The 243,793-nt window shown below is 36.8% G+C and overlaps 3 protein-coding genes across 4 annotated transcripts; 1 reads left to right on the top strand and 2 right to left on the bottom strand.

Moving 5' to 3' along the window:
* The first annotated feature begins 2,501 nt into the window (after positions 1-2,501).
* Positions 2,502-68,801, top strand: LOC150077888 (uncharacterized). 2 transcript variants are annotated; one of them, XM_090384859.1, is made up of 7 exons: positions 2,502-2,562; positions 20,811-20,922; positions 31,058-31,100; positions 41,957-42,176; positions 47,190-47,354; positions 54,803-54,954; positions 68,344-68,801. In XM_090384859.1, exons 1-7 carry the CDS (start codon positions 2,548-2,550, stop codon positions 68,567-68,569), a joined length of 933 nt encoding a protein of 310 aa, XP_090240985.1. In that variant the 5' UTR covers positions 2,502-2,547; the 3' UTR covers positions 68,570-68,801. The 2 variants fall into 2 exon arrangements, with proteins under 2 accessions (XP_090240985.1, XP_090240984.1); XM_090384858.1 differs by lacking the exon at positions 2,502-2,562 and adding an exon at positions 11,506-11,667.
* An 8,741-nt stretch (positions 68,802-77,542) lies between these two features.
* Positions 77,543-127,614, bottom strand: LOC150077887 (uncharacterized). The gene is made up of 5 exons (XM_090385047.1): positions 127,473-127,614; positions 123,131-123,295; positions 114,930-115,124; positions 91,174-91,909; positions 77,543-77,787 (listed from the first exon to the last, which is right to left on the bottom strand). Exons 1-5 carry the CDS (start codon positions 127,569-127,571, stop codon positions 77,543-77,545), a joined length of 1,440 nt encoding a protein of 479 aa, XP_090241173.1. The 5' UTR covers positions 127,572-127,614.
* A 29,635-nt stretch (positions 127,615-157,249) lies between these two features.
* On the bottom strand, positions 157,250-203,962 carry LOC150077886 (uncharacterized). The gene is made up of 5 exons (XM_090384393.1): positions 203,903-203,962; positions 187,071-187,932; positions 174,534-174,830; positions 164,693-164,857; positions 157,250-157,344 (listed from the first exon to the last, which is right to left on the bottom strand). Exons 1-5 carry the CDS (start codon positions 203,960-203,962, stop codon positions 157,250-157,252), a joined length of 1,479 nt encoding a protein of 492 aa, XP_090240519.1.
* Between the last annotated feature and the right edge of the window lie 39,831 nt (positions 203,963-243,793).

Below are 243,793 nucleotides of genomic sequence, written 5' to 3'. Positions count from 1 at the left end.
CATACTTGCTGCCGTTAAGCATGGTGGATAGCTGGTTGAGTACTAGACAGAACCACAGTGGGCTCACAGCATCTCCCTGAAAGATTACGCTTCTAATTGGGATTGGCCTGGTTGTGATGTTCTCTACCTTAATTGTGGTACTCCATTTCGCCATTGTTGCTCCTAGGAAGTTTGTCACTATCCGATTAACCTTCAGGGTCTCTATTAGCCAGCTATGATGTACGGAGTCGAAGACCTTGCGGTAATCGATGTAGCCCATGTATATGTTGCGTGCGTCTTGAAGGCTCGCTCCATAACTGCGGTATCTATGGTTAATTGCTCCTTACATCCTCTGCTCCTCCTCTTGCATCCTTTCTGCTGTCCATACATTATGTTCTGACTCTCTGAATGGTCTGATATCTTCTGGGTTATACAGCTGGTCATGATCTTGTAGATCGTTGAGAGGTATGTGATTGGTCTGTATTTCGCCGGTTTCTTGTATCTTCATCTTTAGGCTTCAGATATGTGACTCCTTCAGTGAGAAACTTTGGGACTGTCTCCAGGTTGCTCATCATGCGAGTGAACTGCTCTGCTAGGTGCTTGTGCGTGCAGGTGAGCTTCTTATACCGGTAGTTGTGGATGATATGAATTCCTGGGGTTCGCCAGTTGTGGGTGTTCCTGATCGACTGTTTTATTTCTTCTTCTCGAATCTCCCACTCTCTCATATCTTGTATGTGCTTGGTTTTCTTCCGTTCTACTTCTATCCAGGGTGCTCTGCTGTTATATCTTACTTCGCTGCTTCAGATATTTCCCCAGAACTCCTCGATCGTCTTCTTCCGTGTAGTCCGTTTCCTGATTTCTCATCTTCACCCAGTTTCCTGTAGAAGGCTCTCTGGTCCTCATTGAAAATTCGGTTGTTTATTTTCCTCTAGGAGATCTCTTTGTATCGGTGTAGTCCCTTGCTGAGTGCGAGGAGGTTCTGCTTCAGTGTGTCCAAGTATTCTCTGATTTCTGTTTGCTGTGGACGCTGTCTCTCTTGAGGATGCTCTTCACCTTTCCATATAATTTCTTACTTCTATTACCCTGTTGGCACTAGGTCAACTGATCTATCTTGACTCTTAATTCTGTCATCCATGTACATTAGGTGGGTGAGGTCAGTTGGCTCTGCTGAAGTCTTCTTTCCCAAGCTGGCGGTTCCTTCTGTTTTCGGTTCTTCTGCTGCTGGTCTCTCGTTTCTTTTTCATTAATCCTAGTGGCTGCTACGGTAGCACAGTGTATGGTCGTGTGGATAGCATCCAGTGTTGCACCATTGTTGTCAAGGTAATGTGGCATTATTTGCGGATTGAGGTGCGTCTGTTACTCTCCGCAGGATTTTATTTGGCCTCTGCTTAGGTTCACGTGGGTTCTTGTGGGGTATACATTCCTTCGATCTGTTAGGGCCTTCTTCCACTCGTCTTCTATTCTGGATAGCATGACATCGTCTCTTTCCACTTCAGCTACTCTGGATTGTATTTCTTCTTGCTGTTCCTCTTCTGGTTCCATGGTATGCTGTTCCTCCTCTGGTTCCATATTGACAATATTCTTTGTGCTTTGTAGGAGATCACTGACATCCTGCTTGATTTTTTCCAAGATGGCAGGAGCTATTAGGTTCTTCGTGACGATGGTCCTTCTTTGGTCTGCTAATCGCTGTTCAGTGACCTGAATATCTGAGTATCGTTCCAACAACTTGGTATGTAGTCGCGACCTGTACATTGTCATATCGGTCTCTAGCCTGATTATTTCATAGTATGCTCACATGATGTATGTATTCATTTCAATGCTCCACTTCATGCGTTGGCATTATCTTCTTCCTGGGTGGTCACTAGCGCAGTTGCGCAGGAAACACTTCCAGTTGGTGGGGCTGGATGGTCTTGCCCTTTTCTTGCGGTAGCCTTACGGGAGACAGCACCACTTTCTACACTGTCTTGCTCGGGAGACAGTCTCCAACTTTTCGAACCGGCCCCCTGTGCCTAAAGGCCTGAACGCGAGTGACTTTATCCTGCGCCACACTCGATTATTATTATTATTATTATTATTATTATTATTATTATTATTATTATTATTATTATTATTATTATTAGCCATATAGTGCAAAGAAGCCTGAGGCTTACGCTGCACCAGCCAAAAAAAATTTCCAAGTTACCCTGAGAGAGAGAGGTACCTCCAAGAAAGAGAAGAATGATGATATCTAGCTCAGTACCCTGGGTGTGCCAAGCCCACACTCACCAGATGTGAGCCTCTGGGATTCAACTATTGGTAATAACTGCAAAAGAAAAATAAACTTTAAAAAAAAAAAAAAAAAAGCTGTAGCTGATTTTGCAGAATCAACTGATTGGCAGCTAGTTAGACTAAAGTTTGTGTTCTTAATAAATTTAGTGAAAAATAATCAGAAAAATTGTTACATCAAAGGAAGTTATGCTGGAGTCACAGATTAGATAGAATCTTTGGAAGGGAGAGTTTTCATTGCGTAACACAGTTTGGCAGGTTTCGCCACTAGCTGATTGCACGAAGAAATTTTAAAAGAAATGAATGTCATATAGCTCAGTAAGTAAATGATGCATATTTGTGTTATCTAATCGAGTTTCTATACGGAATATACTACTAATATTTCTAAATTGTAGTAGTAGAGCCTAATTATTCCACATTCTTCATAGATGTGCGCTTTATGAAAAACGAAGGGGGAAAAATTACGTCATGTAAGCAGCTGAGTGACGTGAAAACATGCCGATTACATTATATACCTTCAGGCACTACCCTATGAGTTAAGGAATCATTGTAATATTACATTAGATGTTCAAGATATAGTAAATTTATGTATATTTATTACCTGCCCATATAATATATTCACTCCATAAAATTTACAATCCATCACCTATGATTTATTTTTCGAGGACCAAGTAATGCTATGGTTTTTGCTACAGAGGTACTGTGAATGTGCTTGTATGTAGTTTTTTTTTTTATTATTAAAAAAAAAAAAAAACATACATTTATCATTTGATTTTCTTGGTATTTGCTCTTGTAGTATGGTGTTACAATATATTTTTAATGAGTAATTAATTCAGTCGTGTGAGATATTTTTCTTTGAAAACAAAGTTATTCAACCAGAAGTTTATCCTGGATTTTAAAAGTTTTAATTTTTGGATCATATATTAGGATAAGGTATAAAATTAAAATATGAAATTTGCACTTTTTTATTAGGTGCCTTTTATTATGTTCACAGAATCAGTGATTATTATTATTTATTAATTAGGAGTGTGCAACATTTCTCATTTAGTCCTAATGAAAAGAAATAAAAAGGGAGACCGTTTTCTAAAAGAATTGCGTGCTGCATTGAAGGAAAGACGAAGAAAAGGAATGTGTCAAGATTTGGAAGAAAGTGATGATGGTGATGATTCATCTTTGGAAAATTCTACCACCAGCAACAGTAGTAATACAGATGAAAAAACTGGACTGGATGATTATCATTATGAGTCAAATGGCTTCACTGATCAGACTTTAGATTCTGTTGAAAGTGTAGATAAAATCTATACCAAAAATCGGTTGGTAGATAATCAGGATATTGCTTTGGGAGTCATACACAAAAATACCGATGGCACTGGCAAACCTATATTAAAACATGTTGCTGGTACTGCACAAAAAACAGAATTGATCGAACGGCACAATGAGAAAAGTTCTCAGAGGTCATTATTACAAGCAGGTAAGGAGATTTGAATGTTGCTTTTTTTGTAGCACTGAAAATTAAAAGCATAATTAAACCTGTTAATACAATGTTAATTTTGCAATCAAAAATACTACACCCATTGACAAAAAACAAATTTATATTCTGAACGGTTTTGCTCTCATGACAGAAAATGTCATATCCTGTTATAAACCTTTTTTACATTATTGTTGTAACATTCACCATAAACACACCTTGAAATATTTAGTCAGTCCAATGAGTAGGTTCCCCCACCAAGAAACAGACTTTTATTCCATATTGTTTTGACCACTTTCTGTACACATACTTTATTGGCTCACTACACAAACTGCTGTTAATAACTTCTGAATTATCATTTGTTATACATATAGGACATGTTTGTGCATCCTTTTAAATTTTATTCATTCCATTCATTTTAATATTACGTTTATGAAGAAAAGTCAGTACCACTTTAAGTTTGGGAAGTTTTAAACCTTTCTGGGTTTATCCAGTTTTGCAATACAATAAAGTTTTATTAAAAACTAATAAAGAATTAAACTGAAACTTAGAGAATATCATGGAAGTGTCAACATGCATAAACATACCCAGGGGGAGGGGATAGATTAAAATAATTTGGGGGAGTCCCCCCAAATATCTATACAAAATAATTAACATTAGCATTAGCATTAGTAGAGGCATATGATGCAAGAAAGCAAACTTATGCAGCATCAGCAAAAAAAAAAAAAAACTTCCACTTCACCCCTCCATTCATTTGAAATACCTGTCCAGCTGAGCCTTGAATTTATTTAGGCTATCAACTTCCACAACAAGGGATGGAAGTCTGTTCCACCAACCAACTACCTGCTGGCTAAAGGCAAATTTCTGCACACTATCTTACATCTGTCTTTCCTCAATTTGAATTTATGCCCTCTCAGGTGATTATTGCGAGCAAGAGGAAGAATCCCATCAGCATTGAGCATGCTCAAACCATTCAAGGCTTTATACACCTCTATCAGATCACCTCACCGGTGCCTAGTCTCCAGACACTGTAATTTGCAAAACTTAAGCCTTTCTTCGTAAGAGCAACCTTTTGTTCCATTCACTAATCTTGTTGCCCTTCTCTGTACTCGTTACAGCAGCTCTACATCCTTCTTGAAATGTTGCCTCCAGACCTGTATACAGTACTCAAGGTGTGGCCTGACCATTGCCTTATACAAGGGAATAATCACCTCCTTATCCCTGCTAGAAAAATTCTTGTATATCATTGACAAGACACCATGTGCTACTCTTGCAGCCCGTCTGCACTGCTCAGAGAACTTCATACCTGCCTGCACAACCACCCCCAGGTCCCTTTCATTCTCTACCACTGTCAGTGTAGTACCACAGAGTTGATACATTGTTCTGGGGTTGCTGTTTCCCATATGTAGTACTTTACATATGTCAATGTTAAACTTCATTTGCCACCTCTCAGCCCATCTGCTCAACCTTTCCGGATCCTGTTGCAGCAGCATAGCATCAATAGTGTCCTTAACAACCCTGTCAACCTTTGTATCGTCTGCAAACTTGGACATTAAGCTTGATATACCATCATCAATATTATTTATAAATACAGAAAACAATAATGGACCCAACACTGAACCCTGAAGGACTCCACTAATAACATTAGTCCACGATGAGCAGTGTCCATTGATTACCACTCTCTGTCTTTTCTCCCTCAACCATCCCTTTATCCATAGCAGCAATTTGCCTCCAGTGCCACACTGCTCCAATTTGTGCAGCAGTCTTCCATGTGCAACAGTATCAAAAGTCTTTCTAAGATCCAAGTATATAATATCAGAGTTATTCCCTTCATCTAGTTCTTTTGTGACTGCATCATAGTATCCAATCAAATTGGTCAGGCAAGACTTCCCCTTAACAAAACCATGCTGTGTCCGAGCTATAACTGAAGTCTTGTCTAGATGATCCTGCAGTGCTTCTTTAACCAGTGCCTTCATTAATGTTCCTGGAACAAAAGTTAAACTCACGGGTCTATAATTACTTGTTCAGCCTTTGATCCTCCTTTGTGAATTGAGGTCACATTTGCACATCTCCAGTCTATGGGTACCTCCCCTGAGTCCAAGGAAGCTCTCATAATTATGGCTAAGGGTTTGCTTTTATTTGCAAATATAGGATGACAGTTCATGACAAATACGATGTTTTCTAATCACTAAGGGATCACATTCATTATTAAAATAGCAAGTTCACTACTTTTTTTTTTTTTTTTGTAACATATAAACATGATTTAACAACTGTATACAACCAGTCCCATAGAAAGATAGGATGGGTGATACAATATAATATAAGGAGAGACAATTAAATTGAAAGAAAATAGTTGTAGGACAGATACATAAGACTGCTTTTGGGGAGTACAGTGTGTACAGACAGTATAGGAAGGGAGGAGGGGTTATGCTGTTACTTAAGAAACATAAAATCTAAGGCATTGTATCCAGTTTACATGGTGGACAGTGCAACGTTGAGTCAGTTTGGTGTGACATAAGCACTGGGAAAGTAAAAATGAGGGTGGTAGGATTGTGTTATAGGCCTAATGACTCTGATGATTACAACGAACAACTGTAGAGAGAAATAGAGTGGGCCAGTAAATCAGAATGTCTTATAATGGAGGATTTTAACTTTCCAGATATTTACTGGAATTTGTTGGTCATTTGCACACTAGCAAGACTTTTGTGGATTTATTGGATGATTATTTTCTACAGCAGCATGTTAATGAGCCAACCAGAGGGAGTAATACTCTTGATCTGATTATTAGCAGTGATTATTCATGTGTTAAGAATCTGCAGATAAAGGAACCACTAGGTGGCAGTGATCACAGCATACTGATGTGGAATTTACTTAAAGATGTAACTACCATCAGGGGTAAACAAAAGTGTTTTGCTTTCACAAAGGTGACTACAGCGGTCTCAGACAGTTTTTAAATTCTATATGCTAGAACCAACCAATAATGCTACCAACAACAAATTCTAAATGGGAAGCAATTAAGGAATTAATCTTGGAAGCTACTAGGCTTTTCATACCAACTAAGAAATACTGTTCAAAGTTTAGGCCTAAATGGATGTCAGATGAACTATTGAGACACGTGGCAGAGAATAAAAATGCATAGGATGCATATAAATTATCAGACAACACTGGTCAAAGAAGTATAGTAGGATTATCTAGACAAGACTGCAGTTATACAGGTCTCTCTGGAGTGAGTTCTAAGGCTCATACTAAAGAGAAATTTGGACAACAAGTACAATAAAGAATGCGCTCACCATTTATTGGGGAAATAAAATTAGTTACAAAATTTGTCACTGTGGTGCGTAACTATCTTAGTTACGATTATGCAGATAACTTACATTATTTGCATAATCGTAAGTTATTGTCACAGCACCACTACTCAGCTCTATAAATGCATCAGGTATAAAGCAAAGCACTGTATAAAGCAAAGCAGTCTCTTCAAAATCATACAGTAGATGTTTGCCTGCACTACAGCAGCAGCAGCAGCAATGCCAACAACGTTGCAGGAAAAGGCACTATTAGTGAAGCTGTACTATCAGAACAGCAACAATGCAGCTGCAGCTACCAAAGAATTCCACATCAGAAACCATAAGGCATGGACCTATCACTGTTTGTGCTGTCCGCAAAATGATTGTGAAATTTGAAGCAACAGGACATCTTGGTGTTCAACCAGGTAGAGGTCGAAAATGAGTGGACTCCTCTTGTGTTGAAGATGTGGCTATGGCTCTCGTGGATTTATCAAGTCAATCTCCATGTGGTAGCGCAAGTGTGCCAGCTGTTTCTGGAATACAGCATATCCAGAAGTGAATATGCTGTATTCTACTTTAATGCATCAGGTGTTGCAGTACTATGTTACAAGATGCACATGCTACGGCAGCTAAAGCATGGTGATGCAGATATTTGTTTCACACATGCACTTCAGTTTCTGGCACAAATGACAGTGGATATCACTTGGCCATGGAACATCCTTTGGAGTGATGAAGCCCACTTCTGCCTAAATGGAAAATTGAATATGCACAACTGTCGCATTTGGGCAACAGAAAACCCTCGAGTTATACAAGAACATTCCATTGACCTGTTGCATTCTCCAAAAGTGACAGTTTGGTGTGGATTTACAGCCACATTCATGATTGGGCCATATTACCTGTTTTTTGAACAGGTAACACCGACTGGTCCCCGCACCTGTTCCGTCACTGGACAGCAATATGAAATGTTGGCAGATTTCGCAATACCAGAGCTGCAACAACGTGGGTGCCTTCAGGATACCATATTCATGCATGAGAAATGGCTGATAACCCATTTGTGAACGGGTTGTCAGCCATTGTTTCCAGACACCTTGGCCACCCTGATCACCAGACCTCACCCTGTGTGACTTCTGGTTGTGGGGTTTTTTGAAGAACCAGGTGTATCGAGAAGGATGTCAACCTCTGGCAGATCTGAAGGACAGCATTAGTTGTCATGTGCTGTCTATTCTAGTTGACATGTTAGGTTCTGCTGTAGAAAATGCTGTTCTTCGAACGGAAACTGTCGTTGATCAAAATGGAGGACACATTGAACAATTGTAGTGCTGTCCGAGTGATTTGTATTTCCATACCATATAGTGACAAATTTTGTAACTAATTTTTTTTTCCAATAAATGGTGAGTGCATTCTTTATTGCACCCGTTGTCCAAATTTATCTTCAGTACAAGCCTTAGAACTCATTCCAGAGCCCTCTACATAGGGATAACTTTAATTTTAACAACCCTGTAGTTTAAACTCAGCATGGGTTTGTGAAGGGGAAGTCTTGTCTGACCACTTTGATTGGATGCTATGATGTAGTCAGAGAGGAACTGGATGTAAAACATAATTTTGATATCATATACTTGAATTTCAAGAAAGCATTTGATACTGTTCCCCTTGTTGTTTTCTATATTTATCAATGATATTGATATCACTGATAAATATAGTTATATCAGGCTTATGTCCAAGTTTGTAGACAATAGAAAGGTTGGCAGGATTCTTAATGACAGTACGCTACTGAAACAGGATCTAGAAAAGTTGGGCAGATGGGTTGCGAGGTGTCAACTGAAGTTTAACATTGACAAATGCAAAGTACTGCATGTGCATAGCAGTAACCCCAGACTGACGTACCAACTGTGGTACAACACTCAGGATGGAGAATGAATGAAGTTTTGTGAGCGGTGCAGATAGGCTGCCAGAGCAGCTCATGGGATCTTGTCAATGATAAACAGGAATTTTGCTAGCAGAGATAAGGAAATGGTTATTCCTTTGTATAAGGCAATGGTTAGGCCACACCTTGAGTACTGCATACAGGTCTGGAGACCTCATTTTAGGAAGGATGTAGAGCTGCTGAAATGAGTACAGAGAAGGGCAATGAGATTGGTGAGGGAACAAAGAATTGCTCTTACCAAGAAATGCTTAAGTTGTACAAACTGGAGACTAGGCACCTGCGAGGTGATCTGATTGAGGTGTATAAGGCTTTGAATTGTTTGAATTGTTTGAGCAAGCTCATTGCTGATGAGATCCTTCCCCTTGCTCAGATTACACAACTGAGGGGGCATAAACTCAAATTGAGGAAAGACGTTTGTAGAATATATGTGCCGAAATTTGCTTTTAGTCAGCAGGTGGTTGATTGCTGGAACAAATTTCCATCTGTCATTGTGGAAGTTTGATAGCTTAAATAAATTCAAGGAAGAAGTGGACAAACTTTTAGAGTGAAAGGATGGGTGAAATGGGAAGGCTTTTTTTTTTTTTTTGGCTGATGCTGTATAAGCTTGCTTTCTTGCATCATGTGCCTCTACTAATGCTAAAAGTGGCAGTGCATGTAGTTTTGAATTAAGATGGGTATGGATACATGCCACATTCCAAATATGCTTCAAAATGTTACAGTCCCTAGTTTTCTACTGGAGGAGGTCTGAAAGGGGTCAGTATTGAATCCTCCCCTGTTCACAATAAACCACACAGCATAGGAACTGCCAAGCACAGTTGACACAGCACTGTTTTCTTGATGATCACACCATCTCTTGTTGATGATTGCTGGATCTCTTGCCATTCTCAAAACATGCAGACAATCGAGAGAAAACGTATCATTAATAAAGTTTGCTCATGAGCAGAAGCAAATGGATTCCAGTTATCCTTTCAGTGGGCATTGAAACAATTTTAAGAGGTATGCTTGTTTTCATTCAGTTTCCATCTTGGGCAAGTACACTTTAGTTTCTCTAGAAAGGTAGTTTTCCAATTGATAGAGACCAAAGGGTCTCCAAGAAAGAAATTGAATGTAAAAAATTTATATAATTTTCAAATTATATCAAACTTTATAGCTTTACTTTTCTGAATACAACTTTACCTTTGTATGGACCCAAAAGTATAAGGTTAAAAATTCTTTTAGTGGGGAGGTGACCTTTTAGAGAGGGGGAATTGAAGTTGCACTTCCAACGTATAGTATATGAGCATAAATTTTTCATGTGTCTGTTATTAAAATTTTATTTGTATACTTGATGCACCACAATATAACATCAAAACTTTTTTTTGTTTTACATTATATCTTGATGGGACGCTTTATTTTATTCACATGCACTTATCTGGCACTTAAATCTTTGTCCTATGAGCACTTTACATCGTCTATTCATTCTGATATAACTTTTTTCAGGTTACAAAGATTTGTGTAAAGATAGCATGAAAGAAGATAGAAAAAATGAACTTGAGATAAATGTGAACAAAGAAAATATGCCAAATCCATTGCAACATTTGCTGTCACTCAATCTTGGTGATTCCACTTTAACTGATGAGCTTAATCCAGGAAATCATATATCAGAAGGAATTAGCAATTCAGATTATCTTTGGTCAGAAAAGAAAAAGCCAAAAAAAACTGTGAGATTTGCTCTAGATTGTAGTAGTATAGATTCCATTTTGTTAGATAAATCTAGTAAAAACAAATCTTTTGAAGGTGATAATTCAGTTATAACAGATAAACAATATTCAAGCAGTGAAGATGAAGAATTGCCTGAAAAACTTCTTTCACCAGGATGTACTGTTGGTAAAGAAAATAATTTTAGCTTTTCTGATTGTCCAGCAGTTCAATTACAGAGCTTAAAAAAGCATGAACAAAAGGATGGATCTTCAAGGGTAGTGAAGAATGTTGACTTGTTATCTAAAGATGCCATTTCTACAAATGAAGGTATTAAAAACCTAACAGAAATTAATTCATTTAGTGCAAACAGTAAATTGACAAATTCTCAAATTAGTACTGTAAAAGACAAATATGCATCAAGCAGCTTAAGTAGCTCTGAAAAATACTTCAAAAACAGTGGACAGCATAATTTATCACAAATGGATATTATGGATGAATTACCTTCAAATTCTATTAGTAATACAGCACCTTTAAAGGATCCTGATGTGAAATCAAATGTTAATAATGCTGAAACAGAGAATACATTAGAACAGTATCAGGATTCAGATATGGTTATTGGCATCGAAAAATGTAAAGTTGAAAAATTGTGCAGAATTAAACCAGTGAGCAGTGATATCGATGATTCTAATTTTGGGATTCTTTCATGTACTTCTAGTCAGGAGCAGTTGACAGTGACAAATATGTCATATGCGGATGACAAAATATCAGGAGAATGTGAGAAATTTATGAATTGTAGTGATATAAAAGATGGTTCATCGGAAGATAATCATGATGAAATTCTATTTGTGGGAAAAGATCACCAAAATTTCATCAAGAAATCACCAAAAGATTCATTGAATAACATTACAGCAAACACTAGTATTTCAATTTCATTTGACAACAAAAGCAGTACAGTATTAAAAGACATAGAAGTTGCAAATGATTCTATTTCATTAGCTGCAGATATGGAAATACGAACAAAACACAAGATTAATGATTTGGAATTGGAAAGTGACAGTTTTACTGAGGTAAATATGTTTTTCATTAATTTAGTTTTATCAGATTGCTTCAAGATATTATGTTTTAGAGTATTTAGCTATACTTAATTTATCTAAATGGATATATATCATCAGGGCTGGTGTGTTAAGTATGGACAAACTGGGCAATTGCCCAGATTTTCTCCTTTTCAGGTAGTATTTCAGAACTGGCACCAATTTAAGAAAGCTCTTCACCAAGGGTGCATCTTAGATTAGCACTGCCAGTGTCTGTTATCTTGGATAACATAGTTTTAATGTGATTCATCAAAACTACAAAGGTGATTCAAGGCTGATCTGGTTTTTATTTCATTTTATTTATTATTATTATTTTTTTTTTGAGAGACCAACACAAGTATAGCAAATGCATTTTTGTGATGGTGGTTTGCAGCACTTCTCTTGCTTTGCCATGTTGTAATTGTGCACCTGCTCATTAGACTTACAGCATGGCACTGGATGACATCACTCCAAGTATGACGTTGTGGTATCAGATTTCTGCTGAATAAGAAACATGAAACCTGTTGAAATTCTCTGTAGATTATTATGAAGAGACTCTATAATAGGGACTGGCAAGTAATTGACTGGTTGATTACAAAGCATATTATGGTTCATCACAGTGCAGAGAAAAACAACACACAGACATCTTCCCTAAAATAAATATCCAAGTTTTTGTAGATATTACAAAATTTGTTTGTATATTAATATTAAATATCATGCTTTTTTGTTTGTAAAAAGTAGATAGAGATACACTTATAAACAAATTGTGATGGGTTGATCTTGAGATATTGTTTATTTTTAAAATAACTCATATGAAGAAAAGATCGCTGCCCTATAACACTGAACAACAAATTTTGGGTCATATCGTGTTACGGGCATGAAAGAAAGTTTACTTTATAGATTTTGGGGTGCTAAACATGGAAATAGTGCTTAAAATGGCAAATTGGCATTTGTTTTAAAAAAAAAGTAGTTTTTTTCTATTTATACAAGGTATTTTTTATTTATATGGCAGTAAGATGTAGCTACGAACATACCTGTATCAAACACTGGACCTTTTCACCTTTTGCTTGTATTCAGCTTCGGGTGCTCTCTTTTCACCATCCAGTGATAATTGGCTAATATGATGGCACTTCATTTGCTTTTGTATCTTTGTTCCATCACTGTGATGTCTTGATGGAGGCACTCACCATGTTTGTCGGTGATGGCACCACAGTTTGGCAGGAAGAAATCCAGGTGAGTGCAAGAAATGCATCTTCAATGACATGTTGCACTCCAGTTTTTCGTAAGAAGTAATGAGATCTTCCACTAGCTACCTGTAGTTACCAGCTTTAACATTTCCTAGAAAACCAGTCGAAACATTTCAAAAGGCTTTCCACGCTGATTTCTCGCTAGCACTAAGAACACATTCAAACTGTTCATCTTTGAAAAGTTGCCTTATTTGCAGACCAATGAAAACACCTGCCTTAATCTTTTCTGTACTAAGTCTTGGGAATTTCTCTTGCAAGTATGAGAATATAGGACTCTTCACTTCCAAAACCTTCACGAATTTTTCGTGAGCCCCAGTTTTATGTGGAGTGGTGGAAGCAAAACTTTATTTGGATCTACCAGAGGTTCAAATGCTACTTTCTTTTTCTTTCAAATGCTATGTTCTTTGCTAAAGGCAAACTTCCGCACATCTATTCTACAACTGCCTTTCCTCAATTTGAGTTTATACCCTCTCAGGTTCGTAATCTGAGCAAGAGGAAGAATCCCATCAGCATTAAATCTGCTGGAAACATTCAAGGCTTTATAAATCCCAGTCAGATCACATCACAGGTGCCTAGTCTCCAGATTTTGCAATTTGCAGAACTGAAGCCTTTCTTGGTTAGAGTGCCCTTTTGTTCCCCTCACCAATCTCATTGCCCTTTTCTGTACTCGTTCCAGCAGCTCTACATCCTTCCTAAAATGGGGCCTCCAGACCTGAATGCGTATTCAAGATATGACCAGACCATTGTCTTATACAATGGGATAATTACCTATTGTATTCCTACTAGAAAAATTCCTGTATATCATTGACAAGACCCCATCAGCTGCTCCGGCAGCCTGTCAGCACTGCTCAGAAAACTTCATATCAGACTGCACAGTTACCTCCCCCCCCCAGGTCTTTTTCATTCTCCACTACTCTGAGTGTAATACCACACAGTTGGTACATTACTCTGGAGTTACTGCTACCCACATGCAATACTTTGCATTTTTCAATGTTAAACTTCATTTGCCATTTCTCAGCTCATCTGGCTAACTTTTCTAGCATTAGCTATTATTTGTTATTTGGTTTTTTTTAAGAGCATTAGCAACTAAGGCCATATTGCTCCGGTGCGGTGGTCATTCCCTGACCTTTCCGCATGCTCCGTATTTGGTGGTGACAGGCTCGAACTCCGGTCTAATCAAGAAGCGTGTGCTACGCACTGCTGCTCCTTCCCACCTGGCTACGGAGGCGCCTCTAGCATTAGCATTCTAGATCTTATTGCAGTAGCATACCTTCATTACTGTAATTAACTACCTTGCCAACCTTTGCATCATCAGCAAACTTAAACATTAAGCCTGATATGCCTTCATAAATATCATTGATAAATATAGAAAACAACAATGGACCCAACACAGAACCCTGGGGGACTCCACTCATAACATTAGTCCACGAAGAGCAGTGCCCATTTTTTACAACTCTCTGTCTTCTCTCACTCAAACATTCCTTTATCCATAGTAGCAGCTTGCCCTTAATGCCACACTGCTCCAATTTATACAGCTCAGTCTTTTATGTGCAACAGTATCAAAACTTTCCTGAAATCCAAGTGTATGATATCCAATTACTTTGTGACCATATCATATTATCCAATCAAATTGTTCATACAAGATCTCCCCTTAAGGTGCCTCCGTAGCCAGGTGGGAAGGAGCAGCAGTGCATAGCATACGCTTCTTGATTAGACTGGGGTTCGAGCCCATCACCACCAAATATGGAGGATGCGGAAAGGTCAGGGAATGACCACTGCATATCCCGGAGCAATATGGCCTTAGTTGCTAATGCTCCTAAAAACCAAATAACAAACAAACAACTCCCCTTATTATTTATTTTATTTGTTTTTAATTTTTTTGTGTTTTTATTTGTTTTATTTTCCACCCATCAATTAAGGAATAAAACTGTGCTCATAGTGTTCGGTAAGCAAAAAATCATGTATGCCAGTGTTATTTGTTGTTGATTCATATTTACCATACATTGAAAATATTTTTTTAATTATAACAATAAAAAGTACTTGCAAACAGCATCAGTCTCATTGTTGGAACTGGATAGTATTATCTGTTGTCATCTGGGTGGGCTGGAATACTATTTCTTTGTGCCAGGTTTATTTCTTTGTTTTTGATATATTAAAAAAAATAGATATTCATACTTTAGCACAATCATGTAGGTCTGAGGAGTGCACAATTAGTTATTTGACAAGAATATTATCATTAACTATATTTGGTGGTCAGAGCTATTAGACCACTCAAATGTGTGTTTTGATATACTTGTGCATTGACAAATCTGCTGCATCAGGCTAATTTAGTATTCTCCAGATGATAACTGATAATATCATCCATTGAAAATTTGAGATTGAAGTTGTTTGCATGTTGTTTTTACTTATTCAGTTTTATTTTAAAAATTTAATTTCAATACACAGGAAGGTGAATTATTGACAAATATGTTACCATGCTTTATGAGTTATAAAGTAAATAACAGTTATAAAATTATTTGATGTTGAAATATGCACTAGAAATAGGAATTTGTTGTGTTGTGATATCTGTAAATATACAAACGTGTTCTTATTCTCTTCCCTTTCAATAAAACATTTTTGTTTTCCTTTAATGGTTTTGTAGTGTCATTTTTGTACTGTCATTTTTATTGTAGTGTCAGTGAAAAGGAGTAAAGGTAGTGACATTATTTAAATACATAAAGACTTTGTAAAAAGAGAAAAAATTTTATTTATATTCTGGCACGACACTAGGTGAGAGGAGTCACAGTTATTATTTTTACATTGAATACAGTTGTTAACCATACTTAGCAGTTACTTGGGTCCACTCAAAACCATGGTCCACTCAAATGCATATGCTTCTGTAGTTTGGCACTTGACCACTGTTATTTTGAGCAAAGATGGATGTCAGAACAGAAGAGAAAATGGAAGTGACTGTAGTAATGTTTTATAATAAAATACAAAGATAATAATAAAGTGCCAGTGTAAATTAAGTCAGGAAAGCTACAAAGGACAAATTTTCGAGTAGGTATTATTTTTAATAAAAGATTTACATTATTGTGTACAGCAGAGACCTGCAAAATGTAACTTTGCAGAAGTTAAGATATAAGAAGATCAGATGTGAAAACTACTGTTGAGAAAGCAAAAAGTAGCTTAAATTGAGTAGTAGTAGTAGTAATGGAGGCATGTGATGCAAGAAAGCAAGTGTATGAGTTTATGGGCGCCTCTGTAGCCAGGTGGGAAGGAGCAGCAGTGCATAGCACATGCTTCTTGATTAGATCGGGGTTCAAGCCCGTCACCACCAAATACGGAGGATGTGGAAAGGTCAGGGAACGACCACTGCATATCCCGGAGCAATATGGCCTTAGTTGCTAATGCTCCTAAAAAAAATGAAAATAAATAAATAAATATGAGCTTATGTAGCATTAGCCAAAAAAAACCTAATTTCACACATCCATTCCCACTAAAAGTTTGTCCAGTTCCTCCTTGAATTTAAGCTATCAACTTCCACAACAACAAATGGAAGTTGTTTCAGCAATTAACTACCAGCTGGCTAAAGGCCAATTGCCACACATTTATTCTACAACTGTCTTTCCTCAATTTGAATTTATGCTGCTTTGGGTTCATAATCTGAGCAAGCAGAAGAATCCCATCAGAATTCAGCGTGCTCAAACCATTCAAGGCCTTATACACCTCAAGTAGATCACCTCGCAGGTGCCTAGTCTCAAGCCACTGCAATTTTCAGAACTTAAGCCTTTCTTGGTAAGAGGACCCCTTTGTTCCCCCTCACTAATCTTGTTCCTCTTTGTACATTCAACAAACTCTACATCCTTCCTAAAATGAGGTTTTCAGACATGTATACAGTACTCAAAACGTGGCCTAACCAAAGAAATAATCGCCTCCTTTCCCTACTAGCAAAATTCCTATATATCATTGACAGTACCCCATGACCTGCTCTGGCAGCTATTTTATTCAGAAAACAACATATCTGACTGTGCAATTACTCCCAGATCTTTTTTTTCATTTTCTACCAACCTAAGTGTAGTACCACACAGTTGGTATGTTTCTCTGGGGTTATTTCTACCCACATGCAGTACTTTGCATTTGTCAATGTTAAACTTCAGTTGCCACTTCTCAATCCATCTGCCCAAATTTTCTAGATCCTGTTGCAGTAGCACACTGCCATTACTGTCATTAACAACCCTGCCAACTTTGTATCATTTGCAAACTTCGACATTAAGCCTGATATACCTTCATCAATATCATTGATAAATATACAAAACAACAGTGGGCCCAACACTGAACTCTGTGGGACTCCCCTAATAACATTAGTCCATGAAGAGCAGTGTCCATTGATTACCACTCTCTGTCTTTTTCCACTCAACCATCCCTTTATCCATAGCAGCAATTTGATGTCAATGCCACACTGCTCCAATTTGTACAGTAGTCTTCCATGTGCAACAATGTCGAAAGCTTTCCTGAAATCCAAGTATATGATATCAAAATTATTTTTTGCAACCATTTCTTTTGTAACCACATCATAGTATCCAATGAAATTTTTCAGACAAGACTTTCCCTTAACAAACCCATGCTATGTCTGAATTATTACTGCAGTCTTGTCTAGATGAACCTGTAATGCATCTTTAACCAGTGACTCCATTATTTTCCCCGGAACAAAAGTGAATGTAGCTGCAAAATACTCATTCAGATTATCAGCTATCTGAACAGAATCATCAACAGTCAAACTATCGATATCAAGTGGAGCAATCTGCTTCATCCCCCTTTCTTCTAGAGTTTATATAAGTAAAGAAGTCCTTGCTGTTTTTCTTAGCATCCTTTGCCAAAGATTTCTTGTAATCTGTCTTCGCTTGCCTAATCTCCTTTGTGACATGATTAAAGACAGCTTATATCTGCCATAGGCTTTTGTGTTTCCTGATAATATATATGCATCTCATACATTTTTCTTCTCCATCGCGAAGGTCTCATTAGTTCATTTGACATCCATTTAGGCCTAAAACTTGAACAGTATTACTTAATTGGTATGAAAAGCCTACTACCATGATTAGTTCCTTGAATGCTTCCCACTTAGAATTTGCTGTTGATAACATCATCAGTTGGTACCACTGTACAGAATTTAAAACTGTCTGAGATTACTGTAGTTACCTTTATGGAAGCAAAAACCCTTCCCTTTCCCCCTGTTGGTAATTATATCTCTAAGTAAATCCCACATCGGTACACTGTCTTCACTGCCACCTAGTGGTTCTTTTATCTGCAAACCTTAATGCACAAATAATCACTGATGAAAACCAGATCAAGTGTATTACACTCTCTGGTTGCCTCTCGAACATGCTGCTGCAGAAAAAAATTATCCCATAAATCCACAAAAGTCTTGCTAGTGTGCGAGTGATCAACTCACAAGCTCCAGTCAATATCTGGAAAGTTAAAATCCCCCATTATAACACAATCTGATTTACTGGCCCATTCTATTTTTCTGTACAATTGTTCGTTGTACTCATTAGTCTTTTTTTTTTTTTAAACGAAAACCCCAAACACGAGAGGTATTAGAACCTATAGTACTTAGTACTATGCTTAGGTTGGAGGCTGAGAATACGAAAGGAGATATTTGTTGACATTAGACTTGAACTTCTGTAGACTGTAATTTTCAGGAAATACGTATGACGTTAGGTTTTTCCAGAAAATGGCAGTTGAATGAATAAACAAGGAAGATGAAAAGTTGGTTCTGTGAGTTTGAAGTTGGACAGTAAACGGATGTTGGCTGATACCGGCATGTGTTTGGACTGGTTTGAAAGAGAGAGCGGGAATTATAGAAGCCAATTCAGAAGAACAGTGCCCGTGGAAGTATCTGTAGAAAAGGCATGCAGCAAAAACAGTACGTCTTTGAGACAGCGAGTGGAGAGACACTGTTAGAGATGAGTCATTAATTAACCTAATTGCCCTCTTCTGAATGGAATCTAGAAGCCTGAGATAGGTTTTGGGGCACCGCCCCAGATTTGGGATTTGTACAGAGTGAGCAGATGTTTGGAAGAAAAGTAACACCTAGAGTGAAAGAGAAAAACCAAGATTTTTAGATGCAGAGGAAGCAATATTTGTAATGTGCTTGTGTAAAGAGAGCTTAGAAGTCAGGGTAATCCCCAAAAGAGATATATCATTTTGCCTAGAAATCGGAGTGTCACCAAAGATAAGCATAGGAGCAGAAGAATTCTTTTTGCAAGATATAAGACAAGACTGAGTTTTAGAAGGGTTGAAATCAACTAAGTTGTCTTTGCCCCACTGGAGATCGGCATTTAAGGAATTGGTAGCGGATATTTGAGAAGTTGAAGCTGATTGAGCAGGGCAAGGTTTCTCAAACTGGAATGCAACATGCTATCATCAGCAAAACTATGGATAGGATTTCTAGTCAATGAAAGAAGGTCATTAATATACAAGAGGAAAAGAGTGGGGGAAAGAACTGAACCTTGGGGGACACCAGCATTAGTGGAGAAGTTAGAAGACAGAAAGCCATCTACTATCACCCTCAGTGAGCGATCAGAGAGAAAACTGGATAACCAGTTACAAAAAACAGTTGGCAAACCATAAGATGAAAGCTTGTTTAGAAGACCTTTATGCCAAACACAATCAAAAGCCTTTGAGATGTCAAGAGCAACTGCTTGTGTTTCACCAAACTTTTCCATTGAATTTGTCCATAAATGGGTAACATAAGCCAGAATATCACCAATGGATCGACACTGACGGAATCCAAACTGGCGATCATTGATCAGACAGGTTTCTAGGTAGTTTAAGAGTTGGCGGTTAATTGATTTTTCCATTACTTTAGAAAGAGCAGAAGTAATTGCATTAGGCCTATAACACACTTTTACTCAATTTTGCTTTCCCAGTGCTTATGTCACACGAAACTGACTCAACAATGCACTGGTCACCCACGTCAACTGGCTGCACTTCCTTAGATTTTATGTGTTTTTTAACTAATAACATAACCCCTCCTCCCTTCCTATCCTTTCTGTACTTATGACATGGATAGGAAGGGAGGAGGGACATGGATGTCACACAGATATAAGCAGTGCAGAATTGGAATTTGTACTCCAAATTCCAATTCTGCACTGCTTATATCTGGGTGATACCATGTCTCTGATATCCCAACAATATCTGCCTTTGATGTCTTATGAGCACTTCAAATTCATCAAATTTATATACTATACTGTGCTTGCATTGGTGTACATGCAAGTATACACATGCCCTTATTCTTAATTACCTAACACAGCTGATTTTTTTTATTTGTTTCATGATGATTCCCACCAGTCCCTAAATCCCCCAGAATCCTACCCTCCAGGCTGCTGCTCATTCTAATAGAAGCAGTGCAAGAATCACTTTCGTCTCTGTCTGTGGTTACTGTAAACCTTTTAATATAATAATGAGTATAATATTATTATTACTATGATTAGCTATATGGTGCAAGGAAGCCTAAGGCTTATGCTGCACCAGCCAAAAACAAAATTCCCGAGTTACCCTGAGAGAGATAGAGAGAGAGTCAAAAGTAGAAGGAAATCACCAAGAAAGAGAAGAATGATGATATAAATGTCAAAAAGAGAGCCAGTTGGAAAAGTTGCATGTAATTTCCATTCGGAAATTATATGTAATAGATAGTAGAAAATGATACAGAAAACAAGTAACGAATTTAAATTAACAGAAACATACAGATTAGGACAGAGAATAATATATGGTGAAATAAGTAATGTGTGGTTGAGAGATGAGTATATCCTTGTTAGTTATTTAGAAATTAGCTAGCTGATAATTTTGCAATTGAGACATTATTATAATAGATCAAGGAGAATTGCAGCGTATTTACTTTATATTTTGCAGATCAAAGAACCACCATCTATGAGTTTATTAAAATTCATTGGAGAAACAAAAGTTGGTTTGGATTTAGCTGCCATTGAGACAAAAAGGAATGGTTACCTCAAGGAAGAAAAAGGTACTTTATAGATTATTAATTTCATTATGATGTATTTTATACAAATCAGGTGGCTTTGATATAAATACAGTTAGTCTTTTGATGTTTTTTGTGATGGTCTAACAACAAAATTACAATCACTGAAGAAACATAGTAAAGTAAATTCCCACAAAACATATGATTTGTAGACTGTTAACAATCAACAGATTCAGAAAGTTTCCATAGATGGAGTATTTTCAGTTCAACTATTTAGATTTTGTATTATTTTTTATTTTATAGACTTAGTATTAATATTAAGAGTGGCAAATGATACAAGAAAGCAAGCTTATACAGCATCAGCCAATAATAAAAATAATAATCCCATTTTACCTATCCAACTCTTCCACAGTTTCTCTAGTTCTTCCTTGAATTTATTCAAACTACCCACTTCCATAACAATAGATGGAAGCTTGCTTCAGCAATCAACCACCCTTTGGAAGCTTGTTTCAGCTTCCACACATCTATTCTGCAACCATCCTTTCTCAGTTTGAAAACTTGAGGAAGAATGGCTTGTCCTGGTAAGTGGTTGTTCTCTCTCTCTCTCTCTCTCTCTCTCTCTCTCTCTCTCTCTCTCTCTGATTTCAGATTTTCCAGGATCACTGACTCTTTCATAATATGAACTTATCTTTAGATTCAGATCTAGGCATAACCTGTGAAATGTTATTATTTTATTAATTTTAAAAACTAAAAAACAAACAAACAAAAAAAAAAAGTGAGCAGCCATACTAAAATTATTTCTGTGCTCTGTATGCTATTCAAGGTATGCTACCCAATAATAATAATAATGATAATGATAATATCCTGGCAAATCTGAAATGAGAGAGAGAGAATAACCACTTACCAGGACAAGCCATTCTTCCTCAAGTTTTCAAACTGAGGAAGGATGGTTGCAGAAAAGTTAATAATAATAAAAGGGGGTACGATGGCCCAGTGTTTATGACACTGGACTAACAGCCTGATGGACCCGGGCTCGAGTACTGTCTTAGCAGAAGCGAACGTGACTCCATCATGCTGGGAGACCAGTATAATAATAGTAATAAATAAATTAATAGTAATAAAATTAATAAATAAATAAACATCGTGAAAGTTGCTCCAAGGAACCTACCTACCCGAAGGTCGGAGTGGCAGCTAAGGCAGATTGTGGTACCATCTGGTGTCACTCCTGAGAACTATAACTGGACATAAGCTGAAGCGAAACGGGTCCACCTCCATAGATGGACGATGTCGAGAGAAATATTAATCATACTGCATCGAGTGTGGTGCAGGATAAAGTCACTCGCGTTCAGGCCTTAGGCAGAGGGGGTCGGTTCAAAAAATCAGACTTTCTCCTGAGGAAGACAGTGGAGCAAGTGGCGCTGTCCCCCATATGGCTACCACAAGAGAAGGGCAAGACCATCCAGCCCCACCAACTGGAAGTGTTTCCTGCGCAACTGTGCTAGTGATCACCCAGGAAGGGAGAGAGATAACCCCAATGCATGAAGTGGAGCATTGAAATAAATACATACATCATGCAAGCATACTATGAAATAACGAAGCTGGAGACCGAAGTGGCAACTTACAGGGCGCGACTACATAACAAGTGGCTGGAATGATTCCCGGCTATTCAGGTCTCCAAACAGCGAATAGCGGACCAGAGAAGGACCATCATCATGAAGAACCTGATAGCTCCTGCAATCTTGGAAAAAATCAAGCAGGACGTAAGCGATCAACTACAAAGGATAAAGAATACGGAACCAGAGGAAGAACATACTACCACCGAACCAGAGGAGGAAGAGCAAGAAGAAATACAATGCACAGCAACTGAAGTGGAAAGAAACGAGGTCATGATATCCAGAATAGAGGATAAGTGGAAGAAGGCCCTAACACAATTCGAAGGAATGGACCCAGCAAAGACTCACTTGATACCGAAGCAGAGACCGAATAGAACCTTGTGGAGAGTCACAGACCACCTCAATTGGCACATAATACTGCATTACTTCAACAGCAATGGTCCAACACTGGAGGCCATCCACACAGCGGTGTATTGTACTGTGGTAGCAGCCACGAAGATTAATGGAAGAGAAACAAGAGGCCAGCAGCAGAAGAACCGAAAAAAAAGAAGGAACTGCCAGATTGGGAAAGAAGACTTCAGCAGAATATATAAGAATTAAGAGTCAAGAATTGACCCAGTAACCAACGGGGCAATAGGAGTTAGAAATTAATTGGAAAAGTGAAGAGCATCCTCAAGAGAGACAGCGTCCACAGCAAACATGAGGCAGAAAATCAGAGAATAGGAGAGTACTTGGACACATTGAAGCAGAACCTCCTTGCACTCAGCAAGAGAATACGCCAATACAAAGAGAGCTCCCAGAGGAAAATAAACAACCGATTCTTCGATGAGAATCAAAGAGGCTGCTACAGGAGTCTCAGAGAAGACGGAAAAGAAGGGAATGGACCACCCAAGCAGAAGACGATTGAGGAGTTCTGGGGAAACATATGGAGCATGGAAGTAAGAAATAACAGCTGAGCCCCCTGGATAGAACTAGAACACAAGAAAACCAAGGACATACAAGAAATGAGAGTGTGGAAGATTCGGGAAGAAGAAGTAAAACAGACAATCAAGAACTCTCACAACTGGCAAACTCCAGGAATAGATAACGTCCACAGCTACTGGTACAAGAAGCTCACTTGCACACACAAGCACCTGGCAGAGCAGTTCACCTGAATGATAAGGCATCCAGAGACAATCCCGAAGTTTCTCACTCAAGGAATCATATATATGAAGCCTAAAGATGAAGATACAAGAAACCTGCCGAAATATAGGCCAATCACTTGCCTCCCAATAATGTACAAGATCCTGGCCAGCTGCATAACCAAGAAGATATCAGACCACTTGGAGAGCCAGAACATAATGGCCGAACAGCAGAAAGGATGCAAGGAGCAATTAACCATAGATGCCGCGGTTATGGAGCAAGCCTACAAGGAGTGCCGCAACATGTACACAGCCTACATCGATTACCGCAAGGCCTTCGACTCCGTGCCTCATAGCTGGCTAATAGAGGCGCCGAACATCTACGAAGTCAATCTGATAGTGACAAACGTCCTAGGAGAAACAATGGCGAAATGGAGTACCACCATTAAGGTCAAAACATCACAACCAGGCCAATCCCCATCAGGAGAGGAATCTTTAAGGGAGACGCCCTGAGCCCATTGTGGTTCTGTCTAGCACTTAACCCGCTATCCACCATGCTCAACAGTAGCAAGTATGGATATAACCTCAAAGAAGGAAGAAAGAACTTACACCCTCACCCACCTGATGTACATGGATGACATCAAGCTCTATGTGGCAACCGAGAAGCAACTCCAGCAACTACTCCGGATCACCGAAGAATTCAGCAAGGACATCAGGATGGAATTTGGACTAGAAAAATGCAAGACCCATACACTGCACCAGGGAAAATTAGTTGGCCAAAACTACCAGCTGCTGACTGGTAAAGAGATCGAAGCCATGGCAGAGGCCTACAAATACTTGGGGATGATGCAGGCTCAGCAGTTACAGCACAAGGAAATTAAGGCTTGCCTGACTGAAAAATACCATCAGAGACTCAGAAGCCTGCTGAAAGCAAAGCTGAATGGAGGGAACAGAGTTAAAGCCATAAACACCTATGCAGTCCCAATGGCAACATACTCCTTAGGGTCATAGATTGGACTAACACCGAGCCGGAGGATATCATGAGAAAGACAAGGACAATGATGACCAAGTGCTGCCAGCACCACCTGAAATCTGCCATGGAGAGACTGACAATTGCCCGGAAAGGAGGAGGAAGGGGCCTGATAGACTTCATTGAGCAACAGAAGACAGCGATAGTTAACCTGAAGGATTACTTCCAGAAACACAGCAGCAGGCCATAAGGAAGATAGACAAGAGGTATACCCCACTCCACCTAAGCAAGGAGTCTCCCCCCAACCACGAGGCACAAACAAAGCTAGAAAGATGGGCAGAGAAGACACTCCATGGCAGACACTACAATGATCGAAAACAACGAAGGAAAATAATGAAGTCACTGGTTAAAAAAAAAAGTAAAGTAGGACCATCTAGACAGGAGCGCAGTTATACTTCAGTCATGCATGGGTTTGTTAAGGGGAAATCTTGTCTGACCAGTTTGATTGGATACAGTGATGCAGTCACAAAGGAACTGGATGCAAAAAATAATTTTGATATCATATACTTGGATCAGTAAAGCTTTTGATACTATTGCACATAAAAAAAATTGCTGTACAAATTGGAACAGTGTGGCATTAAGGGCAAGTTACTGCTCTGGATGAAGGGATGGGGTTACACCCAGAACCTCTTCAACTTCTCTCTTAAACTCTTGGACTGTCCAAAAGAGGGCAGTTGGGTTAATTAATGTTCTCTTATATACATAGTTACCCAGTTCCTGGCACATAAGCATTCAGTTTCTGCTTTGTGCTTTTTATGTAGATATTTCTGTTGGAAGAAAGAGCTGTAATTACACTCTTTCCATCCATTCTGAATATATGTACAGGTGAACTCAACTTATGAACATAATGTGTTTGAAATATGTTTGTAAGATGAATGTTCGTAAGTCGAATTTATTTTTTTCATAAGATATATTGTTAAATTTGTTAATATGTTTCTGAAATAAATTAACTTTATACTAAGATAGTAAAAATGCATAATTCGAAATTAAATTTATTCTAAAAAGAGTATTTTTTTTTTTTTTAATACATACATACATTAGGTATTACTGTGCAGAACTGGGCTTTGGATTATCAGATCCAGTACAGCTAGGGTTCTCCACTTGAAGAAAGTCTTTAGTGAAAGTTGCACAGAACACCTTTTTTTTTTTTTTTTTTCTCATTTCTTCATACACTTGTTTGTAGCAGGCCAACTCTCTATTAACACCTTTGTAGACTATAGAACTTCTTCCAGCATTTGGGTCATTATCCTCTAGTGCCGTCTTCATCATCTGCCTCTTCTCTGAGTTGCTTTTGCATTTCCATTAGCTCATATTTTGTCATTTCAACTAAATAAGACTCAAATAACTTTTCTACATCTGAAGCATTCATTTCAAGTCCAACCCCAGGGGCTCACATCTGGTAAGTATGGGCTTGGCACACTCAGGGTCCTGAGCTGGATATCATCATTCTTCTCTTCGTTGGTGATTCCCTTTTTTTTTTTTTTTTCTCTCTCTCTCTCTCTCTGGGTAGTTCAGAAATTTTTTTTGGCTAGTGCAGCATAAGCCTCAGGCTTCCTTGCACCATATGGCTAATAATAATAAATAATAATAACCTCGGTCCCATTTCTACAACTTCCTGGGTGATTAAGGCTTTAGTTTCTTCAGGATTCTGTGAACCAGAAACAATCTGTGGGCACAGTTTTCTCCAACAATGGTTGTTCTTGGTGTTATTTCTTTCTAGCTATGGTAAATGTTTTTGACTGCTTCTAAGATATTGTATCCTTTTCAAAAGCATTTTAGGGTTACAGTTCATCTGCACTAATACCTGCTGCATCTTGGCTAATTGTACAATGTAAATAGAAGCATGAAGGTTTCAATTGCTGTTTGGTCCATAGGTTGCAGTAAGCTGGTTGTATTGGGAGAAACAATTACCACTTTTACATTTGGATGTAAGTCAGTTAATTTCTGTAGGGTGCATTATCAAAGAGCAGTAAAACTTTAAATGCCAAGTTATTCTCCCCGAAATAATTTTTAGTAGCTAGAACAAAGTGATATACAAGTCGCTCTTGGAAAGTGCTGATGTTACCCATCCTTTTTCATTCGAACTCCAAATAACCCACAATGTTGCATTGTCAACACCATTGAAAGTCCTCAAGTTTTCAAAGTGGTAAATTACAAGTGGCTCGTGACCACCAAATATGGAGGATGCAGAAAGGTCAGGGAATGACCACCGCATATCCTCGGAGCAATATGGCCTTAGTTGCTAATGCTCCTAAAAACCAAATAACAACAAGTGGCTCCAAGTGGCTAAAGTCTCCCGAAGCATTCCCACCAAGTAGCAGAGTTAGATTATCCTTTGAAATTTTAAATCCCAGAACTTTTGTGTCCTCATTTGCAATAAAAGTCCACAATGACATCTTTTTCCAGAAAAGGCAGGTTTCGTCAACATTGAAAATTTGATGAGAACAGGAGCCTTCTTCAATACTTTTTTTTTTTTTGATAATGCTGCAGGAAATTCTTTGACTGCATCATGATCAGAATTTTCAGACTTGCCAGATGATGAAAGGATTTTCATATTTGTCCTTTTCTTGAATCTAGCAAATCATCCAGCACTAGCCTTAAACTCAGCAGAATCATCTGCTGTTTCTCTCATGCATGTTTTTTAATGTCTTGAAAAAGACTTCTAGCTTTATCTTGAATCTGTTCAGTACTCAGGCATTGGTTTTTTTCTATTTTGATTCTGAATCCAAATTTTTAAACAACATTTCATTTCTTTGACAATGATATTTCATTTTTTAGGCATGACTACAGACTGAACAGAACCTGTATTGTGAGTATAATCACAAATCTTTTGTTTGTCTTTTAAAATGTTGCAACTGTAGAACAGTTCAGATTATAAACACAACCAATTGAAGCAAGCAATTTTCCATTTTTAGATCACTTAATTATGTCCATTTTAGTTTCTATTGAAATCAGTCAGTTTTTTGCCACTTTTAGCACTTTCACAATCACTATGTTTATGCTTGTTTTTCTGTATTTCAAAGGAAATAAAAAATAGAACAGTATATGTAAATGTGCACAACATTAATGTGTGGAACATGTTCGGCAGCTGAAGAATATTCAATATGGCATAGAAAGGCGAATTACAAGAAGTGTACATAATGCTATTCAGCATGGCACAGAATGGGAAATTACTGAACTAAACATTTTCTGTCATGCATCATAAAATATCATTGAACTTTGTGCATTGTGAAATGTTTATAAGCACAGAGTTCTGTGTTTGTTAAAGGAATTGGGAGTCTCAATTTATCCATGTGATGTCCGTAAATACAAATCATTAATTTCTTTAAAGTTTGTAAGTAGAGGTTCGCCTGTATCAACTAGTCGACATCAATTCACATTTCAACTGCAAATTCACCAGTGAAGTTTTCTCTTTTCCTTTTTTCTCATTTATCCCTTCTAATTATGTTCTTTGGAGCAACCTTCATTTCCATATATTTTCTGCAAATCGCAAACTACAGAAATTCAAATCCATTATCACCAAGCATCTTTTCTGTCTTTTCAATTAACAGCCCACGCTTGGTACTAGAGTACTATAGGTTCCACTACTTTTCATGTTTGGGATCTTCTTGAAAAAAAAAAAAAAAAAAACAATAATAAATAAATAAAGTAATAATAATAACAACCCAAATCTCCCATTCTGTCCCCCTTTGACCATCCCAATCACTGTGTCAACCACTGGCATGGTGCCAGAGAACCTCCATAAGAACCTATCAGCAATAGGCCTCCCAGAAAACATTTACATGGAAGTCCAGAAAACTGATCCTGAACACCTGTAGGATAGTAAGAAAGTTCCTCGATCGACAGTAATAATAACAATAATAATAGTAACCAGACAACCAACCACTCTGTGCACTTGGTACCAGTACCTGTCATAGGGCAGAAAAAATTCCATAAAGGAGAAAGTTTTTTTTTTTTAAATAATGATAATAATTAAACCTTTCTTATGGCTGAAAAAGTTATATTAGTATTTTTTACCCAATAGTATTTTTATATTTTTAATTTATATTAGTATTTTTTCTCATCTTTGCAGTTCATTTGGTTTATGTTACTTGGATGATTGAAATTATGAATATACTTTCATACTTTCCTCAAGTTATTTCGACTCACTTACAGCTGCATCTTATAGAACAGTGCTATTCCTTAATTATAGGAAGACTTTGGAATGAGGTGCAGATCTTATTTGCTAGTTATAGATTGGGATAATCTACCGGTTTTTTCCCACTTTTAGATGGATATCCAGAAATGTTTTCTATGCCAGAATTTGCCAATTTATCTTTGTGTTCTGTCTGAAGAACAGGGAAAGCAAATGGCAGAGAGGAGTGAGGGTCATTTCCTGTGATTTACTGCAAATATGAAAAGTAGATTTTTTGTTACATCTTTATGTGACTTGCTTTTCAGGGTGTCTGTTATAGTCTAAAATAGTCATTCACAATGGCTGCTCCATGAGTACTCAACACTTGGGATCCCATGATGTGGAATAAATTTTACATAATTTGTTTAATGTTGTCTGTGTAAATGTGAGTAAGATCTTATTTAGTTCATTTTCTGGACTGTTTTTACATTTATAAAAACGTAATATTTATATACAGTAAAATGTTAAAAAATATATATCCATATTTGTTCTGATGTTTGACCTAAATTAGAGAACACTTTATGGTGCTCTGCTGTCTACCAAAGACTGGGCTAAAGCATAATAATGGTTTATATTAAAACAGAGACAAAAGAGAAAAAAAACCTTTCTTATCCTTCCAAATACACAAAATCATAAGCAGCATGTATATACTCGCCTACACTGTCCAGTATGAGTTAAAATGGTGTAATTTAATGTATTATAAATTACAAATTTTCCAATTTCACAAAAGTCTGTTTTACTCAATTTTTGATGAACAGATGGGAAAGTGTATTTTCTCTCTCTCTCATCAGAAATGTTTTTAAGTTAATTTTGATTCATTTTGATTATTTTAATACAGTATATATTCCTATCTACATGGATCTCAGAAGTGAGTTTTGTTAATATTTTCACTATATTATTGAGACAGAGTTATTTTCAAAAACTGTGTACAAGATATGGCTATTAAATAATGAGATAGAATGCCACCTGTGAAACAAAGGCACAACAGTTGACGTTGAACCCTAGTTGTCTACCAAGTCACATTCCAACATGCTCATTCGCTTTTTAGTGAAACAGGTTTTCATTTCCTTGTATTTTTACAGTCTGCTGGAAAAATGACAGACAAAAGAATCAAACAACAAATCAATCTCAAATTTTCAACAAAACTAAAAAAAACACCATCTGAAAGTTATGAGTTGTTACATCAAGTTTAAGGAGAGGATACTACGTCAAGAGCTCTTGACGTAGTATCTTCTTGCTATGCCAGAAGTACTTGCTATGTCTAGTATCCGAAGATACTAGACTGCCTGGTTGTGACCAACCAGGCAGTCCAGTATCCATGAAAACTGTGTAAATGATCTCATCAGAAAATGAAACTGATGGACATTGATTAGAAGTGATCGTTGTTAAGCATTAGAATGGTTGCATCAGCACTCACTGTGGAGAAAGAAACAGTTAGGCAAATTTTAATTGAAAATTTACACATGAGAAAAGTGTGCACTAAGATTGTGCCAAGAATTTAGAATAAAGATCAAATAATGAGAAGACTCCAAGTTTGTGATGTTTTGGAAAAAACTGAAGAAGGTCCAGATTTTCTGGGTGCTGTAATTATTTGCTATGAAAGTTGGTTCTTCCAGTACGACCAAGAAATTAAAATACAGTCAATGTAATGGAAGACAAAACAGGCTCCCAGACAAAAAAAAAAAAGCAGGAATGTCAAAATCAAAAATGAAAACCATGTTTCTTGTTTTCTTTGATATTAAAGGAATTATTATGACTGAATACATCCCACCAAATCAGAGTGTCAATCAAACATACTGCATTGAATTTCTGACAAGGCTGCATGAAAAAATTGGAAGGTAGAAACCTGAATTGTGGAAGGATGGTTGGATGCTCCAGTATTTAATATGTTCTCTGTTTGCCAATTTCTGGTCAAAAAACAAATCCTCTTGTGTGGACATGTACCCTGCTTGCCATACCTACCCCATTTTCAATCTATTGAAGACATTCTGAAAAAAATGACCAAAATATTAAAAGGGCTTACAGAAGATGACTTCCAGAAATGTTTCTGGGCTCAAAAGAAACGTATGGAATAGCAATATAAGCGATTCCAATTTTGAAGGGGATAACTTGTAAGGTACGAAGTGTTTCATTATATTTATTTTATTGCAACAGTCTTGTTATTTAATAGCCACACCTCGTATAATAGAAACACTTACTGGAGAAACAAAGCCCTAGTTTAACAGTGATATTTTTATTTTAGATGGACCAAAAACAAAAAGTACAAATTGCATTCAGCCTGCAAGGTATTGCCATTTAATTTTTTTTTTGCTTTTGTAGAATTTTATAGTCTTAATAATATTTCCTAGTGTTCATTTTAAGAATATTTTGGTCATTGATTGCTGAATTATTAACAAAGAAAGTGTTATTTTTTTTGAAACATATATTTATGTTTCAAAAAAAAAAAAAAAAAAAAAAAATGTATGACAGTTTTAATAATTTACTCATTTTATTTAGCTTATAAATTAAACAAGAAAACTTCTCTAATCCTGAATAGACTAAATATGTTACTGTGTATTAATGTAATCAATATAATAATAATTATTAATATAAATATAAAAGTATATGTTATTGCCATGAATGAACAAGGTATTATTTTTATTTTTCTGAATGATTGAAGATCTCATCAGATAATAAAATGATGGCAGACTAGAGAAATTTGATATTTCAGAGATTATATGAAATTTGATTGGCCTGCAGCTGCCATTTAGTAATTTCAGATGTACTGCAAACTATCGGAGAAGAAACACAGTTTGCAGAACCTCAATGCTTCATAGCCAATGAATGTAATACCACAGGAGAGTTAACAAGGACTGAATTAAGTAAGGGTAACTCTGGAATTTTTTTATTTTTTTTTTTGGCTGGTGCAGCATAAGCCTTAGGTTTCCTTGCACCATATGGCCTATAATAATAAAATTTAGAAATTGCATTAGCAGATGATGGTGAGCACTGTTTTCTCTCTTCTGAGAGACACCTGTGAATTTAGTTAGTAATCTGGTTTGAACTTGAGAAAATAATTCTTTCTGAGGTTGCATTTGATGTTATTCTATGAATGACCTTAAAGAACAAGCATTTAGTTATTTAATTATGTCAATTAACTATCTATCTATATATAAAGCAGGAAATTTCATTATCTTTCTGCCTATAACTAAATAACAGGATGCTTAATTTGGATAAAATGTTCAGTTGTAGAAATGGGTTTTAAGGAAAATTATTTTTCCATATTCTAAAAAAAAAAGCAGGTATGATAGAAGTCAGGAATATAAGACAGCAGGGAGTACAGGACCTGTTGTGGGTTCTTATAAAAACTAATACTGAGACCATTGGACTGTGGAAAACAATGGGGTATTGCTGAACACTGGCAAGTAATAAAATTACCCAGGAAGTAAGACATGTTAAGGCAGACTGTGAAAGACTTTTTTCACAGAGAGGCGGGGCCAAGAGCAGTAGTAAAGAGTTATTTTGCACATGTTGAAACCCTAGAAGGGATTGAATCATATTGGCTCACTATAGTATACTTCTGTAAGATGATTGATGGCATTGAATGGCTGATGAGTTAATAACTATTTTGCATCAATATTTACATGTGAGATTCCTTTACATTTAACATTACTATTGATCCAGTTAGCAGCAGGTAGTAAAGGCCAGATTTACTGCAGTTCAGTAGTGCAGTTGCTCTTGGAGCCCCAAAATCATGGAGTGGGATTAGGATGGAAAACGTGCGATTACTCTTGTCCAGAACATCCTGTGACCTTATTTTTAAAGCCTCCAAAAATATCCAAGAATACCTAAATCGGGCATGGGATATTGAGAAATAGATGGTTTTATGATGAATTTTTAAATTCATCATAAACCTCACTGAAAAATGAATTTGAACAAAAGTTATCATGCATAAATATGAAAAGGGCAGGAAGAGCTGATGGTATTTAATCAGAGATTAATTGGAGCAACAGAACAGATTGCCAAATCCCTACCTATTATAATGGATATACCCCTGGATTCAGAATCTCAACAGATTGATATGTAAATGTCACTCTAGTTTATAGAGGTGGCTTCAAGGGTGAAATGGCTAACTTATAAACTTCGTAGGGGAAATTATGGAACTGTGATTAAGGATGTATGGCAGAATCATTTGGACAAGAATAAAATTATTCTCATCTAACTATTTTGGTAAGCTATTAGGAGGTTGCTACAAAAGAACTGGACATTAAGAATAAATTTAAAATAGTATATTTAGACTGTAGTAAGGTCTTTGATATAGTTCCACATGATGGCATTTGTATAAATTTGAACAACCATCAGTGGGAAGGTATTGCAATGGATAAACAGATGGGTAAATGATAGAAGACAAAATTAAATATGGAACAAAAGTTCTAATTATGTTTTAATTCTTATAACTGGTCTGTGTTGACTTGTCCCAATGGATTAGTAGAAGACTGGGGGTTTTATTTCAGATATAACAGAACAAGAAAATACACAATAATTTTCATTGAAGTTAATAATTAGAAGTTTTTCTTTCATTTGGCCACTTGGCTGCTCACTAGACTCACTACATTATTCACTGCACACATACTGGCACAAAGTTGCTAAAACTTAACCCAAGCATGGTACTAAGTACTATAGGTTCTAATACCTCTCGTATTTGGGGTTTACATAAAAAAAAAAAAAAAAAAAATGAGGCCATCTATCAAAAGCCTAATCTGTCATGGTGGGGTTCTCAGAGTTCTTAATTGAATAGCAGATTGAATAGCTTTTGGTGATACTGTTCAAATTAAAAAAAAGTTAGCATAAACCCAAGGCTTTGTTTGCTGTCAGTGGAGGAAAATTTAAATAGAATACTGTTATGATATTTCAATGAAATAAAACCCTTCATTTTTACTAAAAAGGAAATGTGATTTGTTCAGTTATCACACCTTTTTCTTTCACTGTTCAATCATGGTGTTTGTGGTACTAGATGGGTCACAGATGTCTGTGGTGTGCAGTCAGAAGGGGGGGGAGTTAAGTTGACTACCTGCTCTGATATCCTATCTGATGTGGAGAGTATGTCAAATAGTCCTGCTAAAAAGTGCTATGGAATGCCCCACATCTTACCCTCTGGTTGGTTGCACCACCACAACTGTTCTATTGTCTGCATGAGCTGCTGAAGTTGTCTCTCACCCCCATCTACCATTGGTTTTGCATAGCAGGTTTTGTGCAAGCTGGTTGTCTACCATTCATGGTAAACTCACACAACACTAGGTCAGAAACAGCCTAATAGATGCACTGTTGAGGAGATAGATTATTGTACTCAATCTATTGGATTCAGATGAGCCCCAACTTTCTCATTGAGAGTCCATCATATTGTGGTCTCTTCTCATATTCATCACATGTAACATTAATGCCAGCTGTACTTGGCTGAGCTTTTATTCTCATAGCTACCCTAATGGGAGCAAGTGGACTGTGCTTGCTCCAATTAAGGTATATGGGTATATTTCACTGTCCCATCACTATATATATATATACACAGGATGTCCCAGGAGGAATCTACCAGCCTTCAGAGTTTTAATTTAAAAAAAAAGTCATATTCAACATGGGTCTGATTTCGAACTGGTATGGAGATAATCGCAATTGTAAAAAAAAAACTAAATGCCATGTTAAATTATTTTAGAAGTTCCAAATTGTTTTAAAATCATCTTAAAACATACTCTTAAGTTGAAAATCAATTATTTTAAGAAATTAACATCAATAAAGCTCTTATAAAGTTGTTAAAAATGTCTGTCTTTTACTTGGATACATATTTCTGTGTCGTCTTTATATTTGGTTGGTCATTTCGAAGGTAGTCTGCAACATTCATAATTCTCGAAAACATTGCATCCATATTGTTAGGTGGGTTGGAAAACTGCTAATGGGGGGGGATACACAGACTAATAGATTAACAGTAGCCGCTGGCAAAGGTAGTAGTAGTAGTAGTAGTAGTAGTGGCACATGATGCAAGAAAGCAAGTGTAGGAGCTTATGCAGCATCAGCCAAAAAAAAAAAAAAAAAATCACACCATTCCCTCCAAGTACCTGTCCAGTTCCTCCTTAAATTTATTTAACCTATCAACTTCCACAACGACAGATGGAAGTTTGTTCCAGCAATTAACCACCCGCTGGCTAAAGGCAAATTTCCACACATCTATTCTACATCTGTCCTTTCTTAATTTGAACTTATGTCCCCGTAGGTTGGTAATCTGAACAAGTGGAAGGATCCCATCAGAATTCAGCGTGCTCAACCCATTCAAGGCCTTATAGACCTCAATCAGATCACCGCGCAGGTGCCTAGTCTCCAGCCACTGCAATTTGCAGAACTTAAGCCTCTCTTGGTAAGAGAATCCCTTCATTCCCCTCACCAATCGTGTTGCTCTTCTCTGTACACGCTCAAGCAAATCTACATCCTTCCTAAAATGAGGCCTCCAGACCTGTACGCAGTACTCAAGGCGTGGCCTGACCATTGCCTCATACAGAGGGACAATCACCTCCTTTTCCCTGCTAGCAAAATTCCTATATATCATTGACAAAACCCCATGACCCGCCCTAGCAGCCTGTCTGCACTGCTCAGAAAACTTCATATCTGACTGCACAATTACTCCCAGGTCTTTTTCATTTTCTACCACCTTAAGTGTAGTACCACACAGTTGGTACGTTTCTCTGGGGTTACTTCTACCCATATGCAGTACTTTGCATTTGTCAAGGTTGAACTTCAGTTGCCACTTCTTAGCCCATCTGCCCAAATTATCTAGATCCTGTTGCAGTAGCACACTGCCATTACTGTCATTAACAACCCTACCAACCTTTGTGTCATCTGCAAACTTCGACATTAAGCCTGATATACCTTCATCAATATCATTGATAAATACACAAAACAACAGTGGACCCAACACCGAACCCTGTGGGACTCCACTAATAACATTAGTCCACGAAGAGCAGCACCCATTGATTACCACCCTCTGTCTTCTCCCACTTAACCATCCTTTTATCCATTGTAGCAACTTACCCTTAATACCATTCTGCTCCAATTTGTACAGTAGTCTTCTATGCGCAACAGTGTCAAAAGCTTTCCTGAAATCCAAGTATATGATATCAAAATTATTTTTTGCATCCAGTTCCTTTGTGACCACATCATAATAACCAATCAAATTTGTCAGACAAGACTTTCCCTTAACAAACCCATGCTGTGTTTGAATTATTGCTGCAGTCTTGTCTAGATGATCCTGCAATGCATCTTTAACCAGCGACTCCATTATTTTACCCAGAACAGAAGTTAAACTAACTGGTCTGTAATTACTCGTGTCACCCTTCGATCCACCTTTGTGAATTGGGGACACATTTGCACATCTTCCACTGCTTCTATTCTAATGAGTGGCAGCCTGGAAAACGAGGTGTAGGGGATTTCAGAGACTGCTGGGAGTCATCACGGAACAAGAAAATACATGGGCTGTGTTAGGGTAGCGAAGAATTAGAACAGGTGCATGTTCTAATTTATCAAACTCCTAGCATTGGTATACACGCAAGTGTGTACCAATGCTAGGAGTTTGATAAATAAATTTGATAAATTTGAGGTGTTGGTCAAAATATCAAAGGCAGATATTGTTGGGATAGCAGAGACGTGGTGTCACACAGATATAAGGAATGCAGAATTGGAATTTGGAGAGTACAATGTGTACAGAAATGATAGACAGGATAGGAAGGGATGAGGGTTATGTTATTAATTAAGAAACACATAAAATCTAAGAAAGTGCAGCCAGTTGATGTGGGTGACCAGTGCAGTGTTGAGTCAGTTTGGTGTGACTTAAGCACTGGGAAAGCAAATTTGAGAGTAGGAGCGTGTTATAGGTCTAATGACTTTGTTGAGTATAATTAACAACTGTACAGAAAAATAAAGTGGGCCAGTGAATCAGATTGTCTGGAAGCTATTGACTGAAACTTGTGGGTTGTTCACTTGCACTCCAGCAAGGCTTCTGTGGATTTATTGAATGATTGTTTTCTACAACAGCATGTGTGGGAGGCAACCAGAGAGAGTAATACTCTTGCTCTGATTACCAGTAGTGATTCTTCATGCATTAAGAATCTGCAGATAAAGGAACCACTAGGTGGCAGTGATCGCAGTGTGCTGATGTGGGATTTACTCTGTGGGAGGTAACTACCATCGGGGGTAAAGGAAGGGTTTTTGCTTTCTTAAAGGTGACTACAGTGGTCTGAGAGTTTTTAAATTCTATACAGTGAGACCAACTGATGATGTTACCAACAGCAAATTCTAAATGGGAAGCATTCAAAGAATTAATCTTGGAAGCTACTAGGCTTTTCATACCAACTAAGAAATATTGCTCAAGGTTTAGGCCTAAATGGATGTCAGATGAATTAACGAGACATGAGGGAGAGAAGAAAAATGCATGGGATACATATAAATTAACAGGTGACGCAGAAGCCTCTGATAGATATTAGCTGGTCTGTAATCAAGTCACAAAGGAGGTTAAGCAGGCAAAGGCAGATTATGAGAAATCTTTGGCAAAGGATACAAAGAAAAACAGCAAAGAGTTCTTTACCTATGTAAACTCTAAAAGGAAGGTGATGAATCAGATTGGTCCACTTGATATCGATGGTTCAACTGTTGATCCTGCTTAGGTAGCTAACAAACTGAATGAGTATTTTGCATCTATATTTTCACATCAGGAGTTATTCGGGGGAGGGAAATGCCAGAGGTATAGTAAACTCTGTCAGTGGGCTAAATGATTTTATAATAACTGAGAGCAACGTGGAGTAGAAATTGTTGTAGATAAATATAAGAAAGGCACCTGGGGTGGATGAGATCTATCCAATTATATTAAAGGAGGCAGCAAAGGAAGTAAGCAAACCCTTAGCCATAATTATGAGAGCTTCCTTGGACACTGGTGAGATACTCATGGACTGGAGATGTGCAAATGTGATCCCAATTCACAAAGGAGAATCAAGGGGTGACACAAGTAATTACAGACTTCTTAGTTTAACTTCTGTTCCAGGGGAATTAATGGAGCACTGGTTAAAGAAGCACTGCAGGATCATCTAGACAAGACTTCAGTTATAGTTCAGACACAGCATGGGATTGTTAAGGGGAAGTCTTTTGACCAATTTAATTGGATACTATGATGTGGCCACAAAGGAACTGAATGCAAACAATAATTTTGATATCATATATTTGGATCTTAGAAAGGCGTTTGATACTGTTGCACATGGAAGACTACTGCACAAATTGGAGCAGTGTGGCATTGGAAGCAAATTGCTGCTACGGATAAATGGATGGTTGAGTGGGAAAAGACAGAGAGTGGTAATCAATGGAAACTACTCTTTGTGGACTAATGTTATTAAGGGAGTCCCCCAGGGTTCAGTGTTGGAACCATTGTTGTTTTCTTTATTTATTAATGATGTTGATGAAGGTATATCAGGCTTAATGTCTAAGTTTTCAGGCAATACGAAGGTTCGCAGTGTTGATAATGACAGTACACTGCTGAAACAGGATCTAGAAAAGTTGAGCAGATGGGCTGAGAGGTGGCAACTGAAGTTTAACATTGACAAATGTAAAGTACTACATATGGGAAGCAGTAACCCTAGTAACTGGTACTACACTCAGGGTGATAGAGAATGAAAAGGACCTGAGGGTAATTGTGCAGTCAGATATGAAGTTTTCTGAGCAGTGCAGACAGTCTGCAAGAGTAGCTCATTGTGTCTTCTCAATGATATACAGAATTTTTCTAGCAGGGATAAGGAGGTGATTATCCCCTTGTATAAGACAATGGTCAGGCTACATCTTGAGTACTATATACAGGTTCATTTTAGGAAGCCTCATTTTAGGAAGGATGTCGAGCTGCTGCAACGAGGTTAGTGAATCGAACAAAAGGTCTGGAGACTAGGCACCTGCAAGGTGATCTGATTGAGGTGTATAAGGCCTTGAATGGTTTGAGCAAGCTCAATGTTGATGGGATTCTTCCTCTTGCCCAGATTAATCGCCTGAGGGGATATAAATTCAAATTGAGGAAAGACACTTGTAGAATAGATGTGCAGAAATTTGCCTTTAGCCAAACAAGTGGTTGATTGCTGGAACAAACTTCCACCTTTCGTTGTAGAAGTTAAGTCAAGGCAGAGCTAGACAAACATTTGGAGCGAATGGATAGGTGAGATGGGAAGGGGTTTTTTTTTTTTTTTTGGCTGGTGCTGTATAAGCTTGCTTTCTTGCATCAAGTTCATATAGACTAATGCTTTCATGTAACCCCAGACACAGTAGTCTAAATGGTCAAGGTTTAGAGATCTAGCTAGCCAAGGATAAGGAGCCACCTTGCCCATTCCAACAGTTGAAATAGTGACAGTTCAGATATTTGGAACCCTGTTGGGGGGAAAAAGCAATGAAGCTCCATTGTGATGAAAATACATATGCTGTCATATCAGTTAGAGAACATTATCCAAAAGGTCTGGCAACTCATTTTACAAAAAAAATTAAAGAATGTTTATTTACAGAGAAAATCATTAATTACGTATGGTCTGATTAATTGGTTCTCAGCCATACATTTGCTGAAAACTGGCATTGGAAATTGGTTTGGATTCTTGCACGACAGTTGTCTCCAGCTCATAAGGGCCCACTATGAATATTATTCACTCCATCTCAAGTAAACATTGTTTCATTGGTGAATAAAGTGTACCTACATGCATCAGAATTAGTGAGCACCCAAAAAGGAAAATTTACTTGTGGCTTGTAATCTACCCCTTCAAGGTGCTGTTCTTGTCACTATTGATATGGATGCAAATGTTCTTGATATGGAATCTTTTGATATGGATGCAAATGTTCTTGACTTAGCATCTTCTAAACTGTTGTTTTAGGAACTAAATCATGCAGATATTTGCCAAGTATTTGTTTGAGGACTACGTTTGAATCATGCAATTTTAACTTCTTAATTAATATTATGTTCAGATGTGACATCAGATGATCCACTTTCTCGTAGACATTGATGTATATCATTAAAAACTTGTTGTTTAGGGAAGTACAGTTGGGAAATTGCCATCTTAAACTGTAAAACCATATTCAACCACTAGTAACTGTAGAGTCAGCCTCTACAGTTACATTGGTTGAATTATGAAATGAGCATAGCATCCCACCTCTCCAGAATTTGGCCATTATTGATTTTGATGTGAAAACATATATGGCGGCAATAGAGTAAAATTGGTTGGTAATGATTTTACTCTAGTGATTTGCTCTAATGTTCATTCCATAGAGTAAGCAGTGGGTAGTAATATTATGCAAGGTAAAAGCAGAATATTATGCAAGAAAGCGGGTAGTAATATTATACAACAACATTCATAAAATACACAAACATGACACTGAAGTTTAACATTGACAAATGCAGAATACTGCATATGGGTAGCAGTAACCCCAGAGAAATGTACCAACTATGTGGTGTTACACTCAGAGTAGTGGAGAATGAAAGAGACCTAGGGGTAATTGTGCAGCCATGTATTAAGTTTTCTGAGCAGTGCAGACAGACTGCCAAAGTATGTCATGGGTTCTTGTTAATGATATACAAGAATTTTGTGAGCAGGGATAAGGAGGGGATTATCCCCTTGTATAAGGCAATGATCAGGCCACATCTTGAGTACTGCGTACAGGTCTGGAAGGATGCAGAGTTGCTAGAACGAGTACAGAGAAGAGCAACTAGACTGGTGAAGGGAACAAAGGGATGGTCTTATGAAGAAAGGCTTAAGTTCTGCAAATTGGTGCTTCTGGACACTAGGCACCTGCAAGGCAATCTGATTGAGGTGTATAAGGCCTTGAATGGATTGAGCAGGCTCAGTGCTTATGGGATTCTTCCTCTTGCTCAGATTACAAACCTGAGGGGGGGGGGGGGCATAGATTCAAACTGAGGAAAGACAGTTGCAGAATAGGTTGTGTGAAAATTTGCCTTTAGCCAGCAGGTAGTTGATTGCTGGAAGAAACTTCCATCTGTTTTTGTGGAAGTTGATAACTTAAATAAATTCAGAACTAGACAAACATTTGGAATGAATGGATCAGTAAAATGGGAAGAGGGTTTTTTTTTTTTTTTTGGTTATGCTGTATAAGCTTGCTTTCTTGCATCATGTGCCTCTACTAATGCCAGTGCTACTCCAAGTCTGACCTAGTTTACAGAGTCTGTTAAAATCTACAGTAATATGAGATGGATTTGAACTGACATTCTAGGAGCCACCCTAACAATAACACGTCCACATGCATGCAAGAATAAAAAGCAAGATTTTGATCAATATCAACCTTCTAAGTAGTGTAAGTAAGTAAGTTTCGATCAAACTGTTCAAAAATTTAAACAGTTTTACAATTGCGATAATATTATGCAAGAATAAAAGCAGAATATTATGCAAGAAAGCGGGTAGTAATATTATGCAAGAATAAAACACAAGGTTTTAACCAACATCAACCTTCTAAGTAGCGTAAGTAAGTTTTGATCAAACTGTTCAAAAATTTAAACAGTTTAACAGTTGCGATAAGATTTTACGATAATATTATGCAAGAATAAAAGCAGAATATTATGCAAGAAAGCGGGTAGTAATAATATGCAAGGATTTAATCAACATCAATCTTCTAAGTAGTATAAGTAAGTAAGTAAGTTTCAATCAGACCTTTCAAAAATTTAAACAGTTTTACAATTGTGATAAGATTTCACGATAATATTATGCAAGATTTTGATTGTCATCAACCTTCTAAGTGGCATAAGTAAGCAAGTTTCCATCAAGCCGTTCAAAAATTTAAACAGTTTTACTCGAGTGCTGCCATAGATGATTTCACATAAAATAAAACGTTTTGTGCATATAGGGTACAGATGCTGCTTTTTTTCTTTTTTTTTTTGTTTAATGAATTTTTGAATAATGATTTCAATTTTTGATTGAATTTTTGGTTTAAAATCACTTAAGGAATCAAAGTCTGAAGTTTAGAAGATTCCTCCTGGAACACATGTGTATATGTTGTAATTGAGCTGAGAAGCATTATTTCAACAATTTTAGTGATTGAATAATTAAAATATTTAAATAGAACAAATTATAATATAAATTTTTACTGATTGTGCTGTTTACAGCTCAGTAAACAGGTCCCCTCAAATCTTGAAAAGGCCACTATCTCCACAAACCAGAAAACTTTATGCATCTTTTCAGGATGGATCAGCACAGTTTCCATCATCACATGAACTTCTGGAAACAATATTTCAAGCTTGGTGTATCATCAAGGATGATGAAATTAAAAGAAAACAGAAGGCTAGTTGGAAACAGCAGAAACTAAAAGAACAGTTGAAACTTCAGGTCAGTAGATAGCAAATTTAGTATTGTATGAAATATGATAAAAAATTTTGGGGAGTGAACAAATATTTGGGAAATGATGACGCTTATTAGCTTTTGGATAGATCTCCTTTGAATTTACATTCTTGGCACTGTATACACGGATTCCAACACTTCCATAACTTTTGCAAGGATTGCTGATAGTCTTCTTTTGTAATTGCTAATAGTTCCCATGTTGCATTCTTAATAATTTCCTCAATCATTGTGGATCTGTGACCTTTCAGTGGGAATTTAAACTTGGGAAACAAAACGATCACATGAAGCTAAATCCATTGCATTTTGCTAAAGGTGAGGAATCACAGCGATGGAGTTAGCATTAGCATTAGTAGAGGCATTTGATGCAAGAAAGCAAGCTTATGCAGCATCAGCCAAAAAAAAAAAAAAAAAAAAAAACCCACTTCCACTTCACCCCTCTGTTCGTTCAAAATACCTGTCCAGCTGAGCCTTAAACTTATTTAGGCTATCAACCTCCACCACAGGGGATGGAAGTCTGTTCCACCAACCAACCACCCGCTGGCTAAAGGCAAATTTCCGCATGTCTATCCTACATCTGTCTTTCCTCAATTTGAATTTATGCCCTCTCAGGTGATTTTTCTGAGCTAGAGGAAGAATCCCATCAGCATTGAGCATGCTTAAACCATTCAAGGCTTTATACACCTCTATCAGATCACCTCGCTGGTGCCTAGTCTCCAGACACTGTAATTTGCAAAACTTAAGCCTTTCTTCGTAAGAGCACCCCTTTGTTCCATTCACTAATCTTGTTGCCCTTCTCTGTACTCGTTCCAGCAGCTCTACATCCTTCTTGAAATGAGGCCTCCAGACCTGTATACAGTACTCTAGGTGTGGCCTGACCATTGCCTTATACAATGGAATAATCACCTCCTTATCCCTGCTGGAAAAATTCCTGTATATCATTGACAATACTCCATGAGCTACTCTTGCAGCCCGTCTGCACTGCTCAGAGAACTTCATATCTGCCTACACAACCACCCCCAAGTCCCTTTCATTCTCTACCACTGTCAGTGTAGTACCACAGAGTTGATACGTTGCTCTGGGGTTGCTGTTTCCCATGTGTAGTACTTTACATTTGTCAATGTTAAACTTCATTTGCCACCTCTCAGCCCATCTGCTCAACCTTTCCAGATCCTGTTGCAGCAGCATAGTGTCAGTAGTGTCCTTGACAACCCTGCCAACCTTTGTATCATCTGCAAACTTGGACATTAAGCTTGATATACCATCATCAATATCATTTATAAATACAGAAAACAATAATGGACCCAACACTGAGCCCTGAGGGACTCCACTAATAACATTAGTCCACGATGAGCAGTGTCCATTGATTACCACTCTCTGTCTTCTCCCCCTCAACCACCCCTTTATCCATAGCAGCAATTTGCCTCCAATGTCACACTGCTCCAATTTGTGTAGCAGTCTTCCATGTGCAACAGTATCAAAAGCCTTTCTAAGATCCAAGTATATAATATCAAAGTTATTCCCTGCATCCAGTTCTTTTGTGACTGCATTAGTATCCAATCAAGTTGGTCAGGCAAGACTTCCCCTTAACAAAACCATGCTGTGTCTGAGCTATAACTGAAGTCTTGTCTAAATGATCCTGCAGTGCTTCTTTAACCAGTGCATCCATTAATTTTCCTGGAACAGAAGTTAAGCTCACAGGTCTATAATTACTTGTGTCAGCCTTTGATCCTCCTTTGTGAATTGGGGTCACATTTGCAATCTATGGGTACCTCCCCTGAGTCCAAGGAAGCTCTCATAATTATGGCTAAGGGTTTGCTTACTTCCTTTGCTGCCTCCTTTAATATAACTGGATAGATCCCATCCACCCTGGGTGCCTTTCTTGTGTTTATCTTCAAAGTGTTTCACAAGAAATTCGTGAATTGAAGTCATAGTTCAATTGCCAATTTCCTGGAGACCACTTTTCCGGCCATTTTCTCCAAATAACATTGTGCAGTTGCTGTAGAAATGTTTTATAGCATTCCTGATTCACTCTTTGACCATGAAGAAGAAATTTTTGATGAACAATGCCCTGTGATGAGGCAAAACATGTAAGCACGATCTTCACATTTTATCACTTGTTTTCCTTTTTCTGAATCTAGGAGAAGGCAATCTTTCTTTGAGAGAACTGGTCCTTTGTTTCCAGATCATAGTCACACATCCACAATTCATGATCAGTTAATAATGAAAGAAACAAAGTGTCAATCTGCAGAAATATATTGATGAAGTTCCTAACGTGTGAGAATTCTCTTCTCTGTGATTGTCAACAAGCATGCAGGTCACAAAATGGCTAAAATGCATCCCAAAGTCTTGCATTAAATTTATTGAGAAATGTTTCATAAGAAATATCAGTTTCACTATCAGTTCTGTGGATAATTAAATGTCATTCCTGATCAGAGCATGAGTGATTTAATAATTGGTTTTTGAAGTTAAAAGGTGGCCAGAGCAAGGATCAGATTGAATGAATATGCAGCCCTCTTTAAACTTTGTGAACCACTGAAAGGTCTTTGAACAATGCATATCATATTCTCCAAAAGCTGCTTTAACATTTTGCTAATTTGAAACAAAATTTGATGTAAACTCACTGCTTAGTAAAATCACTCGATTTAAAATGTGGCAAAACACACAAAGCATGTTCTGTTTAATGCCTACTAATTCAGACAACCACAAATAAATGGATAATTCATGCGTTAGTATGTCTAGAAGGTTCACTGAACATGTTATCACGTTTCAACAAATTTTAGTGCTGCATTTTCAGGATGTAAAGTCAGTCCCCAACCTGCTAATCGTACCTTATATTTAGAATTATTATGAAAGTATCTTAGATTATTAGCTATAGCATTAATTATAGCATATCAGAAGCTGAAATTTTTGGTCTCATTTTGCAAAGAGATATTCATAATATTAAATCATAATAAACAGTTTAATTGAAGTGTTTTTGAGCATTAGGTTTCTGTATAATTTTAAATTTCTGAAATTATCCACAGAGCCATTTCTAAGATGTACTGTGGTATTTATTAGTCACCAATATGTATAATTTACCTTCTGTGATAGAATGAGATTACAAAATCATTTTATGAACAATATAACCTATTCACAAAGAGAAAAGTATAATGATAGTTTTTCCATTAAATTTTTTAAGTAAATGGAATTTACATTTACAAATTCATTGAGATACTTTATATGAAATTTAAGGAAGCAAGATAATTAGTATTAATGGTGGCAAATTATACAAGAAACCACACACACACACACACACGCACAAAATCCACATCATCTGTCCATCCTGTAATAATTTTTATATCCCTCCTTAAATTCCTTCAAATTACCTATTTCCAAATTACAAAGTGCTTCATACACAGTTCTACAAGCCAGAATTGAAGGTTCGTTCTACAATCTTTAAATAAAGCTGTTCATCAGTTACATTTTGAAATAGTTAGCAGTTTTTGAAGATTACTATATGCTACAAGACACCAATCTATGCCTCATTATTGGACAAATGTAGATTCAAGTCTTCAAGCCAGAGATGCAGTGATGGTGTGCAGCATAGCATCATGTTGCAGAGCTTCTAGCTCTACTGATTTTGGCAGATTAATTAGGTAATTAATGAATTCTATGATCAGGACATTTTTGGCTTTCATGATGCACTACTAACATGAAAGGTAGGAGGCAGGAAAGATGGAAAAAATTACACCAGCATAAAATGTGAAACCAAGAACTTTCTGAAAGAATAGAAGAGAGTAGCAAACAACAGAGTAAAAACAGGAGACCACTATGAGGGATGAAAACAGAGATAAGTTCTTAACTACTCATAAAAAAATTTGTAGTTCTAGTTAGGAACTTATCTTTGTCAAAATCAAAATCTTTGTAGGTGATTGTGAGCATAGAGGATTTCAAGACAGATTTAATAAGGTGTAATGCTCCATTTATTTCAAAATAATGCTGAAGTAAAGAGATGAGGGGAAATGATATTGACATGATCAAAGGCAGCAATGTTGTTGAAGGAAAAAGAGTGGAGGGTCTTCTTTGATTCCTAGACATGGTATATTTGATGAGTCAAGGTGTGAAAGTATACAAGCATTAATGCCATAGTGAATAAAGCTTTGGTAATCAATCATGATCTGATATTAAGATAATGGATAATTTACTGATGGTAATAGTGCTGATGGCAAAGTGACAGAAATCTTTGGATGCAGCAGCTTGTTTGTCTTTGGAATGGGGATGATACAAAAGATTAGCCAATTCTGTCCAAAGAAACCTTGGAAAATAGAAACCTGCCATCTTCACTTTTTTTTTAATATGAGTTTGGGATTTGTTTATTACTGTATGGTATTTTTTTTTATATGGCCATGTCTCAATAAAGATAACAACCTTCAAAGTTTTGGCAGTTAGGACATCAAAAGAGAAGGAAGTTTTTTGTTTACACTCTTGACATTTTGGTAAAATAAAACAGATGGGCCTGATAGGGACAGAGATTAAAATCTCTAAGATTGATGATAATTAAGTTCAAGATTGCAATTCTATGATTGCAATCTTGAACTTAATTATCATCAATCATAATTTTGGCATTCATAATTAAATTTTACATTTGTGAACAAAGGAAATTATGCAGATGTAGCAGAATGTGTACACGGTGTAACATTGCCTAACTTATGTTTTTATGGCTATAACATTTAAAATAGTTTTCCAGATATGTATATAATTTAGTGAGGTTGCTCCTCCCTTTAAAAGTCAGATGTGATATGGTTCAAATAAAACATTATATTTATTAAAAATAGTAAAGAATTGAGTCTATTTTCCAAGGTTTCTTTGTTCAATTAAACAAACATTGAACCACATGAGGGATTTTATTCTGTTACTAGTCCATAATATTTCTTTTTTAAGTCCCATGTCTTAGTAGTTTTTGTTTTTATTCAATTTCCCTATCAGTTATAAAATAATTATTCTATTTTTATATATACATAGGAACAGAAAAGAAGAGCTAGCAGTGCAACATTAGCATATAAAACTTGGAAAGAAACAAAAGGTAGAAAATTCTTGAAACAAAAAAGGAAAATTCAAGAGGAAATAGAAAACAAGTTGAAGAAGGAAACTGAAGAACAAAGAGAACAGAGGGAAGATGCAAAATTAGTTCGTATATTGTTTCTCTTATTTTTTTTTGTCTTAAGGCAGAAATATATGATAACAAAATTATTTTTTGCATCCAGTTCCTTTTTAACCACATCAAATACAGTAATACCCCGAAGTTACGCGATAGGTGGGTCCGACGAAAATCGCGTAAGTCGGGGTACAACTTTGCATATAAATACATATAAATTTTGCTTAATTGGGACCAAGGACTAACAAAAACACTAGTTTAGAAGAAAAATATTAATAAAATTGCAGTTCTTTATACATATTAATACAAATTATGTATTAAAAAAACAAATGACTTACGTAAAAAAGTTATGTCGATGGCTTCATAAAATCTAACAAATTCGTCTGACGACACAGCGCCTTCTTTTTTTCACGCAGAATTTCTTCGTAGCAAGCTAATAATTTTTTTTATTCCTTGCTTTGTAGCTATAACGCGTTCTTCGTTGGAGTCTATGTTTTCTAAAATTTTTAAGCCCTTTACAATTGAGCCCTTTTCGCCGTTGCTTCATTTAGGCCTGTAGCACGTGCAATATCACATGGTCTTTCATTTCGCTCAAAGCGTTTCACAATTTCATATTTTTTCTCTATCGACAGAGGTGGACTGGCCATAAGCCTTACCGGGGAAACCCCGGTGGGTCAGTGTGATTTTGGCCATAAACCACAGTATGAGGCCACTATAAATTTTCCCGGGTAAGAATTTTTGATCCAGTCCACCTCTGTTTATCGATAATTGCTTTTCTTTTTCTCTCTGAATCTGCAGTGTCTTCACCAGGACGCTTCCTTTTCACACCTTTTAATTATTTTACTCATTTTTAGGAATAAAGCACAATTACAAAACGAGGAGGCACGCTTGATACGCATAAACAAAGCTGCGCGCATGTAGCAACTGAATAAACAACACCATAAAGGCAGAGATACACTATTAACACCTCACATTTCTAGGGGTTACTACCATAAAACAATAAAAATCCAGTTGCGTTTCTGCTAGTGAAATCTGTTATAAACTGGTAGTAAACTCGATCTAATTGCATTTGCAATTATACCGATAGCTGGAATTGTGTTGGTTTTTACGTTATTATGGTGAAATGTGTTTCCCCTTCACTGATATAAAAAACATAAAAGCAGCAAAGTTGAATTTTGTTCATCTTTCGCTCTCATTCTCTGCCGTCGCACCGTATATCGATAACATATGAAAAACGACCTTGAAGATAGTGGGCGGCAGCGTTGCCAAACGAAAAAATCAAGAACAGCGTAACTCCGAGTTCGCGTAAGTCGAGGTATTACTGTAATAAAAAATATAATAAAGTCATATAATATAAGTCATATAATAAAGCTAGTGTCCTGACTTAGATACAGATTCTGAGGTCTAAAATTTGATTTGTGCTTTACTGCTTACCAGACATTAGCTTATTACAGTACTCTCTGTATAGATATTTTGTGGTATCTTTTTTACTTTTAAATACTTGGGTTTCCTTCCTGATTCATTACAAATGGAAATGCATATATAAATTAAATATTGTCTAGGGAATAATGAAATAATTTATTTTCACATGATAGATAGTTTCCAAAAATTGCTCCTTTTAAAATGCTTTGATTGTTCAAAGTACATGAAGAAGAACAATGATACTACAGTAAAAAAAAAGTTAAGAGTATTAAACTGTAACAGTATTATGTTATTTAAGCATAACTAGCAAAATATAAAATACACTTCTGGCATATTATTCTTATTCTACTGAATTTTTGATGTCTCTACCTATTTTTAGTTACCTACAGAATTTGATTAAACAAATTTGGTAGTCGGTGATAGAGAATTTAATGTGGTTTTATGCTACTGACTTCAAATCTCCATATACATTCCAGGATTTTCAGCATACTTTCTCAGTCAACTTTTTACTACTACTGCTCACAGTTTCCAGTCTGTCCACGTTTCTTGGTTTTGTATGATTCACTCCCTTTGTCCACCACCAGGGGACGGGGCTTAACCCTCACATGAAGTTAAGCAGGACTGCAGTTGGGGGGCAGAGGGTGGTATTCATATAATTTGCTGGAAAAATGTTGCAGCCATTCTTTTGCAACATTGGGAAAGAGGTGTTATGTAAAGAGACATGCTATACCAATCAGGTTTTTTGTCTGCTACTATTTCAAAGTAAAATTTATATGGTTTGAATAAAATTCGAATCATAGAACCTTACAACATTTATTATGACTAAAAAGATGAAAAATCAACAAGCATTGAATGACTTTGAATCTTCTGTCATGCAGTATGCTGTATCTTTTGAGGTTACGACAGGCTTCAATGAAATCCAACATTCCTTACATTTCGAGGTTGCAACATTAAAGTGGTTTCTGTAAAGTCAGCCACTAGATAGTCCATTGAAATCAACCTATTAGTAAGTCTAGAATGCAACTGGCTACACTAAATTATAAGCTCAGTGCCTCTGCTCTTCCACTTGTTACTGGATATAGTCATACAAATAGTATGTGGAGGGGGGGGGCACTGCTGACACCCCATTATGTTGAGGAGTTGGTTATACCTTGCTGGGTGTATGGCTTATCTCAAACTGCCATCATTGCATACGTGTTCCCCTTTTTCACTTTTCTTTTAAATAGTCAAACTAATGTAATAAACTTATCTTGGAAAGGACTAAACTTCCAAATCTATTTTCATCTATGGTCTGCCAAGCAACACTTATTTTTTTTATATCTCGGCTATCAATTTCTTTGGCCACCATCCATCTGATTTGGCCTGTTTATTTACCGTGTGATTCCTTTGTGCTTTAAAGGTGTGTTATTTATGTTTGTCCACTTAGAAATCTTTGTCAGAGATTTCCTAATCTGAAATCTCCTTTTTTTGATGTCTTTTGGCTCAAAATCTCATTACTCCATTCTGTCAGATGCATTGGTTTCTCCAATCTAACATTCCGAAGTAATTTTCCTTAGGAATTTTAATGTTCATAACTTCAAGTGGATTCAGTTTTCCAGTTGAACAGACACAGCTAGCAGTAGAGGCACTGAGACTGCTATTGTTCATGACTATACACAACTTTTTATTTACTTACTAGAATACCAAACAGTCCTAACTGCACCCCACATTTAACACTGGTCAGTAACCCTTAAAAGTGTATAGTTAATACAGCAAACCCCCGCTATTCGCGGGGGTTACGTTCCTGAGAAATGTCGCGAATACCGAAAACGCGAATACTGAGTTATGGCGCCCATAGTAATAAAGGGGTTCCGTTCCAAAGTATGAAATATATAAGAAAAACTAGTCTAAAATTTTTTCTATGTATGTATTATATGTACCTTCATAATATGACTATGTACATAGACAGTACATAGTGAAATGCAAGCATATGGCATCGAAATGAAAATAAGATACAATTTAATATTAAATGTAACATGCCTTTGCTAGCAAAAAAACTTATCCCGCCAGTGCTATCACCAGTTTTGCTAAAGTGTTGATAAAGGAGTTTTGCCTTTTCACGAATGATGAGTGAACTTAACGGAATTTTATTTTGAGTTCGGTCTTCTATCCACATGTTTAAAGCTTTTTCTATTTTTTCTAATTTAACATCACGAGTTACAGAGCAAATTTTTGAAGCAATTAGCGCCTTTTTCACGGACACTACGGCGGATTTTTCCTTCCAATTTCTTGATTGATCGTACCGTTGACTCATTGATTTTATAATGTTTTGCCACTGAGGAGACACTTTTACCATTAGAAATTTTATCTAATAACTCAATTTTATTCGCTAATGTCATCACCTTTGATATTTTCACATTTCTCTTGTTATTCGTAGCCATATTTTTGTAGGGGTTAGAAAGAATTTGTCCACGATAAAGTCACTTTCTTCCGTTAACACACTTGAAAAAGTCCGTCGTTTTACACTGCAAAACAGTAGATTTATCATTTTTGTAAGCAAATCAATTTATAAATTGATAAATTTATTCAATTTATAAGCATATAAATTAAAAGCAAACGACGAAACCTTCCATGACAAGCGCATAACACATACTGAACAAGGATTAGCGAGAAACATCCATGCTCGCGATTTTGTCACTCCTCTCCCCCCACCCACTGAGCACTGTTTTTACCGGGAAAGATAATTTTAGCCACGCCCATGTTTTTTTATGGGGGAAAATATTCACGGCGCTTTAAAATTCACATTTTTTAGGTTTCATTTTATATTTAATCGGCGATCGCGAATACAGATACCGCGAATAGCGGGGGTTTACTGTATTAATTTTCCTCTAGGTGTCTTAAATTACAACTTCGTAATGATTTTTTCCTCAGTGAAACATTTCTATGGGAAACAAGAGCCTTCCACATTTGAGCATTCTCTACTGTTGCTATAGGGAGAAAAACACATTTCTGTGGCTAGTGTTGCTGTAATTAATAGTAATCGTGGCATGTGATCCAAGAAAGCAAGCGTATGAGTTTATGTAGCATCAGCCAAAAAAAAAAAAATTCACACAACCATTCCCTCTAAATGTTTGTCCAGTTCCTCATCAAATTTATTTAACCTATCAACTTCCACAATGACAGATGGAAGTTTGTTCCAGCAATTAACCACCCGCTGGCTGAAGGCAAATTTCCGCACATCTATTCTACAGCTGTCTTTCCTCAATTTGAATTTATGCGCCCTTAGGTTTGTAATCTGAACAAGTGGAAGAATCCCATCAGAATTCAGTGTGCTGAACCCATTCAAGGCCTTATACACCTCAGTCAGATCATCTTCAGGTGCCTAGTCTCCAGCTGCTGCAATTTGCAGAACTTAATCCTCTCTTGGTAAAAGGATCCCTTAATTCTCATCACCAATCTTGTTGCCCTTCTCTGTTCACACTCAAGAAAATCTACATACTTCCTAAAATGAGGCCTCCAGACCTGTACGCAGTACTCAAGGCATGGCCTGACCATTGCCTTATACAGAGGGACAATCGCCTCCTTTTCTCTGCTAGCAGAATAGTAGTAGTGGCATGTGATGCAAGAAAGCAAGTGTATGATGCAGCATCAGCCAAAAAAAAATCACACCATTCCCTCCAAATGCCTGTCCAGTTCCTCCTTAAATTTATTTAACCTATCAACTTCCACAATGACAGATGGAAGTTTGTTCCAGCAATTAACCACCTGCTGGCTAAAGGCAAATTTCCGCACATCTATTCTACATCTGTTTTTTCTTAATTTGAATTTATGCCCCTTTAGGTTCGTAATCTGAACAAAGTGGAAGGATCCCATCAGAATTCAGCGTGCTCAACCCATTCAAGGCCTTATACACCTCAATCAGATCAGCGCGCAGGTGCCTAGTCTCCAGCCACTGCAATTTGCAGAATCTTGTATCAAGCAAATCTACATCCTTCCTAAAATGAGGCCTCCAAACCTGTACACAGTACTCAAGGTGCGGCCTGACCATTGCCTTATACAGAGGGACAATCACCTCCTTCTCCCTGCTAGCAAAATTCCTATATATCATTGACAAAACCCCATGACCTGCTCTGGCAGCCTATCTGTATTGCTCAGAAAACTTAATATCTGACTGCACAATTACTCCCAGGTCTTTCATTTTCTACCACACAGTTGGTACGTTTCTCTGGGGTTACTTCTACCCATATGCAGTACTTTGCATTTGTCAAGGTTAAACTTCAGTTGCCACTTCTTAGCCCATCTGCCCAAATTATCTAGATCCTGTTGCAGTAGCACACTGCCATTACTGTCATAAACAACCATGCCAACCTTTGTATCATCTGCAAACTTCGACACTAAGCCTGATATACCTTCATCAATATCATTGATAAATATACAAAACAACAGTGGACCCAAAACCGAACCCTGTGGGACTCCACTAATAACATTAGTCCACGAAGAGCACCACCCATTAATTACCACCCTCTGTCTTCTCCCACTCAACCATCCTTTTATCCATTGTAGCAACTTACCCTTAATACCATTCTGCTGCAATTTGTACAATAGTCTTCCATGCGCAACAATGTCAAAAGATTTCCTGAAATCCAAATATATGATAACAAAATTATTTTTTGCATCCAGTTCCTTTGTAACCACATCATAATATCCTATCAAATATGTCAGACAAGACTTTCCCTTAACAAACCCATGCTGTGTCTGAATTATTGCTGCAGTCTTGTCTAGATGATCGTGCAATGCATCTGTAACCAGTGACTGCATTATTTTACCCGGAACAGAAGTTAAACTAACTGGTCTGTAATTACTCGTGTCACCCTTCGATCCCCTTTTGTGATTTGGGGATACATTTACACATCTCCAGTCCATGGGGACCTCCCCTGAGTCCAAGGATGCTCTCATAATTATGGCTAAGGGTTTGCTTAGTTGCTTTGCAGCCTCCTTTAATATAACTGGATAGATCCCATTCACCCCAGGTGCCTTTCTTATGTTTAACTTCAACAATTTCTCCTCCACTTTGCTCTTAGTTATTATAAAATCATTAAGCACCCTGTTACAATTTGATAACCTTCTGCCATTTTCAAACCTTAATATCTCCTCATGTGTGAATGTAGATGCAAAATACTCATTCAGTTTGTTTGCTATCTGAGAATTGATCTGATGTGTGGGCCTCTTCACCAGATTTAGATCCCTTAGACTATTGTTTTTTTCCCACAACTGAAATATTGTTTGAAAGATATATAATTTGAATCTGATAATGACAGAGAACCTGATTGCTGGGCAAGATTAAGATTTAACTGGCACATTACTCTTTGTGAAAAGTATTTTGGAAATTGTAAACTTGTTGGTGGAAGAAATATGTTGCATTTTTAAAAACCTCTTGGTTATTGTTTTTAGCCTTATCCCACATATATATAAATCTCTTATAGACATGCTGTCATACGAACTAACTATCCACTCATTTCTGTATAGCATAGTCTTCAAACTTATCGGTACCTTCTTTCTACCCTAACATTGAGGATCATTTTTACACTAATCAGTAGAGTTTTTTTGACTTTTTAATATAGAAATGTTGCAGAATATTACCATGATAAGCTTTGAGTTACCCCTGAGTGAACAAGAGTAACTGGATGCTTTTTTTTTCAGTGAAAGTTTGAGCAAAGAAAAATCCCGTGTGGAAAATCGTACATCTTTCAGCTTGACACCCAACTAACCTCCACTTGTAAATACTTCATTAAATTCCTCCATCATTTTCAGGATTTGAATTCAGATCCCCCCCCCCCCTTCCAAAGATTGATATTCTGTGAACATTATTCTAATTTCTTGCAATTCATGACATGGAAGGTTATCCTGTAAAAGTAGCAGCTTTTGACTCTCATTTATTGCTAATGTGATATCACTAAACAGTTTAAAAAAAATTAGTGATCAAAATTACATTTGCCTATTTCCTGTAATAAACACAGAGTAAAGTGAACATTTTCATTTACTTTAATAACATATACACTAATTTAATATTATAATTCAGGTATATAAACTGTGGAAAAAGAAGAAAGACCAGGAATTAAAAGAAATGCATGGAAAGAAGAAGAAGAAAGATGAACTACCATCAAAAGAGTTAAAGATAGCAGAAGACAAATCGCAACAAAGACAGGATGCATATATTGCCTTCAATGCTTGGTAAGCTTTTCTATTTTATTTTCAGTTCTCAACCTTTTTCCATCATTATACATACACAAGACTTTTCTGATGTGTATGAAATTCATTAAACTTAAAAATTAAAACATATTTGTTATTAGCAACACACATTCTAGCTCTTTGCAACACTGAATGTGAACCACTGGTTTAATCTACAACTTTTCAACTTCTTTTGACTATAGATTTCTTTTGAGGACCTAAATTTTTCATGAAAAAACCTCAATGCACAACATCAGGTGACAACTTTAATACTTGTGTTTTAAGTGAAGCACATTATAGCCGATAAAATTTTACCATTTTTTCCCAGTTTTTATAACATAAATATACTTTATTTTAATAAATAAATATTTTATTTACAGTTTTATGAGTATACAGACTAAAAGACACAAATTATTAAAGGTTATATCATTTCCTTTACAATTTATGGACTTATATTTTATGCATCCATTCTGAAAATAGTCACATAATTTGTTTTGCCAGAACTGACAGCAGTGTTTTTTCAGTACATAATTCTTAATAGTGGTCAGATGCAATGAATAAAGATGTTCACTATCACTCTGATGTTCTAACAACCATGCCATCAAGTTATTATTTTTAAGCAATTTGTTAATTTCTGATGCTTTTTCCTTAACATGAGTCATCCACATTATTTTCTGAGTCACTGGCCTTCTGTTTGTAAATTGTCTTCCCACTGTTCACAGAGGCTGCGATTTCTTCCTCGCTCAGGTAATGCGCAACTGGAGCATCCGTATCCCCTCAATCAAAATGCTGCCTAATTCAAGGTTATTAGCGATTTCATCTTTTTCAAATACATTTTTTCCAGCTTTTTTCAATTGCCATTGAGTTTACTTTCTACCATGTTAATCCAATGTATGTGTCTTTCAGCATTAATGTTTTCAGAAATTCTAGAACTTGAATTTCTGAGTTCAGAACACCAGCAAGTAGCTCACCACGTTAGTAGGCTTTGAAAGCTTGAATAATGCTCTGATTCATGGGCTAGATTGTGTTCGTTAGCAGAAATGTGACTCTGATCATGCCATCTTTTTATTTCAGGACATCAGCCAAAGAATGAGCTGGGCAGTGATCCAACAGTAACAGAAAAGAAGCCTTTTCTTCAAGTTTTTTGGAAAGCAGTTGGCATCTCACCAATGTTACAAACTCACTTTCAAACCATGAAGCAGAAATATCATTCATCGTCCAAGCATTGGAGCTATTTTTATAAATCACTGGTAGTGGTTTCAGGCTGATATGCTTAAAACACCAGGGTCTTTGACCTTTACCAATGCACATTGGCTTTAACTTGTGATTTCCAGTCTTGTTTGTACACAGTAATACAATAATTCTCTCTTTGTTAGTTTTCATGCCCACTTTGTTGGGTTCCTTTTTAATGTCCAGTGATTTGTCAAGAACTTAATAGTAAATTATTTGTGTATTCACTGTCTTTAATCACATTACACAGAAATTCAGGAAATACTTCTGCTGCTGTAATGTCACCATATGCTGATTTGCCTACATGAATAACCTGGAATGTCCCATGACGACCTTCAAAGCCACCCTTCAGAAGCTTTACATGCGTTGTATATGAAATTTTTGACACATTTAATTTATATTGAAGCTTGAAGTGCTAGTCAAGATATCAAAGGCAGTTATTGTTGGGATATCAGAGACATAGTGTCACACAGACATAAGAAGTGCAGAACTGGAATTTAGGGAGTACAATGTGTACAGAAAGGATAGACAGGACAGGAAGGGAGGAGGGGTTATGCTGTTAGTTAAGAAACACATAAAATCTTAGTAGTAATAGTAGTGGCATGTGATGCAAGAAAGCAAATATATCAGTGCAGCATCAGCCAACAAAAAAAAAAAAAAAAAAAAATCACACCATTCTCTCCAAATACCTGTCCAGTTCCTCCTTAAATTTATTCAACCTATCAACTTCCACAACGACAGATGGAAGTTTGTTCCAGCAATTAACCACCCGCTGGCTAAAGGCAAATTTCCGCACATCTATTCTACATCTGTCTTTTCTTAATTTGAATTTATGCCCCCTTAGGCTTGTAATCTGAACAAGTGGAAGGATCCCATCAGAATTCAGCGTGCTCAACCCATTCAAGGCCTTATATACCTCAATCATATCACCGCGCAGGTGCCTAGTCTCCAGCAACTGCAATTTGCAGAACTTAAGCCTCTCTTGGTAAGAGGATCCCTTCATTCCCGTCACCAATCTTGTTGCCCTTCTCTGTACACGCTCAAATAAATCTACATCCTTCCTAAAATGAGGCCTCCAGACCTGTACGCAGTACTCAAGGCGCGGCCTGACCATTGCCTTATACAGAGGGATAATCACCTCCTTTTCCCTGGTAGCAAAATTCCTATATATCATTGACAAAACCCCATGACCTGCCCTGGCAGCCTGTCTGCATTGCTCAGAAAACTTCATATCTGCCTGCACAATTACTCCCAGGTCTTTTTCATTTTCTACCACCTTAAGTGTAGTACCACACAGTTGGTACGTTTCTCTGGGGTTACTTCTACCCATATGCAGTACTTTTCATTTGTCAAGGTTAAACTTCAGTTGCCACTTCTTAGCCCATCTGCCCAAATATCTAGATCCTGTTGCAGTAGCACACTGCCGTTACTGTCATTAACAACCCTGCCAACCTTTGTATCATTTAAGGAAGTGCATCCAATTGATGTGGGGGGACAATGCAATGTTGAGTCTGTTTGGCGTGACATAAGCACTGGGAAAGGAAAAATGAGAATAGGTGTGTGTTATAGGCCTAATGAAACTGATGAGTATAATGAGCAATTGTGCAGAGAAATACCGTGGTCCAGTAAATTAGAGTGTCTTATAATGGGGGATTTTAATTTCCAGGATATTGACTGGAATTTGTGGGTTGGTCACTCACACACTAGTAAGGCTTTTGTGGATTTCTTGGATGATTGTTTTCTACAGCAGCATGTTTGGGAGGCAACTAGAGGGAGTAATACTCTTGATCTGATTATCAGTAGTGATTCTTCCTGCATCAAGAATCTGCAGATAAAGGAACCACTAGGTGGCAGTGATCACATTGTGCTGAAGTGGGATTTACTCAAAGAGATAACTACCATCAAGGGTAAAGGGAAGGGTTTTTGCTTTCATAAAGGTGACTAGGGTGGTCTGAGACAGTATTTTAATTCTACACGGTGGGACCAATTGATGTTGTTACCAACAACAAATTCAAAATGGGAAGAATTCAAAGAATTAATCTTGGAAGCTACTAGGCTTTTCATACCAACAAAGAAATATTGTTCAAGATTTAGGCCTAAATGAATGTCAGATGAACTAATTAGACATGTGACAGAGAAGAATAATGCATGGGATACATATAAATTAACATGTGACACAGAAGCCTATGATAAATATAAGGTGGTCTGTAACCAAGTTACAAAGGAGGTTAGGCAGGCGAAGGCACATTACGAGAAATCTGTGGCAAAGAATGCAAAGAAAAACAGCAAAGAGTTCTTTACTTATGTAAACTCTAGAAAGAAGGGGATGAATCAGATTGTTCCATTTGATATCGATGGTTCAACTGTTGATGATTATGCTCAGGTAGCTAACAAACTAAATGAATATTTTGCATCTACATTCACACATGAGGAGTTATTCAGGGAGGGGAATGCCAGAGTTCTATTCAACTCTGACGGTAAGCTAGATAATCTTGTAATAACTGAGAGTAAAGTGAAGGAGAAATTGTTGAAGATAAACATAAGAAAGCACCTGGAGTGGATGGAATCTATACAGTTATATTAAAGGAGGTGGCAAAGGAAGTAAGCAAACCTTTAGCCATAATTATGAGAGCTTCCCTGGACTCAGGGGAGGTACCCATGGACTGGAGATGTGCAAATGTGACCCCAATCCGCAAAGGAGGATCAAAGGGAGACACAGGTAATTATAGACCTGTTAGTTTAACTTCTGTTCCAGGGAAATTAATGGAGGCACTCGTTAAAGAAGTATTGCAGGATCATCTAGACATGACTTCAGTTATAGCTTGGACACAGCATGGGTTTGTTAAGGGGAAGTCTTGTCTGACAAATTTGATTGGATACTATGATGTAGTCACAAAGGAACTGGATGCAAAGAATAACTTTGATATCATATACAGTCTGTCCTCGTATAGCATGATAGTTGTGTTCCTAGAAACCCTCGTGCAATGCAAAATCGTGCAATATAAACAACAGGCCACTATGGAAAAAAGTGGGGTTAGGTCCGACCACCCAAGATTGAACACATATTTGGAACCAAAACATTACCAAACACAATAAATAATCGGGTAATTTTAATCGTTATAAAATACTTACGTATTTTATAATGATTAAAATACGTAATAAAAAATAATATTATAATATTTTTTTTATTTTTATTATAATATAATAAATAATAAATAATATTTATTTTTATTATTTATTTAAATAATAAAAAATTATTAATAAAATAGTAAAAAATTTATTATATGAAATAAAATAGTCGTAATAAAATACTTATGTATTTTATAATACGTAAGTATAAATTATAATGCGTAAGTCGTAATAAAATGCTTACGTATTTTATTACGACTATTACGTAATAAAATATTGCTAATGCTTTTGCTTCTATCGTAAGCAAACTTGTTTTTTGTTTGATTTTCTATCCAAACAGATGACAGCCATTCCATCTCTTCCAATTCTTTGTGTCTTAATCTAATGGATTTTAATTACACTTTGTGTTGTTCCTGCTATGAAAGTTGTTTTTATTTTCTCTGCATTCTTTCTAATTCTCGGCGTTGCCTCATTTCGGTCTGTAGCACGTGCAATATCGCATGGTCTTTCATTTTGCTCAAAGCGTTTCACAATTTCATATTTTTTCTCTATCGACAGAGGCGGACTGGCCATAGGCCTTACCCGGGAAATCCTGGAGGGCCGGACGCCGGTGTGATTTTGGCCATAAACCGTAGTATGAGGCCACTATAAATTTTCCCGGGTAAGAATTTTTGACCCAGTCCGCCTCTGTTTATCGATATTGCTTTTCTTTTTCTCTCTGAATCTGCAGTGTCTTCGCCAGGACGCTTCCTTTTCACACCTTTTAAGTATTTTACTAATTTTTAGGGAATAAAGCACAATTACAAAACGAGGAGGCACGCTTGATACACACTGCGCCTGTGTAGCAACTGAATAAACAACACCGTAAAGGCCGAGATACACTATTAACACCTCACATTTTACTAAAGCACATTTCTGGGGGTTACTACCATAAAACAATTTCCAGTTGCGTTTCTGCTAGTGGAATCTGTTATAAACTGGTAGTAAACTCCATCTAATTGCATTTGCGATTATATCGATAGCTGGAATTGTGTTGGTTTTTACGCTATTATGGTGAAATGTGTTTCCCCTTCACTGATATAAAAAAACAAATACATTTTCAGAATCTTCTCTTCATTCCTATCGTGTTGCGTTCGGTTGGGGTGATTCTGCATTCGACTGCCATTTCTTGTAAACACAAAGGCGAATCGTGCATAAGCGAATTCGGTTTGTGTTATATAAGATATCGTTCCCCTATTTATAAATCGTGTATGATCGAATTCGTGTAATGTAAACACGTGTTATACGAGGACCGACTGTATTTGGATCTTAGAAATGCCTTTGATACTGTTGCACATGGAAGACTGCTGCACAAACTGGAGCAGTGTGGCATTGGAAGCAAATTGCTGCTATGGATAAAGGGATGGTTGGGTGGCAGAAGGCAGAGAGTGGTAATCAATGGACACTGCTCTTCATGGACTAATGTTATTAGTGGAGTCCCTCAGGGTTCAGTGTTGGGTCCATTGTTGTTTTCTGTATTTATAAATGATATTGATGATGGTACATCAGGCTTAATGTCCAAGTTTGCAGATGATACAAAGGTTGGCAGTGTTGTTAATGACACTAATGACAGTACACTGCTGTAACAGGATATAGAAAAGTTGAGCAGATGGTCTGAGAGGTGGCAAATGAAGTTTAACATTAACAAATGAAAAGTAGTACATATGGGAAGCAGTAATCCCAGAATAATGTATCAACTCTGTGGTACCACACTGACAGTGGTAGAGAATGAAAAGGACCCGGGGGTAATTGTGAAGGCAGATATGAAGTTTTCTGAGCAGCTCAGATGGTCTGCAAGAGTAGCACATGGCGTCTTGTCAATGATATACAAGAATTTTGCTAACAGGGAAAAGGAAGTGATTGTCCTCTTGTATAAGGCAATGGTCAGGCCACACCTTGAGTACCGTATACAGGTCTGGAGGCCTCATTTTAAGAAGGATGTAGAGCTGTTGGAACGAGTACAGAGAAGGGCAACAAGATTAGTGAATGGAACAAAGGGTTGCTCTTACGAAGAAAGGCTTAAGTTTTGCAAATTACAGTGTCTGGAGACTAGGCACCTGCGAGGTGATCTGATTGAGGTGTATAAAACCTTGAATGGTTTTAGCATGCTCAGTGTGGATGGGATTCTTCCTCTTGCTCAGAATAATCACCTGAGAGGGCATAAATTCAAATTGAGGAAAGACAGTTGTAGGATAGATGTGCGCAAGTTTGTCTTTAGCTAGCTGGTGGTTGATTACTGGAACAAGCTTCCATCCATCATTGTAGAAGTTGATAGATTAAATAGATTAAAGGCAGAACTTGACAAACATTTGAAGCGAGTGGATGGGTGAAATAAGGGATTTTTTTTTTACTATGTTTCTGTATAAATCACTTGTATAAGCATTGGTCCACATCACTGTTTTCACAAAGACTAGTTTTATTTGGAGGCCTAATTCATCTTCTACATCAGTGGTTTTCAACCTTTTTTTAATAACAGCACCCCTAAGTAATTTATTTTATTTTGTGGCACCCCTACTCAATTTTCTCAATATATATAATATTAAAAAATATATATGTTATTTATTACAATAATATAATTATAAAAATTACATTTCATAATCTAAATTATATATATACAGTATATAATTTTATTCTTTGTATAGAGGTACTAAGTAAACATCAATTATAGATCACCACAAAATAAAAAACTAATAATAAGTTTAAGTAACTTAAGCCCAAATTACGTGGCCCCCTGGAATGTTGTTGCAGTGTGCTAAGGTGCCACGGCACCCCGTTTGAAAACCACTGTTCTACATGGTCTATGAATTAACACAGTTTTTCTTCCTCTTTCATCCAACTACGTATCATTCCTCTTGAATTCTACATTTGTGAAATATATATACTGCATTTTGTTTTGCCACTCTTAACTCTTTCAATAATGTTTATAACTTTTCTTCAACTGTATATTTTTTTATTTATTTATTTTTTTTTTTGGTGGTCTGCTGATTTACTAATTTTACTGTATTTATTTCTGATGCCCTACAATTTTGCCATGTTTTGAGAAAACTAAATCAAAACCAAACTGACCAGCCTATCATAGTGCCAAAATGAAGTCATGTGATTTCTTCATAAATCACTTGTCACTTGTATATTTTGTCTAGTTTAGCCTTTAGCAGTTTTTGCTATCCTAAGTTTAACTTCTAGTCGAAGAAAGGATGTCATGTGCTGTTTACAAAAATTTACTTTTGAACTAATGTAATGTAATGCACTTCACAAACAATATCCATGTTCTTCTCCAGAGGTAGCTGTTTGTAGCGTTCCACTGATATTTTATTGCATGGATATACAGCCAATTTTTAGCTAATTTCCCCTCTTGGAAATATGGTAGTAGGATGTACAGCAGATACAAGTATATATAGTATTCACTTTTTCCAGTTTCCATTATTAAATTGCTAGTTCTTTGAACACACTCCCCTCCCCCCATAATTATTTTGGGGGACATGATCATATATGTGGTATATCCAAAACTGTGGTATGAAGAGGTGCATTATATCAAGGTTGCACTGTGTCTTTATAAACAGCGATATATATACCTAAATTAAATAAAAATCAGTAACAAAATTTACAGAACTCAAGATCCCTTTGCAGAAGTCCAGTCTTCCTCAAAATATTGTTGAGCAAGAACTATTCCACCCTGCTTCTTCCTTAATTTGGAAGAAGCAGGGTGGTATATGTTGTTTAGTTCAGCACTAGGGCTTACAGTACCAAGATCCCGAATACCGGTCATTTTTTCCAGTACAGTCGGTCCTCGTATAACACGTGTTTACATTACACGAATTCGATCATACACGATTTATAAATAGGGGAACGTTATCTTATATAACACGAACCGAATTCGCTTATGCACGATTCGCCTTTGTGTTTACAAGAAATGGCAGTCGAACGTGGAATCACCCCAACTGAATGCAACACGATACGAATGAAGAAGATTCTGAAAATGTATTTGTGTTTTATATCAGTGAAGGGGAAACACATTTCACCATAATAACGTAAAAACACGCACAATTCCAGCTATCGATAATTTGCAATTGCAATTAGATCGAGTTTACGACCAGTTTATAACAGATTCCACTAGCAGAAACGCAACTGGAAATTGTTTTATGGTAGTAACCCCCAGAAATGTGCTTTAGTAAAATGTGAGGTGTTAATAGTGTATCTCGGCCTTTACGGTGTTGTTTATTCAGTTGCTACACGCGCGCAGCTTTGTTTATGTGTATTAAGCATGCCTCCTCGTTTTGTAATTGTGCTTTAAAAATGAGTAAAATACTTAAAAGGTGTGAAAATGAAGCGTCCTGGTGAAGACACTGCAGATTCAGAGAGAGAGAAAAAAAAAAAGCAATACCGATAAACAGAGGCGGACTGAGTCAAAAATTCTTACCCGGGAAAATTTATAGTGGCCTCATACTACGGTTTATGGCCAAAATCACACCGGTCTCCGGCCCACCGGGATTTCCCGGTAAGGCTTATGGCCAGTCCGCCTCTGTCGATAGAGAAAAAATATGAAATTGTGAAACGCTTTGAGCGAAATGAAAGACCATGTGATATTGCATGTGCTACAGACCTAAATGAGTCAACGCCGAGAATTACAAAGAATGCAGAGAAAATAAAAACAACTTTCATAGCGGGAACAACTCAGTGTAATTAAAATCCATTAGATTAAGACACAAGAATTGGAAGAGATGGAACGGCTGTCTTTTCTATTTGTTTTTTGATTTTCTATCTGTTTGGATAGAAAATCAAACAAAAAACAAGTTTGCTTACAATAGAAGCAAAAGCATTAGCAATATTTTATTACCTAATAAAATACGTAAGCATTTTATTACGACTTACGTATTATAATTTATACTTACGTATTATAAAATACGTATTTTATTACGACTATTTTATTTAATATAATAATTTTTTTACGAATAAAATACGTATTTTATTCGTAAAAAATACTTTTTAGTATTAAAAAATACTAAAAATACTTTATTATAATATAATAAATAATAAAATAATATTTTTTATTATTTATTATATTATAATAAAAAAATATTATATTATTTTTTATTACGTATTTTAATCGTTATAAAATACGTAAGTATTTTATAATGATTAAAATTACCCGATTATTTATTGTGTTTGGTAATGTTTTGGTTCCAAATGTGTGTTCAATCTTGGGTGGTCAGCACCTAACCCCACATTTCCCATAGGGCCTGTTGTTTATATTGCACGAGGGTTTCTAGGAACACAACTATCGTGCTATACGAGGACAGACTGTATTCAAATACCGGTATTGGTAAAAATACCGGTTTTTCAGTATTAATTTTAAAAAAAAATAGTTTATAATTTAATCATATAAAAGTTATAAAATCACCTTTATGTGATTATGTCATCCTTATCTCTACTAGCAAATATTCAATAAATCATCAATAGGACACATTGCAACCTGTCCACAATTCTTCATGTCTGATCGTATCGTAACACCCAAGTCCCGTTCCTCCACTACTGACTTTAGTTCAAGTCCACCAAGTGTATAAGTTATTTTGGGATTGCAATTCCCCAGGTGTAAGACCTTGCATTTTGCTGAATTAAAGCATATAGCTGCCACTTTTCTGACCATCCCGGAAGTCTATCTAGGTCACTCTGAAGAAGCTCTGCTTGCCAGCGATCATTTAAGATAATCAAAAACAACAGTGGTCCCAATACTGATCCTTGGGGAACCCCGCTTTTTACATTAACCCAATCTGAGGAATAATCATTTATCACAACCCCCCCCCCCTGCCTGGTGCCCTCAAGCCATCGTGCTATACATCTAAGGATTTTCCCTATGATTCCAGCCTGCTCGAACTTATAAAGTAACCGCTCATGTGGGACTGAGTCAAATGCTTTGCTGATATCTAAATAAACAATGTCGAAATTATTCTCAAAATCCAGCTCACGAGTGACCTGTCAAAATGGCTAACTGGATTTGTTAAACATTATTTTCCATTTACAAAACCGTGCTATGTATCCTACAGAATTCAATTTCCATCTAAACGATCCTGAATTCCACCCTTGATCATTGCTTCCATGATTTTCCCTACTACTGAAGTTAAGACTGGCTGGTTGGTAATTTCCCGTTATGTTCCAATTTACACCAATCCAACTGAATCTCTCCTGAGTCTAGTGATGCTCTCATAACTAGCCTTAATGGTTCAATGCTGCCTCCTTTAAGATTATAGGGTATATGCCATCAACCACAGGAGCCTTACTTGCCTGTGGGCGTGAAAGTTTTCTCATTAAATCAACACGTGAAATTTCAACATCATTACATTTTTTTCAACTTCACTCCCATAATTTCTCATTGATGTGAAGGGTTTTTCTTCTGTAAATATCGATGCAAAAGTAACTGTCGAGTTCATCTGCAACATCAGTTGGGGTATCTAATACTAATCCCACGCAATTACATATGCATCCGATCTGATTTGTCCTTCTCTTTTTTGCATTTATATATGAGAAGAATTCCTTAACTGCACTCTTTGCTCTCTTTATTCCTTATCCAGACTCAGTAAAGATACTATAGTGAAAATTATACTTTGTCAGAAAATGATGAACATAATTCAACCATGGAAGACCAACATGGAACAGAACATCAGTGTTCCACAAATTCTTTCCAAAATAAGAAATTGCTCGACTCTAATTAGATTTTAAAAGATGAACTTTAGTCGGAAATTAATGAAATACTTTTAACTATTTTTGCTAAAAAAGTGAAAAGCCTAGAAAATATGGACTGGGACTGAGATTGTCTACAATTATCTCAGAACAATAGTAGTAGTAGAATCTGAAAGGGCATTTTCTTCCGCTAATGAAATATGTACCAAAATTAGATCCATTTTAAACGATCATACTATTGATTGCTTATGTTTCTTAAAAACTCACTTTATTCGGACAGGTAGTGTGGATGCTTAAACATAACTAAACTTTGCAGTAACAATATGTATTTTTTTGTTTTTAGAATAACTGTATTTTTAATGATTTTTTCAAAATATTTATCATTGCAATAAATGTTTATTTAAAACTTGAATTCAAGTAATTATAGTACTTGGTTTTTCCTTACTTTATTGCACCTAACTGTCATCAAACTTCATCAAGAAAAACGTTTGTTTTTGCAATACCAGTATCCCGGTTTCAGAAATTAAAATACCGAAATACCGATATTAAGATTTTGACCAGTATTGTAAGCCCTATTCAGCACCAAGGTTAACCAAGCTGTAGTGCATCATATGTGTAAATTATCCATGCTTCAAGTTTGGTTTGTCTGTGGGGTGAAAAATTCTTTATAGTAAAATCCTACATCTTTAAGTGTGACACCAACTAAATAAACCAACCAAGCTCTATTTGCAAATGCTTCATTAAGTTCTTGCCATCATCTTCAGGATTTTGAATTCAGATCTGTCCAAGAAAAATGGGGATATTCTGTGAACATTAATTTCTAGCAGTTCATGATGTGCAAGATCATCATCTAAAAGTAGTAGTTTTTTTGCTCTAATTCACTGATAATGTGATATCACTATATACCAGTTAAACTTAGTATATTTAATGTATCTAAAATTTATTTTCTTACGTTCCTTTGTTCCATAAAGGAAAGTATGCAATTTCACATATTGATTGCATACCTAAGACCACGAACAACTTGTTCTGAGGATAGTACTGCTCCTGTTCAGGCAAAGGTTATGGAGGACAGATAACAAACAGTGGATGGACTTGCAACATCATTTTAGGCATATATGTAGGCTTTGTGCATAGTTTTTCATGACACCTCAAAATCAGCAAAGTTTTGGCAGGGTGAATACTCAGGATGCCTGCCCAGACAGTAAGCCAGGCACAATGTAAAACATGTCAAATGACGCTTGCAATAAATGGTGCATCCTTACTCACAGTTGTCACCATAGATAAGACGTGGATCCTGCCATTCAGTCTGAACACCAATCTGTTCAGTGGAAGTACATTGATTCATCTCTGTCAAAGAAATTTTGTTACAAGTACTGAGAACATGGAGGAGACAATTTTTTGAATGTTGTGTATCATTCTCATATATTACATTCATAAGAATTACACTACAGTTACAAAAAACTGCTATTTGGCAATTCTAAAGAAATTCCTCCTAAGTTTTGCCCATATCTTGTGAATCATCTTCTCTTTTGCCATGACAGTCTCTTCTATATCATGCAATGTAGGCACAAAAATATTTTAGGGAAAACGAATGTGAGCTTGCTCCACATCTCTGTACTTACATTTTGACTGAGTGACTTTGTTTCCAGTGGACATCCTTTTGTGGCAGAATGTTTTCCAAGTCAATGAGAAACATCTAGGTGCCATTTACCAGTGTACTAAACATGTCTCTAAAGAATGTTTCAGTGCAGCCTTCACAGTTTGTGTTAAAGGTACAATAAATGTTCAGAACGTCTTTTGGAAAAAAATGTCTATATTCCACTCCTATATCATTTCTGTTGAATAAAGTAGATTTTCTTTAAATCTTAAAGAGAATTGCTGTTATTTGTAGTATAACATCAGGCAACTAGAATCTATAACAGTTTCATTGTATTTATTCACCTCACAAATTCACTATATTTTCAAATGGCCCTAATCCCCACAATATAATTCTCACATTAGCAACAGTGGGTAGCCACTACTAAATTAGTTTTTTTTTTGTTTGTTTTTGAAAGCAAAAGAAAATAATTTTAAATAAGGGATTTGGTATTAACTTTTTGTTTAAAAAAAAAAAAATTTATATTATATGAATAAAGATTTATTATATGAATGTGATGTTTTTTTTTTTATAGCAGTTTGCTAAAATAACTAAAATATTGTTAACAATCACTACTAAATTTTTGTTAAGTTTAGTGGCAATTATTTCACTAATTAGAATAAAAATTTACTGAATTAAAACTGCCATATTACCACAGTTTATAAAATTTCTTTCTTTAATAGGAAACAACAAAAAATGCTATTAAGCACACAGAAACAAAAATTAACTTCGTTAAAAGCAGAAGCAGAGAAACAGAAAATAGCAATGGAGAAAGCTGAGAGGAATGCCAAGGCTTTGGAAGCTTATAAAATGTGGTTATTGGAGAAAATGCAGCAACAGGAATTGGAAACTTGCAGCAGTTTTTCAGAACCCAGGCCACCTTGGAACCCTCCTGGCAAATGTAGTTGACATAATTTCTTTAAAATACTAAAAAAACTATTCAGTTCCTGAAAGATATTAAAAAAAGTCAACCAGCTGAAATTTGGGGTTGTTTTAATTTAATGTTATATTTTTATTTTTGAACAGGTTGTAAAGCAGTTGAATAATTTAGAGAAGAATTTTAGTGATAACTGTTATCGATTTTACTAAAATGTGTCAAATAGCTGTCACAATTAAAATTTTAACCCTGAATATCTCATATAAATGCTCACTGCTGAAATTTGATTATAATCCAGCCTGAAATAGTAAATAAGCACTTTCCACGCTGACCCTGTCAACTTCATAGTATCATTCAACAAAGATTGGCAATAACAAATCTTTGACTTTTCATTTAGAGTACATCTGGTATTTTGTAGATATGGATCAGATTTGATATCAAATTCTTTCAACAATATCACAAAATTCTGATAAGGCTTGAAAATTGCTTCGATTTTCACGATTCCATCCATATATATTAAAGCTGAGAAAGCCAAAAATATTTAATAAGTTGAGTCTGCTGTGATGTTTGAAGGAACTTGCTACAGGGCAGAATTCTGTTGGCAACACTTTTTTTTTTTTTTTTTGGTTATTTTAAAACCATTTGCATTTAAAACCATTGGCATTTCACATGGGGTTCAAAATTTCTTTTTAGAATCAAAATTGATCCAGAGCAGATATAAACTAAATGTAAACATTGAGAACTCAGCACAATAGCAAAAAGGAAAATGAAGAATTTATAGAACTGTATAAATAATCAGAACATACAAAAGGTAATGGCCCGTGCCTATCTGGTATTAATGTGGGATGACTTTCCATCACTTTTTCGCACAAATTAAAGGGTAAAAAAAAATGCAGCAGTAAAGATATGCCAGGGATCACTGGCATGAGGAACAGAAATTAATCTATGAAAAGTTATCCACAATTTGCTCACTAAATTTCAGTAGCAAAGAATAATATTCACCTAAAATAGATTACAGTAATGAAGCAGAGTTTCATCCATAGTCATCAATTGGCTTACAAATTTATTTCAATACTGTAAAAATTTTATAGGAATTGTCTCCACTATTTACCCTCTTCTGGTGTGCATACAAATCTCTTTTTAAGTATTCTCCCCCCCCCCTTTTTTTTCTCCTATACTCAGTTCTTTGAAATGGTATGACAGTTATTCACAGAACACATTTAATGTCTTTGTTATGTACATAACTCTACAAATCTTGACTATGTATAACTATAATGCAAAAGCATCAATAATACATAGCCAAATCTGAATGAACAGAATATTAGCAAAGGGGCATCGTTTTAAGTTATATCTCATATTGTGAATACCCTGAAACGGTGCCATCTGGGTGGTGGTATCCATCTGAGAATAAGTAACATTAGTCTTCTCCTCAGGTGAAGCGTTACTTATTCGAAGTAGTGCAATATCATGGCAACTTGTTGTGAAGGTATTCACAATATGAGATATAACTTAAAACGATGCCGCTTTGCTAATATTCTGTTCATTCAGATTTGGCTATGTATTATTGATGCTTTCGCACTATAGTTATACATAGTCTAGACTCTTCCATAGCTTGAGGCTTACGCCCTAAATGCTTTATACTCTACCAATTTTTTAAATGCAACTTATTCCAGGACCACAGCCACCCTCTTTATGTGTTGGATCTTATAAAAGTTAGGATAAAGTAAAAGTGGCAACAGTTCTTAATAAGTAAAAGAATTTATTTCATTATTTGAATTTCATTTAATATATATATATGCTTGAGCAAAACTGCAAATGCAAGAATTATTAATTTAACTAGAAGTTTGTACATTACTGTTGAATAATTTTTCTAGTCTTAACTGAAGGAGAGTTATATAACTGTTTTAAATGGGCAGGTTCAGTGATAAGTTGGTGGTATTTTAGCCTAAATAACCAAATTAAGTCCCATTGTATATTAGTGAACATAATAATATGCCTTGATTTGAATTTGTGTAAATAAAGTGCTTTTCTGTAGTTATGGAGGCTGTATTCTTTGGATTGCTTGTATATTATGAAATAACTTACAGGAATAAAAATGAACCAGAAAGATGCTAAGAGATTTGGAAATAATTTGTTCAGGGGTACATTTATAATTCTGTGGGCCTTAATGAAATATACACATTTCTCTACAGGGAGAAATAAAGTTGGACAATATTTCATTTTAAAAAAGATATAGTGACTAACGTGTACTCAGAACTGTGTTAATCTGGAAGCCTGAAAGTGGCCCAGAAACAAAATTAACACAGACCTATTAAGGTTAACAGAGAAATAGAACTATGTTTAAAAGGACAGGCATCATTTTCTCATGTGCATGCAGGTGCTTAAGTCTTGTCAAGACTTTGTTTTGAAAAAAATTTACAGAATTTAAGTCATAACATGTCTGCAATTCCAGCAAGGCACAGTAGGAGGGATTATATGTTGAAAGCCACATAGTTAAATCTCTTTGTAGGGAGGGGGATTTTTTTATCAGTGTAGTCTGCCATTCTATTCCTTCTGCCCTGGTAGGGAGAAGGAATCCAGTTTTTATAATTGAATTGACTTAATTACATATTAGTAATTTTTTTAATCTTCACAGTTAGTGAACCATATTAGCATTAACAGAGGCATATGATGCAAGAAAGCAAGCTTATACAGCATCAGCCAATAAACTCCCCTTCCCATTTCACCCATCCATTCACTTCAAAAGTTTGTCCAGTTCTTCCTTGAATTTATTTAAGCTATATTTATATTTACCCTCTAATAAGTTGGAACAAGGGTATTACATGGTTTACCACCTTAAATATTAAAATTTTTTTATCAAAAACACCCCAATGCTTACTCTTAATTACTGGGTCCACATTTCTGAAAACTGAGCCAGGTATGTTATTGAGGTGCAGCTCAATAAGAATTCTATTTTCACACAGTATAAGAGTATTTTATTATTAACTTTTATCTTAACCATTCTATCAGTGTAACTGTGTTGTTATTTACATAATTTATAAATATTAATTTTAACTTTATTTAATGCCCCTGAAAAAGATTCCCCATATTGGGATTAATGAAAGTAAACCTAGTTAACACAGTCGTGTTGTTATTTGGTTTTTAGGAGCATTAGCAACTAAGGCCATATTGTTCCGGGAATATGCAGTGGTCAGTAGTGTTGTCTTTTCTTTACTAACAAAGGGCATATCTATGCTATATCCCAAAGCATGTTACACCATTAAATTTTTATATTTAGATTTCAATTTACTTCTCACATTTATTTTATTATTTCCATGCTAATTAAATTCCATTTTTAGAAGTGAAAGTTTTTTTCCTTAATATTTGCCAGGCATAAAACTCATAACATTTACTTATGGAGTAAGAAACTTCAATTAGGTGAATTCAGGTAAGCATATTAATGTAAAGTACAGGGTTGTTAAAATTAAAGTATCCCGAAGTAGAGGGCTCTGGATCAAGCTGAAGAGAAATTTAGACAACAGGTACAATAAGGAATGTGCTTGCCATTTATTGGAAAAAAAAATTAGTTACAAAATTTGTCACTATATGGCACTACAAATCACTTGAAGAGCACTACAATTGTTCAATGTGTCCTCCATTTTGGTCAACAACAGTTTCCATTCTAAGAACAGCATATTCTACAGCAGAATGTAACATGTCAACTAGAATAGCTGAGCACATGACAATCTAATGCTGTCCTTCAGATTTGCCAGAGTTTGACATCCTTCCCAATACACCTGGTTCTTCAAAAAACCCCCACAACCAGAAGTCGCGTGGGGTGAGGCCCAGTGATTGGGATGGCTAAGATGTCTGGAAACAACAACTGATGATCCGTTCATCTGTAAAGTGTTGCCTTAGCAATCTTTGGACACAATGGTGGATGTGGGGTGGTGCACCATCTTGCATGAATATGATATCCTGAAGACACCCACGTTGTTGCAGCTCTGGTATTGCGAAATTTGCCAACATTTAATATAGCTGTTCAGTAATGGAACAAGTGCGGGGTCCAGTCGGTGTTACCTGTTCAAAAAAATGTGCCCGTAAATCCACACCACACTCACTTTTGGGGAATGCAATGGGACCTCTTGGATAACTAAGGTTTTCTGTTGCTGAAATGCGAGTTGTGCGTATTCACTTGTCCATTTAAGCAGAGGTGGGCTTCATTCCAAAGGATGTTCCATGGCCAAGTGATATCCAGTCATTCGCACCAGAAACTGAAGTGCGTATGTGAAATGAATATCTGCATCACCACGTGCATCTTGTAAGGATAGTACCGCAACACCTGACACATTACTAGCCTTACAGTGGAATACAGCATGTCCACTTCATGAAAAACAGCTGGCACACTTGCACTACCACATGGAGATTGACTAGATAAATCCACAACAGCCATAGCCACATCTTCAACATGAGAGGAATCCACTTGTTTTCGACCTCTACATGGTGGAACACCAAGATATATCCTGTTGCTTCAAATTTTGCAATCATTTTGCAGACAGCACAGTCATAGGTCCACACCTTATGTGCTTCTGATGCCAGAATTCTCCGATAGCTGCAGCATTGCCGTTCTGATAGTACAGCTTCGTCAATAGCACCTTTTCCTGGAGTGTTGTTGGCATTGCTGCCGTAGTGCAGGCAAACATCTACTGTATGGTTTTAAAGAGACTGCTTTGCTTTTATACAGTACAGTAGAGCTGGTAGTGCTGTGGCAATAACTCACAATTATGCAAATAACGCAAGTTATTTGCATAATCATAACTAAGATAGTTACGCGCCATACAGTGACAAATTTTGTAACAAATTTTTTTTTCCCAATAAATGGCGAGTGCATTCTTTGTTGTACCTGTTGTCCAAATTTCTCTTCAGTACGAGTCTTAGAACTCGCTCCAGAGCCCTCTGCATAGAATACTTTTAATTTTAACAACCCTGTACATTAATCTAAAGTTCAAGGAGGCCATAGAGGAAAATTTAAAATAAGAAAACAGCTAAGTAACACTACAATACAATTTGATTCATGTTAAATATTTTGGCAATGGTAAATTTCTTAAAATGTCGAGAATGTCGAATATATATATATATATATATTTTTTTTTTTCATGACTTCCAAAATTTCTGGAGGTTTGACATCCTTTTTATACAGATCAATGCAAGAATTGGCATAAGCCAAGTCTTTATTATTTAAAGACTTCTTCACTTTCCTAAATACCTACTGAATGACCATAGCAAAGTGTCCAAGAAGTTTATTATAACGTGTTATTTCTATCTGTCTGCATCCAGCAATCAATGATTTCATTACTTTGAAAACCATCCAAAAATTCTAATGTTAAAAATTACAGCCGAAATCATATTCTCAGTAAACCTTTTGCCTTGAAATAATAAAAAAAACCCGACTTAGTAAATCAATATCTTAATTAAAATGACAGTGGATCTATAATAGTTAAAGAGCAGGAATTACCATTTGACATAGGAGTATTTATAACTTGCTGGTTTTTTTTTTAGTCAAATTGAAATAGATAAAAAATAGCAATTATTTCAAAAACAGTTTAAAGGTAGTAATTTTTTTAGTTCTTTAATAAAGTTCAGTAAAGGCATTATATCAGCATGATTTGTAAGAAATGTGAAACTGGTAAACAAAAATTCTCTAATCTCACTTGTAAGCAACGGACTTTTCTCTGCACTAAATCATTCAAAAAAAAAAAAAAAAAACCAAGTGCACAACTTTAATTCCAAAATAGTTCTGTTGTACATTCCTGGGTATTCACTTAAGTTGTCAGAGCACAGCAGAATGTTTATGGCTCCATTGGTGTAACTTTTTTTTTTTTTTTTTTTTTGTCAGTGCAGCAAAAGCCTGTGGCTTCCTTGTACTATATGGCAAATACTATTACTACTACCTCCAAACTGGAGAAGTAACAATGAATTTTTTCTTTAATCAAGTTGGTATAGAGCAGTTACCAAAAAAAAAACAGAAAAATGTGTGATTAAAAAAAAACAAAAAAAAAAAACAGTTGTGTATTTTAGAGTACCTCAAGCTTGGTATTTGTTCTTGATCTACATAATTTTTGTGATTGGAAAAGTATAGCCATAAAGAAATTCTTTAAAGTTCCATGCTGCAGGGAAAAGGGTACCCACCTACCACCCAAAATTTTGTTCTTAAACAAGAATTCCCCCCCCCCAACATGCCAACCAAAAGGAAAAGGTCAGACTCGGGGGAAAAAAGGTGTTGCATCTAAAACTTAACTGCAATGAGTATAAAATTTTGACTACAATGAGCATACAATTTGATAAAACAAATAATCAGTTTAATTATATATTCTTGGAGGTACAAAGTTTAAAATTAAGTATTTACAGAAGTTTCAGTAATGCCAAAGAAGCAATGCTGAAATTTTTCAAATAATCAAAGGAGTAAAAATATTTCTGTGAGCAGCCCAGTCCTCTTCTGTTAACTGTAACAACTTGCTCTAGATTAGTTGAAGGTTTGCATGCAATAACAGCTGGACTGAATGCCACGCATTTGTTTTCACAAGCGTGATGGAAAGGTCAAGAGCATGAACAGTGAAATGAGGGAGTGATTGCTACTGTTTGATCCAAAATAAGCAAAGGCTATAGCAAGATACTTTTGATACTTTTTTTTTTTTTTAATTCCTCATAAAACAAACTGGAGAAAGATGTGTTAGTGACAAACCTTACCTTCAAAACATTGTTTCAATTCTTATTCTCATTGACTTGAACCGAAAAAGTAGAAGTTAATGGTGATTAGGAAGTCAAAAATCTCACATGCATTAATTAAAGCCTCTAAAAATAATTAAAAAAAAAAAAAAAAACTTGGATGATATCAAACTTACCTGAATCGGAGAAAAGAGTGGGATTAGAAGATATTTGTGGAAATGCAAAATTATGCTGACACGAAAGTATGCCAAAAACAGGAAGAATATTAAACTTGTTTCCTCCTGCAAACACAGCTGTTTGCAGGAGGAAACAGCTGTGATCAAATATGAGGATATACTTGAAATGATCATGGTTCAAGCCTGCTAAATATGTTTTTGTATTCTAGCTTGTGACCTCCTATGGGGTCATCACAGAATATAAACAGAAACTCAGGAGTCTTAAATATTTTAGAAAACCTTTATTTCTGAAGAAGGCAGAGTGCACTGCTGATAGGGGCTGAAGCATGTTGACATGGTGGAGTCTAATAAGAGAAAGCAGAATAGCATTTATGAAGACTGATCTGGTTTTACCCTAATGGGTATATGCAATGGATAGCTGCACTTAGGAATTTTTGGCACATCGTCTACTCAGGCCATGGCACCAAATGTGTTCTTTCTGTGATTCAAGCATGTATGCAAACATACATGATGGCACTGTCATTAATGAAACTCAAATATCTCACTAACAAAGCAAAATAACAAGTAAGGATTCTAAGAAACCAAGTAGAATTAAAACTTTTTGAATGCACAGAGGAAAGTGACTGAGAGAAAAGATACTAGTACAGAATACAAACAGAAGATCACAACTTCATCAGAATCATCTCAGAATAATCCAGTTCAAGAAAATTATTCATAAAAACTTAATTTTAGAATGTGTGTCAGACTTAACATTTATTGCACATATTTCCTGTATATTAGTCATACTTACATTATAACACATTGATAACCACAACAATGATTCTTTCATTATTACATGCAGGAAACAGATTATATAGCTTTGTACAATAACTCACTTATGGCAACTATTCTTCGTCCCTTAAGTCAGTGGTCTCAAACTCAAATTGCATGCAGGCCAAATGCACGATCTGAAAGCAGCTAACGGGCCGGAATTTTTTTTTTTAACAAAATGAGAGTGAATATAAGCACCGTATTTACAACAAATACATAATTGAAATGTATTTTCGGGCCGTGTAAAATTGCTTCGGGGGGCGGATGCGGCCCGCCAGTTTGAGACCACTGCCTTAAGTGACCTTAGAACCAAGTTTAACTGTATTGTTATAAATTATATTAATAAATAACAGATATGTTTATATCAAAGTATCTTTATAAAAAACATTGTTCATTACTTAATATATTACATTACATTTTTTTATTTTAAAAAAACTATAAAAGTGTCCTATACATTTATTTACATAGCAATTTGCTTTCTAAGTGTTATACAACATTGCAAAATACTTCCCAGGAACATTTCAATTAACAAATATAATCTTCACTACTCTGTGAAGATTATCCTTGTAAAATTTATACTCTGTATAAATTTTACAATTATTTTACATTTTTAGCTTGTTTTAGCCCTTGTAAAATTTATACTCTGTATAAATTTTACAATGGCTAAAACAATCTGTGTATAAAAAAATAACATGCAATTATAAGATACAGTAAAGAAAGTGTTCTTGACAACTGTACCCTGGACAATCCCCTTCAGTTCCAGATCAGATATTCTGATGAAAAATGCAATTTGAGAAATCAGTTATAAATGGATACAGATATACACAAAAAAAGGCATCTGATAAACAATAACTTAGAAATCTTGCCACAAAATATGTACTCCAGTTCTCCACCAATCCTCACCACACTAATACAAATGAATATTTTATGAAACATAATTTATGATGACAATAAAAATTTAGGGCAGTGAATTATTTCTATAATTTAAATTTATATTTGGGCTTTGCAAATGGAATGGTAAAATTCTGTATTCAGTATATTCACCAAAAAAAAAAAAAAACTTGGGGTGGGGGGAATGCTATTTTTGGTCTGATTCTTGTAGGTCCCTAAGTGATCTGTACTTCCTCTGTTCAGCTAGATTGGAAACAGTACAAATATTTTTCTCACCTCCATAAGGCCTTTAAAAGTATACAAAAATGGTAGAATGCGTTTTGTTTTTTTGTTTTTTTTTTTGTGGAGCAATCCTCTTGTATATACAAAAAACACAATTCTTACAAAACAATGGTAATCCTGTTTTTGTTGATTTACTTATATTCATAGTTCAGAAATATGTTGTTTGGCAAACTCCATAAGTACTTTCATTTGTTTTTTGTCTAATGTTACTTTTTGTTGGTGAAGACTAAAGAATTTTTCCGTTAATTCACTGGCCCAAGCCTCTATCTGTGACACTTCTGTGCCCCTTTTCTGTAAGTGTAGCTGTCTCTTAATATAATCCAAAACTTTCTTAAATATTTCTTCCTTTGTTAAGGATATAGGCTGAGCACAATTATTAGAAGAGCCTGAAATGAGAAAATATAATTTGATGTATGCCAATAGTTTAATAAAATACATTAAACTAATTATTACAAGCAGAATATAACAAGACCATAGCTATGGCGAGAAGAGTACATCACAAATGATGTACTTTAATAGCAAAATTTGTTATTTGTAGTGAGTATGGTAACTTGCAAGTTTCAAGGATATAATGAGAAAAAGTGAAAGTATTTTTAAGTTATTTATGTAAGAATGATCACTTTGCTCTTTTCTGAATAAGTTGGGATGGCAAAGAAAGGCAGCCAAATAATTAAAATATGACAAACTACACACTGAAACTTCATTTCCTGTTACATGCACAATGAACTGAGTTGCTTTTATTGACATTTCTTTGAAATTTATTCCACTGCCAATTGAAAAATGCATTTTAATATAAATGCCATCACCAAAAGGGTGAATCTGCTATTTATTTAAAAATTCATGGTGCTGCCATGAGTGGTCTTGAGATTGACAATCTCTTTTCATATAATGTATGAAGTCTATGCATACTGGCAAATGTTATATCAAGTTTAGATGAGCTGACAAGTGGTGTACAGGGAAAAAAAAGCTTCCAGTTTAGATGAGCTGACAAGTGGGGTATAGGGGAAAAAAAAGCTTCCAGTTAACACCACAAACTATGTCTCAGGTTTTCTGTCATGACAGTTCCTGGGTTTTAAAAAAAAAAAGCAGATTTGCCCTTTTGGTGAAGCTATTTATATTAGCAATTTAGTTTGACTTGTGAATAAAAGTGTTGCCTATAATGTGAGCTTATGCCCAATGCTGAAAAGTCAGTCTTAGTCAGTGAAGCTATCAAAGCATTTCAAAGACAGAAACTTAACTCAGAGATGGTAAAATTTTCAGATTATTTCAGTTTGGTCCTGATTACTGACTAGGTGATAAATTTTTCCCAACAGCCCAAAGGAATACCAGGCATGCAGGAATAAAATTTTACCTGAAAAGAAATTTAAAGGCCTTTAATTTTTGCTTCTGAATGCTGGATATTTTCTTCCATTAGCCTTGAGTTAATGGAAGCAATTTGTCATTCATTGCTTGCATTTTTCAAGTGCAGACCCTGTTTCTACTGCACTTATGAAAAAAAAATATTAGAGGCTTCTAAATTTCTTTCAAATTAACTTTTGCTTCTACATGGAGGGGGTTGCAGTCCCTTGGGTTGTTCAAAATTGGGCTTTCAGTATGGCAGGAACAAAAAGGCTGCAATAAATTGTACAGTTAATGCAATAGCATAACAGTAAAAATAAAGCAGTTTGCATAAAGCCATCATTAAATAATACTGAAAGTCTGTTCTCAAGCAAGCTGCCTGTTTCTTGCACCATAAATAAGTAACACTTGCCTAAAAGTATGAGGTGTGATCAAAAAGTTCAAGGATGTACTTTGTATCAAAATTGTGGCACAACAGTGCAGCATCACATGTTCAGCGACTCATCTAGATTTTGCAACATGTGATTCATGTGTTTATTTACAGTTGGTCTGAATTGGTGCACACTGAATAGATGAGACAAACAATGGCTTGTTACAGTTGTCTTTGATGACTTATGTTGCATGACTGGAAAGATATGCTAAAGCCATTGACAAAAAGGGCAGAGCACTGCTTACAGCTCAAGGAAATTGTTCTGTGGTAGCTTTTGCTTTGATGGCAAAAACATAACATAGAAAGGGGATTCTACATATACTTGAAATGAATGGTGGGATGTTTTTATTAAAAAAAAAAACATAAAAAAAAATAGGGAATTGACCTCTAACAACAATGTTATAAAGGTCTTTTCAAATAAAAAATCTCCATATTGTGAAGTTTTTTTTTTATTTATCTCCTTTTTGATATAAAAGAAAACTGACACCAAAGTATGCTAGAAGACTGCTCAGGCATGTCAATTCAGATACTGAAATCAAATCAGTTTTTACATATTACCTGTATTCAATTTCAGTTACAGAGAGAGAGAGAGAGAGATTCTGTTCTCACAGGCCAAGTATTTGGCTTTATGACTTGGTTCTAGTCTCTTGTGGGAGAAGAAGACTTATCTCTGTGATTGAAACAGAACACAGGTAAGACAACTTTTGATTTGAGGGGTATCACAGTGTTTTTGTTTTAGGTATTTCGCCTTGTAAAAATGTTTCCAGTCTAAATGGTCCAATGTAGACCTGTGGCGCATAAAGATTGCAAAATAACCTCTCTCTGTATCTCACAAAAAATTTCACAGAACCTTAACAAGTTCACATGGAACCCAGTTTTAAAGATTATGATATGCTTAAAGATTATGATATGCTCTATGACATGTCCCTCCCATTAAATCTGCACTGTTCCACCCAGTGTTATATCCATCAAAATCTCCTAGTAATGAGATCATCAAGAGCTGTCTGGACAATGTCAGCCTCAGATGGCAAATATAAGGAACAGAATCCCAACTGCAATCCTAATTGCTACTGCCTCTATGTTGGTTGTGAGTGGTAAAGCTGAAATGGAATACTGCCTTCTAAAAGGATAAGAACTTGAATAGGACTATCCCCACTAACATCCTTATGAATGATAGTAAAGCTATGCAAGTGTCCTAACTGATCTACTAATGTGTAGTGAATCACTCATTAAATAGTTATAATTTCTCACCACAGGAGACAAATGGCATTTAGTTTCAAACTGCTCTTCTTCTCACTGAAATAACAATTGTTAGCTCAATAAATAACAAACAAAAGGAAAGGCAATTTTTCTGTAAAGAGCAGTTATAAAAGTTCCAGGTTCTATATAATCAACTTTATCCATACACTTAAAATTAGTTTTAGATAAGATATAACACATCTACAATCACAAGTACAGGGTTTCCTTTATTACTCACAGATTGGGATGCCTAAGCTCCCTTAAAAAAATTATTTCTAAACTATTTATATCAAATTGAAAACAAAAGGGTCTCTTATAATAAGTCTTTTAGTAATGAACAACATTTAGTAGAACATATACAGGGGGTAATCATTTAATTCACAGACTGGTGCAAGATTTTATGTTTACCGCGTGAAATTTCCATAATTGTTGCTAGAAGCACTATCCCTGATTGCTACTGAGCAGCCTCTGTGTGTGTGCTTTTTTTTAGCTACATATCACTGACAATCGTTTTGAAGCAAGTATCATGTTGGACATACAGATTGAACAGTGATATGTGATTCATTATGGTGTCAGGTGGGGCTTAAAGGCATCAGAAACAGTTAAAGAGATAAATGAAGTGTATGGTAATGAGTGTCTTGGTAGGATGGCCACATTCCGGTGTAATTTGTCATTTGAAGGAACCTCTATGCTAGTTGCCGCCTGGGCTCCTGCTCATATGCAACTAGATCTCAATTCGTGACTTACATCATAACCTTTCCAAAGGTTAGTAATGTCAATAACATTAAACAACAGCGATTAGTAATTAATATAATGCATCAGCTTCTTCAATTTCTAAATGACTTTTACATAGCAACGACCATTTAGCCTTGCAGCAGGGACAGCGTCTCTACCACAGCCATGAGTTACCACCCTTACCACAAGGAGGTAGGTCACCTTATCTAGTGATATGGCTGATGTCCAAAGAAGTCTTTAACAAACTTGACAAATCTGTCAAATGTTTCTAGATCTTGACATAAATCCGCCACCGTGGAATGTGAGAGGGTAAGCGTCCCTCCCTCTAGCCTTGCTCAGAAGTCTTCACCATATTCCAGTGTGAAGTGGTTTCTCCGTCAAGACAATGCTATGCCCCATATGGCTAATATTGTGCAGTTGTTGTTTGGTTTTTAGGAGCATTAGCAACTAAGGCCATATTGCTCCAGGGATATGCGGTGGTCATTCCCTGACCTTTCTGCATCCTCCGTATTTGGTGGTCACGGGCTTGAACCAAGGTCTAATCAAGAAGTGTGTGCTATGCACTGCTGCTCCTGCCCACCTGCTACGGAGGCGCCTTTGTGCAGGCAGTGATCAATGCCATAGGTGTCAAGGTTCTGCCTTGGCACCTATTACCACACATCCCTGCTTACTCACCAGACCTAGTCCCATGTAATTTCTTCCTGTTTCCATGTCTGAAGGGCAAGCATTTCACATCTGACACAACAATGCTTGCAGAGCCACAATGGAAGCACTTCAGTCTTTTGAAAAATGGCTTGCAAGAAGCATTTAATGCATGCGTACAATGATGGCAAAAGTGTGTAAAGTTCAAGAGCGAGTATTTCAAGAAGGAAAAATCCACAGAGGATTTTCAGATGATGACGATTAAGATAAAATCTTGCACCAGACCACGAATTAAATGATCACTCCTCGTATGAGATATTCTTTTATTAAAAATACTAAGCTGTGGTGGAACCTGTTAAACTTAAGTGTACAAAATAAACAAAATTATTTTTCTTTTGTAACACAAAAAAAAGTCCAAATAAATAATGAAGTGTTAACATTACAGATGACTAATCTTTGCAATTAACTTCAGCAACCTGTACACTTTTGGACCTTTGCTTTCTAACTGCATTTATTTCTTTAAATATTTTGGCCACAAATTATGTAAAATTTATTTCTTATAACAAACAGTATGACTTTTGTCAAAAATCTCTAAATAAAATGCACTTACTTCGTCTGCAACCAGCCAAAAATAAAAATATAAAGGAAGATATAAAAAATATATAAGAAAATAGACTAATTATGTATGTACTTCCTCACACAGGTGACTAGCTAAAAGAAAATTCCCTCTAGTTCTGGAATCCTTTGGACCCTTTCATTGCTCCATAAACAGTATTCCGAGTGCAGTCTTACAACTGTCTTATACAGTGGGATTATGGCCTCCCTATCTCTATGGACTATTGTTCTTACTTTGGACAGTACAACAGTGCAGAGCCCTGCACAGGATGTGCAACAGCAACAGAATAAGGCAATGACTCTTATCCACATGTAAACCTAAAAGCAAGTATCAGTCCTCATTCCAAGAAGAAAGAATAACAAAGAAACAATCTGGGATTAACACAGTAAATACTTCATCAGGGCAGCATCAGCTACTGTCTTACACATATTTCAGTCATGATCGGCATGTAACTAAGCAAACCAACTATGGATGCCCCTATATGACTAAGTAAGACTGATGAACAAAAAACACATGCTTAAATAGAGGAGATACTGTATAAAACTTTAAACAATTCAAGGGGAATATAAATAAATTATTTAACCCGAACTGATGAGAAAACTAAAAGGAAAGGGATAGTTGAGCTATAAAATAAATTTAAACCTAACTCAAATTAGAAATGATGTAAAATAAAATTAAGCAAGTGTAATTATAACAACTAAATTTACAATGGCTTTGAAAATATGAGGTGGGGGAAATGAAGAAAATGAGAAAGAAAACAATAATAAAATAACAAAACAGGACTGTGTACTGTCCTATCATAACCAATTAATTTTTTTTTTTTTTTTTTAGAAATATGAAGCTGTATATATGGTCTAATAATTAAAGATTATCAATGAAAAATAACACTTTCTACCATGTAGAAATTTGTTGCAAACTGCAACAGGTTATGCTTGTGAAGCAATACTCCTACTTGCAGTAATACAATAATAATAACATAAAAACAGCCTGGATGAAATAAAGAAATGAAATTAACCAGCAACAACCTAGGAAGCACAACAGCATAGAACTCTGCTCAAGGTGGTGCAACTTCATCAGGGCAGCATCAGCTACTGTCTTATACATAATACCATTGTCTTTGCTAAGTTAGTCATTCTAATTTTACCAGCTTAATTTTATTTTATTTCATTTGTAAATTGAGTTAGATTTAAGTTTAATTTTACAACTCTAACACTGCCTTGCTTTTCAGCTTTCTCATCAACTGATTCTGATTAAATAAATTTTTATTTCTATTCTCTTCCAGCTGTTTCAAGTTGTACAAGGTGTCCACTTAAGCACATTTTTTTTGTTTGTTGGTCTTCCTCAGATGCATAGGGATATCCATGGCCAGTTCGCTTTGTTAAAAGCAGACCATGACTAAAATACAACTGTTTGGAATCCATAGTGGGTGATGTCACCCTGTTAAAGTGGCTACTGTATTTTCTTAAATCTAATTTTTTTTTGACAAAAAAAAAATTAAACATTAAACACATGTTCATGCACATTTAAACCTATATGCATATTTGCTTTTAGGGTTACATTTGCATCACCTTGTGCAGGATTTTATCTTATTGTACTTACTAGAATGAGTACTGGTTGTCATTGATTAATTCTACTTTTTTAACAATTTTCTCCTGTTTCACTCAAGCTATTTTATTAGTGTGTGAATGCAGGTAGTAGTAATTCCTTACAAGCATAATCTGTTGCTGCAGTTTGTAGAAAACTTCCATATGGTAAAAAGATGTTAGTTTTAACTGATAATTTGCAGTTGAAGATTAACAGTGATAACTGAAGTCAGGCCACATATAGCTTCTTTTAATTTCAGAAAAGGGGACTATGGCAGTTTAAGTCTACATGGCATCTATTAATTGGGTAGAATCAGAGGGAGGGCAAATACATTAGAATCATGGAATACCTTTGAAGCAATAATCACAGAAGCCATGAATACATAAATAACATTAAGAAAATACAACATGAGGAGGATGTTGGGATGGATGAATAGTGAGCTGGCCAGTGTAATAGCAGAAAAAGACAGCATGAGAAAGTTAAAGAGTAATGGAAAGCACTTACTGAAGCCTACAACAGGTACAAAGTTGATCTGTAATAGAACTATAGATAAGGTTAGGGAGGACGAGTATGAGAAAGCACTGGCTAAGAGAGCAAAGAATGGGGACTTAGAGTTTTTCAAGTATGTAAATACAAAGAAGAAAACATTTTGGATCAGATCCTTGTGCACTGGGTGTGGGAAAGTCATCATCAGCAACATCAGCTGGTTATCCCGGCTGATGTCGCTGATGAATTGAATAGATACTTCGCACTGGTCTTTACTGATGAAAAATCCTTTATACTGAGGTGAGACTGAGCCATCTGAAATTAATGATTTCAAAATTACACATGACTGTTTATTAGAAAAACTTTCTAGCCAAAAAGAAAGTAAGACTCCTGGAGTTGATGGCACATACCCAGTAGCTTTGAGGGAGGTCACGGCACAGTGCACTGAATCAGTGAGGTTAATTTTGAGAACATCTTGGGACTTGGGAGATATTCCTTTGGATTGGAGAAGTGCCAACATATCGCAAATACATAAAGGCAGTTCCTAGAGTGAAGTCAGCAACTACATACTAGTTAGTCTGACTTCAGTGGTAGAGGAAATCTTAGAGGCAATGATCAAGAGTGCAATCCTGGGACAGTGCCTCCGTAGCCAGGCAGGAGCAGCAGTGCGTAGCACACGCTTCTTGATTAGATCGGGTTCGAACCCGTGACCACCAAATACGGAGGATGCGGAAAGGTCAGGGAATGGCCACTGCATATCCCCGGAGCAATATGGCTTTAGTTGCTAATGTTCCTAAAAACCAAATAAAAAAATAAAAATGCTGGGACATTTAAATAGACATGGCATTCTGTAGGACACATAACATGATTTTGTTAAGGGAAAATCATGTTTAACTAACCTGATAACTATTTTGACAAAGTTACTCATATGGGCTAGATGTAGGGAACAATTTCGACATAGTTTATTTGGATTTCAGCAAAGGCATTTGACTCAATTCCACATGAGAGGTTACTATATAAGTTGCACGTTGGGATTACTGGGAAGATTCTAAGGTGGAATGCAGAGTGGCTGAAGGGCAGAAAGCAGAGGGTTGTGATTAATGGATATTCTTCAGTTTGGCATAACATCAGAAGTGGGGTATCAGTTCTTGGACCACTGTTGTTTTTCTGATTTTCATTACTGACATCAGTGAAAGGATAAAGGGCGTGATCACATCAAAATTTGCAGATGATGTAAATACTGGGGGAGTCATTAATGATCAGCACCAGGTGCACTCAGTCAGGATGACTTGAAGTCTTCAAGATTGGCCAGAAAAGTGGCAGCTATGTTTTTAATGTTGCTAAATGCAAAGTCTAACACTCGGAGAAACAGCAAACCCAAAATAACTTATACGCTTGGTGGGATTGAATTAAAGAAGGTAGAGGAAGAAAAGGATCTGGGAGTTATGACATGGGCAGATATGAAATTTTCTGAGCAGTATAAACAGGCAACTAGGAAAGCCCATGGTGTCGTATTGATGATTTATCAAACATTGTCCTGCAGAGAGATAGAGGGGTCATAGTTCCAGTGTACAAGGCAATTGTAAGACCTCATTTGGATAATATTTCCAATCACATGGTGAGATCAGCAAAGGGCCACCATACAAGGAGAGACTGATTACGTGGGCTACAGAGCTTGACAACCACACACCTTAGAGGGGGACCAGATTGAGGGATTGAGATTTATATGAGGCTCTGAGAGGGGTTAGTAAAATGAATGAATGAATGCAGAATTTCTGAACTAGGGGCCATAAATTCAAATTAAAGGGGAAGAAGTTTATAAATTTATATTTTCAATCTACTTTTTTCTTCTTCTTTTTTTTTTTTTTTGCCAGTGCTGCATAAGCCTGTGGCTTCCTTGCACTTATATGGCTTTACTAATACAATTTTTCACAAAAAAATATATATATATATTTATTTAAAATATAATAATTTTTGGAAATTAAAGTTCTGATGTTCCCCAAAGACATGTGCTATGAGTTTCCTGTCTATCTAATTTCATTTATTGTGAAAGTGGTGCAAATACTCTAGTGGGTGGGTGAGAGGATGCATCTCCTTGTGTAAGGAGTCATACATTTGCACTACTGAGAGCTAGTGTTGCTTCATTTCTTTCTTATTTTTATGATTTTATTTATTTATTTTTTATTAATAGAGTATCTTGGTATTCAAGTAGCAGAATTACAAGATGCCAAGTACGTGTGTACACACACACACACACACACACACACACAGGCCAAAAAAATACAAACCTTTGTATTAAAACAGTCACAGACAAGAAATGCAAACAGATGCAAAGAAAGGTATGACATGTAGCCTCGATGAGTATAAAGACTGTATAGGCTGTTCAACTGCAGTAATCTGAAGAAAGAATGAGGAAAATGTGTGATCTATCACACTTTGCAAGTGTCTTATCGTGGGTGAACATTTAGCAGGAGCTAAATTCAAGAAACAAAAGACATAACTGGTTTTCTAAAAGCATCCATCTCAAAGGTTTTAATGACTAGAAAGCAAGTGGTTCTTCCACATCTCAAAGGCATAAACATGGCAGAAAAACAATACTTCAAGTGTGTAGCCATCTTACTGTAAGGAGAACTGTGTGGAAAAATAGGACATCCAGTGCGCATTAAATAACATCTGAATTCAACCAAGCCCAGAACTGCCTTAATTCAACCCACACCATGTGCAAGAAATTGGGTATTGGGAGTCACCTGCCTGTTCAAAAGCCACTTGTTACAGAGAAAAACAGAAAAATCCATTTGTAGCAGTGCCAAAAACTTCATGAATGGACAGTGGAAAAATGGAAGATTGTATGGTTAGACAAATCACAATATACTTTGTTTTCCACTGATGGTAAGCAGAGAGTGTGGCAGTGAACCTCACGAAGTGATGGACCAAGACATTTCCCATACCATGATATCACCTCTAGGTGGAAGTGATATCATGATATGGGGAATGTCTTGTTGGCATCGTCTGTTGATACCAGTGAAAGGTTGAATGTCATCCAAGGAGTACCTGAATTTTGTATCAGTTCTACTGCACCCTACAATGTTACACTTTTATCCCAAAGGCCACTTTATGATAATGCAACAGCACATTGTCCCAGAATCATGCAAAAATGGTCTGGAGAACATGACAGATTTCTATCATCTTCTTTGGCCTCCACACATTCACTTGACTGCAATCCTATTGAGAATGTGTGGGATATGCTGGAGAGAGCTTTTTTGGCAACAAAGTCCTCTTTCTTCAGCAATCTCGCAGCTACAAAGGGTACTAGGAAAGTTTTGCAACACAGCTTTGTTTATTTAATTTTTTCAAAGTAATTTCCTCTACATTCAATACACCTCTCCATCCTCCGAAACCAATCTTTAAACCAGTTCTGCCAAGTTTCACTAGGGAGTAAAGCACACTCGTTATCCCAAGCCCGTAGAAGGTCCTCATCACTGGAAAACCGCCTCCCTTTTAGCTTCATTTTCACATGCGGGAACAGTGCAAAGTCGCAGGGAGCAAGGTCTGGACTGTAGGGAGGGTGCTCGAGAAGTTTCGGTCCTGTCGTGGTCAAATATTCGGTGCAGGCTTTGGCGCGGTGAGCTGGAGCATTTTCGTGATGGAGGTACCAGGTGTCCATTCTTGACTTTGGCCGCAGGTTCTTCATAGATCCAATGACTTTAGGCAGGCATTGTTCAGTATACCACTTAGCTGTGACTGTCTTCTGCGTGTCCAAAACGACACGTTCCACAATTCCACTCGATTTGAAAAATACAGCTATCATTTTCTTCTTTACAGATCGGGATTTTCTGACAATTACGGGTGTGTCGTCATCATCAAAGACCCAAACTTTGTTTTGAGCCTTGGTCGGCAGATCGTAATAGTACAGCCAAGTCTCGTCACCTGTCACGATGTTGTTCACATACCGAGATTGTCCCTTATCAAACTTTTTTAACATCTCCCGGCACCAAGTCACACGTCGTGTCATCTGCTCTTCAGTCAGTTGATGCGGCACCCAGAGAGAACAAAGTTTCTTCACGTGCAAATGATCTTGCAGAATCGAACGAATTGCTGGTGCATTTAGGCCCAAAGTATCGTCTATCTGTTGGTAGGTCACTCGCCTGTTTTCGTCAAGCATTTTCCTCACAGCAGTAACGTTTTCCTCCGTAACTGACGTTCGTGGCCTTTCAGGCCTCTCAGAATCCTCCAGAGTGAAATTTCCCCTTTGGAATTCTCTATACCACCTGAATATCGTTGTACGATGTGGACAATCATCATCTAGTGCAAGAGTCCTTTCTTCTAAGCACTGGTCTATGGTTAAACCACGCACGAAATTATACCACAAAACTGTCCTTATCTCATTTCGTGACCACGATGCCATCGCAAGCACTTTACACTCTCACTACTAATGAATAACTGAGCCCATCGACTTGGCGCGGCGGCTACTATGCACGTATGAACATGTCTCAACATGCAGCAACAAGCAGCTTCCTGTGATTCATTGTTGCATCATATTGCAAAACTTTCCTAGTACCCTTTGTATGTGATATTTTGTCGGAAGAATGGCCATAATTAGACCAAAACACTTTACAGAACACATGGTTGCTGTTCTTTGAAAACAAAGGCAGCCCGATTCAATACTGAATAAAGTTTTTTTTTTTTTTTTTTACCAGTACGGGTATAACCCATTACAGCATTAGTTTTGTAAGATGTTTAAACACTTCTTTTTGTTTCAATATTTACATAATTCTAAACTGCCAAGCTTTTAACATTTCCATTTTAAATATGACATTTAGTGTGATTCTTGTGCAAAAGATATAACAAGGAAGGTAACTATAACAAGTATATAATAAGATATATATTGTGAATAATATTTTAGGGCAGAAAGCCTCCAACTATGTGAAATTCAAACTATATTAATGAAATTCAAATTAATTAATATAGTTTGAAACATTAATTAGTGCATTTGCATCACTACTACATAGTTCAATTTTGTAGATAAACTGAAGTTTGTACACTGGCGTCATTATTGTAATCATATCGTGATGTTAAATCGCATATTGTTAAATCCTTTACAATGAGCTGCCCTCCTTATATTTCAAACAAGTAACACTTCCTCATTATGGAAGACTTCTTGCTACTTATTTTCAGTTCAGTACCACCACTCAGGAAGCACTATTTTGAAACTGTTTGACTTCTCATCAGTGAGTGGGTAGGTGACGAGGTATAATGGGTGACAAACCAGTTGTGATTTATTTACACAATATGAGATGCCAAAAAGTGTGCAGTGTTCTCCCCAGAAAATTTTGCCAGGTGAGGAAGTGTAATACTTTGTAATATAATAAAATTTTCTAGATTGCTTAAGTCACATTTATTTATAAATGTGACTTAAACGATCCAGAGCAAAAAATTAATTGCATAATAATTTAACTTTACATGCTTCTGTCACATTGACCTCGATAGCATAGTATTTTCGAATTAATATTGATCGAGATCAGTACCGTACAGTACTGCGAGAATCATTTAAATTTTAGCTGGGCGGTCAATTAAATTCACCAGGCGGTGCACCCATTCAATAGGTGCTGCATAGAACCTATAATGGGAAAGCATTATTTATTTGAAGGATTTCACAATGAGATGTTACAATAACGATGCCAATGTACAAACTTCAGTTTGTCTAAAAAAATTCAACTATGTAGTAATGAGGCAAATGCATTATCTAATGTCATAGTTGATAGCTTTCTGCCCTAAAATATTATTAGTTAAGAAGCACACCTTTTGATGTCTCCCAACATTGTGTAAATAAATCACAACTGGGTTGTCACCCCCCCTACCCACTCACTGATGAAAAGCCAAACAGCTTCAAATTTCAAAACAGTACTGTCTAAGTGGTAGTACTCAATTGAAAATATGAAATAATAATCTTCCCAATAAATAGTAAAAGCCAAACAGCTTCAAAACAGTAGTGTCTGAGTGGTGGTACTCAACTGAAAATAAAAAACAGTAATCTTCTCTAATGGGGAAGCATTACTTATTTGAAGTATAAGGAGGGCAACTTGTTACAAAAGATGTTACAATAATGATGCCAATGTAAAAACTTTGGTTTGTCTAAAAAATTCAATTATGTAGTAATGATGCAAATATGCTAACTAATGCCATAGATATGTACTGTTTTAATCTTATATTTAAACACCATGCAAATTATTAATTTACAAGAATTTACAGGATCTCCAACAAATTATTAATTTACTGAATATTCTGTAAATTCTTACAACAGTTCCAAATAATCAGATAACCTGCTGCTTATGGTGAAGTTTATTTTCAAATGTAGGCAATTAAAGAAAATCCCTCTACCAAAGTCATCTGGAATAAGTCTATATTCTTTAGACTTGCACATGTATCCAAAGCATATTTGAAAACATCAAAAGTGGGCAGATTATATAGTTAAATGGAATTTTATAAAAATCTACAGAATATCCAATAAATTAAATATCTTTTTCTGTAATATGGTCTTAGTGTTTTATTCATATATAATTTATATACATGAATAAAACACTAAATCTTATTCATATATAATTTATATATGAACTGTTAATTTATAGGATATGTTTAATGAATTAAAAATTTAGGAATGGATCATTCTTGCAGTTATTACAACGGACCAGTAATTATAATTACCTGAAGCATCACCACATTCTATTCTTGCACTGCAGGGAACTGGTTCTAAGAGATCAGAGAATTTATTTTTAAGCTCATCTGTATGTAGTTCTTTCATATTTGGTGAATTATACTGTTTCTCTTTTAGCAGATTATTTTTCCTTTTGAGTATATCATTATCAACATTTTTAATAAATGGTTCAGAAACTCTTTTACTGAGCATTTGTTTCCTCTTGAAAAATCCAAATTTAGAATGTTGTGAAAGCCTTTTCCTTTTTTTCTGCCATCCCATTTCCCTTTGGGTTCCAGACAGCAATGAACGTCTCTTTTGATTAAGCAATTTTGTAGCAAATAAAGTATTAGAAGAATAATTCATTGTAACTGTATCCATTTTTTCATTTTGTGAATGGTTCCATGAACAGTTCCATGCAAAAGGACTGGTACTGGGTACATGAAAATCAGGAATATTTTGAGAAAAGGAGTTTGCCTGACAATACTGCTGTCTATTATCATTGTCAATTTTGGAAAAGCCAGTCTGTATGCTATTACATGCTAAAGAGACAGAATTTGAATTAGGAGTAGTACTCTGTAAAAAATTCTGAGAAGTTAATGTATGGGATTTTAAAGATTTGGTGTTATCTTGACTGTAACCGAAGGACTTTGTTACTGCAGTTTTACATTTGGCATCAGGGTAATAATGATCTTGTCTTCCAGCAATCTCTGATGACAATGGATTAGTTACAGATGTGCATTTTCTCTGCAAAAAAAAAAAAAAAATAATAATAATAATTAATGAAGATCGGTAACATTAGTAAATGTATACTCTCGCATAGTAAAGGTGTATCTAATGATGCGATACAAAAAAGTCATTAAGTATATACTATAACTTGAATGCAAGTGCCTACATGAACACTATACGGTTAATGAGATGTTTAATGACAGTAGCAATAACAGATTTTTATCAGTGTAGTACAATGATCAATAAGAGAAACTGAATAGAGAAAAATATCTGTGATATGTACTGAGCTAAATCTGCATATTTTGATGTTTTCACTGTCAAAATGGCAAGCAGTTAGTCCCTAATCTTGGACCACGACTACTTAAGTTAAATGAATGAGAAAATCGCAAAAGTTTGATGGTGAAAATTACTTTGAAGAAACGATGATACATCTTCCATACAGTCATGTAACAAGTTCTAATTTCTCACATATACAGCGAACTTTCTATCACATCAGTTCAGGCATTATTTCATCTGTTCTCATCACTGTACCAACTGTTGCTCTGGGAAGCAGAGTGCTTCCCAGAGCAACAGATGCCACATATCCTAACAAAACTAGACATTTTCCTGGTAGCTTCAAGGACACAATTCAAGAAGTCATCTTCACAGATCCTGTTAGTTTTTCTTCCAGGCTCTCTTCTACCACTGTAACCAGCCAAACCAACACTAAAATTCTAGCTTATATCCCAATGAAAATGCCACATACAACCTTGCCCATCAAATTGTTTCTTTTGACTAGTATCTCTTAATTTTAATAATAATATTATTATTAGTCTTTCACTGTAATAAAATTTTGATATTCTACTGCTACTACCTGATATGCATAATGGTAGTAGCAGTAGCTGGTAATACACCAGAAAACTTTTGGTACATCTGGTGCATGTAAACAAACACTACTCGTATCATCATTAACCACATAGTATTTAATCTTATTGACTAGTTTTAGCTTTTTTAAAATTTTATCAATAAATCATTTTTTTAAAAATAATTCTGCTGCTTGTTTCTAAAAAAGTCAATGTCAATTTTTATGCATACTGTGTTCACAGTATGACTGAACTATTATTCTGTTATATATCTTTCTTATGCTAAAATCTGCAATGACTAACACTCTTAGTAATTAGCAGTGCTCTTTTTTTTGGATGATACGCAATGACATCTGGATGATACGCAGTGACATCTGGATGCAGTACAATTTGAAATTTGTAATATTCCGTAATTTTTTTTCATATGTTTACCTACTATTCAAATAAGCTTAAAGTTATTTAACTATTGGAGGGTTAAATATTGGTTGAATAGTTATTTAACTATTTGTTTTAAATGCAACCTCCAAGGGGGAATCCCTTGGAGGTTGCATTTAAAACAGTTTCCATTGAGTGTAGAAAATTTTCATATAATGAACAGATTAGGATAGACTTAACTCAATAGGCACTGTTCACATTTCTGGCCTTCAGGCAATTAGTGCTGCTGCACAAATTAAGAGAGCTAACAGGATTATCAATTTACAACTTAGTGGTACTTGTAAATCCTATCCGACCACCTGCCCCACATACAGAGAAGTCGTGCTGGTCAGCTGTGAGCAGATCAAGGGGTATTCCCGATGCTGACAATGGGCTGTGGTCAACCTTCTATTGCAGTGGTGTCCAACCTTTTTCTGTACAGGGGTCATATTCAAAAAAATTCAAAGTTAGATTTCTTTTGTAGGCCTTAATAAAAATTTTATTAAGTACATACACAATTATATTTATTGAGCAAAACATTTAATGAGAAAATTTTTTGATAATTAACAAAATTTAAAATGATGTTTTAGTTCACTTTCCGTGCAGGCCATATGTTGGGCACCACTGTGAATCAACTGTAAGAGAATTAGGAGAGGGTGATTTTCTTTTACCCTGATAAATAATCATCTGTCGTTTAGCAGAAGTGCATTATCCACATTTTTCCGTAAATTTTCCCTTTCTCTGTTTACACGGTCACAGTAGCTAAATATCTGAATGATAACGACATTTTGAACAGTTTCAAAAAAAAAAAAAGAGAGAAAAGAAAAAAATTCAAATTTAACCACTAGTTCAAAGAACCAGTGAACTAGTGGACCAGTGAAGAAGGAAAATGAGGACAACGATGGTATTAAACCTTCTAAACATGAAATATGTTGGCATTTGGTGAAAACAAAGTTAGAAAATGGTCAAGTAGGTTACAGTTAAATGAAAGAGATTCAATTTGTGAATTTTGGGAATACCTAATTGAAAAGACAGTTTCAGAAGAATTGAAGCATTTGATGGACGCTCTGAGTACAATACCAATTTCATCGAGTGAATGTGAATGAGGATTTTCACAAATGAATCTGATTGTCAGCCCAACCACTGCTTTGTTGATGACAAAAACATAAAATTGTAGGCTGACTGCTGACCGGCTTTGTTCCAGCAAAATACGTTGAATCGTGGCTGATTTGAAAACGGCATTCAGCAACTGACACAAACAGTAAGAAAAGAAGTGGGCATAGTGTGTGTCGGATGAGAACTTAATAAAAATTTGGAATATTCTATAAAACTCCATTATGAAATTATATTTACTTGTTTTTTTTACTTATTACTTTTTACTTATTTATTTTACTCACATTTTACTTATTTTTTACACATTTTACTTATTAGCATTAGCATTAGCATTAGCATTAGTAGAGGCATTTGATGCAAGAAAGCAAGCTTATGCAGCATCAGCCAAAAAAAAAAAAAAAAAAAAAAAAGTAACATAAATAAATAAAAATAACCACTTCCACTTCACCCCTCTGTTCGTTCGAAATACCTGTCCAGCTGAGCCTTAAACTTATTTAGGCTATCAACTTCCACGACAAGGGATGGAAGTCTGTTCCACCCACCAACCACCCGCTGGCTAAAGGCAAATTTCCGCACATCTATCCTACAACTGTCTTTCCTCAATTTGAATTTATGCCCTCTCAGGTGATTTTTCTGAGCTAGAGGAAGAATCCCATCAGCATTGAGCATGCTCAAACCATTCAAGGCTTTGTACACCTCTATCAGATCACCCCGCTGGTGCCTAGTTTCCAGACACTGTAATTTGCAAAACTTAAGCCTTTCTTCGTAAGAGAACCCCTTTGTCCCATTCACCAATCTAGTTGCCCTTCTCTGTACTCGTTCCAGCAGCTCTACATCCTTCCTGAAATGAGGCCTCCAGGCCTGTATACAGTACTCTAGGTGTGGCCTGACCATTGCCTTATACAAGGGAATAATCACCTCCTTATCCCTGCTAGAAAAATTCCTATATATCATTGACAATACACCATGAGCTACTCTTGCAGCTCGTCTGCACTGCTCAGAGAACTTCATATCTGCCTGCACCACCACCCCCAGGTCCCTTTCATTCTCTACCACTGTCAGTGTAGTACCACAGAGTTGATACGTTGCTCTGGGGTTGCTGTTTCCCATATGTAGTACTTTACATTTGTCAATGTTAAACTTCATTTGCCACCTCGAAGCCCATCTGCTCAACCTTTCCAAATCCTGTTGCAGCAGCATAGTGTCAGTAGTGTCCTTGACAACCCTGCCAACCTTCGTATCGTCTGCAAACTTGGACATTAAGCCTGATATACCATCATCAATATCATTTATAAATACAGAAAACAATAAAGGCCCCAATACTGAACCCTGAGGGACTCCACTAATAACATTAGTCCACGATGAGCAGTGTCCATTGATTACCACTCTCTGTCTTCTCCCCCTCAACCACCCCTTTATCCATAGCAGCAACTTGCCTCCAATGCCACACTGCTCCAATTTGTGCAGCAGTCTTCCATGTGCAACAGTATCAAAAGCCTTTCTAAGATCCAAGTATATAATATCAAAGTTATTCCCTGCATCCAGTTCTTTTGTGACTGCATCATAGTATCCAATCAAATTGGTCAGGCAAGACTTCCCCTTAACAAAACCATGCTGTGTCCTAGCTATAACTGAAGTCTTGTCTAGATGATCCTGCAGTGCTTCTTTCACCAGTGCCTCCATTAATTTTCCGGGAACAGAAGTTAAACTCACAGGTCTATAATTACTTGTGTCAGCCTTTGATCCCCCTTTGTGAATTGGGGTCACATTTGCACATCTCCAGTCAATGGGTACCTCCCCTGAGTCCAAGGAAGCTCTCATAATTATGGCTAAGGGTTTGCTTACCTCCTTTGCTGCCTCCTTTAATATAACTGGATAGATCCCATCCACCCCAGGTGCCTTTCTTGTGTTTATCTTCAACAATTTCTCCTCCACTTTGCTCTCAGTTATTACAAGATTCTCTAGCTTACTGCTAGAGTTGAATACACCTCTGGCATTCCCCTCGCTGAATAACTCCTCATGTGTGAATGTCGATGCAAAATATTCATTTAGTTTGTTAGCTACCCGAGCAGGGTCATCAACAGTTGACCCATCCATCTCAAGTGGACCAATCTGATTCATCCCCTTCCTTCTAGAGTTTACATAAGTAAAGAACTCTTTGCTGTTTTTCTTCGCATCCCTTGCCAAGGATCTCTCGTAATCTGCCTTCGCCTGCCTAACCTCCTTTGTAACTTGGTTACAGATCAACTTGTATCTATCATAGGCGTCCGTGTCACGTGTTAATTTGTATGTATCCCATGCATTTTTCTTCTCTGCCATATGCCTCATTAGTTCATCTGACAACCATTTAGGCCTAAACCTTGAACAATATTTCTTAGTTGGTATGTAAAGCCTAGTAGCTTCCACGATAAGTTCTTTGAATGCTTCCCATTTTGAATTTGCTGTTGGCAATATCATCAGTTGATCCCACTGTATAGAATTTAAATACTGTCTCAGTCCATTGTAGTCGCCTTTACGAAAGCAATACCCCTTCCCTTTACCCCTAATGGTAGTTACTTCTTTGAGTAACTCCCACTTCAGCACACTGTGATCACTGCCACCAAGTGGTTCATTTATCTGCAGATTCTTAATGCATGAAGAATCACTACTGATAATCAAATCAAGAGTATTACTCCCTCTAGTTGCCTCCCGAACATGCTGATGTAGAAAACAATCATCCAATAAATCCACAAAAGCCTTGCTTCTGTGTGAGTGACCAGCCCCCAAATTCCAGTCAATATCTGGGAAATTAAAATCCCCCATTATAAGACTCTCTGATTTACTGGCCCACTCTATTTCTCCGAACAGTTTCTTATTATACTCATCAGAGTCATTAGGCCTATAGCACACTCCTACTCTCAATTTTGATCGCCCAATGCTTATGTCACACCAAACTGACTCGACACTGCACTGTCCAGCGATGTCGACTGGCTTCACTTCCTTGGATTTTATGTGTTTTTTAACTAATAGCATAACCCCTCCTCCCTTCCTATCCTGTCTATCCTTTCTGTAGACATTGTACTCCCCAAATTCCAGTTCTGCATTTCTTATATCTGTGTGACACCACGTCTCTGAAATCCCCACAATATCTGCCTTTGATGTTTTGAGCAATACCTCAAATTCATCAAATTTATTTACTAAACTCCTAGCATTGGTGTACACACAAGTATACATGCACCTGTTCTTTTTCTTAGCTACCCTAACACAACCCATGTGTTTACTTGTACCCCAATGATTCCCAGCAGTCTCTGAAATATCCTGCATCTTATTTTCCAGGCTGCGGCTCATTCCAATAGAAGCAGTGCAAGGATCACTTTCACCTCTGCCAGTGGCTACTGTTAATCTATTAGTCCTTGTATCCCCCCAATCTAGCAGTTTTCCGACCCACCTAACATTGCCTCGATAGCATCAGCAAACATTCTTGCACCCTTTCTATTTAAGTGTATCCCATCCCTGTAGAAGCAGTCTCTCCTGTTAACAAGTACAGACCAGGCTGAAAAAAATTCTACCCCTTGAGCCCTGCACAATCTTTCCAGGGCCGAATTGATTGACAGGGCTCTCATCATATACTCCCTCCTATCGTGTCTGGGCATATTATTTTTGTTATGCACTTGAATAATAAATTTATGCTTAATAAACTGTGTATTAATACACTTAATTTGTTCTTATTCCAAAACTATTACTAAAGTAACAAAAGTATATCAGGAAATAATTCTTTAGAGGACTTTTCATATCCTTTTAATTTAATTTTTCCTGATAGCAAAGATGAGTAACGGCACCTATTCCCCTCCCCCCCCCCCAAAAAAAAGCACTGGTAATTAGTATTGCCAAATTGTGCAAGGAAGCAACAGGCTTTTGATGCACCAGCAAAAAAAAAAAAAAAAAAAAAGAAGTAAATAAGAAAATACAAATTATGAACTTCCCTACTCGTGTAAGTAACCATCCAGTCACACTTTGAATTTCTTTAAACTGTTAGCCTCAACTACCTGCAAAGGCATCTTGTTCCAGTAATATCAACAACTTACTGGCTGAAAGAAAACTTCAATCTAGTCTTAAACCTCTTCCTCTGTAATTTGAACTTATGGCCCATATTTCTGGAATTCTTTATACCAGCAAAAATTCTGCTTTCATTCGTTTTCCTAATACCCCTCAGATCCTTATAAACATGAATCAGGATCCCCTCTAATGTGCCTGATTGCCAAGCTCTGTAGCCCACATAATTGAAGTCTTTCCTCATACGGTTGCCCTTTTGCCGATCTCATTATGCAAGTTGCCCATCTTTGGACCCTTTCAAGCTCAATATTCTACAAGATAATGTTTGATAAATCATTGATAGGACACCATGGGCTTTCCTGGCTGCCTATTTACACTGCTCAGAAAACTTTATATCTATCTGTATCATAACTCTGAGATCCCTTTCTGAGAGTTACGATACTTAATGGAGAGAGAGAGCCATCAGCCACTGAATCATAAGAAAAATACAAAACAATAGTACAATCATACTATAAACATAACATGCATAAAAACTGACACTGGCCCTTTCTAAATTCAAGTCAGAATTATAGTGAAACCTTGATGAAACTGAATGGGCCAAAACTCATGATTCCATGATAATAAATATCCACCTTCTATAGTACATCTTAATGCCCAGCTAACTTAAGCCACAGTTTCCTCTGCTGGACAAACAAATCCAACAAACAATAAAAGATGACAGCAATTTAAAAAAGGAGAAATGTATACAATACAGGCATACCCCACTTTACGATGATCTGCTTCACGACACTTTTTAATTATACCCTATGCACCGTTCCTGAGACACCTGATTTGCGACAAGTCTCTCACATTAGATACCAAGAGTAAAATCATTAAATTGAGCAATGATAGTGTATCAAACAGTGAGATAGGTCGTAGGCTAAGCTTACTTCGCATGAAGTTATTGCTGTTCTTAAAAACAAAGAGAAAATTCTAAGTGAAAAGTGTTACACCAGTCAGTACAACAATAATTCGTAAACGTGACAATATTATTGCTGATTTGAAAAAAAACTTTTAATGGTGTGGATAGATGATCAAACTAGCCAGCATGTTCCCTTAAGACAAGCGATCATCCAGAATAAGGCCCCAAGTCTCTTTGCTGAAATGAAAGCCAGGAGAAGGGGCAACAGCTAAGGATGCTGAATTTGCTGCCAGTAGAGGCTGGTTTCATAGGAGCAACCTCCATAACATTATAAAGTTCAAGGTGAAACAGCCAGTGCAGATACAGAAGCTGCAGCTAATTTTCTTGATGAGCTAGCCAAGATCATTGGCTAGCTCATCAAGAAAATTTGATTTTTAATGTCGATGAAACCAGCCTCTAATGCAAAAAGATGCCAAGCATTTATAGCAAAGGAATAGAACTCAATGGTGGGATTAAAGTAGCAAACGATAGGCTAACCGTTTTGTTATTCAGAATCACCCAATGCTGCAGATGATTTTAAATTGAAGCCTATGCTAATTATTATTCAGAAAACCCAAGAGCTTTAAAGAATTATGCAAAATCCAGTCTTCCTGTTTATTGGAAATGAAATTCAAAAGGATCTGTTGCTGCCTCACTTTTTGAAGAGTGGTTTTCAAATTATTTTGTGCCTGCAGTTAAGGAATACTGTACAGAAAAGAAAATTCCCTTCAAAACTTTACTTCTTTTGGATAATGCACCTAGCCACCTTAAATCATTAGATGACTCAAATATTCAAATAATTTTCTTCCCTGCAAATACTACTTCATTACTTCAACCAATAGACCAAGGTATTATTGCTGCATTTGAATCATTACCTAAGGAGAACATTTGCTAAGGCTGTAACTGCAATAGACAGGGAATCTGAAAGTACACCTAGAGAAAATCCCATTACATAAGGCTTATGTTAGACCACACTTGGAATACTGTGTTCAAGTATGGAGACCGCACCTAAAGAAAGACATCGAGCTTCTTGAAAGGGTGCAAAGGCGGGTAACTCGCCTGGTGAGATCGGCAAAAGGGCGTCCTTATGAAGAAAGACTTCGAATATGTGGGTTGCAGAGTTTGGAAACCAGACACCTTAGAGGAGATTTGACTGAGGTGTTTAAGGCTCTGAGAGGCATCAGTAAAATGAATGAGGACGAAATTTTCAAGATTATAAATGATGCTAGAACTAGGGGACATAAATTCAAGTTACGGGGGGAAATGTTTAGCTTGGACTGCAGAAAGTTTTATTTTAGCCAGCGAGTTGTGGATTACTGGAATAAGTTGCCTATGTGGCAACTTATTCCAGGGAAGCGCATAGGATGATAGGTTTAATTTCCTTTTTTTTTAAATAATTATTATTATTTAGTTATTTATTTTATTTATTTATTTTTTTTTTTTGGCTGGTGCAGCATAAGCCATAGGCTTTCTTGCACCATGCGGCCATTACTAATACTAATATGTAGTAAAAGAATTCTGGAAAGATTTTCATGATCTTGAATGGCATCAAGACTATTAGGAATGCATAGAATGAAGTGAAACATTCAACACTTAAAAAGGTATTTGGAAGTTGTGTCCCCAGTTTACTACTGATGATTTTGAAAGATTTGAAAATCATGTTGAGGGGCTACTACAAATATTGTAGATATGGCAATTAGAACTAGAAGTGGAGCCTGAAAATGTTACTGAAATGCTTGTGTCACATTCACAACCTCTAAGTAATGAAGATCTTCTAGAACTTGAAGAGCTTAGGAGGAATGAAGAGGATTCTTATCCTGAGGATGTATCAAAAGCATTCAGGCTTTTAGAAGGAGCTATGTCCATTTTTGAAAAGGCAGATCCCAATTCTGAAAGAAATTCCAAAGTAAATGCTAGTATTTTAGATCAATATGCCTGTTATAGAGAAAAGAAAAGTTCAAACTTCATTGGAGTCCTACTTTCATAAAAGACCAGCATCCTCAAATCTTAGATCAGCCTTCAACATCAAGTGAAAGTCCTTCTCGAGCATGAAATGGGAATACAAAAAGTCAATTAAAATTGGCTGCAAGAGCGTTTAGCTGTAGATGCAGAAGATCCAGATGATGTAGAATTGAGGTCATGCAGAAGCAGGTTTTTAATCATTTATTTTGTCAAAATAAGGGTTTTAAAATGATCATTCCCTTCTAATTGTATCTGCAACCACCTACTTTTTAAATTTCCTATATTTTACTATTACTAATTTTTTCATCCCATTAATGCTGCCAAATAAAGTTTTTACATTTTATGTTTGAAGATCACAAACCTTTATGTAAATGCAGGGTGGAGAAACTTTCTTTTGAAAATTGTTGCATTAATATTTAATGACAATGTTAATGGTAAGTGCTATGTTTAATTTTTTTCGACTTTCGAGCATCACCTACATCTGCAAGTAAAAAAAAGTAGTGATCCACTTTACAACAAAGGCCCAGAACCAAATCTGTCATAACTGCTGGGTACACCTATACTTGAAAAGATGTTTAAATGCCATGCTTGACTTGGAACATTTTCCCAGATGCAAATGAGCTGCAAATTTTTTTTTTAATTGTTTGTACAATCTTGTAGTACTAGAAAAATATCCACTGTTGCCAAAATCAGTCACATAGTGCTTTCAACTGACATCAACATTTGTAATCTATAAATGAAATTTTGGTCGTAGTCAGAAACAATGCTGGAACTTTTCATCAGTCAATTAAATGAAAATATGAAAATAAATTATTTAAAGAAATTCCTTTAAAAAAGTTCACTTACCTTCCAATATACCCCACAACACAAAACAAAAGAATAAATTCAGGAGCAATAGTCAAGAGACAATATAAGTGGAAAAGAAAAGTGTTTCCCACTAACAGCTTTTTAATGATTATTATTTGTCCCACAAGATATCAGCTATCTATGAGGAATCTCTCTCTCTCTCTCTCTCTCTCTCTCTCTCTCTCTCTCTCTCTCTCTCTCTCTCTCTCTCACACACACACACACACACACACACACACACTGGTCTCAACAGTAAGGGAATAATTTCAAGAGCATCATGAAAAGCAACTTTTCTATGCCATTACTGCAAGGAAAAACAAGCAAAAGTATTTTCACTGCAACTTAAAATAAGTTCTTGCTCACTGTGTTCTTACCAAAATAATACAGGCATGGATAAAATATTCATACTTAAGTACAGACTTTCATTTGTCTGTCATATATGACTTTCTGCTCAATTCCCCTTTAAACTGTTTATGCCAAAAATTAATGAAAAATATTAGGAAGATTTTCACCATAAATATTATGTATCCTTTAACTTAAAACAGTATTACTATTGTTTTTTTTTTTTTTTTTTTTTTACTGGAGTGCATATTTATTTTCTGCTCTTTCATTGCTTTCATCAGGAATACTTTACTGAGGCCCATTTGATAACAAGGGAATTCTAATTGTATGTTATAAATCTGTACATTACATTCTGTCATAATGTATTGCCTTTTTACTAAAAAAAAAAAGACAAAATAAACAAACAAATAAAAATAAAATAAATTCAGTTGTTAGACTGAAAATTTATTTATTGGCATGAGGGAATCTATGGCCCAACTGTGCCTGTCACTGCATTTTTCATGCTAGCTGGACATGGACTAATTACTACTAAAATGAGTTGTATAACCGAATTATTTTTTTTTTTTTATGTGAAACATCCTTGAAGGCACCTACAAACCAAGTACACTGGGGTGCAAAACTTAAGTACCAACACTATTTCTAAAGATTACAACCACAAAATCTTTACTTAAGGTACTCTTTACTGATGAGAGTAGATTCAGTCTCAGCAGCAAATCTGGACGTCAGCTAATCTGGCGAGAGGTTGGCACACAGCATCACCCCATAAACATCACTGAAAGGGATCGATATGGCAGTCGAGGTGTTCTCATCTGCGGAGGCATTATCTTGGATGTACGTACACAACTCCAGATACTGGAAGGCAGTACTGTAACCAGTGCACGCTATTGTACTGAAGTAATCCTTCCCCATGTGCATCTATTCTGAGGTGCCATTGGCCCCAAGTTCTTGTTTATGGATGATAACGCCACACCCCATCGCACTGCAGCTGTTGATATGCTTTTGAAAAGTGAAGACACTGTTCGTATGGATTGGCCTGCCTGTTTCGGTGATCTAAATCCCTTCGAACACATATGGGACGCTCTGGGGAGACGTCCACACCCACCAGAAAATGTTCACCAGCTGAAGATGGCGCTGACAGAGGAATGGACGATGTTACCCCAAGAACTTATCAACAACATTGTTCTAAGTATGGACAGGCGGTGCAAAGCTTGCATCGACATTAGGGGTGGCCATATCTTCTACTGAGGACCACCTCTTCCCTTTGTTCCATCTTTGGCAGTGATGCATCTGTATCATGGCAGCCAGTGCTATGTTGCCATTTTTGAATAAAGTCCCTCTGTACTGTTTTGTTTCCATTGTTGTGTCGGTGTTATTTCCTTCAGCATTTCTGTACCTCACGAGGTTCCTTTGTTATGCTTCTTCCATATCTAGGCCACTCCTATGAGAAGCTACAGGTGAAAACCTGACTGGTCCTTAAATTTTGCACACCAGTGTAAATCTGATTGGTCATGAAAAATGCATCACGAAAATGTCATCCGTGGCTTCTGCCAGAGGCACTTCACAAGCTCCCACCACTAGTCCGTGCAGAGCACTCACTAGTGGTATGATTAGAGCGTGTGATGCATTTTTTGTAATCGGTACGATATCTCGAGTTCTAGTAAACCGATTTACAAAATTGAAATGCCATTCATTTGAATTTCATTGAACTGCATTAGAAAAACACAAAACAAAAAAAAAAAAAAACCATGTGTATTTTAGATCAATATGCCTGTTATAGAGAAAAGAAAAGTTCAAACTTCATTGGAGTCCTACTTTCATAAAAGACCAGCATCCTTTCAAATCTTAGATCAGCCTTCAACATCAAGTGAAAGTCCTTCTCGAGATGTTTTATTTTATGTCAAATCATCCTTGGCTTGGAAGACATTAGTTAAATCCAAGCCAACAGCCTAATTACCCATTTGATTGTAGCCATTTGTTGAACAGTATGATTGCAACAATACAAGTATTTGTATTTTTGCAATTGTCGCATTTTCATTACATTCCATTGGTTCATCGATGCCAAAGTCAAGTGCAGAGAATTCTCGAGAGCATTAAACAAGAATGAAAGCGACAAGAGATGAAGGTAGCAATGAGTGCGCAAGAACAAAAAAAGACTATCCAGATTGCTTAAAAAAAACCAGAAAATCAAGCATTAGATTTAGCACTGCCTTCAACCAGCAATGCTACTGCTCCATCCAACAATGATGTACCCGAAGTATTAATTATGTACAATGGAACATTTCTCCAGTTGTGGAGCAGATGAGTTTAAATGATTAAGCTCCTTTTCCTTACACCGACTACTATTTACATAATGGGCATCAAGAGTTTGAAAGGAGATTTATGAAAAAATGATTTCTGTTCTGTATGCTACATTTGCGATCATCTATAGTTCGAAAATGATACAAGTAAACCAGCTGCTAATGATACACACTGCATTTCCTGACATTGACGTCAAATGGATCCTTGTGGGTAATAGCTGTAGAAGGCATTTGGAGGGAATGGTGTGATTTTTTTTTTTTTTGTCTAATGCTGCATAAGCTCATACACTTGCTTTCTTGATGCGCATTATGTAAATAGTAGTCTTGATGCGCATTACGTAAATTCCAGCGCTATCTAAGTCAAACAGCTTTGTCTACCCAGAAATTCCATCACATTTACCGAAGTTGGATTTAGTGACAGAGAAGCTCATTTCTCCTCGCTTACCGTTCATGCAGATAAAGCACCTGAGACATGCATATGAACAATACAGCATTCTGGGTCAAGTGATCAAGTGCCTGTTTCAGTCAACATGATGCTCCATCACTTGCCAAGGGAGATTGATGATCATCATTGTATAAACGTGCATATAAAACGCAGAAAAATACACAAGTCCAGCTATTTGATCGGGTTAGTAAGAAAGTGAGTGGTTAAAGCGTGGCTTCAATATTTGGTCAACATGTCTCTCTATCGTTTGTATCAATCACAACAGATCAGTCATTCTTCGATGACAGTCACATGGAAATTAATTTGGCTAAAGATGACATAGCCAAAGCAGTTCCAATCGAGGAAAGTCTCATCACTCAACAGCAAATGTTGTGGAGCAACAATATCTTAGAATCATCCCATAACTGCAGATCTTACTGTTTGACAAGCATGCAGAGGAACTGTCCTTTTCCAGCATCTATCTTGGACAATTCAGAATGTTCAGGGAGAATTTATGTGACTCTGTTCGTGGTGATGAGCAACCTCAGACGATCTGACAAATGCAGTGTTACTTCATATCATCTCCTTTACATAGAAATGAAGATAATGATTCAGAATGAGAAACTCTTTGGCAGCAGCTTTCAAATATATAGGTAAAGATACTGACCCGCAAGCAATTTCAATCCAAAGAATACATTAAGAGTTGCATCGAAAACAATTTGGCCTTCCTAAGGACAATTCCAAACTCAACCTACTACTGGGCTCAAAGTTATTTTGTTATTTTGGCTTTTAGGAGCATTAGCAACTAAGGCCATATTGCTCCGGGAATATGCGGTGGTCATTCCCTGACCTTTCCGCATCCTCCGTATTTGGTGGTGATGGGCTCAAACCCCAGTCTAATCAAGAAGTGTGTGTTAAGCACTGCTGCTCCTGCCCACCTGGCTACGGAGGCGCCACTGGACTCAAAGTAAGTGCAATCTATTCGCAATGATTAAACAGCTCAGTAAACCTACAGTGTTCCTGACTGAGCTGAATGCCAATGAAATCGTTTGCCAATGCTTGCTTCAGCTATTGTACAAGTTGCAGAATAACAGGCACAATATTAGTGAGGATGTGAGCAGTAGTAGTGGCATGTGATGCAAGAAAGCAAATGTATGAGCTTATGCAGCATCAGCCAAAAAAAAAAAAAAAAAAAAAAAATCACACCATTCCCTCCAAATGCCTGCCCAGTTCCTCCTTAAATTTTTTCACCCTATCAACTTCCACGACAGATGGAAGTTGGTTCCAGCAATTAACCACCCGCTGGCTAAAGGCAAATTTCCGCACATCTAATCTACATCTGTCTTTTCTTAATTTGAATTTATGCCCCCTTAGGTTCGTAATCTGAGCAAGTGGAAGGATCCCATCAGAATTCAGCGTGCTGAACCCATTCAAGGCCTTATACACCTCAATCAGATCATCGTGCAGGTGCCTAGTCTCCAGCCACTGCAATTTGCAGAACTTAAGCCTCTCTTGATAAGAGGATCCCTTCATTCCCCTCACCAATCTTGTTGCCCTTCTCTGTACACGCTCAAGTAAATCTACATCCTTCCTAAAATGAGGCCTCCAGACCTGTACGCAGTACTCAAGGCGTGGCCTGACCATTGCCTTATACAGAGGGATAATCACCTCCTTTTCCCTGCTAGCAAAATTCCTATATATCACTGACAAAACCCCATGACCTGCCCTGGCAGCCTGTCTGCATTGCTCAGAAAACTTCACTGCCTGCACAATTACTCCCAGGTCTTTTTCATTTTCTACCACCTTAAGTGTAGTACCACACAGTTGGCACATTTCTCTGGGGTTACTTCTACCCATATGCAGTACCCTGCATTTGTCAAGGTTAAACTTCAGTTGCCACTTCTTAGCCCATCTGCCCAAATTATCTAGATCCTGTTGCAGTAGCACACTGCCATTAACAACCCTGCCAACCTTTGTATCATCTGCAAACTTCGACACTAAGCCTGATATACCTTCATCAATATCATTGATAAATATACAAAACAACAGTGGACCCAACACCGAACCCTGTGGGACTCCACTAATAACATTAGTCCAAGAAGAGCAGCACCCATTGATTACCACCCTCTGTCTTCTCCCACTTAACCATCCTTTTATCCATTGTAGCAACTTACCCTTAATACCATTCTGCTCCAATTTGTACAATAGTCTTCCATGCGCAACAGTGTCAAAAGCTTTCCTGAAATCCAAATATATGATATCAAAATTATTTTTTGCATCCAGTTCCTTTGTAACCACATCATAATATCCTATCAAATTTGTCAGACAAGACTTTCCCTTAACAAACCCATGCTGTGTCTGAATTATTGCTGCAGTCTTGTCTAAATGATCCTGCAATGCATCTTTAACCAGTGACTCCATTATTTTACCCGGAACAGAAGTTAAACTAACTGGTCTGTAATTACCCATGTCACCCTTCCATCCCCCTTTGTGAATTGGGGATACATTTGCACATCTCAAGTCCGTGGGGACCTCCCCTGAGTCCAAGGATGCTCTCATAATTATGGCTAAGGGTTTACTTACTTCCTTTGCTGCCTCCTTTAATATAACTGGATAGATCCCATCCACCCCAGGTGCTTTTCTTACGTTTAACTTCAACAGTTTCTCTTCCACTTTGCTCTCAGTTATTACAAAATCATTAAGTACCCTGCTACAATTTGATAATCTTCTGCCATTTTCAAACCTTAATAATTCCTCACGTGTGAAATACTCATTCAGTTTGTTTGCTATCTGAGCAGGATCATCAACAGTCGAACCATCGATGTCAAGTGGACCAATCAGATTTATCCCCTTCCTTTTAGACTTTATATAATTAAAGAAATCCTTGCTGTTTTTCTTAGCATCTTTTGCCAAGGATTTCTCGTAATCTGCCTTCGCTTGCCTAACCTCCTTTGTGACTTGGTTACAGATCAAATTGTAGCTATCATAGGCTTCTGTGTCACGTGTTAATTTGTATGCATCCCATGCATTTTTCTTCTCTGTTACGAGTCTCATTAGTTCATTTGACAACCATTTAGGCCTAAACCTTGAACTATATGTCTTAATAGGTATGAAACTTTTAGTAGCATCCACGATTAATTCCTTGAATGCTTCCCACTTAGAATTTACAGTTGGTAACATCATTAGTTGATCCCACTGTACAGAATTTAAAAACTGTCGGAGACCACTGTACTCGCCTTTACGGAAGCAAACACCTTTTCCTTTACCCCTGATGGAAATTAAATCTTTAAGTAAATCCCACGTGAGTACACTGTGATCACTGCCCACTAGTGGTTCTTTTATCTGCAAATTACTAATACATGAATGATCACTGCTGATAACCAGATCAAGAGTATTACTTTCTCTGGTTGCCTCTCGAATATGCTGCTGCAGAAAACAATCATCCAATAAATCCACAAAAGTCTGACTAGTGTGTGAGTGACCAACCCACAAGTTCCAGTCAATATCTGGAAGTTGAAATCCCCCATTATAAGACATTCCGATTTACTAGCCCACTCTATTTCTCTGTACAATTGTTCATTGTACTCATTCGAGTCATTAGGCCTATAACACACTCCTACTCTTATTTTTGCTTTCGCAGTGCTTTTGCTTTATGTCACACCAAACTGACTCAACAGTGCACTGTTCATCTATATCAACTGGATGCACTTCTTTTGATTTTATGTTTTTCTTAATTAACAGCATAACACCTCCTCCATTTCTATCCTGTCTATCCTTTCTGTACATATTGTACTCCCCAAATTCCAGTTCGGCATTCCTTATATCAGTGTGACACCATGTCTCTGATATCCCAACAATATCCGCCTTTGATGTTTTGAGCAATACCTCAAATTCATCAAATTTATTTACTAAACTCCTAGCATTGGTGTACACGCAAGTATACCTGCACCTGTTTCTATTCTTAGCTACCCTAACACATCCCATATACCTACCTGTTCCACGATGACCGCCACCTGTCCCTGAAACCCCCAACACCCCACGCTCCAGGTTGATACTTATTCTAATCGAAGTTGTGCAAGAATCACCTTCACCTCTGCCTACGGCTACTGTTAACCTATTAGTCCTTTTATCCTCCCAAGCTATCAGTTTTCCGACCCACCCAACACTGCCTCAATAGCATCAGCAAATATTCTTGCACCCTTTCTATTTAAGTGTATCCCATCCCTGTAGAAGCAATCTCTCCTGTTAACAAGTACAGTCCAGGCTGAAACAAATTCTACCCCTTGGGCCTTGCACAATCTTTCCAGGGCCGAATTGATCGACAAGGCTCTCATCATATACTCCCTCCTATCGTGTCTGGGCAGAATTGCAGACACTTTCAAATTCAACCCTATTTCACGGCTTTTTTTTCAACAGTGACCTGTACTTGTTAAGCAGTTCTGCCGGTCTCCTACTCTTGATATCATTAGTGCCAATGTGTACAACTATATCACCTTTTGTGCCTTTAAAAGATGATATCTGCTCTACAACGTCATCAACCTTTGCCTCTGGCAGACATACCCTGGTCCTGTTCCACCTATCCTTTTTACACAATATATAGTGTTATTAGTTAGTTATTTTGGTTTTTAGGAGCATTAGCAACTAAGGCCATATTGCTCCGGGATTATGCAGTGGTCATTCCCTGACCTTTCCGCATCCTCCGTATTTGGTAGTCACGGGCTCGAATCCCGGTCTAATCAAGAAGCGTGTGCTACGCACTGCTCCTGCCCACCTGGCTACGGAGGCGCCACATCTCGGTAGTCCACAAGCACACATTTTGCTGTGGCTAAATAACTCTCCCAAAGACCCTTTGGGCAAGAACAAAGAAGATACCACTGCAAGTTAATGTTTGTCTCTGCTAGTAACATTTCAGGAAACATCAAGCTTCAAACTCCCAAACATGCATTCACGTGTTACAAGAAAATAATGCTGTATAAATGACAGATGCGTCAATTTGAAGCACCATTCATGCCTTGTCGCTCAACCACAATATTAGTACCCATGCCTAAGACAATAAAGAAAATAATACCACAAGGTAAAATATGCTGCTCACTACAAGATGGGGCAAAATCTAGAGGATAATGGTTATGCTGACATTGATGCCTTCTTCGGAGCGAACAATGTAAACTCCTATGAACATTACTTGGATGTGCTCGGAGCTGGCATAAATCAGCCCAAGGTATTTCTCAAATGTCAACCGAGTTAGAAGTAGCACAATCTGTTGAATCCATTCATCTGTAACATTTTGAAATCAAACACCAACATCTAATTCATTACTGAGGAATACTCTTGCACTTCATACTTCGTCGAGTATGTGAACAAGACGAACCGAGGGATCAGCAATTTACAGCGAAAGATCACTACGATCATGAATGAGTTGTTATTTTTTTTGTTATTTGGTTTTTAGGAGCATTAGCAACTAAGGCCATATTGCTCGGGGATATGCGGTGGTCATTCCCTGAATGACCTTTCCGCATCCTCCGTATTTGGTGGTGACGGGCTCGAACCCCGGTCTAATCAAGAAGCGTGTGCTACGCACTGCTGCTCCTTCCCACCTGGCTACGGAGGCGCCGACGATCATGAATGAACATTCAGAGTTCGTCATTGTCGAAATCACAAGAAAACTATCCGTTGACATGTTAAACAGCATCGAGATTGCGAGTAAAGAAGCCGCCTGGTACTTGCTACATCAGCTCGTGTTGGAGAGCTCTGTGGTGGTAGTTTACATTCCCACTGTTTGGCTGATCGGGCAACAGAAAATGAGGAAGTCCAACAGAGAGAAAAATGAGAACCTTGCAGAGGATTCTTGTGACATATGGAAAGAGAATTGGTTTGACAAATACGAGCATAGACTACACCACTTGGATCACGTTACTATGTCATGCTTTGTCCCAAATTACACATACAGCACTAACAGGATCTGCAAAAGAAAGACAGTATCCAAGCATAATATGCCATTGAAACTATGACATAGCTCATGATCTCAACGAGTACAAGTGCAAGAGGGTAACACTGCACATTCCATTTCAATGAGAAAAGAGGTACTGTCAGAGATGGCATATGTCAAGATCCATGATGACAGCATAAATTGTATGTATCATATGGGCATTCGCAAAATGATGAAAACTTGTAAGGCAGTGTGTCAAGACAATGAAAACGCGACCCTGATGAAGCACGCGATAATGACCTGCATAGCCTTGTTACATGACTGCGAGAAGACCCCTTTCAAGACGTTTACAATCATCCAGACAGTGAGATGAATGAGGATCTAAAGCTCGCCACACTCAATCAACTCGGAGCAATTGCAGAGGAAAGCAAAAACTTAATAACCAAAGAGGACTTTTGTAACTTAATGAGAATGGCCAATGACAAGCAAAAGATTTTACTCATGCATGTAATTTGGAGTTTTAACTGCAAACCAATTCAGATATTCTTGACTGGCCCTGCTGGTTGTGGCAAAACATTTCTGATTTGCCTCTTGATGTAAATATACAACCACTTCAGCAATACTGATGAGTATTGTACTGCCTACATTACATGCACCTCAACTGGTAAGGCTGCCACTGAGATTGACGGAATGACTGTGCACAAGATAGCCCTCAAGATATCCACTTTAAGAAAACTGCCTCTGTTGATGGAAGTTGCACAACAATACAGATCGCTGTTTAAGTATGTCAGAGCACTAATAATCAATGAAGTTGGTATAATCAGTGCCGGGCTGCTGTTGCAAATGGACAAGAGTCTAAAACAGATAACTGTAAATGTCAAAACGAGCTTTGGTGGGCAAGACACGTTCCTAATCAGGAACTTACATCAGCTGCCTCCATCGCGCGACCCCCGGTCTATAAACATATAAAGCAGCGTCCGTGTCATCAGCCCCACTCTCTGGCACAGCCTCAAATATTACGAGCTCAATCAAGTTATGTGCCAGTCGAACGTAGTGTTCTCATCTGTGTTAAACAAAATCGGTAATGGAGCTAAATTAGATCAGATGAACAAGAACTTATCAAATCATGTTTCTTCGCTTGGGAGGAAGCCAATTGCCTTTGCCTAAATGGTATATGACTCTACTTGCGAAATAATTTTGTCAACGAGTACAACTGCACAATCCTCAGTGCTGCAGAGGAGAAAGTGGAATCAGTTGCACAAGACATCTTTGTGGGTTGCACGAACACAGAGCAAGAAGCATACGTTCACCGCAAATTCTATAAAATGTCAGTTATTGACACTGGCAGATTACCCTACAAGCTCCCACTGGTCATCAGAAAGCTGTATATCACCACTACCAATGTGGACGTTACTGATGGGCTCACTAATAGCACCGTGGGTAAATTATCCAAGATCAAATACAACGGTGGCTCGAATTTACCATCTCATTTAAGATTGCAAAGTTAGTTCGTACGAAGGCGGCGCGAGATACATGCAAGCAAAAATCAATCCCGTAGCTGTGCTGCTCACAAGACAAACCGCAAGTATATTGTTGAACAACAGCCGCACAATCTGTGTCAAAAGAAATCACTTTCCTCTCATACCAGCTTGTGCAATGACAATACACAAGTTTTAAGACGGCACAGCACATTCGATACAGTGGTTTACGAGTACAAAAAGGGGTGTGAACAGCAGCTGGTTTATGTCCCTCTGTTGTGCATAACTGACATCAATGGACTTTACATTGTCTTGCCAACTAGCGACAAGAGATTCTACCACAGCTTGAGATATGCTACATTCACCATCTCTCTACAAAATGAGTTTTCCAGGCAACTAATCGACTACAAACAAGACAGAACAGCTTGCTTGAATTCAGTTAAATTTAACTCAATGCCCATTAGACATTGTAATTATGCATAATCATATGATGCTTTACAGAAATGAAAGCTGAAGTTTTAGTTTTGAATGCTTGATAATGACAACTCCGTTGGTATTTACTTGGAATAAGACAGAGTTTGAGAGAGAGAGAGAGAGAGAGAGAGAGAGAGAGAGAGAGAGAGAGAGAGAGAGAGAGAGAGAGAGAGAGAAGAGCTCTCTCCATGAGCTATTCCAAATTTTTCAGCATAACATTCTGATGCAAACCAGAACATGCAAAGTAGCCCACAAATACACTCTTCTACAAATACACTTCATGGATATCAGTAACAAGCTTATTATTCAGATTATTAAAATAATAATCTGAATTCAAATTTCTATATAAAGAGTGACAAAGTAAACAGGTGGTTGTGAAACAAAACAAAATTTCCTATAAATGAGAAGAAATGTATTAGGAGTGTGATTTAAATTAGGAAAAAAAAGTAACTAATATAATTTTTAAGCAGCTAATGCCACCCATTATGCAAATCCATTATTCATTAATGTATTTTGAAAACGAAATGCACAAGGCATAATCCTTATGGGTTTTGATAATTAACTATATAGTATCAGTGTAAATACACCACCCAGACAATCGTTTCAAAGATATTGGGCTTCATCATCAGTGGGCGGGCAGGTCCCAGGAATACAAGCCATCACAGTTGCGAAGTTAGTACCACTGAAAATAAATAACAGTAGTCTTCTCTACTAGAGAAGCGTTATTTATTTGAAGTAATGCAATAGCAGCTATCTCGTTGTGAAGGCAACCACAATATGAGATACAATTAAAACGATGCCCTCTATGCTACATACGTAGCTCAAGCTTATGGGTTAACTATGGTGTATTTACACCGATACTATATAGTTAATTATTCATTAAAAACTGCTGTGACTGTTTTCTGAATGGAAATTAACTTACGTTACCTGGATGTTAAACCCCAACAGCTGCGTAAGACCAATATTTCTATAGGCGTTTAACATTCACAGTCAGACATTTCCAATTTACTGCTTAGCTTCTTGTTTATACATTCATTCACCACTTGACAAAAGGTTGCTAATAAGGCTATTTGCTGTCTGATGATGGAACGAATAAGTTCCAAAACTGGTTACAGCAGTGTCTCCAGTTTCACCCTAATGGGTGAGGTTATCAGATTAAAAATTACATTAGTTACTCTAAATTGACTAGTGTGGACAGCCAAAGTGCTGTCATCCTCACTGGAGAGACAACAGCATCTCCTGACAATTGACTGCAAAAGTTAATGCACAGAAGCATTATTTTAGAGGCTGTTTCAAACATGAATAATAATTATACTTATATAAATCTGGATTATACAGCGCATCCAGTCACAGCTTTCATTGCTATAAGGTTGAAGAAGTATTAAAGTTCCCATTTTAGGCCTTTTCAGATGATACACTGAGCCCACAATCTTTACTGTTAATGTTATTGGTAAAACAATCTTTTAATGTTCAAGTTAGAATTTTATATTGTTTAGGACTTTTTATAATACATCTCTTGCAATGTGGCTATCTTGGAGTGAAAAACAGAAACATATTTTTTTTTCTGTACACATGCTTTCTCAAGCAGAAAAATACAATAAATAAACCAATAAGCATATGCAGCATTTGTATGATTCATAGGCTAAAACTGAATGCTGCCTGGTTTTATTTTACATATTATAAAATCTTATTTCTCAGCTTATAATTAAGTAATCTATATGTACCCACATTGTCTATACACACTTAACTATAAATTCATTTACATCATGTAATACTTCAATGTACCGTTAAGCTCATATTTAACTTATATTATATATTTAATCTACTTATCCAAAAACTCACCACATTCATATATTGAATTTCTTTCCTAATTTAAAAATTTAGACCTTTGAACTTTTGTTACACAAACCTTTAACAAAATTGATACCTGGAATTTTAAATAACTTACATTTTTCCAATGAAGATAATGTGCATATATAGAAACTCTGCCAACAATGACTGTATAATCAGAACTTTTAGAAGAAACTTCCAAAGGAGGATATAATTTTTTTCTAAGCACTAATTCAACTCTTGCTTTGGCATCAGCAAGTGATGACTGCACATCCAGAACAGAAAAACTGAAAGGATCTTGAGGAAATTCTTCCTGAAAAACAATATAATAACATGAATAATGAAAAATATATTAAGCATAATTTCAAGTCCCTAAGAATTTATAGTTATACTGTCATGTCTATGAAATTTCTCTTTTGGGCATTAACTCAAATAAAATTTAAACTTTTTAGATACCATACAAAAACATTTTACAATTCAATTGTCATTACTGAATACACAGTAGTCACAAATTGTACTAATATTCCAACACTATCATTATATCCAATCAAGAAAAACTTTGTCTGCAAAGAGTCCTACCTGCCTGTATGACTAATTTTTGTAGCAATTAAGTTCAATGAAATTTCTTAAACTAAGCAACTGCTTCTTAAAAAATTGCAAATATTAAAAAAAAAAAAAAAAAAAAAATGAAAAAAAAGACAAGTTACTCAGATATTTTTTTTAAAAAAAGCAAAATACAATAATGACCCATAAGTAAGGATATGTGGGAATATTTGCAATACTTCCAAGGTTTTTTGTCCAAATTTCTCAACTAAAAGTCCTCTATCTAAGATTGACTAATAATAATCGCAGTTGAAGAGGACTTTAAGAATTCCTTCAACCTCTGATGGGATTCAAATACAACTCTTTCCAAATGAGTGACAAGTGGTGAAACCACCATACTATAACAAAGGGCAACTGCTGAATAAGGTAAAAATGACCAAGTATACAGAGCAACTGCAGATGTGCCTACTTAAGTGTTAAGTACTTTCATTAACTTTTTTATTATTATTTTTTTTTTTTGACTGCTGTAATATTCTAAACATTGTAAGTTTACTACATATTTACCGTCTGTTAAAAAACATAAGTGAAAAAAGAAATCCAGAGGAGTGACACTGATAAGTGGCATAAAACAAAGGGTTCGTGGGACAGGATTCAGTTTTGTGGGCTGAAAAAGTCTCAACAGACCAGGCATCTGTGTAGGAACCTGATTGAGCTATTTAAGACTTGGAAAAATTTGAGCAAAGAAAAGTAGCAAAATACAGAACATGCACTTAAACTGAGGAAGTAAAGTAAAAATATAAAAAAATTCTTTTTTATGGGTGGTATAAATTACCACCTATTCTTGTAGAACTAGAGCTAACCTAGAGGATCACAGAAACTGACTTCAAATTGTATGATATATACAAATCAATAATTTTACCAAGAAAAATCTAACACAGTATCATGCCACTTTGCAGTGCATGCACTATTTATATTATATCACAACCAAACTGGTTTGCATTTTGTGGTGTAGCACATCCTCAGTACACAGTGACACCTAGTCATCTATAACTCTTAATGATTTAAGGCCAAAAGGTGTTGTCAATCTTCAGGAAAATAAAATTTTCAAATGCAATTGTAATTTATTTCCCGATACCATATAAGTAGCCTTTAATATAAAATAATGAATTTTCAAAAATTTTGTGACAAGGATATTCTGAAGGCATTTTCATAATTGTGGGGGAGGTGGAGTTCATTAAAAAAGGTCTTACTTTACAGGAAAAAACATGAATGAAATGAAAAAAATAATGCTATTAATAAATCAGCAATACAGAAGAATCTCGATAGTTTGAGGCGAATGGGAGATGACCTCAAACTACCAAAAAGCTTGAATTATGTAAAGTATGCTTAAATTATGAATTATAAAAATTTAAATTAAATTAAATTATAAAGTATGCTTAATATATACTTAAATTATGTTCTCAAATGTATCCTCAAACAAAAAAAAAGAAAATGTATAGAATTTTATTAATAATGCTTTAAATCTACTTTAATTATATAAAATAGAAAAACTCTCCTAATTTAACCCTAAACATTTTTTTATTAGGCTTGTTTTATTTTTGAAATTGCGATTGCATCTTTACCACAAAATCGTGTCATCTTTTTAGAAGCAGAAAATCAGTTGCTGCTCTTTCCACTGTTCTATGTAGCATACTGTTACTTCAAGTGCAGCTAGTCCTTCAGTACAAAGAACTGTCTCATTTGATATTGACTTGCTTACTTTCATCACTGCTTTTGTTGTCTGATTTTTTTTTTTTTTTTTACTCTATCTCAACTATGGAATTGTCTGATTCTGTACTGCTCAACTTGGTCTTACCATTCTCTTAAAACATTCTCATTAGACTGTTCACACACTCTCACTGTCTTCTGCCATCTCTTATCCTGGATTTTTGATCCAGGATGAGAAATGGCAGAATGCACCATCGGCCAATTTCTTTTTGACTTTTTCTAGAGTTTTCAATGACAGCTGGAACCAAGATTCAGTTATCCAATATAGACCATCCTCCACATTATTTTTTTTCAGTAGCCAACAATACTATCTTCATTCACTGTTGCTTCAACAACTTTTGTCAATATTTCCTTTTTAAACACCAAATCCCCCTGTTCCATTGGCTGTACCAAACTGATTATGTTAGGCAGTAAGAAAATAGCAAGAATTCCATCACTAGTCAATTCTTCATTTTACTGAGAAGATACATTGTTTAGTATCTAGAAAGATAATATAAAGTTTAGTATTTAGAAAGAAGAAGGCTTTCTCTTTTAAAAATTTCTCTGTTTTTGTAAAAAATTCTTCATCTTCAAAAAACACTGTTGTCTGAATTGCTCATGTTCTATCCAAAATATTTCCTGGGCTTCAAATGATGATACTGGCAAGGCTGTAAAAGAGATGTGATTTAAGGCCAAGGGTTTAACTGATCTGATTTGCTAATAAAAGAATTACAGCAAGCAGGTATAGTCATTCTTTCTTGATATATATATATATATATATATATTTTTTTTTTTTTTTTGTGGCCTAGAGTTGCTGTTTCTTGGCAAGAAGCTGGGTAGAAGCATTTTATAGTTTAATCCTGTCTCATCACAATCATAGTTGGTTAGTTGTAAGATTCTCATTTCCATGAGGTTTATTAATGTATATTACACCATTTCAACTGATTTTAAGTCTGACACAAGTTTTTCCCACAAATATTCACTTGCACCATCCCACACCTTTTCTTCTATCTGTCTAATCAGCCTCACTAGCAGTAAAGCCACTATTACTATCTGGGAGTTGTTTCTGGAAATTAAATACTTTTGCTTGAAGCAGTGGTCATGTCATTAGTCTTCCTTTCAATCTCTGCTGTGAAAACCACAGAAACATGGCTTCACTGGATTTTTGTTTTTTTTTGAATTGGACTTTATTCGTGGTTTTTCAGAAAACCAAGGCATCTTCAGGACATTTATCAATTTTTGCTCTGTTTTCACTGCTAATCCCAACAATAACTTCTCCCAAAGTCAATTCTGATGTCGACTTTTATGGTTTTTGCTTCATTTAAGCCTTTAAAAGCATCAAGATTGACTTCCAACAAAACATATTTTCTCTTACTTTTATCACTATTGTTGTTGTTGTTTGGTTTTTAGGAGCATTAGCAACTAAGGCCATATTGCTCCGTGAATATGCGGTGGTCATTCCCTGACCTTTCCGTATTTGGTGGTGACGGGCTCGAACCCCGGTTTAATCAAGAAGCGTGTGCTACGCACTGCTGCTCCTTCCCACCTGGCTACGGAAGCGCCTTTATCACTATGTGGTATGTTACAAAATATAAGAAACTTAATCACATAACAGAAACAAAGCAAAAAACATACATGTAAAAAACAATTCTAATAAACAAAATGAACAATAAAAGACACGTGTGTACATAACGACTGGCATACCTCAACTTAATTCTATTTTAGGAGGAGAGATGAACTGGCAGATGGTAAAAGAAAAAGGATCTTGGTGACAGCTATTATTACCTCTGGCTACAAGAAAACTTAAATGAATGGGGCTCAAACAATTGAGTTTCTACTATATTAATATTGCAGATTTAGCCAATCCTTCATTAAAAAACTTTTGTTTCTCTAAGAAAAATTAGAGATGATGCTAATTCATCTTTGGGAAATCTAGCTATCAAGAAGCACAACTGGTAGATGACTTAATAGAGGCAGGTCTGCATTCACATTGCACATTTTGTTGACTCTAGAGTATTCAATCATATGCAGCAACTTTAGCAATTCAGAGATAGTTGACTCGAATGAAAGCAGACTTTAATGATGACTCAAGATTCTGTTTAGGGAATGGTGACTTCACCCATGTGTGAAGGTGCCCTAATGAAAGAGATGTTTTTTTTTTTTCCTGTATTCAACAAAGATATACATTTCTGTACAATTTTACGGCAGTTTCCTTCTTTTTTTTGTTCAAAATAATCACAGAGGTTACCATAACAATTGGACCTTTTAATTTGTCGTTTCTTCAACAGATACGCAGTTATTTATTCCACAACAATGCTTAACTCCATAATGATAACGTTGTCAGACAGTTTATCTACAATGTCTACATGCATCCCAGTCTGCTAGATTCCAATTTTTTTTCTTATTGTGTTTCCATCTGGGATATAATGTAAAGGAAACATAGCACTATGCTTCAACCAGCCCAAACCCCAGAAGTTTTAAAGGATGCGTTAAGCCAGCATGGAGGGATATTCCTCAGGAGGATATCAGGTACCTTTCTGAAGCAATGCCAAGATGCATAAAGGCATACATCACTGCCAGTAGGGGATAATACTTCTTACAGATGTACACCAGTTCTCTACATTAAATAACAATTTTTATATTCTGATGTTTTGATAATATCTTGTTTTTACCCTTACCCACTTGTATACTAAACAAAGAAATAAACCTGCACTTTTAGGGTGAGAATGTTTCTGAAAATTAGTAAACTTTTTAAGAATACATTCTTTAAAAGAGGAATATTAGCATTAGGATTAGCATTAGTAGAGGCATTTGATGCAAGAAAGCAAGCTTATGCAGCATCAGCCAAAAAAAAAAAAAAAAAAACCCCACTTCCACTTCACCCCTCTGTTCGTTCAAAATACCTGTCCAGCTGAGCCTTAAACTTATTTAGGCTATCAACCTCCACCACAAGGGATGGAAGTCTGTTCCACCAACCAACCACCCGCTGGCTAAAGGCAAATTTCCGCACGTCTATCCTACATCTGTCTTTCCTCAATTTGAATTTATGCCCTCTCAGGTGATTTTTCTGAGCTAGAGGAAGAATCCCATCAGCATTGAGCATGCTTAAACCATTCAAGGCTTTATACACCTCTATCAGATCACCTCGCTGGTGCCTAGTCTCCAGACACTGTAATTTGCAAAACTTAAGCCTTTCTTCGTAAGAGCACCCCTTTGTTCCATTCACTAATCTTGTTGCCCTTCTCTGTACTCGTTCCAGCAGCTCTACATCCTTCTTGAAATGAGGCCTCCAGACCTGTATACAGTACTCTAGGTGTGGCCTGACCATCGCCTTATACAATGGAATAATCACCTCCTTATCCCTGCTGGAAAAATTCCTGTATATCACTGACAATACTCCATGAGCTACTCTTGCAGCCCTTCTGCACTGCTCAGAGAACTTCATATCTGCCTGCACAACCACCCCCAAGTCCCTTTCATTCTCTACCACTGTCAGTGTAGTACCACAGAGTTGATACGTTGCTCTGGGGTTGCTGTTTCCCATGTGTAGTACTTTACATTTATCAATGTTAAACTTCATTTGCCACCTCTCAGCCCATCTGCTCAACCTTTCCAGACCCTGTTGCAGCAGCATAGTGTCAGTAGTGTCCTTGACAACCCTGCCAACCTTTGTATCGTCTGCAAACTTGGACATTAAGCCCGATATACCATCATCAATATCATTTATAAATACAGAAAACAATAATGGACCCAACACTGAGCCCTGAGGGACTCCACTAATAACATCAGTCCACGATGAGCAGTGTCCATTGATTACCACTCTGTCTTCTCCCCCTCAACCACCCCTTTATCCATAGCAGCAATTTGCCTCCAATGTCACACTGCTCCAATTTGTGTAGCAGTCTTCCATGTGCAACAGTATCAAAAGCCTTTCTAAGATCCAAGTATATAATATCAAAGTTATTCCCTGCATCCAGTTCTTTTGTGACTGCGTCATAGTATCCAATCAAGTTGGTCAGGCAAGACTTCCCCTTAACAAAACCATGCTGTGTCTGAGCTATAACTGAAGTCTTGTCTAAATGATCCTGCAGTGCTTCTTTAACCATTGCCTCCATTAATTTTCCTGGAACAGAAGTTAAGCTCACAGGTCTATAATTACTTGTGTCAGCCTTTGATCCTCCTTTGTGAATTGGGGTCACATTTGCACATTTCCAGTCTATGGGTACCTCCCCTGAGTCCAAGGAAGCTCTCATAATTATGGCTAAGGGTTTGCTTACTTCCTTTGCTGCCTCCTTTAATATAACTAGATAGATCCCATCCACCCTGGGTGCCTTTCTTGTGTTTATCTTCAACAGTTTCTCCTCCACTTTACTCCCAGTTATTTCAAGATTCTGTAGCTTACTGCTAGAGTTGAATACACCTCTGGCATTCCCCTCGCTGAATAACTCCTCATGTGTGAATGTCGATGCAAAATATTCATTTAGTTTGTTAGCTACCTGAGCAGGATCATCAACACTTGACCCATCAATATCAAGTGGACCAATCTGATTCACCCCCTTCCTTCTAGAGTTTACATAAGTAAAGAACTCTTTGCTGTTTTTCTTTGCATCCCTTGCCAAGGATTTCTCGTAATCTGCCTTCGCCTGCCTAACCTCCTTTGTAACTTGGTTGCATATCAACTTGTATCTATCATAGGCTTCTGTGTCATGTGTTAATTTGTAAGTATCCCATGCATTTTTCTTCTCTGCCATATGCCTCATTAGTTCATCCGACATCCATTTTGGCCTAAACCTTGAACAATATTTCTTAGTTGGTATGTAAAGCCTAGTAGCTTCCAAGATAAGTTCTTTGAATGCTTCCCATTTTGAATTTGCTGTTGGTAACATCATCAGTTGGTCCCACTGTATAGAATTTAAATACTGTCTCAGTCTATCGTAGTCGCCTTTACGGAAGCAATAACCCTTCCCTTTACCCCTAATGGTAGTTACCTCTTTGAGTAAATCCCACTTCAGCACACTGTGATCACTGCCACCTAGTGGTTCATTTATCTGCAGATTCTTAATGCATGAAGAATCACTGCTGATAATCAAATCAAGAGTATTACTCCCTCTAGTTGCCTCCCGAACATGCTGATATAGAAAACAATCATCCAATAAATCCACAAAAGTCCTGCTAGTGTGTGAGTAACCAGCCCCCAAATTCCAGTCAATATCTGGGAAATTAAAATCTCCCATTATAAGACACTCTGATTTACTGGCCCACTCTATTTCCCTGTACAGTTCCTTATTATACTCATCAGAGTCATTAGGCCTATAGCACACTCCTACTCTCAATTTTGATCTCCCAATGTTTATGTCACACCAAACTGACTCCACACTGCACTGTCCAGCGATGTCGACTGGCTTCACTTCCTTGGTTTTTATGTGTTTCTTAACTAATAACATAACCCCTCCTCCCTTCCTATCCTGTCTATCCTTTCTGTAGACGTTGTACTCCCCAAATTGCAGTTCTGCATCCCTTATATCTGTGTGACACCACGTCTCTGATATCCCAACAATATCTGCCTTCGATGTTTTGAGCAATACCTCAAATTCATCAAATTTATTTACTAAACTCCTAGCATTGGTGTACACGCAAGTATACCTGCACCTGTTTCTATTCTTAGCTACCCTAACACAACCCATGTGTTTACTTGTACCGCAATGGCTCCCAGCAGTCTCTGAAATACCATGCATCTTGTTTTTCAGGCTTCTGCTCATTCTAATAGAAGCAGTGCAAGAATCTCTTTCACCTCTGCCAGTGGCTACTGTCAATCTATTGGTCTTTTGGTCTTTGCTATATCTGCTACAAAAATTCTGTTTATGCTGATCTAGCATGGAGATCTATTTTTATTCATGGTAATAATATTATACACAATTGAAATGGCAACTTCAATAAAAATAAATGATAATAAATTAGCAAATCATAAAAAACACACCAAGGAAATTTTTTTAAATAAAACAACATCTATCAAATGTATTTTCATATTACCTGAACTCTGATTGTAAGAGAAAACAGCACATCATTAAAATGAGGCATTCCATTATCAACAGAAGCAGCCATAAACATTTTATTAAGAAATTTTTCGAGAATAAATTGCATTTCTACTTCTGTTAGGTAAGTATAAAGTAGTATGTTATGGGGATATTCTAGTACCTATAAAAACACAAGAAAGCAGTATTCAGAAAAGTGACATACCATTTTATTAGATATAATTGTGCAAAACTGTACATTACACATATTCTGGAAACTACACAAACTCTTATCTTTTTTTAAATTCATATGCATAAATAAATAATTGTAATTTTGGGTTTATCCACTAAGATTATTCCTTTTCTTTTTATGGCAAGTACAACAAAATTACACTAACTACAACAGCAGAAAAATTATATATTGTGGTATGAATAATGTCTAAACACACACACACAATAAAATATTTTTTACCACTAAAGACTAGCCATTCGTTAAATTCAAACAGCCATAGTTCCATAACTGTTCAAAATTAAATACATATTTATATGAACTTTTTTTCATTTTTCAGATCCTGCATTAATCCTCAACCATACTCTATTCATAAAGGGGTAGAAGTAGGGGTGTTATAAGTGAATGCTAAAAGTAGGTGAAATAAGTAAAAGAAATAGGATAAAAATAGTATTCCATTCTTCTTCAAGCCGTTGAATAGATTGGATATAAAAAAATTAGAAACAGAATGCAAAAGATATAAAAGGCAAAAGTTATAGTATCTGACAATAGTATTCTTACATATCAAGAGCATAACAGCCTATCCTATAAGATGGGGTCCCAGTAAATCAATTCTTTACTGATTTACCAGGACCCTATCTCGTGGGATGGACAGTTATACATTTGATATATCTGAATACTATTATCAGATATGGCTTTTGTTACCTATTTCTAATTTTTTATATGATCTAATATGATCTAATAATTTTTTATATGATCTTATATGATCTAATAATTTTCCATGATCTAATAGAGTATTTGAAGAGTGGGAGTGCTATTTATACCCCTTATTTTGCCTAATTTCAACATTTATTTATAATAAAAAAAAATAAATAAATTATCTGTTTATACTCCGGGACGACTAAACGGTCAGAGGAGTTCACAAGATAGACAGAATACAAGAAACAGCACCGTATTCAGAAGTCACGGGCTTGAACCCCGGTCACTCAAGGCACGTGTACTTATGCACCCGCGCGCCTGACCACTAGGCTACGGCAGTCTCAATACCTTCAACTCTTTCCCTACTTTATGTATAGATTATAGTTGGATTTGATTTGTAAATACTGGTATATTCTGCTATCTGCCAGGCTAGTTGCTATTCTGCCAATAAGTTTTTAAACTGTTGCAAATATAGTATAATTTACTCCTTATAACCAATGATATTGGGGGCCAATCTTTAGGCCTAGCAATAACTGGTAGATAAAAACCAGTTAGCTACAGCTAATTGTGGTTTGGATACAAATGGTGCTATCTCTTGATAAAGTACCATTTGACGTATTCTGTAAACAAATGGCCTTTTGTATACATAATTTACTGATTTTATTATGCAGGGCAGGGCTCTGCACATTGTTTTGGCTCAGATCATATATGTATCAAATTATGAGTTTATCTCTCTCTCTAACAAAGAAGTATGCTTATATAAGAGCATACCTCTCTATTAGCTACGTACATAATACATATATCCCTATTTTACAGGCTGATGTAATGTTAGGCTACTTCATATTACTTTCCATTATATTTCTTGTATCTGTTATAACTATTTAACATCTATAAATGATTTATCATATATATATATATATATATATATATATATATATATAAAAAACATTTTTTAATCATAATACCAACTGGATAAATTGGAGAATTTAGAATAAAAGTATTAGGGGTGAAAACTATACTTATTAGCTCAAAGGGCAAGTATTTAGGTAACCTAAGCTCAAAGGGCAAGTATTTAGGTAACCTAAGTTGGACTTCTTTGTTGCACCCTATAAATAAACATATAGAATATAATAAAATAAAATGAAATAGTAAAATTAAAATGATGATATAGCTAATTATAGATATAGGGATACATTGAATGGAACGTTAACTAGGGCCAGCTCCACTCAATATATCCCATCAATAATTAGCTGCGGCTATCTGTTTCTGTTTGCCATTTGCCAGTTTTTCTATGTTCAAATATACTGAGAATTTACTGTGAATATATAGATCAAATTGGGTTAATTACTTTAGTATACATTAAATTTAGCAGAAAACTGGCAGAATTTTCACTGCTAGCCTGACAGACAGCAGTGAAATTAATAATAAGGTTTGTCACTCTCTCTTTTTCTATTTCTCATATTCTTCTACATAACTATATATATATATATATATATATATATATATATATATATATATATATATTTTTTTTTTTTTTTTTAATATGAAAAGTATTGGGACCTCTGGTAGTACTGTATGGGGGACTGAAGGTTTAAAAGCCAGAAAATACTTATTGATATTGGATTGAATTTCCATGGATTGTATTTTTGGGAAATACACAGGAAGGTGGCTTTGTCCAAAAAACAAATGAGGACAATAAAAAGTTAGTTCAGTGAGTTTGGACTTGAACTGTGATGGATGTTGACAACCCGTTTTCTAGTGAATAGCTGTTTAGAAGAAAAGTAACACTGAGAGCAAAAGAGGAAAGCCTAGTACTTTTAATGCAGAACTAGCAATATGTTTATGATACACCTGTGTCAAGAAGGGTTAGAAGTCAGGTTTATCCCAAGTAAAAATATATGCTCTTACCCAGATATTTGAGTGGTGCTGAAAATGAGCATAGCAGCAATGTTTCTGGAATAAATAAGGCAGGATCAAGTTTTAAGGACCATGATGTTAACTAGGTTTTACTTCTCCACACTGGAATATCAACAGGAAATTCATATTTAATGAATAGGTAAATAATCAAAAAGTTGTCATTGTTTATGGATTTAATATTTCAATAATATTTCATAGTTAATGAATTTGGTGGATATTCAAAAAGTTGTTAATGTTTGTGAAGAGCAGGGCTTGTTGAAGATGGGATGGAATGTAATGTACTAATCAGAAAAACTATGGATGGAGTTTCTACACACTGGCAGAAAATTATTAGTATACAAGAATAAGAGTGACTGGAAGTATAGAAACTAGGAGAACTTGCAGAGATCGTCAGGAGATGAGAGCGAGAGCGAGAGAGTGAGAGCGAGAGCGAGAGAGAGAGAGAGAGAGAGAGAGAAATTGGTTATTCATTGGCAAAAAGCAGAAGGCAGATCATAAGATGGATGGTTGTTTAGAAGACTTATTCCAAACATGATCAAAGCTTGGAAATATTGAAAGCAACTATTCAATTTACTCAAACTTTCTGTGGAATTTGTCAAAAGATGATTAACTTAAACCTCCAGTGAATTCACATTAATGAAATCCATATTGGTAATTGTTAATGAGATGGCAAGATTCAAGATATTGTAAAAATCTGTAGTTGCAGGATTTCTGCATTACTGTGGAAAAAGTTAAAGTGCAATAATGGAAGGGAGGAATTTGGCATCCTTTTTAGAAACTGACTGCATATGAGCAGATTTCCATGTAAAAGGAAAAATGCCAGCAAAATAAGAGAATGCAAGAAAGCAAGATTACACAGCATCAAAACACACACACACACACACACACACACACACACACACACACACACACACACACACACACACACACACACACACCATCCTTATCCTCCAAGAAACCATAAGGTTCAACTACCATTTGGACAAGAACCAAGATTCCTACTCTTAGACATTTCAGTTATTGAGGCTGGATTTGTTAATAACTTGTTCAAAACTATTACAAGGTTCAGTGTAGGCAGAAAAATAAATATGATCTGGATACAAGCCAATTTCGGTATGCTATATTCTTATGATGAACAGCCTTAACATGTTCATTAGAAAACCAGGTTTAGATAAAACGTGTGGGTTTAACATATATAACATATTCATATATGATGAATAAAGGATTTCACTACTACGATAGTAATTCCAATGAGCAATTACTCTTGTTGGAGGGCATATGCTTGATACATGAAGTTGACTGTATTGACCAGAACAAGAAACATTAATTGCTAATATTTATTAGCAATTAATGGCAATTTATTAGCAATTAATAGCAATTTATTACGCAACCATTTGTGCTTGGGGGGGTTCATCGTTAAAAATCATTAATTAATAATATAAGGTCATTCATTAGAAATTAATATTAAAGAACATAAATAAGCAAAATTTACTACCTACAGCTCATCGAAACTTACCTCAGACATGGAATATATTCCCATTAAAAGGCAGGAGTTGAAAATTTTTTGAGCCATCTGGTGATTGCTGTCAGCAAATATTACAACAAGAGCCCGCATTACAGCAGGATGAAGATAAAGAAATGATCCCAAATTCTCATAAAAGCTGTATAACATAAGTATCGAATCTGTGTCATTGGTATTTATCATTCTTTGAAAATACTTAGTGTAGATTGTATTTATTTCTGTCAAAAGAAATTAAATTATTTGTCAATACAAAATCTTTTAGTAAAATATACACTCATGTTATCATCAGATACAAGGTTTTATTAAAAAGTTCAAAAAAATGTTGAAAAAAATTTTTATTCATTGATCAAAACGTTTTTGGGAATGCTTTCAAGCAGTCCATAATGTTTGACTGGATTTCTTGGATCAGCTCAACTTTTCATTTTGGAAATAGCCAAAAGCTGCATGATGCCAAATCAGAGGAATAAGATAGGTGCAGCAAGATGGGAATACTTCTGTTGGTCAAAAATTGGCAGATGGCAAATAATGTTTTGCATGGAGCATTTTTATAATGAAGGAGCCATTCTGCCATTTTTTAGATCATTTATGAAAGACTATACTTTACAACCATTTTAAGACTTGTAGTAGGTTCCATCACCAGTGATATATTTGTGGAATGAATTTTGATAACACCATTCCTCATCAAAAAATGCACTCAGCAAGGTCTTGACAAGTGATTCTGACTGTTTCAAGACTACTTCAAGAAATTTTTTTTCTCTCATAAAATCATCTTCATAAAGGCAGTGGTCAAGGGTAATCAATGCAATGGCCGATATGCATGGTGGCCCCCTTCTGCCAGTCGACTTGTCACACAGTGATGGCACAGCTAATTTGATGACTGTAGGTGCAGCGTAAATATGTTGATGAATAAGACAATCTTCCTGTTCTGTGGTCTTCCCTCATGCTGCACCACCCATTCGATGAGCAGTCATACCTTCCCATAGCCACTCTTGCCAACACTGTGCACTGTGGTATTGTCATGACCCACTACATGATGAAGTGACCATCCAGTCTCTTGAAGGCCAATAATCCATCCTCTGTTGAAGTTGTTGATATTGGCATCAGACATGACATCTTTGCATTATCTACAATCTCCTTGCATTCTGAAGTCAGTTCTTGCAAGACAGAAGCCTGTTAACTGCATTACTCATGTGCATGATCTCTACATTCATTTTTATATCAGCCAAAGTTTCTACCCAACTGATCCCATATTTTAATCATTTGTATATCTTGGCACAACTCATCTGCTGCTGATCATTCTTTCCAGGATTTGCAATTTCAATGTCACAGAGTATAGTTTGTAGTGTTGAACATGAACTCTCAAGGTAATGTGGGAATATATATATATATATATATATATATTTTGGCTAGTGCAGCATAGGGTTCCTATGCTGCACTAGCCACAGTGCACAGTGTTGGCAGCTCAGGCTTCCTAGCACCATATAGCTAATAATAATAATGAATAATAAGGCAATGTTCAGGCCACACCTTGAGTACTGTATCTGTATACAGGTATGGAGGCCTCATTTTAGGAAAGATGTAGAGCTGCTGGAACGAGATTACTGAGTGGAACAAAGGGGTTGGTGTTACCAAGAAAGACTTAAGTTCTGCAAATTGCAGCCTTTGGAGACTAGGCATCTGCAAGTTGTTGTTGTTGTTATTATTTGGTTTTTAGGAGCATTAGCAACTAAGGCCATATTGCTCCTGGGATATGCAGTGGTCATTCCCTGACCTTTCCGCATCCTCCGTATTTGGTGGTCACGGGCTTGAATCCCGGCCTAATCAAGAAGCGTGTGCTACACACTGCGGCTCCTGCCTACCCGGCTAACCTGCGAGGTGATCTAATTGAGGTGTATAAGGCACTGAATGATTGAGCAAGCTCAATGCTAATGGGATTCTTCCTCTTGCTCAGATTACTCACCTGAGAGAGTATAAATTCAAATTGAGGAAAGACAGTTGTAAAACAGATGTGGAACTTTAGCCAGCGGGTAGTTGATAGTTGGAACAAATTTCCATCCGTTGTAGTGGATGGTCAGCAACTTAAATAAGTTCAAGGCAGAACTGGACAAACATTTGGAGTGAATGGATGGGTGAAATGGGAAGGGTGTTTTTTTTTTTTGGCTGATACTATATAAGCTTGCTTTCTTGCATCATATGCCCTACTAATGCCAATGAATATTGCCTTAAAATTTTGTAATTGCATCTGGTTTTTGATAAAATTAATGTTTTTGTGTTTTACTAGTTTAATAACAGATCATTTAACAAGCCTCAACAAAATGCAAATTTTCATAAATGTTTTTAGCCCAGATTTCCACTTATATTTTGCATAATTAATGATTTTTTTATACTCGAAAATAGAGGAAACTAAGAAACTTGATGTTTCTATTTTTATGTGTAAAACTTGTTTTCAAATTTTCAGTAGAATCAATCTTTATTATTTTAATTTTTTTTAAATAAAAGTTGTAAAAAACAGCATTTAAACTTTTAATTTTTTTTAAAACTTAAAAAAGTACATACAATAATTACTGTAATCTATTAAGAAAAGATGATATATTGGTACTATTTAAGCATAATTCAAAAAAATTCAAAACATTTTACAAAAATTTTAAAAAAAGTTAGACACCTGTCAGGTGATCTGCCACTATTTTTGCTACACCACCACTAGGTTAATGTGATCACTAGTTATCAGCCACTTTAGAAAATATAGAATCATTCAGAGGATGGATTAAAATCAGCAAAAGGCCCCATATTTTCATGTTAATGGAATCAGATTTTTGGTTATAAGATTACAATAACTGCTGTACAATAATTAAGTGTATAAGAATCAAAAGTTAGTAAATTTTTTAAGTTAAATAAAAAGTTGAAGATTGCAGACAGCAGTTGAAGCAAGCTGAGGATTGGTGTTTGTGTAGAGAGAAAAGGGAAGGCCATATCAACGACCTCCTACCTTCACATGGAGAAACTTCCAAAAGTAAGTAAACAAAAGTTGTAAACAGCAACACAACACAACCCATTTCTTATGCTATGAAATCACATTTAAATTGCATAAATTGCCAATGGTTTAACAAAAAACACAGCATATATGAATTGACAAAATTTGCATTTACTCAAATTAAAGTAAAGGAGGCACTAGATACCACATTTAATCATACAGAGTGGTGGTGGTAATAACACTCAGCACCAAACATGTAACAATGAAACTAAATTACATGTTTGTTACAATATTGTTTCATCACAAACAATCCACATTTAATACACTCTGACAGATGGTCAAAGTAGTCCTTGTGCCAAGATAAACATACCAATACAATATATAAAGAACAATATCCTACCATAAAAACATACTGATGACATTAAGCAGTCCTGCATTCACAAACTGCTTTTGTATAACCATTTCAATATAGCCTGATAAAATTTCAAGTAATTAATCATATGAACACTGGGGCTGTTTACAGAAATTCTCACATACACAGGAGAGTAGATTTATTTTAGACTAAATTAGATAACATGGAGATGTGAAGGCCTTTGATTTTGCCATAAAAATAGAACTTTTATTTATAATAATGTAGTGGTCCCTTGAATGTTCTATAAAACTTACCTAAGGGTAAGTTTTATATGTGACCGCTAACAGCAACAAAACAAATAGGAACTTTGCTGCCCTTTTCAACTTAAACTGAAGAAAAGCTGTATGTTTAAATGTTCTCACTAACTGCAGTTGGCTGACAGAGAAGACAAGTAATCTCAGCAAAAGTAGTACAGTTTCTTTTACTAGGTAGTACTGTGTTATATCAGTGAACACTCATTTTCTTGAACACTACTCTATCCCTACAACTGGACTCTCATAAGTGTCTATAAGAATACAAAATCTTTGGCTTCTTACACGTTCACACAAACATCATTGGACCAGTTGCAAAATTAATAAATAGGGAAAACCTTCAGTCAATATTTTAACTAAAAAGTGTGAAGAACTTTTATTCAGTTAAGTTATTGTTTGGTTTTTTTAGGAGCATTAGCAACTAAGGCCATATTGCTCCGGGGATATGCGGTGGTCATTCCCTGACCTTCCCGCATCCTCCGTATTTGGGGGTCACGGGCTCGAACCCCGGTCTAATCAAGAAGCATGTGCTACGCACTGCTGCTCCTGCCCACCTGGCTACGGAGGCCCATTCAGTTAAGGAGTTCTAAGTTTACAGTAAAGTGTTCCATTCAACAATCTATCATTTCATTTCTTATGCTATCTGTGACTCAGTACTTTTCTATCAGGGCTTTTACGTGGTTCACACGCACACACACACACACATTTCCAATTTTTCTGGTATAACACATTCTAATGCTTTCTCCCATACTATTTTATGAAGTGCTTTGAAACACTGGAATTGTGGAATGCAAACACTATGACCATGAGCTGCCACTAATTTGTGAATTATATAATGTTTTTTGGGTTTCATATAGCACACAACTTGAAGTGAAGGTGCATTCAGACAGTACCACTCATTGAACTATATGGTGCAAGCCACTAGTTTCTGGGAATGCCAACCAATATTGCATGCACTTTTTTAGGAAATGTTGAATGGCATGGTCATGCTCTTTGCAGATGACCTCTGCATATGGGGAAAGAGAGCAGAGAACAAGTGCAACAGCAAGTTGATATGTGGGCTAGTATGGCCAATGAATTTGGACTGGTTTTCAGTCAGGAGAAGAGTGAAGTAATAGTTCTAAAGAGGAGTGGCAAGCCTGACAGATACATTACAATGGTAGGGAAACAGCTAAAAATGGTCAACTTCAAGTACCTAGGAAGCGCCATTACAAAGACTGGAATGATAGACGAAGAAATAAATAGAAGGATACAAGCAGGTGGGAACATATGCTTCTGAAACTTGGACTATGAGGAAAAAGGATGAAAGCAGAATGCAGGGGACAGAAATGAGATTAGTGAGGAGCATAGACGAAAAGACAAGATTGGACAAAATCAGAAATGATGTGATTAGGGAGGGAATTTGGGTTGAAGAACTCCAGAATAGGATTGAAAGGTCCCATTTGAAATGGTTTGAACATGTCAAAAGGATGAAGAAGAGGCGTTTGCCAAGAAGAATGTTTGATTTACAATTAAAGGACAAAAGATCAAGGGGTAGACCAAGAATGGGGTGACAGGACATAATAAAGACTGACGTCATTAAGAAAGGAGGAAAGTGGAGTGAAATCAACGACGGAGAGAAGTACATAGACAGGGCATGGTGGCAGGCAAGGCTTCATACGTCGACCAGGGGAATAGGGGAACAATAACAGTTGATTGGATTGATGATGATGATGAGTGGCATGGAGATGCATATATTGATGACTTAAAGTAAGAATCTCCTTACAAATTTACAGCCAACATTACAGTTCTTTATAATTTCTGTGTAATAATCTGTCATTTTGTATGCAAATTACTTTTTTATCGTTCTTTATTTTTTAAAATTACTAAGTTTACATTTTTAAGCGCAGATCTCTGGAACAATTATTGATACTGCCATAACTGATGACATATGTGATCAGTTATGATGATCACGTATGATGATGCAAGAGTGCTTGCTGGTGCTATAGCTTGGGGGGGGGGGGAAATCACAGAATAAAAGGTTAAAAGTAACTGAAGGCAGACATGAAGGTGATTCTTGCACTACTTCTATTAGAATGAGCAGTGGCCTGGGGAGTAGGGTGCTGGGGCTTTCAGGGACTGGTGGCAGTCATCATAAAACAAATAAATACAAGAGCTGTGTTAGGGTAACTAAGAATAAGAATAGTTGTATATACTGGGTGTCTCAAAAATATTGGTACAAACGTTTAGGGGAGGTAGGTAACATAGACAGGGCATGGTGGCAGGCAAGGCTTCATACGTCGACCAGGGGAATAGGGGAACAATAACAGTTGATTGGATTGATGATGAACCGGAAACGTCACCGTAAGTCGGTAGTCGCCGCACGAAGAACATGCATCAATATACAAACTGTGAGCTGGCAGACATGCACCTAGTGTATGGATTAGCAGAGGGCAATGGACGAGCCGCTCAACAAATTTATGGAGAACACTTCCCAGACAGACATGTACCGGACCACCATTTGTTTGCGCGTGTGCATCAAAATTTGTGCGATTATGGGTCATTTAGAGGTAACAGAAGTAGTGCGGGCAGACCACGTTCGATGTGAACTCCCGCCATGGAAGAAAGTGTGTTGAATGCCGCCCAGAATAATCCTACTACCACCACACGTGCCGTTGCCTCTGCCTTAGGAGTGTCTCGTTGCAGTGTACAGCATGTCTGGCACTACGATTCCTTACACTCCTTTCATCCCCAAAGGGTTCGGTTACTGCTCCCCCAAGATCATCCTGCACGTGTGGCTTTTGCACAGTAGTTTCTCCAAGAAAGTGTTCAAGACTTGAATTTTCCAGCCTATGTTTTGTTCATGGATGAGGCTTATTCAATCAACACAATGCTCATGTGTGGGCTCACGACAACCCACACGGTGTGCGCCCCCATGTGGCACAACATCGCTTTGCAATAAATGTGCAGGCAGGTATGGTTGGTGACTGCTTAGTCAGCCCATACCTATTACCAACCCGCATGAACTCCGCTAAATATCGGATCTTGGTTGAACAAGTTCTACAAGGGTTACTTGATGATGTTCCAGCAAATTTGAGACGTAACATTTTGTTTCAACATGACTGGGTGCCTGCCCATTATGGAAGGTGTGTTCGTGACCATTTGAACAGGTGTTTTGGGTGTCAATGGATTGCCCATGGTGGACCGGTTGCCTGGTCCCCACGCTCACCTGATTTATCGAGCATTGATTTCTTTCTGTGGGGGGGGCCTCAAATCTCTTTCTGTGGGGACCGATGGATTGGCCGTGGCATCCAACGCCACACTGCTCCAATTTGTGCAGCAGTCTTCCATGTGCAACAGTACCAAAGGCTTTTCTAAGATCCAAATATATGATATCAAAGTTATTCCCTGCATCCAGTTCCTTTGTGATCACATCATAGAATCCAATCAAATTAGTCACGCAACACTTTCCCTTAAAAAAACCGTGCTGTGTCCAAACTATAACTGAAGTCTAGTCTAGATGATTCTGCAGTGATTCTTTTTTTTTTTTTTTTTTATGAAAACCCCAAACACGAAAGGTATCAAAACCTATAGTACTTAGTACCGTGCCTGGGTTGAAGGAGAAGTATGGGGGAAGGGGATGCCGGAAAATTTGCTCTAGAGACTAAACATGGGTTTCACCACTTCAAGCCTCCAATAAGCAAAGTGGTGGTATTTCACCGGTTGATGAAAGTCATCTACCAACCAGTGCCTCCATTAATTTTCCTGTTATTAGCAGTAATTATTAGTGCATTAAGAATTTGCAGATGAAGGAACCATTAGGTGGCACTGATCAGAATATACTGATGTGGGATTTACTTAAAGATATAATTACCATCAGGGTTAAAGGGGAAAGATTTTTGCTTCCATAAAGATGACTACAGTGGTCTCAGACAGTTTTTAAATTCTGTACAGTGGGACCAGCTGATGATGTAACCAACAGCAAATTCAAAGTGGGAAGCATTCAAGGAATTAATCATAGAATCTACTAGTATTTTCTTACTGATTAAGAAATATTGTTGAAGGTTTAGGCTTAAATGGATGTCAGATGAACTAATGAGAATTATTGTTATTTGTTATTTAGGAGCATTAGCAACTAAGGCCATATTGCTCCGGGATATGCAGTGGTCATTCCCTGACCTTTCCGCATCCTCCGTATTTGGTGGTGACAGGCTTAAACCCCGGTCTAATCAAGAAGCGTGTGCTATGCACTCCTTCCCACCTGGCTACGGAGGCGCCAATGAGACTTATGGCAGAGAAGAAAATTGCATGGGATACATATAAATTATCAGGCAACACACAAGCCTATGGTAGATATAAGCTAGATTGTAATCAAGTCACAAAAGAGGTCAGGCAAGCAAAGGCAGATTACGAGAAATCTTTGACAAAGGATACTAAGGAAAACAACAAGGACTTCTTAACTAATATAAACTGTAAAAGGAAGGGGATGAATCAGATTGGTCCACTTGATATCGATGATTCGACTGTTGATCCTCCTCAGATTGCTGATAATCTGAATGAGTATTTTGCATCTACATTCACATGAGGAGTTAAGGGAGGAAAATGACAGAAGTTCATCAAACTGTAACAGGGTGCTTAATGATTTTCTAATAACTGAGAGCAAAGTGGAGAAGAAACTGTTGAAGTTAAACATAAGAAAAGGCAACCAGGGTTGATGGGAACTATCCAGTTATATTAAACGAGGCAGCAAAGGAACTAAGCAAATCTTTAGCCATAATTATGAGAGAATCCTGGGATTCAGGGGAAGTCCCTGCAGACTGGAGATGTGCAAATGTATCCCCAATTTGCAAAGGGGGATCTAAGGGTGACACGAGTAATTACAGACCAGTTAGTTTTAACTTTTGTTCTGGGAAAAATAATGGAGTCACTGGTTAAAAAAGCATTGCAGGATCATCTAGACAAGATTTCAGTAATAATTAAGGCACAGCATGGATTTGTTAAGGGCAAGTCTTGTCTGACCAATGTGATTGGATACTATGATATGGTCACGAATTTTTTTTTTTTTTTTTATGTGAACCCCAAACGCGAGAGGTATTAGAACCTATAGTACTTAATACCATGCTTGGGTTGGAGGTTGAGAAGATGAAAGAAGATATTTGCTGACATTGGACTTGAACTTCTGTAGACTGTAATTTTCAGGAAATACGCATGAAGGAAGGTTGTTCCAGAAAACGGCAGTTGAATGAATAAATGAGGAAGATGAAAAGTCGGTTCTGTGAGTTTGAAGTTGGACAGTAAATGGATGCTGGCTGGTGGCGGCACGGGTTTGGACCATTTTGAAAGAGAGAGTGGGAATTATAGAAGACAATTCAGAAGAACAGTGCCCGTGGAAGTATCTGTAGAAGAGGCATTCAGCAGAAACAGTACGTCTATGAGACTGTTATTTGTTATTTGGTTTTTAGCAGCATTAGCAACTAAGGCCATATTGCTCCGGTGCGGTGGTCATTCCCTGCCCTTTCCGCATGCTCCGTATTTGGTGGTGACGGGCTCGAACCCCGGTCTAATCAAGAAGCATGTGCTACGCACTGCTGCTCCTTCCCACCTGGCTACGGAGGCGCCCGTCTATGAGACAGCGAGTAGAGAGACTCTGTTAGAGATGAATCATTAATTAACCTAACTGCCCTCTTCTGAATGGAATCAAGAAGCCTGAGAGAGGTTTTGGGGGCACCACCCCAGATGTGGGAACAATATTCCATGGCAGGGCGGATTTGCAATTTATACAGAGTGAGCAGCTATTTGGAAGAAAAGTAACGCTGAGAGCGAAAGAGAAAACCAAGTTTTTTAGATGCAAAGGAAGCAATATTTGTTTGTTTGTTTGTTATTTGGTTTTTAGGAGCATTAGCAACTAAGGCCATATTGCTCCGAAGCAATATTTGTAATGTGCTTGTGCCAAGAGAGATTAGAAGTCAGGGTAATCCCCAAAAGAGAGAGATAATTTTTCCTAGAAATCTGAATGTCACTAAAGATAAGCATAGGAGCAGAAGAATCCTTTTTGCGAGATATAAGACAAGACAGTTTTGGAAGGGTTGAAATCAACTAAGTTGTCTTTGCCCCACTGGAGAATTACCTGAAGATCGGCATTTAAGGAATTGGTAGCAGATTTTCGAGAAATTGAAGCTGATTGAGCAGGACAAGGTTTCTCAAAATGGAAAGTGGAATGCAATGTGCTATCATCGGCAAAACTATGGATAGGATTTCCAGTCAATGGAAGAAGGTCATTAATATACAAGAGGAAAAGAGTGGGGGAAAGAACTGAACCTTGGGGGGACACCAGCATTAGTGGAGAAGTTAGAAGACAGAGAGCCATCTACCATCACCCTCAGTGAGCGATCACAAGGAAAACTGGATAACCAATTATTAAAAACAGTTGGCAAACCATAAGATGGAAGCTTGTTTAGAAGACCTTTATGCCAAACACGATCGAAAGCCTTTGAGATGTCAAGAGCAACTACTTGTGTTTCACCGAAACTTTCCATTGAATTAGTCCATAAATGGGTAACATAAGCAAGAATATCACCAGTGGATCGACACTGACGGAATCCATACTGGCGATCGTTGATCAGACGGAAGGTTTCTAGGTAGTTTAAGAGTTGGCAGCTAATTGACTTCTCCATTACTTTAGAAAGAGTAGAAGTAATTGCAATGGGACGATAATTGGATGGGAGGGATTTGTCACCCTTTTTTAAGAACTGGCTGGATATGAGCAAATTTCCAAGCAGAAGGAAAAACACCTTTGGAATAAGAAAGTGAAAAAAGGCGGCAAAGAATAGGAGTAAGTTCAGGAGCACAGGTTTTGAGAACAAGTGGAGAAATACCATCGGGACCTGGAGCTTTCTTAGCATCAAGATTAGTCAACATCCTTCTGACATCCTTTTGACGGAAAACCAGATGAGGCATTGAATGGAGCATGTTGGGAGGAGTTTTACCAAGATCATTAATACATGAGTTGGAAGAAAAATGGGATGCTAGCAGGTCAGCTTTATCCTTGGCTGAAATGGCAACAGAACCATCTGGTTTGGACAGAGGTGGGAGCAGAGATGGGCAAAAGTTGCGGCCAATAGCTTTGGCAAGAGATCAGAATGCTCGGCTACCATTAGGGCAAGAAGCAAGTTTTCTACTCTTAGCCTGTTCAAACTCTAGTTTGGACTGATTAATAACTGCTTTACAATTGTTGCGAGCTTTGGTGTAGTCATAAAATGAAACTGGAGAATTAGAAACAAGCCAATTACGATATGCAACATTCTTCTCTTGAACAGCCTTAGCATATTTATTGGAAAACCAAGGTTTAGTTAAAGGACAAGATTTTAAAGTGGAGTGTGGGATAAAGGATTCCATTCCTACAAGAATAATTTCACTGACACGATCTGAGCAAACGTTGACATCAGAAGTTTTGAAACAGTAATCTGACCAAGGAAAAGAAGAAAAGAAGTCTCGCAGGTCATCCCATTTTGCATTCTTGTAATGCCAAACAACACGAGGTTGGGAATAGCCATGAGATAAAGGTTCCATTGGAGAAGAGATAATCACAAAGTTGTGATTAGAAGGGTTGTTTGTGAGAAAAAGATCAAGCATATTGGCTGTATGATTAGAATTATCCAGTATTCTTGCAGGTAAATGAATAATCTGTGCAAGGTCATTAGTAATTGCAAAAGCCTCAGCATCTCGACCAGCTGGGTCGGTGTGACTAGAAAATGGAAGCCAGCTGGAGTTGTGAACGTTAAAATCACCAAGGAAAATTACCTCACTGTTAGGAAAGTTGGACTGGAGAAAGTCAAGTTGCAAAGAGGACATCAAAGAGCTCCAAGTGATTAGTGAAATTGGGAGAATGGTAGAGACAACAGATGAATTTGATGCAATGAGGTAGAGAGATTTTAAGCCAGAGAAGATTCCAAATTGCCAAGTCTCTGACAGAGAATATCAGAAAGGACATATGCACAAGTACCACCTTTGAGGCGAAAGGAATCATTCAACGAATAATTTGGGCATCTGAGATGAGCAGTAGTTGAATCAACCGATAACTGAGATTCTGTCAGAAAAAGTACATGGGTTTGGCAGGCTGCAAGTGGAAATGGACATCATTCAGGTTAGAATAGAGACCACGTATATTTGTGAAATGAATTAGGAAGTGCTTGGGAGGTTTAGATCTTTTCGCAGATAAGCTTGCTCTATTAGTTTGACAATTCATGATGTATTCAATAGTAAGAAAAAGTGGGTGGGACATGCTCTTTGAAGTAATGAAATTTTTGGATATGGCGTACATAAGGTAAGAATATACCCAGATCCTTGACATAACGTGGCCTCAACAATGCTCCCCGCATACACACTACTCAGACTCCCTCCAGTCACTATCTGGCAGAGTAGAGGTAACAAGATTATACACTAGCTGATCCGGAAGCCTCCTAGAGAGTTACCAATATGTTCGGTCCGGTGTACTAACTAGCGGCCGGCCTGCAAACACCGTTTTAGAGCTGTACCCTCGAAATGTAAGGAATATTGGATCTCGCCACGATGTTCGTCATAACCTCAAAAGTCATCAATCATACAAATGAACTGTATGTCAAAAATAATTTTGATCTCACTGACACTGTTGTACATGGAAGATTACTGTACAAATTGGAGCAGTGTGGTATTAAGGGTAAGTTGCTACAATGGATAAAAGGTTGGTTGAGTGGGAGAAGACAGAGTGGTAATGGACACTGCTCTTCATGAATTAATGTTATTAGTGGAGTCCCCCAGGGTTTGGTGTTGAGCCCACTGTTGTTTTGTATATTTATCAATGATATTGATGAAGGTATATCAGGGTAAGGGCATCTTCGTAGCCAGGTGGGCAGGAGCATCAGTGTGTAGCACATGCTTCTTGATTAGACCAGGGTTTGAGCCCGTGATCACCAAATACAGAGGATGCGGAAAGGTCAGGGAATGACCACCTCATATCCCTGGAGAAATATGGTTTTAGTTGCTAATGCTCCTAAAAACCAAATAACAAAAACAATCAGGCTTAGTGTCAAAGTTTGCAGATGATGCAAAGGTTGGCAGGGTTGTTAATGACAGTAATGGCAGTGTGCTATTGCAACGGGATGTAGAAAATTTGTGCAGATGGGCTGAGAAGTGGCAACTGAAGTATTAACATTGATAAATGCAAAGTATTGCATATGGGTAACCTCAGAGGAACGTACCGTGTGCTACACTTAGGATGGTAGAAAATGAAAAAGATCTGGGAGTAATTGTGTGGTCAGATATGAAGTTTTCTGAGTAATGCAGACTGGCTGCCAGAGAAGGTCATGGGGTATTGTCAATGATATACAGGACTTTTGCTAGTAGGAAAAAGGAGGTATTTATCCCTTTATATAAGGCAATGGTCAGGCCATGCCTTGAGTACTGCATACAGTTCTGGAGGCTTCATTTTAGGAAGGATGTAGAGTTGCTTGGGCATGTATAGAGAAGGGCAACAAGACTGCTGAGGGGAACGAAGGGGTCAAGAAAGGCCAAAACGTGCAAATTGCAGCAGCTGGAGATTAGGCACTGCGAGGTGATCTGACTGAGGTGTATAAGGCCTTGAATGGTTGAGCACGTTGAATTCTGATGGGATTCATCCATTTGATCAGATTACGAACCTGATGTGGCATAAATTCAAATTGAGGAAAGAGAGTTGGAGAATAGATTGTGTGGAAATTTGCCTTTAGCCAGCAGGTGGTTAATTGCTGAAACAAACTCTCATCTGTCATTGTGGAAGTCGATAGATTAAATAAATTCAAGGAGGAACTGAACAAATGTTTAGAGGAAATGGTTGTGTGAAATTTATTTATTATTTTTTTTTTTTGGCTGATGCCACATAAGCTCATAACGCTTGCTTTCTTGCATTACATGCCTCTATTACTCTTACTATATGCACTGTGCTGCCACTTTATTAGGTACACCGCTGTTGTGCACACAAATGGTTTGTCCCACAATATTGCAAGTCACATGACCACAGTTGTAGATATAAATGCAACAGAACAACCTTTCTAGTATCAGTTAAGCGTAGCAAGAATAGGAAAAAGATGTGATCTAACAGACTTTGAATGTGGCATGGTAGTAGGTGCAAGACGTGCTGGACAAAGCATCTCTGAAATGGCAGTCCTCCTGAACTTTTCATGCACACAGTTTCAATGGTGTATAGAGAATGTTTCAATGAACAAAAAACATCCTCTCAAAGGCACTTCTGTGGAAGAAAATCGCTTGTTGATGAGAGGTCAGGAGGAGGATGGCTAGAATTGTGCAAGCAAACAGATGGGCCACAATTTTGCACATCATGTCAGAATACAACCTTGGTGTGCAGAACAAAATATCGCAATGGACCACTAGTCACACTTTGTCACAAATGGGCTACAACAGCAGACAGCCACATCGCGTACCTGTTATCAATGAAGAGAGCATGCTTCCTGTGGGCATAGCAACACCAGCACTGGACTACAGAGGATTGGAAAACAGTTGCTTGGTCTGACAAGTCAAAGTTCCTGGTGCATCATGTTGATGGAAGGCTCAGAATTTGGCAAAAACATCATGAATCCATGGCCCTGTCATGTCCGACGACTACTGTGCAAGGTGGTGAGGGCAGTGCTATGGTGTCGGGAATGTTTTCTTAGCACATATTGGGTCCATTGATACCCATAGATTCACGTCTGAATGCTACATCGTACCTAAACATTGTTGCTGACCAAGTGCATCAATGGGCCGATCAGCCTGCGAATCTCAATCCTATTGAAAATTTTTGGGGTGAGCTGGAAAGGGCTGTTCGCTGCAGGCCTACACCTCCGTCGAATCTCAAGGAACTGTGTGACACTCATGTCTGCATGGTACTCCATTCCTGCACAACATTTTCAGCATCTTGTTCAATCCATGCCTAGACGAATTCAGGCTGTTTTTAAGGCTAAAGGAGGCTCAACACACTACTAGGTAGGTATACCTAATAAAGTGGCAGCACAATGTATATTTCCTGATATTTTAAATAATCAGTTAAGAAGTATATCAAGCTGAAGTATATGCTGCCTATTGCTAGAAATCTGAATGTCAGTGCTAATCTCATTCTGCTATATATGGATTCTCACATTTATGTCTTTCTTGTTTATTTTTGGCTGTATCATATTCAATAAGAGCTGAAGTTCAACTGCTGACATTTTTGCAAAAAATGTCAGCAGTTGTCTGCAGAGGTGTGGGACCAGGGGTAAAGTAGCCTATGCCCTCCATTTATACAAGTACAATACTTATATATGGAAATGTTGATGCATGGGGGCCCAGGAATGAGCAAATTTTACAATAAGAGCAAAGAACTTGGAATGTTGTATGTTACTGACAGTGGCATTGCATGAAATATGTTACAATCTACACAAGCCCAAAATAAAGTTCTCTGGGCAGTGCTTGTCTGCACTACTCAGAGAACTTCATGCCACATTGTACAATTACCCCTAAGTCTTTTTCATTCTCCACTACCTTCAGTGTGATACTACCCAATTAGTATACTAATGCAGTTTTAAATTCTGAAGTAAAACACCGTAGTTAACAGACAGAAAAGGGTTTCCTTCCAAATAATTTATTATTTTTTTTAATTCTAAGCAAATTTATTTGCATTTATAATCTATTTACTAGCACCTGCAATGCCTTGTGAAATTTAAAAATGTGAAAATTTTGATCAAAATGATAACAAAAAAAGGGGAAGAAAAAAAAAAGAAACTACTTACGTTGGGGAAATGTATCCAATACCGAATCTTTAAAACCTAAAAGTTTGAAAACTATATCAATATTTTTAAATTGTCATTTTGCCTTAACAATGATGTGAAGGGATCCTGATAAACAGTTCTAAATGTTCCTTAAATTTGAACTTATCTTGATAAAAATATATATAATCACAAGCCAGCTAGAACCACAAACCTGCTTTTACAATAACATGTAGAAAATTTAGGGAAACACTGCATTAAATGAAACAAATACAGCCTTTGTGGCATTTTTTCCACTTAATGCAGTGTTTCCCAAATTTCTGTCACTTGAGCCACCCTTGTAGTTAAAATATCCTATATTTGTGATACAACCTAAACAGTAACTGCTACTGAACTTAATGGAGTTTTTCCTAATCTCACAATACACTTGAAGCTCTTGGTACACCAGAGTGCTAGGGTGCACAGTTTGAAAACCACTGTGCTTAATATGATCATATTAGATTTCATGTAATTGACAATGTTAAACAGTTGATAAGCAATTAACATTATGAATCAGTCAGTTCTGCTATAACACGCATTTTAGCAAAGCAAATTTGCTCCAACATGACTGATATATTAGGGAACAATGCAAGTATAACGTAATTTTCATGTTGGCCCATATGTAATTTCATCTGCGAGTAACACCAGGTGAACGGGAAAACCCGCACTAAGCTGAACGTAGTAAGCTGTGCAACAATACATACAAGTTTACATTGGCTTACTATATCACCTGTTATCTTGTGAATACAGTGAAGGACAACAGTGTGTCTCTGACCAGTACAACTATGGTACATGGGAAATATAGCTCTCACACATTTGACATTTTTTAAGCAGTTCTGCACTGCTTATGTCACACAGACATAAGCAGTGCAGAACTGGAATGTGGGGAGTACAATGTGTACAGAACGGATAGACGGGACAGGAAGGGAGGAGGGGTTAGCTATTAGTTAAGAAACACAAAATCTAAGTAAGTGCATCCAATTGATGTTGGTGGACAATGCAATGTTGAGTCTGTTTGGTGTGACATAAGCACTGGGAAAGAAAAACTGAGAGTAGGTGCGTGTTATAGGCCTAATGAATCTGATGAGTATAATTAGCAATTGTGCAGAAAAATACAGTGGGCCAGTAAATTAGAGTGTCTTATAATGGGGGATCTTAATTTCCCGGATACTGATTGGAATATGTGGGTTGGTCACTTACACACTAACAAGGCTTTTGTGGATTTATTGGATGATTGTTTTCTACATCAGCATGTTTGGGAGGCAACTAGAGGGAGTAATACTCTTGATCTGATTATCAGCAATGATTCTTCATGCATCAAGAATCTGCAGATAAAGGAACCACTAGGTGGCAGTGATCACAGTGTGCTGAAGTGGGATTTACTCAAAGAGGTAACTACCATCAAGGGTAAAGGGAAGGGTTTTTGCTTTCGTAAAAGTGACCACGGTGGTCTGAGACAGTATTTAAATTCTATACAGTGGAACCAACTCATGATGTTACCAACAGCAAATTCAAAATGGGAAGCATTCAAAGAGTTAATCTTGGAAGCTACTAGGCTTTTCATACCAACAAAGAAATATTGTTCAAGATTTAGGCCTAAATGGATGTCAGACGAACTAATTAGACATGTGACAGAGAAGAAAAATGCATGGGGGTACATATAAATTAACATGTGACACAGAAGCCTATGATAGATATAAGTTGATCTGTAACCAAGTTACAAAGGAGGTTAGGCAGGCGAAGGCAGGTTATGAGAAATCCTTGGCAAAGGATACAAAGAAAAACAGCAAAGAGTTCTTTACTTATGTAAACTCTAGAAGGAAGGGGATGAATCAGATTGTTCCACTTGATATCAATGGTTCAACTGTTGATGATTATGCTCAGGTAGCTAACAAACTAAATGAATATTTTGCATCTACATTCACACATGAGGAGTTATTCAGGGAGGAGAATGCCAGAGTTCTATTCAACTCTGACGGTAAGCTAGATAATCTTGTAATAACTGAGAGTAAAGTGGAGGAGAAATTGTTGAAGATAAACACAATAAAGGCAAAGGGGTGGATGGAATCTATCCAGTTATATTAAAGGAGGCAGCAAATGAAGTAAGTAAACCCTTAGATATAATTATGAGAGCTTTCCTGGACTCAGGGGAGGACAGGAGATGTGCAAATGTGACCCCAATCCACAAAAAGAGGATCAAAGAGAGAGAGACAGGTAATTACAGACCTATTAGTTTAACTTCTGTTCCAGGGAAATTAATGGAGGCACTGGTTAAAGAAGTTTCAGGATCATCTAGACAAGAGTTCAGTTATAGCTCGGACACAGCATGGGTTTGTTAAGGGAAAGTCTTGTCTGACTAATTTGATTGGATACTATGATGTAGTCACAAAGGAATTGGATGCAAAGAATAATTTCGATATCATATATTTGGATCTTAGAAAAGCCTTTGATACTGTTGCACATGGAAGATTGCTGTACAAACTGGAGCAGTGTGACATTGGAGGCAAATTGCTGCTATGGATAAAGGGATGGTTGAGTGGGAGAAGACAGAGTGGTAATCAATGGACACTGCTCTTTGTGGACTAATGTTATTAGTGGAGTCCCTCGGGGTTCAGTGTTGGGTCCATTGTTGTTTCTGTATTTATAAATGATATTGATGATGGTATATCAGGCTTAATGTCCAAGTTTGCAAACGATACAAAGGTTGGCAGGGTGTTAATGACAGTACCCTGCTGCAACAGGATCTAGAAAAGTTGAGCAGATGGGCAGACAGGTGGCAAATGAAGTTTAACATTGACAAATGAAAAGTACTACATATGGGAAGCAGTAATCTCAGAATAATGTATCAACTCTGTGGTACCACACTGACAGTGGTAGAGAATGAAAAGGACCTGGGGGTAATTGTGCAGGCAGATATGAAGTTTTCTGAGCAGTGCAGACGGTCTACAAGAGTAGCTCATGGTGTCTGGACAGCTGGACAGGTATTTCGAACGAACGGAGGGGTGAAGGATATTTTTTTTTTTTTTTTTGACTGATGCTGCATAAGCTTGCTTTCTTGCATCATATGCCTCTACTAATGCTAATACTCCTTAGCGGCAACTCAAGATCTGCCTTGGAAGCAAAAGCTAGAATAGTCCTAGAAGACCTACAGATTTGGACCCATGAAAAGAAATTGAAGATAAGTCCTTCCAAGACCAAGATCATGGTGCTTGGGGGTAAACTTGACATCTGGCATCCACCTACGTGTAAAATTGGCAATGTTCAAATCCCTACAGTCACGGAAACTAAATTGTTGGGTGTTATTATTGAATACCATAAATTGAATTTTGGGGTACATTTTACAAGCCTTGGTCAAAATTTAAATGCTTTGCCAATGCTGCAGTTAGAGTTTCTCGAAATGAGTGGGCCTCTCTAGATCTTTGAGGCTCTACTATACAATTGTGTTTGTCCCTGTGGTGGCCTATGCTGCAGGCACATGGTTCCATAGGGTCAAAATTGTAAAGTTCAAAGCTAAATTGATGACACTTCAGAAAATAATGTTACTAAGTGTTCTGAAAGCCTGCCGCACAGTCTCAATGGCCACACTTCAGGTCCTGGCAGATTTTCTGCCTCTCAACTTACACGTGATCTACAGAGGATTGACCTACAGACTAAAAGGTAAAATTCCCTCAGAACTCTTTGGAATCACAATTAATTTAGACTTTAATGTCAAACATGAATGTAAAAGAATTTGGAATAAACTAATAACCCTTTGGCAATCTAGATGGGACACTTCATCAGTTGGCTGTGTTAAGAGAAAATTCTTCCCCAAGGCCTACACATTGATGAACAAGAAGATGAATGTCTGGTTCAGTATGGATATGTTTACTTCATACTTGCTGACTGGTAACGGTTCGATGAACATGAAATTATATAAATTTAGGTTGTCAACAACAGATCTATGTCAGTGTGGAGAGGTTGAAGACTGGCAACATGTATTGAATTCATGCCCAAACTATATGGATTCTGGGGCCAGGCTTAGAGAAATAGTGCCTAATCTTTCCACTGGTCACGAGTCAGTGTTGGTGCAGGATGCTGATAATTACCAAATGCTGCAGCCTTTTGCAAAAGAAGCTATTATGAGAAGAATTGTACAGTCTCAGATGACAGCAGTTATTCACGCCTCTGGCCCGAACCCAACTTGACATTCAATTTGACATTTATGATGAACTGTCTGGCTGTGTCCTCACCAGTTTATAAAACAATAGATTTTGCTGTAGATGAATAAATCAATTTTTTTTTTTTTTCAATTCGTGGCATATTAAAATAAAAGGGTGGGGTGGAGGAAGAAAATCTTTTTCTCGCTCCTCTTTTTTTTTTTTCTCTTAATACACCACGGGAACTTTTTTTTTTTAATACGCTGTGGGAATCCCTCCTTTCCCCCCCTTTCCCTCTAGAGTGGGGCCCCAGCGGAATCTGGCCCACCTTTTGCCAACATCAGGTGGGTTAGTCTCGAATTGAAACATCACGAGCACTACTGGAACTCGCCCACCTTCCTGTAGTGTGGACGAGTGCCTAGAATCATCTGTCCAGGTGACTGACTTCTGGGTAGCCAATGGCCAGAACAGAACAACAGAACACACACAAACCTCCGTAACACACATATCTGGCCCATTTGTAGTGATATTGTTCTTCACAGAGATACGAGGCGGAGATGAACTGACGTTCAAGGAGCCACCCTTTACAAAAACATGTCCACAGCTCTCTCGTGCTTGGAGACTCGATCTTTGAGCCTTCTTCCAGATTCACCAATGTAGCAGCCAGTGCAGTCACAGCAGGAAATGCAGTACAACAAACCACTCCACAAGAGTGGGGAAAATCGGTATCTTTACCCTCGATACAAGGGACCACAATTTCCTGCCTGGAAGCTGCAGGCACTTAATCCCATAACTCCGTAAGACCTTTGAGATTTGTTGTGACAGATTTGGGTAATATGGGATAAAGGCGGTCGAGGTGGGGGTCATCATTGCGCGTGTACCTGGGGTTTACCGTTCAGTCATGAGTTTGTAGGTTGCATTTATCTAATGCACCAGTAGGGTAACTGCACTTAGCCAGATATGCCTTTATTCTAGTGATCTCAGCATGCTTCTCATCTGCAGAACTGGAGTGGGAATGATTTTTACTTATCTTATGGGTTTCCTGTTAAAAGGATTTTAATAAACCTGTTTCCCATATTTTCTCAGTAAAAGTGAACCTCATTGTCATTATGAATCCTGAGAACATAGGCTTTTTCCATTTACTGTTTTATATTTTCCAATCCAAAAAAAAAGTCAGTGAACAGAAATATCAATCAGTATGTATATATTACAGTGCTATATTTACTGTAATATTTATTTATTAAAAATTTAAGATGTTTAAACCTGTGTTTGCAATTTTATTGGGTTTCTAACTTTTTTTTTTAGCGTTTTACTTACCAGACTGAACATTTTATTTTGAGTACTCTGCCCCATCCCTATTTTTCCCATAAGCCCCATTGTTTTTAATGCACGAAATACCATAATGCGAAGATTTTTAGGAACACATGTAATGCGTTATAGGAGAACTGGCTGTATTTTATTAACATTATCATATGTTAGTGATGAAATCTTTTTCCATACTTAAGATATATGCATTTCCAAAATAAATAGTGCTCCTGATACACAAATACAGTACAAATTTATGAATTGAAAATACATTCAATGCAAAGTAAAACCAAAATACTACATTTCTGTGATAAGGCACAACATGACGTAAGTAGCCCTTGCACCAGAAATAGCAGTATCAATTTCTGTGATACTAATTTTATAAAAATTTTGGACAGATCTGAACCAAGGAGATCTGTCACAGAATTCTCAATGCATGTCAAAAACTCAAAATTAATTATAACCTTCATCATTCAACCTATCATGCAGGTGCTCGTGGACTACTGAAGTTAAAGGGCTAAAGTTTTCGTTAACTGCAGCTACTTATAAATGTAGCTGATGAAGTGAAAGTGTTTATTTATGGTGAAATAAATTTTAAACTTGCATTTACTAACAATCTGAGGGTTAGGGAACTCATCACTACACAACAATTAATACTACTGTTCATCAAGAACACTACAACTCCAAAAGGGAAGGCATATTTGAATTTATTGTAAGAGCATTATTGCACCTACAATAAATTCAAGTAACACAGATAACTTAAATGGCCATATTATGCAAAGAAAACTGCCCAATTTAAACAGCATTTAGTGTTTCAAATTCAGTATATGATTTCATATTTCATTCAGTATTTAAACAACAAAATTTGTTATTTGTTTCCAGATGTTCCAATATCATATAAATAAAATATGGAAAAAAAGTAGATGTGCATTTTCTTTTTCATAAATTTATTTAATACAGCGAAGGCTGTTATCACCAGTAATCATTATTATCTGTTTACCAGTAATCATTATTATCTGTCGATCAGATAAGATCGACCCGATTAGGTGATGTAATATTGCATCAACTGTTACTTTCAGCTATATAAGCACACTATGCAAGAATTGCAGTCATTTCTCGCTTATGTCAAGATGGCAAGTTATGTGCAGTTGACGCCACGAAAACCAAGGTCTGTGCATGGTTTGCAAAGAAAGAGTGCTATGGTTGCTTTACATGTGGAAGGATGTTCTTCCCATCATATTGCTCAGAGTGTCTTGTAATCAGTCGACAGTGAGTAGATTTCTTTCCAAACTCAAGAATACTGGTTCTGCTGATAGGAAAAAAGGAACCAGATGCAAACGAGTCTCTATGCCAAAACAGGACCGCATTTTTAAGCGCTTGTGCCTTAAAAACCGTAAAGCTTCTTCGTCTGAGCTGAAAAGAGAATGGGAAGAACATACAGGAGTGGTAGCAAGTGCAGTAACAGTCGGAAGATGCCTCTTCAAAAATGGACTTGTAGCCAGTCTTCCTAAGAAGCCCCTCCTCACACAAAAAATGAAAAAGGCCCAATTAATTTGGTGTAAAGAGCATGTCAAATGGATCCCTGAGCAGTGGAAGTCAAGTTATTTTCTCGGATGAGAAGAAATTCAGCCTGCATGACTCTCATGGGAGAGAAATGATTTGCTGTAGACGTGGTGAAAAATACCATCCAGACTGTATGGTGTCTACAGTGAAATTCATTACCAGTTAAACGTTATGGGGGTGCATTTCGTATTGCAGAATAGGTCATTTGCAGTTTATAAAAGGTTCCGTAAATGCCAATGGATACCTGGCTATACCGGAAGGCAAATTGCTGCCAACCATTAGAGACCATTTCGACCTGCCAAGTAACTGCATGTTTCAGGGCTACTCTGCTACTTGTCATCAGGCGAAAAGTGTAAGCAGGCACTTCTGTAGTTACTTTAGCTTCATTTCTGCATTAGAGGTTTGACAGTAATGTGTTTACATTTGTTACAGGTAAAAAAATAGTTGGAAAAACGGTCCATTACAACTCTTAGCTGGCCAGGAAACAGCCTGGGCCTGAATCCTATAGAGAACTGTTGGCATCATGTGGAATCTGCAGTTGCCAGAAAGAAACCAAAGACCCTTCGTGAACTTCAGGAAGCCATAATTCGTGTTTGGAACCACGAATTATCAGTTGATTATCTTCAGAAATTTATCTTGTCAATGCCTTGGCAGTGTGCTGCTGTCATCAGGGCCAGAGGTGGTTTAGCTAAATATTAGTTTGCACCTGGTGAACTTTTCATTTTGTTTTTCATTTAAAATGATAAACTGAAGCAAATTGAGGGCTTCTGATAACATTTCAGCCATAATTGTCGTGTTTACCAAAACTGTTGTATAAAAGTTGCAAATGCTCATTTTGGAATATTCTGAGAGCACCTGTCAAATATTACTTAGCTTTGCCTTAATTATTAATAAATATCTTTTGTTTATATTTTATTTGTGATGCTAGTCATTAATGTAACATACCATCACGAAAAAGAGTTAGAAATGTGAAATTCCTAGGTGATGCATTTTCTTTGACCACCAGTGTGTGTGTGTCCAAAGTATGTAAAATGCATAAATGAATATAATCAATAAACTAAATATAATAAATATACCAAATTTAATTTAATTTAATAAATAAAACCTAAAAAATTAAATTAATAAACTTATTTATTAATTTAATAAATAAATAAGATGTTAGTAACATCTTAAATAATATACAGACGGATGTAATGTTTAATCTTATAAGATGGCATTAATCGGATCTGTGCTGGTTTTATTTATTAAATTAAATTTGGTATATTTATTAAATTTGGTATATTGATTATATTCATTTATGCATTTTACATACTTTGGAAATACTAAGGGGATTGCCTGTGCTGTGACTCGTCTACCAGGAATCTTCCTACATAGTAACGTACATATATATACTAAAACACTTTAGTATTATTATTATTACAGCTGGTAGGTTTAACTACTCAGCTTGCATTGGCAGTGTGTGGGTTGTCTTGATGGTTGCTGGAGGATTTTTATATATATACATATATTTATATGTTGTTTTACTATCAATATGAGTTATTACACAACTAAGAATAATAAAATACTACGTCGGTCGCATAGGATAAATTGTACCGCAGAATTCACTGGGGCTCAGGGTGATCCGACAAGTTGTTCTACTAGCCATACGGCTCCAATGCTGCTGTCCAGCAGGATATATGCTGTGCCAATGTTGCAATCCTATAGCAGTTGCCATTACTACTCCCGAAATTACTGAGCTAGACTCTTATAATAAGCTTAATAACAGCCATTTAAAATTCAATATTTGCAATAACCCGCTATGTCTAACCTGTCCATCCATGAGCAGCAAACATCACACTAATAACTTAGATGCTCCAGTATTTTGCCATACCAGTGGGGTGGTTTACCTCATTAATTGCAATAAATGTGAAGCTAAATACATTGGGCAAACAGGAGGGGAATTGCAGATTAGAATAAATGTACATAGATCACACATTAAAAATTTTGTAAACATTAAAGACATTGAATTACAGCACTTTCAAGTTCACTGCTTTAATAATACCACGATCACTATATTAGCTATAGAAAACAACCACAGTACTAGGCTAGAAATAGAAAATATCAATATATTAAAATATAAAACTCTCTATCCTTACGGTCTCGATAATAAATTTAATGGACATTGCTATACCAACAATAATATACATGATACTTGCATATATAACCTATTTCAAATAGTAAAAGACCTATAACTAAAGCTAACAGAGTAATAAAAACCAATAATAATAAAATAACTCGCACAGGTAAGATAACATGTGATTTTACTGATATGTTAATTAATTGGGATAAACCTATTATACATATCAAGCAGATTCACGATTTTACCTTTGGGTTGAAACATTGCAAACTCAGAGCACTTGCCATAATCAACTCTACCTATAAGCATAATAATATACACCTCAACCACCTACTTAAGGATATTTTTAAATTTATGTTGAATAATAAAACTATGGTTACAAATGAATACATTAATATTAAATTCAGCAACGCACTATTGGATCATATATGGTTAGATAAGATTATCAATATATACAAACATGAATTGCCTATTACAAATGCACACATTTACACCAGATTCAACTATAATAAACCGTTTGGACTTACAGTCTGTAATTACAAGAAAACTGCTAGCAACCTAGTTAATAGTGATATTGAGGCTGAATGCTATTGCAATCTACCTCAATATCAGGCCTATGTGGACAAGAACCATAAACATATCATCACCGGAGATCTGAATATTACAGACTACCCTGATCTGTGTGAAATTCTTTCATTTGGTTTTAAATTTCGACCAAAAACTAATATCAATACCAAAACGATTATCAAACAACTTAGATCTAATGCAGTTCTGCTTAAAACTATCATACAAACACAACATACCTTTAGAAGCTTTCCACATTTGGCTTACACTTACATACCAGGCTATCGAAAAACAGATAAGGTTAATATACAATAAATTACCACCAACTAAGGTTTTCAATCTAACCAATATTAAACAGAATCTTAAAAAGATACAAAAGAGGTTTATTATTACTACCATTGACAAAGCCTCTAATAATTACAGCATAATATGTAAAAAATTTTACACTACATATTATTAAATGAACTAAACAATAGTCCCACATACAAATTAGTAACCAACAAACACAACTCCATTACTAAGAAAATACTGGCCTTGCATAAAAAGTTAAAGTTAACTAACCATAACACTATGTATCCATACATATACTGCATGATTGTAGGTGGTAGATGACTTTCATCAAATGGTGAAATACCACCACTTTGCTTATTGGAGACTTGAAGTTGTGAAACCCATGGTTAGTCTCTAGAGCAAAGTTTCCGGCATCCCCCTCCCCCCATACTTCTCCTTCAACCCATGCACGGTACTAAGTAATATAGGTTTTGATACCTTTCGTGTTTGGGGTTTTCATAAAAAAAAAAAAAACCTAAATTTCATAAAACACCTACCGGTTTTAGATTTATCACTTCATGTAGAGACAGCTCCGCCAAGATTCTGCATCATAAACTTGTCCACCTACTTAAAATTATTTTCGACAATATAGATAATTCTAATATTATACTCAAATAATAGCCCAATATTAAATTACCTAAATACTAATAAAGACAATAATACTATAGAATATATTAATACGTATGACTTTAATAACCTGTTTACCAGTATCCCTCATAGCCTAAAAACCGTGTTTAGTGATTATTACAACAAATATAAAAATATATTACCATGTCAGAAATACTACTGGGACGACCTCATTAACCTTTGCATTTTCAACAACTACATATATTTTTTTTTTTTTTTTTTTATGAAAACCCCAAACACGAAAGGTATCAAAACCTATAGTACTTAGTACCATGCATGGGTTGAAGGAGAAGTATGGCAGTGGGATGCCGGAAACTTTGCTCTAGAGACGAAACATGGGTTTCACCACTTCAAGCCTCCAATAAGCAAAGTGGTGGTATTGCACCGGTTGATGAGAGTCATCTACCACCTGTCAATGACAGTAACATATATAGACAACACATAGGCATTGCTATGGGAGCCTGTAGCTCTTGTCTAGTCGCTAACTTATACCTTCACCATTTTGAAAATAACTTTAAACAGGACATTATTCTATACAGATATATATATGATTTGATTGTTATTAACAAGCCTAACTTCCTCACAGAAGCCATTAAACACTACCCGCCTGAATTAATATTAGAATGTACTAACACAAACAGTTCCAAATCAGCTACCTTCCTAGACCTAGACATATGCATAGTTAATAATGCTATATACACCAAACTGTATGACAAACGTAAAGAATTTCAATTTAATTCCATAGACCTCACCAATTGGAACTCTAACATCTCCAAATGGATTCATAGAAATATCATAGTCGCACAAGGTATCAGAAGAACATGCATATGTAACAAGGTAGATTACATTATAGATACGCTTATAGATTTCAGATCTAAGTTAATAAAAAATGGGTTCCAACACCATATTATTGCACGATACTTACATAAAGCTATTTTGATAGCAATTAACAAAAGGCAAAATAACCTTAACCCACATCTTATTATGGATAAAGTCTTGAGCCGCACTTATACTGCATAGAATATGTAGGTGTATTTCATTGAAGTTACTATTGGCATAGGTATCTTTTGTTGGACATGTATATATGTACATAGTAGGCACTGCCCATGGAGTAAGATATATATAGCTTACACTAATTGAAAAATTCGTACCTATATTTACTCTATGGGTAGGAGGAACTAATTCTATTATCCTCTACAGTGTCTCCTAGAGCTATCTATTTGTTGACATTACCATATAGTAGTTCCATATTTATATACAAAATTGCAGAGGGCGCTATAGGTTTTAGAATTAATTTTGTCTATTTAGTGACATTAACTACAGTTCCTAGAGGGTGCTTCGATCGGTTAGGTACGCATATATGCTACACGTGCGGAATTATTCCGTCTTTATTACATTTCCTTTGCAGTGGTAAGCATTTTATATATATAAATTTATCTTATACTTATTTTATCTTATACTTATTGACTCTTCTTCTTATATCTAATAACCAGGATCCCTTACTATAAGGGACAGGAAGTTACACTCCCGGTTTTATCCTAAGTAACATTATGCTTCGTATTTTCTATTCTTTTTACCTTTTGCTGTAATAACCCTACTTTTCATACCTCATGAACTATTAGAGTAATTCGAGAGAGATTGAGGTACTATATCTATATTTACTCTGCTTCCGTTCGCCTTCTTTAGCTTATGCTACTATTCTTGTTACTATTTGCATATGCTACTAATGCTACATATACGATATATAATATACCACATATATGTTTAACAATGGATGGAGCTCTTTCTATATAATTCTACATTATGCTATGTATTATGATTTTTGTAAATTAGCTATCCGTCGGGCTAACAGTCATCTAGCCAGCTAACTACTAAATTGGGATATATTAATTTTAGTTAACTGTAATATTTTGGTTTTGTTATCTAATACTACATTACTTTTTTTTGGAATTGCTATCACTAACTATCCTTTGGACACAGTTATGCTGGACGATGACAACAGAAACGGATAGCTCATTAATTATGGTTGATACATTGAGAGGGTTAGCCCTCGAAAAAGTCCCTTTCAATGTATCTTTATACCTATAATTAACATAATATTATTTTATTTATAATATAATTTTGATATGTAAGGTTTTCCTTAGGTTATATTGCATATATATTTTTTTTTCCAGGTTGCCGTAGGCGCTTACATAAGTTTTTATGTTTCTTGGGCCATTATATCATATGGGTTTTTTTTTCCCCCTCAGTTTACACTATAACCTGCTAAATTTTGATTATAATTACACCATTAGACTCTAACATTATAACTAACATCTTAAATAATATATATATATATATATATAATAGGAACAATTTATAAATATCTTATGCAATATAATCCAGATCGGATTAATGCCATCTATTTTAGATAGTACATTACATCCGTCGTAATATATTTTTTTATTATAGCTTAAGTAAAATAGGTACGTGATATTTAATAGTATATTATGTTAGATATGATGGTGGTGGCCGAAAATATAAAACCGATTCTATATAAATATAAAAAACATATGTATTTTAACAAGCTGCCCAAATATACCCATAGATCAAAACATCAAGTAACTCTATAATAGCCGATACCGGCCCCCGTGGCCAAACCTAGTAAAGAATAATCATTAGTAAAACAAAGTAATAATAATATAATACCAAATGTTAATTATAGGTAATAGGATATATTAAAAGGGACTTGATCGAGGGCTAACCCTCTCAATATATCCCACTCATAATTAACAGAGATATCTGTTTCTGTTGTCATCTGCCTGTATAACATGGTCAAATATGTAATATTAAAAGTTGTGGTTAAGTAGATAAATAGTTAGGAAGTAATTTAGTTGTTAACAAGCAGGATGACATTTAGCCCAACCGATAGCTAAAACACATATATAGAAAACTTGAAGAAGCAATTATTTAGAATGAAGAGAAAAAGAGAACCAATATCAATCTATAATTTTCATATAAATAGGTACAAAAGAAGCTATCGCTAAAATAAGGAGAACGGAAGTAAGGTTTAAGTATAGTAGTAGTACCTCAATCCCCCTCGAATTGCTCTAATAGTTCATGAGGTAAGAAAAATAGGATTCAATAGTCTATAGTTAATAGTAAAGAAAAAGCGTTAATGCAAAAGTACGTAGGATAATACCAGGAGCATAACTTCCTGTCCCTTATAGAAAGGGATCCTGGTATATCATAAGAATAATACTGAAATATATAGGTTTAATATTATAAGGCATAACATAGACAAATAGCGAACAGTGGAATGGCTAATTCCTACAAACTATAAACAGTGGTATAAAGGCCCATTATATTCAATAAATCTGTTTACAACATGAAATAAATAATGATTAGGAGATAGCAAACATCTTACCACAAAGAAAAGAAATATAGGAAAGACCACATGGTAGAGCACATGTTATTATATCTCCAATGATAGTTGATGCCAGCGCCCTCGCAGTTCTGACATGTAAATTTAGTTAACAAAATAAACCAAATAAATTAAATAAAATAAACCAAATAGAGTGCGTGCCCTCTAGATTTATAGTTAATCGTGTAGAACTAACAAATATTATGTATTATATTTAGAGGATTACCGTAGAAAAGGACGATAGATATAAGGTTCTCAGGAGCAAAAGAGAGAAGCCAAGAAATTAATTCCTACCCTAGAAGCAAATATAGGTACCACTTTTTCAATGAGCGTAAGCGATATCTGTCTTGCTCCTAAGGTAGTGCCTACTATGTAAATGCTCTGTAAATGCCAATAATACAGTCATTACAGGAATACCTATAAAGAGTGTATGGTCTATATTATTAATACTGCAAAACTTTAGATATAATGTAATGCTAGTTAAGATGATTATGACATTTATTAATTGCTATCAAAATAGCTATATGTAGATTTCTAGTTATAAAACGTTCTGGAAATCCGTTGTCAATCAACTTATGTCTGAAATCGATGAGTGTGTTTATTATATTATCAGCATTGTTGCATATCTTAATCCTTCTAATACATTGTGAAACTATTAAATTTTTGTGAATCTGTTTGGAGATATTTGAATACCAGCTTGTTAGGTCTATGGATTTAAATCCGAGTTCATTACGTTTGTCATAAACTTTTGTATATATATTATGTTATCTTGTACTTGTATGTCTATGTCCAAATATGTTGCTATTTTGTATTATGTTTATTAGTACCCTCTATTTCTAATTCGGGAGGGTAATGGTTAACCACTTCGGTGAAAAAGTTTGGATTATTAAACACAATTAAATCATCAACATATCTATACATAATTAGGTCCTTATTAAAGTTTTATTCAAAGTGATGAAGATAAAGGTTAGCGACCAGGCATGAACTGCACGCACCCATAGCAATACCTATATGTTGCTTATATATATTGCTTCCATTATAAATGTAGCTGTTGGAAATGCATAGATTTATTAAGTCGTCCCAGTAATGTTGTAAGCAAGGTAATATATTATTATATTCTGTGTAATAGTTACTAAACACATTTTTAAACTATTGTGTGGAATGCTGGTAAACAGATTTTTAAAGTCTTACATGTTAATATGCTCTATGATATGATTATTGGCATTTAAATATTCTAAAATAGAGCTATTGTTGAGAATAATTCTAGAATTGTCTATTTTGTTAAAAATAATGCTTAGTAGGTCTACCAGTTTTTTATGCGGAATCTTAGAGTAGCTATTCCTACAGGAAGCGATAAATGTAAAACATATAGGTGATTTATGGAATTTAGGTATGCAATATATATATATATATGGAAAATTGGTATTAGGGTTTATTAATTTTAACTTTTTTTGCATAGCCAGTAGTTTCTTTATAATAGTGTTACGATTAATGGCTACCAATTTGTAAGTAGTACTGTTATTCAGTTCTTTTAGTAATGTTGATGTACAAAATTTTTTACATATAAGGCTGTAGTTGTTGGCAGCTTTGTCTATAGTAGTTATAATAAATTTAGCTTGCAACTTTTTTAATTGTTGCTTAATTTTGAACAAATCAAAGATCTTAGTAGGTAGTTTAGTTTTGTGTATAATACGTATCTGTTTATAAATAGCTTGGTACGCAAGTGTTATCCACTTGTGGAATGCTTCTAATGGTTATTTTTAAGCAAAATTGCATAAGGTCTAAATGTATTTGTTTATTCATCTTATTAGTATTACAGATAGTGTTAGATCTATATTTAAATCCATAGGATAGCAATTCACATAATTCAGGGTCAGTGATAATACTAAGGTCCCCTGTAATAATAGGTTTATGATGTTTATCCACAATAAGTTTGATATTGAGGCAAATGGCAAAAACATTCTGCCTGAACATCACTCTTATCTAAGTTACAGGCAACTTGTTTATAATTGCAGACTATAAGTCCTATAGGTTTATTATAGCTGAATCTTGTATAAATATTCAAATTGTTAATAGGTAATTCATGTTTGTATTTATTGATGAATTTATTAATAAATATATGATCCAATACTATATTGCTAAATTTAATATTAATATATTCATTCGAAATTATAGTTTTATTACTTAATCTATATTTAAAAATATCCTTAAGTAGGTGGTTTAAGTGTATGTTATTATGGCTATAAGTTAAGTTGATTTTGGCTAAAGCTCTAAGTTTACTATGTTTTAATCCAAAGATAATATCGTGTATTTGTTTGACTTGTATAATAGGTTCATCCCATGATTTTAACACGTCTGTAAATCTACCTAAAGTATTATTAGTGTGGGTTACTTTACAGGTATTAATAGTTTTATTAGAGGTAATTTTTACTTTTTTAAATTTAGGTATAGGTCTTTTAACCATGTGAAAAAGGTTATAGATGCAAGTGTCTGTTATTTTATTAGTATAACAATGTCCATTGAATTTGCTATTGAGTCCATATGGATAGAGTGTTTTATATTTTAATATGCTAATATTTTCTAATTCTAACCTGGTGCTATTATTGTGCTCTATTTCTAAAATAGTGATAGTGATATTATTGAAGCTGTGCACCTGGAAGTGTTGTAGTGCTATGTCTTTTAAGTTGACAAAGTTTTTAATATGTGATCTGTGTACATTTATTCTAATGTGCAGCTCCCCTCCTGTCTGACCGATATATTTGGCCTCACATTCATTGCAAGTAATAAGGTATACAATACCACTAGCATGGCAAAAGATGGGTGCTTCAACATTGTTAGTGTAATGTTTAGTGTTCATAGATGGGCAGGTTTGATACTTGTTCAATATTCAATACTTGTAATAACATATGTTATTACAAGTATTGAATTTTAAGTAATTATTATTATGTTTTTCATATGTGGCTTGCTCAGTATCGGTGTTATACTTGTTGCTGCATTAGTGGCTGGTTGCGTGCCATAGGTTGCAAAACTGTTTACTGTATTAGTATAGATAGATATATCCGTAGATGCAATATCATTAACACAGCAGTCCTCCAGTGGGCCTAGAGCATTAGATGCTGTAAGGCTAGTAAGGTTACTTATCGGACCACCCTGAGCCCCAGTGGTATCCACGGTACAATTTATCCTACGCGACCGATGTAGTATCTTATTATTATTTGTGGTGTAATAGCTCATATTAAAAGTTAAATAAACATCGTAGTATGATTCTCCAGTCAGTATCGACAAAGTAAACCGGCACGAGGCAAAGGTAGGTATAAGTTATTTAAAATACTGGTATTAATCATACATGTTAGCATATATGTTTTAATATGTGATTAATAATAATTAATCACATATTAAAACAATCCTATAATTAACATTTGGTATTATATTATTATTACTTTGTTTTACTAATGATTATTCTTTACTAGGTTTGGCCACGGGGGCCGGTATCGGCTATTATAGAGTTACTTGGTGTTTTGATCTACGGGTATATTTTGGGCAGCTTGTTAAAATACATATGTTCTTATATTTATATAGAATCGGTTTTATATTTTCAGCCACCACCATCATATCTAACATAATATACTATTAAATAGCACGTACCTATTTTACTTAAGCTATAATAAAAAAAATATATATATATATATTCTTCAACTATCTAACATAAATTTATTTGTGTACTGCATAAATTTAACAATGTATGTCTATTAGTTATTCACTTATCTTCGCCAATACTGTTTGTTATTTGGTTTTTAGGAGCATTAGCAACTAAGGCCATATTGCTCCGGGGATTCTCCAGTCAGTATTGACCAAGTAAACTGGCACGAGGCAAAGACAGGTATAAGTTATTTAAAATACGGGTATTAATCATACATGTTAGTCATTTGGTGGTCATTTCCTGACCTTTCCACATCCTCCGTATTTGGTGGTCACGGGCTCAAACCCTGGTCTAATCAAGAAGCGTGTGCTACGCACTGCTACTCCTGCCCACCTGGCTATGGAGGTGCCTCGCTAATACTAATACATAAAATCTGACATAGGATACTATATATTACATTATGATCTAGTGCACATAATGTTACTGCAATGGCACTAGCCCATAATTCTGTATAATAAAATTGATTATCACCATTTAGAATATATGAATAAAAGAAGTAAGAAAGTAAGCTAATGCAGTCCAAGCATTGTTGGGGTTTAGCCAATGCTAAACCCCAACAATGCACGGAGAATAAAATAAAGGAACTTTTATTTTTTTGACTCCATAAAAAAACCCTGACCAGAAACTATTGTCTCTACAAAAAAAGCTGTTCATGCTTTGGATACTGAAGATGCTGCCACTACTGGCAATGAATTTCTTTCCAATTCTTTGGTTAGAAAAAATCTGCTGTTTGTCAAGGCTCATTTTGCTTGGTTACCTAATTCTATAACCAAAATTGAGATATGGGAAATTCTCTGAGTGCAGAGGTGGAGATTTCTTTCTTTATTTAGAAAATTCAGCCATCCTTAGAGAGACAAGAAATAAATTTGATGTTTTATAAATTCATATTTTAAAGAATTCATTCCCCCAGAATTCATATTTTAAAGGAACTAAATGACTTTGTTAATGAAAAAAGCTTGCATTTCAAATGATAACTAGAAAAAATATCTTTTTGGGTGGGGGATATATCCCTCAATATGCCTTTGTTTATAAATCTGAAAAGTGAATGGAGCATTTATGTGGAACTTTTTTTTTTTCTGGAATTCATTTCAAGTAGAGGCTTCGAAGGCTCATATTTTTACATTTAGCTCAGTCACCTCCATCAATGTGGAAAGATTGTCCTCTACTTTTAAAATGATTCTGAACAAAAAATGCCACAGGTTTACAATAGATCACATTGAAAAATATACTGTTTTCAGCAGTGGCTCTCAACCTGTGTGTCACAACACTTTGGTGTGCCACAGCCTTAAGGTGTGCTTTGCTTTTATTTTGATTTCATTGTGTTTTCCCCCAAAAAAATGAAGCACTGGTTACTCAGTTTTAGTTTAGGTTTATGGTTTTTAAATGGAAATAAAACACTTCCATTTTAAAAAAGTAAAAACTTTTATGTTTACTTTTAACCTCTGGGGACCTGGCCATATTTGCTCTATGCAGCAGTTTTACAGGATTGCAAGGTATTTCAATGTTTGAAATAATATCAATATTTATATTCCAATCAGAGACAACGGTAGTAAATTTACCTATTCAGGTGATGTTAGTTATATAATTTAACCCTGTGTCAGTTGCATGAGGTCGATTCAATCCCAGCATTATTTCAGAAATTTCTGCTTCACCTACTACATCCACATAGCTGAAACTCCTAATACCTGTTATTGCAAATGCTTTCTTTGAAATCTCCACAGAAAATTCCAGAAATATCTGTCAATAGCACAATTAGGAAAAATTCATGATTAAGTTAAACCTAATTACATGCACACGTTGATTAAAATGTGTCATGAAGAGTTACTGATAGTAAGTTCGATTTACTGGTACACACTTTCCCCCAGTTGGTAACAATCTCAGGTTTCATGGTGCTGATGCATAATCTGAAATCAGACTTTATGCGTGGCTTATGTGTTTATGCGTGAACTTCATGTTTCATGCAGTAAGTGCTCCCATTACTGACAAGCTGTGGCTTAATATGGTCTAAAGGGAATTTTAATTTTCGAAAATTAATTAAAAATGTATGTTTTTAATATAGAGCATGGATTTTTCATAGTTGTGTTCAGAAAAGATTGAAAATATATGGCATTAAAAAAATTTAAGAATTTTTGATTTTTTTTTTGTTGATTTTTAAATTTTTTACATGTACAGAGGAATTTAAAATTTTCAAGCAACTGCTGAAAAGTTACAAAAGATATTAGCAACTTAGGCAACACCACAGGTGAGAGTATTTATCTTCTAAGTTTGATGCTGAGCTTCTTTTGATGCAGAGTTCTCAACATTCAGTCTTAAGAGAGAGGAATATCTCTCCATGATCAAACTGAATACAGGTAATGTGCAATAATTTTTATTTTATTTCGACTACTGCATTAAAATACCTCTGAAATCCTATACTTTAAACTCCATTAAGTTCAATGATCACTCTTTAGGTGTAATACAAATATGGTCTTTTAAATTAAGGCGTGACTCAAGCAACAAAAAGGATAGTAACCATTGGTTTACCATAACAAAGGTTATTTCATGTGCATATTTTAAAATTATTCTTATTCTAAAAATTTTCATTAACTCTTACTTTTAAATACCAAATCTACTACTACTTTAAATACTAATGGTATTACAACTTTTAAATACTAAATGCAAATAAACTGTAATCCAATTCATTGTGATAAACTGCTGACAAAAAAAAATGTAAAAATTTCATGTTATCATAATTGTTTTCATATCCAATTTATTGCATATGATAACATTTAGGTTCATATTTTATTGAATATTCTTTAGTATATATTATCCAATGTCTGATTATAAGCATGCTTGGTAAAAATGCTTTCACAAGAAGTGTAAGGTTCTTTTTCTTAAGGAGTTCACTTGTTTGTCTTTTTTCAAAACTGCTTTACAATTATGAACTAGATTTGGATAAGTGCCAGGTGTCACTGCTTGTACTTTACAATTTTGATAAATCTGAAAAGTGTTCATATAGATTTTATAAACACTTCTAACCTCTTCTTTAGAGGTCAGACATTGAAACTGTTCTACCAGCCCACTTAAACATTTATACAAAAACAGCCAATGCATACACACACGCACATTGATCATTGAATATCAAACTCGCATTTTTTTTTTTAATTAGGAATAGTCACCATAATGGGATATAACTTGGAATCACTTTGATTACTGCTATTAATAATCGCAAATGGCACAATTTTAGAGCCTTCACCACCTTTTCTTTCCCTGTATGTGCTATTTCATTAACTGCTATTCTCACTCTTCTACTTCACATTTTTTTTTTACTATTTCACTTGTGGAAAACATTTATGACAATGAACTTGCATGATTAGCACAACTCAAAGGAAGATTATGTTTTATGATAAACAATGTAAATAAACTTTCAGTGTGTATGAATTTTTCATTCCTTTCTATTCATTGCACATTGTTATTATGCTTACATATTTGCAAATGTCTGATTACACTGCATTTCCCACACTTGGAATTGAAACATCACATCCATATATGGTACACAAACATGTTATCTTATCCAGGTTTCACAACACATGAAAATCTTGCATATATGTATGATTTCTGAAATTATGTCATATTTCTTTGGCAAAAGGACCATATTAATTAGCTTTGCCACACAACTGATGTCACATGTTACAAAGAACAACAGTGTTATCCCAATATCCAATTCTGCAATGTAGGCTAGTACATCTGATGGCCAATTTATTAACAAAAATAAAAAGAAATTCTCCTACCATTTATGAAATTTTAAAAAAATTTTAATTTTAGCAGTTTTACTATTGTTTTGTGAAAAAGATGAATCCTCTGTTGTTAATCCAGAGAGTTGGCAGCTATGCATTATTAATTAGGAAATTAATAATATAAAACAGTTCTTCCAAAGTAGATTGATATTATGGTCCTACTGAACTCATGAAGGGTAACATTATATTATTGAAGTTAAGTATTAAATGTAACAACTTGATCATTAACTTAGTCCAGTTTCGTTGTAAAAATATAAATGTAAAAATACAATTAAGACAAAGTTTATACCTGAATTTAAAGACTCCAGAAGTTTTTGTAAAACTTTTGCTCCTATTGAACACATATCTAAGTCTAAAAGTGAAGATGCTAGTTTTTCTAATAGACGAGCTCTTAATATAAATTCATCAGTCAAAACATCTCCCATTTCTGGAGAAGGAATAATCCAGTGACATTCTGTAATTAAAAAAAAAAAAAGTACAAGTAAATCATATACAGTAGAATCAAGATAAAAATTCCTGCATAAGATGCTTTTCCCTATAATAGGTTTGGTTTCTTAAGTCCCAATTTCAACTCTATACAGCAATACCTCGCTTAGCATGGCTTCAAACAGCACAGATTTCACTATACCACAGTTTTCAATTAAATTTAAGTTGAAAATTTACTGTACATATTAAAACTCATTCAATAGCCTAGACAGTACTCTACATAAATGCTGTGTTGTCATAGCCTAGGTACGGATACATATATGCTGCAATGCCAACTGTATTGTCTCATATATGCTGCACATATGACAGTAGTCCCCTCAGGCAGTCAGTGGCAACCGTTTCCACTTTTTGTAATTCCATCCTGATGAGACGACATGACAGCTTTTCAAACTTTTCATTTCACAATTTATTTTTTATCCCTCTAAATACGATCAAAAATATATCTGTGTCTTGGTTAGAAATCATTGCCAACAACATGCATTATGTTTGGCAGCATGTTTTGCCCCATTTGGCAAATGATTTCGTTGGTTTTGAATCGCGAGTTTCAGACACTTGCCGAAGACATTGTGAAGATCAGAAAAGACTTGGGATTCGAAACTTTGGACACTGCCAATATATATGACTGCACTGACTCACATGCAAATAACTTAGATGAAGCAACTCTCCTTGAAATTGATAAGAAAATTGCATATGAAGAAGAGAAAAACAATTCTGAAGTGGATAACAACAAAATAGCACCAAAAGAATTTTCAACAGAAGAATTGACATTGCCTGCAAGGCAATTATGAATGGAGATCCAAGTGTTGGATGTAGCATCCAGATAAGGCAAATTTTATAAGATGGGATTCAATGCTACAAAGACTTGTATACCGAGAAAAAGAAGAGATGACTTCACCAAACTTCATTTTTGAAATACCGAAATAAAAGTTTTTTTCTCATCTCTCATGATGTTACCTTTTCATTAATAAAATTTTTGCAGTATTTTTTTTATTTCAAATCCTTTTAATTGGCTATCAAGCACAAATTGTTTATAGATTTATTATAGTTTGTTTATAGACTGTTTCTCTGGTATGTATTCAATTAAAACCCATTATAATTATACCTCAAACAGCATGGTTTCACATAACACAGAACAGTTTAGGTACCAATTATCAGTGCTATGCGGGGTATTGCTGTATATTGTAATGTAATATTTTTCCGCATAATAATTTTCCCGCATAAAAAGTTCATGATAAAGAATACAGAGAGTAGTCTATCTCCAATAGGCAATGGTTCCCCAATGGAGAAGATTAACATTACTTATTCTTGCGGATACCACCACCCCTGGGTGGTGGTATCCGTTGAGAATCCACTGGCAAAGTGGTGCCTATTCGAGAATCCACTGTCGAAGCATTGCTTTTCGAGGTAGTTTAATATCATCAGGGCAACTGATTGGGAAACCATTCACAATATGAGATATCAAAAAAACGATGGTTTCACCCATTTCAGTGATTTATTATGAACTAAAATGATGCTCGGCACTAACTTGTTCGATTTGTGAATTTTCCATAGTCCAAGGCTTTCAATGCTAAAACCTTTTTAGTATAAAAATTTTGATATAATGGAAGTGACATATTGCAATTGTTTTCATCGATATCCATAAAAGGACTGCATCGGCCATGTGAAGCCCAGTGATGCATTCGCCGTTAAGTTCTGATGGTTCTGAACAGTTCTGAATTACTTAGTGGACTGTTGCTCTGTATTACTGTAATTGTGAACTTGTAGGTTGAAACTCCAAAGGAGCTCATCCTTCCAACTTGGTAATGAGTATTTGGTAAGAAGTTTAATGAACAGAATGTTAAGCAATTAGAAATCCTCGTTTTAAAAATGTTTCCCCATAGGCAGAGTGAAATATTTATAAAAATCTGAAATATTACTTAAAAATGATCTTTAACTTATGTGTGTATCTTTTCATTTTTATTTGTGTAGTTAATATTTCATACCTTAGGTCATTTTCCCTTCTAAGAAGTTTTCCCACATAAGAAGTTCTAAACCCCGGGTCCCCTGAAAAACTTATCCGGGGTTCAACTGTATTAGAAAACATACTAAACAATTCAGCTTTTGAAGTACTGAATATAACTGTATATTTTTTGTGGTGATCACAACAAGAAATATAAAGTGAAACATACAGCGTGGATGGGTTAAGAACAAAGCTTGATAAATCTTGGGTAGCAGGTCACAATGGCAGCTTAAAAATTAGTTGTGTGGCCTAGTAGTTTACAGATTGATCTTGTAGAAATGATACTGAACACTAATCTGTTTTGTGACAGCAGTGGTACGTGTGAAGTAGTATTGTGTGAAGAATTAGTGCAATTTCTAACTGAGTTGCAGTGCAATAAATGGGCAAGTATTACAGACACTAAACAATTAGTATTAGTAACGGCCGCATGGTGCAAGAAAGCCTATGGCTTATGCTGCACCAGCCAAAAAAAAAAAAAAAAACCGAACAAAACAATGATAAAAACAAAAAAAAATAAATAACTAAATAATAATAATTAATAAAAAAAAAAAAAAAAAAAAAGGAAATTAAACCTATCATCCTATGCTCTTCCCTTACCCGAAAGTACTATCCAGATGCCCTTTGAATTTCCCCAAACTGTCGGCCTCTACCACCCATGAAGGCAACTTATTCCAGTAATTTATAACTCGCTGGCTAAAATAAAACTTCCAGCAGTCCAATCTAAACATTTCCCTCCCGTAACTTGAATTTATGTCCCCTAGTTCTAGCATCATTTATAATCTTGAAAATTTTGTCCTCATTCATTTTACTGATGCCTCTCAGAGCCTTAAACACCTCAATCAAATCTCCTCTAAGGTGTCTAGTTTCCAAACTCTGCAACCCACATATTTGAAGTCTTTCTTCATAAGGACGCCCTTTTGCCGATCTCACCAGGCGAGTTACCCTTCTTTGCACCCTTTCAAGAAGCTCGATGTCTTTCTTTAGGTGCGGTCTCCATACTTGAACACAGTATTCTAAGTGTGGTCTAACATAAGCCTTATATAATGGGATTATCACGTCCCTATCTCTACTTGCAAAAGTTCGATAGATCATCGATAGGACACCATGGGCCTTCCTTGCATCCTGTTTACAATGCTCAGAGAATTTCATGTCTGACCGTATCGTAACACCCAAGTCCCTTTCCTCCAGTACTGGGTTTAGTTGAACTCCACCAAGTGAATAAGTTATTTTAGGATTATTGTTTCCCAGGTGTAATACCTTACACTTTGTTGGATTAAAGCACAGCTGCCATTTTTCTGACCATTCCTGAAGTCTATCTAGGTCTCTCTGAAGAAGCTCAGCTTGACAGTGATCATTAACTACTCTACCAATTTTAACATCATCTGCAAATTTAGACATCACACTCTCTATCCCTCCATCAATGTCGTTTATGAAAATTAAAAGCAACAGTGGTCCTAATACTGATCCTTGGGGAACCCCACTTCTTACATCAACCCAATCTGAGGAATAGCCATTTATCACAAACTTCTGCCTCCTGCCTTGAAGCCATCCTTCTATCCATCTAAGGATTTTCCCAGTGATTCCAACCTGTTCCAGCTTATAAAGCAACTGCTCATGTGGGACTGAGTCAAAAGCTTTGCTGAAATCTAAATAAACAATGTCGAAATTATTCCCTAAATCCAGCTCGTGAGTGACCCTTTCAAAATAGCGAACCAGATTTGTTAAATATGATTTTCCCTTTACAAAACCATGCTGAGTACCCTTATGAATTTCAATTCGATCCACATGATCCTGAATTCCACCCTTGATCATTGCCTCCATGATTTTCCCTACTACTGAAGTCAGACTGACAGGTCGATAATTTCCAACTTCACTTTTAGAGCCACCCTTATGTATGGGAGATATATTTGTACTTTTCCAATCCAAGGGAATCTCCCCAGAGTCTAGTGATGCTCGCATAATTAGCCTCAATGGTTCAATGCACTCGCTTGCCGCCTCTCTTAAGATTATAGGGTATATTCCATCAACTCCAGGAGCCTTACTGGTCTGTAGGCTCAAAAGTTTTTTCATTAAATAATCTTGCGAAATTTCAATATCATTAATTACATATTTTTTAACTTCGCTCCCACAATTTCCCATTGCCACAAAAAGCTTTTCATTTGTAAATATCGATGCAAAATAACTGTTGTGTTCATCTGCAACGGCAGCTGGTGTATTTATTACTATCCCCTTTCCCTCACGTAAAGGTCCGATCTGGTTTGTCCTGCTCTTCTTGGCATTTATATATGTGAAGAATTCCTTATCCTCCCCTCTTTGCTCTGTTTGCTAGTGATTTCTATAAACTGCCTTTGCCTGTTGAACCTTTTCTGTGGCTCTATTACACATCACCTTGTAGCTGTTATAGGCTTCAGTACTTTTTATTGCTCTGTAACCTTTCCATGCCACCTTTTTCTGTTCAAGTAATGTGGCAACTTCACTATTCATCCAACTTGGAACCCTCCTCGTGGAGTATTTTTTTTAATGGTATATACGCATTCAAGGCATCTGTGATTAATGTTTTAAAAGCGTACCACAGTTCAATTGTATTCATTCTCTGCGCGATATCTACCCAGTTAATAGAGGCCATGTAGTACCTTAAGGCATCGTAATTTCCTTTTCTGAAATTAAAACCCATTCCTTTGCCTTTTACTTCTGCTACCTCTCTCGTCATCATCCACCGTAGAACTCCGTGATCACTTCCTGCTACTGGTTCCTCTACTGTCAGCCCTGTTATGTCATCTGATTCATGTGTGATGATGAGGGCTAGGATATTCTTTTCTCTAGTACTTTCCCTGACATGTTGATACAAATAACAGTCATCTAGTTGATTTAAAAATTTTGTTCCCCATGTCGAGTTTCCTTCCCATTTACTCCAATCAATTAGAGGCAAATTGAAATCACCCATAATAAGCCATTGACGTTTACTTGCCCATTCCATTTGCATGTAGAGGCTTTTGTCATAATCTTCACAATCACCTGGTCTGTAGATTACTCCTACTCACATTATACCTTTGTTTCCAACTATCTCACACCATACAGACTCTATACTAGCATGTGAAATGTCTGAATCCGGGAAAGCTATCGTCGCACTCAGGCTGCTTCTGATAAGAAGCATTACCCCACCACCCCTTCTATCTAACCTATCCTTCCTAAATACATTATACAAGCCGTACTGAAACTCATCATCCCCAATTTCCGGGTCGCACCACGTCTCTGTAAGCCCTATTATGTCCGCGTTACTTGTTTTAACCAGCAGTTCGAATTCGCTCATTTTATTGACAACACTTCTAACGTTACTGTATAAACAATTAAGATTTACTGTTCTTGTATATTTAACAACCCTAACACAACCCTTGAAGTTTTTTAGGCTCTCTTCCCTGATATTAGCTACCCGCTCACGTGAAACGTCTTTGCCCCCAGAACATCTAGATAATACGTCCAATTGGGGTAACAGATAAGAACTCAGGTATGTGCAAGAGTTACATTGACCAATATTATCAGATAAACGCGTGTCAGAATTACCCACATCCCCCCTAACTAGCAGTTTCCCTGAACCTTTAAGGTATCCTTTAATTGGCAGCACTCTTGTTAAAGAATAAATCTAATTGGTCAAAGATTTAGAGAGTGTTTATTGAAGGATATATTAAATGATATTTAGATGATATTTAAATGATATATTAATTATTACTAGAGTACTGAAACAACACACTGAAAAAGCACAAGAGGTGATAAATTGTAACTCAGCTACTTCCTGAGTTACAATCATTGTGCATGCAAAGTTCCACAAAATAAACAGTATAATATTTTCAAGAATAGACAATCTTTGAATATTTATGTATTTTTTACTCTAATCCATAAATAGTTCTGTTGATAGTTTCACATCCATACTAAGAGTTCATCATACCGTACCTTTGTCAAGACCCATGCTAATCCTCAGTAGGATACACATCACGGCAATCATAAAATAAACTAGCAGTCCAGCATAAGTCACTTTTTTCTTTTTTTTTTTTTGTCCTCGCCTTTTTCCCATTATATGTATGAGGTCAGCGTTTTTACTGTTTTGGCATGAAATTTGTATGGCCAGATGCCCTTCCTGACGCCAACCCTCACCCTTTATCCGGGCTGGGGATATGCAGGTGGTCATTCCCTGACCTTCTGCATCCTCCGTATTTGGTGGTCATGGGTTCAAACCCTGGTCTAATCAAGGAGCATGTGCTACGCACTGCTGCTCCTGTCCACCTGGCTATGGAGGCACCTTCACTACATTCGTCACTAATAGCCTGAACTCGACAACACTCAAGTATTAAATTCAACGGGTTGCATACTGTGTGAATAGCTGAGCCGATAAAATTTTACAGGCAAGTGCTGTCACACCATTGACTATCTAAATAAAAATATAAAATAAAATATTATAGGTCACTAAACTGATCTATAAAATACTACAGTCATCAAGCCACAATCTAAAAAACTGGGTTTTCTCTTTTGCTATTACTTTTCTTCCAACCAGCTGTTCACTCTGTACAAATCACAAATTCATCCTACCATGGAATATTATTCACACGTCTAAGGCAGTTTCCCCAAAACCTCTCTTAGGTATCTACATTCCATTCGGGGGGGGGGGGGGGGCAGTTAGGTTAATTAATGATTCATTTCTAACAGTGCCTTTCTCTCCATTCTCTGTCTCATAGACATTCTGTTTCTGCTGCATGTCTTTTCTACATAATATACTTTCATGGACACTATTCTTCTGAATTGGCTTCTATAATTCCTGCTCCCTCTTCCAAAGCAGTCTGAACACATGCTGCAACCAGTCAACATCCTTTTACTGTCCAGTTTCAAACTCACAGAGCCAACTTTTCTTCCTCATTTATTCATTCAACTTCTGTTTTCTCGAACAACCTTCCTTCATACATATTTCCTGAAAATTACAATCTACAGATGTTCAAATCTAATATCAACAAGTATCTTCTTTCATCTTCTCAACCTTCAGTACTTAGTACCATGTCCGGTACTAAGTACTATAGGTTCTAATACCTCTTATGTTTGGGGCTTTCATCAAAAAAAAAAAGTGTGTGTATATGTTGAGCCCTTAAATAAACATATGGGATGAGTTAGGGTCACAACATAAAAAGACAGACTATCACATGTTAACAAATGCAGACATAATAAAAATATCAAAAACAAGTTGTTTTTCTAATATACTGGATGCAGAATTTAATATGGTAAATACAATCTGTATAAGGACAGACATGACAGAAGGGGAGTGGGATTTATGTTTTAATTGCCAAGCATATAGATTTGAGACATGCATGTACAGCTCATTACACAGTCAGTTGGGTGTCAAAAAAGAATTGGAAGAATGTTGTAAGAACAGATAACTATAATGAGCATAATGAACATCTTTATAAACAGCGTGAGTCTGTAACTCAGAATTTCATATTAGTGTCGACTTTAATTTTCCAGACACTGACTGAGAATTGTGGGTGGGAATTTATTCATGTTTTTCATCATGTTCATGTAATTATTGCAACTAGGCTTAAAATGATCCTAATTTACTTTTGCACAAGGAATAATAGAAATTTTTGGAATTTTCAAAGGAGAAATCAAAAGAAACTTTTTTGAGCTATTGGGAGTTTCAGCTGTGTGGATCCTCATCATTTAACCCAATTAAGATGATCAGGAGTCAAATAAAAAGGTTATAAAACTTGAAAAAATAAAAAACTGCACCTTAAATTTCAGCCAGAATATTAAGAATATCCAGAAATTAAGTAACTGAATGAGTTACAGAAGGTAACTGGCAGAAATACACCACTTGCTAAAGCAATTACTCAAGGAAAGAAACTGCAAAACATCAATCAGGAAATCAATGATGAAATGGATAATAAACTGATACAAGGGGCGGTACAAAAGTAATGCCTCCTAATTTTTTGCTCATAAAATTTAATTCCTATGTCTTTTACATCAAATAATTCTGAATCAATAAATACACTGTTATTTTTCCACAAAGTCAGTATTTTCTATGCACTTTCGCCATCTCTGAGTCAGACGCTGTAAGTCCTTACTCTTGCTCCTTAGGGCTTCGCAAATATACCACTTTACAATTATACCACTGTGCTTCAGCTGGTCGTCATCTGAAAAATGGGTTCCACGGAGTGCATCCTTCAGTGAGCCAAAGAGGTGATAGTCAGAAGGTGCAAGATCTGAGCTATGAGAGGAGTGAGGAAGAACAGTGCACCCAAGTTTTGCAATGGCTTCCATTGTGCACAGACTGGTATGGGGTCATGCGTTTTCATGGAGAAAAAGCCTCATTGAGGTTTTTGTCCGGTCAAACTCTACGGATGCAGGCTTTCAACTTTTTCAATGTTTCCACATATCATTCAGAGTTGATTGTCATGCCACGCTCCAAGAAGTCCACAAGCAAGACTCCCCATCTTTGTCCCAAAACACTGTTGCCATGACTTGACTGACAGAAGGCTGTCTTTTGAACTTCTTGAATGGTAAATTTTGATAGTGCCACTCCGTCGACTGTGTCTTCATTTCAGGGACATAATGGTGGACATGGGTTTCATCACCTGTGAGTACGTGTGAAAGAAAAATCTCTCCTCCACTCTCATAGCGCTCTATTCTTTGCTTGATATGAATATCTGTAACATCCACCATTTTGAACTATCTGTGTGCTGCACTCATGAAACCAATCACAGCGACACTCAGTATGGTGTAACTAGAGACCTCTAATGACCAATCAGTGACACGCAAAATGATCTATGGTGCCACAATGAAAGCAAAAAATTAGGAGGCATTACTTTCGTACCAGTCCACGTAATTAACTTGCAAGATATGTATGATTTTGTTCTAATTATTTTAATTTTGATAATCTCAGCAAAACTTAAGAAATTCCATAATGTTAAAAAGGATTTTTGGAACCCCTCAGAAAGTTACTCAAAACCTCCCAATATTTTCCGTACCAGCAGGTTAAGTACAATTATACCACTTATATTATTATTCTACTATGGAAGAATTTACACAACCAGCAGAGTTTGTTATGGAAAGAAGAGCAAAATGAACTAAAAGGAGAACTTTTCCAAATATTAAAATTATTACATTTTAGATTTAATCTTGTACTTATTTTTAAAAGAAAAACAAATATTTAAAGCATATTAAAGTAGAATTTTAAAAAAATTAATGTGACCCTCTATAAAGAATATTAATTAAACCATGTGAATCAAAAACAAGTGAGGTGTACTGTATACAACACATTACAGTTTACAATAAGGAAGAAAGCTATTTATTTTAAAAAACTAAAGAGTTTTCTTGTGTAGTTTCCCTGTGTAGTTTCTCAGCTGTCATTTTTTCTTGATTGAGCTTGAAGACAGGTTTCAAAATGGAAACAGAAATATTGCCTACTGTTAATCACCTGGAAGTTTTAGCTTCCACAAATCTATTAAACAAGACAAATCTCACTCAATTGCAACTCACATTGTTCAATTAGTGTTATTCATAAGTCACATTAGTTTTTATTGAAAACTACAAGAATTTTTTTTTATTTTACCATGATGTAAGATTCTAACTCAAGATTACTAAGATGATTTGTAATGAGGTTACTAACCTTCTAAAACCTGAACTGCTTCAAAAAATTTCCCAAGTTTGAGACATATTTCCACAACAGTAAGGGCAACACGTGTGGAACTTAACATTATCCATGGTGGAAGACCCGAAGCATTTCGATTCTTACAGGCTTCGTTCGATTGAAGGCTATAATAATCAAGTTTATAACGATGAAGAGTTTCAATGATTTCAAAGGCAACATCAAAGATCTTATTCTTATATGTTTCCAACATCAATTTTGTCCCAAGTTGTCCAAGTGCGTAAAAAGTATGTTTATCAGGAATATATTTCCCATTCACTGAAAAAGATAAATACCTATTAGGTTTGACACATATGACAGAAAACTGAAAATACTAGCAAATAATAATTAAACTACCAGAAAACAATGATTTTATAGTATTTATACTTATTACAAATATTTATAATTATGAAAATTATTATATAATAATCTGCAATTTCAATATGGTATTATTTTAATTGTCTACACAAACATTATATCAATATTGGAAACAAATGACATTAAACAGATCAAACTATATTCAGACATTGTGGTGATATCAGAGACATGGTGTCACTAAGATATAAGGGATGCAGAATATCAATATGAGAAGTACAATGTCTACAGGAAAAACAGTGTTGATTCTCAAGCGGCACTAAGAGTCCCCCCCAACTCCACTATACAGGAAAAAACAGATAGGATAGGATAGAACTAGGTGGTAGTGATCACAGTGTACTGATGTGGGATTTACTAAAAGACATAACTACGATCAAGAGTAAAGGAAAGGGTTTTTGCTTTCATAAAGGTGACTACAGTGGTCTATCTCAGACAGGTACAAAATTCTATACAGCAGGACCAACTGATGATGCTCCCATCAGCAAATGGTGTGAGTAGGTGAAACAATGGTAGTGCATCTGACTCCAGATCAGAAGGTTGCATGTTCGTGTCACATCCGGATCATGGGTTAAATTTTTGATTGAATCAGTGTTTTGGCATGAATATAATATTGTAGCACGTAACCAGTAGCACAGAAGAATAGTAGGGTTTCAATTGTAATAAATAAGTAGACTGAAGGTTTTAATCACTTTTTAGGCATATATCTTTTGTAGTTAGCTAATTTAACATAGTGATTATTACGGTATAGCATAACTTGATAGCATATATCTCAAACTTGATAGCATAAGGTATAACAAAATTAGATAGCGTAATAGGTATTACTACATTAGCTTATTGTAGTACTGTATAGTCAATAAATCAATTAAATTTATTAACCTTATTAATTTTCATTGTTAATTAAATCGTATTAATTTACTTGTTCTATGATGACTCTCAGCAGTACTTGAAATCATGCCCAAGACTAGAGAAGCAAAGCAATGTGCACAAAATAATGGGAGTACTGTGGCTCGGGGGGGAGAACTGAAGGGCACAACTGTCCAATGCATCACAGCCTAAAAAAATGTGCAGCTTGTGAAATGTCTGCAGACCTTTCTGGAACAGGACATGATCTAGCCAAGGAGGAGGTCTTTGTGTTGGTGCTGGGTGCAGAGAGTGCCAAGAAATTAGGCACCAACTTAGAGTTCTGATGGGTGTCTATGAGAGTTTGAAGAGCAGCGTAGATACCCTCAAAGGAATTAAAATGAGGAGATCCATCAAGCTCCCAGCTGCCCAACTCACTACCAGAGCTCACTCTTGTGCATCAAGGCAACACAGCGTCAATATTCAGGGCAGAATGCACTAGTCTCACAGGAGCTAGTTATTGTCAGTGACTATTGTCAGGGAGACAGGAATTATATTGTGCAAAAAGGATAGGTAGAATAGGACCAGGGTATGTCTGCCAGAGGGAAAAGTTCGTGACTTTGTAGAGTAGATATCTTTTAAGGGCACAAACATATATTGTGCATGTTGGCACTAACAACATTAAGAGTAGATCTGCAGACTTACTTAACAAGTAAAGGTCAAGGTTGAAAAAAAGAGAGTTAGAATTTGAAAGCATCTGCAATTCTGCCCAAACACAACAGGGAGTATATGATGAGAGCCTTATCGATCAATTCTGCCCTGCTGAGATTATGCAAGACTCGTGGGGTAGAATTTTTCTCAGCATGGTTTGTTCTTTTTAACAGGAGAAATTGTTTATACAGGGATGGTATACACTTAAATAGAAAGGATGCAAGAATATTTGGTGACGCTATTGAGGTTGTGTTATGTGGGTTGGTAAACTGAAGTTTGGGAGGATTCACAGACTAATAGATTAACAGTAGCCACAGGCAGAGGTGAAAGTGATTCTTGCACTGCTTCGACTGGAATGAGCAGCAGCCTGGAAACCAAGGTGCTGAGGATTTCAAGTAATACTGAGAGTCATCATAGAACAAGTAAATACATGGGCACACCAATGCTGGGAGTATATAGTAAATAAATTTGGTTAATTTGAGGTGCTGGTCAAGACATCAAAGGCAGATATTGTTGGGATATCAGAAAGGTGGTGTCACACAGATATAAGGAATGCAGAATTAGAATTTGGAGAGTACAATGTGTACAGAAAGGATAGACAGGATAGGAAGGAAGGAGCGGTTATGCTTATTTTATTTATTTATTATTTTTTTTTTTTTGTTAGTTGTTGACGCATCGGCTTCTGTGGCCATAATGCACCTCCCAAAGTTTTTGCATTTTACTCTGATCCAAGCCCGAGGCGGGATTTGAACCTGCAACCTTTGGGTTGCCAGGCAAGCACTTTAACCACCAGGCTAGCCTGGTTGGCGTTATGCTGTTAGTTAAGAAACACAGAGTCTAAGGAAATGCATCCAGTTGACATGGGTGGACAGTGCACTGCTGAGTCAGTTTGTTGTGACATCAGCACTGGGAAAGAAAAACAGAGTAGCAGTGTGTTATAGGTCTATTGAATCTGATGAGTACAATGAACAACTGTATAGAGAAATAAAGTGGGCCAGTAAATCTGAATGTCTTATAATGGGGTATTTAACCTCCAAGATATAGGCTGTGGGTTGGTCACTCGCACACTAGCAAGATTTTTGTGGATTTATAGGACGATTGTTTTCTACAGCAGCATGTTCAGGAGCAACGGTCCTTGAGGTTGTCACAGACATTCTCTCAGATATGCCAGACAAGCTGTACTTGCTACCTGGGAGTCTAAAACGCTGATGGAACTGATATTCGAGTGACACTCATGTCAAGTGGACCCAATTTCGGCGAAGTCCGAACAGTCTGTGACAGCCAAATTCTTTCTTGCACCTTCACGATGGTGGAACTGTTAGTAATCCTGGGTATAACCTCCATGCACAAGTACATGGTGGGTGACCACCCAGGTGTGAACCAACGTAAGCAAGGGTCGAGGTATGGCGCCCACACCACATGGAGGAACGCCGCCCCTCTACGTTACCAGGCAGTACTAGGTGGTAGATGACTCTCATCAACTGGTGAAATACCACCACTTTGCTTATTGGAGGCTTGAAGTGGTGGATACCATGTTTAGTCTCTACAGCTAAGTTCCGGTCAACCCTTCCCTATCTCCTCCATCATGCAGTATGATTGATGACTTTTGAGGTTATGATGATTGTCGTGGCGAGATCCAATATTCCTTACATTTCGAGGGTACAGCTCCAAAACGGTGTTCGCAGGCCGGCCGATAGTCAGTACACCGGACCGAACTTATTGGTAACTCTCTAGGAGGCTTCCGGATCAGCTAGTGTATAATCTTGCTACCTCTACTCTGCCAGACAGTGACTGGAGGGAGTCCGAGTAGTGTGTATGCGGGGAGTATGGTCGAGGCCACGTTATGTCAAGGATCTGGATATATTCTTACCACATGTACGCCATATCCAAAAATTTCATTACTTCATACAGCATGTCCCACCCACTTTTTCTTACTATTGAATACACCATGAATTGTTAAACTAATAGAGCAAGCTTATCTGCGAAAATATCTAAACCTCCCAAGCACTTCCTAATTCATTTCACAAATATACGTGGTCTCAATTCTAATCTCAACGATGTCCATTTCCACTTGCAGTCGACGAAACCCCATGTACTTTTTCTGACAGAATCTCAGCTATCGGGTGATTCAACTACTGCTCATCTCAGATGCCCAAATTATTCGCTGTATGATTCCTTTCTCTTCAAAGGTGGTACTTGTGCATATGTCCATTTTGATATTCCCTGTCAGAGACTTGGCAATTTGGAATCTCCTCTCTTTGATCTTCTCTGGCTTAAAATCTCTCTACCTCATTGTGTCAAATTCATCTGTTGTCTCTACCATTCTCCCAACTCCACTAATCACTTGGAGCTCTTTGACTTCCTCTCTTTGCAACTTTCCTAACAGTGAGGTAATTTTCCTTAGTGATTTTAATGTCCACAACTCCAGCTGGCTTCCGTTTTCTAGTCACACCGACCCAGCATGTCGAGATGCTCAGGCTTTTGCAATTACTAATGACCTAGAACAGATTGTTCATTTTCCTACAAGAATACCAGGCAATCCTAGTCATTCAGCCAATACGCTTGATCTTTTTCTCACAAATAACCCTTCTAAGTACACGGTCGAAGTGAGAGGTCATTTAGGCACTTCAGATCACAACTTGGTGATTGTCTCTTCTCCAATGGAACCTTTATCTCATGGCTATTCCCAACCTCGTGTTGTTTGGCATTACAAGAATGCAAAATGGGATGACCTGCGAGACTTCTTTTCCTTGGTCGGATTACTGTTTCAAAACTTCTGATGTCAGAGTTTGCTCAGATCGTGTCAGTAAAATTATTCTTGTAGGAATGGAATCCTTTATCCCACACTCCACTTTAAAATCTTGTCCTTTTTCTAAACCTTGGTTTTCCAATAAATGTGCTAAGGTTGTTGAAGAGAAGAATGTTGCATATCGTAATTGGCTTGTTTCTAATTCTTCAGTTTCATTTTCTCCCTACAGCAAAGCTCACAACAATTGTAAAGCAGTTATTAATCAGTCCAAACTAGAGTTTGAACAGGATAAGAGTAGAAAACTTGCTTCTTGCCCTAATGGTAGCCGAGCATTCAGTTCTCTTGCCAAAGCTATTGGCCGCAACTTTTGCCCATCTCTGTTCCCACCTCTGTCCAAACCAGATAGCTCTGTTGTCACTTCAGCCAAGGATAAAGCTGACCTGCGAGCATCCCATTTTTCTTCCAGCTCATGTATTAATGATCTTGGTAAAACACCTCCCACCATTCCCAACACGCTCCATTCAATGCCTCCTCTGGTCTTCCGTCAAAAGGATGTCGGAAGGCTTTTGACGAATCTTGATGCTAAGAAAGCTCCAGGTCCCGATGGTATTTCTCCACTTGTTCTCAAAACCTGTGCTCCTGAACTTACACCTATTCTTTGCCATCTTTTCTCACTTTCTTATTCCAAAGGTGTTTTTCCTTCTGCTTGGTAATTTGCTCATATCCAGCCAGTTCCTAAAAAGGGTGACAAATCCGTCCCATCCAGTTATCGTCCCATTGCAATTACTTCTACTCTTTCTAAAGTAATGGAGAAATCAATTAACTACCAACTCTTAAACTACCTAGAAACCTTCTGTCTGATCAACGATCACCAGTATGGATTCTGTCAGTGTTGATCCACTGGTGATATTCTGGCTTATGTTACCCATTTATGGACTAATTCAATGGAAAGGTTCGGTGAAACACAAGTAGTTGCTCTTGACATCTCAAAGGCTTTCGATCTTGTTCGGCATAAAGGTCTTCTAAACAAGCTTCCATCTTATGGTTTGCCAACTGTTTTTAGTAATTGGTTATCCAGTTTTCTCTCTGATCGCTCACTGAGGATGATGGTAGATGGCTCTCTGTCTTCTAACTTCTCCACTAATGCCGGTGTCCCCCAAGGTTCAGTTCTTTCCCTCACTCTTTTCCTCTTGTATATTAATGATCTTCTTCCATTGACTGGAAATCCTATCCATAGTTTTGCCAATGATAGCACATTGCATTCCACTTTCCATTTGAGAAACCTTGTCCTGCTCAATCAGCTTCAACTTCTCGAAAACCTGCTACCAATTCCTTAAATGCCGATCTTCAGGTAATTCTCCAGTGGGGCAAAGACAACTTAGTTGATTTCAACCCTTCTAAAACTCAGTCTTGTCTTATATCTCGCAAAAGGGATTCTTCTGCTCCTATGCTTATCTTTAGTGACACTCTAGGCAAAATGATATCTCTTTTGGGGATTACCCTGACTTCTAATCTCTCTTGGCACAAGCACATTACAAATATTGCTTCCTCTGCATCTAAAAAACTTGGTTTTCTCTTTCGCTCTCGGCGTTACTTTTCTTCCAAACAGCTGCTCACTCTGTATAAATCACAAATCCGCCCTGCCATGGAATATTGTTCCCACATCTGGGGTGGTGCCCCCAAAACCTCTCTCAGGCTTCTTGATTCCATTCAGAAGAGGGCAGTTAGGTTAATTAATGATTCATCTCTAACAGAGTCTCTCCACTCGCTTTCTCATAGACGTACTGTTTCTGCTGCATGTCTCTTCTACAGATACTTCCATGGGCACTGTTCTTCTGAATTGGCTTCTATAATTCCTGCTCTGTCTTTCAAAACAGTCCGAACACGTGCCGCCTACAGCCAACATCCATTTACTGTCCAACTTCAAACTCACAGAACCAACTTTTCATCTTCCTCATTTATTCATTCAACTGCCGTTTTCTGGAACAACCTTCCTTCATACGTATTTCCTGAAAATTACAATCTACAGAAGTTCAAGTCCAATGTCAACAAATATCTTCTTTCGTCTTCTCAACCTAACCTCCAACCCAAGCACGGTACTAAGTACTATAGGTTCTAATACCTCTCGTGTTTGGGGTTCACATAAAAAAAAAAAAAAAAAAAAAAAAAAAAAACACTAGTGAGTAATATAAATCTGTATAAATGATCTGATCTGATTATCAGTAGTGATTCTTCATGCATCAAGAATCTGCAGATAAAGGAACCAATAGGTGGCAGTGATCACAGTGTGCTGAAGTGGGATTTACTTAAAGAGGTAACTACCATCAAGGGTAAAGGGAAGGGTTTTTGCTTTCGTAAAGGTGACTACGTTGGTCTGAGACAGTATTTAAATTCTATATGGTGGGACCAACTGATGATATTACCAACAGCAAATTCAAAATGGGAAGCATTCAAAGAATTAATCTTGGAAGCTACTAGGTTTTTCATACAAACAAAGAAATATTGTTCAAGATTTAGGCCTAAGTGGATGTCAGATGAACTAATTAGACATGTGACAGAAGAAAAATGCATCGGATGCACAAAAATTATCAGGAGACACAGATGCCTGTGGTACATATAATATAGTCTGTAATCAAGTCACAAAGGAGGTGAGGCAAGCAAAGGCAGATTAAGAGAAATCACTGGCAAAGGATACAAAAAAAATTAACTTCTTTACTTAATGTAAACTCGAGAAGGAAAGGGGATGAATCATATTGGTCCACTTGATATTAATGGTTCGATTGTTATTGCTACTTGAGCAGATAATTCTGCTCAGATAGCTGACAAACTAAATGAGTATTCTGCATCTACATTCACACATGAGGAATTCTATAGGGAATTGGAGGCCAGAAGTTTATCAAACACTAACAGGGAGTTAAATGATTTTGTAATAACTAAGAGCAAACTGAAGGAGATATTGTTGAAGTTAAACATAAGAAAGGCACCTGGGATGGATGAGATCTATTCAGTTATATTAAAGGAGGCAGCAAAGGAAATAAGAAGGCCCTTAGCCATGATTACCAGGGCATTCTTGTACTCAGGGGTAGTCCCCACAAACTGGAAATGTGCAACTGTATCCCCCAATTCACAAAGGGAGATCGAAAGGTGGCACAAATAATTACAGACCTGAATGAATGATGTTGTTTAACTTCTGTTCTGCAAAAATAATGCAGTCACTGGTTAAAGAAGCATTGCAGGATCATCTAGACAAGACTGTAGTTATAGTTCAAACAGCATGGATTTGTTAAGGGAAAGTCTTGCCTGACCAGTCTTTTATATCCAGTCTTGTCTTACTGGATACAAAAAATTATTTTGATATCATATACTTGGATTTTAGGAAAGCTTATAATACTGTTGCACATGAGACTACTGTACAAGTTGGAGCAGTATGGCACTAAGGGAAAGTTGCTGCTATGGATAAAGGAATGACTAAGTGGGAGAAAGCAGAGTGGTAAACAATGGACACTGCTATTTGTGGACTAATATTATTAGTGGTGTCCTTGATACTGATGAAGGTATATCAGGCTTAATGTTCAAGTTTGCAGATGTAGGGTCGCAAAATTGGTAGGGTTGTTAATGACAGTAAGGATTAAATGCTACTGCAACAGGATCTGGAAAGGTTGAGCAGATAGGCTGAGAGGTGGCAACTGAAGTTTAACTTCAACAAATGCAAAGTGCTGCATATGAGTAGCAGCAACCCCAGAGTACATACTAACTGTGTGGTACTACACTCAGAGTAGTGGAGAATGAAAAAGACCTGGGGGTAATTGCGCAGTCAGTTATGAAGTTTTCTTCTGAGCAGTGCAGATAGGCCACAAGAGTAGCTCATAGAGGTCTTGTCAATAAAATATATGAATTTTGCTAGCAGGGATAAGGAGTTGATTATCAACCTGTATAAGGTAATCATCAGGCCACACCTTGAGTACTCCATACAGGTTTGGAGGATCATTTTAAGAAATGATGTAGAGCTGCTGGAACAAGTGCAGAGAAGAGCAACAAAATTAGTGAGTGGAACAAAAGGTTGCTGTTACCAAGAAAGGCTTAAGTTCTGCAAATTGCAGCATTTGGAGACTAGACACCTGTCAGGTGATCTGATGAGGTGTATAAGGCCTTGAATGGTTTGAGCAAGCTCAATGCTTATGGAATTCTTCCTCTTGCTCAAATTCCACACTTGAGGGGACAAATTCAAATTGAGGAAAGACAGTTGTAGAACAGATGTGCAGAAGTTTGCCTTTAGCCAGTGGGTGGTTGATTTCTGGAACAAATTACCATTTGTCATTGTGGAAATTGACAGCTTAAATAAGTTCAAGGCTGAACTAGACAAACTTTTGGAGTGGATGGATGGGTGAAACGGGAGAGATTTTTTTTTTTTTTTTGGCTGATAAGCTAGCTTTCTTGTATCATATGCCTCTACTAATGCTAATACTAAATTCTAAATGGGAACATTCAAGGAAATAATCGTGGAAGCTACTAGACTTGGATTATACTTGGATTTCAGGAAAGTTTTTGATACTGTTGCACATGGAAGACTAAGATACAAATTGGAGCAGTATGGCATTAAGGGCAAGTTGCTACAATGAATACAAGGATGGTTGAGTGGGAAAAAGCAGAGTGTGGTAATCAATGGACACTGCTCTTCATTGACTAATGCTATTAGTGGGATCCCAGGGGCTCAATATTCTGCCCATTGCTGTTTTGTATATTTAGCAATGATACTGATGAAAGTATATCAGGCTTAGTGTCAAAGTTTGCAAATGACAGAAAAGTTGGCAGGGTTGGTAATGACAGTATGCTACTACAACAGGATCTAGGAAAAGTTGGGCAGACGGGCTGAGAATTGGCAACTGAGAATTGGCAGTAACTCCAGAGAAATGTACCAACTGTGTGGTACTAAAATCAGGGTAGTGGAAAATGAAAAGGACCTGGGAGTAATTGTGCAGTCAGATATGAAGTTTTCTGAGCAGTCCAGATAGGTTGCCAGAGCAGGTCGTGGGTTCTTGTCAATGATATATATGAATTTTGCTAGCAGAGATAAGGAGGTGATTATGCCTTTGCATAAGGCAATGGTCAGGACACATCTTGAATATTGCATACAGGTATGGAGGCCTCATTTTAAGAAAGATGTAGAGTTGCTAGAACAAGTACAGAGAAGGGCAACAAGACTGGTGAGGGGAATAAAGAGGTGCTCTTACCAAGAAAGGCTTCTTCTTCCAGTCACAGAGCTCCCTGAGGAGCTGTTGTGGCAACCAACAAATTCCTCCAAATGTATCGATTGTGTGCTATACAAGCAGCATCGCAAAGTGTCATGCCCAGAAGTTCACTGATCCCATCCTTCCACCTAGTTGCAGGTCTTCCTCTGCACCTCTTTCCCTCGGTTTTTCCTTCCATTATATTCTTCAACAGAAAGTTTTCCCTTCTTACTATATGACCAAAAAACTTGAGTTTTCTTTTGCTGATGTTATGATTTTTTTTTTTTTTTTTTTTTTTTTTTTTGATTTGGTAGTTGTTGGCGCATTGGCTTCTATGGCCATATTGCACCTCCCAAGGTTTTTGCAGTACTTTGATCCAAGCCCGAGGCAGGAATCGAACCCGCGACCTTTGGGTTGCCGGGTAGGTACTTTACCCACTCGGCTAGCCCGGTCGGCCCTGATGTTATGAAAAATAATTCTAGGTCTGCCAATTTTATTCAATACCCACTCATTTGTTCTTCGATCCAAGTAAGAAATACACAGTATTCTCCTGTAACACCACATTTCAAATACCTCAATTTTCTTCCTGTCAAATCTTTTCAGATTCCATCCTTCACATCCATAAGTGGCAACTGAAAAAATTAATGAATCAATGATTCTCAGTTTCGTCTTTAGGGGCAGATCATGATATCTCCATAATTTTATCAGATCAGCGACCAATGTTTTAGCAACTGCCAGTCGTCTCTTTACATCGTTTGAGCAGTCACTATTTTTATTTATTCTTGGCCCTGAGTAATCACATTCATCAACTGCTTTGATATCTTGCCCATTAACCTTCACTTTACTGGAATCGAGATTATCAACCAATCACCATAATTTTAGTTTTACATACATTCAGAAACAATCCTTTTTTCTTCCTTGCTTCACATACTCTCCTCAGAGTTTCTTTAAGATGATCCTTAGAATTACAAATTAGGACCGTATCATCTGCATAACAAAGGTTGTTTATCTTCAGTTCTCCAAATTTGATGCCAGTCTCTAAATCTTCAAAAGCTTCACGCACAATATCTTCGGCATAAAGATTAAAAAGGTGTGGTGACAAAATACAGCCCTGCCTGACACCATTACCTATTGTGAAAATGTTTGTTTCCCATGTTCAATTCTCACAGTTCCTTCGTGTTTCTGGTACAGTAGCTTAATCAGCTGAATCATGTGAATTGGGAAACCCGTAATAGTCATCATTTCCCATAGTTTCTCATGTTGAATACAATCAACTGCTTTTGCATAATCTATAAAACACAAAATGACTGGAACATTGAATTCTTTGCATTTTTCAATAATCAGTCATAGGCTTAAGATCTGATCTCAGGTTCCTGTACCCCTTCTGAAGCCTGCTTGCTCCTCTGGCATTTCTTCAAGTTTTCTTGAGATTCTGTTTAATATGATTTTAAGAAGAATCTTGCTAGCGTGAGAAATCAGGAATTAGAAAATAGTTCTGTAATTTGAGCAAATTTTCAGATCTCCTTTATTTGGTAAGGGATCATCAGCTACTCCACATTTAAGCTTCTCAAGCTGAAGCTTAAAAAGATCATGAATAAGGTTTTGGATGCAGACGATTGGATGCAGAAAATATTCCAAACGATTATATGCTTGAAACAGGCAATCATTTTCAAGCTCTATTAGAACTACATGACAATATGCTGCCAGAGGATATGTGGGAAAATACAAAAAGCATTATTAAGGATTCAGCAGATAGACACATTAGAGAAAGGTCAAAGATCAGGAAGCCTTGGATTACAGAAGACACTTTTAAACTTATTGAACAGAGAAGAACTGCAAAAGCCCAGGTTGTACAAGGAAACAAAGAGTATCAGGAACTAAGCAAAGTCATCAAGCGCTGTTCAAGTTCTGTAAATTGCAGAGTCGGAGATCAGGTAACTGCGAGGTGGTCAGATTGAAGCATATAAGATCTTGAGTGGTTTGCACAAGTTCAATGCTAATGGGATTCTTCGTCTTGCTCAGATTACAAATCTGAGGGGGCATAAACTCAAATTGAGGAAAGACAGTTGTAGAATAGATGAGCAAAAATTTACCTTTAGCGAGCAGGTAGCCGATTGTTTAAACAAACTTCCATCTGTTGGAAGTTGATAGCTTAAGTAAATTCAAGGAAGAACTGGACAAACTTTTGGAGTGAATGGATGAATGAAATGGGAATTGCTGATGCTGTATAAGCTTGCTTTTTTGCAACTTATGCCTCTGCTAATGTTAATCTGAATAAGCCACACACTAAAATAACTAGCTTTTTCAGTAAGTTTCCCAGATGCTTTTACCATCTTTCGCTAGCCACAAACTAGAGATAAAAATATCACTTTGTGCACCTAATATGAATTCAGACCATAAGATGCAGGAAAGTTTTACTTGATTTCAGAAAGTACAATTTCTTTAAATTGTGTTTTAATATAGATTAATTCACCTAAAATATTGCAAAAGGCTCTCTACAATATATTAAGTTGCAAAAGTTTATAAATATTATTCGCTGTTGTTTTTTTAATCAGTGCATACTACATTTAAACAAGCATATATACTAATTAATCAATCAATTATAAATATACTTACTTGTCATTATGCTAACAAAAGAGTTAAACTTCACTCCACTTTTATTTCCCTGCTGAAGTAAGAGCACATTTATTATGTGTAAAACAGCCATGTCCCTTTCCTGTAGGCAACATGTTATAAATATATCTGCCAACCTTCCCCAGTAATCGTGATAAATGTAGTATTGAACCTCACAGGCTAACTGATAATAATTTACATCCACTGGTAAACCAGAACAAGCATATTTACAATTAAGACGATCCTGACATTTTTTGAGATGAGGAGTTAAACTGGTATCATCCTTTGATAATGCTATTACTTCCTCTATAGTTTTAGTATCTATTTTTGCAAAATACTTCTCTTCAATGGTGTTCAAAATAACAAGAATCTCTGATATTAAGTGCACATTTTTAGCTTCCTGTACACATTTGTTCAAATATTCTTCAGCTATAATAAAATGGCCCAAATCAAAGCAATACTGAAGTACTTGAAATACAGAAGTCCAAAGTGGTTCAGGATAATAAAACTTTCTAAATACATTTGATATTACTCTGGCTGTCAGCTGTACCCTGCTAATGATGCAATAGTTAATTAATTTCCAGAGAGCATCTCTGACTGCAGAGTTATTAATACGACATGTAAGAATAACATCTCCAAGAAAGTCACTGTCTGGCATTTCCATATTTCTTACAGCCTCAATTAATTTTACAACATGGTCAAACTTATTTAAATTAACAGCATATTTTAAAATAAGAATTACTGCATGTTTCCATAACCTCAAATCATTAGATTTCATAACTTCTCCTAATTCAGTACATGCATCATCTATCTTTCCTGCTTCAGTAAAGTTTTGAATCTTTTTTAGCAAGCAGTTTTCTGTTTTCTGCAAATAAAAAACATAGGACTTAGGGCATACGTGTGTGTGTGTGTCAATACATTATATACTATTAACACACTAGAATATATGGAGTTGAAGTTAATTTTTTTTTTTACTTTAAAGTTCATTAATTCTAGAGAGGTAATGATAGCTGAATGCATGTTAAAAGGTAAACGCGAATAATATTCATGACACATATACATACCAAAATTATGGGAGTGAATTTTCATCTCAACACCTGACATATATCACAAGAAAAAGAGTAAAAATTACTGCCCTAGATACAGACTGCATTAAACATATACAAACAAACTTATAATAGTATTAACTCAACATTTATCACTGCACATTTTAAAATACCGTATCTTTGAATTAATAAATCTTAAAAAAATATTTTATTACCAAATTAAAGAGATTATTTTATAAATTTATAAAATAATATATCTTTTTATAAAAGGTATCATTTTATTTTATTTATAAAATAAAATAAAATGAAATTAATTTAAAAAAGCAATAATAATAACTCCTTTTGCTAGAACATTACTTTATAAAAGTCCTTGGTAGGCAATATGTTCTGCGTAGACTTTACTTGATGGAAGTCAGAGTATTTATTTGCTGTTAGTTAATTTTAATCAAAACTGACATTTATTGAAGCTGCTCTAGAAAATGTAACTTCAGCATATTGCCTTTTCTAGAAAAGGCAATTTGCATTGTTAAAAACTGAGGTTACTCTAGAGCAGGCCTTCTTAAACTATGGGTCGCGACCCCATTTGGGGTCGCGTAGCAAAATTCTGGGGTCGCGAGAGATTTTAATGTCAAATATTTAAATACACGATTTTATAACATCTAGATGTGTATTTGTGCAGAGTCACACTCACACACCTGCACACAAACAAAGGGAGGAATGCGCGCGCACACGTGCAGCGAGACTATGATTCAATAACACTGACTGTAATGTGAACTAGTGTAGTATTGACGCTCTTCTAGTGTAGTCAATTGTCAGTGTTCCACCGTAACGAGATTTTAGTTTTTTTTATTTATTCGGTAATTAATAAATCAATTATTATATGCAATATGTTATTTTTATATATTTATTGTATTTTAGGATCAAAATAATTTTTGGCCATGGATAAATGGCTGAACTTAAATAAGAATAGCAATGACGCAGATAATAATGCTACAAACTCTTCTCAGGCAGGACAAAATATTGAAAAACGGGCATCTTATGTGCGAAAAAGAAAATATGATGAGTCTTTTCTTCAATTTGGCTTTACATTTCAAAATTGTAAGGGTAATGAACAACCTCTTTGTTTGATCTGCAATGAATTATTGGCTCCGGAGAGTATGAAACCATCAAAATTAAAAAGACATCTTGAATCAAAGCATGTTTCGTATGTCAATAAACCAAAAGAATATTTTGAAAGACTGTATAAATCTTTAAATAAAGAAAAAAAATCCTTTGAAAAATTTATAACCGTTAGTGAAAAATGTTTACTAGCGTCATATGAAGTTTCATACTGTATTGCTAAAAATAAAAAGCCGTTCACCATTGGAGAAGATCTTGTATTACCTGCTGCTATTAAAATGGTAGAAATACTACATGGAAGTAAATATGGCGATGATATTCGAAAAATTCCTTTGTCGAACGACACTGTCTCGAATAGAATTTCTGATATTAACAAGGACCAATTAGTGCAACTTATTACAAGAATTAAAGAAAGCCCAAAATTTTCAATTCAGTTGGACGAAACAACTGATATTACTAAATTGGCTCAGTTGTTAGTATATGTCAGGTACGTTTATAGAGAAAGCGTGGAGGAAGAATTGTTATTTTGTCGTCCTATGGAAGACCATACTACAGGGAAAGACATATATTGTAAAGTTGACGAATTTTTAAAAACTGAAGGTTTAGAATGGAAAAATTGCTGTGGAATATGCACAGATGGTGCAAGAGCGATGACCGGCAAAAATTTTGGTTTTAAATCATTTTTTCAAGCTGCTCATTATGATCATATAACTTTTACTCACTGCCTTATTCACCGAGAGGCCCTTGCAGCAAAAAAATTAGCACCAGAATTGAACAATGTGCTTCAGGATGCTGTTAAGATTATAAATTTTATTAAGAGCCATGCCCTTAACAGCCGCTTATTTTCAAATCTCTGTAAGGATACGGATTCCAACTACACAACTTTATTATTACATGCAGAAGTAAGATGGTTGTCAAGAGGTCAAAGTTTAAGAAGATTATTGCTATTAAAGGACGAGATCGAAATATTTTTAACCGAACGAAAATGTGAACTTGCTGCTTTTTTTCAAAATGACTTATGGCTATCCAAGCTGTGTTATTTGTCAGATATTTTTGCGAAATTAAACGATCTCAACTTGTCTCTCCAAGGAAAAAATTGCGATATATTTACTTCGAATGATAAAATTGAAAGTTTTATCAAAAAGATCAACATTTGGAAAAGTAGGGTAGAAAAAAATTCGTTCGAAATGTTTTCCAGTGTCGACAATTTTATAATCGAGAAAATTCGTTCGAAAATGTTTTCCAGTGTCGACAATTTTATAATCGAGAAAATTCATTGTAAAACTTTTATTGCAAAAATTATTGTAGATCACTTAAACGCGCCAGAAACACAGTTCCGTACATATTTTATATTAAATATTGATTTCCAAAAAATAGTTTAGATTCAAAAGCCGTTTTGGATTGGCTTAAGTGAGATTGATCACCTGCCACTTAAAGCTCAAGAGGAATTTGCTGAGCTTTCGAGTGACTCAAACTTAAAAATTTCAAAAAAAGTCCTTGACTGAATTCTGGATCGGAACTAGAACTGAATTTCCCACAATCGCTGATATGGCGTTAAATGTACTTCTGCCATTCAACACCACATATTTATGTGAAGTTACTTTCTCAGCTTTAACACATTAAATCCCAGTATCGTTCAGCACTAAAAAATGTTGAAGAGGTCTTACGTCCAGCAGTGTCAAACATTCCACAAAGATTTAATTTGTTATGCAATAAAAAACAGGCACATCCATCTCATTAAATTTTTTACTTTAATTTTAATACTTACCACTCAACGACTGCGTTCGAATATATTCGAGCGAATTAAGACGGTCAGAATCCCCTTTTATTTATGTTATTGCAAAAAATGCAATTTTGATGAAAAATAGGGCATATAATTTTTGTAACTATAATAAATACAATTTTACAATTTTTTTGTACATTTTTAATTTTAGATTTTTGTATGTTTCAAAACGAATTCTAAAACTATATATTTTCATATGTATATGTATATTGTTACCTAATAAATAAATCATCAAAAAATATTAATTTATCTTTCTTTTATATTTATATGGGGTCGCCAAGAAACTCGCAATCATAAATGGGGTCGTGAATGAAAAAAGTTTAAGAAGCCCTGCTCTAGAATAACCTCTGTTTTTAACAATGAGTAAATTCTAAGTTCATAAATATAGTCACACTGAACTTTGTTGACCATTAATGGAGCACTGGGTTTGACAAACATTAACTAAGTCAAATGAATGACCCTGTAAGATTTGATAACTGCCATTGAAAATAAATGAACTTAGCACCCTTGCAGAAGCCCAATAGATAGCAGTTATTCGCTTGCTTGCTTGCTTGCTCGCCGCCCTCCTCCTCCTCCTTCTTCTCTCTCTCTCTCTCTCTCTCTCTACCTGGATTCAATTCCTATCAATGGTCAAAGTTAAGAGATACTTTCCATTGCGAGAAAGAGCTTAGCTTTTATGAACTTCTTTTACTCTGTGACTAAGTTACATGATCTTGTGCAAAAGAAATTCATGATCCCCCACACATGTGGATTTTTTGCTCAGCAGCAGAATAATACACACAACCACACTTTGGGGGGGGGGGTTGACAATAAGCACAATTATGGTCTGAGCACAGAGGTTCTCTACACCTACAAATATATCAACTGTGGAAAAACTACTTTTATCTATATCCAATTCACTAGACACAGCCACAATCATCATATCATGCATCTGCATACCAAGAGTGTCATACAAGGATATTTGGTAATATCCAGAGCCATTCCAGTGCTTTTAGCCACTTTCTATAAGCTATTTAAATTGCAGCCTTTAAAAACAGAGATGTTATTTTTTTAAATAAAATAAAATTTTAGTATTAAGCAAATAAGTAATGGGAAAAAAAAAACTGTAATTTACAAGAATCTTGTCAATTAACAATAATCTTGTCAATTAACAATAATCATTAACATGAATCAAGTCTGCCACACATTGGTAATCATGTTCATAATGGCCACTTCCAGCTCTTAAAGGTCATGGAGACTATGTAAAAAGTGGTTTTCATTCCTCCACAGAGAAAAAAACTCCAGGAGAACATGTTGTTGTTGTTAAATTTGCTGGTGCATCATGTTTTTGGATATTAACTTGAAATTACAGAAACATATTTCTGTAATTTCATGCATAATTTTACCTAACAATGAATATTATTTCCTGTTTTAGGGAAAATCATTAATTGCTAGATAGAATGGTTAAGTATAGCATAGCTCAGTGGTGAATTTGTGGAGTGCTCTCTCTCTCTCTCTCTCTCTCTCTCTCTCTCTCTCATCGTGATGTATTTCTTTCTGTCATACATGCATCACAATTAGTTGCAATTGCAAAGATTTCAGGCAAAAATGTGGCATACTATTAGATGAGCTTGAGTCACTGAAAAAGTGATTGGATGTCCTGGAGACTAATGAGATTGGGGGCCCAACAGTTGTCCAAGTGTACAGCATCATCAGGTATAAACTGCACTGGTTCAAAATGAGAAAATGTCGGTGATTCAGTTGTTAGGAAAATGGAGAATACTTTTGCAAATGTAGAGGTGCCATTGCAGTTTCAAAAAATTTATGTATGGTGTTCTGTAGGTGGAGAATTGCTTTCATATTTAATTACCTTAAACGTGGGATACCATTGGATGAGATTGAAGATAGTCCCTGAAAAATTAGTAGATATCCTGGAGAATAATGAATCTAGGTGCTCAGCAGGTGTCTGTCAATGCATTTTTAGGCCCAATGTAGTCCAGTGCAGTAATGCACACATTTGGACTGTGGAACTTGATCCACGGATTGGACTGTGGGTCAAGCCTGTGTGAGTGGACTGTTGAAATACGATTAATGATTGTACATCATCAAAATGATAAATTGTAAACTTCTCTGACCTATCCAGCATGACCAATGCTGGATAACAGAATATTTTTTGGCCACCATAGCCTATTGGTCAGGTGCAACCTTGCACCTGACCAGTAGGCTATGGTGTAATTTGATTGGTCATGTTTCAATCCATGTGACTGCTAAATGTGATGCTGTTTCTTGCATTCTCTCTCTGTTTTGTGAACTCCTGATTGTGGGTCATCCCAGAGTATAAGAAAATTTGTCACATTTCAATCCTGTTAATTCCTCCTTTTACCCTGATATAGGTATTAAATATATTAACTACTTTGGGTGAAAACAATTCTGTGTTAAATTGTATTTAAAAAAAAAAAAAAAAAGTGTACGTTGATTTTATCTCTTCCCCCTAATGTATGGGGATGATGCATGGCCTGTCTAGTGAGTCTGTACCCCCTAATTATGCTTTCTGCACATGCTGGCCAGCCCAACGCTTACCATTCTTTCTTGTTGGATGATGGCACAGATGAATACTGAAATGTCATAAGCAGATGATGTTAATAATGAGTTTGACTCTATGATGCTGGGGTGGTATGAATGTCCGTTCCTTAGGGAAAGCCTTCTACTTCTAAAATTTTCTCAGCTATACCTTTCCTTTTACTATTTCCCATGTATGCATTTTACATGCTCTCCCTTCCACATTATCCCCTTCCCTTTCTCCCCACTGTTCACACTTTTTACTCAGGATAGGCGTGTGGTTAATCTGCTCCTATTTTCTTTCCCTCTCATCCCCAGTGTGTTCATGATAGGCATCAAGTTTGCAAGTTTTTCCCACTAGGGGGAAGCCTGGGGCTGACCTCCCATATGTTTTCTCTAACTCCTTTCCTGCTTATGCTTCCCATACATCTTTGAGGAAACTACATACTCTGTTTCTTTGATATCACTGTAACATTTTGGGACTTCTCGCCATTCCAGTGAATGGACTGAATGAAAGGCAGACCTGGCTCCATATCTGAGGAAAGAGATCAGACAACTGCTTTTCGTGATCTCAGTTTACTGCTTACTTAAAAGGCCATATAAACAAAACAAAACAAAACACAGAACCTTCACATGTCTGGCTGTGTGGTGCTTGCTTCATCATACAGCCACAACAGCAGTGTAGGAGAATCCTTAACAGTAAACACATAACATGTATATATATCCAGCACTATCAGGTGGCACTCTAAATGATTCTCCTCCAGATTTGGATCATCAAGTTCCAACTGCTTTTGTTCCAGATGAGATTCAAAGGTTACCAGAATTTATTTATATATCTATTTTTAAACTGGTATAATTACAAAGGGTACTAGGAAAGTTTTGCAATATGACGCAACAATGAATCACAGGAAGCTGCTTGTTGCTGCATGTTGAGACATGTTCATACGTGCATAGTAGCCACCGCGCCAAGTCGATGGGCTCAGTTATTCATTAGTAGTGAGAGTGTAAAGTGCTTGCGATGGCATCGTGGTCACGAAATGAGATAAGGACAGTTTTGCGGTATAATTTCGTGCGTGGTTTAACCATAGACCAGTGCTTAGAAGAAATGACTCTTGCACTAGATGATGCTTGTCCACATCGTACAACGAGATTCAGGTGGTATAGAGAATTCCAAAGGGGAAATTTCACTCTGGAGGATTCTGAGAGGCCGGGAAGGCCACGAACGTCAGTTACGGAGGAAAACGTTACTGCTGTGAGGAAAATGCTTGACGAAAACAGGCGAGTGACCTACCAACAGATAGAGGATACTTTGGGCCTAAATGCACCAGCAATTCGTTCGATTCTGCAAGATCATTTGCACGTGAAGAAACTTTGTTCTCTCTGGGTGCCGCATCAACTGACTGAAGAGCAGATGACACGACGTGTGACTTGGTGCCGGGAGATGTTAAAAAAGTTTGATAAGGGACAATCTCGGTATGTGAACAACATCTTGACAGGTGACAAGACTTGGCTGTACTATTACGATCTGCCGACCAAGGCTCAAAACAAAGTTTGGGTCTTTGATGATGACGACACACCCGTAATTGTCAGAAAATCCCGATCTGTAAAGAAGAAAATGATAGCTGTATTTTTCAAATCGAGTGGAATTGTGGAACGTGTCGTTTTGGACACGCAGAAGACAGTCACAGCTAAGTGGTATACTGAACAATGCCTGCCTAAAGTCATTGGATCTATGAAGAACCTGCGGCCAAAGTCAGGAATGGACACCCGGTACCTCCATCACGATAATGCTGCAGCTCACCGCGCCAAAGCCTGCACCGAATATTTGACCACGACAGGACTGAAACTTCTCGAGCACCCTCCCTACAGTCCAGACCTTGCTCCCTGCGACTTTGCACTGTTCCCGCATGTGAAAATGAAGCTAAAAGGGAGGTGGTTTTCCAGTGATGAGGACCTTCTACGGGCTTGGGACAACGAGTGTGCTTTACTCCCTAGTGAAACTTGGCAGAACTGGTTTAAAGATTGGTTTCGGAGGATGGAGAGGTGTATTGAATGTAGAGGAAATTACTTTGAAAAAATTAAATAAACAAAGCTGTATTGCAAAACTTTCCTAGGACCCTTTGTATCTCCTGGTGCATAATAGCCTTAGATGCTAATGCACCAATAAAATCATAATCAATCAATCCAGATGAGATAATCTTATAACTTTAATCGTGTAATCTTAACTATTGTATTAGTATGTTATACTTCTTTTGTGGCTTCATTGAATCACTGTTAACTAGGCAGTTTATATTACAATTTGTAATACAGAACTACACACTAAATATAACTTTGTTATTGTTTGTTTGTTATTTGGTTTTTAGGAGCATTAGCAACTAAGGCCATATTGCTCCGGGATATGCGGTGGTCATTCCCTGACCTTTCCACATCCTCCGTATTTGGTGGTGACGGGCTCGAACCCCGGTCTAATCAAGAAGCATGTGCTACGCACTGCTGCTCCTTCCCACCTGGCTACCGAGGCGCCCTAAATATAAGCTGTCATAAACTGTCAATTTACACAACTAAGTTATCACAATTTAGTATTAGTAGGAGAAAATAATGCAAGAAAGCAAGAACATGAAAAGCATCAACTATAAAAAAAAAAAAAAAAAAAAAAAAAAACTATATTTCACCCAACCAAACCCTCCAAAAATTTGTCTAGTCTCCCTTGAATTCATTTTACCCACCCACTCACTTCCACAACTACAGATGGAAGTTTGTTCAACAATCAATCAGCCGCTAGCTGAAGGCAAATTCCACACAGCTATCCTGCAACCATTTTTCCTCAACTTGAATCATGACCCCTTATATGTGTAGTCTCAGCAAGAGGAAGAATGCCATCAACATATAACTTACTAAATCCATTCAAGGCCTTAAACACCTCAATCAGACCTTCCCCACAGATACCCAATTTCCTGGCAGTGAAATTTGCAGAACTGAAGCCTTTCTTGGTAAGAGCATTTTTTTGTTCCGTTCACCAATCTCATTGCCCTACTCTGCACCCTTTCCAGCAGATCAACATCTTTCCTAAAGTGAGGCCTCCAGAACTGTATACAGTAATCGAATGGACTAACCGTGGCCTTGTACAAAGGGATAATCACCTCCTTATCCCCACTAGCAAAGTTCCTGTATATCATTGACAAAACCCATAAGCTCTCCTGGCAAGCCTGTCTGCACTGCTCAGGGAATTTCATATCTGACTGTAAAATTACTTCAGGTCTTTTTTTCATTTTCCACTACCCTGAGTGTAATACCAAAGGTGGTAGTTAATCTCAGATTACTGCTACTATATCCAGTATCTTGCATTTGTCAATGTTAAACTTCAACTACTATTTTTAAACCAATCAACCTAACTTTCCCAGATCTTGTTGTAGTAGATCACTCTGATTCAGGAGAGGGCTGTCACGAGAGTGCAAGGGGTGCCAAATTCAAAGGGAACCTGAAACTTACATACACAGTGCTTTTTTTTTTTAAAAAAATAGGTGCCGGACTCATTCTTTGCTATCAGGAAAAATTGAAAATTAAAAGGATATGAAAAGTACTCTGAAATTTTTTTGTTCCTAATATTGTTACTTTAGTAGTAATGTTTTTGGAATAAGAACAACAAATTTAGTATATTAACACAGTTTATTAAGCATAAATTTATTATTAAATGTATATAAAAAAATAAGTAAAATGCGAATAAAATAAGTAAATAAATCGACCAACTACTGAGAGCTGGGCACTCAGGATGAAGGGTCCCTAGTCACAAATGGTCGTTAGTGTAGTATCTCAAATAGAGGGCGTTATGGTAACTGAAAAAAGCTTCTAATACTCTGGAATGGCCTGAAACTGAGGAACTAACTAACAAAAATGTTGTCTGAGTCTTTCCAGTTGTTGTGAATGACAAGAGTGGGAGAAGCGACCCTGACTTCTTCCCTGAGAAGCGATTAAAGTCTTGGGGGAGAAGCGACTGGCAGGTGAGGGCCGTGCAAGACTCTGCGCAGGTGCCTCCCCACCACTGCCACCTCAACACTGGCTCTCTGAGTACCTCCTGGCCGGGACAACTCCAGCTTTCAAAATTGTTAAAAAATATTTCTCGTCGCAAAATTTATAAGTGACCTTTATAGAATTATTAACTAACTATTTAGCAACCTTTATGTCACCAAAAGGAGAGTTACTTAGTACAAAGAATCAAAGTGCAATAAAAAATTTCTTTTTTAATTTTAACACAAAAAGTAAATGACAGATTTCAATCGGAATAATTTTCCCTTGATAAGCATCAAGTAACGCATAGCTAATATTATTTTTAAATTTTTAGCTCCATTAGCGGCAGAAATAGAGGGGGAACACGAAAATTCCTCAAATTTTCCTATCTGGCGCCACCATTTTTAATTTTAAAAATATTTTAAAATCATATTTTAAACCTACTAGTTGAGCTCTTTCCAACGGTGTATATAAGCTATAGGTTGTTGACATTTTATGTCCCCCCACATTTTAGCCCCCATTTCTCAGACAAATTTTTGTCAACAATGATCAATATTGTGTTATGTTGGCCCAAATGATGTACAAACACATGCAAAATTTCAAGTCAATAGGTTGAGTAGTTCCAGAGATGCAATACTGTGACAGACGGACAGACAACCGAGTGACGTTATAAGGGTCCTTCGTTAGACTACGGACCCTAAAAATAATAAGTAAAAATAAATAACAAGTAAAAATAATTTCATAATAATTTTTGTAGAATATTCCAAATTTTTATTAAGTTTTCATCCGACATCCTATGCCGACTTCTTTTCTTTCTCTTTGTGTGTCTCTTGTTGAATGACGTTTCCGAAGAAGCTACGAATTCTGCTGGATCAAAGCGGGTCAGCAGTGGGCCTACAGAAACTGTTTTTGTCATTAACAAAGCTCTGGTTGGGCTGGCGATCAGATTCATTTGTGAAAATCCTCGTTCACATTCACTCAGAGCATTCATCAAATGCTTCAATCCTTCCGAAACCATCTTTTCAATTAGGTATTCCCGAAATCCACGAATTCCATCTCTTTCATTTAACTGTAACCTGATTGACAATTTTCTAACTTCATTCTCACCAAATGCCAACATTTCGTGTTTAGAAGGATTAATACCTTTGCTGTCCTCTTTTTCCTTCTGTCGTCATCGGTATTGTCACTAGTTCTTAAATTTGAATTTTTTTCTTTTCTTTTCTTTTTTTTTTTTGAAACTGTCCAAAATGTCAGTGTCATCGGGATATTCAGGTACTGTGACCATACGGTAAAATGAGGATAATGCACTTCCACGAAATAACAGATGATTATTTGTCAGGTAAAAGAAAATCACTCCCTCCTAATTCTCGAACAGGGTTCTCACAGTTGATTCACAGTGGTGTCCAACCTACGGCCCGCCCGGAAAGTGAACGAAAACAGCATTTTAAATTTTATTAATTATCAAAAAAATCCCCTCAGATGTTTTGTTCAGTAAATGTAATTGTGTATGTACTTAATAAAATTTCCGAATATTTTCAATTTTACTTTTACATGTAACAAGATATGGAAAATGTAACACACTAAAGAAATCTAATGATTTTTTTTTTTTTTTTAATATGGCCCCTGTACTGGAAAAGGTTGGACACCACTGCAGTAGAAGGTGGGTCACAGCCCATTGGGAATACCCCTTGATCTGCCTGCTCACTCTTGACCAGAGTGACTTCTCCATATGTGGGACAGGTCCGTATGTCGGATATATTTTTACCACGTACCACTAAGTTGTTGAATGCTTTAGTTCTCTTAATTCACACAGCAGCACTAATTGCCGAGTTAATTCTCTCCTAATCCGTTCACTATATGAAAATTTTCTTGCTCAACAGAAACAATTTTAAATAAATTTTAAATCAAAATAATTAAACAGAGGTCTGACTGAGTAATTTAGAATTATAAAAATGGTTATATAGTTTTATATAGAAAATATCTTAACAATAGAGTGAAAAATGCAAATTTAGTTATATAACTTTAAGCTTATTTGAATAGTATGTAAACATGTTAAAAAAATTTACGGTATATTACAAATTTCGAAGTGTACTGCATCCAAATGTCACACGTCACTGTGACATTTGGATGCAGTGCCGGTATAAAGGTGCCGGTACACCATACCGTCCTAACGACGAATAACATTAGTCCAAAATGTGCAGTGTTCACTGATAATCACTCTGTCTTCTCCCACTCAACCACCCCTTTATCCATAGCAGTAAATTTCTCTTAATGCCACATTGCAACAATCTGTACAGCAGTCTTTTATATGCAACAGTATCAAAAGCCTTCCTGAAATTCAAGTATATGATTATCAAAATTATTTTTTGCATCTACTTCATTTGTAATCGCATCACAGTATCCAAACAAATTGGTCAGACAAGGTCCCCCCTTAAAAAACCGAGAGAGGAACAAAGGGGTGTGCTTACGAAGAAAGGCTTAAGTTCTGCAAGTTGCAGCATCTGAAGACTTGGCACCTGCGATGTGATCTGACTGAGGTGTACAAGGCCTTGAATGGTTTGAGCAGGCTCAATGCTGACAGAATACTTCCACTTGCTCATATTAAGAACCTGAGGGGGGCATAGATTCAAATTAAGGAAAGACAGTTGTAGAATAGATGTGCAGAAATTTGCCTTTAGCCAGCTGGTAGTTGATTGCTGGAACAGACTTCCGTCTGTTGTTGTAGAAGTTGATAGCTTGAATAAATTCAAGGCAGAACTAGACAAACATTTGGAGTGACCAGATGGGTGAAATGGGAAGGTTTTTTTTTTTTTTGGCTGATGCTGTATAAGCTTGCTTTCTTGCATCATATGCCTCAACTAATGCTAATGAGGGGCTATACGCCAAGCCAATGTCACTGACTCAGTTGCAGCAGAATACTTTTCGGGTGAATGACATTTCAATTACAACACGACCCAATGTTGAAATTTTGGACTGTGTGTGCGATTCTCACCGTCTCTCGTAGTGGTGGGACCACATACATCCAATTATGGAGGCTGTCATTTTGCAGTGTGACAACAGATGGCAGGCTAATAACATAACTAATTCATGCTGCACTGGGTTGGTAGGGTGTAACGATCAACATCATCTTCCATTTCCCCCATCCCCCCTTCTGTTCTTTGATTTTTACTGTCCACAATCCACACCAGATAATGTTTCCACATGTGTAAGGCTCTACTTCTGCACAATATATTGGTTGGGTTGATAAAGAGGCAAAATGCCTTGAAAGCTTCCCATGGTTCATTTTCATATTTTGTCAGATTTCTGTGTGTTTTATTTTATTTTTATTTCTTTGTACAATGATTTAACAGTTTTAGTTTTATATACTCTCACTTTTATATTGTATATTTTTCATGTATTAAGAATTTCCAATTAAAGTTTATTTTAACAGTTTGTCAGTTGATGCAATATTATTTTAATGTCACATCACGCCACATACAGATTACATTGCAATTCACATCACGCCACACATGAGCAAATTGTGTCTTGTAGTGAGAAGGAGCGATGTAAATGGGGATATGCAGTTAACAACAGCAGAATTCCAACCAATCCTTCCCTGTTTAATGTTTTCCAGACTGGAAAGCACGGAACACGGAAGTAGGGATAAATTCTTGTACCAAGTTTGGAACTGTGTTATGTTATGTCATTTCGATGCAGTTTCTTCTACATCCCATTGTACTGAATATTCAACTGTTAATGACACATTCAGAAATGAGCCAATCTCTCACAAAACCTGGTGATCATTATTAAAATGTTCAACAATCTGGGATTTTTCACTGTGGAAATTGTTGCTGATATTGCTCAATTGGCATGACTATTGCAAAACTCACACACAAAATGCATCTGTATATCCATCCACTGGAAAATATAAATGGCATCTTCCAAATTACTTCTGTTTTGAGGAATAATTCTATCAGTATCAAGCTTGCTCAATCCATTCAAAATCTTAAACATCTCAATCGTTTGTTGTTTGTGATTTGGTTTTTAGGAGCATTAGCAACTAAGACCATATCGCTCTGGGGATATGCGGTGGTCATTTCCTGACCTTTCCGCAACCTCTGTATTTGGTGGTCACAGGCTCGAACCCTGGTCTAATCAAGAAGCGTGTGCTATGCACTGCTGTTCCTGCCCACCTGGCTACAGAGATGCCAACACCTCAATCAGATTACATTGCAAGCAACTAGTCTTCAAATGCTGCAATTTGCAGAACTGAAATCTTTCTTGGTAAGGACATCCCCTTGTTCCCCTCTCAATCTCTTGCTCTTCTCTGCACCCATTCCAGCAGCATGACATCCTTCCTAAAATAAAGCCTCCAGAACTGTATGCAGTATTCAAGATACACAATACAATAAAATTAGATAATTAGATATCCCCACTAGCAAAACTCCTGCATATAATAATTGACAAAACCTTATGAGTTGTCCACGTAGCCTGTCTGCATTGCTCATAGAACTTCATATCTGAACTACACAATTACGTTCCTCTTCATTTTTCACTACACTAGCCTAAGTATATATTAATCCCAGATTAACAAACCACAGTTGGTATTTTAATCTGAGATTACTACTACCCATATGCAGTACTACCTTGCTTTTGTCAATGTTAAACTTCAAATTCCCATTTCTCAGCCCATCTGCCTAACTGTTCAAGATCTTGTTGTGGTACTATACATTGTTCACTGTCATTAAACACCCCAACAACCATTGCATCATCTGTAAAATTAGACATTAAGCCTGATATACCTTCATCAATATAAATACTGAAAACAACAATGGGCTCAGCAATGAACTCTGGGAGACCTCTAATAACATTAGATCAAGAAGAGCAGTGTCCACTGATAACCACTCACTGTATTCCTCTACTCAACTATCCCCTTATCCATAGCAGTAACTTGCCCTTAATGCCATATTGCTCAATTTGTACAACAATCTTTTATGTGAACAGTATCAAGAGATTTTCTGAATTCCAAGTATATATCAAAATTATTTTTTGTATCCAGTTCCTTCTTACTTCATCATAGTAACCAATCAAATTAGTCAGACAAGATCACCCCTAACAAATCCATGCTGTGAATGAGGTACAGTAGAACTGTCGGTTATCTGGAAGTCAGTTATCCAGAATAACTTGAAAAGCAAATCTTTATTTTTTTTATTTATTTATTTATTTTTTTTTTTTTTTTTTTTATTAACGATAGTACAGTAAGCACCAATTATAGTGATCACATTTGCAAGTCGAATTTTGATTCTAATAAGCAAAAGATCTAGTTTACTACCCATTTATAACAGATTATACAAACAAAAAGCCCAATAAACTGAAAACTGTTTTGTTTTATGGTTGTGACCTCTAGAATTCTATGTGACCTTCAGAATTGTATAAAAATATCAGAGACTACTGGGTTTTTTCGGAAACCATGAGTGAATTTCAGATTAGTTTAGCTCCAGATTTGGAATATCTGCCCAAAACTGTTATTTATTATTTTTCTCAATTTTTTACAGTAAAATGTGAACAAAAAGAAAACGCGTAGTTTTAACATTGCAACAAAAAAAAAAACGGAAATTATTAATACAATTAGAAAAGGTGAAAATTTAGGAAATCTCTCCAAAGAGTTTAATGTGGGGACTTCAGCGATTTACAACATCAACAAAAATTCCAATGCTATAACAGAATGTGTTGATTAAGGATAGTGAAGGAGGATCTAGCAGGAAAAAGACTTATGTCAAAATCTGAAAATGCCGCTTTAGAGCGTGCACTTTATGTGTGGTTTCTCAGAAGCAAAGTTTAGGTGAATCAGTGTCTGGCCCAATGTTGTGTGAGAAGGAAGTGGATGATTTTAATCGAAAATTAAGAAGTAATGAAGATTTTAAGGCAAGCACAGGTTGGCTGAAAAACTTTAAACTGAGATACTGTATATGTAAACTAGATATTCAAAGCGAGAAACTTTCTGCAGACGAATCAGCAGTGGTGTCCTTTGAAAAGTAAGTTTTCAGTTATAGTAAATTATGAGAAAGAAAATGTTTATAATTTTGATGAGACTGGCTTATTATGGAAAGCTTTTTTTTTTTTTTTTTTTTTTTTTGTAGTTGTTGGGGCATCGGCTTCTGTGGCCATAATGCACCTCCCAAGGTTTTTACAGTACTTTGATCCAAGCCTGAGGTGGGATTCGAACCCGCGACCTTTGGGTTGCCAGGCAGGCACTTTACCCACCTGGCTAGCCTGGTCGGCATGGAAAGCATTACTGAGAGAAAATCTAGCCATAAAAGAGAAATGCCTGCACCAAGTTTTAAGATGAGAAAAGAGAGAGTTACAATTGCTATGTGAGCAAATGCTACTGGGACGCACAGATTGTCCGTGTTCATTATCGGCATGTTGAAAAAACCCAGAGCATCTAAAAATCTTTCCAATTTTCCTGTTTTGTATAAAAATCAATCATAAAAATGCCTGGATGGATGTTTCTGTTTTCCAAGATTGCTTTATAATTTTTTTTATTTAATTTTTTATTTTATTTATTTAATCTTACCTTACGTTCGATTATCTGGAAAATTTGGCTGTCCGGAAAAGGTCTGACATCAATTATTCTAGATAACTGACGCTCTACTGTATAACTGCACGCCTGTCTAGATGGTTCTGCATTACTTCTTTAACCAGTGGCTCCATTATTTTCGCTGGAACAGAAGTTAAGCTCTAATTACTTATGTCACCTTTTGATACCCCTTCATGAATTAGGGATACATTAGCACATCTCCAGTCCTCAAAAGGACATCCCCTGAATCCCAAAGATACTCTCTTAATTATGGTTAAGTGTTCGCTTACCTGCTTTGCTGCCTCCCTTAATATAATTGGATATATCCCATCCACTCCAGGGACCTTTTTTATATTAAGCATCAACAATTTCTCTTCCACTTTCCACAAAAACATTTAGCTTACTGTTAGATTTTGATGAACTTCTGGCATTCCCTTTCCTGAAGGACTCTTCTTCTTCTTCTTGTGATGCAAAATACCTATTCAAGACCATCAACCATTAAATCATCAATATCAAGTAGACTATGAGACTTTATTATGGAAAGCATTACCGAGAGAAACTCTAGCCATAAAAGAGCAATGCCTGCACCAAGTTTTAAGATGAGAAACGAGAGAGTTACAATTTACTGTTAGTTATTAAAAAAAATAAGAAAAAAACTGGATGGGATCTATCCAGTTATATTAAAGGAGGTGGCAAAGGAAGTAAGCAAATCCTTAGCCATAATTATGAGCATCCTTGGACTCAGGAGGTCCCCACGGACTGGAGATGTGCAAACGTATCCCCAATTCACAAAGGGGGGATCGAAGGGTGACAAGTAATTATAGACCTATGAGTTTAACTTCTGTTCCTGGAAAATTAATGGAGGCACTGGTTAAAGAAGCACTGCAGGATCATCTAGACAAGACTGCAGCAATAATTCAAGGGTTTATATTAAGCTTCAACAATTTCTCTTCCACTTTCCACAAAAACATTAGCTTACTGTTAGATTTTGATGAACTTCTGGGTTTGTTAAGGGAAAGTCTTTCAGGTTTGTTAAGGGAAAATCTTGTCTGACAAATTTGATTGGATATTATGATATGGTTACAAAGGAACTGGATGCAAAAAATAATTTTGATATCATATAACTTGGATTTCAGGAAAGCTTTTGACAATGTTGCGCATGGAGGACTACTGTATAAATCGCAGCAGAATGGTATTAAGGGTAAGTTGCTACAATGGATAAAAGGATGGTTGAGTGGGAGAAGACAGAGGATGGTAATCAATGGGTGCTGCTCTTCATGGACTAATATTATTAGTGGAGTCCCCACAGGGTTCGGTGTTAGGTCCACTGTTGTTTTGTATATTTATCAATGATATTGATGAAGGTATATCAGGCTTAATGTCGAAGTTTGCAGATGATACAAAGGTTGGCAGGGTTGTTAATGACAGTAATGGCAGTGTGCTACTGCAACATGATCTAGATAATTTGGGCAGATGGGCTAAGAAGTGGCAACTGAAGTTTAACCTTGACAAATGCAAAGTACTGCATATGGGTAGAAGTAACCCCAGAGAAACGTACCAACTGTTTGGTACTACACTTAAGGTGGTGGAAAATGAAAGACCTGGGAGTAACTGTGCAATCAGATGTGATTTTCTGAGCAAAGCAAACAGGCAGCCAGGGCAGGTCATGGGGTTTTGTTAATGATATACAGGAATTTTTCTAGCAGGGAAAAGGAGGTGATTGTCCCTCTGTATAAGGCAATGGTCAGGCCATGCCTTGAGTACTGTGTACAGGTCTGGAGGCCTCGTTTTAGGAAGGATGTAGATTTACTTAAGCATGTACAGAGAAGGGCAACAAGATTGGTGAGGGGAATGAAGAGATCCTCTTACCAAGAGAGGCTTAAGTTCTGCAAATTGCAGCGGCTGGAGACTAGGCACCTGTGAGGTGATCTGATTGAGGTGTATAAGGTCTTGAATGGATTGAGCACGTTGAATTCTGATGGGATTCTTCCAATTTTTCAGATTACGAACCTAAGGGGGCATAAATTCAAATTATACAATAGATGCGAGACAGTTGTATAATAGATGTGAGGAAATTTGCCTTTAGCCAGCGGGTGGTGAATTGCTGGAACAAACTTCCATCTGTTGTTGTGGAAGTTGATAGGTTAAATAAATTTAAGGAGGAACTGGACAAACATTTAGAGGGAATTGTTTTGTAAATTTTTTTTTTTTTTGGCTGATGCTTCATAAGCTCATACACTTGCTTTCTTGCATCATATGCCACTACAATACTACTCCCAATGTGATTCAACCTTTATTTTACTATTAATATAAGTAACAGAGTCTTTGCTGCTACCATTGTCATTCTTTGCCAGTGACTTCTCATAACCTGCCTTAGCTTGCCTAACTCTCTCTCTGACTTTATTACTGACTAGTTTATAATTTATATGCATGCCAAGCATTTTTCTTCTCTGCCGCAAGTCTCATCAGTTCATCTAACGTCAATTTAGGTCTACTCCTGGAACGGCATTTCTTAGATGTTAATAAAAGTCAAGTATTTTCTACAATTACTTCCCTGAATGCTTTATATTTAGAGTTTCTATTTTGCTGTTTTTAACCTTTACCCTTGACAGTAATGATGTCTTTAAGTACCGTCAGCATACCGTAATCCCTGCCACCTAGAGTCTTTTACCTGCAGATTTTTAATGCATGAAGATTTGCTGCTGATAATTACATCAAGAGTATTGCTTCCTCTTGTTGCTTCTCTCACATGCTGCCGTAGAAAAAAAGACAACCAATAAATCCACAAAAATCTTGCTAGTGTGTGTGAGTGACCAAGACAAGTTCCAGTCAATATCTGGAGAGTTAAAATCCCTAATTATAAGACATTATGATTTACTGCCCCACTCCTGTTTCTCTGTATAGTTTGTTATACTCATCCCAGTCAATATGCCTGCAACATACTCTTACTTTCATTTTTGTTTTTGCAGTGCTTATAGCAACACAAGACTTACTCAACATTGCAATGGCCATGCATTTAAACTGGATGCACTGCCTTAGGTATAATATGCTTCATAACTAAAGGTATAATTCCTTCCCCCTCATATGCATATGTGTGACATATTTTATTAATTGCATACATTACTGCAACCTAAATTCAAGACTTAGGTTACTGCTACTGAAATAGTTACAGTAACCTAACATTTATGTAGCAGTAATCCTAGTTTAACTCCACTTTTAAGACAAAGAATTCAAAAGTATTTGATAAAAAGAGGTAATTCTTCTGGCATTATAACCCAGGGTGGGTCTTAGCCTTCTCTACAATGTTCCACCAGTAAGCCCTTCCAGAAGTCAAACTTCTCCAACTTCTTATTCTCATGGTCTTTAAGTCCTCTTCTACATCATCCATCCATCTTTTCCACAGTCTTCCTCTTGCCCTCCTACCAATAGGCTTCCATTTCATTACCCTCTTAGTTGTTCTACTGTCATCCATTCTCATAACATGTCCCAACCAGGCAAGTCTCTGGCTCTTCACAAATCTGACGATGTCCGCACCCTGAATAAGTTTGTCAAGTTCGTTGTTCATTCTGATCCTCCAGGATCCAATGTCTTGTAGGCCCAAAGACTTTCTGCAAAATTCTACACTTGAAAACTCTCAACAACTGCTCATCTTTACTCATTAACATCCAAGCTTCACAACCATATGTTACAACTGGTCTAATGAGACATTTGTATATTCTTAATTATAAATGTCTGTTCAATACTCTGGACTTCATTAGTTAAAAAGAGGTAATTATGCAACTGAATATGAAGTTATATGTAATAAAACAATCAAATGTGAATTTCCAGGTGTAGACAAGCTGCTACGACAACTGACAGACTTCTGTCAATGATATACAGAAACTTTGTCAAAAGAAAGAAAGAAAATTATTTCACTGTAAAAAAGAGGATCACATCAATTTGCTGCATGAAAATTCATTGCATGTAACGATTTGGTGTATGACAATTCGCTGTATGCGATAATTTGGTGTATGCAACAATTCGTGGTACAAGAGTTCAGTGTACATAACAATTTGTCGTATGTGACAATTCAGTGGATGAGAATTCGTCGCACATCTTGTTGTATGCGACAATTTGGCATATAACAATTTGCTGAAAGACAATTTGTGCTACGACAATTCGGAGTATTGTACAGATTACAAATTAAATATTTTGGTGACACAGAAAAGAGGAATGCATTTTTTTATCTTTATTTTTCTTTTATTCTTTTTTCTTCCATTTTTATTCTTCTTTTTTCTATTATTTTCCTTTTTACTTTACGCTTATTTTTTTCCTCCAACACACGAACTATTGTCTCCCCAACTCCTTTCCAATAAAATATTCCAGTGTTTTTTTTTTTTTTTAAGGGCCCTCCTGGCAAAGTCCAGGGTTTGCCCCAGCCAAAGGCTATACAAAACCCAGCTTACCACTTTGTGGTAGTGGATGCATAAGTGAGGGTCCCACCAGGACTGCCTGGCTGCAATGGTCCTTTTGGGACCACTCTGTCACTGGGTGCCGCTTGACAAGCAACACTATACTCCTCCACTACCACAAGGTGGTAGGCTGGGTGTAGATATTTTTTTTTTTTGTTTGTTTTCCTTGGGCTCTCCCTGGCACACTCGGGCATCATCCAGCATTTGCACCACCAGAGACCTTTCTATTCCCTACTATACCCAGCCTGCCTTCCCATGGCAATGAATGGGCAACATGGGAGTTCCACTAAGGGCCCTGTGGCTAAATGGCAGGAGGAACAATAGATCAACACAATCTGACACTACACAGACCAACACGAAAACTCGCACTACTCTGGCCTTTACAGAGTTTTTACGGCAATGTAGGTATACAAATGCAAAAGTTGGTGGACACTGGCGTTTAACAATCAACACTATACCCCTCCACTACCATGAAGAGGTAGGCCAGGTGTAGATAAAGACTGTGGCTAGGGTGAAACCTGGACTTCGCTTGAACTTGCTGGAAGGGCTCTTTAAAAAAAAAAAAAAAAAAAAACAATGACTCTGGAAGTTTTTATTCGAAGGGAGTGGGCGAAAGTTCGAGTGTTGGAGAAAAGGTGAAGTAAAGGTGGTGGTATAGGAAGACACGCACCTGGAAAAACGGAAGTTAAGGACAGAGGGTCACCCTTGAAAGTAGCCCATCCTCTTAACTATCAACTTCCACAAAAACAGATGAAAGTTAGTTCCAACAATCAATCAATCACCCATTGGCTAAAGGCAAACATCCACACATCTATTCTGCAAACTTCTGCACATCTATTCTGTAATTGTCCTTCCTCAATTTGAATTTGTGCTCCCACATGTGCATGGTCTCAGCAAGAGGAAAATCTCATCAACACTCAGCTTGCTCAAACCATTCAAAGCCTTAAACACCTCAATCAGATCACCTTGCAGGTGCCTAAGCCTCCAGATGCTGCAATTTGCAGAACTGAAGCCTTTTTTTGGTAAAGAACCCATTTGTTCCACTTACCAATCTTGTTCACATTCTTCTGTTCACATCCTTCCTAAAATGTAGCCTTCAGACCTGTATGCAGTACTCAAGATGTGGTCTGACAATTACCTTATATACAATGGGAAAATCACCTCCTTATCGCTGCTATCAAAATTCCTGGATATCATTGACAATATGAGCTGTCCTGGCAGCCTGCCCGCATTGCTCAGAGAACTTCATATCCGACTGCACAATTACCCCAGGTCTTTGCAGGAGCATACTGTCATTAACCACCCTGCCAACCTTTATATCAACTGCAAACCTGGACATTAAGCCTGATATGCCTTCATCAATATCATTGATAAATACAGAAAACAACAATGGGCCCAACATCAAACACTGGGGATTCCACTAATAACATTAGTCCATGAAGTGAAATGCCCATAGTTGATTGCTGAAATAAAATTGCACTCAACCTTGTGGTAAGGATAAATAAAAATGGGAATGGAAAAATCCTTAAAAGAAATAGGAAAATTAAAAGTTAAGATGATACTGACTATTTTTTTTTTCTGCTGATCCTACAAGCTTGCTTGTTTGCATTAAGAGTTTTCACTAAACTCTAAACACAAACAATTAATACATGTATTTGGAAAATGATGCAAGGAATTAATACTTGTATTAATTCCTTGCATCATTTTCCAAATACAATTATTAATACTATACAATTATGGCAAGTATGCTGAAAAATAATGCATGGCTGTTTAGTGGAAGAAAATGAATAATTTCCACTTGATCTCTTGTTATACCACACAAAGCAATTTCTTATACTGTAAGAATCTCAATAAGGTTATATGCAGTTTCAAAATATTTTCCAAATTCCAAAGGAATGCAATTTGTTTTGGCCCATGAAGTAATTTTAAATAACAAGTCTGTATGCACCAGGTGACTGGGGTGAAGGATTGAGTGTCAAAAGTAAGCAAAAACTGCTGAAGTAAAACTAATTCAAAAAATAAATAAATAAAAACTAATCTTACCTTATGTTGAACAGAAGGGTGACCAAAATGATGATTTGTCTGCAAAAACAAATCATTTTTCACAAGTGGGTGACAGTGGCCTTTTGAAAAATACTGGTTATTTGCTTCTTTCTCACTATGTTTACTTTCATTAATTTTCCTAAAATTTTTGCTTGCAATTTCATGACTGATCTTTGTTCCAAGAACACTAGTGGGCTTAGCTGTATGACTTTTCAAACTATCTGACAATTTAACATGGAGTGCTTCATTTATATCTCTAGACTTAGTTCTGCAAAACAATATATAACAATAAGACTTTGTGGTGAAATAAAGTTGAAAAATCATCCTTAAATTATATTATTAAAATATTTTTGAGTAAGAAATCAATATTTTTTTATATAAATTTTAATTCCAGATTTCTATAACCTTCCATGATAATCTCTCTCTCTCTCTCTCTCTCTCTCTCTCTCTCACTCACTCACTTCATTTATTCAACATGCTTGGGAGCTGAGAATGGCTGGATACAAAGTTTTCCTGGAATCTGGAATATCAGGTATAAAAATACATGAAAAAACTATAAACACAAAGAATAACATGTTACTGGACATGGCCTCTTCATAATTGTGAGCAAGTATTGCCCTACTCTAAGTAAAAAGCACTGCTCCAATGGAGATGCATATTGTTTTTTGTTTGAAGCGTATTACTACTTAGTGGCAACATATATATTGCCATTGGATTGTTCAGTTCATCACAATGCCTACCTGCTCTCTGATGAAATACCAAAAAAATAAAAGATGACTGAAACCCAGGTAATGGGTAAAATGGCATACGCTTTAAATAAAAAGCATTACACTTTTTCCACAAGAGCAATGCTTTTTATTTAGAGTAGCACAATACCAAGACAACCCATAGCAAAGTGCCTCCACTACATGAGATCAATGCACTAAACAGCATACTCAGTTTGCTCACAGCTACGTACAGAAAGAAGCTATGCCTATTATGTATAATGACTTTTTACGTCTTTCATAGCTTGAGCCTTTGATCTGGAACTTAATTTGGTCCAGAATAACAATAACACGTAATTAACTCACCTATCTGTTTTCTGTTGTTTTCCTTTCAAACGGTGAAAGGAAAAGTTAATAAACCTCAAGTACACAATGAACCAAGAAAAAAAAAAATTCTGAATTTTCAAGAAAAGCTAGGAAAGCTATAGACACAGGCTCTGGAAACTGATAGTTAAAGCTCAGGCATAAATCTTATAGAGCAGGGCTGTCCAATGTGGTGCCTGTGATAAGATCAGGTGGTGCCCATGAATAGTGAGCCACATTTTCTGAGATTGTGTTTGGAGGATATTTCAGGATGTAAGAGTCACAAATTGATCATCCTCAAATAAGATTAACAGTTTTAAGCATTTAAATTTACTCTTTTTCGTTTATCTGTATTACTAAAATAATGTTCTATCACTGAAAAAGAAAACTACCTATAAATTTGCACAAGCAAATTTATTAAAGTTAACTGAAGTTCACTTAATGAATTTCATTTCTCCAAAGTTTAACATTTTTCTGTGGAAAATTACACATTGTGCTATATATAGCTAATTGCCGATAAACATATAAAAGATATTGTAAGAAGCAATGAAGAAATACATATAGATATGCTTATTTGTGTAAAATATTTAATATGGTACTTCTTTATTACTTTCTTCTGTAGTATCCCTCCAACTTAAAAATAAACAAAGAGACCAAGCCAGCCAAAAAAAAAAAAAAAGTTGGACAGCACTGCCTAGATGTTTATATAGAGCTCATTTGATGGAACAAAACTTGTAATTACATGAAGTTAGGAGAACTGTCATGTCCTTTCATGTTTTTGATGCAGTAATGATTTAAACTACCTAATTAATACAATGGTTTTATGCTTACAGCAGAATAAACATTGCCTTTACAATGAGCTGTCCTAGCACCGCACACTCACAGTGAGGAACGGAGAAATTCACTAGGACTCTCATTTTGAAGGCAAATTTTGTTTTTTGTGAACATTAAGACCACCATGTTAACTAGGCAGTTTAAATCCAACAGACAACTCAATTGATGAATAATGAATAAATTTGATGAATATAGGAAAAAACAAGATAGTTTAATAAAATACTTGACTATGTGATTGGTTTATTGGTATGAAAGGACAACTTGTTATGATTACAACAAAATGGTACATAACTAAATAAAACTGGCCACATTTTGAATTTTTATATTGTTTCTATATTTATGAGAAATCTATCACTTGACCACAGGAGAGACAAAACTGTAGCACAGTAAGTTTAATTAAGAACAAGACAGTCATCCTAACTTCATAAAATTTCAATAAGGCCAAATACCATTAGCAGCTTTATAAAGTTTAAGGTCTAACACTTTACTTCTTTTGACGGATGCTGAAAAACGTCTACAAAACAGAATGTGCTGGTAGGTGGAATAAGATCATGGTATGTTTACAAGTGGACAAAAGTAGATGACATTGTAAAGCAGATATCATCTTTTATGGGCACATTAGATGATACTTGTACATGTTGATATTAATAATATTAAGAGTAGGCGATCTGATTCACTTAAACAGGTATAGAGCAACATTTAGAAAAAGCGATGTATAAGAGATTAAGTTGAAAGTGCCTGCAATTGTACCCGGATATGTTAGGAGGGAGTATGTGATGAAAGCCTTGTCAATCAATTCAGACTTGGAGATTGTGCATGGCTTGTGGGGCAGAATCTTGCTCAACGTGGCCTGTGCTTGTTAACAGAACAGACATTTTAGAGGAATGGAATATACTTAAATAGATGGAGTGCAAAAATATTTGCTCATGCTATCAAGGAACAGTTATGTGGGTCGGAAAACTGCTAGACTGGGGAGAGGGTATACAGACTGTCTTATAATGGGGATTTTAACTTCCCAGATATTAACTGGAACTTGTGGGTTGGTTCCTCAAACACTAACAAGACTTGTAGATTTAATGGATGATCATTTTCTATAGCAGCATATTCGAGAAGCAACACAAGGAGTAACATTCTTGATCTGATTATCAGCAGTAATTATTCATGCATTAAGAATCTGCAGAAAAATGAACCACTAGCTGGCAGTGATTACAGTCTACTGATGTGGGATTTACTTAAAGATGTAACTACCATCTGTTGTAAAGGGAAAGGTTTTTCCTTTCATTAAAGTTTCAGATTGGAATCAGATTGTCTACACTGGGCTCAGACAGTTTTTAAATTCTATATAGTGGGACCAACTTATGATGTTACCAACAGCAAATTCAAAATGGGAAGCATTCAAGGAATTAATCTAGGAAGCTGTTAGGCTTTTCATACCAATGAAGAAATACTTTTCAATGTTTAGACTTAAATGGATGTCAAATGAACTAATGAGACTCTTTACAGAGAAGAAAAATGGATGGGATGCATATAAATTATCAGGCAACACAGAAGCCTATGGTTGATATAAGATAGTCTGTAATCAAGTAACAAAAGAGGTTAGGCAAGCGAAGGCAGATTATGAGAAATCTTTAGCAAAGGATGCAAAGAAAAACAGCAAAGACTTCTTTAATTATGTAAAATCTAGAAGGAATGCGAAGAACCAGATTGGTACTATTGATTTCATTCATTCAACTGTTGATGATCCTGATCGGATAGATGACAAAATGAATGGGTATTCTGCATCTACATTCAAATATGTGGAATTCTGTAGTGAAGGACAGAAGCTTAAACTCTAACAGGGAGCTAAATGATTTTGTAATAACTGGGAGCAAACATGGAGGAGAAATTGTTGAAGTTAAACATAAGAAAGGCACCTGGGGTGGATGGAATCCATCCAGTTTAACTAAAGGAGGCAGCAAAGGAAGTAAGCAAACCATTAGCTATAATTATGAAGCATCTTTGGATTCAGGGGAGTCTACAGTCCCTACGGGCTGTAGACATGCAAATGTCTACAGCTCCCTCAATTCATAAAGGGAGCGGGGATCAAAGGGTGACACCAGTAATTACAGACTTGTTAGTTAAACTTCTGTTCTGGGGAAAATAATGTAGTCACTGGTTGAAGAAGCATTGCAGGATCATCTAGACAAGACTGCAGTAATATTTCCAACACAGCATGAGTATGTTAAAAGAAAGTCTTGTCTTGCCAATTTGATTGGATACTACAATGTGGTCACAAAGGAACTGGATACAAAAGTTAATTTTGATATCATATACTTGGATTTCAGGAAAGCTTTTGGTACTGTTACATATGGAAGACTACTATACCAATTGGAGCAGTATGGCATTAATGAGAAGTTGCTACTATGGATAAAGGGATGATTGCAGAGATGAGAAGACAGAGTGGTAATCAATGAACACTGCTCTTTCTGGACTAATGTTATTAGTGGAGTCCCATAGGGTTTGGTTTGGGCCCATTGTTGTTTTCTATATTTATAAATGACATTGATGAAGGCATATTGAGCTTAATGTCCAAGTTTTTTTTTTTTTTTTTATTTTTTATGTAAACCCCAAACACAAGAGGTGTTAGAACCTATAGTACTTAGTACCGTGCTTGAGTTGGAGGTTGAGAAGATGAAAGAAGATATTTGTTGACATTGGACTTGAACTTCTGTAGACTGTAATTTTCGGGGAAATACATATGAAGGAAGGTTGTTCCAGAAAACGGCAGCTGAATGAATAAATGAGGAAGATGAAAATTTGGTTCTGTGAGTTTGAAGTTGGACAGTAAATGGATGTTGGCTGGTGCTTCCTTGGCCAGGGTGGGAAGGAGCAGCAGTGCATAGCACACGCTTCTTGATTAGACCGTGGTTCCAGCCCAACACCACCAAATATGGAGGATGCGGAAAAGTCAATGGAATGACCACCGCATATTCCCGGAGCAATATGGCCTTAGTTGCCAATGCTCCTAAAAACCAAAAATAACATAACAACAGCTGGTGGCTGCACGTGTTCGGACTGTTTTGAAAGAGGGAGTGGGAATTATAAAAGCCAATTCAGAAGAACAGTACCCATGGAAGTATCTGTAGAAAAGGTATGCAGCAGAAATAGTACGTCGATGAGACAGCGAGTGGAGAGACTCTGTCAGAGATGAATCATTAATTAACCTAACTGCCCTCTTCTGAATGGAATCAAGAAGCCTGAGGGAAGTTTTGGGGGCACCACCCCATGTGTGGGAATAATATTCCATGGTAGGGCAGATTTATGATTGATACAGAGTGAGCAAATGTTTGGAAGAAAAGTAACACCGAGAGCAAAAGAGAAAACCAAGTTTTTTAGATGCAGAGGAAGCAATATTTGTAATGTGCTTGTGCAAAGAGAGATATTTGTTGACATTGGACTTGAAGGGTAATCCCCAAAAGAGATAATTTTGCCTAGAAATCGGAGTGTCACCAAAGATAAGCATAGCAGCAGAAGAATCCTTTTTGAGAGAAATAACACAAGACTGAATTTTAGAAGGGTTGAAATCAACTAAGTGTTCTTTGCTCCACTGGAGAATTACCTGAAGATCGGCATTGAAGGAATTGGTAGCAGATTGAGCAGGGCAAGGTTTCTCAAAATGGAAAGTGGAATGCAATGTGCTATCATTGGCAAAACTATCGATAGGATTTCCAGTCAATGAAAGAAGGTCATTAATATACAAGAGGAAAAAAGTGGGAGAAAGAACTGAACCTTGGGGGGACACCGGCATTAGTGGAGAAGTTAGAAGACAGAGAGCCATCAACAATCACACTCAGTGAGCGATCAGAGAGAAAACTGGATAACCAATTACAAAAAAAAGTTGGCAAACCATAAGATGGAAGCTTGTTTAGAAGACCTTTATGCCAAACACGATCAAAAGCCTTTGAGATGTCAAGAGCAACTATTGTGCTTCACTGAAGCTTTCCATTGAATTAGTCCATAAATGGGTAACATAAGGCAGAATATCACCAGTGGATCAACATTGACGGAATCCATACTGGTGATCATTGATTAGACGGAAGGTTTCTAGGTAGTTTAAAAGTTGGTGGTGGTTAATTGATTTCTCCATTACTTTAGAAATAGTAGAAGTAATTGCAATAGGACGATAATTGGATGGGAGGGATTTCTCACCCTTTTTAGGAACTGGCTGGATATGAGCAAATTTCCAAGCAGAAAGAAAAACACCTTTGGAATAAGAAAGTGAAAAAAGGCGGCAAAGAATAGGAGTAAGTTCAGGAGCACAGGTTTTGAGAACAAGCGGAGAAATACCATCGGGACCTGCAGCTTTCTTAGCATCAAGATTCGTCAAAATCTTCTGACATCCTTTTGACGGAAGACCAAAGGAAGCATTGAATGGAGCATGTTGGGAATGGTGGGAGGTGTTTTACCAAGATCATTAATACATGAGTTGGAAGAAAAATGAAATGCTAGCAGGTCAGCTTTGTCCTTGGCTGAAGTGACAACAGAACCATCTGGTTTGGACAGAGTTGGGAGCAGAGATGGGCAAAATTTGCAGCCAATAGCTTTGACAGGAGACCAGAATGCTCGGCTACCATTAGGGCAAGAAGCAAGTTTTCTACTCTTAGCCTGTTCGAACTCTAGTTTGGACTGATTAATTACTGCTTTACAATTGTTGCGAGCTTTGGGGTAGGCAGAATATGAAAATGAAGAATTAGAAACAAGCCAGTTACAATATGCAACATTCTTTTCTTGAACAGCCTTAGCACATTTATTGGAAAACCAAGGTTTAGATAAAGGACGAGATTTTAAAGTGGAGTGTGGGATAAAGGATTCCATTCCTGCTAGAATAATCCAACCAAGGAAAAGAAGAAAAAAAAAAATCTCACAGGTCATCCCATTTTGCATTCTTGTAATGCCAAACAACACGAGGTTCGGAACAGCCATGAGATAAAGGCTCCATTGGAGAAGAGAATCACCAAGTTGTGATCTGAAGTGTCTAAAGGACCTCTCACTTCGACCGTGTACTTAGAAGGGTTGTTTGTGAGAAAAAGATCAAGCATGTTGGCTGTATGGTTAGGATTGTCTGGTATTCTTGTAGGTAAATGAACATTCTGTGCAAGGTCATTAGTAATTGCAAAAGCCTGAGCATCTCGACATGCTGGGTCGGTGTGACTAGAAAACGGAAGCCAGCTGGAGTTGTGAACATTAAAATCACCAAGGAAAATTACCTCACTGTTAGGAAAGTTGGACTGGAGAAAGTCAAGTTGCAAAGAGAGGAAGTCAAAGAGCTCCAAGTGATTAGTGGAGTTGGGAGAACGGTAGAGACAACAGATGAATTTGACACAATGAGGTAGAGAGATTTTAAGCCAGAGAAGATCAAAGAGAGAAGATTCCAAATTGCCAAGTCTCTGACAGGGAATATCAGAACGGACATATGCACAAGTACTACCTTTAAGGCGAAAGGGATCATACAGCGAATAATTTGGGCATCTGAGATGAGCAGTAGTTGAATCAACCGATAACTGAGATTCTGTCAGAAAAAGTATACGGGTTAGGCAGACTGCAAGTGGAAATGGACATCGTTGAGATTAGAATTAAGACCACCTATATTTGTGAAATGAACTAGGAAGTGTTTGGGAGGTTTAGATCTTTTCGCAGATAAGCTTGCTCTATTAGTTTGACAATTCATGGTGTATTCAATAGTAAGAAAAAGTGGATGGGACATGCTATATGAAGTAATGAAATTTTTGGATATGGCGTACACATGGTAAGAATATACCCAGATCCTTGACATAACGTGACCTTGACAATGCTCCCCCGCATACACACTACTCGGACTCCCACCAGTCACTATCTGGCACAATAGAGGTAGCAAGATTATACACTAGCTGATCCAGAAGCCTCCTAGAAAGTTAACAATAGGTTCGTCCAGTGTACTAACTAGTGGCTGGCCTGCGAACACCATTTTAGAGCTGAACCTCAAAATGTGAGGAATACTGGATCTCGTCACGATGTTCATCATAACTTCAAAAGTCGTCAATCATACTGCATGATGGAAGAGATGGGAAAGGGTTGACCTGAACTTAGCTCTAGAGACTAAACATGGGTTCCACCACTTCAAGCCTCCAATAAGCAAAGTGGTGATATTGCACCAGTTACTGAGAGTCATCTACCACCTAGTACTGCCTGGTAACATAGAGGGGCAGCATTCCTCCATGTGGTGCGGGCGCCACACATCGACCCCTGCTTACGGTGGTTCACACCTGGGTGGTCACCCACCACGTACTTGTGCATGGAGGTTATACCCAGGATTACTAACAGTCCCACCATCGTGAAGTTGCAAGCAGAGGATCTGGCTGTCACAGACCATCCAGACTTTGCCGAAATTGGGTCCACTTGACTTGAGTGTCACCCGAATATCAGTTCCATCAGCGTTTTAGACTCCCAGGTACCAAGTACAGCTTGTCTGGCATATCTGAGAGAATGTCTGTGGCAGCCTTTTGCAGACGATATGAAGGTTGGAAAGGTTGTTCATGACAGTAATTGCAGTACGCCACTGCAACAGCATCTAGAAAAGTTACACAGATGGGCTTAGATAATAGATGCAAAGTACTGCATATGGGTAGCAGTAACCCAATCATAACGTACCAACTCTGCAGTACTACACTCAGGGTAGTGGAGAATGAAAAAGACCTAGGGGTAATTGTGCAGTACGATATGAAGTTTTCTGGGCAGTGCAGATAGGCTGCCAGAGCAGCTCATGAGGTCTTGTCAATGATATACATGAATTTTGCTAGCAGGGATAAGGAGGTAATTATTCCTTTGTATAAAGCAATGGTCAGGCCCCACCTGAGTACTGCATATGTGTCTGGAGGCCTCATTTTAAGGAAGTAGAGTGGTGAAATGAGTACAGGGAAGGGCAACAAGATACATGCTCATACACAAATACTAAGAGTACAGTAAATAAATTTGAAATACTGATTAAGTAATATAAAGTAGACATCATAGGGATAGCAGAAACACTGTGCCATCCTTCCTAAAATTTTGAGGCCTGGAGGCCTCAAAATTTTAGGAAGGATGTAGAGTTGCTTGAGCATTTACGGAGAAGGGCAACAAGATCAGTGAGGGGAATGAAGAGGTCCTCTTACCAAGAAAAGCTTAAGTTCTGCAAATTGCAGTGGCTGGAAACTAGGCACCTGCGAGGTGATCTGATTGAGGTGTATAAGGTCTTGAATGGATTAAGCATGCTGAATTCTTCCAATTGCTCAGATTACGAACCTGAGGGAACATAAAGTTGAGGAGGGACAGTTGTAGAATAGATGTGAGGAAATTTGCCTTCAGCCAGCAGGTGGTTAATTGCTGGAAAAAACTTCCATGTGACATTTTGGAAGTTGATAGCTTGAATAAATTCAAGGAGGAACTGGACAAACATTTAGAGGGAATGGATGTGTGGAATTGTTTTTTTTTTTTTTTTTTTTTATTGGCCGATGCTACATAAGCTCATACGCTTTCTTTCTTCAAACACATACCTCCATTACTACTATACTGGTGTGCAAAACTTAAGGACCAACACTAGTTCTAAAGGTTACAACCACAAAATCTTTACTTAAGATACTCTTTACTGATGAGAGTAGATTCAGTCTAAGCAGCGATTCTGGATGTCAGCTAATCTGGCGAGAGGTTGCCACACGGTATCACCCCGCAAACATCACTAAAAGGGATCAATATGGCGGTTAAGGTGTTCTCGTCTGGGGAGGCATTATCTTGGATGGACGTACACAACTCCAGATACTGGAAGGCTGTACTGTAACCAGTGCATACTACTGTACGGAGGTAATCCTTCCCCATGTGCATCTGTTCCGAGGTGCCATTGGCTCCGAGTTCGTGTTTTTGGATGATAATGCCACACCCCATCGCACTGCAGCTGTTGATATGCTTTTGGAAAGCGAGGACATTGTTCGTATGGATTGGACTGCCCGTTCCGCAGATCTAAATCCCATCGAACACATATGGGATGCTCTGGAGAGACGCCTAGCAGTACATCCACACCCACCAGAAAACATTCACCAGCTGAAAATGGCGCTGACTAAGGAATGGACGATGTTACCTCAAGAACTTATCAACAACATTGTTCTAAGTATGGACAGGAGATGCAAAGCCTACATTGACATTAGGAGCCATATCTCCTACTGAGGACCACCTCTTCCCTTTGTTCCATCTTTGGCAGTGATGCATCTGTATCATGGCAGCCAGTGCTATGTTACCATTTTTGAATAAAGTCCCTCTGTACTGTTTTGTTTCCATTGTTGTGTCGGTGTTGTTTCCATCATTTCTGTAACTCACAAGGTTCCTTTGATATGCTTTTCCCATATCCAGGCCCTCCTATGAGAAGCTACAGGTGAAATCCTGACTGGCCCTTAAATTTTGCACACCAGTCTACTACTACCACTATAGAGAAAGCAGAATTTGAATAGTTAGCAGAATATGTACAGAAAGGAAAGACAGGACAAAAGGGGAGGGGAGTTGTGCTCTGGGTTAAGGCACACATAGAATGTGAGGTATTGCACCTGGTTGACATCAGTGGCCTGCATTTTTAAATGTTTAAACTCTATTCAATGTTTAAAACATTGAGTAGTATTGCGGTTTGCTGTCTCCGTACTTGAACACAGTACTGTAAGTGTAGTCTAACAATAGCTTTATATAATGAGATTATGACATCCTTATCCCTACTAGCAAATGTTCGATAATCATTGATAGCACACTATGGGCCTTCCTTGCAACCTGTCTGCAATGCTCGGAGAACTTTGTCTGACCGTATCATAACACCCAAGTCCCTTTCCTCCACTACTGCTTTAGTTCAACTCCACCAAGTGAATAAGTTATTTTGGGGTTACTGTTCCCTAGGTGTAATACCTTACACTTTGCTGGATTAAAGAATGGCTGCCATTTTTCTGACCATCTCTGAAGTCTATCTAGGTCACTCGGAAGAAGCTCTGCTTGGAGGTGATCATTAACTACTCTACTAATCTTTACATAATCTGCAAATTTAGACATCACGTCTTTTATCGATCATTTATGAAAATCAAAAACAACAGTGGTCCTAATACTTATCCTTGGGATACCCCACTTCTTACACCACCCAATCTGAGGAATAACCATTTATCATAACCCTCTGCCTCCTGCCCTGAAGCCATCCTACTACCAATCTAAGGATTTTCCATGATTTCAACATGTTCCAACTTATAAAGTAACCCATGTTGTGTTGTTGTTGTATTTGGGTTTTTTTGGCACAAGGACCTCTTGGGCCATATTGTGCCTGTTCATGATTTGTTTGTCACTATGATCACAATACAGATTTATGTGTTTCAAATAATTAAACAGTTCCTCGATATTTGCTTCATTGCCAAGAATATGAAATAAGGTTAAGGGTTCCTGTAAGTTGGACAGGGAGCTAAAGCTTGATTTTCTGACTGCTGAAAGTTGGGGACATTCTATGAGGATGTGTTTCATTGTTAGCTGCGACTGACAAAAGAAACACTGAGGATTCTCTCCCATAAGCAAATACAGGTGAGTTGGATGCGAATGGCCAATGTGGAGCCTTGCTAGAATCACTTCTTGTCGCCTGCTTCTCCTGGAACTAGATGTCCACAGTTGTGGCTCTTTTTTTTTATCTGCAGCAGTTTACTTTGGTTTGAGTTTTCCAAAGGAGAGACCATTGTTTCCTGCATGTTGTTTTAATGACAGATTTGTGATCGGTGTAGGGAAGTTTTAGTTGTCTGGAAGATCCAGAATCGGGATGTTTTGCAGCAGCATCCACATGTTCATTACCTGAGATGCCAACATGACCAGGGATCCAGCAGAAGGTAACCTTCTGATTGACTGTTTGATAGTGAAATAACTTAGATCGGATCTCTTTAAGAATGGGTTGAGAGGGAGAAAAAGTAGATTGGATGGCAATGATTGCTGTTGTTGTATGTTTTATGGCGCAACGGCAGCTATAGGCCATTATGCGCCAAACAATGGTAGGAGGTAGGCAGTGATTGTGCTTAAGGAGTCTGTATATATATCAAAGATTCCTTAATATGGTACTTGTTTATATTATCTAGAGCCAGTTTTATTGCAAATAATTCTGCAATATAGATACTGCATTCAATGGAAAGAGACACAGCTACTGAGAAGGTGGAAGAAACTGCTGCAGCACCTACAGCTGTATCTGTTTTGGAGCCAGTATAAATATATACTGATATACTTTTCCTGAGTTTTTCAAGGAATGCGATTTATGGAGCTGTTGAAAATTTATACTCCGGCACGACAACCAAGTCAGTAGAGTTTACAATAAATCGTCAATACAAATATTTATCGTATTTAGTAGTCACAGGCTTGAACCCCAGTCCACTCAAGGAACGCGTGCTATGCACTCTTGCTCCTGACCACTCAGCTACGTCAGGCCTTAATCCTGAATTCCATCCTTGATTACTGCCTCCATGATTTTGCCTACTATTGAAGTTAGACTGATTATACACTAGCTGATCCAGATACCTTCTACAGATTTACCAATAGGTTGGATCCAGCAGACTGGATTATTCAGTGGCTGGTCTGAAAAAACTATTTTAAAGCTGTACCCTTGAAATCTTGCCATGCCTGAGCACAGTCCTCAAAAAATCTCCCTATTTAACAAGTTCTGATAAATCTTGCTGAACTCAAAAAGCAAATCTGCTCCAAAAAAAAAAAAAAAAAAGTCCTCCATTACAGTGTAATGGTTGTGACACTTCACTCCTCTGGTATATTGGCTATAATCCCATCAGAGACCAAAATAATTCTTAGACTTTGTCAATCAGAGCTATAGTTAACTGACCTCAGGCAGATGGAGTAAGGTTCCACCCCCCACACCCACGACTTGTTACTAGTTTTTGAGTAATAAGTGATGGAGAGAACCTACAATGCACAAATTCGAGCCAGCTCTTTCTGTAAAATACAGACATAATATACATTTACACAGCACACTAAGGCTTTGGATCAGTGGTGTGACTATGCCAATTCTGTGCATTTGGGCCCACAACCAAAAGGGGGCCCACTGCCCTCCTGCCCAAAACACAAAAAAATTTAATTGAGCAAAAATGTAATTTTTTTAGTTATGTTTATGATAAAATTTACTATGTCTACAAACAATATTTTTTTTACACAAAGCATGTTTATTGTTAACTAGCTGCACAGCGCAAGCAAAATTGCTGTGAATAGAGTGAAATGGTATTAGCACAGCTGCTGCTTCCAGGACAATTTTTAAAGAGTGACTGCAGGGGCCATAGGGCCCACTTTTTGGGGGGGTCATTATTATTGAGTATAGTATTACTATTGCGCCTATAATATTTCTGAGTATTGCTGAGTATCACATTTACCACTATATTGTTAATTTTTTATTTTTACCAAAACAAATATTTTTAGGGGGTTCACACTAACTTTGCATTGGGCTCACTTTTTCTAGTTTCACCGCTGCTTTGGATCATAACAGATGTAGGATAGACATGCGGAAATTTGCCTTTAGCCAGCGGGTGGTTGGTTGGTGGAACAGACTTCCATCCCTTGTGGTGGAGGTTGATAGCCTAAATAAGTTTAAGGCTCAGCTGGACAGGTATTTTGAACGAACAGAGGGGTGAAGTGGAAGTGGGTTTTTTTTTTTTTTTTTTTTTTGGCTGATGCTGCATAAGCTTGCTTTCTTGCATCAAATGCCTCTACTAATGCTAATGCTAATAACATACTATATAAATAACAACACAACAGTTGACATAAAAACAAGAAATCATTTTCAATAAAAATCAAAATATTTTCATAATATATCATACTTTTATTATAGTGAAAAAAACAAAAAAAAACCATTAAACTTTACTGGCAATTTCTATTAAAAGATTAGAAAAGTTGTCTTATCTTGCTTACCCTGCTTGAGTTGAATTGATCTCTTGATCATTACATATATCAAGATCATCATAATCAGATACGTGAAGAACAAGAGTATCATCTTCACCTTCTTGAATTTCTGTTACTTTAAGTTTTTCATCTTTTTCTAAACCATTATTTACTTTTTCTTGATTTGCAAGATCAGCATTCTCAGATACTTCTTCCATTTTTACACAAGAATTAATTTCTTCCACTTCCCTATTATTATCACTGTTAAATGAAGTGATATTCCTTTGGGATTTACTAAATAACAGACTAGAAGCATTTGCATCACAACTCATATATGTTATATTTTTTTCTGAAAGAGAACTTTCAACTTCATAGTCCTTTTCTCCTTCCCTTGAAGAAAATTTGCTCTGCTTACAATCAGATTTTATTTCACATTTGTGCTGTGAAGGGAATGGAAACTGTTCTTCACTTTCTGGTTCATAATCTAAGTCTTCTGTATTATTGCTGAAAGATATTTCAGTAGTCAATTTGCCAGATTTTGTTTTCTTTTGCATGTCATTAGATGCTAAATGACTACTAGACAGCTTATTGTCAGACAGATGTTTGTCAAATGGAACACTACCTATATCTCTGTTGACTGGATCCACAGACATTTTATCATCGTATGCATCACAACATATTTCTTTCTCAAATGAATTACAATCATTGTTAAATGAAGTGATATTCCTTTGGGATTTACTAAATAATACACTAGGAGCATTCACATCACAACTCATATATGTTATATTTTTTTCTGAAGGAGAACTTTCAACTTCATAGTCCCTTTCTCCTTCCCTTAAAGAAAATTTGCTCTGCTCACAATCAGATTTTATTTCACATTTGTCCTGTGAAGGGAATGGAAACTGTTCTTCACTTTCTGGTTCATAATCTAGGTCTTCTGTATTATTGCTCAAAGACATTTCAGTAGTCAATTTGCCAGATTTTGTTTTCTCTTGCATAACATTAGACACTAAATGACTACTAGATAGATCATTGTCAGACAGATGTTTGTCAAATGGAACACTACCTATATCTCTGTTCACTGAATCCACAGATGTTTTGTCATCATATGCATCACAACATATTTCTTTCTCAAATGAATTACAATCTACCCCTTTTCTAAAATTATTACACAATTCTTTGTTTTCTGAATCAGGAGATGACTCTTTGTCGCTAGTAGTTTTGTTATTTTCTTTTTTGCCTGATCCTTCATTTAAAAACATCAATGGTTCTAGTAAAACTTTATGATTCATTTTTACTTGTTCTCTTTTTTCTTCATTTTTTAAATCTTCATTACTTTCTGCACAACGTGGTTTAATTCTTGGTCGAATTAACTTCACTCTTTGAGATGGCTTTTTTATAGTACAGAAGGAACTGACTGGCACAGAAACGTTCATCACGTCAGAATCTTTATGTTTTATGGATTCATCTAAAGCAGAACTTTTGATTTCATTTCCTTTTTCTCTTGAAGAAAATTTCTGCTCACAATCAGATTCCATTTCACGTTTGTACAGTGGGAAAACAGAAAAATGTGCTGTGCTTCCTAGTTCGTAACCTAAACTGTTTGTATTATTGCTCAGAGACATTTCAGTAATCACGTCAGAACAAGTATCTGCTAAATTATCAGAGTCTGTTTTCCTTTGTGCATCCTTAGATACTTGAATAATGGGATTACCAGACAGCTGATTTTCAGATGAACAACTAGACATGTTTTTAGCAAGCATGGTAGTGTCAATTTGGAAGTCTAAACGATGCAATAAAATTTTTGGCTGACTTACATTTAATTCTTGAGATATATTATTTTGCATAGTGCAGTGGGAACTAATTGATGAAATTCTACAGATTTCCTGCTCAGGTTGCTGATGAGCTATCGAAGAGCACAGGTTCTTATTAGGTGATGTCTGTGCTATACTAGTAGAGACAATTGGTTTTACATTAGATTTTACACATTTTCTTTGGGAACTCCGAGTGGATTTTTTGTCAGCATCAGTAGAAATTCCATCTAATGCCTGCAGTGGTTTTCTAAATGATGCCCCCAGATCATATTTAGAATTATGATTTTGTAAAAATTTAGATGAGCATAAATTTTTACTCGATTCTGAATGGGAATAATCGATTTTTTTATTCTGAATCAAAGCACAATACTCTAAAAATGAACTAGCATCTATTATTTCCATACTATTAACACAAGACTGTATACATGGCTGGGTAGTATGGCCATTAAAAGTAAGTCCATTAGATAAGGTGAACTCTTTTATTATTGAAAAATAGTCTTCATCACTATCATTGGATGAAATATCTGCATCTCCATCCATTTCTACACTAGTATTTGTCATTATGACACAGAAATAGACAGCAACTTAGAATTTTTTTCAATTAATTTGACCAGACTTCAAAAATTTTTGCAGAATGGAAGACTGACTTTGCTTTTGTTGTGAAGCCCACATAAAAAAAAGGGGCATAAACAGGTGTATTCCAGAAGTACATCCAACATATCTTGAATCACCTAAAAAATTAAATAAGAGATATTCAAACACACTGAATGATAAATACATTTATATAGTAAAACACATTCAAGCTACAAGTAAATTAGAAAACAAGAAACAAATGTTTTTTGAACTTTGTCCTTCAAGATATAGTAATAATATTTGCCATATAGTACAAAGAAGCCACGGGCTTTTTCTACCCTGGAAAAAAAAAGCATAAGTAGATAAGAAAATACAAATTATGTGCTTCCCTCCTCACACAGGTAACTGACCTTTGAATTTATTCAAACTGTCAGCCTCAACTACCTGTGAGGACAATTAGTTCCAGCAATCAATGACTTTCTGGCTAAAAGAAAACTTCCTACAATCTAATCTAAACTTCAACCCCTGTAACTAATTTATGACCACTAATTCTGGAATTCTTTATAACAGTGAGAATTTTATCTTCATTCGTTTTACTAATCCCTCTCAGAGCCTCATAAACCTCAATCAGGTCACTTCTGAGGTGCCTGGTTGCCAAGCTTTGTTTGTAGCCCACATAATCGGAGCAGTTCCTTATACTATTGTCCTTTTGCCGATCTCACCATTCGAGTTGCCCATCTTTGAACCCTTTCAAGAAGCTCAATGTCTTTTCTCAGATCTCCATACTTAAACACTGTATTCCAAATGTGGTTTTAAAATTGTTTCATACAGTGGGATTACAATTCTACAGGATAAGTATTAATATTTAGCAATGGGCACATGGTGCAAGGAAGCCTATGGATTATGCTGCACCTGCCAAAAAAATAAATAAAATAAATAAATAGAATAAAATAGAAAAATAAGAATAAAAATAAAATAATAATAATAATATTTTTAAAAAAATAAAAATAAATAAATAATTCGTAGGTAATTATCCAGCTGACCTTTGAATTTCCTCAAACTGTCAGCCCCTACCACCATGCAGGTAACTTATTCCAGTAATTTATAACTCGCTGGCTAAAATAAAACTTCCTGCAATCAGGCTAAACATCTCCCCCATAACTTGAAATTGCGGCCACTAATTCTAGAATCATTTATAACCGTGAAAATTTCGTCCTCGTTCATTTTACTTATGCCTATCAGAGCATTAAAACACGACTGCTACTTCTCGGACCGTGTTTTTTTTTTTTTTTTTTTTATCAAGTAAACAAACCACGATAGATGATTCCTATACGTTACACCATTAACCGTTTCCCAAACCAAAAACTGTATTTATTCCTTCTTGGTACCTAAAACAAATATATATATATATATATATATATATATAAAAAAATGGACATTTTAGAGTGTGTGTACACAAACACACTTTATTTCATTACACTTAAAAGTTTCAAGGAACTCATATTACTAAAATCAAAATTATTAAATACACTGTATATAAAACAAACCGCTTTTACCCTTTGGTTGTAAGTGCAGAATGGCAAATATCGACTGTTGTAATAGAATAATAAATACAGAGAAATAAAAAGTCTACAACGCAAAATAATTTAATCATACTTTAGAGTACCAACTTCCGTAAACCACACCACATATTACAGTTTCAACCACCTAGCCAAATTATATATTATACATCTCTATGACACGGTCCTAGACCACCATTCTGCATACGCCACAGCCAAATCTAAACTTTAAAAATCCACAAGTGCGATCAAGGAAACTCAAAAAAATAAGAGAATAAAATAACAAACTGAAAGTAGCGCGGAAGGGGGGTTATTTTAATTATAAATATTTTTTAAGTTCCACGACTGTCATATAAATCTACCACAAATACATCATTTAAAAAAAAAAATAGCTGATGTGCAGAAGGACATTTCTGACAACTAAACATGAAAATACGTGATTCAACACAGGGGCTCATATCAGCATTGGTAGTAGTAGTAGTGGCATGTGATGCATGAAAGCAAGTGTATGAGCTTATGCAGCATCAGCCAAAAAAAAAAAAAAAAAAATCACACCATTCACTCCAAATGCCAGTCCAGTTTATTCTTAAATTTAATTAACCTATCAACTTCCACAACGATAGATGGAAGTTTGTTCCAGCAATTAACCACCCTCTGGCTAAAGGCAAATTTCCGCTCATCTATTCTACATCTGTCTTTTCTTAATTTGAATTTATGCCCCCTTAGTTTCATAATCTGAACAAGTGGAAGGATCCCATCAGAATTCAGCGTGCTCAACCCATTCAAGGCCTTATACACCTCAATCAGATCACTGCACACAGGTGCCTAGCCTCCAGCCACTGCAATTTGCAGAACTTAACCCTCTTGGTAAGAGGATCCTTTCATTCACCTCACCAATCATGTTGCCCTTCTCTGTATCAGCTCAAGTAAATCTACATCTTTCCTAAAATGAGGCCTCTCAAGTACTCAAGGCAGGGCCTGACCATTGCCTTATACAGGGGGACAATCACCTCCTTCTCCCTGCTGGCAAAATACCGATATATCATTGACAAAACACCATGAACTGCCCTGGCAGCCTGTCTGCATTACTCAGAAAACTTCATACCTGACTGCTCAATTACTCCTATGTCTTTTTCATTTTCTAACACCTTAAGTGTAGTACCACACAGTTGGTACGTTTCTCTAAGGGGGGGGGGGGTTATTTCTACACATATGCAGTACTTTGCATTTGTCAAGGTTAAATATCAGTTGCCACTTCCTACCCATCTGCTCAAATTATCTAGATCCTGTTGCAGTAGCACACTGCCATTACTGTCATTAACAACCCTGCCAACCATAGTATCATCTGCAAACTTCGACCCTAAGCCTGATAAGTGGATGTCAGATAAGACATATGGCAGAGAAGAAAAATGCATGGGTACATACAAATTAACACGTGACACAGAAGCCTATGATAGATACAAGTTGATCCGCAACCAAGTTACAAAGGAGGTTAGGCAGGCGAAGGCAGATTACGAGACATCTTTAGCAAGGGATGCAAAGAAAAAAAAAACAAAGAGTTCTTTACTTATGTAAACTCTAGAAGAAAGGGGGTGAATCAGATTGGTCCACTTGATCTCGATGGGTCAACTGTTGATGATCCTGCTCAGGTAGCTAACAAACTGAATGAATATTTTGCATCGACATTCACACATGAGGAGATATTCAGCGAGGGGAATGCCAGAGGTGTATTCAATTCAGGCAGTAAGCTAGAGAATCTTGTAATAACTGAGAGTAAAGTGGATTAGAAATTATTGAAGATAAATACAAGAAAGGCACCTGGGGTGGATGGGATCTATCCAGTTATATTAAAGGAGGCAGCAAAGGAAGTAAGCAAACCCTTAGCCATAATTATGAGAGCTTCCCTGTACTCGGGGGAAGTACCACTGGACTGGAGATGTGCAAATGCGACCCCAATTCACAAAGGAGGATCAAAGAGCGACACACGTAATTATAGACCTGTTAGTTTAACTTCTGTTCCTGGAAAATTAATGGAGGCACTGGTTAAAGAAGCACAGCAGGATCATCTAGACAAGACTTCAGTTATAGCTCAGACACAGCATGGTTTTGTTAAGGGGAAGTCTTGCCTGACCAATTTGATTGGATACTATGATGCAGTCACAAAAGAACTGGATGCAGGGAATAACTTTGATATTATATACTTGGATCTTAGAAAGGCTTTTGATACTGTTGCACATGGAAGACTGCTGCACAAATTTGAGCAGTGTGGCATTGGAGGCAAATTTCTGCTATGGATAAAGGGGTGGTTGAGGGGGAGAAGACAGAGGGTGGTAATCAATGGACACTGCTCATCGTGGACTAATGTTATTAGTGGAGCCCCTCAGGGTTCAGTATTGGGTCCATTATTGTTTTCTGTATTTATAAATGATATTGATGATGGTATATCAAGCTTAATGTCCAAGTTTGCAGACGATACGAAGTCTTCAAACAGGCCTATGGGGCTGGGAAATTCCATACTGCAATAATTAAAGACAAACACCAGCCAAGGAATAAAAAAAATTTTACTATAAAAATAATGTGGTACACTATCGAAAATATTACAATAAATTACGATAAAACGTTAAAAATATAGTTAAAAATATACCGAAGCAATAAAATTATCTAAAATAAACTGGATTAAAAGCGATAATATTATCTAAAATAAACTTTTAATCAGGTTTATTTTAGATAATTTTATTGCTTCGGTATATTTTTAACTATATTTTTAACGTTTTATCGTAATTTATTGTAATATTTCCGATAGTGTATCACATTATTTTTATAGTAAAAAAATTTTATATTCCTTGGCTGGTGTTTGTCTTTAATTATTGCAGACGATACGAAGGTTGGCAGGGTTGTCAAGGACACTACTGACACTCTGCTACTGCAACAGGATGTGGAAAGGTTGAACAGATGGGCTGAAAGGTGGCAAATGAAGTTTAACATTGACAAATGTAAAGTACTACATATGGGAAACAGCAACCCCAGAGCAACGTATCAACTCTGTGGTACTACACTGACAGTGGTAGAGAATGAAAGGGACATGGGGGTTGTTGTGCAGGCAGATATGAAGTTTTCTGAGCAGAGCAGACAGGCTGCAAGAGTAGCTCATGGTGTATTGTCGATGTTATATAGGAATTTTTCTAGCAGGGATAAGGAGGTGATTATTCCCTTGTATAAGGCAATGGTCAGGCCACACCTAAAGAAATGTATACAGGTCTGGAGGCCCCATTTCAAGAATGATATAAAGATGCTGGAACGAGTACAGAGAAGGGAAACAAGATTAGTGAATGGAACAAAGCTGTGCTCTTACGAAGAAAGCCTTAAGTTTCCCAAATTACAGTGTCTGGGGATTAGGCACCAGCGAGGTGATCTGATAGAGGTGTATAAAGCCTTAAATGGTTTGAGCATGCTCAATGCTGATGGGATTCTTCCTCTTGCTCAGAACAATCAGCTGAGAGGGTACAAATTCAAATTGAGAAAAGACAGATGTAGGATAGACGTGAGGAAATTTGCCTTTAGCCAGCGGGTGGTTGGTTGGTGGAATAGACTTCCATCCCTGTCGTGGAAGTTGATAGTCTAAATAAGTTTAAGGCTAAGCTGAACAGGTATTTCGAACGAACATAGGGGTGAAGTGGAAGTGGTTATTTTTTATTTGTTTATTTTATTTTATTATTATTTTTTTATTGGCTGATGCTGCATAAGCTTGCTTTCTTGCATCAAATGCCTCTACTAATGCTAATGCTAATATACCTTCATCAATATCATTGATAAATATAAAAAACAACAGAGGACCCAACACCGAACGCTTTGGGACTCCACTAATAACATTAGTCCACGAAGAGCAGCACCGATTAATTACTACCCTCTGTCTTCTCCCACTCAACCATCCTTTTATCCATTGTATCAACTTACCCATAATACCATTCTGCTCCAATTTGTACAATAGTCTTTCATGCGCAACAGTGTCAAAAGCTTTCCTGAAATTCAAATATATGATATCAAAATTATTTTTTGCATCCAGTTCGTTTGTAAATACATCATAATATCCTATCAAATTTGTCAGACAAGACTTTCCCTTAACAAACCAATTATCTGTCTGAATAATTGCTGCAGTCTTGTCTAAATGATCCTGCAATGCATCTTTAACCAGTGCCTCCATTATTTTACCCAGAACAGAAGTTAAACTAACTGGTCTGTAATTACTCGTGTCACCGTTTGATTCCCCCTGTGAATTGGGGACACATTTGCACAACTCAGGTCCGTGAGGATCTCCCCTGAGTCCAAGGATGCTCTCATAATGATGGCTAAGCGTTTGCTTAGTTGCTTTGCCGCCTCCTTTAATAAAACTAGATAGATTCCATCCACCCCAGGTGCCTTTTTTAAGTTTAACTCAACAATTTCGCCTCTACTTTGCTCTCAGTTAATACAAAATCATTAAGCACCCTGCTACAATTTGATAACCTTCTGCCATTTTCAAACGTTAATAACTCCTCATGTGTGAATGTAGATGCAAAATACTCATTCAATTTGTTTGCTATCTAAGCAGGATCATCAACAGTCGAACCATCGATATCAAGTGGACCAATCAGATTCATCCACTTCCTTTTAGCGTTTATATAAATAAAGAAATCCTTGCTGTTTTTCTTAGCATTCGTAGAGGCATACGATGCAAGAAAGCAAGCTTACGCAGCATCAGCGAAAAAAAAACAAAAAAACGCTCCGATTTCACCCCTCCGTTGGTTCCAAATACCTGTCTAGCTCAGACTTAAATTTATTTGGGCTATCAACTTCCACAACAAAACATCAAAGTCTGTTCCACCAACCAACTACCCGCTGGCTAAAGGCAAATTTCCGCACATCTATCCTACATCTGCCTTTCCTCAATTTGAAATTATGCCCCCTCAAGTGATTATTCTCAGCAAGAGGAAGAGTCCCATCAGCATTAAGCATGCTCAAGCCATTCAAGACTTTACACAACTTAGTCACATCACCTCGCAGGTTCCTAGTCTCCAGATACTGTAATTTGCAAAACTTAAAACCTTTCTTCGTAAGAGCAACCCTTTGTTCCATTCACTAATCTTGTTGCCCTTCTCTGTACTCGTTCCAACTGCTCTACATCCTTCTTAAAATGAGGCTTCCAGACCAGTATACAGTATTCAAAGTGTGGCCTGATCATTGCCTTATACAAGGGGATAATCAACTTCTTATCCCTGCTAAAAAAAAAACTCCTGTATATCATTGACAAGACACCATGAGCTACTCTGGCAGACCGTTTACACTGCTCAGAAAACTTCATATCTGCCTGCGCAATTACCGCCAGGTCCTTTTCATTCTCTACCACTGTCAGTGTAGTACCACAGAGTTGATACGTTAATCTGGGGTTACTGCTTCCCATATGTAGTACTTTTCCATTTGTTAACGTTAAACTTCATTTGCCACCTCTCTCTGCCCATCTGCTCAACTTTTATAGAACCTGTTGCAGCCGCGTACTGTCACTAGTGTCATTAACAACCCTACCAACCTTCGTGTCATCTGCAAACTTGGACAATAAGTCTGATGCACCCTGATCAATATAATTTATAAATAAAGAAAACAATAATGGACTCAAAACTGAACCCTGAGGGACTGCACTAATAACATTAGTCCACGAAGAGCTGTGTCCATTGATTACCACTCTTTCTCTTCTCCCACACATCCATCCCTTTCCGAATAGCAGCAATTTGCCTCCAATGCCCCACTGCAGCAGTTTGTCCAGCAGTCTTCCATTTGCAACAGTATCAAAAGCTTTTCTAAGATCCAAATATATATCATTATGATATACAATGTATATGATATTCTCTACATCCAGTTGCTTTGTGACCACATCATAGTATTCAATCAAATTGGCTAGACAAAACTTCCCCTTAGCAAAACCATGCTGTGTCCAAGGTGTAACAGAAGTCTTGTCTAGATGATACTGCAATGTTTTTTTAACCAGTTTCTCCATCAATTTCCCTGAAACATAATTTTAACGAAAAGGTCTATAATTACTTGTGTTGCCCTTTGATCCTCCTTTGTGAATTGGGGTCACGTTTACACATCGCCAGTCCATGGGTACCTTCCCTGAGTTCAAGTAAGCTCTCATAATTATGGCTAAGGGTTTGCAACTTCCTTTGCTGCCTCCTTTAATGTAACTGGAGAGACCACATCTACCCTAAGTGCCTTTCTTGTGTTTATCTTCAACCATTTGTGCCCCATTTTGCTCTTAGTGATTACAGAATCATTTAGCACATCTCCAGCATTCCCTTCCCTGAATAACTCCTCATGTGTGAATAAAGATGCAAAATACTCATTTAGTTTGTTAACCACCTTAGCAGGATAATCAACAGTTGAACCATCGATATCCTGTGGACCAATCTATTTCATCCCTTTCCTGCTACAGTTTACATAGGTAAACAACTCTTTGCTGTTTTTCTTTGCATCCTTTGCCAAATATTTCTCATAATCTACCTTTGTCTACCCAACCTCCTTTGTGACTTGGTTACAGACCAGCTTATATTTATCATAGGTTTCTATATCACCCATTATTTTATATGTATCCCATGAATTTTTTCTTCTCTGCCTCATGTCTCATTAGTTCATCGGACATCCATTTAGGCCTAAACCTTGAACAATATTTCTTAGTTGGCATATAAAGTCTAGTAGCTTCCAAGATTAATTATTTGAATGCTTTCCATTTTGAATTTGCTGTTGGTAACATCATCAACTGGTCCCACGGTATAGAATTTAAATACTATCTCAGACCTCCGTAGGCGCCTTTACGGAAGCAAAAACCCTTCCTCTTGCCATTGATCCTAGTTCCCTTTTTGAGTAAATCCCACTTCAGCACATTGTGATCACTGCCACCTAGTGTTTTCTTTATCTGCAGATTCTTAATGCATGAAGATTTACTACTGATATTCAGATCAAGAGTATTACTCCCTCTAGATTCCTCCCGATAATGCTTATGTAGAAAACAATCATCCAATAAATCCACAAATCTCTTGCTAGTGTGTAAGTAACCAACCCATATATTCCAGTCAATATCCGGGAAATTAAAATTCCCCATTATAAAACACTCTGATTTACTGGCGCACTTTATTTCCCTGTACAGTTTTTTATTATACTCATCAGAGTCATTAGGCCTATATCATACTCCTATTCTCAAATTTGATTTCCGAGTGCTTATGTCACACCAAACTAACTCGACATTGCACTGTCCAGCGATGTTGACTGCCTGTACCTCCTTCGATTTTATGTATTTCTTAACTAATATCATAATTTGTACTCCCCAAATTCCAGCTGCGTGGGTAGCACAGTGGTATCGTCACTATCCTCCCCACACCGTGTGGAAAAGGCCCGGGTTCGAATCCTGTCGATGACGCGAGAAATTTAGTGGGCTTTTTTCACTCCGTGGCTGAGTTAGTCGGTCTCAGGCGTAGATAGCAAGGTTTTTTTTCCCTCAGAAACTGAGGTTTTTTTCGTCCAGCAAAACAGGCAAATCGACCAGAGAACACACGCAATTTACAGACACGAATACGGGTTAATGTAATCATTTACGGGTAACACTAATATAGTAATTTGATTTTTCCCCCCAAATTCCAGGGTCTACGCGTGTAGCACAGTGGTATCATCACCGTCCTCGCCACACCGGGTGGAAAAGTCCTGGATTCGAATCCCGTCGATGAGGCGAGGAACTTTATGGGCTTTTTTTCATCGGTGGCTGAGTTAGTCGCCCTCAGGCGTAGATAACAAGGTTTTTCTCCCCAGTAACTGGGGTTTTTTCATCCAGCAAAACAGGCAAATCGACCATAGAACATACGCAATTTACAGACACAAATGTGGGTTAATGTATTTAATTACGGGCAACCCTAAAATAATAATTTGATTTTTTTTCCCCCTAATTCCAGTTCTGAATTCCTTGTATTTGTGTGACACCACGTCTCTGATATCCCAACAATATCTGCCTTTTATGTTTTGACCAACACCTCAAATTCATCAAATTTAGTTACCAAACTCCTAGCATTGGTGTACACATGCAAGTATATATTCACCTATTCTTACTCTTAGTTACTCCAACACAGCCCATGTATTTACTTGTTCCATGATGACTCTCAGAAATCCTTGAAATCTTCAGCACCTTGGTTTCCAGGCTGCTGCTCATTCCAATCGAAGCAGTGCAAGAATCACTTTCACCTGTGCCTGTGGCTACTGTTAATATATTATTCGGTAAATCCTTCCAAGCTAGTAGTTTACCAATCCACTTAACACTACCTCAATAGCATCACCAAATATTCTTGGACCCTTTCTATTTAAGTGCATCTCATCCCTGTAGAAACAATTTCTCCTGTTAACAAGAACAAACCATGCTGAGAAAAATTCTACCCCAAGAGTCTTGCACAGTCTCAGCAGGCCAGAATTGATTGACAAGGCTCTCATCATATACTCCCTCCTATCGTGTCTGGGCAGAATTACAAACACTTTCAAATTCAACCCTAATTCACAGCTTTTTTTCAACATTGAACTGTACTTGTTAAGTAATTCCGCCGGTCTCCTACCCTTAATACCATTAGCGCAAACATGTACAATATCACCGTCATCAGTCTTCGCCCCTGGCAGACATACCACACAAGTGCGAGCAGGGAAACAGAAAATAAGAGAATGAAAAAATTTCATGAGACTGTCATGTAAATATACCACAAAAGCATTATTTAAAAAAAAAAATTAGTCAATGTGCAGAAGAGGCAGTACTGACAACTAAACGTGAAAATACGTAAATCAGCTCAGGGCCTCACATCTGGTGAGTAAGGGCTTGGCACACCCAGGGTACGGAGCTGGATTTCATCATTCTTCTCTTAGTGATGATTCCTTTCTACTTCTCTCTCTCTCAGGGTAACTCAGGATTTTTTTTTTTGGCTGGTGCAGCATAAACCTCCGGCTTCCTTGCACTATTCCTTGCGCATTTTTTATCATGTGGCTTTTATTAACCTCTTTTTAGATCGTTGAAGATCTGTAAGGAGAAGGAGGTTACGACACTAATTCGAAAGGCACCCGGGGTGGATGAGGTCTATCCAGTTATATTAAAGGAGGCAGCAAAGGAAGTAAGCAAACCCTTAGCCATAAATATGAGAGCTTCCTTGGACTCAGGGGAGGTACCCATAGACTGGAAATGTGCAAATGTGACCCCAATTCACAAAGGAGGATCAAAGGCTGACACAAGTAATTATAGACCTGTGAGCTTAACTTCTGTTCCAGGAAAATTAGTGGAGGCACTGGTTAAAGAAGCTGTTGCCAAGGCAACCAGTCACCCCCCCCCCTTTTTTATTCTGATATGTAGTTACTGCAGCAGCTGTCTATTAATAATTGACATTATTCAAATCGTAAACATATTCCGAATCTGTTCAAGACAAAACAGATTCTGTATGAATCAACATTTTCCAAGTGCAATTTTGTGTTTCCTGCTATGAAAGTTAATCTTTTTTAGAGATATTAAATCCGCCATAAGTCTATACTTTCCTTAGTATTAGAGTCAAGGAGACACCCAGTAATTCCTGGTCATTACCAAGTCTGCAACATAACTAAATGTTGTTTAGGCATCAGGGAATCACATTAAGAATGGAGATCGGTTTGACAAAGAAGGGGAACGTATATGAATAGAACTCTCAAAAGGGAGCGAATTGCTATTTTATTAGTTGGGGATTTAAATTACAAGAAAGTTAGCTGTTTTATTTATGAATCTAATTAGACAGAAAAAGCTCTGCTACAAAAGTAAAAGCAAGTCTATATTAGTTAAATACATTCATTGAATATAAAAAAAAAAGAATACGAAAAGAAAGTGAAGTCACCAGTCTAGCCTACATCCTGATTCCTGTCACAGATAATGTTATCACCAGTACCAGATGGTGAACACTGCAGTGGTAAGCGAGAAAGGAAATCGAGTTTATGGGCATAGCCTTGTACACAAGGATGCAGAGATAGTGGGCCTGCAAGTCAACAGGATGGAAGCAGATGCCCAGCCAGCATGTGCGTAGGTGCGTGCACCAAGACCTGGAAAGGTCCCACTAGAGGGCTGTTGACATTGTCTCTAGGTCATAATCCTCATTGGACGGCAAGGGTCGCCCCAGGAATTTAGTGTCCAATCCGAAACTCCTTTATGTTTGTCAGGTTATGTAAAAAGGGAAGGCGCGGAGCTGAAAAAAGAAGAAGAAGCCAGGTCGTTAACGTAGACCAGAAGTGAACGTCTCACTCCCCCTACCCGTAGTGCGGTCGCCACGTCCACGGTGGACACGAGTCCTCAAAATTCGCCTGCATCAGCATTCGCCCTAGTTCTCCCTAGAAACTACTGACGTTGAAGTACACAAAAGTCCGTGAAGTTTATCGGTAAGTGCTCCTTCTTCAAATTGTTTGCTTATTTGGGCACCCTGGACTCGTGACACCGCCACACACACACATACCCACTCCACACGGAACAGTACACCCCTTTTAGGTAGACAGCTCCCGAACCAAATTCCAACAATGTTAGGGTTAAAGAATTATGTAATGTCGTGAATCATTAAACGGGCGTAATATTGATCATTGAATCAACTAAGTACAAGCTAATAAGATATTGTACCACTACTCAGTTGTCTAAGGGCCCACTCTAAAGAGGTAATTGTAAGGTGTTGGCCAATAACTCTGTTGTCTTGACTCTTGCCCATAACCACCATATGTGGAATAGTTGTAATGTTAATAATCCTGTTGTTCATTAAAATGTTTATCTATTAGTCCATAAATGTGTCCATGGTCCTTTTATTTACTTGGGGGCATAAACTGAACTAAGAGACATATATAAATAGATAGGTGAACATCTATATATAGAGAGAAATCTAGTTAGAGCAAGAAGTCTCTAGATAAAACACAACCGACAACAAGCATAAAGGTGGAAATAAATCAGTTAAGTAATATTATTTTAATACGTGTTATTGCGGCTCTAGGTTGAAAAGGAAGACCCAACCTGGAAAACCTAGGGTATCACACAACGCACTCTAATCTGACCCTGCAAGTGAAAACAAACCCTTTTCACGATGGGGGGCGGATTCGTCCTAGACTCTTCTTTGAGTTGAAAACCACTAGTCCTCAGTTGGAGGTTTAATCGCCAAGTGAGCATTAGCTAAAGATTCCATTTAATGATGTTATTATAAGGCCAGGGGATTAGACCTCACAACAATATTGGTTGCCGTGACCAGGATTATCTTAACTATAACAAATAGGACAATATTGGTTTCCGTGTCTAGGATTATCTTAATTATAACAAATAGGCCAGTTCGACTATAACATTCTAATCTCCCCTAACTCATTATTATTGTTAATTGACGTCTATTATAGTAAACAAAAAAAAAAAAAAACGATACACTTGTATATATATATATCTGATATAAGTGAAAGTGTTGTCAATAGTGTTGAGAACTTGTTCGGTATGAAATCATGGGAGTGATAATATGTTTAATAAAATGTTATAGTTTCAGAATGAGGAGCTCTTCGACAACAGAAAGGTAAGACAAAAAAAAACTGTGTTTTGGTAGCAATTATTTCTAATTTCAGTTGACTTGAATGTCAAGTGTGTTTATGTGGGAAGGTAGCGTACATTCCTTAACGTATTATGGAGAATAACATGGAACAGAATGGGCAGGATCAACTCAGAACTGCCGCACCCCTATTACAACCCACAATTGCTGGATTTTCTAACCTAGTACCTGTGTTATCAGGCTCGTCAGAAGATTCAATTTCCCCTAGCCATTTCTTTGCTAGTTTAGAGGAAATAGGTGGTCTAGCTGGGTGGAACGACTTAGTTAAAATTATAGTGGCAAAAAGTCGCCTGAAGGGACCAGCATTTGATTTTCTATGTGAATCAACGGATCTGAAAAGAGAAGTAGACTTTGAGCAATTTAAACAAGCTTTCATAACTCGATTCGAGAAAACTGAATCGTTGATAGTGCAGTTGCAGAAGTTTAATTCTGCCAAACAGGAGAATGGAGAGAGTGTGGTTCAGTTTGCTACCAGGTTGAAAAACCTGTGCCGTCATGCTTTTAAGACTAGAGGAGATAACGAAGCAGCAAGAGAATTAAGAGATCAGACGTTATTGTCTCAATTCTTAGCTGGGCTGCAAAGTAAAATTAAGAGATTAGTGTTATCACAGAATCCTCCTGATTTTGAAACAGCATTTGCTTGTGCTAAACTCGAGGAGGAGAACGAAAATTTAATGAAGAAACAGTCTCATGTTGGTGTTTTAGAAGTGATGGAAAGAAAATCTAAGGGTGGTAAGGAGCCGAATAAGATTCCTAGAAGTTTGGAGGAGCCGGGCAAGAAAGAGGCTCAATCAGACCTAGGTATAGGGAAGTTAGAAAAACAAATAGCAGCCTTGAGCACTGCAGTACAGAATCAAATGGTAGATTGGCGACATAGAGTGGAGCACTCACAACCAGTTGTTTCTCCCTCGGCTGTGAATCAACCTCTGACAAGGGAACCTTTAATTCTCTTGCCCAATGAGGACACTCTAACTCTACAGCCAGAAAGATCAGAGAGGCGGTATGTGAATTATGTACCTTTTGATAACCGGTACACTTCACAAGGACTGTCGTCTAACATCCCTCGCTACAGGTATGGCAGTCAGAGGCCATTATCTTATTGTAGTTCGGATGCACAAGGTTTTCGACCACGGTTTTCTCCAAGAGGAAGGAGAGTGCATTTTGATATGGCACCACGCCCACAAAGGGAACAGTATTTTCCTCCAAATCGAACCTATCGTTCACAGATGGGCTTCTATCAACGAATGCCCAGGAATGTGGCTGTGCAACCTACTCAGAGATGGTCTGGTGTGGGTAATACTCGAGCGAATTTTCAGTCAAACCAACAAACACGAGAAGGAAGGTGTGCTACCTACCCTAAAGAGAGATGGTCCCCTAGACAACTTACTCCGGTACAGAATGGTTTACAGTCTTATGCGTCTGCTAGCTATAATGATCCAAGTGGTAACCGGAAAGGAGCAAGTAGAGTTTATCCTTCCAACACAAATTGTGAATATAAGGGTAGCAGGCCTCAAACGGTCAATAACGTAAATATAAACGAAACAGGGGGATTTTCGAATAATTGTGAGTTTTCTGAGCATAATGATTCTTGACTAATTAAGAGAGGTAGGTTAGGCGCGCGGTCAAAAAGGGTTAAATTTGAATGCGGGAGCGTATCAAAATTAGATGATAATATTTTGCCTATCGTTAAAGGCCTAGTTCAGGGTATTCCAACCTTGTTTCTGGTAGATTCAGGTGCATCGGTCTCATTGCTCTCCCCTGAAATATTTTCTAAAATACCTCATAACGACCAATTGCCAAATACTCAAATATCAGAGACGGTCTATTCTGTTACGGGTCACGAACTTCCAGTGCAGAATAAAGTGACTTTGCGCATTTCCTTAGATGGTGTGGAATTCATTGAAGATATCCTTGTCTCAGAAAGTAAACTCAGTGATAAATATCAGATGGTTTTGGGAGCTGATTTGCTGCGGAAGCACGACTTTGTAATACATATGGGGACAGGTATGATTAAGTCTGTGCCAAGGCGTGTCTGTATGCGTGAAGATAGGGACAAAATAATGAAGTCGTATGAACCTACCCCAGGTAGAACTGTTACACAGGAAATAATTCCACCTCTCACGGAACGTGTTCTAATGCTACAGTGCGATGATCAGTTAAAAGACGAGTGTGAAGTGGTTATAGAACCTAACCCTAAATTTAAGAATGACTCTTTGGCAATTAAATGTGTTCTTTCATGTCTCAATGACAAAAGACAGGCCCGTGCTGTCATAGCTAATTTATCTACAGAACCAGTACGCCTGCAAAAGAACTCTAAAGTAGTTCAGGTTCACACCATAAGTGACCAGCAGTTTAAGTTAGCTTCTGAATCTTCAGAAGGAATGGATGAAGACGTTATTACTATGGACGATTTTGAATTAGATCATTTGAAGATGCACGAGAAAGAACAACTGCAAGAGTTGTTATCGAGATATTTGGATGTCTTTGCAAAAGCACCGCATCAGTTGAGTGGTTCAGATGTTCTCAAACACAGAATTAAACTCACAGATGATAGACCTATCAAACTGAAACAATATCGTGTTCCACATGTTTTCAGACCTGAAATCGACCGCCAAATACAAGAATTGTTAGATGCTGGAATTATTGAATATAGCAAGTCACCGTTTGCGGCGCCATTAGTGCCAGTTCGGAAGAAAGATGGCAGTTTACGCATCTGCATTGACTTTAGGAAATTAAATAGTATTACTGTACCAGATGCTTATCCAGTGCCAAACATGGAAGATACTCTTAGTATGATCGGGAAGGCTAAACTATTTTCGAAAATGGATCTTGCGTATGGTTACCATCAGCTATTTGTACATGAAGCTGATCGTTTCAAGACAGGCTTCATCTGTCATGCCGGGTTATTTAATTACCGACGCCTGCCTTTTGGGCTTCGAAATGCGCCTGCAACGTTTAACCGTGGCCTTCAATTTGCTTTAAGAGGTCTCCAATCCGAAGCCATCTTCATCTATCTGGACGATATCATTTTGTGTTCAGAAACGTTCTCTGACCACCTCCGCAAACTTGAATTAGTGTTTGCAAGATTGAGACAATATAATCTGAAATTAAAGCCTAGTAAATGTGAATTTCTGAGAACTGAGATTGATTTCTTGGGACATGTCGTTAGTGCCGAAGGAGTGAAACCCGACCCCAGAAATGTGAAAGCTGTAAGGGAGTGTAAACCCCCAAAAAACGTGAAACAAGTTCGTGGATTTTTAGGAATGTGTAACTTCTATCGCAAATTCATCCCAGACTTTGCTAGTATTTGTCTTCCTTTGACAAAACTGACAAAAAAATCAGTGCAGTTTGTATGGGACGAAGCTGCAAATAAAGCTTTTGAGAAGTTAAAAGAACTGTTGACTTCCGAACCAGTTCTTATATATCCTGATTTTGAGAAGGAATTTTATTTAACAACAGATGCCAGTGAAAAAGCGATCTCTGGAATTTTGGAATAATGTGGACAAACTGGTGTTCGCCAACCAATAGCGTATGTGAGTAGGCAACTAAGGGCGGCCGAGCTAAATTACAGTGTTACAGAAAAAGAAGCATTAGCAATTGTCTTTTCCATCAAACAGTTCCATCCCTTCATATATGGACGACAAATGGTTATAGTAACAGACCACAGACCCCTGCAATACTTACTTCATCTGAAGAACCCAAATGCACGCCTTACACGTTGGAATCTTATGTTGATGGGGTACGATTTTACAGTTCAGTATCGCCCGGGAAAGAAAAATCAGAACGCAGACT

The sequence above is a fragment of the Mastigoproctus giganteus genome, chromosome 11 (genome assembly GCF_048544385.1).
Source record: "Mastigoproctus giganteus isolate SK-2022 chromosome 11, ASM4854438v1, whole genome shotgun sequence".
Classification (NCBI taxonomy): Eukaryota; Metazoa; Arthropoda; class Arachnida; order Uropygi; family Thelyphonidae; genus Mastigoproctus; species Mastigoproctus giganteus.
This window is presented reverse-complemented; position numbering and strand designations above follow the sequence as displayed.

Bases quoted from the DNA above. Each gene is read 5' to 3' on its own strand.
- LOC150077888 (XM_090384858.1), top strand. From the start codon at position 11,605: ATGGAAATACGAACAAAACACAAGATTAATGATTTGGAATTGGAAAGT. The intron at 11,668-20,810 runs GTAAATATGTTT...TATATTTTGCAG, and splicing joins AAAGTGACAGTTTTACTGAG to ATCAAAGAACCACCATCTAT. The intron at 31,101-41,956 runs GTATTGCCATTT...TGCTGTTTACAG, and splicing joins AATTGCATTCAGCCTGCAAG to CTCAGTAAACAGGTCCCCTC.
- LOC150077886 (XM_090384393.1), bottom strand. From the start codon at position 203,962: ATGCCGATAATGAACACGGACAATCTGTGCGTCCCAGTAGCATTTGCT. The intron at 174,831-187,070 runs GTAAGTATATTT...TATCTTTTTCAG, and splicing joins TTTTGTTAGCATAATGACAA to TGAATGGGAAATATATTCCT. The intron at 157,345-164,692 runs GTATAAACTTTG...CACTCTTTATAG, and splicing joins TCTGGAGTCTTTAAATTCAG to GTATTCCTGTAATGACTGTA.
- LOC150077887 (XM_090385047.1), bottom strand. From the start codon at position 127,571: ATGCGGGCTCTTGTTGTAATATTTGCTGACAGCAATCACCAGATGGCT. The intron at 123,296-127,472 runs GTAAGTTTCGAT...GTGTTTTTATAG, and splicing joins GAATATATTCCATGTCTGAG to GTACTAGAATATCCCCATAA. The intron at 91,910-114,929 runs GTAAGTTATTTA...TTTTTTTTGCAG, and splicing joins ATTATCTTCATTGGAAAAAT to AGAAAATGCACATCTGTAAC.